The sequence below is a fragment of the Amphiura filiformis genome, chromosome 10 (genome assembly GCF_039555335.1).
Source record: "Amphiura filiformis chromosome 10, Afil_fr2py, whole genome shotgun sequence".
NCBI classification, from domain to species: domain Eukaryota; kingdom Metazoa; phylum Echinodermata; class Ophiuroidea; order Amphilepidida; family Amphiuridae; genus Amphiura; species Amphiura filiformis.
The window spans coordinates 12,792,470-13,076,315 of NC_092637.1; the positions used below are offsets into that span (position 1 = coordinate 12,792,470).

Consider the following 283,846-nt stretch of genomic DNA (forward strand, 5'->3'; position numbering starts at 1 on the left):
GTTACTCGTGCAACATAGTTTTAGGATGTTTTTTCTGTGAATTGAAACAGACAAATAAAAGTTTGTAAAGCTCATTAAAATGTATCATATCATTACCATGATTACTTTGCTACTTCACTCTTTAAGAGATTGGATAGCGACGTTTGCACTGTATTTTTTGTGCGACCTGAGGGCACATCAGACACAAAAAATCGCATCCTCGAATTCAGAATGCAATTCGTTGTGCCCTATTTGCTCATAAAAATACTGTCCAAAGGTGGGCGACGACCTCTTAAAGGGGGTGATTCAATATTACGAAGAAATTAATTTAAAATCAGTATAATAAATTTACCCTTATTATCTACAGCCTGTCTCAAAAAAAAATTGTGCAAGTGAAAAGCGCCCTCTTTGGCAATTAGAAAATACCGTTATGACATGATGCTTACATCAACGTCAAGGGCATAGTCGTAACTCTCAAATGCCGTTTGTTCAATTTGCTTGTTTTAATCTCGAGATATGTTTAGTTAACAACGAAAGGGTAAAATCACAATTGTGCCACTTTTACCAGGCGGCGAGTGGCATGATGGAGCTGGCAAAACCGCTCGGCCGTACAATGTATAGCATTTTCCATATACTCGGTTATTTTTGTGGGGTTCAGTATCGAACCCCAACTGTTTTAGCTTGCATCTATATTATTTATTAAAATAGGCCTATTTGTTTGTGATATTTCAAGCGTTTTAAAATTTCAAAATAATCCCATTCAATTACACTGAATTTAGAGAATGCTCGGCGCATACCACCTGACTTTTACTAGGGAAGAGGGCTGTACATGTAAATCAATGATAGCGTCAAGTTTATCAAGAGTTCCTTCGTGAAATCAAAAGAATTCATCAATTACACAAACATACAAAATTGTTTTTACTGTTTTATCATGATACAGGTACAATGATTCGCTTTTTCCATTTAAAACATATTAAAAGATAACTAAATATTTCACATTCTGCTGTAAAGTAAATACATGTGCATGTCAATGATTTTATCATAGTAAATACTGTTCTCTTTGTCACTCAAGACATGTTAAAAGACAAAATAATGCACGCCTGCTGATGTTGATGCGTCTAATGCATGAGCCCTGAAAGGAGGGGTGCATCAAACGCATCAATATCAGCTATCATTGATTTTAATGTACAGCCCTCTTCCCTAGTAAAAGTGGCACAATTGTGATTGTATCCTTTCGTTGTTAACACAACATATCTCGAGAATGAAACAAGCAAATTGAACAGAACAAACGGCATTTGATAGCTAAGACGAGGATGTAAGCATGTTACAATGGTATTTTCTAATCGCCAAAGAGGGCGCTTTTTACTTGCACAATTTTTTGAGACAGGCTGTATACTCTGTACGTAATTAAAATAACGCACGTGATTGTCTTTCTAATACAGTTGCAAGTATAGCCTACATGTCGTGCATTTGTGTTGTGATTAAGGCTGGAAACGAAGTTACATCCCAGCAAACACAAAACGTTTTCGACATCATTCGCAAAAAGTTATAAAAGGTTGTCAGAAAACGTTTAAATGTCGGGTTATATAAAGGGTGCATTAATGGTATAAAACGTTTTCATAACATTAAATAACATTTGTTGGTAATATACTGCACAACAAACACAAATGTTCTACAGAAAACATTTAAATGTCGGGTTATATAAAGGGTTTAAAAACGTTTTAATAACATTTCAAAAACATTTTTGAAAACTTGGTAAAAATCATTCTAAACAATGTTATTTTGGGGTTGAAAAAATATTTTGCAAAAAATGTTTGCGCAAAATATTTACAATAACGTTTTTAAAATGTTTTCACGACCTTTATATAACCCGACAAATGTTATTAAAACCTTTTGTAAAAAACATTTTAAGAACATTTCTCTGTTTGCTGGGTTCAAATATTTTAACATAATGTTATTTAAGTGTTGACAAAATATTTGGCCAAAATTGTTTGCAAAAATAGTTTACAATGACATTTCGAAAACATTTAAAAAATATTGTTGTAGTGTGTTTTCATATAAAACGTTTTAAAACGATTTCATGACTTTATATAACCAAACATTCCAATGTTAATAAAACGTTTTTACCTAAACCAAAACCCAAAATATAACTTATTTAAAACGTTTTAAAAACGTTTTTGTGTTTTGCTGGGGAAGAAATTGAAATACCAGCAAAAACTTTGGTCTCAAAATGAGCCTTCCTCTAAAAAGAAAATTGATCAGGTTTATATAGTTTTATACAATACCAGAAACAATTTTTCATAAAGTTTGCCCTATTAGGCCGTGTAAAATTAATATTTTGGTTCTCGTCCCTCCTCCTCAATTTCTGGGATTTGTCAGATTTTTTTTTTTTTTTATTTTTTTCAATTTTTTTTGACTTTGGAATGATTAATGAAATCTTCATACATATAAATAAGTTTATTAGAGAACAAGCATCACTTCCAAGTCTTTTTGTGGTACTCTAGGGGGTTTATCCCTCAGAATCAAAAAAAAAAAAAAAAAAGGGCCTCATCGTTTCCTCGAGCACTGTTGGAGAAGACCGAAAACTACTGACAATGCTAATTTTACATTGAAAAAAAAAAAAAAAAAAAACCTCCTCCCTCATCAATTCATGAAAATCCTCTGGACGAGAACCAAAACATTAATTTTATACGGCCTTACAAAAGAGGTTCAGAAAGAGTGTTTGCATGAGATCTTAGAACACGCTATAGGGCATAACCAAACTAAACTGAAAATATTTATGAAGATGTGATACATAGATAGGGCTGCAGCTGTGGTAGACTTTGCCATAGTCGATTTTTGATAAATAAAAATATGTTATTAATCATGATGAACGCATTCAGATGAACTAGAAATTATTCTGATATATATTACATCAAAATACTAGTATAAAATGGTTATGAAAAAGTTTATATAATTATATTTGTGACAGTAAAAGTAAAGTATACGTAGGCTTATATTATTGAATGCAACATATCATAATGGCATAACTATAATGGTACTTCAATACTGAACAATTCTAATTTTAGAATCTGCCAGTTTATTATTCGCGAAAGCCCGAGTTAAAAATCGACTATGTACTTTGAATTTTAAACGGGACTTGAACGGGCAAGGTCCCTAACACACATACTGTCAATCATACTTGTTTATCAATCCAATTAAACCTCAAGCAAGTACAAGACGCGCTCATGCACCTACAGAGAGTTGAATGTTCCCGCCAACACAAAGGGCGGTATAGTTGTGTACCATGTACAGACTTGACATTTTATGGAATATTTTTCGCAAAATTCCTAGACTGGTTTAGACGGAGTCTGCATAAACCGCACGGGCTAAATATTAAATGGGTGTGTCGGGGGATGGTGTAAACTAATTGTTTGATAGAAAATGTGCTTTCTACATGTTTACATTATGGTGCTCATAATGTAGCGAATTTGCCTAAAATGGCGGATTTAGGGAGGCTGAATTTGAGCTTTGTGGGGACACAATTTCAGAGGTTATGCAACATGGTTCTGTTATTATCAAATTTATAGGGGTTTGAAGTGATATTTCTTAAACTTCGTCAGCAACTGACATTCATCACAGCTGAAATACACTTACAATGTACCAAGTTTATGAACAGGGGAGGAGCTTAAAATGGGGGCACTTAGAAGATGTACGTACTCAGAAAAGTTTGAATGACCCCCTGGGGTCAAATGTTATAAACTTACGGTCCAAAAACAACCGTGTGGATTCTTGGTTGTCCAATGAACTCACACTGTTACTTTGTGTACAGTAAGTTTGTAACATTTGGCCCCGGGGACCATTCAAACTTTCTGAGTGCGTACCACTTTTAAGAGCCATATTTTTTAAAGCTCCTCCCACTTTCAAAACTGGTAGATCACAGATGCATTTCAGTTCAGACGAACACTTATTAGTATTCAGGTTCAGTAAAATCGCTTCAAACCTCAATGAATTTGATAATATCAGAATAATGTTGCTCAAATTCAGAAATTTTACCCCCACAAATATCAAATTTAGTCTCCTTAAATCCGCCATTTTAGGCTAATTCACTACATTATGAGCGCCATAATGTAAACTAATGGAAAGCACATTTTCTGTCAAACAATTATTTGACACCATCTCCCGACACACCCCAATTAATATTTAGCCCGTGCCGTTTATGCAGACCTCTACCAGACTAGTCTTGGCATTTTGCGAAAAAGTATTCCATATTATATGTCAAGTCTGTAGTTATTAATGATAATGGCAGGTGCCCGGAGGGTATAAACCATAATGAGATCTGGGCGACAAATCACAAGCCAGGTCCATTTAAAGATGCATTACATCATGGCCAATTTTAGTAGGCCAGAAATCCGACAATCTCATCCATAGACAGCCGTGTTAAGCATGCAAACCGCAATCCAAAGTCAGTAGTCCACTTGGGAAGCTAACAAACAGAGGGAGTACGGTGACTGAAAAGATCAGATGCGAAAATCTATCAATTGTGCACAAATTAATTGAATCAGAATTTTCAGCTTAAATGCAACAGCCAAAGTATGAACAATTGGCAAGTGGACTACGGAGAAGTCTACAGCTGTGGCTAAACATTCTCATGGCTAAACATTCTCATATTAATTCATTTTGTCCCAAAAGTCAACCATTTATAATAATTATTGTTCTCACGTTAGTTCTTGTTTTCTGCTTTTTCTCCAGTTCCAAAAATTGCAAAATAATATCAAATGTCAGCAAGTTTAATTTATTACCTAAATTTGCACAAACATAATATTTCACGGCTTTAAAATCGTGCGGCTTGGCTATTGTCCATATTTGTTGCTCTTTTAGGTACAATATTTTTTATTGTTGGTAATTGTATCTCAATATTGTGCCAGGAAGTGCCCTATATGCTGGATTTGATACGTCAAATAATAGTTCGCAAGGCTCTAAAAACGTATCTTACCATTATTTTGTTTCAGTACTTTACGTTTCTTTCACGTATGTTCACTCTTTGAAGGAGGAGGATTCACCAAAATAGTCGTTATGAATCAATTTCAAAGTGTATTGTCATTATCAGTGTAATATTTTACTTTACTTTTATCGTTACAATAATCTAATTCGTATTATCATTAACAATTTCGTATTCGTTTTCTATAATACGTAATATACACCATGTGATTATGCACACAATTACAATGTATAAAAGTGTTCCTTTTTATGATTAAGGTTTGGAACGAGGTTATAACTCTGCTGAAGACCCTGAAATACCAGACAATTGTGGTGGCAAGAATACACCTTGCTCCAAAAAGTGTTATGGCCCTAAAAGGTCATCATGGGTCAAAATTTTAAAATCAATCAAGGTTTTAGTTTAATACCACACCAAAGTATTCCTCTGGTTAAAACGATTCAAATAAAGTATAGTTTAGTCTATCTATCTACGAAGTATGGCTCAAAAAGGTCAAAGGTCGCTTTATAGACTCCGATTTAAACCCAAATTGTCTCAAATTGTTAGCCTTGCAAAAAAAAAACCAATTAAAAGTAAGAATAGTTTGTACCATCTAGGATGTGTTGCTACACAGGTAACATCGCCTAATAGATCAAGGTCAATACGGTTTAACGGGTATTTTGTCCAGTTTTATTCAAACTACACAAAATTATTCCTCTGATAATACCGATTCAAAAGAGTTTATTTTAGCCATCTGCGACGTATAGTGCTTGCGTTCTAAGCAAAAAGGTCACCTATATTATGTAATAATGCATGGTGCAAACTATTCTTTGTTTTTGATACAATTGCTATCAAAAATAATACAATTTAAGACCATGAAAATCGAAGCGTTTTAACCAATGTGGTGCCGACAATGACAGCGTAAAACTTTTGTTTATGACTTAAAAACAACAACTCTTACGTGGTTTATAAAATGATCTCAGCAATTTTGAAATTTGACATCTGCATGACCTTTCACATTTTCCGACCAACGTATATGTTGCCTACAATTTTTAAAAAAAAATTTGTGATGTCAGTTTATGACATTTAAGCTGATTCCGGACCTCAATCACAATCATCTCAACACATTTGGCTATTAGCACACGATATCTTGGTGAAAAAAACGTTTACTCTGAATATACAGTAAGCCAAAAAATTAAGGTACCGGTTGTGTTTACCCATGTATATCCTAAATAAAGAAAAAAATGTCAAAATTAAAACAAGCAGCCAATACATGTATTCTTTAGCTCTAATTTAAGACCTTACTTGTTGAAATTGCTTGAGAGTTAAAGAAACAGTGATCTAAAACCTAATGAAGAAACGAAATCAAAAGTTGCACTTTTGTGTTCTAATCAATGAAAGCACGACGCTAGTTTTAACGCGCTAATCAATGGAAGCGCAGCGCTAGTTCTCTTGTTCATGAACGCTTTGTGTACTAATCAATAGGGCTTGCAATGGAGCAAACTGCAACTTTTAAATTGGTATCTTCCTTGGGTTTTGGGATCGCCGTGTCTTTTTTTCTTGAACAAATTCAACAAATGAGGTCTTAAATTCGAGCTAAAAGATGCAGCTATTGGCTGCTGGTTCCAATTATGACATATCTATCTTTGTTTAGGATATACAGGAGGTGAACATAACTGGTACCTTAATTTTTTGGCTTACTGTATATGACTATGTTGTTTTGTTATGTTCACTGACCATTTTCCACACGTTTGTCCTTTTAGATACCTATACAAACACAGTCATTGCCCCCCCCCAAAGTGCTTCCCATATATGCTGGTTAATCATCACTCATAACAGAACAGACCCTAAATTCCGGTCAATTAAGTAATATACAATGTTATCAACTAAAACTATTCTAATAGTCGTTATTGAACGTGCCACTTCCTTTTTTGATGTTAACAGAGACGCACTATTGTATGGTTTTTAAGCAGATCCCACTTGTGGTGACGCAAAAGATACAAAGAAAAAACTCCGAAGGCGAGAACCCAAATTGCAATTTGTCGTAATTAAACCATCTTTTCTGGAAGGGGAGTTCCATACAGTATGGCAGTGTCACTACTTTTACCACCCAGACACGTAAGAGGGGTCATCGATAGCTCCAAGCCAAATTAGATGCTGTGCCATAATTATAATGAATATATGATAACCAATCATCGATGGTTGGTCGATAGACCAAACAACGTTGGCTCCATTAACTTTTACTTATTACATTAAATGCATTTTTATTAATACAATATTTTCCTTTAGCTCAGTCGTTTAAATAGTATGCCCTCTAGGTTTCATTATCATTTCGGAGAAGAGCAGGTACGGCAACTACTTGATTATATTTCTACATGTTAATACTACATACTTTGAAAATTTTAGAAAATTTGCACGAGTCCGTTTTTTTTTAAATCACATTTTTGTTCCTAAAATGGGGGTTATAGCGCCCTCAACGGGCACTCTCTCCATAGGGCTACATGTGAAGATCAGTTATAGACAAATGGCCATAAAATAAAATGGACTCGTCCATTTTTCCTCAAATTTTGCATATGATGTAGATTTAACATCTGGAATGTAATGCATGTGGTGTCGTTGCTGCTCTTCTAAATTTATTTATAAAATGTCCGCCCCAGACCAAGGTGCATATTCATTATATAAATGCTACATTCATTTAGCTGAAAATAATTATAAACAGGCCTCTGCTATGGCCATTTTGTACAGGTACTCAAATTTGAGTCTTTGTTTCAAACGGGTTACGACAAAATCAATCAAACACGTTTGCATATATATCCTTGTCCGTCTCATCCCCTTCAGTCTTTGGTTGTTCATCTGTTCTCATCTGCCCTGTGTAGTTCTCATATATGCCACTTGACCGCTCCAGATAGGCTTGGATTGCCTCGTAACAGAATGTATACTGGGCCTTGGTGTAAAACGAAAATGAAATGATTATTTGGACTTCAGTCTGATCAAGAGATCACTAGAAAGCAATCTCTCAAAAATCACACTTTTCGTGCAAATAAAAAACACGAGCATATCTATTTCTTTTAAAAAAAAATTTGTGTAACGCTGAAAATATGATGTTAAATGTAATTGGTGATGATGATGACGTGCGTTTAAGTTTTTTTATTTAAAAAACGAGGTCTTACAAATTTTACCTACATATGTATTATGTTTAGCCTAATATGAAGAAAAAATTAAATCACAAATGAAATGAAACAGCTTCTTTCCTACCAGCTTTTGAACAGCTTGTGGTCTGACCAATCGAAGTCTCCTCACGGCTCGAAATACATCAATGTCGTCGTCTTTGTCCAGTTGTTCAATAATTAACATGATTGCAAGAAATGCACATGATGCTCCGACTCCATTGCTATTTGAAATATAAAGAAAAAATCGATTGTAAACCATGTATGATGAGAAAAATAATAAGAAAGACCTGTTAACTTTCAGTGATGATTCTACTGTTAACTATGATGAAATGTGGTGAAAATGGAATATTATATAAGACATTCTAAACATTTAAAGTAATATAAAAGATAACATTTTGACAATTTGATCCCCATTTATTGTTGTTAAACTAATATCCTCAAGTTTGCAGCTTTCTGTTCTAATATTGTCAATAATTATATAATATTGAATGGCTTTGAGTGTGATACAAGAATGTTTTTCTATCGAGTGCAATATATTCTTGTATCACACGAAAATAAGCCATTCAATATTATTAATATTATTTATATCAGACTTTTGCTATGCGGTAAAATGAAAATTTAAGCTTACCTATCCACCAGGTTTAACCAATGTGTAGGCCTATAGTAATATACGCTTACCTTTTGACCCTCTTGTTTTCTACTCTTTACTCTCCAAAGACATTTTAGGAATACTTATATAAAGGTTTATTTGTAGATGTGGATTATATTTCCTAAGGTTATCATCATCCAGAATTGCTGCGAATTAAGTTTGTGATTTTACTTGTTTATACAGTACGAAATCTCCTGTGAGCCGTTACGATGTCTGTAATGTTGTGCTTTTGTATCATGACGCGTTGTGCTGTCACCATGGTAACTCGATACGCGTACAATATTTACAAAATATTGTATTGCATCCGGGTATTTTGTAAATATTGTACTTTATACAGTTTTATTGTATCGCTCAAAAGCCTGATATAAATAATAATAATACCGAATACAGACGAGTTGCAGATTACTCTTACGGTTGATAACAATGGCAAAAACGGTTCTGTATCATAAAATTTTCTATAACATCGCCCTCTGTAGTCAATATGATACAAGGGGATACAGACTAGGACGGTTTATATTGTGTCTAATATTCGTCACTATGTGATAATCACGACGGTAAGAAGGCTAAGTGCCCTGGAACGAGCATTATAATATTGTGAGAGTCTACAAGTGGATATAATTTCTTTATTGCAATAGAGGGTATCCACATTACTCATGTGTGACTTCTCCCGTAGTATTCCTCATTCAAACCAATTCAACGCACGACCTCGGAGTTACCTGCATGACTTTGGCGGGCTATTTTGAAACAGTTATGGTTGCACATGCAGGTACTACTTTTGAAAATCCTAAACAAGGTATAACAGTCTTTATTTGAGGATATACAGCTTATAGAACACGGATAACCTCTATTCGCCGTAGAAATAGTGTGGACTGGTCGCTTTGGTAATTAATCGTGTTACATCACTTCTACATCGAATAAGTAAAAAGATTATCATACTTGAACGATGGGCATAACTAGCGTGTAAATTTTTCTTTAAGAAATCTAATCGTTGTCAAATACAAAAGAAACAAGCTTTGATTTTCAATAACCTTGAATAAAATCTTACATGCAATGAACGGCTACACGTAGGTTGTTACTATCTTTCTGCCATTGGTCGAGACACTCTATCAAAGCCAGAACAGAGTCTGGTGATTCAGGTTTATCGTCTTTGGAAGGCCAGTTTTGGAGAGCAAACTGACTGATTCTCCTGCTTTCTTCACTCTAAAAAGTGTACAAAACGAGATGTATTGTCATTGGATAGTGTAGGGTTTAAGAGTTATTTTAAAATATAAGAACGTAAATTAATACAAACACTATCACCACAGTGTATCTAATTGGAGGTTGTCCGCGGATCATACTCATTACGAGCTAGCGCACAAAGGGGAAGTACGTATAATAATCTACATCCCAAAGTTTGTGTTGGTATCTACATAATGAAATATGAAAATTCACAATACCTTTTGTTTTCCTTTGGAGACTATGAATGTTCTTATTACTAAGTCATTCACACTGGTGTCCTCTTCGGTACATTCAATTGTTAGTGGTCCAAAGGTGATGGTGTCCCCTTTATCTGGCCAATACTTGATCATAGACTGACACACAGAAATATAATGATTTTGTATTTGAAAAAACACCCGATTTCAAACTATACTCGAATCTATGATTGTAATGATTTTATGATTGCAATTCTTGTATTTTCTAAATCGGTTTCGGTTTTGGACTTAGGGCCCGATGGAAATGTAATTGTAAACGTGGACTTAAATGGGCATTTCGTTAATCATAGCCTCGCCCCCACTTTTCTCAACATAAAAGATGAGAAATTTACAACCGGAATCCTATATAAAGTTTGTGTACCAAACATTTCTTGTAGAATCACTCGCTTAGCAAAAATATCGTAAAATTTGTATTTACATTCTGTTAACAAGGTTAACAGAAAAAAATTACAGCACAGTGTCCTATAAAGAAATGCAATATACATAATCATTCATAACTCGCAAACGCAAAATCAAAATCAACTGAAATTTTGGGATTAACCTTTTTCGTGGATCTACTAAACATACCATAAAAATATTTCAACTTCAAAAATGCCGTTGCGAAAGAAGGTCAAGAAGAACAAAGACCAGCACATATGATCATTTTTGAGAAATCTCAGCGGAGATTGAAATTGCAACGTTCATTAATTGCAACGGAAAAACTATAAAACATCAAATCAATCCTTCAACCAGCATGCATTGCGGTAAACAGAAGGTCGTCACAACGTCAACAGTGTTTTATTGGGCTTGAACTATGGAATCTCGTTATAATCCTTTTAATCATGTTAATTGACCTGGATATCTCTTTGATATAATATAGCAACAATCACTGAAACAAAGGCTTGCCTCTAATAGCTTCTAATGCAAGTAAGGAAAATTGGAAAAGAAGAAGAAAGAAAGTGGGTAAAAACCTACCGGGTCTTGCTTGTCCAAGGTGTTGAGCATTACAATTGAAGAGAACTTGTAGTCATACATCATACGCCAGATATCAGCTACCGTGCCTGGAAGAGGCATTTGCGTGACAATGTGTTGTGTGCTCATCTGGGTACCCTGTAAACGGTACATGATACGGGAACATGATATGATGATACCGCAACATGTTATGATGATACAAAAACATGTATCCACTAAGATTAATCTCATGTAAATTTGTAACATTGTGAATACAAGTAAAAAAATGTGATATTAGAAAGGTAAGCAATAAAGTAACAAGTTAGCTGTAATGTTTGAATGTTTCCATGTTCCAGTGTATGATGCGTAAGTCTCTTCCTCTGTTTCAATAAAGTAACGCCAACATCATGAACATGATCAAGCGTGAGACTTTTGTTAGATTAGCATTTCTCCCTCAGCAACCACAACATTTATAACATGAGCCAGAATGATTAGTTCATGTTCCATGGTTGGTGAGGGAATGGCAAAACGAGAGGCCAATGGCAATAGTCATTATTTTCATTCTATGCCATGGTGGGTGTCAAATGCCATGGTGGGTGTCAAATAGATGGGGTACCAGAAAGTTAACACGGATATGATTTTAGGTTTCCTTCCCATGTTTCATTTAACTTCCCTACCAATAGAGTAAGATCAGATCAATTATCTCACATCGATATATGCAGCGTTGATGTAGTTGGTACTGCTGTTGTCTACTTGGGTCATCAGATATGGGCGAGAACTATCAGCTGTGAAAAGAACAAAAAAAAAAGAGGAACCCCGAGTCAGCTACGGTTCTCGGCACGTTCTCAGCTACATTGGCACAAATGTGCGATAGAACTCGAAATGGGCCGTTTGAACTATTTTCCTTTCCTTTTTTAAAGCTCTTACTTGTTGGAAACTAAAATCGATTGTTGTAGCCTACAGATGAATAAGTATTATTCATTCGTTTACATATTTCAATTATTGATTGATGGCTTTGCATTTAAATGACACTTGCCTATAACTAATTTATAACTCTTTTATGGGGATGCCCATAATTTTCAATATAGAATATAAAATGACTATGGAAATACTTACTAGGCACGATATCAGGAAATCGGTTCTTCGATACGTTCTCTTCTTTTAACCCTCCTGCACACTTTTCAGCTTTTGGAAATGTAGTTATCTTCTCCAAAGTCTGAAAGAATATAAGTATTGCATTCAAGTCAGAATGTCACTGCTATGATTCTAATTTGTGCACAGAGCTATTTTTTTTTTTTATGTTTCTTGTGCACCAAGTCACTAAGGTGGAAATGTAATGTTATGTTGATAAAAGAACCCCTCCCCTACTAATTTTTGCGTCTACCTAGCTTGGTCCGTAAGGGACACGTTTGGGTTCATGGAAAGTCCATAGTCCAGACCTATTGCACCAAGCTTATATATTAGCAAAATTACCCCGAACTTTGACTATGGGGATACAGTGAAAAAGGTCACAATTCAATGTCTTGCATATGTATTTGAATGTTGCATTGTATTCAAGCCAACTGCTATAGTTAAAAGGGAAATTATGTACTAGGGTGCACTTTGATGCCAAAAACAAACATAATACTATCGAAACAACACCATAACAAACAAAGCTTATTCAAATACCTGGAACTGCTCTTCTATTCTAGATTTCTTCGTCTTTGGATTGATCTTCTTTAATTTCGTGAATTCTTCTTCGAACGAATCTTTATGAATTGAAGTATCATCACAAATGAGAGCCTCCAGCAGGACGTCAAAAATGAACTGATATTGTAGCTGTGTAATGAACACGATTACCGTTATTTTGTCAAAAGCATGATTACCAAGCGCAAATGGCACATTCTTACTCATACCAGCATATCATTTGGGTTTGAAAATGGTGTATCGTTACGCTTGTTCTTAATGGTTGGTCCATGGAAGACACACTTTGGATCCGAGTACAAGTATTAATCAAAGTCCTTTTGTGCAAGATTTAATAAAACTAAAGCTACCAGGCGCCATTAAAAGAGAAAACATTAATTTAAAATGTTAGGTCACTTACAACAAATCATATCGACAACTAATTTCGCTAAAAAGCTGCTTCTTGTTATGCCAAATAAAAGGATGCAGAAATTACATCCAAACAGAGGTCGCAGCGAATATTATAACTTACCGCAGTTTGAACCATTTTCATTCTATTATTCCTCATCTTTGACACATACGAATATACGTCAACAGCGCCCTCTTGTTTGGCTTGCTCCATCATAGCTTTGATAACGAGGTATGAACCTGTTCGCCCAACCCCGGCACTGGGAAATTGGAAGTAATACAATGACCAGGAGTCAGACTAATAAAGAATGTTGCCACCATGATATGCTAGAAATCCCTCAAAGGCTCGAACGGGCAAATATTAAACTGCCACGCATCTCATAGAATTGTTCTGGTTTATGTCCACCGGTGATAAAACGACTTGGTATAAGAGCTAAGTATCATTCACCCTTGGGGTTGTTTTGTGGATGAGGGGCTTTGTACCAGACCTAAAAGTTTGCGGTTTCTTTTCGTAAAACTAAACGGTTCAATGAGGTGTAACCTCCTGTATGCAAAAATAGTCCTTTGGATGGGTTAGTCCCCGGGGTTAGTCATTGAAAGAGACTCTTTGACTTCATTAAAGCCATCCCTAAATCTGTATAGAGAAAAATGATGTGTTCACATAATTGTAACTCATTTAATGTATAGGAAACTAAATTATGAGTGTTAAGCATTTTGTAACAGTCGACATTCTCAATTAGAGAAATATACTAATGCTCTTATGAAGTTTTTATTTGTCTGAAAACACCTATTTTTATATGCTGCTATACCTGCAGTGGACTATCATTGGTCCGGCATTCTCAAATATGTCTTTGTCGACCCGCTTCATAAAACGAAGTAAAGGCGGCGCTTGAGGAACTCCCATATCAGGCCATGATGTGAAATGATACTGGGACACCATACGAACCTCGCCATCTGTTACCTGAAAAGCAAAGTCACTTATTACTTGTAGTTATGAAGGGTTTGAAATATAGTGTGAGAAAATGAAATATTGAGAAAAAGGTATGAGTCAGTGGAACTGAGGACCACCGGTGTCAATTCAGCTATACAATAAAGTGGTGGGGATAATCTCATTAAATGTTCGCAAACTATTTGTGTTGTTATAATGGCAACTCCAGATCGGAGCGAGATCCACATCAATGTGCACTTCCGTATCGATAATGTCTACACGGCACTCAGATTCCCATATGTAAAGTGATCTCGTGGTGTGCGCGGTTCCTGTAAGTCCGTTATAGCGTGACGCAGTGCGTGAGTGTGCAAGGCTCTCATGGCGCGATACCGTAAGACGTTGAGACATTGATGCGTATCCAAGAAGTGCCCATTAGAGCACATATTACCTCACGTGTGGTGTCGCCCAATGTATAGAGCTATCAAGAATAGGTGATTTAGAGCAACCACAATTTGCTTTGTTTAGAGGACGTTGGACGTCATATACAAATATTATTAATACACGTTCACAGAATAGGTATTTAACATTCTTCCTTTTTCTACAAAATCGTTCCTTAGTAGGTCAAAGTAAACCCTTCCCTAAAGTTACATATAGCTCCCTGAATGATGTCCTTACTGGTTGAATGGTGAAAGTTCTGATAACGTAATCATCAAATTTCTCCTCTCCTGTAGGAATCACCGTTACGTCTCCATACTGAGTAGCCTTTTCTGGCCAGTACTGGTCACATTTTATCTAACAGGCAAAAGTAGGCATAACGTTATAGATCCCTGAAACAATTTATCATATTTTACCAACGATTTAGCAGAAAAGAGGGGTTCAACTAAACAATTCAACCTTACTATAGACAATAATACGTAACAAATTTTAACAACTGCCCACTTTCTCACACACAGGTCACTTCCTGGAAAGCTGAATAAACTCTCAGAGGTATGATATTGAAGACCGAATTAAGAAGACTAGACTAGTTTGCGTCTGACATCATAGGGCTGTGTGATTGGTTGCTGACCTACGCAGTACGACATTGTTGGCCTGGTTGACAGGATGTCATACGCAAACTAGTCTTTTTAATTCTGTCATCAATTATACCCGACTCCACATCTGGGTCACATTTACCCTAAATTCTTGGCACATTGAGTATTGGGCTATTCCAATTGAATTGACATCCATGCACCCCTTATGAAAGACATAACCTCAATCTGCTACACAGGGAGTGTGAATTGGGTTGCCTGAATGGGTGACTCCATTTGATATCCACATCCCCTGTGTTGGAGATTAAGGTCATGTCTTCCATAAGGGTGTGTGTGGATTTCAAGTGGAATAGCCCATTGGTTATCTCGGGGGCATATGAAGATTGATTGATTGCTGGTGGGTTGGTAAAGTAATATACAATTTCGCAATAAACATCCCAGCAAACACAAAACGTTTTCGACATCATTCGCAAAAGGTTATAAAAGGTTGTCAGAAAACGTTTAAATGTCGGGTTATATAAAGGGTATATTAAGAGTATAAAACGTTTTCATAACCTTAAAAAACATTTTTGATAATCTACTGCTCAGCAAACAAAAATGTTTTACAGAAAACGTTTAAAGGTCGGGTTATATAAAGGGTATAAAAACGTTTTAATAACATTCCAAAAACATTCTTGAAAACTTGATACAAAACATTTTAAACAGAATGTTATTTTGGGGTTGAAAAAATATTTTGCGAAAAATGTTTGCCCAAAATATTTTCAATAACGTTTTAAAAACGTTTTCATGACCTTTATATAACCCGACATTTAAATGTTATTAAAAGGTTTTGAAAAAACATTTTAAGAACATTTCTGTGTTTGCTGGGTTCAAACATTTTTACATAATGTTATTTAAGTATTGACACAATATTTGGCAAAAATGTTTGCCAAAATAGTTTACTATAACATTTTTTGAAAACATTTAAAAATATTGTTGTAGTGTGTTTTCATACAAAACATTTTAAAACGTTATCATGACCTTTATATAACCCGACATTTCAATGTTATTAAAACGTTTTTACTTAAACCAAAAGCCAAAATATAACTTATTTAAAACGTTTTTAAAACGTTTTTGTGTTTGCTGGATCATTAAAATAATTGCCATACCTTAGCATTTTCTACCAAATTTGTGAGCATGACAATTTTCCTGACATTGTACTGCCACACCATCCGCCAGAAGTCACTATTCGATGCCGTGTTAGGACCTGAAGTAACAAAATTCACTTCACTTTTCAAATAAATGCATATCTTAGCACAGTATAATCAATACTTTTTTTCAAATAATAGATATTGATTGACTCCATTATTGCGTTTACGTCGTACACTGCATTCTAATACGTTAATGCCTTTGTTTGAATGTAACGATGCCTGGCTATTTGGTATTAACTGATCGAAAACGAATTGACTTGAACATTCAGATACATACCTTGACTTGCAATATACTGTTTTTGTTCATACATGCCCTGTTAAAAGAAAATAATTTCAATAAATACAGCTGAAGCGATAAACAACAAGAGTGGCAGAAGTAGTCGACGCAATGACATCAATACACGCAGCGGCGGCAGAACGATTTTGAAGGTGGGGCCAGTCAGTGGCGGATGTAGAAAATGTAAATAATGGCCATGAATCGGCCATCGCGTCGTAGGGTGTGTCTGGTGGGGTGGTGTGGCTCCTCAGAAGTGAGAAACATTTGCAAAATGAAGGCCCGATTGAAGCCATTTGGTGGACGGGAGTATATAAAACGGGGACCCCGAAAACGGGGACCCCAAAACGGGGACCCCGAAAACGGGGACCCCTTAAAATCACCCCATAAAGCTTCTGACAAATTTCTAGGGGGGTCCCCGTTTTTCAACTTTGGGGTCCCCGTTTTACAGATTGACCCAGGGTAATCTGTAAAACGGGGACCCCAAAACGGGGACCCCTATTTTTCACTCTATTTTAGGACTGATGAGTCTCCAAATCTCGACAAAATATTCACCATGGATATACTAATATTACAAATGTAATTTATGAAAGTAGTAAGCACTTCTTATATAATTGTCCAATATACACAATTTTGGGGTCCCCAGTTTTAGGGTCCCCGTTTTACAGATTGACCAAGGGTAATCTGTAAAACGGGGACCCCAAAAACGGGGACCCCTTAAAATCACCCCATAAAGCTTCTGACAAATTTTTAGGGGAGCCCCGTTTTTTAGGGTCCCCGTTTTACAGATTGACCCAGGGTAATCTGTAAAACGGGGACCCCAAAAACGGGGACCCCTATTTTTCACTCTATTTTAGGACTGATGAGTCTCCAAATCTCGACAAAATATTCACCATGGATATACTAATATTACAAATGTAATTTATGAAAGTAGTAAGCACTTCTTATATAATTGTCCAATATACACAATTTTGGGGTCCCCGTTTTTAGGGTCCCCGTTTTACAGATTGACCAAGGGTAATCTGTAAAACGGGGACCCCAAAAACGGGGACCCCTTAAAATCACCCCATAAAGCTTCTGACAAATTTTAGGGGTCCCCGTTTTTAGGGGTCCCCGTTTTACAGATTGACCCAGGGTAATCTGTAAAACGGGGACCCCAAAAACGGGGACCCCTATTTTTTCACTCTATTGTAGGACTGATGAGTCTCCAAATCTCGACAAAATATTCACCATGGATATACTAATATTACAAATGTAATTTATGAAAGTAGTAAGCACTTCTTATATAATTGTCCAATATACACAATTTTTAGGGTCCCCGTTTTTAGGGTCCCCGTTTTACAGATTGACCAAGGGTAATCTGTAAAACGGGGACCCCAAAAACGGGGACCCCTAAAATCACCCCATAAAGCTTCTGACAAATTTTTAGGGGTCCCCGTTTTTGGGGTCCCCCTGTTTTACAGATTGACCCAGGGTAATCTGTAAAACGGGACCCCAAAAACGGGGACCCCTATTTTTTCACTCTATTTTAGGACTGATGAGTCTCCAAATCTCGACAAAATATTCACCATGGATATACTAATATTACAAATGTAATTTATGAAAGTAGTAAGCACTTCTTATATAATTGTCCAATATACACAATTTTGGGGTCCCCGTTTTAGGGTCCCCGTTTTACAGATTGACCAAGGGTAATCTGTAAAACGGGGACCCCAAAAACGGGGACCCCTTAAAATCACCCCATAAAGCTTCTGACAAATTTTTAGGGGTCCCCGTTTTGGGGTCCCCGTTTTACAGATTGACCCAGGGTAATCTGTAAAACGGGGACCCCAAAAACGGGGACCCCTATTTTTTCACTCTATTTTAGGACTGATGAGTCTCCAAATCTCGACAAAATATTCACCATGGATATACTAATATTACAAATGTAATTTATGAAAGTAGTAAGCACTTCTTATATAATTGTCCAATATACACAATTTTGGGGTCCCCGTTTTAGGGTCCCCGTTTTACAGATTGACCAAGGGTAATCTGTAAAACGGGGACCCCAAAACGGGGACCCCTTAAAATCACCCCATAAAGCTTCTGACAAATTTTAGGGGTCCCCGTTTTTAGGGGTCCCCGTTTTACAGATTGACCCAGGGTAATCTGTAAAACGGGGACCCCAAAACGGGGACCCCTATTTTTCACTCTATTTTAGGACTGATGAGTCTCCAAATCTCGACAAAATATTCACCATGGATATACTAATATTACAAATGTAATTTATGAAAGTAGTAAGCACTTCTTATATAATTGTCCAATATACACAATTTTGGGGTCCCCGTTTTAGGGTCCCCGTTTTACAGATTGACCAAGGGTAATCTGTAAAACGGGGACCCCAAAAACGGGGACCCCTTAAAATCACCCCATAAAGCTTCTGACAAATTTTTAGGGGTCCCCGTTTTTGGGGTCCCCGTTTTACAGATTGACCCAGGGTAATCTGTAAAACGGGGACCCCAAAACGGGGACCCCTATTTTTCACTCTATTTTAGGACTGATGAGTCTCCAAATCTCGACAAAATATTCACCATGGATATACTAATATTACAAATGTAATTTATGAAAGTAGTAAGCACTTCTTATATAATTGTCCAATATACACAATTTTGGGTCCCCGTTTTTAGGGTCCCCGTTTTACAGATTGACCAAGGGTAATCTGTAAAACGGGGACCCCAAAAACGGGGGCCCCTTAAAATCACCCCATAAAGCTTCTGACAAATTTTTAGGGGGTCCCCGTTTTTTGGGGTCCCCGTTTTACAGATTGACCCAGGGTAATCTGTAAAACGGGGACCCCAAAACGGGGACCCCTATTTTTTCACTCTATTGTAGGACTGATGAGTCTCCAAATCTCGACAAAATATTCACCATGGATATACTAATATTACAAATGTAATTTATGAAAGTAGTAAGCACTTCTTATATAATTGTCCAATATACACAATTTTGGGGTCCCCGTTTTTAGGGTCCCCGTTTTACAGATTGACCAAGGGTAATCTGTAAAACGGGGACCCCAAAAACGGGGACCCCTTAAAATCACCCCATAAAGCTTCTGACAAATTTTAGGGGTCCCCGTTTTGGGGTCCCCGTTTTACAGATTGACCCAGGGTAATCTGTAAAACGGGGACCCCAAAACTGGGACCCCATTTTTTCACTCTATTTTAGGACTGATGAGTCTCCAAATCTCGACAAAATATTCACCATGGATATACTAATATTACAAATGTAATTTATGAAAGTAGTAAGCACTTCTTATATAATTGTCCAATATACACAATTTTGGGGTCCCCGTTTTAGGGTCCCCGTTTTACAGATTGACCAAGGGTAATCTGTAAAACGGGGACCCCAAAACGGGGACCCCTAAAATCACCCCATAAAGCTTCTGACAAATTTTGAGGGGTCCCCGTTTTTAGGGTCCCCGTTTTACAGATTGACCCAGGGTAATCTGTAAAACGGGGACCCCAAAACGGGGACCTATTTTTTCACTCTATTTTAGGACTGATGAGTCTCCAAATCTCGACAAAATATTCACCATGGATATACTAATATTACAAATGTAATTTATGAAAGTAGTAAGCACTTCTTATATAATTGTCCAATATACACAATTTTGGGGTCCCCGTTTTTAGGGTCCCCGTTTTACAGATTGACCAAGGGTAATCTGTAAAACGGGGACCCCAAAACGGGGACCCCTTAAAATCACCCCATAAAGCTTCTGACAAATTTTTAGGGGTCCCCGTTTTTAGGGTCCCTGTTTTACAGATTGACCCAGGGTAATCTGTAAAACGGGGACCCCAAAACGGGGACCCCTATTTTTTCACTCTATTTTAGGACTGATGAGTCTCCAAATCTCGACAAAATATTCACCATGGATATACTAATATTACAAATGTAATTTATGAAAGTAGTAAGCACTTCTTATATAATTGTCCAATATACACAATTTTGGGGTCCCCGTTTTTAGGGTCCCCGTTTTACAGATTGACCAAGGGTAATCTGTAAAACGGAAAAAAAAAAAACGGGGACCCCTTAAAATCACCCCATAAAGCTTCTGACAAATTTTTAGGGGTCCCCGTTTTTGGGGTCCCCGTTTTACAGATTGACCCAGGGTAATCTGTAAAACGGGGACCCCAAAACGGGGACCCCTATTTTTCACTCTATTTTAGGACTGATGAGTCTCCAAATCTCGACAAAATATTCACCATGGATATACTAATATTACAAATGTAATTTATGAAAGTAGTAAGCACTTCTTATATAATTGTCCAATATACACAATTTTGGGGTCCCCGTTTTTGGGGTCCCCGTTTTACAGATTGACCAAGGGTAATCTGTAAAACGGGGACCCCAAAAAACTGGGGACCCTAAAATCACCCCATAAAGCTTCTGACAAATTTTTAGGGGGTCCCCGTTTTTGGGGTCCCCGTTTACAGATTGACCCAGGGTAATCTGTAAAACGGGGACCCCAAAAACGGGGACCCCTATTTTTTCACTCTATTTTAGGACTGATGAGTCTCCAAATCTCGACAAAATATTCACCATGGATATACTAATATTACAAATGTAATTTATGAAAGTAGTAAGCACTTCTTATATAATTGTCCAATATACACAATTTTGGGGTCCCCGTTTTTAGGGTCCCCGTTTTACAGATTGACCAAGGGTAATCTGTAAAACGGGGACCCCAAAAACGGGGACCCCTTAAAATCACCCCATAAAGCTTCTGACAAATTTTTAGGGTCCCCGTTTTTGGGGTCCCCGTTTTACAGATTGACCCAGGGTAATCTGTAAAACGGGGACCCCAAAAACTGGGCCCCCTATTTTTTCACTCTATTTTAGGACTGATGAGTCTCCAAATCTCGACAAAATATTCACCATGGATATACTAATATTACAAATGTAATTTATGAAAGTAGTAAGCACTTCTTATATAATTGTCCAATATACACAATTTTGGGGTCCCCGTTTTAGGGTCCCCGTTTTACAGATTGACCCAGGGTAATTTGTCTGCTGGGGTCCCCAGAACGGCCTTTGGTGGAACCGGGTTTTAGGCGCCCCGTGTTGCAGATTGACCCAGGGTAATCTGTAAAACGGGGACCCCAAAAACGGGGACCCTATTTTTTCACTCTATTTTAGGACTGATGAGTCTCCAAATCTCGACAAAATATTCACCATGGATATACTAATATTACAAATGTAATTTATGAAAGTAGTAAGCACTTCTTATATAATTGTCCAATATACACATTTTTGGGGTCCCCGTTTTTAGGGTCCCCGTTTTACAGATTGACCTAGGGTAATCTATAAAACGGGGACCCCAAAAACGGGGACCCCTTTAAATCACCCCATCAAGCTTCTGACAAATTTTAGGGGTCCCAGTTTTTGGGGTCCCCGTTTTACAGATTGACCCAGGGTAATCTGTAAAACGGGACCCCAAAACGGGGACCCCTATTTTTCACTCTATTTTAGGACTGATGAGTCTCCAAATCTCGACAAAATATTCACCATGGATATACTAATATTACAAATGTAATTTATGAAAGTAGTAAGCACTTCTTATATAATTGTCCAATATACACAATTTTGGGGTCCCCGTTTTAGGGTCCCCGTTTTACAGATTGACCTAGGGTAATCTGTAAAACGGGGACCCCAAAAAACGGGGACCCCTAAAATCACCCCATCAAGCTTCTGACAAATTTTTAGGGGTCCCCGTTTTGGGGTCCCCGTTTTACAGATTGACCCAGGGTAATCTGTAAAACGGGACCCCAAAACGGGGACCCCTATTTTTCACTCTATTTTAGGACTGATGAGTCTCCAAATCTCGACAAAATATTCACCATGGATATACTAATATTACAAATGTAATTTATGAAAGTAGTAAGCACTTCTTATATAATTGTCCAATATACACAATTTTTGGGTCCCCGTTTTTAGGGTCCCCGTTTTACAGATTGACCAAGGGTAATCTGTAAAACGGGGACCCCAAAAACGGGGGACCCCTAAAATCACCCATAAAGCTTCTGACAAATTTTTAGGGGTCCCCGTTTTTAAGGGTCCCCGTTTTACAGATTGACCCAGGGTAATCTGTAAAACGGGGACCCCAAAAACTGGGGACCCCTATTTTTTTCACTCTATTTTAGGACTGATGAGTCTCCAAATCTCGACAAAATATTCACCATGGATATACTAATATTACAAATGTAATTTATGAAAGTAGTAAGCACTTTTTATATAATTGTCCAATATACACAATTTTGGGGTCCCCAGTTTTAGGGTCCCCGTTTTACAGATTGACCAAGGGTAATCTGTAAAACGGGGACCCCAAAAACGGGGACCCCTTAAAATCACCCCATAAAGCTTCTGACAAATTTTAGGGGTCCCCGTTTTTGGGGTCCCCGTTTTACAGATTGACCCAGGGTAATCTGTAAAACGGGGACCCCAAAACGGGGACCCCTATTTTTTCACTCTATTTTAGGACTGATGAGTCTCCAAATCTCGACAAAATATTCACCATGGATATACTAATATTACAAATGTAATTTATGAAAGTAGTAAGCACTTCTTATATAATTGTCCAATATACACATTTTGGGGTCCCCGTTTTAGGGTCCCCGTTTTACAGATTGACCAAGGGTAATCTGTAAAACGGGGACCCCAAAACGGGGACCCCTAAAATCACCCATAAAGCTTCTGACAAATTTTAGTCCCCGTTTTTGGGGTCCCCGTTTTACAGATTGACCCAGGGTAATCTGTAAAACGGGGACCCCAAAAACGGGGACCCCTATTTTTTCACTCTATTTTAGGACTGATGAGTCTCCAAATCTCGACAAAATATTCACCATGGATATACTAATATTACAAATGTAATTTATGAAAGTAGTAAGCACTTCTTATATAATTGTCCAATATACACAATTTTGGGGTCCCCGTTTTTAGGGTCCCCGTTTTACAGATTGACCAAGGGTAATCTGTAAAACGGGGACCCCAAAAACGGGGACCCCTAAAATCACCCCATAAAGCTTCTGACAAATTGTTAGGGGGTCCCCGCTTTTGGGGTCCCCGTTTACAGATTGACCCAGGGTAATCTGTAAAACGGGGACCCCAAAACGGGGACCCCTATTTTTCACTCTATTTTAGGACTGATGAGTCTCCAAATCTCGACAAAATATTCACCATGGATATACTAATATTACAAATGTAATTTATGAAAGTAGTAAGCACTTCTTATATAATTGTCCAATATACACAATTTTGGGGTCCCCAGTTTTAGGGTCCCCGTTTTACAGATTGACCAAGGGTAATCTGTAAAACGGGGACCCCAAAAACGGGGACCCTAAAATCACCCCATAAAGCTTCTGACAAATTTTAGGGGTCCCCGTTTTTCAGGGTCCCCGTTTTGATTGACCCAGGGTAATCTGTAAAACAGGGGACCCCAAAAACGGGGACCCTATTTTTCACTCTATTTTAGGACTGATGAGTCTCCAAATCTCGACAAAATATTCACCATGGATATACTAATATTACAAATGTAATTTATGAAAGTAGTAAGCACTTCTTATATAATTGTCCAATATACACAATTTTGGGGTCCCCGTTTTTTAGGGTCCCCGTTTTACAGATTGACCTAGGGTAATCTGTAAAACGGGGACCCCAAAAACGGGACCCTAAAATCACCCATAAAGCTTCTGACAAATTTTAGGGGTCCCCGTTTTTAGGGGTCCCCGTTTTACAGATTGACCCAGGGTAATCTGTAAAACAGGGACCCCAAAAACGGGGACCCCTATTTTTTCACTCTATTTTAGGACTGATGAGTCTCCAAATCTCGACAAAATATTCACCATGGATATACTAATATTACAAATGTAATTTATGAAAGTAGTAAGCACTTCTTATATAATTGTCCAATATACACAATTTTGGGGTCCCCGTTTTAGGGTCCCCGTTTTACAGATTGACCTAGGGTAATCTGTAAAACGGGACCCCAAACGGGGACCTAAAATCACCCCATCAAGCTTCTGACAAATTTTTAGGGGTCCCCGTTTTGGGGTCCCCGTTTTACAGATTGACCCAGGGTAATCTGTAAAACAGGGACCCCAAAAACAAGGACCCCTATTTTTTCACTCTATTTTAGGACTGATGAGTCTCCAAATCTCGACAAAATATTCACCATGGATATACTAATATTACAAATGTAATTTATGAAAGTAGTAAGCACTTCTTATATAATTGTCCAATATACACAATTTTGGGGTCCCCGTTTTTTAGGGTCCCCGTTTTACAGATTGACCTAGGGTAATCTGTAAAACAGGGACCCCAAAAACGGGGACCCCTAAAATCACCCCATCAAGCTTCTGACAAATTTTCTCAGGGGTCCCCGTTTTTGGGGTCCCCGTTTTACAGATTGACCCAGGGTAATCTGTAAAACGGGGACCCCAAAAACGGGGACCCCTATTTTTTCACTCTATTTTAGGACTGATGAGTCTCCAAATCTCGACAAAATATTCACCATGGATATACTAATATTACAAATGTAATTTATGAAAGTAGTAAGCACTTCTTATATAATTGTCCAATATACACAATTTTGGGGTCCCCGTTTTAGGGTCCCCGTTTTACAGATTGACCAAGGGTAATCTGTAAAACGGGGACCCCAAAAAAACGGGGACCCCTTAAAATCACCCCATAAAGCTTCTGACAAATTTTAGGGGTCCCCGTTTTTTTGGGGTCCCCGTTTTACAGATTGACCCAGGGTAATCTGTAAAACGGGGACCCCTGAGGACCCCTATTTTTTCACTCTATTTTAGGACTGATGAGTCTCCAAATCTCGACAAAATATTCACCATGGATATACTAATATTACAAATGTAATTTATGAAAGTAGTAAGCACTTCTTATATAATTGTCCAATATACACAATTTTGGGGTCCCCGTTTTAGGGTCCCCGTTTTACAGATTGACCAAGGGTAATCTGTAAAACGGGGACCCCAAAAACGGGGACCCCTAAAATCACCCCATAAAGCTTCTGACAAATTTTTAGGGGGTCCCCGTTTTTGGGGTCCCCGTTTTACAGATTGACCCAGGGTAATCTGTAAAACGGGGGCCCCAAAACCGGTCGCCCCGCTTTTTTCACTCTATGTTAGGACTGATGAGTCTCCAAATCTCGACAAAATATTCACCATGGATATACTAATATTACAAATGTAATTTATGAAAGTAGTAAGCACTTCTTATATAATTGTCCAATATACACAATTTTGGGGTCCCCGTTTTTAGGGTCCCCGTTTTACAGATTGACCAAGGGTAATCTGTAAAACAGGGACCCCAAAAACTGGGACCCTAAAATCACCCCATAAAGCTTCTGACAAATTTTTAGGGGTCCCCGTTTTTGGGGTCCCCGTTTTACAGATTGACCCAGGGTAATCTGTAAAACGGGGACCCCAAAAGCGGGGACCCCTATTTTTTCACTCTATTTGTCTCCAAATCTCGACAAAATATTCACCATGGATATACTAATATTACAAATGTAATTTATGAAAGTAGTAAGCACTTCTTATATAATTGTCCAATATACACAATTTTGGGGTCCCCGTTTTAGGGTCCCCGTTTTACAGATTGACCAAGGGTAATCTGTAAAACAGGGACCCCAAAAACGGGGACCCCTAAAAATCACCCATAAAGCTTCTGACAAATTTTTAGGGGTCCCCGTTTTTGGGGTCCCCGTTTACAGATTGACCCAGGGTAATCTGTAAAACAGGGACCCCAAAAACAAGGACCCCTATTTTTCACTCTATTTTAGGACTGATGAGTCTCCAAATCTCGACAAAATATTCACCATGGATATACTAATATTACAAATGTAATTTATGAAAGTAGTAAGCACTTCTTATATAATTGTCCAATATACACAATTTTGGGGTCCCCGTTTTAGGGTCCCCGTTTTACAGATTGACCAAGGGTAATCTGTAAAACGGGGACCCCAAAACGGGGACCCCTAAAATCACCCCATAAAGCTTCTGACAAATTTTAGGGGTCCCCCGTTTTTGGGGTCCCCGTTTTACAGATTGACCCAGGGTAATCTGTAAAACGGGACCCCAAAAACTGGGACCCCTATTTTTCACTCTATTTTAGGACTGATGAGTCTCCAAATCTCGACAAAATATTCACCATGGATATACTAATATTACAAATGTAATTTATGAAAGTAGTAAGCACTTCTTATATAATTGTCCAATATACACAATTTTGGGGTCCCCGTTTTTAGGGTCCCCGTTTTACAGATTGACCTAGGGTAATCTGTAAAACGGGGACCCCAAAACGGGGACCCTAAAATCACCCATAAAGCTTCTGACAAATTTTTAGGGGTCCCCGTTTTTGGGTCCCCGTTTTAGATTGACCCAGGGTAATCTGTAAAACGGGGACCCCAAAAACTGGACCCCTATTTTTTCACTCTATTTTAGGACTGATGAGTCTCCAAATCTCGACAAAATATTCACCATGGATATACTAATATTACAAATGTAATTTATGAAAGTAGTAAGCACTTCTTATATAATTGTCCAATATACACAATTTTGGGGTCCCCGTTTTTAGGGTCCCCGTTTTACAGATCGACCTAGGTTAATCTGTATAACGGTGACCCCAAAAACTGGGACCCCTTAAATCACCCCATCAAGCTTCTGACAAATTTTAGGGGTCCCCGTTTTTGGGGTCCCCGTTTTACAGATTGACCCAGGGTAATCTGTAAAACAGGGACCCCAAAAACTGGGACCCTATTTTTCACTCTATTTTAGGACTGATGAGTCTCCAAATCTCGACAAAATATTCACCATGGATATACTAATATTACAAATGTAATTTATGAAAGTAGTAAGCACTTCTTATATAATTGTCCAATATACACAATTTTGGGGTCCCCGTTTTAGGGTCCCCGTTTTACAGATTGACCTAGGGTAATCTGTAAAACAGGGACCCCAAACGGGGACCCCTAAAATCACCCATCAAGCTTCTGACAAATTTTTAGGGGTCCCCGTTTTTGGGGTCCCCGTTTTACAGATTGACCCAGGGTAATCTGTAAAACAGGGACCCCAAAAACTGGGACCCCTATTTTTTTCACTCTATTTTAGGACTGATGAGTCTCCAAATCTCGACAAAATATTCACCATGGATATACTAATATTACAAATGTAATTTATGAAAGTAGTAAGCACTTCTTATATAATTGTCCAATATACACAATTTTGGGGTCCCCGTTTTTAGGGTCCCCGTTTTACAGATTGACCAAGGGTAATCTGTAAAACAGGGACCCCAAAAACGGGGACCCCTAAAATCACCCCATAAAGCTTCTGACAAATTTTTAGGGGTCCCCGTTTTTGGGTCCCCGTTTTACAGATTGACCCAGGGTAATCTGTAAAACGGGGACCCCAAAAACGAGGACCTATTTTTTCACTCTATTTTAGGACTGATGAGTCTCCAAATCTCGACAAAATATTCACCATGGATATACTAATATTACAAATGTAATTTATGAAAGTAGTAAGCACTTCTTATATAATTGTCCAATATACACAATTTTGGGGTCCCCGTTTTTAGGGTCCCCGTTTTACAGATTGACCAAGGGTAATCTGTAAAACAGGGACCCCAAAAACGGGACCCCTAAAATCACCCCATAAAGCTTCTGACAAATTTTTAGGGGTCCCCGTTTTTTTAGGGTCCCCGTTTTACAGATTGACCCAGGGTAATCTGTAAAACGGGGACCCCTATTTTTTCACTCTATTTTAGGACTGATGAGCCTCCAAATCTCGACAAAATATTCACCATGGATATACTAATATTACAAATGTAATTTATGAAAGTAGTAAGCACTTCTTATATAATTGTCCAATATACACAATTTTGGGGTCCCCGTTTTTAGGGTCCCCGTTTTACAGATTGACCAAGGGTAATCTGTAAAACGGGGACCCCAAAACGGGGACCCCTAAAATCACCCCATAAAGCTTCTGACAAATTTTTAGGGGGTCCCCGTTTTTGGGGTCCCCGTTTTACAGATTGACCCAGGGTAATCTGTAAACGGTGGTCGCCGAATACGGAAACCCCAAATTTTTCACTCTATTTTAGGACTGATGAGTCTCCAAATCTCGACAAAATATTCACCATGGATATACTAATATTACAAATGTAATTTATGAAAGTAGTAAGCACTTCTTATATAATTGTCCAATATACACAATTTTGGGGTCCCCGTTTTTAGGGTCCCCGTTTTACAGATTGACCAAGGGTAATCTGTAAAACGGGGACCCCAAACAAGGGGACCTAAATCACCCATAAAGCTTCTGACAAATTTTTAGGGGTCCCCGTTTTTGGGGTCCCCGTTTTACAGATTGACCCAGGGTAATCTGTAAAACAGGGACCCCAAAAACTGGGGACCCCTATTTTTTCACTCTATTTTAGGACTGATGAGTCTCCAAATCTCGACAAAATATTCACCATGGATATACTAATATTACAAATGTAATTTATGAAAGTAGTAAGCACTTCTTATATAATTGTCCAATATACACAATTTTGGGGTCCCCGTTTTTAGGGTCCCCGTTTTACAGATTGACCTAGGGTAATCTGTAAAACGGGACCCCAAACGGGGACCTAAAATCACCCCATAAAGCTTCTGACAAATTTTTAGGGGTCCCCGTTTTTAGGGTCCCCGTTTTACAGATTGACCCAGGGTAATCTGTAAAACGGGGACCCCAAAAACGGGGACCCCTATTTTTTCACTCTATTTTAGGACTGATGAGTCTCCAAATCTCGACAAAATATTCACCATGGATATACTAATATTACAAATGTAATTTATGAAAGTAGTAAGCACTTCTTATATAATTGTCCAATATACACAATTTTGGGGTCCCCGTTTTTAGGGTCCCCGTTTTACAGATTGACCTAGGGTAATCTGTAAAACGGGGAGCCCTTAAACTCACCCCATAGAGCTTCTGACAAATTTTTAGGGGTCCCCGTTTTTGGGGTCCCCGTTTTACAGATTGACCCAGGGTAATCTGTAAAACAGGGACCCCAAAAACAAGGACCCTATTTTTTTCACTCTATTTTAGGACTGATGAGTCTCCAAATCTCGACAAAATATTCACCATGGATATACTAATATTACAAATGTAATTTATGAAAGTAGTAAGCACTTCTTATATAATTGTCCAATATACACAATTTTGGGGTCCCCGTTTTTAGGGTCCCCGTTTTACAGATTGACCTAGGGTAATCTGTAAAACAGGGACCCCAAAAACTGAGGACCCCTAAAATCACCCATCAAGCTTCTGACAAATTTTTAGGGGTCCCCGTTTTTGGGGTCCCCGTTTTACAGATTGACCCAGGGTAATCTGTAAAACAGGGACCCCAAAAACAAGGGACCCCTATTTTTTCACTCTATTTTAGGACTGATGAGTCTCCAAATCTCGACAAAATATTCACCATGGATATACTAATATTACAAATGTAATTTATGAAAGTAGTAAGCACTTCTTATATAATTGTCCAATATACACAATTTTGGGGTCCCCGTTTTTAGGGTCCCCGTTTTACAGATTGACCTAGGGTAATCTGTAAAACGGGACCCCAAAAACTGGGGACCCCTTAAAATCACCCCATCAAGCTTCTGACAAATTTTAGGGGTCCCCGTTTTTGGGGTCCCCGTTTTACAGATTGACCCAGGGTAATCTGTAAAACAGGGACCCCAAAACGGGGACCCCTATTTTTCACTCTATTTTAGGACTGATGAGTCTCCAAATCTCGACAAAATATTCACCATGGATATACTAATATTACAAATGTAATTTATGAAAGTAGTAAGCACTTCTTATATAATTGTCCAATATACACAATTTTGGGGTCCCCGTTTTTAGGGTCCCCGTTTTACAGATTGACCTAGGGTAATCTGTAAAACGGGGACCCCAAAGGGACCCCTAAATCACCCCATCAAGCTTCTGACAAATTTTTGGGGGTCCCCGTTTTTGGGGTCCCCGTTTTACAGATTGACCCAGGGTAATCTGTAAAACGGGGACCCCAAAAACAAGGACCCCTATTTTTTCACTCTATTTTAGGACTGATGAGTCTCCAAATCTCGACAAAATATTCACCATGGATATACTAATATTACAAATGTAATTTATGAAAGTAGTAAGCACTTCTTATATAATTGTCCAATATACACAATTTTGGGGTCCCCGTTTTAGGGTCCCCGTTTTACAGATTGACCTAGGGTAATCTGTAAAACAGGGACCCCAAAAACAAGGACCCCTAAAATCACCCATAAAGCTTCTGACAAATTTTTAGGGGTCCCCGTTTTTGGGGTCCCCGTTTTACAGATTGACCCAGGGTAATCTGTAAAACAGGGACCCCAAAAACTGGGACCTATTTTTTCACTCTATTTTAGGACTGATGAGTCTCCAAATCTCGACAAAATATTCACCATGGATATACTAATATTACAAATGTAATTTATGAAAGTAGTAAGCACTTCTTATATAATTGTCCAATATACACAATTTTGGGGTCCCCGTTTTTAGGGTCCCCGTTTTACAGATTGACCTAGGGTAATCTGTAAAACAGGGACCCCAAAAACTGGGACTCCTAAAATCACCCATAAAGCTTCTGACAAATTTTTAGGGGGTCCCCGTTTTTGGGGTCCCCGTTTTACAGATTGACCAAGGGTAATCTGTAAAACAGGGACCCCAAAACGGGGACCCCTATTTTTCACTCTATTTTAGGACTGATGAGTCTCCAAATGTCGCCATTATATTCACCATGGATATACTAATATTACAAATGTGAGTTGGGGATCGGAAGACCCTGGCGCCCCACACATCCACGTGGCCACACCCACAATTAATTCACACAATGCCCGTGACCTCACCACGTACATATTGCACCACTTTGAATTAGATCTACGTCATGATTAGATCAATTTTGATTTATTAAAGTAGTAAGGACTTCATATATTTTTGTCCAACATACAAAACTTTGGGGTCCCCGTTTTTAGGGTCCCCGTTTTACAGATCGACCTAGGGTAATCTGTAAAACGGGGACCCCAAAAACGGGGACCCCTTAACATCACCCATAAAGCTTTTGACAAATTTCTAGGGGGTCCCCGTTTTTGGGGTCCCCGTTTTACAGATTGACCCAGGGTAATCTGTAAAACAGGGACCCCAAAAACTGGGGACCCCTATTTTTCTCTCTATTTTAGGACTGATGAGTCTCCAAATGTCGCCAATATATTCACCATGGATATACTAATACTACAAATGTGAGTTGGGGATCGGAAGACCCTGGCGCCCCACACATCCACGTGGCCACACCCACAATTAATTCACACAAGGCCCGTGACCTCACCACGTACATATTGCACCACTTTGAATTAGATCTACGTCATGATTAGATCAATTTTGATTTATTAAAGTAGTAAGGACTTCATATATTTTTGTCCAACATACAAAACTTTGGGGTCCCCGTTTTTAGGGTCCCCGTTTTACAGATCGACCTAGGGTAATCTGTAAAACGGGGACCCCAAACACGGGGACCCCCTAAAATCACCCCATAAAGCTTTTGACAAATTTCTAGGGGTCCCCGTTTTTGGGGTCCCCGTTTTACAGATTGACCCAGGGTAATCTGTAAAACAGGGACCCCAAAACTGGGACCCCTATTTTTCTCTCTATTTTAGGACTGATGAGTCTCCAAATGTCGCCAATATATTCACCATGGATATACTAATATTACAAATGTGAGTTGGGGATCGGAAGACATTGGCGCACCACACATCTATGTGGCCACACCCACAATTAATTCACACAAGGCCCGTGACCTCACCACATATTACACCACTTTGAATTAGATCTACGTCATGACAGATCAATTTTGATTTATGAAAGTAGTAAGGACTTCATATATTTTTGTCCAACATATAAAACTTTGGGGTCCCCGTTTTTAGGGTCCCCGTTTTACAGATCGACCTAGGGTAATCTGTAAAACGGAGACCCCAAAAACGGGGACCCCTTAAAATCACACCATAAAGCTTCTGACAAATTTCTAGGGGTCCCCGTTTTTGGGGTCCCCGTTTTACAGATTGACCCAGGGTAATCTGTAAACAGGGACCCCAAAACTGAGGACCCCTATTCTAATTCACACAAGGCCCGTGACCTCACCACAGTAACATGCAATCTTGCTCATGTTGAGCTGCACGGTCGCGGTCTGCGCCTGGAAATTTGTTTCATTCATAAAGTTGCTCAAAAATGTAAACAAACATGCAGACATGACACACGCGGCAAACTTGAAAGGGAGAGATATGTAGAAATATTCACCAAGACGTGTGTAATCTCAGAGGATGATTTAAGCACTTCCCAGCAAGTCTTGCGGTTAGCACAGCTGTGTGAGTGAACACGACACCACTGCCCGCCCACTGCATACACACGTGCATGGTTAAATTTGAATTTGGACAGATATATTTACAGTAAAAACACCTTCTAGAGGTTGGTCGATTTCACATTTTATGTTATATACAGGAGGTGTGAATTATCCTTCATGCATACATCACTTTAGATCTGAAATCGACCAAGAAATAATGACACACGGGCAATTCTAAAACAACATCTTTTGCACAGAGTTCAATGGGATTTGAAAAGTAAAGTGGCAGTTGAAACTCTAGTGATAACACTTTTACAGTGCATGATGGGGCTTCCTTAAATCATCCTCTGGTGTAATCTTATGGTGTAATCACTGTGTGGTGTAATCAAACCATGTTGCAACAGGCAATCGCGTAGTAATCAAATTAATTTTGAGCAAAATGTTTGCAGATTGAACTAATGACCTTTCGTGAAATCGCCCTATCATCATCTTCATCATCATCATCATCATCATCATCATCATCATCATCATCATCATCATCATCATCATCATCGTCATCATCATCACCCCCCCCCCCTTGTAACCATGATTGGCTGGGCTAAATAAAAATCTCAAAAACAAGCGGAAGAACTAACATTTATATTTATAGGCCAATATATCCATGTCATCATCGTCGCCATCATCATGATGATGATCATCATCCCCTCCTTTTCCTGTAGGCCTGTCTGTCACTCCTCCTCCTCATTATCATCACTAGGTCATATTTAGGTATTATGGTCTCAGGTTCGATGTTTTTATAAGGTCATAAGCACCATTAGACCTACCAATTGCATTATGTACCCACCACTGATCTTTTAATTGGTAGAATTCAGTCTAAACTATTATTAACATCGATGTAATTGTTTCTATTTATTAATAAGATATTAAGGTATAAAAAAAAAAAAAAAAAAAAAACAAAATTCTTAATTAGCTGTTTAATTAGCACTTAATTTCTTAACGAAGCGCTCATATGGGCCTGTAATGCGTAACAACCGAGCTCATGCCCGGGGGGGCACTGCCATTACAAGGTGGACACCATGCTCGTGTACAAACGCGTAAAAAGGGTAGTTTTTCACGAACGGGCGATGTACGCGCGTACAGTGCAAAGGGTGCCAGAATTGCCAAAATCGGGAAAAAGGGTATACTTTTCCATGCAAAATACTTGGCTTTTTTAGGGTACCAAAGTTTAATGGCAAAATAAAAAAAGGGTGAAATAGGCTATGTTTGGCTTCTATCAGAACAAATCGTAGGGTAAAACATTAAGGGCGAATTTCTCGACGGGTGGCTTAGCAGTTGGCTAGTCTAGCCTCAAGGCTTAAGAGGTCGTAAGACCAGGCTTAACTGAAAACACGTTCCCCGAAACACGGCTGCCATAGCCTCGAGGCTTCGTTAGCTTGTGGGCCAGGCTTGTAGGATTACCCCCAGGCTTCGGTAAAATTTGCATTTCTCGAAATCAGTCTTCTGTAGCCGTAGTCTACGCAAGCCTGTTAGGCCAGGCTTACAGCGGCTTTTCTTGGCCCTGCCTCAGAGCAGGTCTTAGGTCGTAAGCCTTGGTCTAAATTGTAATGCTAGGTTTTCATGTTTTTTCTTTCATATTTTTGAACCAAAACAGATGCTGTCTTTCAATCAACATAGAGTAGGCCCCTACCCTAAGTAATAATCATTGTTCGATTTAGTTGAACATTTCACATTTATTTATTTATTTATTTATTTATTTATTTATTTATTTATTTATTTATTTATTTATTTATTTATTTATTTATTTATTTATTAGTTTATTTATTTATTTATTTATTTATTTATTTATTTATTTATTTATTTATTTATTTATTTATTTATTTTTTTTTTTTTTTTTTTTTTTTTTTTTTTTTTTTTTTTTTTTTTTTTTTATTTTTTATTTTTATTTTTTTTTTTTTTTTTTTTTTACTTTTTTTTTTTTAAAATATTTATTTAAACTTCTTTTGCCTGGGTAACAAAACTCAGTGTAAACACTGTTTTTCAATTTGGCCCAGGGGTCAAACATCGAAAAATAACCAATATATATTAAAATACATTACATTATTATATGTATATCACCTTTTATTTATTTTATTTATTAAAACATTTTTTATTTATTAAAACATTTTATTTTAGTGTTCATTCGAGTCAGTTAAACCTGCTGTTAGTTGAACATTTCACCATTTTATTTTAGTGTTCATTCGAGTCAGTTAAACCTGCTATAAAGGCCTACTCATTTTGAATGATGGACTTTCTTTTGGAGCAACGGTGCTAAAGGGGTGCAATTAAAGCAAGACGCAATCTTCGACGTCAACTTGCTATCGTGAGCGTCTTCAGGAGAGGAAGGATCCTTTTCTGAAGTATTCGTATACCAAATTTAAATCGCGCTGCCGATTTAGTAAAGGCAATGTTTTAAGGCTTACTGATCTGCTTGAACCTAACTTGTAACGGTCAACAAATAGAAATGCCCCCCCATATTTGACATGTCCAAAAACCTTGACCTTCCACATGAACTTGCTCCCATGCTTTCCTCTTTTTTGCCGTTTCGTTAACATACCGGAAGGAACAGTTCTTGAAACGTTTGAATGATCAAGAAACAAAACTTTTTTTATCATCATCATCATCATCATCATCATCATAAACTATGCACTCATGCTAAATTCGCAAATAGAACATGAAAATATCAGCACTAGATAGCACACGCGATGGTTGTCAAAATGCTGTTATGTTTTTGTTTTTGCACCAAAATTATCCTTAAATAATGTTTTACTTTTGACAAACATGCGTACGAATTGTTTGAAGTGTGAAACAATTTTTGCTTTAGGCCTACTTTTAGGGGAATCGACGTTTCCTTTTCTGTAGGCTTGCAGTTTGACCCTTTTTGAAATGCAAAAAAAAAAAAAAAAATAATGAGTCGAGTAAAAAGTATAGAAGTATCATTCATGCAAGCAGGACTCATAATAAGTGGAACTAAAATAATACATAAAAGACACAAAAACAGAAAAAAAAACTACTCTTGCATCAAGTTGTGTACAATGGTGTGTAAGCCCAAGCACAAGACCGCCGGTCTAGGCTAGTCTTTGCGCTGGTAACCATGTTAGTACGGTAAACCGTGAAGGACAACAGCTTATGCACGTCTACCTCCAACTGCCTATACAATTAAGTCGCTGGTAGAAAGGGACGAGGTTGTCAAGCGTTAAGCCGGCAAGGCCACTAAGACCAGGTTGAATTTGCGTTCAAGAAATCCGGCTACTGTTAAGACTCGTGCTTCGAGAGCGGGCTAGGCTTAGTAGCCTCAAGGCCACCTAAAGCCAAAGGCTTGCTAAGACTCCTATCGAGAAATTCGCCCTAAGGAACATCAAACTACTTATATTAAACAAAAGTATGAACATGAATTTTTACTTTATAGTGTTAATAAAATGGCAAAATACTTGTTTAGGGTATGTTTTGCACGCGCTGAGTAATACTCGTTTAGGGTGCGTTTCGAGAGTCCATACTGTCATGAGCATGGTGTCCATCACATAATGTAAGTGGCCCCTCCGGGAGCTCATGCAGCCTCACCTATTTTAAATTTTCTAAGAGAATTTGAAGATAATTCCAACAAATAGGGTATCACAGAAAAGCCAAGACTCTAAGCAATGTCGCTGAGGCATCGATTAAGTTGTGTAAGGATCTATTTTTTGTGAATCAAGTTTTTGTTATTGAGTAATGTTATGTATAATGGTTTCCTATGAGAGTGAGTGAAAGTTTGTTAAACGCACGCCTGGATGTGAAAAGTGTGAAAAAAATCGGCCAAAACGCTATCATATGAAATGAACAAATGATAAAGTTCAAAATAAACATCTCTAGGATGACAAAAAATGCACCAGGAGTTCAGAGTGAGATGATTTACATGATCAGTCCACTACTCAAGGTTGACTTCAACAGTGATTACAAGCCAAGTTTCTGCTTAAATTGCCCCTGTAGTAACAGTATTTTGGCACTGTTGTTTTTTAAACACTTTTACATATTAATGAACATGGGATTGGCAGTAAGTGCTGAAAAAACAAAGTGGATAGCTCTTTCCAAACATTTTTGAGACCATTTTTTACCAGATCAGTCCATTTTCCAAGATGCTTGTTCAGAGATATTTAACAATGGACCAATAGACAAAGCATGTAATACACTTTGAATTCTATAGTTAACATGTATAGTATTATAGGCCTACATTATATTTCATCAGATTTATTCCGGGGATTTATTATGTTAAATGTTGTCATTATGAATCTTTTAAATGACATTTAAGTTTCAATGTCGATTCTAGGGTTTCATGATAGCAAAAATATAGATTTCTTCATAATAGATATAGATGGAAAAGCTGAAATTGCAGTGTCTTAACTCTATAGCCGGATTTCTTCAACGCAAATTCAACCTTGTCTTAGGCTTAACGCTTGACAACCTCGTCCCTTTCAACCAGCGACTTCATTGTATAGGCTGTTGGAGGTAGATGTACATAAGCTGTGGTCCTCACGGTTTACCGTACTAACAAGGTTGCCGTCTCATTATCGCAATGTTCCCGGCGCAAAGACTAGCCTGGACCCGCGGTCTTGTGCTTGGGCTTATACCGTATACACAACTTGATGCAAGAATATTGTGTCTGTTTTGTGTCTTTTATGTATTATTTTATTTCCACTTGACTTTTTATGAGTCCAACTTGTATGAATGATACGTCTATGCTTTATACTCGTGATTTTTTCTTTGCATCCCAAAAGGGTAAAACTGTAAGCCTATGGAAAGGAATCTGTGATTCCCTAAAAGGAAAGCAACCAACGTGATATCTACTGCTGATATCAGTAGTCTTCTCAGATCTCACATGAAGTTATCTGTTGGTACAATATTTATAATTATTTAAGTAGAAGATATAGCAATATTATATGCATCTTATCCGTAAATTCAGTTTTAATACTGCATGCATTATTGTTTCGTGTCAAATATTTACTATATCTTTACCAATTTTGTCCTTCATCTTCTATTGTATTAAATTGATGTCCAACCTGGTATAATATAGGCACTCCAAAATAATATTGTAATAGGCCTACTTATGAAAAGTACGAGTATCAAACTATTAAGGCTTGGATAGGGACAGGTGGTATCATATAGGTCTTCATGATGATGATGATGATGATGATGATGATGATGATGATGATGATGATGATGATGATGATGATGATGATGATGATGATGATGATGATGATGATTATCATGATGATCATGATGATCATGATGATGATGAAAGAATTTTTTTAATTATATTCGTTGTTAAAAAAATTTTCGCGTTCCCCCTTGTTTTCCCAATTTTCTCCATTTAAAATTTAACAATCCCCCCTCCTGGTTCAACTAAAAATTTCAGGTTCCCCCCTCAAGACCACAAATTTACCCATTCCCCCCTGCCATAAATAACGATCGCTCCCTTACTTACCCACAGTGGCGTAACTAGACATTTTCATTTGGAGTGGGGTGGGGAAAGCGGGGCAAACATAATAAATGAGGGGCAGGCATCGTTCATGCTGTTTGGGTTTGTAAGGGGTGGAGTGGGTCTGAGGAGTTATGGGATCTGCTTGGAATGTGTCCCCGGAACATTGGCGTAGATTTCTTTTTGACATGGAGGGGGGGGTGGGATTGAAAAAAATATGGTACAAATGCCATATTTTAGCTATTAAAGCTGGTGACATATGGACCAATGGTACAAAAGTGGGATAAATGCAATTTATTTAAACTTATAAATTGAGTTTTTAAGGTTAAAATGACCAAATATGAGCTTAATTAATAACTCTCAGAAGTAGGCCTAATTTACCTTTTCATTGGGGGGTGCAAGAGCTCCTCCGCTCCCCCCCCCCCAGTTACGCGACTGCTTACTCATGGTAATTGAAAGACCGTCAAAAATATGAAAGATAAACTTTTCGTTACAATTTAAATAATTTGTAAATTGAAATAGACCAAGGCCTAAGACCTGCTCTGGGGCAGGGCCAAGAAAAGCCGCTGCAAGCTTGGTCTAACAGGCTTGCGTAGACTACGGCTACAGAAGACTGATTTCGAGAAATGCAAATTTTACTGAAGCCTGGGGCTAATCCTACAAGCCTGGCCCACGGGCTAACCATTGCTAACGAAGCCTCGAGGCTATGGTAGCCGTGCTTCGGGAAATAGGTTTTCAGTGGTAAGCCTTGAGGCTAGACAAGCCAATTGCTAAGCCACCCGTCGAGAAATTCGCCCTTAGTGTATCTGCACACAAGGTCACGCTTGCACAATCACAATAGGCATATACATAAGAATTTGACCACTTTTGTGCTTACCTACACACAGCAGTGTGTGCTATTTCTTAATTATTTCTTAATTACTTCTGGTTGTTACACATTTGGTAGGTCTGATCTTGCTTATGACCATAATTTATGTTAAAAAATCCACACTATAAAACCCCAAAGTTTATTTCAGGAAAAGATTAGATTAGATTAGATATGAAACAGTAATCTTTGGCGGGGTCTAATGTAATTTTTTAATAGAATTTTCGTCATCTTTTCAATCTTTATTTTCACTAAAATTCAACAAAAAAATGTTGGAGTATATAAAATAATAAAAAAATAATCTGAATCTGAACGACATCAACTGTACCACAATTGGGTATCACGAATCGTTATATATGATGTGCAGTTAATATTCATATATTCTTTTATACATAGGAAGCTTCAGATTTTACACCAAAAATATTTCATTGAAAACCCGCCTCATCATGGGCAATAAATTAGCATTAAAATCAAGTTGTTTTTTACGCATTTTAAAAACACTTGGCCTATGGCGTATGCTGTTGTAGTGAATGCTAGCTGGTGCTTAATAAGGGAGTGTTCATAAATACTTTGGTGGGGGAGGGGCTGGAGCAACATGCCCCGGGCGCTACCGCTAGGGGGCGCCAAATTGACCAATTCAGCCAGGGCCAGCATCGATTCTGCGCCCCTCCAAGTGATGAAAGTCAAAATTTTCAACACAAAATCAATTGAAAGAACACTTTAAGACCGATATTCAACTTCTAGTAACCCAAATTAATTAGTGGTAGGCCTTATTTGTCCAAAATTTTGCGCGCTCCGCGCAATTCTTTCAAGAATTAACTGAAATTCTCAAGGGGGTAGGGGCGCCAATTTTGTTTTTGCCCCGGGCGCTACCGACCCTAGTTACGCCACCGTGCTTTCCCCCATGCCCAGTGGCTATACTACTGCCGAAATGGTGTTTTTTTATTCTTTATTTCAAGTTCGCATGATCATAAATTTGTGCAATTTTGACCTATTTGGGCCCAGAACACAATGCTTTTCGATGTGCTAAAAAGTTGCATAGGGCAATTATTGCTTTTTTTTTATCCTAATAGGATTTTTAGGGGATGTCCCCATTGGAAAAAGTAGGGGTGGAAACGTGTAGGCCTACCCCTGTTCTCCAAGCTTCCTCAGTCTATAATTGTAATGCAACATGATTTAGTTGTACATGTATATATTAGTGATAATATTTTTTTTATTCCTGTGCTTGGAACTGATGGAAGGAGAAAAGACATACATAATGAGGCATCAGTTCCCAACAATCATGAACAATTACATATAATCAAAAAATCTTTTTGAGCAACAGGTACAAAGAGAGACGAGACAAAGACTATTGACGAAGACAACGATCACTCTCACTCATACAAAACATACAAAAAGACAGAAGACAAACAAGAAAAACGATTCATATTATACTCACACACTTACACAATCTAGCCATGATATAGGCTATACATAATATAAGAGGCAATCAAATTACTGTCGAAAGAAAAGAAAAGTGCTTGCCAAGATTGCCATTTTTCTCAGCAATTGTGTACTCAATGTTGTTAAGTTTAACAAAATTGTGGGAATTCTGAAGAGAAGGATCCACCTGTTGAATATAAAATTTAAGAAAGAGAAATAGAATAGTGATAATAAATTAATAATCTGTACTGCATGAAACATTATTGTAAAAATTGTCAACACTAAAGAATTAGAGCAAAGATATTGCAGCTTTTTAGAGATTTAAAGAGCAGACCAGAAGGAACTGACACAAACCTCAAAATTAAGTTATAGACAACAAGACAATTTTTAACACTTCATACTTTATATGACTTATCAAAATAAAGCACCTGACATGCCTGATCAAATACCCTTATCTGGAATGTACTTTTGTTATGGTTTTATCGGAACATTTGCGCGCGTAGCGTTCGAAAAAATTTCAGGCTATTTGGTATTTTTTTGCTTCAGGACTAATGTTGCTTAAGATGTTACACACCCTTGGCCCTCTACGTGCCCAAAACTACCCCCACACCTGTTCATACACCCAAAACTTGTTTACCCCCCTATTCAGAACTCCTAAAATTTTATGACCCACTACATATTTTCCAGCCCCCTACAAAAGTATTTATGAACACTCCCTAAGAAAGAAACATTCATAGGCGTATAGGCGTTGCCCGGTTGGCGTTGCTGGTTTTATCGAAAATTTCTAGTCCACAATTAGATACATTTAGGCCTACATCGAGAATGTACAATGCATAAGAATTGATTGTGTTGTTGATTTGTGGAATCATTTCTTACAAGCTCCTAGAAACTGTGAACTAACTTTGTTTGTTTTAAACTCTTTCGTATACTGGCCATGTTCTTCAGTGGTGCACCTTTCGTAAGGCGGGCATTCCTTCTACTAACCTAGACTGTAAGCAATGTCCGCGTATTGTGAATGTAATTCATTCGGGAATTCATTAATTAATTTTAAAGTGATGATGTGTTCTCACGGCTTTGATACTCGCTAGATCACCTCTTCATCACCTTTTTCTGAGGAGTACAACATACTCATTAGAAGACCCCGTCACTGTACATACCCTTGTCGAAGGTATGCCCTACATGCATAGTCCTTTGACTCCTATAAAGTGCTGAAATGACACCATGGAATAAATATTTCTTAAATAGAGAATTTTTTTTGGGGTCCCCGTTTTACAGATTACCCTAGGTCGATCTGTAAAACAGGGACCCCAAAACTGGACCCCTAGAAATTTGTCAGAAGCTTTATGGGGTGATTTTAAGGGGTCCCCGTTTTTGGGGTCCCCGTTTTACAGATTACCCTAGGTCGATCTGTAAAACGGGGACCCCAAAAACGGGGACCCCAAAGTTTTGTATGTTGGACAAAAATATATGAAGTCCTTACTACTTTCTAAAATCAAAATTGATCTAATCATAACGTAGATCTAATTCAAAGTGGTGTAATATGTGGTGAGGTCACGGGCCTTGTGTGAAATAATTATGGGTGTGGCCACATAGATGTGTGGTGCGCCAAGGTCTTCCGATCCCCAACTCACAGTAATATTAGTATATCCATGGTGAATATATTGGCGACATTTGGAGACTCATCAGTCTTAAAATAGAGAGAAAAAAACAGGGGTCCCCGTTTTCAGGGTCCCCGTTTTACAGATTACCCTGGGTCAATCTGTAAAACGGGGACCCCAAAAACAAGGACCCCTAAAATTTGTCAAAAGCTTTATGGGGTGATTTTAAGGGGTCCCCGTTTTTGGGGTCCCCGTTTTACAGATTACCCTAGGTCGATCTGTAAAACGGGACCCTAAAACAAGGGACCCCAAAGTTTTGTATGTTGGACAAAAATATATGAAATCCTTACTACTTTAATAAATCAAAATTGATCTAATCATGACGTAGATCTAATTCAAAGTGGTGCAATATGTACGTGGTGAGGTCACGGGCCTTGTGTGAATTAATTGTGGGTGTGGCCACGTGGATATGTGGGGCGCCAGGGTCTTCCGATCCCCAACTCACATTTGTAGTATTAGTATATCCATGGTGAATAAATTGGCGACATTTGGAGACTCATCAGTCCTAAAATAGAGAGAAAAAACAGGGGTCCCCGTTTTTTGTATATTGGACAAAAATATATGAAATCCTTACTACTTTAATAAATCAAAATTGATCTAATCATGACGTAGATCTAATTCAAAGTGGTGCAATATGTACGTGGTGAGGTCACGGGCCTTGTGTGAATTAATTGTGGGTGTGGCCACGTGGATGTGTGGGGCGCCAGGGTCTTCCGATCCCCAACTCACATTTGTAGTATTAGTATATCCATGGTGAATAAATTGGCGACATTTGGAGACTCATCAGTCCTAAAATAGAGAGAAAAACAGGGTCCCCGTTTTCAGGGTCCCCGTTTTACAGATTACCCTGGGTCAATCTGTAAAACGGGGACCCTAAAAACAGGGACCCCAAAATTGTGTATATTGGACAATTATATAAGAAGTGCTTACTACTTTCATAAATTACATTTGTAATATTAGTATATCCATGGTGAATATTTTGTCGAGATTTGGAGACTCATCAGTCCTAAAATAGAGTGAAAAAATAGGGGTCCCCGTTTTTGGGGTCCCCGTTTTACAGATTACCCTGGGTCAATCTGTAAAACAGGGACCCCAAAACGGGGACCCCTAAAATTTGTCAGAAGCTTTATGGGGTGATTTTAAGGGGTCCCCGTTTTTGGGGTCCCCGTTTTACAGAGTACCCTAGGTCAATCTGTAAAACGGGGACCCTAAAACAAGGGGACCCCAAAATTGTGTATATTGGACAATTATATAAGAAGTGCTTACTACTTTCATAAATTACATTTGTAATATTAGTATATCCATGGTGAATATTTTGTCGAGATTTGGAGACTCATCAGTCCTAAAATAGAGTGAAAAAATAGGGGTCCCCGTTTTGGGGTCCCCGTTTTACAGATTACCCTGGGTCAATCTGTAAAACAGGGACCCCAAAAACGGAGACCCCCTAAAATTTGTCAGAAGCTTTATGGGGTGATTTTAAGGGGTCCCCGTTTTTGGGGTCCCCGTTTTACAGATTACCCTAGGTCAATCTGTAAAACAGGGACCCTAAAAACGGGACCCCAAAATTGTGTATATTGGACAATTATATAAGAAGTGCTTACTACTTTCATAAATTACATTTGTAATATTAGTATATCCATGGTGAATATTTTGTCGAGATTTGGAGACTCATCAGTCCTAAAATAGAGTGAAAAATAGGGGTCCCCGTTTTGGGGTCCCCGTTTTACAGATTACCCTGGGTCAATCTGTAAAACGGGGACCCCAAAACTGGGGACCCCTAAAATTTGTCAGAAGCTTGATGGGGTGATTTTAAGGGGTCCCCGTTTTTGGGGTCCCCGTTTTACAGATTACCCTAGGTCAATCTGTAAAACGGGGACCCTAAAACGGGACCCCAAAATTGTGTATATTGGACAATTATATAAGAAGTGCTTACTACTTTCATAAATTACATTTGTAATATTAGTAAAGTCCATGGTGAATATTTTGTCGAGATTTGGAGACTCATCAGTCCTAAAATAGAGTGAAAAAATAGGGGTCCCCGTTTTTAGGGTCCCCGTTTTACAGATTACCCTGGGTCAATCTGTAAAACGGGGACCCCAAAACGGGGACCCCTAAAATTTGTCAGAAGCTTTATGGGGTGATTTTAAGGGGTCCCCGTTTTGGGGGTCCCCGTTTTACAGATTACCCTAGGTCAATCTGTAAAACGGGGACCCTAAAAACGGGGACCCCAAAATTGTGTATATTGGACAATTATATAAGAAGTGCTTACTACTTTCATAAATTACATTTGTAATATTAGTATATCCATGGTGAATATTTTGTCGAGATTTGGAGACTCATCAGTCCTAAAATAGAGTGAAAAATAGGGGTCCCCGTTTTTGGGGTCCCCGTTTTACAGATTACCCTGGGTCAATCTGTAAAACAGGGACCCCAAAAACAAGGACCCCTAAAATTGTCAGAAGCTTGATGGGGTGATTTTAGGGGTCCCCGTTTTTGGGGTCCCCGTTTTACAGATTACCCTAGGTCAATCTGTAAAACGGGGACCCTAAAAAGGGGACCCCAAAATTGTGTATATTGGACAATTATATAAGAAGTGCTTACTACTTTCATAAATTACATTTGTAATATTAGTATATCCATGGTGAATATTTTGTCGAGATTTGGAGACTCATCAGTCCTAAAATAGAGTGAAAAATAGGGGTCCCCGTTTTGGGGGTCCCCGTTTTACAGATTACCCTGGGTCAATCTGTAAAACGGGACCCCAAAAACGGGGACCCCTAAAATTTGTCAGAAGCTTGATGGGGTGATTTTAAGGGGTCCCCGTTTTTGGGGTCCCCGTTTTACAGATTACCCTAGGTCAATCTGTAAAACGGGGACCCTAAAAACGGGGACCCCAAAATTGTGTATATTGGACAATTATATAAGAAGTGCTTACTACTTTCATAAATTACATTTGTAATATTAGTATATCCATGGTGAATATTTTGTCGAGATTTGGAGACTCATCAGTCCTAAAATAGAGTGAAAAAATAGGGGTCCCCGTTTTTGGGGTCCCCGTTTTACAGATTACCCTGGGTCAATCTGTAAAACGGGGACCCCAAAAACGGGGACTAAAAATTTGTCAGAAGCTTTATGGGGTGATTTTAGGGGTCCCCGTTTTTGGGGTCCCCGTTTTACAGATTACCCTAGGTCAATCTGTAAAACAGGGACCCTAAAACGGGGACCCCAAAATTGTGTATATTGGACAATTATATAAGAAGTGCTTACTACTTTCATAAATTACATTTGTAATATTAGTATATCCATGGTGAATATTTTGTCGAGATTTGGAGACTCATCAGTCCTAAAATAGAGTGAAAAATAGGGGTCCCCGTTTTTGGGGTCCCCGTTTTACAGATTACCCTGGGTCAATCTGTAAAACAGGGACCCCAAAACGAGGACTAAAAATTGTCAGAAGCTTGATGGGGTGATTTTAAGGGGTCCCCGTTTTTGGGGTCCCCGTTTTACAGATTACCCTAGGTCAATCTGTAAAACAGGGACCCTAAAAACAAGGACCCCAAAATAATATATTGGACAATTATATAAGAAGTGCTTACTACTTTCATAAATTACATTTGTAATATTAGTATATCCATGGTGAATATTTTGTCGAGATTTGGAGACTCATCAGTCCTAAAATAGAGTGAAAAATAGGGGTCCCCGTTTTACAGATTACCCTGGGTCAATCTGTAAAACGGGGACCCCAAAAACGGGGACCCCTAAAAATTTGTCAGAAGCTTGATGGGGTGATTTTAAGGGGTCCCCGTTTTTGGGGTCCCCGTTTTACAGATTACCCTAGGTCAATCTGTAAAACGGGACCCTAAAACGGGGACCCCAAAATTGTGTATATTGGACAATTATATAAGAAGTGCTTACTACTTTCATAAATTACATTTGTAATATTAGTATATCCATGGTGAATATTTTGTCGAGATTTGGAGACTCATCAGTCCTAAAATAGAGTGAAAAAATAGGGGTCCCCGTTTTTGGGGTCCCCGTTTTACAGATTACCCTTGGTCAATCTGTAAAACGGGACCCAAAAAACGGGGACCCCTAAAAATTTGTCAGAAGCTTTATGGGGTGATTTTAAGGGGTCCCCGTTTTTGGGGTCCCCGTTTTACAGATTACCCTAGGTCAATCTGTAAAACGGGGACCCTAAAAACGGGGACCCCAAAATTGTGTATATTGGACAATTATATAAGAAGTGCTTACTACTTTCATAAATTACATTTGTAATATTAGTATATCCATGGTGAATATTTTGTCGAGATTTGGAGACTCATCAGTCCTAAAATAGAGTGAAAAAATAGGGGTCCCCGTTTTTGGGGTCCCCGTTTTACAGATTACCCTGGGTCAATCTGTAAAACAGGGACCCCAAAAACGGGGACCCCTAAAATTTGTCAGAAGCTTTATGGGGTGATTTTAAGGGTCCCCGTTTTGGGGTCCCCGTTTTACAGATTACCCTAGGTCAATCTGTAAAACAGGGACCCTAAAAACGGGGACCCAAAAATTGTGTATATTGGACAATTATATAAGAAGTGCTTACTACTTTCATAAATTACATTTGTAATATTAGTATATCTATGGTGAATATTTTGTCGAGATTTGGAGACTCATCAGTCCTAAAATAGAGTGAAAAATAGGGGTCCCCGTTTTTGGGGTCCCCGTTTTACAGATTACCCTGGGTCAATCTGTAAAACGGGGACCCCAAAGTTGAAAAACAGGGACCCCTAGAAATTTGTCAGAAGCTTTATGGGTGATTTTAGGGGTCCCCGTTTTCGGGGTCCCCGTTTTTGGGGTCCCCGTTTTCGGGGTCCCCGTTTTATATACTCCCTTTGGTGGACCATACTATTATTATGTACAATTTTAGTTTGCAAAAGCCCAAAATTGGTGAAATTAAGGCCCAATTGAAAAGCCATTTGTGAATTATAAACCAACTATCTTTAAACATAATAAGGTTGTGTAATGTGTCCAAAGCTGAAGCAAAAACGGGGATTTGTCAAGTTTGTCCATACACAGGGGCTTGTTAAATTTTGAAGCCATTTTGGTGCATAATTGTTACAATTTCTTTCAGGGTATATAACGGAGAATTTATTACTTATGCTCACCCAGAGTGACACACAACAAAAAATTACGAGACAATTAAAATAAATTGCATTTTATTTTACCACCTACATCAATGAAGTTAGCGTTGATGTAATCTGAACGAGGAACATTGTCCAGTGGATTGAGAACTACCCGCGAATGGTCATCTGTAGAAACAAGTAGAAACAAATATAGCAACGGTTTCTTAAGTTCATTAAGTTGTTAGTAAATTGGTGTTTCGAAATTATTCAAATAAATGGGACCCGTAAATCTTTGGGACCACGATTTGCATATATTCTAAGTTACTGTATTGTTAATGGAATACAAAACTTTGAAGCTCTTTTCAAAATTTGTACTTAGAGAAAGTGTTTTCTGCTAACGTGGTTCGTGGTCGTTTGTCCTTATGCATATCAGCATAGTCGGAGAGCGTTGCGTGTTACATATTTGTTTTCAGTTCGAACGTACTGTCATATTGTGTTAGTGATGAATTTCCTCAGCAAAATTACACTTATGGGTTTGCAGACATATTGCGGGAAACTCGGTCCCGTTACAATATCATGGATATTATTAATGTTGATAAAAGTTGCAAAATATCTCCCCGTGTATCATACATTTTCAAAGCCGTGACGGACCGGGTATGTAATGGGCTTGACGGACCCGGATCTAAATCACTCGCATATTTTATGCTGAACATCGCATCATATTTTTTTTATTATCTTACATGCAATAATATTGCCGTATCTATTTTTCTTCTTATTCTGGGGATCCTTTGCGGTGCTGGATGTATGAAGGTTGTCACCAGGTAGTGTCTGTAAAAAACGATGTATCGATTATTACTGATAATTAAACATGTTTTTTGGTTTCAGTGTACACGAGGTATTGTTGGTCGAAGCAGTTAAAAACTCGACTTCATTATCTAAATCAATATATTGTTGAAAAATAACAATTTGAAATTTTGCAAAGGTTTATTCTACAAATAATATACTTTGAAACCTTTCTTGATTTATTGTGATTAATGAGTTATGTACGTTATACAAAAGTGTTGTTGTTTAAGACCTTTTTAAAAACTCAAGAACCACAGGAACTACAAAAGTATATCTGCGGTATTTGAATTCTTCTACACGGTAGCTATGAAATGATCAATGTAATTTATGCCATAGATCACTACCATTCGGAAGATGCTGTGAACAAGCAAATCGCAACAGTTTAAAACAGTTGCTAACCTTAAAGTTATTAACAAATTACTTGAGAAGGTATCGTAATAACCTGTCCATGTGGTTTTGATGTATCGGTGCTAGGGCGTTTAGTTATCATTAACAACAATGGGAGCACAATTTCAAAAGTACTTTCTTGGGACGTGTACGCACGAAGCGCGCGAAGTTTTGCAATTTCAATGCTGAAATGGACAAAAATAAGGATAACTATGGCCTAATGCACTACTAGTTATAGTTACAATATTTCAGAGCGTACGTCAGACGGGCTGGTTAGAAAAGTAGACGGGCGGACGGGCTCTATTTTACACACTGACAAGACAAATACCTCGTATTCGATTTTAAAAGAATCATTCTCCTTCTTTGCCAGAACATACGCATGAAATGATTCCACTATGATTGGTCTTGGAATCGGTGTTGATTTTGCTGGTGAATCATCTGATAACGTAGGCTTGGGTTTTGGAGTCGCTTTTGGCGTCGAACTACCTGAAGCCACGGAATTTGGCTGAGAAGCATTTGTTTCAAGTTCGTAAACGTTGTTTTTGGTTCCAGCAGCTGATTGAGACGTGTCTTTGGAGAACATTTTACAAAGTTAAAAATATTTAAAAAGATTCTGCTGATTTAGAGAAAGAAGGAAGAGGATAATGTTGATGATAAAAATGACGGATAAAGATGACGACGACGACGTAGACGATGATGGTGACAAAATCAAATGTGTCTGTTTCATATCCGTTGCCATTTTAACTTACCATGTTGTTGTTGTTCGGTTAGGCTAATTGCATTCTCGTCTTCTTCTTTGGATCCACGGTTCATATTTCTTCTGTACAAAACAATGCAATGTATTTAAAGAAGGATGTTTTAATCAACAGCCTCAAACCACATCAGTCCTACTTTTGTTCCGTCAAATTGGCGATCTAGAGATCAGTGGATAGCCCGATATTTTCTCGTTAATCCAGCTTAATAATAAGTCTGAAAGGTGTTACGTTTGGATTTCCTCAAACCAATATTATATTATATCGCAAGTAGGTATTATTCAACATGATCGAATATCGAATAAACTTGGAAATAACATGCGTTGATTTCGGAAAATCGGACCACCTTTACTAATACAATGTACCTGAATTAAAAGGAGTCAATAAAAATGATAAAACTCATGAATGACCTCTACGTGCTGCCACGTTTTAGGCATATATTATAATAGACTCTCTCCCGATTGAAATCACACATTTGACCCACATTGTAATTAGCAAATAAGCGTCATAAATTAATCTTATTATTCAAATCTGTCGATTCGGCTGCGATCACTCATGAATCATTATTTCTTAATGTCCACCGACCATGTCCAACTATATAGAACAAGTAGAACAGCGCATGCAGTTTTATCTCAAATAAATAAAGATCATCCTTAGAAAATAAAATGCTATTACGAATATTAAATACTAATGTTTGCAATGTACCTTTTCATTACAATGAGTCCAAGAAGAGCAACGACTAGGACGAGTATAACGAGGATGCAGATTACAGGTACCCAGGGAGGAGTTGACGAATCTGAAAGCCAGAAAATAAAGTGGTTAACTCTATTATTGAATTTGTTGTATCATCTTATTATTAGTAATGTCACCATTGCAGAAACTGTGATGTGAAATAATGTACAAGTTTTCAAAACGAAAACAATGCTGTTGTCCTAATATTACATCGTTTAAATATCGAAAAACAATATTCAAACAAGCATCTAATGATTGTTTCATACTATCATGTCGCTTGCCGCTGATTGGCGTGACACACGCGCATTGCCTACAGACATGACAAACGGACATAACCAAGGCTTGTTATTGGCTGATACGCCATGGCACTTGCCGCAGCGGCAAGCGGTATGAAAATCTGTCAGGGGCATTAAAAAGGTTAACGAAATCTGTTTTTTGAAATTGAAAAAATAATTACCTTGGTTACTGCTACTTATTTTTGGCGGTAAAGTGGAGACTGAAAATCCATCCGACCAAGCCGTAACAGAAATCTGGGAATAAGAAAATATGAGAAAATAGTATAAAGATTAGCGTAGTCTTACACAGCCCAACCACACAGCATGTAGAGTAAAATGTAAATAATTCTGGTCTAAAACACTTTTATTGGCTGCTCACGAAATGAGAGTCCCAGTTTTGGGGTTAAACAATCGATAACCCGTTGAAATAGTTTCTTACCTTATCAAATTCACTGACATATCCTGTACGCAGTATGTAAGATGAATCTGCCTGTAGTGGTGGATTCCAATACCCTCCATAGGTTCCATTATCACCAACGACAAACGTGAAGTTGTCTTTCATATTTTCTTTGGGGAACTCCGCAGCAATGTACATAGTGTGTCCAAATTGAAGACTTTCTCGTTTTGTAGTAGCAGAATTAATCTGAACACCAACCTGGTAGGATCTGAAATGTATCCATACATACATATTTATACAAAATTATTCTCAATATAAAATAACAGTCCTCGCTAATTTTTTATCCAAAATTCAGCGTTTAATAACAAAGTAACTCATTAGGTCCGCAATTGGGTATGGAGTCTGGAGTCACATGACGAAGCTGTCATAATCTGGCGACATCTTATAATAAGAGTATAAGTTTTTAAGGCAAAATATCCAGATGACTTTCTAATTAACACAATTACAAAGTCAGTAGCTCTTGAATTATTTTACAAGAGCGAATTGAAAATCATTGATTTTACTGTAGAAACCAATGGTGGGCCTTACCACCCCCATGATAATTTTGATAGCATGTTCTACCCCGGGTAAAGGTGCTGGGGTAAATATTTTTATCACTAATTGAGCGCAAAGGATGGATCTACGATTATTTTAGATCGTTTGGGCGTAAACTCCCGCATTTCTTTATGACGGATAAAACATCAAATTAATGTTTACACCACATGTATTTCACTGATTTGTATGATACATCAAACGAATGGATATAATAATAGCTTCAGTGGCCGATTTTTTACCGTGCTTAAAAAATGTTAAATTGTTCATTGGTTTTAGGTTCGTAGTGCCTATAATCGTTTATTCTTTTTTTATTTTTATTTGCTCTTCACTTTTTCAAACCATCGAAAACAAATTTGGGTCTGCAATTCTAAACTTCCGTCGGTAAAAAAATTTCCGTCGGTACATTTACAAGTTGTGCCCCTCCGGTTCCGAAATCCTGGCTACCGCCACTGAATAGCTTACGTGACAAATTCTGTCGTGCTTCTTTGGAGTCTCATGACCACAGTGGATGCTGTTATTAGACTTTCATCATATGTAGGCAAATCATCAGGTACTTGAATATCTGGAAAATGTCACAATTGAAAAAGGAATTTAACCCGTTTATTGGTGTCGAATATAAGCATGTAAATTGGTAACATCATATTTAATAAATTTACCACGTACAGCCGTACAAGCCGTTGTAAAAATCTCACAAAAAGAGCAGCAAAGAAGTAGCCGCAATTTTCACCAATATCTTATCCACGAGCTAAACTAGAGGAGGCTACAATACACCTCACCCGTCAGGTATATTTATATATTTTTTAAGGTAAATTAACATTTTACAGTAATACCTTCAATAGTTGCTGGTTTTGTGAATACGCTTCCCGAAATTGGTGGGCCACGCCCTATTTTTGTATGGGCGTATACTCTGATTTCATATTCGGTAGAAGGTTCCAAATCGTTTATATTGAGTCGTAGTTCTTGAACTCTATCGATGATTTTTGTTTCATGATCAACGGCAACATTGAAGTATCGGTCGTACGGTTTAGCAGTGATTCGATTTTCTACCTCACCCGTCAGGTATATTTATATATTTTTTTAAGGTAAATTAACATTTTACGTGTCCCCCTCGTGGTTACATATCACCCCAAACTTCCACATTTGTCAGAGATCATCAGGAAACACTGGCACATGATCGCGACTAACCCTCGCTTACACAAAGCCCTTCCCGAAGTTCCCCTCATTTCATACAAGAGACCACCCAACCTGAGAAAACATCTTGTTAAGGCCAAAGTTCACAAAAATTCCAATATAGATCCCAAGACTGATAATGGCTGCAAACCTTGTCAGAAACCACGATGCAAAAATTGCGCCTTTATGCAAGTCACCAGCACTTTCAGTAACAAAAATCGGAGCAAATGCTACACCGTAAGACAAGAAGTTACTTGCAGTACCAACAATGTTGTTTATCTCATTGAATGCGCCAAATGCAACATTCAGTATGTGGGTGAAACTGGTAATAATATAAGAGAAAGAATGCGTAACCACAGATGTACCATCAAGCACCACGCCAAACACGTAGACAAGCCAGTTGCCGTGCACTTTTCCCTTCCAGATCATAGCATCGATGATGTCAAAGTCACGGTCATTGAATCACTTGGTCGCCAATCCAAATTTAGACGTCAGCAGCGCGAGAAATTCTGGATCAACAAACTTCATTCCTTCAACCCGAAGGCCTCAATCTTATTGAATAGGCCCCCTCGTTTTCACGCGCGCGTTTTATAGATGCGCCTTCACACTGCGTTGTTTTTAAGTCGCGATTTTTTCATGCTTGTTTTTTACGCGTTACGCATTAATTTTCTTGCTTGTTTTTAGATTCTTTTCTTGTGTCATAATAAAGCCTGAAGAAGGTACGCCCAGTACCGAAAATTTGCTGTACAACTGTTTCCCGTCTTCCTTTGTTTTATTTTATGTTATATATTTCACGGGAGTGCATCTTTAGAGATCCAGTTAAAGTATGTGTGTTTCGTCAACTTTCTGTCTACAAATTAACATTTTACAGTAATACCTTCAATAGTTGCTGGTTTTGTGAATACGCTTCCAGAAATTGGTGGGCCACGCCCTATTTTTGTATGGGCGTATACTCTGATTTCATATTCGGTAGAAGGTTCCAAATCGTTTATATTGAGTCGTAGTTCTTGAACTCTATCGATGATTTTTGTTTCATGATCAACGGCAACATTGAAGTATCGGTCGTACGGTTTAGCAGTGATTCGATTTTCTACCTGTTATAATAAAAGTATATATGATTTATTAGTTGTACTAAATTATAATTCTATTCAACTGGAGTGTTGCAGCTTTGGAAACGCAAAAGGACCAAACATCGTCCAGACAATCTTCTACCACCTCTTCGAGCACCCGCAAGTTCGGTATTACCATTCCTTATGTCTCAGATGTTTCTGAGAAGCTAAAGAGGATCCTCGGACAGCACAAGATCCCTGTCTCATTAAAACCCTGAAACACTCTGAGACAGAAGTTAGTTAGTCCAAGTACAAGATCCCTCAACGCAAACAAAGCAATATTGCTTATGCAATTAAGTGCCAGGATTCGGACTGTGAGGACTACTACATAGGAGAGACAAAACAACCTCTCCACAAGCGTATGTACCAACATCGCCGCCCCAGTTCGACAGGGCTTAACGACTCCGCGGTATACACGCACCTCAAAGCGGCCAAACACAACTTTGAGGATATGGACGTTATTGTGCTTGATAAGAACATAGGTGGTATGAAAGAGGGGTGAAAGAAGCTATATATGTTCGCAGGGAGGAGCCAACTTTGAATCGCGGAGGGGGACTACGCCACAACTTGTCCAAGAGTTACGAACCGACCATCAAGAAAATCCATCGACGACTCTCGTGTGACGTCACATCTACCATCGTGACGTCACAGGTCAAGAATACAGAGCCAATTCAAGATCAGTCGGCCTGGTGATGCGTCATGGATATGACGTGACACCGTAGCCATCATAAATAGTAAGTCCAGTTGAATAGAATTATAATTTACAGCTATTTGATCTACCTGGATGATTGATAATATTCATAAATATGTATATATGATTTAGCTCTATAATCCATAACAATTCGTGCTCAAACGTTAGGAAATCTGACCAATACATTTAATACATAACTTTTTAGCATTCAAATGATTTAGATGTATGTCTTACCGTAAAATGAGTTATAATTCCATTTGGTTGTGTAGGATTTGACCAAGACACTGTCAGTGATCTTTTCGCTATCTTCTCGAATTTGAGATTTGCTGGTTCACTAGGCTCTACCGATGTGATAACATTACATTATTATGAGAGAATGATGGACATCAAATATATATAAAGTTCTTCCTTGCACGTGATTACGAAATCTCAAATCCCATAAACATGTTTCTTCCCTACTATGGACACTTTTCAATGATTCGTCGCTCGCAAGACATATAGGCGTATCAGCCATTTTTGACAAAATGAAATATAATCAGTTTCATAATCTATGTATAAAGCTCTACATTCTGACAAACTTCCAAGACATACATGTCATTAATTAATTAAGTATTATCACTAATTAGGTTTGGCGTACCTCACTCAATGGAATTATTGTGTACAACATTCCCTTTGTTTTGGACGACATAGTAGCGTATCAGTGACATACGCCACTATGTCGTAAATATGTGACATACACCACTATTTTGGTATATCGCGGTTGTGTGGTCAATATGGATATGAATTCAACTATTATTCGACATACTGGCGCATCACGTGTCATATGTCAATTTTGAATGGAGAATAATTTTTCAAAAAATTTGACATACTGGCGTATAAGTTTAATGACTAATTACAATTTATTGATGAATAACAGCAATGTATTTTATACATGGAATGTAACTTAAATATTTATATTTTCATATCCATTTAAGGGCTGGGGTATGAACGTTTGGACAGTATTTATTTTGGGACATTAGAGCACATGAGACATATCGAATTGCATTCTGAATATGAAGAATGTCATTCCGATATCAAATAATTTTGATTTTTGAAATTCGCAATTTAATACACATTTTATGGCAAATCATTAAAATTGATATTTTTGATATTTAACAGTACTTGAAGTAAACTTTATAAATCTGATGATTTATACTAAAAGTGTATGTAGGTGGGATGAAAAGCCGACGATCAATTGAAAATTTTGACCTTTCGTATTAAAGATATGGATTTTTTTTCCCAAAACACCAAAAAAAATTAGGTCTTTTGGGAAAAAATCCATATCTTCAATATGAAAGGTCAAAATTTTCAATTGACCGTCGGCTTTTCCTCCTGCTACATACACTTTAAAATATATCATTAGATTTATATAATTTACTTCGAGGACTGTTATATATCAAAATTTGAAAAATATCAAATTTTTGTAATTTGTCATAAAATTTGTATTATATTGTGATTTTAAAAAATGAAAATTATTTGATATCAGAAAGACATGCTTCGTATTCAGAATGCAATTCGATAGGTCTGAGGTCCTCTCATGTCCCACAAAAAATACTGTCGAAACGCAATAAACGTTCATTTTGGATCCCTTAAGAAAAGGGGACATTTTAATCGAGGCAATGTATGACAAACGGTTAAAAGTTGCAAAAACTTCAGATGCAATTGTCTCAAAATGGCCATTTTGGAGATACGCCACTATGTCTTGCGAGCGACGGATTGATATGCACATTAAGGTACAATACACTTTTTAAAAAGCTACATCCTGAACTATAATATGAATATCTAAACTTCATACTATATATGATTAAAAGTGAGATTCTGGCATCTGTAGGAAGCTCTTAATTATGCTTCTCATAATTCAAAAACAAAAAAGAAACAGCCGCATCTATCATGGTATTGTACCAGCCATGTCCACTGGCCATTGTGAACAATTCACGTGTTTGCTTCTATACAATATCCAAATGCAATTTATCTCACAACCTTGAATATGATTATTTTGGCGATTGGCATAAATGTACAGTCGCAAATACCATATGAAATTTATAACACCTTTAAAGAGAAACGGTCTCAAGTTAAGCAAATCTTTTTTTTAAAAATCAACCCAACCTTTCCAAAAAAACAAAAAACAAAAAAAAAAAAAAAAAAACGACTGATATATAAAATCAGCACATACCTGACTCGTTGGTTCGCTGTGTAAGATTGTACGAGGGCCCTTCTCCTGCGTTTGTCGAAGCTGATATTATGAAAGTATAATTTGTGAACGGTATCAACTCATTTATTGTCACCGAGGTGTTTTGTCCTGTCGAAGTAACGATTTCATCACTGCTTTCATTATAGAGTGAGTAGGAGTAAGTTATAGGACCATGTTTGTGCTCAAATGACGGCTCAGACCACTCAAAGGAGATGTTGCTGGAAGTTACAGAAGTAATTGTGATGTTACTCGGTGGTGCAGTAGGTACTACAAAAGTGAAAACATCAGAATTGTTAAGGCAATACGATAATAGATAAGAATCACCATGATCAATGTCACACGGGATATTTAATACGTGAACAATATGTATCCGCAAATGCAAATTTTTATTTGATCAATATGCGTAAATCAATATTTCACCAGCCATGAAAATCCTTTTTCCAACGATAACAGTGACAGCAACATTATGAACTACAACATTACGACGACAACAAACAGCTTGAACAAAAACGTCAAGAATATTTCATAAAACGATAATTAAACGTCAAGTGAAAACCTAGGTAACAAGCTATTCCCTTATTACCGTGTCGCGCAGCTAAAAGTACAGATATATAATAACCCAAATCTTTGAATGAATCAATTGTCATTTTTGGGAATGGTTTTACAGTTTCACTCTATTCTGAACTATTGGTAAGTATGAATTATGAAATCAGGACATACCTGTGTCACTGGTTCTCTCTGTAAGATTATACGAGGGCCCTTTTCCTGCGTTTGTCGAAGCTGATATTACAAACGTATAGGCTGTGTACGGTGTCAAATCATTTATCGTCACTGTAGCGTTCGTTGTCGTCGAAGTTATGTTTTCATCACCGATGTCATCATAAAGCGAGTAGGAGTAAGCTATTATAGGACCGTGTCTGTGGCCGATAGGCGGTTTAGACCACTTTAAGGTGATGCATGTGGATGTTACGGAAGTAATGGTAACGTTACTCGGTGGCGCAGTAGGTGCTATAACAACAAAAATAACCCGTCATGATGATAATATAATATAATCATTTTAAAATGAATACATATTGATACATACACCAATTCACATCTTTTTTCTTTTATTATCTATAGAATTGTTATCTGGAGTGCAAAGGATATTCGCCGCTCAACCAAAGTTGAACTGTATAAAGTACCTGTTCTATCCATCCTGCTATATGGGGCAGAAACCGGGACCTTGAAAAAGGAAGATGAGAATCGTCTGCTTGTCTTTGAGATGATGTCTCTAAGACAAATCCTGGGAGGATCTCGACTAGACAAAATTACAAACTCAACCATCCGCCACTTTGGACACATCCAAAGAATGCCAAACACAGGATATCCAAAAATCCAAAAAACTGGACGGATTGCATCAAGACAGACTCCTCAACCATTAACTTGACATCCCTGGTGGAAGCTGGAAGGCTAGCAACACAAGAACAACCTGGCAAAGCATCATGACACAGATGACAAGGGAGAGTGATCCACCTGTGCCGACGCCTTAGGTCAAGGTAGGTCAAGAATTGTTATCACTATGGAATGTTACCTCGGGACATTTTCCAGATTCTGGGACGACATTTATAGGGAATACAGTCTCTAATTTACCAAACAATTTTTTTAATCGCCCCGATCTATCCATAAAAGAATAATATCTTAGATCTGCACAAACCTGACTCATTGGTCCTCTGTGTAAGATTGTACGAGGGCCCTTTTCCTGCGTTTGTCGAAGCTGATATTATGAAAGTATAGTTTGTGTACGGTGTCAAATTATTTATCGTCACTGAGGTGTTTCTTCCGGTTGAAGTGACGATTTTATTACCGATATCATCATAGAGTGAGTAGGAGTAACCTATAGGACCGTGTCTGTGTTCAGATGGCGGCGCAGACCACTCAAAGGTGATATTACTGGATGTTACTGAAGTAATGGTGACGTTACTTGGTGGTGCAAAGGGTACTGCAAAATTGAGAACCTCAGAATTTATCACAATGATAAAAAAATATTACGAATCACTGCAAAAAGAGATGGAGAGGGTAACATTGGGCGGAGAGGTAATAATGTTAGCAAGCAAGCCAAAAGGGAAGGAGCAGGCAATTTGCAGCTAACATCTATGGAGCACCTTTTAAATAAAACGCTTTCACTGAATGATGCATAGTACGCATGGTTCGTACGCAATAATACAGCACGGTGCGACTTGAAGTATGCAGAAAATTGCACATTTTTGTTCGTGCAATCATATTTACACCCGATATCATATCTTTAATACTGTTTTATCAAAAGACTTCTCTCATTTGTTGCAATGATATCTAAAAGATGTGGCTGTCAAGTATGTAAACACTGAACGATTGGTGAACACATTAAAAAAAATAATATCACAACATTAATTGCGCCTCGCTTTTGATCTGTTTATATGACACCCTGTATACCCTATTTAGACAGAAAATGCACTGTAACAAAATTATGGGCTCAAGAAACTTGACATTGTAAATAGAAGTTAGACGATCCCTAAATCTAACCCTGACTCTAAAAGTAACTCTAAGCCTAACCCTATCATTAATTATCCTAAAGACGATTATGCTGTTCCCAATTTGGTAGTCAATTTATTCATTTAGTTATCATCCTTAATGAGGTTTGCTATACGTTTTGGTGTTTGTTTCGCAGTTTCAATCTTTCTTGATGATATTAGTAAGTACGAATTATGAAATCATAACATACCGGTGTCATTGGTTCTCTGGGTAAGATTATACAAGGGCCCTTTCCCTGCATTCGTCAAGGCTGTTATTACAAAAGTATAGGTTGTGTACGGTGTCAAATCATTTATCGTCACTGTGGTGTTGAGTCCAGTCGAAGTAATGATTTCATCACTGGTTTCATTATAGAGTGAGTAGGAGTAACCTATAATAGGGCCGTGTCTGTTTCCACATGGTGGTTCAGACCACTCGATGGTGATACTTCTGGACGTGATAGATTCAACGGAGACGTTACTCGGTGGCGCTGAAGGGGCTGTATAGGAGACACAACGTTAACCATATTTAGGATAATTAATGGTGAATATAAAGGTGATATCTGTCGGAGTGTAAACATGTTACAATTAAAATGTATTTAGTCATGTTAGTAGTTTCGTCTTGTATTCGTCTATAATAAAACGTTGGTAAAATATAACCAGTAGTTTAAGGGAAATGTAACGTAGTGTTTTCTTAAACCATTTTAAAATCCTCACCAGATATGTTTGTTGTTTGTGCCAAAGAAATTCCTCTCCCAATTCCCACAGGATTACTCGCCGTGATGGTTATATTGTATGTAGAATATGTCAAAAGGTTTGTAAATTTTGACGTCAATATGGTATCCGAAGCGTTGATATAAATGACATCGGTTTGGTTGGATATTGCAATTGATTCACATTGATCTTTATCTGTAAGTTGAGCACTAATATGATAACCAGTTTCACGACAGTTTTCTGAAGATGGCTTCCACGTTGTCAGAAGTTCAGAATGCATCTTTGTTGCTGTCACGTTAAAGGCGGTTACGGGTCCTGGTTCTAAAAGGCAGATATGGAATAAGTTGATCGCAGTTTGTCACACCGGTAAACATTTGTTAAAGGTTACCTTTTTTACCTGATTCTTGAACATTGTAGCCACATTATAATCGTACAGTTGACGCTTAACAATGCAGAATGGGATAGCCTGATAAAATTACTTAAGGTCGCCATCTCATATTTGCTCCTTAAGGTAATGAGTTTAGAATACTTTTTTAATTTAAAAAATGAAATTGAATTCGTGACAAACGTCGTGACATACGTATAGTCTGCCAGATTATGAGGCTCCCGTAGCCAAGTGGATGAGATCATGGATTTGTTAGTTTGCTAAAACTATGTTATAAAAATGAAACCTTAAGGACAGATAGGGGAAATCTGTAATCATAAACTCTTATTGATCGTGGACTTAATCATCGTGACCATCGTAAATAGTTGAATATAGCATCCAGGTACAGTATTAAACCGCCAACATCCGTATCCCTTTCTGATCACGTCACCCATTGTTTTTTCACAGTGAAAAACTGTTTTTGATTTGGTTTTAGTGTAGTTACCAAGCTGATAAACTGGGAGCCATTGTGCACTTCAAGGGGTGAGAGTTTCCACACGACGAAAGAGCTATCGGTACATATCGACCTAAATAGACGTTGCACAGCTTTACTTCAGAGCGAAGTGGCTAACAAACTTATACGTGTTAAATCGAGAACTTTAAAAAAAAATCCGTTAATTTGCATTATGCAAAATGTATGACATGCTATTATAGATTAATGTACAAATGATCAATTATCAGAAAGGAATAATACGTACCTGTTGCTTCAGTCTTCGATTGTAATGTGAACGGAGGACCCATGCCAGCATCGTTCGTAGCATTTATCGTAAAATTATACGTAGTACATGGACGCAAATCGCCAATCGTCACACTTGTCGAATTTGTCGTTGAATTAGCAATCATTTGGCCATTACTTTCATCAGTGAGAATGTAAGAATATGACATGATGAGACCATTTCTTTTGTCGCACGGTGGTTCCAACCATTGGAATGTGATGCTGTCTGCAGTTACCATCTTGGTAGTAACATTCTCTGGCGGTTTAGAAGGCTCTAAAATAGACACAATTATTGTATTTGTAGTGCGATCTTAATGGGTGAAAGGGAAAAACATGGAAAATAAAGAAACATGTTTTCCGTAGTGTAATGCAGCTCGTCAAACATAGTTAGTCATCCACAGAGTAAACTGAGTATTGAAACTATGCTGCAAACTGCGTGCTTTGTATACCGAGTTGCAAAATATTTAGCTTGGTATTACAACCGTGTACTTATGGGTACAAAACATACATAATTATGTTGATGCCTCTGTGTTCAATGGTGAGGTGTTATGGATTTAAGATTATAAAACAATATTAACATTTCCTTACCACCTATAGGTACTGTTTCAGACCTGCCAAGAGATCTATTCCCATATGTTCCATTAAGTATTGTTGTAATGTAGACGGCATAAATGGAATGATACTTGACAGTGATGCTAAGTGACGTTGATGTAGTGTTATATATCTCTGATGTAAGGGTCGTATTCTGACAGCTTAAAACATTAAGCAGTTGCAACTCCACCTGGTACTCTTTGTTGATACAAACACTTCCCTCTGGTTCCCAGTCTACATGAATTGTATTTCTATCGGATGTCAGTGTAAAGTCTGTTATCGTCGCTGGTTCTACAAAACATAATTTGGTGTTTATAGTAGTTCTAAATATGTCAGGTGAATAATGTTGTTTTTTTTCAGCCAGTATTTGTTGGAAACAATACACGTTTGTTGTAAAATTTTATTCTGGCGTATAGAAAGTTTCAGGCTTATTACATCTTGTGCAATAAATATATTAAAATAAATTACTTTAAAAATGAATTTGGAATTCCAGACTCCCCCCCCCCCACCAAAAAAGGGGTTCTGGTGGAATATGCATGGAATTCCAGATATTTTTTCGAAAACGAATATGGAATTCCAGACATTTAAAAAAAAATAATAATTTGCCCTCTATATGGTTTTGGTGGAAAGTGCCGGGAATTCCATACTTTTTGCGGAGATTTGGTCTGGAATTCCAGATATTTTTTTCCAAAACTAATTTTGATTTCCAGATTTTTTTTTCAAAAAAAAAAAACAAAAAAACATTTGCCCTCTATAAGGGGGGTGTCTTTTATTATCTGGAATAGCCCATTATGAGTGAGTCTGTCGAAAACAAAAAGTTAGCAATCACAAAATTGACTAATCATGATCTATATTGCATGCATTCATCCCCACTCTGTATCACGCATTTAAGTTGTCCCATTTTTATATATTACCCTTACCTGTGCATTGTTCTAGAGTTAAAAGTTGGCAGCATCAGCATGTCATCACGAGGTTACATGTAAGACAAAGTAAATGCTAGAATTAATGGAATTAACAGCGAGGAATACAATTAAAACAAATAACTTGGAAAAAATAGGCGAAGGTTCCCCTCACACCGACATCGCCCGGACTGCATTATACAGCAGAGACACTGAAATGAATACCCGGGATACACGTGAATTTGCTATGCACGATTTGATATTCAGACGATAAATCTTTGGATACCGGGGTAGAAAATGATGAATATCTCCCGCAATTTATTTACTCTAAAGAAGCCAGATTTTGTTCCTTGCACTTGAATATATGTGTTGAACGGAAATGATAGTCGTTAGCTTGCGTCTTGAGAAAGAAGCTTGCCTCTTGAACTCAAAAACTTACAAAATTTCTGATGTTATATGTGCCGAACTATAGCGCAGCGTAGGCTAGCTCCACTCACTCGTGGAGGCAGTGTATGACCATTGACCCCATCATGGCGTATACATGCTCACTCACACACAGAGATGTTGATTACCAGGCTATTGTCAGTAGCCTTAGTCGGATATGTCCCTCGGTTCATTATGCGTCTCAAAGGTCGGAACAAAATGGCCATGCGTGGCTGTGGATTCAACCTACCATGGCGATTTCTGCCATGAAGATATCGGGGCGATGACACTGTGCCCCTCCCTTTGAGAGTTGAACACGGCCAAATACCTTGAACAAGTGATTTATATACAGCAATGGGTAAAGGAGAAAATTTTGTCCTCATCCCTTACCTTGACAATTTACTCCTGACCATCCATCTGCACACAATCCATCATCGCATTCCCCCGTATCGATTAAACAGGATGCACCAGGAGCACAGTGACATTCCAACTTACATCCAGCTCCAAAGAAACCTCCGGTGCATTCTGAAACGTATTACATTGATCTAAATGCATTAATACGCTGTATTTTAGTAAACAAATTACGAGGGCTGCTTATTTCTTAAGGGCTTAACCTTTGTTTGTACTTATTTTGGTATCACTGAATCTACAGGGTGTATCAAAATGATTGGTTCCGTGTCCACCATCGCATTCTCCCGTATGGAATGAACATGATACACCAGGAGCACAGTGACATTCCAACTTACAACCAGCTCCAAAGAATCCATCGGTACATACTGAAACATTACATATTGATTTGATATGCATCATCAAACTGTCTTATATATATAAAGTAAATAACAAAATTACAAGGGTTGCTTAAGGGATCTAGAATGAGCGTTTATTGCGTTTCGATAGTATTTTTTGTGGGACATGAGAGCACCTCAGACCTATCGAATTGCATTCTGAATACGAAGCATTGTCTTTCTGATATCAAATAATTTTCATTTGTTAAAAATCACAATATAATACAAATTTTATGACAAATTATAAAAATTTGATATTTTTCAAATGTTTGATATATAACAGTCCTCGAAGTAAATTATATAAATCTAATGATATATTCTTAAAGTGTATGTAGCTGGGAGGAAAAGCTGACGGTCAATTGAAAATTTTGACCTTTCATATTGAAGATATGGATTTTTTCCCAAAAAACCTAATTTTGTTTGGTGTTTTTGGAAAAAATCCATATATTTAATACGAAAGGTCAAAATTTTCAATTGATCGTCGGCTGTTCATCCCACCTTTAAGTATAAATCATCAGATTTATAAAGTTTACTTCGAGTACTGTTAAATATCAAAAATATCAATTTTAATGATTTGCCATAAAATGTGTATTAAATTGCGAATTTCAAAAATGAAAATTATTTGATATCAGAAGGACATTCTTCGTATTCAGAATGCAATTCGATATGTCTGATGTGCCCTAATGTCCCAAAATAAATACTGTCCAAACGTTCATACCCCTTCCCTTAAGGGTACTTGGGAAGGTTTTCAATCTACATGTTGACGCTCAGCTAATGCTTGGAAAGTCTTGTGGAGTGGTAAGCATACTCATTTTTGTTCAAAGTATTCCAAATTTCTGAATCCAAATGGTTTTAGAAATCACGTCAGGCCAGATTCTCGCCGCAGACATTTCGAGAAAAAAACACCAATTCACAATTATGCGCCGCAAACAACATTTAGCAAACGGGGTGGGGGAATATTGGGGAGGACAAATGCCGCCACTGGTCGTAAATTGAGCTTGTTTCTAGGAGGCTCACATTGTATGTTAAGGGTACGCGATGTATTGTTGGTCGAAGCAGCAAAAAAAACCTCGAAATCAATATAATTATTATTATTAAAAAATAACACTTTGAAAACTTGTTAATGAGTTATGAACGTTTTACAAAAGTGTCGTTGTTACAGCCCTCATTATAACACAACTCAAGAACCACAGTACCTACAAAACTATATCTGTGATATTTAAATTGTATGATAAGCAGTATGGCTTTAGAAGCAACCATTCCACATATATGGCAGTTTTGGATTTTGTATGTGACATTGAAAATGCAAGTAGTGAAAAGAAACACACAGCTGGTATTTTTATGGACCTGTCAAAAGCATTTGACACCATAAATCATAATATTTTGATAAGCAAACTGGAACACTATGGTTTTAGAGGAGTAACATCTCAATGGTTTTCAAATTATCTTTCTGAGAGAAAACAATATGTGTCATACAATTCAGAAGTCTCATCTTATGAACCGATTTTATGTGGCGTTCCACAAGGATCAATATTGGGTCCTCTGCTTTTCATCATCTATATGAATGACATAGCTCACACATCTGAATTACTATCATTTATTTTATTCGCTGATGATACCACTGTTTTCTACTCACATGAAAATATTAATGAACTCTGTAATGTAATTAATAATGAGCTGAGGGAGGTAATTAACTGGTTCAAAGCTAACAAACTTTCACTCAATGCAAAAAAGACAAATTTCATGTTTTTAGGTACTGTGTCCAAAACCAAGGAAATCAATGACAATAATATTGTAATATCTTTAGATGGTTGTAAACTGGCTCGTGTTAAAGAAGCCAAATTCCTGGGTCTAACTATTGATGAAAATCTTTCTTGGAAGAAACAGATTGTTAATATTTGTAATGTGTCTTCTCGAAATATTGGCGTTTTGAACAAGGTGAAGCATTATTTACCCGAACAAACTTTGTACAACCTTTACTGTTCACTAGTTGTACCCTATTTTAATTACGGTATTTTACTTTGGGGAAATGCAAACAAGGCATATCTGAACAAATTATTTAAGCTACAAAAAAGAGCTTTAAGAATAATATCTCATAGTCCGTATTTAAGCCATTCAAGACCACTTTTTGATAAATACAATGTTCTTGATATATTTGATATGTACAAGAAAGAGTTGTCTATTTTTATGTATAAGTATACCCAAGGTATGTTACCAAAATCATTTGATGCTATGTTTAAGAGTCTTAAGGATATTCACAGTTATAATACTAGAAATAAGCATAATTACCAACTGCACAAAACAAGTACTGTTGTCTCAAATGGTCCAAAAATTTGGAATCAAATACCTTATGAGATTAGACAGGCTACAAACATTTCTCTCTTTAAGAGAGAAGTACATGCCTTACTGAATAACAAGTAGATCCAAGCATGTTTTGCTTCATTATTATAGTGTAATATTTCTGTTAATCATTCTGTTAAATCATTGCCTCCACTTAATATGTCATCTCAAAGTTGTTTATCATTGCTTTTATGCTTTATATCAGTGTTTGTAATTTGCTATATGTTAATGTTAAATACTCATGATTATAGTACAATATTATATTTAAATTGATTGATTCATTATATTTGTGTTTAAATTTTTTTGGCTACAGATCCTCGTTTGTTTTTGTTCTGTTTTAATTTGTGTAATTTAATTATACAGGGGGTGCAGCATTTACAGGCTTCGCTTATCGTTGTACCTCCTCCATCGTGTTGTACTTTTTATAATTATTGTATTTTGTTGTAATTTTTGATGGAAATAAAATAAATCTGATTGATTGAAATCTTGTAAAATGCTTCTACACACTCGCTATGAAATGATCAATGCAATTTTTGCAAAAGCTCACTACAATTCGCAAGATGCTGTGAACTACCAAATAGCAACAGTATAAAAAAGTTGCTAACTTGAACCTTAAGTAATATCGATGTATCTTCTCTCTTGGCTTGACTTCGCTAACGAAGATTTAAGGCTTTTGTCCACGTTTTCCGCTACAGGCTCGCTGGTGGCTAAATAGGCCGATGCGGGATAGGCAGGTCCGACTGCAGTAGTTGCAGGTAAAAGTCTGATCAGTGGTGGGGGTCCTGTTGCTGCTCTCTTTCCGCCGCTTTCTCTTGTCTTCCAACTGGGTTCTTCTTGAAACTTCAAAGTCAGAGACAGCTTGCTGCACAGTGTGTCTCAAAACAACACGGTCAGCAGCCAAGGTAGACCAGTGCATGGGGTCCATGTTGCAGGCCTTCAGAGATGATTTAAGGCAGTCTTTGTACCTTTTTAGAGGTGCCCCTACATTTCGTCGCCCAGATGTCAGCTCGCCGTACAGGATGACCTTTGGCAGACGGTGGTCTTCCATTCTATACACATGTCCTGCCCAACGTAATTGTGTCTTCAGTAACATGGTCTCAGTGCTGGGGATGTCTGCTTGCTCGAGGACTTCGACGTTGGTAATGAAGTCGCTCCAGTTGATGCCAAGGATACGACGGAGGCATCTCTGATGAAAGCGTTCAAGGATTCGTAGATGCTTGCGGTATGTTACCCATGACTCAGAGCCGTACAGGAGGGTGGTCAGAACCACAGCTTTGTATACACTGATTTTGGTGGCTTTCTTCAGGTGCTTGTTGTTCCACACTCGTTTGTACAGTCTGTCAAAGGCGCTGTTTGCTTTGGCCAATCTGCTGTCAATCTCTTTATCCAGCTTGGCATCAGAGGAAATAGTAGATCCCAGGTAGGTGAATTGGTGCACTGATTTTAGTTCTGTCTTGTCGATGAAGATGTGGGGAGGTTTGTACACATCGTGGGGTGCTGGCTGGTGAAGCACTTCAGTCTTCTTCAGGCTGACCTCAAGTCCAAAGAGTTTTGTGGCCTCTGCAAAACAGGATGTGATGCGCTGCATGGAACTTTCTGTGTGGGCAACAAGAGCGGCATCATCAGCAAACAACAACTCCCGAACTAGCAGATCCATTGTCTTGGTACGGCCCTGTAGGCGCCTCAGGTTAAACAGGCTACCATCAGTTCGGTAACGAATGTAAATACCGTCATCATCAAGATCAACAGTGGCCTGATGGAGCATCATATCGATTGATGGCGGACACTGCACACGTTTAATTTTGTGTCGTCGTGTATGGCCCAGCTATGTGACTGATAACGGGATTCTTTATGCTACATTTTTACTACATCTGATTATTGGAACTCTCCTGACCATTCACATCTGCTTGGTATGTCTTTTAAAGCCTTCCGTTGCTAAATTTGACTGATTTTGTCTCATAATCATCGGCCACAGACTGCATGTTTACCCGCTTCATTCAATTTCCGTACTCACCGTGTGCTCACCATTACATTGTATTTGTGTACGTGCATGCTGTTCGGCAGATTATAAACTGTTCTTATTTGAGTGTACGTGTGCTTATCACGCTCCACCGCACCTTGTACCAGCTGGTCACTCAAATGCTCTTCGGCTGATTACGAACTATAATTCGTTATGGATCCCGAATTGAAAGCCCTTTTAGACACTATGAGACTGGAGAATAAGCAGAACTTTGCTTCCATTTCCAAACAAATTCAGAATATCAAATCCGAGATTGCCGAAATTAAATCTGATGTAACTGACCTGAAACTGAGTCTGGATTTTGTTGACAACGAAGTGCGTGTAATTAAAGAAGAAACAGTACCTGGGGTTCGCAACTTGCTAATGAAAGAAATTACGGAATTGAGAAAGCAACGTCTGGAAGCAGATATGATACAGTAAAAAAGCGAATCTCCTCTTTTACGGTATTGAGAAGAGGTCAGCCGATGAAGACTGTGAAGCAGTCTTGCGTTGTTTTCTGAAGGATGAGTTAAAGTACGAGAAATCAGAAACAATTCTCTTTGCTAACTGCCACCGTCTCCCCTCTAAGCGCAGTGACCAATCTAAGCCAGACCCAATCATCGCCAAATTTATTCAGATGAAAGATCGTGACCATGTGCTCCGATTGGCCCCTCGTTTGAAGAAATCCGCAGGCAGATTTGGAATATCTCCTCATCTACCCAGGGAATTGCAGATGCGAAGACAGCAGCTTTTGCCGATCAAGCGACAAGCAATCGCGGATGGCAAGAAGGCTGTTATCAAGACAGTAGGAACTGAAGTTAAGCTATTTATTGACAATAATCTCTATGTTTCTGATTAATGCTGCACTGAGCTTCCGTCTCTATTGTGCCATTCTAAATAGCTCAATATGACTTTCATAAATGACTTGCATTAACATCAAATTTTGCAAAGGATATATCTGACTCTAATTCGATATATTTCAATATCAGTGTTATTAATTTTGTTTGGATGATTAATTAACATGCTGTCTCAGAAACGTTTAGAGGTCTAGCCCTCTGGTGCCTACAGTATTTTCGTCTCGGATATAATCACTGTTTTTCAATGGTTTTGTGGAATTGTTCCGTAGTAGTTGTAAACCAAATCAAGTATCTTCTCATGTTAATAATAATGTACTTCAACCTGGATTATACAAGGTTTACTTCAACAAATCTCTTTTCCACACATTGTTTGCTTTAGACATATGTTTTCATGATCATTAATGCCTTTAGTATGTTTAGTCATTTTTCATCACCATTTGTTGAGTTTCTTTTCCATTTCCCATTAACATGTTTTATTCATCTCTTTTATGATTTTGATTTGAACTTTTGATCCGGACGCAAGGAGTTGATTCCTACCTCGGAATTAATTCCTTGTGTTTGGATCGGGGGTTTAAATCGGAATCATGATTTATACCAAATCAGATGAACTTTCATGATCATCTCTTTTATGTTATCTATATGTCCTTATGAAATAATCCCTTTTTTTTGTGCTGGCCGTGTCCCCGACCCGCCAACCCAGTTTTATTTTTGCATATATTTATTCGCTTATTATTTCATATTCTTGTTTAGATTTTTCGATTTTCTTCGTGTATTTTTTTAAAAATTTGTTTCCTGTCATATAATTTGCACACATATTTTGATCTCTTTCGTCTATTTTCTGTTTACCATATTTTGTTCTTTGTTTCTTGTGTTTCTTTGTTATATGTTGGTAGTGTGATGGCTGAGTGTAATCAATGTAATAAGTGTATTTATAAGGTGAATTGCAATTCTATTCAATGTAAGTTCTGTAAAGTTATGTATCATAAAAGATGTGTTTATGGTAATCTTGAAGACGACAATTGGTTCTGTTACAAATGCTCTGGCGATATTTTCCCATTTAATCACATTCTTGATGATGGTGAATTTCTGTTTACTATTCGTTATTTCAATAATTCTTATGATTATAATAAGATGTTAGATTTAAAATTCAATCCTTTCTTATTTGAAGTTGGTATTAATGACAAATCGCATGATTACCTTCAAAACCTTGGCACTTTAAATTCTTGCAACTATGTGTTTGATCCTTCATCTGACTTTAACTTGTCGTTTAAAGCTGGGTTTTCTATTTTGCATTTAAATGTACGTAGTTTTAACAAGAACCAGGATTTTATCAATGCATTTATTTCAAATTTGAATTTCACCTTTTCGATTATTGCCCTGTCCGAGACCTGGTTCAAGGAGGATCATTCAAACCTGATTGACATTTCCAATTATAATTTGATAAGTATCCCTCGTCAAGGTAGGAGAAGTGGCGGTGCTGCTCTTTATGTTCATAATACATTATCTTTTAAAGCCAGACCCGATTTAAATTTGATTCAAGCCGATCGTAATGATATTGATCATTCTGAATCCATTTTTGTTGAAATCATTTCTCCACAATCCAAAAACATCATTGTTGGTAATGTTTACCGTGCCCATCGTACTAATGTTGATTCTTTTAATTCTGATTTGTCTAACTGTCTCGATCGTATTTCACTTGAAAATAAATTGTGTTACATCTCTGGTGACTTCAATCTTGATATTCTTCATTATGACACCGACAACAAGGTTAATGAATTTGTCAATAATTTCTATTCTCATGATATGTTTCCACTTATAGACCGTCCTACACGTATTGTTAATAACTCAGCAAGTATTCTTGACAACATATTCACAAATGTTCTTAGTAAGCAGATTAAGTCAGGTATTTTTGTTAATAACATTACCGATCACTATCCCGTATTTCAAGTTACTGGTGCTATTGATTTACATAAACATAGTCCTAATTTTATAAATTGTCGTACATTAATCAAGATAATATTAATTGCTTTAAGAATCATCTTCAGCTCACAGATTGGGATAATATTATGAATGATTCATCACCTACGAAAGCCTATTCAATTTTGTTACAAAATTCAATGATTTGTACAATCGCTCTTTTCCTGTTAAGCGCAAACGTATCTCTCGGGCTAAAGGCATTCCTCATAAACCATGGATCACCAAGGCAATTCTTAGGTCTATCAGCAGAAAGGACAAACTCTATCGAAAGTATAGATCATCACCAACTGCTTCTAACAAGCGTGCCTTGTCAGATTATAAAACAAACTGACCTCTGTTATTCGTGCATCTAAAAAGCAGTATTACTGTAACTTACTTGATGTCCACAAACGTGATCTTAAAAAGACTTGGGGTGTCTTGAATGATCTTTTAGGTAACAGAAGGAAGAAGCCTTTGTCTGATTCTTTTGTCATTAATGGTTCTATTGTTTCCGATTCACAGCAAATTGCTGATGGTTTAAATGATTACTTTGTAAATGTTGGTCCTAATTTAGCTAGTAATATTCCTTCAACTCCCACAAAATTCAATGATTTTCTCAATTCAGTTCCATCACCTATGCACTCTCTTTTCTTATCTCCAACTGATGTTGAGGAAGTCGTTGATATTTGTTCTTCATTTAAAGCTGGTACTAGCAGTGGTTTTGATGACGTTAAACCAGACATTGTCAAGATTGTAATTGATTTCATTAAAATACCCTTATGTCATGTTTTTAATTTGTCTATCAGCTCAGGTATTGTACCAGATGAACTTAAAATTGCACGTGTCGTTCCCATTTACAAATCTGGTGATGCTACTTTATGTAACAATTATCGTCCTATATCTGTTTTACCTGTGTTTTCCAAAATTTTGAAAGTATTATTCATAAAAGATTGTATAAATTTCTTGAATGTCATAATTTGCTTCATAATTGTCAATTTGGTTTCCGAAAAAAGCTCTCCTCTTACATGGCACTCATTACCGCCTATGATAAGATTGCTACAGACCTTGATAAAAGATTACATACAATGGGCATCTTCTTGGACCTCTCGAAGGCCTTCGACACGATTGATCATCACATTCTTCTTGATAAACTTCATCATTATGGTATCAGAGGAAGTGCCTTCGAGTGGTTCAAGAGTTACCTTACCAATAGAACTCAGTATGTTTGTTTAGATGAATGCAACTCATCATATCGTAATATAACATGTGGTGTGCCCCAGGGTTCAGTCTTAGGCCCTTTACTTTTTATCATTTTCCTAAATGACATTGCTTTTTCTTGTGATAAACTTGCTTTTGTAACCTATGCAGATGACACAAATGTTATTGTTTCACATGCTAACCTCCCTGATTTAATAACTATTGTTAACCAGGAATTAGATAAGCTTTCTGTGTGGTTTAAATCTAATAAGTTGTCGTTAAATGTAGACAAAACAAATTACATTATGTTTAAAAACAGGTATAGCAATCGTGTGTATAATGATTTAAATATTTTCATTGACGGGGTCAACATCTCCAGAGTTTCCCATACAAAGTTCCTTGGAGTTCTCTTAGACGAGTCTTTAACTTGGTCAAAACATACTTCAAATGTTGTTAATATTTTATCTAAGTATTGTGGTATCTTGTATCGCCTTAAAGAAGTTCTCCCTTCCAAAACATTGTTTTCATTATACAATACTCTTGTGCTTCCCCACCTATCTTATTGTAATTTAATTTGGGCAGATTCAAATAACACCAATCTCCACTCAATCCATCTAAAACAAAAAAGAATTATGAGAATCTGCTCAAATTCTCACTGGCTCGAGCATACTCCACCTTTATTTAAGAAATTTAATACTCTGACTATTTATGACATCCACAAATTGACCCTTTGTTCATTTATGCACAATTATGCTTCCAATAACCTTCCTGTTAATTTTGCCGATTATTTCGTTCAAAACAGGTCCTATCACAACTACCCCACCCGCATATCCGCATTTTATCGTCCGTATAATTTCAACACTGATTTAGCAAGAAATACAATTAGAAGACAAGGTCCTCTGATTTGGAATACAATTTTACATGAGTTAAAGAATGCCAAATCACTGTATGTATTTAAAAGAAAATATAAGTCATATCTGTTGTCATATTATCAGTAACTTAATTGGTTTGTTTATTTTATACCTGTAACTTATAGTTAATTTGAATTTTGCTATATGCCATCATCACTGCCTTCACCTTAGTGTTTAGTTGCACATGTCCTGTCCGGTCCTGTTCTGCACTTACCCAGTCCTGTTCCTTGTTTGTAGTTGTCATGTTTTAGTAGTAATCTATAATTATCATCATTTGTAACTTCTAGGGTGACCATACATTTCGAGCTCTGCTCTTTTTGGTCTCCCCACCAATGATTTCTTTCATTATTTGGTTTGTATAATATTGTATGGTGAAAATAAACTGAAACTGAAACTGAATCATGCTGAAGAAGATACTGAATAGAGTTGGCGCAAGAACACAGCCCTGCTTCACCCCATTTGTAATGGGGAAGGGCTCTGTGAGGTCGTTATTCAGTCTAACCTGACCAAGCTGGTTTTCATGGAGCTGGATGATCATGTTGAGGAATTGGGGGGGGGGGGGCAGCCCAGGCGTTCCATGATTTGCCAAAGTCCTTTCCTGCTCACAGTATCAAACGCCTTGGTCAGATCCACAAAGGTGACAAAAAGTCCTTTGTTTTGTTCACGACACTTTTCCTGGAGCTGGCGAAGAGCAAACACCATGTCAGTAGTTCCTCTATTGGATCTAAAACCACATTGGCTTTCTGGGAGGTGCTCCTTTGCAATGGTGGTTACCAGTCTATTCAAGAGGATACGTGCAAGAACTTTTCCAGCGATGGAGGGCAGGGTAATCCCCCTATAATTGGAGCAGTCAGACTTTTCCCCTTTGTTCTTGTACTAGGTGACAATAACTGCATCTCTTAGGTCTTGGGGAAGCTTGCCTTGATTCCAACAGCAAGAGAAGAGTTCATGCAGTTTGGTGTGCAGTGTCGGTCCTCCGTGCTTCCATATCTCTGCGGGTATGCCATCAACTCCTCCTGCCTTTCCAATCTTCATCTGCTCAATAATAGCTTTACATGTCTCTTGCAGTGTAGGAACTTTTTCTATTTGCTCTGTTTTCATCGGCTGCTGAGGAATGCGGTTGAGTGCAGTGTCTTGTACTATACGGTTGGCACTGAAGAGGGATTGGAAGTGTTCTGACCATCGGTTCAAAATAGAGGCCTTATCCGTGAGGAGTGTCTCTCCATCAGTACTGCGCAATGGGCTCTGAACTTGATAGGTTGGGCCATAAACTGACTTCAAGGCTGCATAGAATCCACCTTAGTCTCCTGTGTCAGCACAAAGCTGAGTTTTCTGTGCCAGGTCTGTCCACCACTTGTTTTGGATCACACGAAGCTCGCGCTGGAGAATGCTACAAGCAGTTCTGAAGGCAGCTTTCTTTTCAGGACAAAGAGTCTGGGCCAGGTGGGTCTGAAGTGCTGATCTCTTCTTAGCCATGAGAGTTTGGATCTCAGCATTGTTTTCGTCAAACCAGTCACGATTTTTCTTGGAGGTGTAACCCAGGACGACTGCTGGATGGTGGTTTTCAACTGCTCCCAGAACACTTCTGGTGAACTGTCTATGGAGTAACTTGAGCCTTCGATGCGAGTCTGGATATTTGCCTGAAAGCTAGCTTTTATTTCTGACCAACACTGATCTTTCTCTTAGGGGGACCTCCTTTCCTTTGGCTTTGGTTTAAACTGGAGGTTCAGTTTGCAGCGAACAAGGCGATGGTCAGTATGGCATTCTGCACTGGGCATCACTCTGGTGTGTAAAACATCTTTAAGGTCACTTTGGCGTGTAATTATGTAATCTATCAGGTGCCAATGTTTGGACCGAGGGTGCATCCACGTTGTTTTTAGGCTGTCCTTCTGCTGAAAGATAGTATTTATTGGTGATGACAAGTTGCTGCTCAGCACAAAGCTCCAGGAGTAAACGACCATTGTCATTACAGTTTCCGATGCCATGCTTTCCAAGTGCTCCTTTCCAGGTGTATGAGTCTCGACCTACTCTGGCGTTGAAATCGCCAAGGATAAAGATCTTGTCTTCTGTTGGAGTGCTTTGCAAGAAGCTGCGGAGATCAGAGTAGAACTTTTCTTTGTCTGCTGGTTCTGCCTGTAGAGTTGGAGCGTATATACTGAAGAGTGTAACAAATTGCTCGTTTTGCAGAGGGATACGCAGGGACATGATGCGGTCAGAGTGACCGGTGGGCAGGTTTTCAAGTCTGGATGCGATGGAGTCTCTGACCATGAAACCAACACCTGTCGATCCCCCTTGGACTTGCCTGACCAGTAGAGGGTGTATCCAGCGCCATGTTCTTTAAGGCTGCCTTCCTCCAAAAATCGGACTTCACTGAGAGCTGCAATGTCTACCTCCAACCTCTGGAGTTCGTGAGCAATGAGGGCAGAGCGTCGCTCAGGACGACCACTGTTTGTTTTGTCAAGCATGGTTCTGATGTTCCAACATGCGAGTTTGAGTTTTTTTCCACTATTAGAGGTGAGTGAGAAACACCTTTTCTTCTTATTTGTTCGACCGCAATGAAGATGCCCGTTGGCCGCGGCTTGCCAACTAGGTAATAAGAAGACGAGCTTTGTTTAGGCCACCTTTTCTAGGCCCCTCTCCATGTGGAGCAAGCAGCGCTATCCTAGAAAAGTCTGCTTGGTCGCTCAGGGTGCTGCCGGGTGATGCTGTCGTCTCCCGGTCAACATCAGACGACCCGTAACTCCTAAGCCGCCTGCATGCAGGATTGAGACTACGGCTTCCAGTGACATCTTCCACCTGCCGTTTTCGTCCTTTTCCCATCGCTACAGGGCTTGGTTGATTGCCTAAAGATAGTTGTTGTGGACGTTTAGGCCTTCGTGCCTGCGCAGTGGAGCTTTTAGGTGGAGTGCAGTGTGCGCAGTACTGGCCCCACCCTTTACACTCGTGGTTCATCCGCCATGGCCTAGCAAGCTGGGACGGTGACGGCGAGGTCCTCGAGTCGTAGGTTTTACATCAGAGTTTCCCTCTCCTAGGCAGATTGCCATTCAAGACTAGAGAAGTCCGCCTCTCCTACTAACCAAATAAAATGTTGATTACTGCCATATACTGACGCGCTGGCAGGATGCGTATTGTCAGTAGAGGTTAAAGGGTTACCTCACCCTGATTGCAAGATGTTATTTGCATCCCAAGATGTTAAATCAACCTACTCATACACTATGATTAAGGAAATAGAGAGAAAAGATGAAAGAGATAAGAGACACAATACCAGTTATCTTCCACACTACCTGCTCCTGTAGACAGTATAACTGAACACGGTATGCAGGGACTGGCACACAAGAAGTTGCCCATGTGGCGCTCGCCTTCACCATCAAACTGGGGATCTATGTCCTGTACCCCAGAATGATATTACAGCCGGTAATCGCTCCTGGGATCAGGCGCTATACCCTATACTAAGGACAATATCGATGTATAGCATTGCATTAATTATACAGACGCTGACAGATTGAAAATGTAAAAAAATGTGCAAATAAGATTAATAAACCTTGTATCTGATCAACCTAGCAATAATATGACCTGTGAAATATTTGGCAAATGCACATATGCCAGATGTATTCAGAACGATTAGAAAATTTTATATTTGTAATAATAAAAGAAATTGATATTCTTCTTAGGGTCAAAAATATATAAAAAGTACCAAGTTGCATGTAAGCTATGTTTAAATCATGATGAAGGGAGTCTTTAGACAACATATCTGAACATACCTAACCATGCACTGCACTAGTTTATCATTATTCCGTGTCGAGAAAATGGGCATGTTCCGTTTACTCGACATCGAGCTACATGGAATACCACATTTTATGTGGCTATGTACAAAAGTAAAACCAACAACATTGCCTGGAATTTATCTATAAGGCTGCTTAAATTTTATTTTAACTGGTTTTCCCCGTCACAAGAAGTTGCTTTCTATCATTTTTACGATCGAAGTGCTTAACTTTCATTCTCATCATTCATCCATGGGCTTCAAATTAACAATGAATAAACCGCGTATTGTAGCAGCACTCTGAATAGTCGGCAGGAGCCCATTGTGTGCAAGCAAGCCTGACCACCATTAGCAATAACGCGTGTATCGTTTTGATTATCAACTTTTGAAAAATGCACCAACGTTCTTATACTGGTATCAATATTGGACAATTTAGAGTGTTTTGTAGCTAATGAACAAGATTCTACTACACACGACTTTATCAATCTAATTGGTCTGGGTTTGGTGTGGATAAGTGCGGATTTGTTGTGTTTATTACAATGTATAATGCATTAGTATTACTTTAAGTGAATGTAAGTGACCCAACCTCGACTAAAACTCACTATTGTCACAGTCTATCCCGTGATATCCAGCAGCACATGTGCAACCATAGGGAAAAGGAAGACAGAAGAGGTGTAAACGACACGCATCACTATGCGGATCATTACCATTAGCTCTAGAACACACTATTTGACAATCCTGACCCCATCTGTTGCTTCCACGAACTGAAAGATGAGAGACATAATAAGATTTTATTATCTACCATTCTGTGTTTTACAAAATATTAGGCGTCTTCAAATGACACCAGGCAAGAGAAAGTTTCTGCAAGCTTTTAAAACAAAACATTATTTAACGATGCTCAAACTTGAGAAGGCGCGTAAGATTTAAAAGAACATCATTTCTAGCTGGGGCTCACCCTTCATCTCCTGAAGGAGGAGCCTGCTAGAAGATGCTAGCCCATGTTATAAGAAGGCCGTCAACGCCTTATCAACCTTCATTTAACGTGTGCTAGGAATGATGAAGGCATTCAAGTACATGTAGAACAGATAGCCGCACTAGTTGTGCATAGATAAATCTTGTGGTCTCCTACACCGCACCCGAAAGATGATGAAAATGATGATAATAATGATGATGTTAATAATAATAATAATTGTAATATGATATTGATCGATACTGCTGACGTTTTAAATAGTAAAATAATTTATACCTATGTGACAATTTTGTCCAGTAAACCCAGGTGCGCAAATACAAATCCCAGACCTATCATCACATATTCCTCCATTAAGACAAATAGGGCAGTCGTTAGAACAATCAGAGCCCCATTTGGATGATATGCAGGCTGTTAAAAACGAAGGGTGAGAAAAGAACAACAGAACAAATATATGAGAAATGCACCAGAATTATGAGCAGCAAACAAACTATTAAAAAAAAATTACATATTAAATGATCCAAAACCACTGTTATAACAAATATAGTAAGTCTCGTGCCAATATGTTAAGAAAATCTCACCAAAAATGGACGAAAAAACCCTCGAAAAAAAAATTCCCTCGAAGTGGGGGGGCTGCACTCTTCATGGGGTAGGGTGGTAGGGTCAAAATATAAGCGCAAATTATGGCCGGATAATTAAACGTCGCCGTTAGTCGATTGTTCGAGAGTTATAATTAAATAGAATTAAATGTGTGTCCACTGGATTCACCATTACTTTTATTTTTAATTATGACAAATTTGTTTTTGTATCCGTTATTTTACCATTTATACTCTTGAAGATAAATTACAGGTTCTCTTGGAGACCCAGGGACGCATTATTATTTACCTCTAATATTGACTGTAAATATTGCTTGATAACCAGTTCTATTTGAATTCTGATGACATTCATATATCCCGCCGTCTTCAACACGAACTTTATCAATAGTCACAGTCTCTTGGTTATCCCAGGGTTGGACTAAAGCTCCATTTCTTCGCCATCGAAACTGGTTTATTCCGCTATTGACGAGCACACTAAGGGTTAGATTATCGCCAATGCTAACGGTGTTCGATATGGACGTTGGCGTGATGACACCTGGAAAAAAAGGAAAAACACTGGCAATTCCAATGAAAGACCTCTGGATTTTTCGAATTACTTTAGTATTTGCAAGTGTTACCAATCGAGGATACTGGGCTATAGACACAAGACACGCAGAACAGTGTCGCACAATTGCTGGTGCTTCATATGGGTACAATCTTAGCATCAAGAATGTTTAGAATTGAAAGGTTGTGCAGAATTCAAAAATAGTCAGTACTTATTTTACAAGAGGTGTTTTTGGGTGGATTTTAGATTTCATGGGTAACTCAAGGGTAAAGTTTCAAAGTTGGTCGACTTTGATAAAAATACCATACTAAAGTATTCCTCTCATCCTAAGGATTCACAAAAGTATAGTTTGACCTATACCAGTGACGTACGGTCCAGCCACCAACAATATTTGAAACCCTCATTTAATTTTGTTCAAGAAAACAAACAGTGTACCCTTATGTGTGTTTTTACTGTGTCAAGTATTCTTATCAACTTTTAAAAGCTGTGGAAAACCACGAAAAATCTTTGACAAAACTGGTACTTGGCAACGGAGGAGGTTATTAGCAGCGGGTAGCAGCGTTCCATTTTTTTAAATAACAGCAGATAATTATGTTTGTTTAGGAACATTTAAACAAATTCCAAACTTGTAATTCTCGCGTTTTACAATTCAACGGTCGAGGCCAAAATACGCAGTGTATCATGGGAAAATGAGTCAACATCCAAAGCCCGCGTTATATTGATTTTGAAGATGTTTCGTCTTTATATCACATTTTGTTGAATTTCGCTTCGCCGTAATGTATCATATTTGACCCTGTTGACATTAGCAACGGTGCATCCATGCAGAATTTTGATCTTGTACTATTTATATACCATTAACTGTACTTGCTGCCGTGAGACCTTTCCTCTTTAAATCAGCTCCCTTTCAAGCTAAATGGAAAGGTGTGATAAACAAGTACTTCACGAATGCAACATCAATAAAACTTTCTGATTATGATCCTCCAAGAGGATGTCCAGCGGGACGACATAAGAGGAAACTGATATCAACAGTGAACTCAATCAGAATCCCAAAATGCAATGCGTCAATTGTCAAACCTGCCATCAATAAGAGTAATCTTATCTATGTTCCTCGGAGCAACATAAATTCAACCCATAATGCCCCGGGCATTCGTTTCACCACTTGGAACGCCAGATCCGTTAATAAAAAGGGGAAGTCAACTGCCCTTTGCGACTATGTGATCAATAATCAGTTGGATATTCTTGCTGTTACTGAAACGTGGCTAACAGGAGATGATAGAGACAACCATGCGATGGCAAATATCAAAAATACATTACCTAACTATCAGATGCATCATATTCATCGTCAACAACGTACAGGGGATGGTGTCGCCGTTCTCGTTCGCGATGGCCTCCGTATACGCATGAAGGACAGCTTCGAGTTCAAGTCCATGGAAAATATGATCATTTCTGTTTCTTCAGGGCCTACATCATTTGAACTTGTAACCATATATCGCCCTCAAAAAGACAGCAAAAAGAAACTCACCTCGCCTATGTTCTTTGAAGAGTTCGCTTCTCTTTTGGAAACTTTGACACTTGGCGCCAATCATCTATTACTAGCTGGTGATTTCAATGTTCATGTAGATGATGATGACGACCACGACAGTTCAATGTTGCGCAATATTCTGGATCGTCATAATTTACAACAACATGTTCATGAACCTACCCATATTAGCGGTCATACACTTGATTTGCTGATATCAAGAAAAGATGATGATCTTGTTAGCCGTACCTCGGTACAGACTGGTTTACCATCTGATCACTTCGCAGTAAAATGTTTGATCAATATCTGCCGTCCTGGACCATCAATAAAGCGCATTAAAACTCGCATGATTCGGTTTTTTCCGATGACATTCAGTCTGCGTTGGAGCCGTTGGCAACAACTGGTGACTTAGATTCCTTAACCTATGGTTATAACGAGGCTCTGAAAAAGACACTTGATAAACATGCGCCTGTACTAGAGAAGAATATTGTGCTCCGCCCACACGCTCCTTGGTATAATGATTCCCTCCGAAGAGCTGAACAAGATCGTCGCCAGAGCGAGCGCAGGTGGTTGCGTTCTGGACAGTGGATAAGGAATCTTATAAACACCAATGTGAGGAATACAAGTCGCTTCTAGATAAGAGCAAGACCGAATATCACAGCCACCAAATAGCAGGATCAAATGATCGTGATCTCTTTCGCATTGTAGACAAGTTGGATCTCAAAAAGTCTGCAAAAGTTCTTCCTCATAACGATAGTCCCAAAGATTTGGCTGATTCTTTTGCAACATTTTTCAACGAGAAAATAACGATGCTTCGTGATGGTCTGAAAACCAACATCACACCACCCGCATCTGTATCAACTTCTGAAACATGTATCAATACTTTCAGCGATTTTAGTGAAGTTTCTGAAGAGGAAGTTCTTAAATCCATCAAGTCGGCGTCTGTGACATCATGTGCACTTGATCCGCTGCCTGTCAACTTGTTCAAGACCTGCTTGGATGACTTACTTCCTGTGATAACAAAGATTGTTAACATCTCATTATCATCTGGTATGTTTCCATCACATCTTAAACATGCTCGCATCATTCCACTCCTAAAGAAACCATCCTTGGATGCTGATGTCTTGTCTAATTATCGTCCTATTTCTAATTTGGCCTTTCTTGGCAAGATCATCGAACGAATCGCCGTGAATCAACTGCAGACCTATCTTAGCCAGAATCATCTCCATGCAGTCCGCATACAGACCGTGCCATAGTACTGAATCTGCACTTTTAAAGGTTCAAAATGATATTTTGATACGACCAACGGAAAGAGGCTTTACTGATTTTACTCGACTTCAGCGCGGCTTTTGATTTGATTGATCATAGTCAATTGCTCGATCGTCTCTCTGTTCGCTATGGAATCCAAGGAAATGCACTCCAGTGGTTTTCGTCGTTATCTTAGAAGTAGAACACAGTCAGTCGCGATAAATGATGTGCTTTCTGATCCTGTTGATCTTAAATGTGGAGTTCCCCAGGGCTCGGTTGCAGGACCCATCGCATTTATATTATTCAGTGCACCCTGCAAGATATCATCACTGCACATGGTATTTCCACAGTTATTTACGCTGATGACACCCAGCTGTATGTTACATTCTCGCCCAAAGATCGCGAAAGTGCTGTGCGGAAGATCGAAAATTGTATTGCCGATATTAGATCATGGTGTAGAGGCAATGCGCTGGTGCTGAATGACAGCAAAACAGAGTTGTTATACTTCTCTTCGAGGTTTGTCAACACTACTTGGGTACCTTCTGTACGGATTGGAGATTCTGTCGTCTATCCCTCCAACAAAGCTCGCAATCTTGGTGTCACTTTTGATTCATCGCTGATTATGAGCCAGCACGTCGACAACTTGTGTAAATCCGCTCTTCATGGCATAAGAAAGATCGGTAAAATCCGCCATTATCTTGATCAGGATTCAACAGTCAAGCTAATCCACGCGTTTGTTACATCTAGGCTAGATTGCTGCAACTCACTGCTCTTTGGATTACCAGAACGGGAAATCGCGAAAATTCAGCGAGTGAAGAATACGGCCGCGCGTCTTGTTGTTCGATTACCTCGTCGTGAGCATATCACACCTGTGCTTGAAAAATTGCACTGGCTACCAATTCAACAGCGGATAGCGTTCAAGATATTGCTTCTCTGCTACAAAGTCCTTCATGAATTGGCCCTGAGTTTATTACTGACCTTGTCCACCAATACGTACCCACCAGAACGCTAAGATCTGCTTCTGAATGTCGTTTGGTAACAACGAATCCATCTACAAAATCGTATGGTACTAGGTCCATCTCATTCGCTGCTCCTAATTTATGGAACCAGATTCCAAAAGCAATCCGTCACTCATCATCTGTCGACGTTTTCAAGTCCAAGCTCAAGACACATCTTTTTACCATGTATTTTCATCAGGATCAGTAATGCTGTATTTGTGTGTATCCATTCGCTTTGTGCAATTATTAAAACCCAGCCCACTTACCATCTTTGGGAGCAAGATGCTGTTGCCTTTATCTTGCTGAAGAGTGCACGTGCTAGTAACCTCTCCTCTCCTGGGTTATTTCTCGCCTTATGTGCCGGTCACATTCGCTTAAACCCCATGCTTTATATTATTGTTTACGTGTGACTTTATAATGTGCAATTAACACCCAGCCCAACTTACCATTCAATGGGAGCAAGATGCTGTTGCCTTTATCTTGCTGAGAGTGCACGTGCTAGTAACCTCTCCGCTCCTGGGTTATTTCTCGCCTCTTCCCAGCTAACACACTACGTATTCACGACATTCGCGGACGTAACACTTAGGTTTTCATCAACGTTGTAAATACGTAAATCTGTGAACTCGTATTCGTGTTGTGACTACGTTATTTTCAACGTTGACTTTTGAACATTAATATAACGTCATTGTGACGTTGTAATGACGTTGTTTCGACGTTGATGCAATGTGTTTGACCAGACCTGGTGACAACGTTTGAATAATACGTTCAGAAAACGTTACAAAAATACGTATCTGAAACGACACGGAATAGTTTGGATGTTGACACCATGGAATGTAAATTCTTCCATTACAAGGAGATGGTTGTCCAGCCAAAATTTCTCTATCGTGTCGTCTGACGATTTGCCTTTAGGCGTGAAACTCAGAGTAAAGACTTCTATTCCTGAAGTTCTTAACTTGAATTTTCATAAGCTCTCCTTTTGGGATTGAGCATCATTGTTGCCGGATGTTAATATAATATCATAATCAAGTTGTCTCGACGTATAAAGCACGTGGTTAAAACGTGGTTAAAAAGTCATGAACTGACCCAGATACAACGTCATCTACGGACGTCGTTAGTACGCAAATTTATGACGTTGTTTCGACGTATAAAGCACATAATTACAACGCCGTATAAATGTCACGGTCTGGCCCCGATACAACGTAATCTACGGACGTCAAAATTACGTTAATTTGTGAACTCGTATTCGCGTTGTGATAACGTTATTATCGGACGTAGCTGTAACGTCGTAGTGACGTTGTTTCGACGTTCACAACTTGACGTCGAAACAACGTCAAAATGACGTTACATTAACATCCGTGAATAACGTTGTCATTACACGAATACGAGTTCACAGATTTACGTACTTAAAACGTCCATATGTTACGTTTATTCCACTTTATATAACTTTTAGACGACGTTTTAACAATGTAAAATTGTTAGCTGGGTTGTGCCGGTCACATTTCGCTTAACTTTCATACTTTGTATTATTGTTCATGTATTACTTTATATTGTGCAATTAATAACACCCAGCCCAACTTGCCATTCAATGGGAGCAAGATGCTGTTGATCTTCGCTGAGAGTGCAAGTGCTGGTAACCTCTCCTCTCCTGGGTTATCATGCTTTTTCATGTGCCGGTCACATCACCAAATGTGTTTTGTACGATAGTTTATTTTGTATTTTACTTTGTACATTTTATATTACTTGCTACTTGTATTGATTTTAAAAACAATGTGCCTATACTTAATTGCTTTCTATATTATCATGTTATAGTAATATTATTTTTATTTTGTGTATATTATCATGTTGTATCATGTGTAAGTTTAAGTTATTTTTGGTAGTTTTTTAAGGTTTTGCATTGTTTTCTCTGTAAAGCGCCTTGAGGCTTTTCTGCATAGGGCGCTATATTAGATCTTTGTTTATTATTATTATTATTATTATACGAATACAATACAGGAACATGCATCCCTGTGGGTTTTAATGTTTTAGTGGCACTTTGAATCTTAACTGCACGTATAACGTAAGTCGTCAATTATGTTAGACAGTGCGATTTAGAGAATAAATGATAGGATTTTGTCTTTTGCCTATACAATATCGTGTCATAATGGATGGGCTGGCCAATATTTTGAGTAGTGGATGCCGGCGCACACTACGATAAAAATATTGGCCAGCCCATCCATTATGACACGATATTGATAGGCAAAAAGACAAAATCTATCTTTATTCTCATTCTTATTCAGTTTTAATGTTATTTTTGCGAGAAAAACCGCATTTTTTCAGACAAAAATAAAGTTACTTTTGTGAGGACATCCCCGTTGTTTTAAATAAACGAAACCATCACGAACATCTAAGTCGCCGAATCGCGTTCTTAGTTCTCGCACGTGTATTACGCGAACGCATTATCGCGTGATCATTGAGGAGCAACAAGCGTGCCGCCGTTGCGTGGCGGCGCGCGCCCTGACTAATATCACTATCAACTATTGTGAGATATTATACACCAGAAAACCAATCAAATTACGTGAATTCTTTACTAGACGCACCCATTGAATAAGAATTTCAGTTATTGTTCGGAACTCCGCCTATATGACAGAAAACATTGCCATGCATGCGAATGACACAGTGTGGATGTGGACACGAGTCTTCTTGTAATTCTCACTATGACGTAACGTGTCAATTCAGGTCAAACCCATTCCCATTGTTATTAAAATTTTTACATATTAAAGAATGAGATAATGCTGTGGTTGTGAACAGAATCAGAGGATGTTTAAAGACATTCCCACAACCCAATGGGGTTTCTGACCTTGTATGTCTGGCTTTTGTACACATGTGGTACAGTTGATCATACCTTGTATTGGGATTATGTGCAAATATCTGGTGTTTTCATCCTATTATTTAACATTCAAAACATCGAGACTTAGGAATAAAATTAATGCAGTGGGACAATATGAATGTTTCCTGTAAGAAAATCAAATATCAGTCCTAAGTCTCAACTATTAGCTCGTTGGCTGCAGTTTTAAAATTACCATTTTGTATGTGTGGCAATGGGGACTTTGCCTTTAAAATTAGGTTATATTGATCAAATTTCCAATCATAGTGCATTGTAGTGGCAGAATAATGATGCTGATCAATAGCAAATGAATCTTTTTCGATATAAAAATATGAAACAAAATTGTATTGCTTACTGGTCTTCGACATAACAATTGTCGTTATGTGTTCGGTCAAGCCCTCTTTTGTAGCCTGACAATAAAACGCTCCAACTCTCTCTACGCCACCTGTCATTGGCATATGCAAACGACGTGCACTGGTTCCTAAGTGATCTGATTCCAGTGATCCTGTTGGTAACTCTGGTTTTCCTTGTTGATTGGTACCAGTCTTAATTACACGTCCAAATGTCACCGTTGCACTTTTATCACTGCCACTCTTATATCCACCAATTAGGAATCCGTCATCACCACCTATATCTATTCGTGTAGTCTTACTGAAGCAGGTGAAGTCCAAAATGCCGTAAATCCGTACTTCAAAAAGAAGACATAAAGTATAAAAGTGTTAAAAGTAATGAAGTTAATACCAAATTAAATCGAACGAAAAGAAAAATCGAGCAGCTCAACTACTAAAAAAATGGTGGTTTTAGGGTACAAAATATCATAAAGGTTTAGAAAATGTGTGTTTTAAAATTGTGTTAGCCATGAGAAAATGACGATTTCTTAGGTACCTTTTAACACATAAAAGAATAGGAACTTGATTTAGTGGTGTGATCCCGTAATATAGTTTACCACAAAATAATCTAAAAGCCATTATGATTATAGCGCGCAGTGCATGTATTATAATACATATTTACAAGGCTGATTATTAGAAAAATTCATTTTTTTTTACAGAGCACCCTCTTATTTTATGAATTTTGTTTAAAAAACAACCCTAGGTAAAATCGTATCACTTTTGATTTAGTTTTATTCGGAGCTACCAGACTTGGCAGTTTAGCATGTGAAGTCAATATGAAATGTTTCCTCTGCTATGTTAGCTAACAACAAAATAATTCACTACCTCAAGACTCCCTTGTTATGTACTGAAGTATGTTACTTTCCCATTAAAGATTATCCAAATCCTTTCAGGGGGAGTGCAACCATTAAATTAGCATTGCCATTACCATTACATTCACTTGAAAGTGACTGTTTAGTGGCTGTTCCATAGTGTGTTCAGTTAAATTAATAATCTATAAAATTGCTTCTGTCTGTAATTTAATAAGAATTTAATTAAATTGTCTCTAGTCTGGACTTGATATCAAACTCGAACCCCCAAAAGAACTCACGGTCTTAATCATAAATAATTGCTTTCATGCCTTGCGGGGCCCTTCTTGATGTTTCTTAAACCTAGTCAGGTTTAATCATTCGGTATCAGATCCTAGTCTGGACTTGATACCATACTCTCGAGTCCAAGAAATGACTCTATATAGTTTCTATAAAAGAGACAGAAAAGGTTTTCGAAACCCAGAATGAACGGCTCTTTTCAGAGCCGTAAAACTTTACAAAAAGACCAATATGATTGGTATAATCTTTTTGCTTAGATATTCGTAGTTTTGAATATTATAAACCAAAAAGTATGGATTTGGTTATGTATAAATATTTCTTTTTATGAAACCAGGATAAGGTTCGTATAATTAAGAATTTCTCGGCAAAATAATTCCTAACTTAGAGCAAGGTTAAAGGTTTATGATCAGGTTATTACTGGAAGCAGGTACCCATTGTGCCCTTCGCCTTTTCATAATAATTCTTTACACTAATATAAGAATATCACATTAAAGATAAATTAAAGGTGCTCTAAAAAAAAGGTGCTACAAATATTTTACATTCGAAAAAGGCAAGGATTGAAATGTTGAAGCAAATATAAGTTATGAAAACAGTAAGCTTTACTTTTGTTTCTTTAATTGCCGTGTCTGTAAGATAAAGAATTTGATATATACCGTTATTAGATACAATGTCCGTTGCTCACGCGTGGTTCGCTCGTTATTCCTTTTGGAAGGCTAACCCTGCTGGCTCGCCTTGCAAAGGACTCTAACGATCTCAATAAGCTACATTATATCTAATAATGGCCTAATTGTCATTCTTTAGTAGTAGGCCTACCTACTCCCCATAGTACTGACAAACACACACTTGTTACGAGTCGTACTTTGACTCAAGGCCAAAATCACCTTTTACCCGAACTCACACGTTATTATTGGTACAATATATGACAACAAATGCACATACACAATAATCAAATATAATCACTCTTTATATATTTTGTACTTAGCCAGCATTCTTCTTCTTGGCAATCATAAAGTTCTTGCAATGTTCTGGACGACTGATGTAATATATCCTTATTCACTTGTCCTGCGAAAATCAGCGAAGTCCTTTGTACACTTGCATTGATAAATTCTTGCTTATAAAATCCTTATACGAAAATGGTGTTCTCCAAACACGTTTATAACTCCTTGCGCAGTTCTCCTATACTAAACTCCTTGCGCCGTTCTCCTATGCTAAACTCCTTGCGCAGTTCTCCAAATTTAACTCCTTGCGCTGCTTTCTCCAAACTTGGTGCTATTTCCACCTTTCACACAATATCTTCAGGAAGCAGGACTGCGATGCAGTTGTCCCCACTTATTTTGACAGTTGTGTTGCTCCTTTAACCAGACTTCAGCAAAACGGCAGAAGAATATATATTCCTTTCTTGGAGGAAGTACGTTCTTGGACGCATTCTAGATCTTCTCCGACAACACTGGCAAATAGTAGTACTTTGACTACATAAATTAATTCTGGTTAGCAATTTCCTTTCTTTGAAGGAATTGGACTGTAAGCATTTTAGCTAGCTAGCCCACATCAACACTATTAACTGTGACAATAATAAAGGCTATTGCAGCCTGTCAGATCTGTATCCAGATGATAATAATTGTAACAAAAGTTCATAAAGTCGCCTCTACAATCCGCAGTAGACCCTGATGTCTTACTTTGGTCCATTTTCGTAGCTTTGAAATAACCATATTTCAGGCAAGGCTGAACTTGTAGCACTGTAGGAATCCTCCATGGCTACACTTTGAAATACTCCCTGAGTATCCAGAATAACTGGTAAACATTAAATGCTCTCTTTTTGAGAGCTATAGCTACATCCATTCACATTACAATCATATCGATACAGGTCTGCCTAGAATTATTGCAAAGATGATGTTTTGAAGCAAATCTGGGATTTTCCCAATGTTCTAATAATAGACATTAACCTTTAACATTACATCACTTCCTGTGGGTTTTTCCCACTATTATGTCCATTTCACAATCTGTCTCAGGGGATTTTCCCTTTGGCATAAATAGTCTTCATAAATGATGATGTCATTGCATTCATTTGGGTTTTCCCCTAGATGTAATAATAAACAAACTATTGCATGATTATAAAGGTAACTTTCCCTTTTTCATGATACACAATTATACAGGGCACATCACACACTCTACAATAGTTTGCATTTATGTTCTGAATCAAGACGCGTTGCAAAATTTGGCATATTAATATTATTAACATGATAGACCGGAGCATAAATGAATCAAAGCATGAAAGAGTCAAAGTAGAATGAAAATAATGTTTAGAAATTTTTCACATTAGGAAATAAGTTTTCAGGTTTGGATTTTTATACAGAACGATGAATTGTGAGGAGTGTGCGGAGTCAACAAGTTTATATGATAAGTATGCCTACCTGCAAATTCTGCAATCAACAACATTGCTACATACTTGGTGATCGCCATATTGTCTTCAATCTTGACTGCATATAAACATGCACATACACACGCATTTCCCTATTAATCGTGCGAATAATCCAATTTTGTGAAGGGACTTCCCGATTTCACAAAGTACGTATTCACACTCGACATGGTTTTCATTGCACAGGGTGTTAGTGTTGTTTAATGAACATAGTGTATTGTTATTGCTTGCAGTTGTTATTTGTCTCAAGTTCAATGCCTTGCTTTAATACCACGGTAAACTATATCGAGACTTACTCTCAGTTAGTTATCATAGGCGGCTATAATTACCAATAAGGAACACAAATGTCCACCACCAACTGTTTCTAAATTTGTTCATTAATCTGTCCAAAAATATCTTACAACATATAAAAGTTCGAAAACAAATAACATAATTATATATATGACATGAAACTAATACACACATGATAGTTTACTTTTCAACAGGGTCTAACCTGTAAATGGTCGCTATAAATCCCTTAAAGTTGGCGAATTGCGAGAGCATTGTGACCTTTTGTAGTTGAAATAAAAAGGATGGTCAGCTTTCGCTCCCAGCAACATACACTTTAAGAACCTATCAAGAAGTCAAAATCGATATTGTTTATTGTGTATGTATACAGAGCTACACAGTGGAGTATCACCCCCTCTCACCATTTCAAGATGACTACGTATGAATCAGGTTGTCGAGTGGTCGAGCGCACTGACATTATACTGACATTAGCTCGATAGCAATGGTAGCGGCATGGGTTCGTGGCCCTCCTCTTCCAAACTAGTCTCCGTTTTTGACACTTTCATTAGGGAAATGGGGCTAGGCGAATTTATGTATGGCGTAGAGTGGAGTAAAATGTTTTGAAATCACTGAACGGTCATTCATTAATATTCATAACCTCATGAATAGACGCGATGTGTTTATTAAAATTCAATCATCAAAATACGCGGACACAATTGCAGGTTATTGAAAAGTATAACCAAGTCTCATTGCCTCATGACGATGACCGTGTTGTGTGACGCGTTATGCGTTTGAATAATGTACGCGAGCGCTGCTTGCGCTGTATTTGGACATCGCAAGATCGCGCGCTAGTGTGATTGGTCGCTTGTGGTATTTTACTTAATCTGTTATTCGGTCTTTTACACGGAAAATGAAATTTTTTTTTTTTTCAATTTTAAAAGCAGAAAAAGTGACAAACATAGAGTTAAAAAAAAAGTGAAAAGTGATGGTTATAGGAATGCGACTAAACGACAGCATCAGCTATTTGTCAAGTTTGTCGGCCCGGGTTTGTCGGGTATTATGAAGAATCCAAATATGATCTTGCTTGGACTTGATATATTACGGGGCACACATTGTCCTCGGTTCCAAGGCCAAATGTTTGAATTATCCTTTAAATGAATATTTTATCCTGTACATTTGAATTGTTTCCTTATCGCATTTTGTTTCATTTATTACATTTTATGATTACCCTGATTACATTAAATCAATCCCTGATGCTGGATTATAAAATTAACATTTCCATACACACAGGAGGAAGTGAAACTCTCAACTTTATTATTATAATTATTAGTATTATACAAGATCATGAAGATAGTGACTTTCTAACAGTCATTATTGAATGACAACTTCCCTGTTCGAAAAGGCGTACCATTAGATTTGTTAACAATGAGTTAAAAATTTAACTAGACTTAGCTGTGGTCTAAGACCACGAACACAGCCGTGTTGTGACCCCTTAATGACCTTTGACCCCAAAATATATGAAAACGCACATAGACATTGGCTAATGTCAACGCATGTGTGCACGTGGCATCACTTTGCCATGTTACTTGTGGCAGAAGGGCATTTTGAAGGTTTTTCGTCTCAGACCGGAAGTGACCCCTTAATGACATTTGACCCCAAATAAAAATACCACATATGAATTGGGTAACCACAATTCATGTGTGAACATACCGTTACTGTCCTATGTTTTTCTTAGCAAATAAAAATTTTTGAAGGTTTTTCGTTTTATACCGGAAGTGACCCCTTAATGACCTTTGACCCCAAATCTGTGTACACCCCATAGACACTGGGTAATAGCAATGCATGTGTGCAAGTGGCGTCACTGTCCTACAGAATCTGTGGAAGAAGATGCATTTTAAAGGTATTTCGTTTTATACCGGAAGTGACCCCTTAATGAGATTTGACCCCAAATAAAAAAATACCACATATACATTGGGTGACTGCAGATCATGTGTGAACATACCGTTACTGTCCCATGTTTTAATTAGCTAATAAAATTTTTTGAAGGTATTTCGTTTTATACCGGAAGTGACCCCTTAATGACCTCTGACCCCGAATCTGTGTACACCCCATAGACACTGGGTAATAACAATGCATGTGTGCAAGTGGCGTCTCTGTCCCATATAATTTATGGAAGAAGATGCATTTTAAAGGTATTTCTTTTTATACCGGAAGTGACCCCTTAATGAGCTTTGACCTCAAATAAAAAAAATACCACATATACATTGGGTGACTGCGGATCATATGTGAACATACCGTTACTGTGCTATGTTTTATTTAGCTAATAAAATTTTTGAAGGTTTTTCGTTTTATACCGGAAGTGACCCCTTAATGACCTTTGACCCCAAATCTGTGTACACCACATAGACACTGGGTAATAACAATGCATGTGTGCAAGTGGGGTCGCTGTCCTACGTAAGGTGTGGGAGAAGATGCATTTTTAGTTGAAATCACGTGTTTGACCCCTGCGTGACCTTTGACCCCACGAGTTACATGTGACATGTAGGGGCACGGTCAATGATCATTGTGACCAAGTTAGGTCAAAATCGATGTAAGCATGTGAGTGCTAGAGCAAATGTAAAGGTTGACAGAAAGAAGAAAGAACCTGTAAGAAAAAAGACACACTAGACTTAGCTGTGGTCTAAGACCACGAACACAGCCGTGTGGTGACCCCTTAATCACCTTTGACCCAAAATATATGAAAACCCCATAGACATTGGCTAATGTCAATGCACGTGTCCACGTGGCATCACTTTGCTATGCTTTTTGTGGCAAAAGGGCCATTTTGAAGGTATATCGTTTTATACCGGAAGTGACTCCTTACTGACCATTGACCCCAAATGTGTGTACACCATATAGACACTGTGTTATAACAATGCATGTGTGCAAGTGGCGTCACTGTCCTACGTCATTTGTGGAAGAAGAAGCATTTTAAAGGTATTTCGTTTTATACCGGAAGTGACCTCTTAATGACCTTTGACCTCAAATAAAATAATACCACATATAAACTGGGTAACCACAATTCATGTGTGAACATACCGTTACTGTCCTATGTTTTTCTTAGCAAATACAAATTTTTGAAGGTTTTTCGTTTTATATCGGAAGTGACCCTTAATGACCTTTGACCCCAAATCTGTGTACACCCCATAGACACTGGGTAATAACAATGCATTTGTGCAAGTGGCGTCTCTGTCCTACAGAATCTGTGGAAGAAGATGCATTTTAAAGGTATTTCGTTTTATACCGGAAGTGACCCCTTAATGAGATTTGACCCCAAATAAAAAATACTACATATACATTGGGTGAATGCAGATCATGTGTGAACATACCGTTACTGTCCCATGTTTTACTTAGCTAATAAAAATTTTGAAGGTATTTCGTTTTATACCGGAAGTGACCCTTAATGACCTTTGACCCCAAATCTGTGTACACCCCATAGACACTGGGTAATAACAATGCATGTGTGCAAGTGGCGTCTCTGTCCCACATAATTTGTGGAAGAAGATGCATTTTAAAGGTATTTCTTTTTATACCGGAAGTGACCCCTTAATGAGCTTTGACCCCAAATAAAAAAAATACCACATATACATTGGGTGACTGCAGATCATATGTGAACATACCGTTACTGTGCTATGTTTTATTTAGCTAATAAAAATTTTTGAAGGTTTTTCGGTTTATACCGGAAGTGACCCCTTAATGACCTTTGACCCCAAATCTGTGTACACCACATAGACACTGGGTAATAGCAATACATGTGTGCAAGTGGGGTTGCTGTCCTACGTAAGTTGTGGGAGAAGATGCATTTTTAGTTGAAATCACGTTTTTGACCCCTGTGACCCCCTGCGTGACCTTTGACCCCGCGAGTTTCATGTGACATGTAGGGGCATGGTCAATGATCATTGTGACCAAGTTAGGTTAAAATCGATGTAAGCATGTGAGTGCTAGAGCAAATGTAATGGTTGACAGAAGAAAGAAAGAAGAAAGAAGAAAGAACCTGTAAGAAAAAAGACACAGCCGTGACTAACGTCACGGCTGTGTAAAAACACACCCTGGAAATCAAATCGTACGCCACTAATGTCAGCATACATGTCAGAGACGTCAAATTAAAACATACTATTTTGTAAGGGCAGTTATTTTTTCTTTCTGGAAGAGACGCGGTTAAATATCGGGTACTGCTGATTTTCACCCTCGAATAATTGACCTCCCCTAAAAGCCTAAAAGAAAATGTCCGATTTCATAAAATGCTACTTCTATATAGAACTAGCACCGTTCTCATACCGCTACGCCTCTCGAACAGCGAGCGGAGCGTGCAGTTGGAAAATCATCATACAGGTATTAGAGTAGGCCTACAGCTCAGAAGCCAGTGCTACTTCTATAATGAAAGACAGAGATAAAAATGACTTTATCGCGTCTGACGTCATCAAACCCGAACAGGGTTTGTTTAAAAGGGTCGTGATGATGACTTGCTGAACGCGGCGGTATAACCGGGCGCCTTATTGTTTATTTTGCACCTTGAAACATACAAACCATCTCAAAAGTTAGGTCTTTATAGTAGGAATTTTTTTCCCGAAGGCACCATGAAAAGTTGCTTTTTGCCTGGTAAAAGTACGTAATTTTTCGCCATTTTCTGCTATTCCTTTTCTCCAATCGGCCTTCCTTTTACGCGCTATTAACCAATCGAGGATACAATTTTTATCTCTGTCTTTCATTATATCATGAACGTGTGACCTTAAGGGTAGACGAGGTATTGTTGGTCGAAGCAACCTAAAAATCGATTTTCATTATCTAGATCAATATATTATTGAAAATTAACACCTTGATGTTTTGCTAAAGTTCATTCTACAAATCGTATACTTTGCAAACTTGCTTAATTTATTTATGTACGTTTTACAAAAGTGTTGTTGTTTCAGCCCTCTTTACAACGTAACTCAAGAACCGCAGCACCTATAAAAGTATATCTGTGATATTTTAATTCTTCTACACACTCGCTATGAATTGAGCAATGCAGTTTTTGCCAAAGCTCACTACCATTCGTAAGATGCTGTGAACTACCAAATCACAACAGTTTGAAATAATTAATAACCTTAAGGTATTGCCAGTTTTGAAATTGTCATAAGAGAGCCGAAACTGTTCAAAATTTCCCAAGAAAACTTCTATGAATATTCAAGTAGGTTAACCCACGTAGACACAATTTGACTTTATGCAAAATAAACAACTTTCACAGGGTCAATGACAAAATATGGGCTTTTCACTGATACCAAAATCTTCATTTTGATGAATGAGGTTGTTTATCTGACCAAGGTGCGTGTCTAGTTAGTATACAGTGTTGAAAATTTTATTCTCAGAAACACATACAATTATTACCAACATTGCCTCTTTTCAAATTAAAAGTTTTAGGATTGGTTTGGGTTTTGGTCTTTGTCTGTACCCTTTGTTACAAATTAAAAACTTGTAGAAAGCAGTTTCGGTGTTCTTTTTTTACATCGTGTGACCGCATAATCTTTCGGTTTTAGGCCACCTTGTCAAAGTAAATAAATAATCATTAAAATAATTAAATTTAGATATCGCAGTGAAATATTCACGAGCAGATAAATCGATCAGGTCAATTTACATTTGAAATCGTGGATTAGATGGTCAAATAATCCTAGGATTATTTCCCTGTGAAAAAATAGACCATCGAAATATTTGCTCCGAGATTACAAAAGAAAAGACACTCGAGTGTCAGACATATCGAATTGCATTTTGAATACGAAGAATGTCCGTCTGATATAAAACAATTTTGATTCTTTGAAATTCGCGATATAATACAAATTTTATGACAGATTATTAAAATTTGATACTTTTTAAATTGTTGATATATAGCAGTCCTCGAAGTTAACTTTATAAATCTAATGATATGTACTTAAAATGAAAATTTGAACTATTCATATTGAAGATATACATTTTTTACTCAAAAGACCTAATTTGTTATGGTGTTTTGGGAAAAAAAATCCATATTTTTAATACGAAAGGTCACAATTTGATCGTCGGCTTTTCATCCCAACTACATGCAGTTTAAGTACATATCATTATGTAGCTTACTTCGAGGACTGTTAAATATCAAAAATATCAGTTTTTAATCATTTGCCATAAAATGTGAATTATATCGCGAATTTCAAAATATCAAAATTATCATATGGAAAGGTTTCTATACAAAAACGATTCTCTTATAAACCAGCATGCGCACAGTTTCCACCTCGATACACGTGAGCACACACAGAGAACAACAAGTAGTGAATTATCTCCACACAGTCTTTGATTGCACTACACGGTTGAGTGCATAGCAATGTAAGAGCTGTGGAGCTCCAGCTGAAAATGCGCCTCTTTGATTGGTTTTTGTCAAAACCTCAAGTGTTCCCTTCATCCAATCAGAATTTTTTCGAAAGCTAACACTTTCCCCTGAAAACGCTTTTCGTCACTAGGTCAGCATATAACGCAATTCAATGTTATAGCAAGGCGAATGTGGAAAATCTGTTGAAAACTACCTATCTAAGCACGTCTTTTGACCAAAATGTAGGTTTTAAAAGTCAAAACCTCAAGTGTTCTTTACAATGTTTTTCAAATTTTCTCTCATTAAATGAAAAAGCACACTTATATTGTCCATATACTAGCGTCACTAAAATGAGCAATGGTCAATTCTCTTTAAATTGCAAATCTTGTGCAAAATGTTACTATTTTCGCCTGTTTTGTCATACGGTTGTAAATTCAATGAACTATGACTTTGCTAAAGAGCGCTTACAAATTGATATGTTGATATCAGGAGGACATTCTTCGTATTCAGAATGCAATTCGATATGTCTGATGTGCTCTCATGTCAAAAATACTGCCCATCTCATACCCAGTGATACCAGAGCCCTTAACCCAGTAGGGTAGTACTTAAACTATCCTTTGATCAACGAACGACCTACTACTACTGCAAAATTAGTAGTTTATTCACAAATAATAACAAATTAATAACGTCATATCAAACACGTACACAGGTATCTTGTCACTTTTATTGTGCTAAACTTTTAGATTGCTCAGATAAGGTTCTTGAGTAAATAGGTAAATTGTTATGAAAATGATTAATTTAAACTTCAACACTATACGTGTTTATTTCGCTTACCGGGAGCGCTTTCGAGAAACTTCCTCGTCATCAGCCGAGGTTGGTCTCTAGCCGTTTCCAAGAAAACATCACAGCTAACAACATCGGCTGATGACGAGGAAGTTCTTCGAAAGCGCTCCAAAGCGAAATAAACAAGTAGTGTTGAAGTTTAAATTTATAATTTTCATTGTTATTACCACTACGTATGAATCTGCAATTCTGTAGGTAAATTGTTGTTTTCGCTAAATATAATAATAAACGGGTAAAGCCTAACCAGTTGTCTGTATACTATAATAATTATGATATTTTTTTCTTTCAGTACCTTTTAGACGCACATCCTACATCCTAAAACAATACATTTTTTTTTTATAACTTACATTTGACGGTGGAATACAATTTAAAAAAAGTATCCCATCATCAAGTTTTTGCTTCGGGGTAATAGACGTAAAATTTCACATTGTAGTCATTTATAGCAATTTGGTTTTCCTAAAGCTCAATTAGAAAAAAAAAATCATTTGAAAGTAGGCATTTCTTCATCTAGGAACTGGAAAATGATACATACAATTCCTCTGAGTAATAAAAGATAATGATACATCATTGTCACGTATAATAATTTTAATTGTAGTTCCGTGGTTTTTGTATTGACAATTGCGAATATTAATTCTATGAAAATTGAACTGGCAAATTGAACGCCGCGAAGTTGACGATGCAACTTTCTTTTAATACTACTGATCTAAATGGATTCATGATTAATAATTGGTTTGACTGTTTATACATCTGTGCACCAATAGACAGTCATACATTCTTGTCACTAAGGGGCGCACCATTAGATTGCCAGGGGGCATGGGAGTTTTTGAAAAAAACTTCGCCCTAGTGAGACGAAAAAAAAACCCGGTGATAAACAACGGTGAAACATGATTGAAACATTTTCAACAACGAAAACAAGCTAAAGATCACATAATTCACATAGTTATTTCATGAGGAATGCTAGTTAATAATTGCTACTCAGCCTTACAAAAAGATAGGGGATTTCGCTGTTGATATCATTATAAACAAAACTAAAGATTAAAAAGGCAATGTTTAGCCGTTACCACCAAAATTTTGAATTTTTACATATGTTTGTCAAGAGGACTTCTAGAGCTTTCTGAAACTGAAAACCCCATGTTGATACGACTTTTCTTTGCAAAGTTGCATCAATTTATCAATCGCTGAAAACAATATGAAACAAAAGAATTTGAACACTTTCTTTGCCAATATCTCAAAATCAATATTAGCGACATCCGACTCATTTCCCTTGATCGTGTATTATGTGTACACAGGTACTGGACATGACGAATTTTATGCGCTCACGCGTAACACGTATGCTACTGTAAAAGTGTGTATTCATCACGGATTAACAACGGTTGGCTCCTACATAAAGATATAGGAAGAGTTGCTGAATTGATAATAAAAAATATTTACAAAACACCTTTCAAATAAATTTCAAAGCGTTGTACAGTCTATGTCAAGGAGAACACACAACATTAAAGTTGATCGTAGCCTTGGAATTTTGGAAATTTTTTGGCCTCAAAAACTTGCCACTCTAAAAGTATACATATTTAGAATGGCAAACAATTAACAAATCCATCTGTGACGTCTTTTTTTTTGGCAAAAATGGCATTATACAAGAAACTTTTTAAAGTTTTTTTTGTTAATTTGTAAAGACTGGATATAAAAATCTAGGGAATTATTATTATTATTTTGTATTTTCTTAAATACTAGAGAACGACAGCATTTCTTGCTGCTGCAACTTCAACTTCAAGTTGATTAAGTAAGAGCTATTTATAGCAGTTGGCACTCTTTGTGCAATTAATGAGTATACGGCGCAATAAGATCCAGTTAGACTGAGAAAGTCTGTCTGATTATACTACTTTTCCCCTGAGTTACAGCCCGATTTGAGCAACTTTAAATTTGACCTGACCTTTGACCTTGGATGACCTTTGCGGTTTCATACTCCTCAAGCGTTAGAAATCATTTTGCCAGAGTTACAGCTCAATCAGAGCAACTTAATAATTGACCTGACCTTTAACTTCGGATGACCTTTGTGGATTCATACTCCCCAAGTGTCTGGGATCATTTTCTGCAAGTTACATGTACAGCCCAATAGGAGGAACTTTGAATTTCACCCGACCTCTGACCTCGGATGACCTCTGTGGTTTCATACTGCCCAAGTGTCAGGGACCATTTTCCCGAAGTTACAGCCCAATCGAAGCAACTTTATTTGACCTGGCCTTTGACCTCAGATGACCTTTGCGGTTTCATACTCTCCAAGTGTCAGGGATCAGTTTCCCCGAGTTACAGCCCAATTGAAGCAAGTTTGAAGTTGACCTGACCTTTGACCTCAGATGACCTTTGCGGTTTCGTACTCCCCAAGTGTTGGAGCAACTTTAAATTTAAGCTGACCTTTGACCTTGGAGGACCAAACAAATGCAAACTGGCTCTGGATTTGCTTCAGCCACTGTGGCACTTGCTTGTGCAATAGTGCAAGCCCCTAGGGGCGAGTTTCCCGACAGGAGTCTTATTAAGGCGTAGTCTTAAGGTGGCCTTGAGCCTACTAAGCCTAGCCCGCTCTCGAAGCCCGAGTCTTAACTCTAGCCGGATTTCTTCAACGCAAATTCAACCTAGTCTTAGTGGCCTTGCTGGCTTAACGCTTGACAACCTCGTCCCTTTCAACCAGCGACTTAATTGTATAGGCTGTTGGAGGTAGATGTACATAAGCTGTGGTCCTCACGGTTTACCGTACTAACAAGGTTGCCGTCTCATTATCGCAATGTTCCCGGCGCAAAGACTAGCCTGGACCCGCGGTCTTGTGCTTGGGCTTATACCGTACAACTTGATGCAAGAATATTGTGTCTGTTTTTGCGTCTTTTATGTATTATTTTATTTCCACTTGACTTTTTATGAGTCAAACTTGTATGAATGATACGTCTATGCTTTATACTCGTGATTTTTTTCTTTGCATCCCAAAAAGGGTTAAACTGTAAGCCTAATGGAAAGGAATCTGTGATTCCCCTTAAAAGGAAAGCAACCAACGTGCTATCTACTGCTGATATCAGTAGTCTTCTCAGATCTCACATGAAGTTATCTGTTGGTACAATATTTATAATTATTTAAGTAGAAGATATAGCAATATTATATGCATCTTATCCGTAAATTCAGTTTTAATACTGCATGCATTATTGTTTCGTGTCAAATATTTACTATATCTTTACCAATTCTGTCCTTCTTCTATTGTATTAAATTGATGTCCAACCTGGTATAATATAGGCACTCCAAAATAATATTGTAATAGGCCTACTTATGAAAAGTACGAGTATCAAACTATTAAGGCTTGGATAGGGACAGGTGGTATCATATAGGTCTTCATGATGATGATGATGATGATGATGATGATGATGATGATGATGATGATGATGATGATGATGATGATGATGATGATAATGATGATGATGATGATGATGATCATGATGATCATGATGATGATGAAAGAATTTAAAAAAAATTATATTCGTTGTTAAAAAATCATCATTCAAAATGAGTAGGACTTATGATAGCAACAGCTACTTAAAAAAATTCAACTAACTCAAATGAACACTAAAATAAAATGCTGAAATGTTCAACTAAATCGAACAATTACTTACCCACAGTGGCGTAACTAGACATTTTCATTTGGGGGTGGGGTGGGGGAAAGCGGGGGCAAACATAATAAATGAGGGGCAGGCATCGTTCAGGCTGTTTGGGTTTGTAAGGGGTGGAGTGGGTCTGAGGAGTTATGGGATCTGCTTGGAATGTGTCCCCGGAACATTGGCGTAGATTTCTTTTTGACATGGGGGGGGGGGGAATTGAAAAAACATTATGGTACAAATGCCATATTTAAGCTATTAAAGCTGGTGACATATAGGCCAATGGTACAAAAGTGGGATAAATGCCATTTATTTAACCTTAAAAATTGAATTTTTAAGGTTAAAATGACCAAATATGAGGTTAATTAATAACTCTCAGAAGTAGGCCTAATTTACCTTTTTTTTTCATGGGGGGGCAAGAGCTCTTCCGCTCCCCCCCCCTAGTTACGCGACTGCTTACTCATGTTAATTGAAAGACCGTCAAAAATATGAAAGATAAACTTTGCGTTACAATTTAAATAATTTGTAAATTGAAATAGACCAAGGCTTACGACCTAAGACCTGCTCTGAGGCAGGGCCAAGAAAAGCCGATTTAAGCCTGGTCTAACAGGCTTGCGTAGACTACGGCTACAGAAGACTGATTTCGAGAAATGCAAATTTTACTGAAGCCTGGAGCTAATCCTACAAGCCTGGCCCACGGGGTAACGAAGCCTCGAGGCTATGGTAGCCGTGCTTCGGGAAATACGTTTTCAGTTAAGCCTGGTCTTACAACCTCTTAAGCCTTGAGGCTAGACAAGCCAATTACTAAGCCACCCGTCGAGAAATTCGCCCTTAATGACAACTGATCCTGGTTAAACTGCCTACATGTATGCAGTAACCATGGTAACTTCGGTCTAGACCAAAACTACCTATACCTACATGCAGTAACATGCAGGCTGTGCTGGCTACTTGGAAGCCGTTTGGTGAGCTGCCAGGGGAGACGGACTTACCCATTTACACCATTACAGATCTGGCATTATTAGTGTAATAGATTATGTTGTCCTCAATAATGTAGGTAAAAATCAATACGTTGGTTTGGGAAGTTCTCTAAAACTAAGAATTTTTGCCTAATTTGATGTCACAGATGGATTTTTGCTATTCTAGATATGTATACGTTAATACATTAGACCAACAATTTAGCAGTTATCAGCCGAAAACACAATTTCGTAATTCCATGGTTAAGACAAACTTTAACAAAATTAATAAAGAACAAAAATCACATATTGCAGAAACGATAAAAGCACAAAATAATGAATACATAAGCAGAGAATAATACATTGCATAGGCCCTCTATCAATCCAAATTAATCCAATAAATGGGTTCAGTTCTTGAATATAACGATAGGAAATACAGGGTGAGTCAAAAAAGTGCAATAGGGAAAAGAATCCATTTTTATGTAAGAACCGATTTGAACCTTTTAGGTTTTAAAACATTTTATAAATGATATATCCATTAGTGACCTGTTGTGAAAAAACCAAGGAATTAGCATTTACTGTTTCGTTTTTATGACCCATTTTATAGCGATACCCAATTTTAATGTTTGTCCAAGAAACGTCTACAATTTGAATGTCAGCCCACTCTGTGTAAGGTATATTTGGAACAACTGCTATTTTCATAACCTTATTGGCATTGAAATTAAATGGAGCACCCAAATTGTTATTGTCCTTGGTCTTGTTTAAGGAAAAGAAACATTATTTGTTGTTATTTTCATTTTACCTTTACTTTAAAGATGTTTATTCTCTATCAAAAACATACACATTTGTAGGCGGATTTTTTCAAATGTCGAAATGGAATACGCGCAAATTGAAGTGGAGTGAATTATAAAATATCCAGTAGTTGGACATATTTAAAAAACTGGAGTTGGAGTCGAGTGAGGTATGAGGGACTTCTAAGTAATGTTAGAAAGTTTGTTTGAACAGAAAAAAGAAAAAAAAAACACGCAAAAAAGTCAGATTCAAAGCAGGTGCCTTTATCGTGCATTGTGTGCTCTCATTCAAAATACATGATACCTCGTGGACAAATAATGAAATTGGGTATCGTAGCAAAAGGGCTCATAAAAATTAAACGGTAGATGTGATTGACTTCATTTTTTCACAACAGGTGACTATTGAGTGTGGCATTTATCAAAATTTTAAATAATTGGAAAGTACAACGTGGTTCTTACACAAAAATCGATTCTTTGCTCTATTGCACTTTTGTTGACTCATCCTGTACATCTAGTAAATGACGATGCATTTTGTAAATGCTATTGAGTATAGAAAATAACATACGATATAGTATTTTTTTATATTTCTTCCTATAGATTAAAGCTAGTTATGTAATGTAAACGATAATGCTAACAAATTATTATTTTTTTGTTCTGGTATTAAACATATCCGTTTAAGGGGGTACTACACCCCTCGGTAAATTTGTGTATATTTTTGCCTTTTTCTCAAAAACTAATAACACAGTGGTAACAAAAGTTATTGATATTATAAGGGCAAGGAATCCAATTACTACATTTGAATTTCAGTGACCCAAGACAAGGGGTTCGTTATTTATGATAAGAAATAAGGTACCGCTAGGATGTACCTTATTTCCTATCATATATACTGAACCGCTTGCCTTGAGTCACTAAAATTTAAGTGTAGTAATTGGATTTCTTGCCTCAATAATATACATAACTTTTTTTTACCAGTGTGTTATTATTTTTTGAGAAAAACTCAAAAATAGTCACAAATTTACCACAAGGGTGTAGTTCCACCTTAATAAGTTCTAATTAAAGCCATAATGTACGATCTTTTAATATGAAATTAATTAATAATTAATTAATTATGGTTAATTTTTTTCAAACCTGATTTTTTTGTATATTTGTAATGTTTACACATTTGTTGTCTGTGTAGGTCAACAGAGCATAGTTCGACATATTATCATAATTAAAAATATATGATAATATGTCCTCCCATAGAACTGCGTGTTAAATGGCCAAAATAACCAGTGGGGTTTCTTTAAGTTTACCTTGTTATTTCAACCTAAAATGGACAGCAACCCTTCCCGTCAGTTATTACTAATATTATTGCAACATTTTAATGAAGAATAACAAAATCAAAATTTGACGGAAATCGTACATTGAGGCTTTAATTGGAAAACGAATTATCGTTTTTATGCTGCAGTTTAGATGCATTAAAAATATATGAATCTTTCCGTTGCTAATTGGAAAAAATAAAGCTTCATATATATACAAGTTAAAATCTGAAGAGCTTGTTTCCAAACCATGTTAAGTCCACAAACACATGTGTCTGATTTACGTGTGCGATATTGCAATGGATTGTGATGCTATAGGTATAGTAATTTGTTTCACAAATGAGAACAATAGTCTGCATATTGTTTAGCAGCATTGTTGTGGTAAATGATGGCTTGTTGATGGTACAACTCATTGTTGCTAATGTCAAACTTGTCAAAGTAATTGTTATTGTATTACACAAGTAAATGAGAAACATTGGGTTGTGGACTTAACATGGTTTGGAAACTAATAATAACTTCATAATAGTGATTCAGTTTCGTCGCCCTCTGTCCAAACGTTTTGTAATTACGTCATTATGGTCAAGTTTTTCTGAAAAAATAAATACTTTGCCCTCTTCCAGATTAGTGTAAACCTCCTTGATGAAGACTCAGACACGGACCGAGTGTGTGCGGTGTGCAAAATTAGTCTAATCTGTTTAGGGCTTTTTGAGGGTACTACACCTGTCCAATTTGTGCCTATTTTTTGCATTTTTCTAAAAATCATAGCGCATTAGTGACAAGTAAGATATGTATATTATAGGGCAAGGACTACAACTACTGCACTGGAAATTTTATTTCAGCACAGACAACAGTTGTGGAGTTACAGTCAAAATGAGGGAAAACCAGTATTTGATCAATAAATCAATAACTACTAACCTTGAGTTGCTGAATTTTCAGTGCAGTAGTTGTAGTCCTTGCCCCTATAATATACATATCTTACCTGTCACCAATGCGCTATCATTTTGGAGAAAAATGCAAAAATAGGCACAAAATTGGCCAGGGGTGTAGTACCCCCTTAAATGGTGATGGTGCTGATTCAGGTAGAAAACTCAATATATTGCTGGTAAAGCAAGAAGCTGGTTCTTTGATAATAAGTTCTGAATGACATTTCAATCAAATCATGAATAATAAGATTTTGAATTTGTTCAAATATCTTAAACTACGGTGGATGGAATACTTTTTGTCCACCGTCAAATTTTTTTTCTGGGTATATGTGACGTGTCATGTCAAAAGGAGACACTTTTGGGCAGGTTATGAATTTTGAGGTTTTTACATATCTTAAATATAGAGATATTTTGCTCCATAACGCCGTTTTCCCCAATGAAATCGGACATTCCTAAGCGAAGATATTGAGTTCGGAAGTTATGGTATTATAAAATTGGAAATTGAGATATCGGCCTTTAAAAATATTATTGACAATGTTGAGAGTAGGAATTAACTTGAAAAATGTCTCAAAAAATACAATATGCCAGTTATATTCCGGTCTGAAACTATCAGACAATATTTTTAACATTAATAACATCACAAATTCGCAACAAACCCAAATTGTGAAAAAATCACCCACCGGCAGATTTTTGGCTTTTCTCCATTTACGATCCTGCCCAAAAGTGTCTCCTTTTGACATGACACGTCACATATACTTGTATCCTATGTCTATTCTGCATTCTTGAATACGTTGATCAGGTTTTTAACACGTAATAATATTATTGAAGATGAATCTCTATAATTCTACTGCGTTACATTTTGCCAGAGTGTGTATGTATATCCGTGTTTATATTTGAAATAATCCGTGTAAAATGAAGCAACTTAACATTGACGAAACAAGGGATTTTTATGAAATTGAAAAATTGTTCTCGGTATAATACAACTTAATGTTATAGTAAGTGTACAATCTGTACCCCTTTTCTATTTGTCACGACATACATGCCTACAGAGGGATGATAAAAATGCACTAAATAAATTATTTGTCAAATTTACCATGATCATAATTGTGCCATAACAATAGTGTAAATTTAAAATGAGAATTCTTTCAAAAGGGATGAGAATTGAACAAAACTATAAGCATTGAGCTATGATAATTACCGTGTTATATTTTTTCGGTTAAAAACAATGTGACAAGTTGTTTATATGTTAATTAGTATGTCTCATTCGGTCGGATGAGAAAGCATGCCCAGGGGTTCACTGTGTCATAGAAATAAGAAATTTTCAATTCTCATAGTTTGGTCCAATTCTCATCGCTTTAGAAAGATTATCAATGACGAAATAGAAGCACACTAAAAATCATTTCCTTAATTCTCTGTTTGCAGTATATCTATCATATGAGTACTTACGTAATATATGTGATACGTAATATGACATTACACATGTAGTATATACGATACGTATAATAATGGGCTATTCCAGAAAATAAGATGCACACCCCCTATAGAGGAGTTCGAATTTCCGGACTTTTTGTTCAATCGTGACTGTTGGAAATCCAGACTTTTAAAATCAGAAATCCTCCATTTGAGAGGTCATTTTGGTCATTTCCGTGATTTTTCCTTCGTTTAATTGGATTTCCAAGCTTTTTCAAGTGACATTGGCAACTGGAATTCCAATCGTTTTCATAAAGCAGACTTGGAAATCTGGAAATTTCTTTGATTGAAAATTTACTCCTCTATAGGGGGTGTGCACATATTTTCTGGAATAGTGCAATGCGACTGAAAGCCCCTGTAGTTTGCGCAACTCTCAACTACCATATCCTTCTATAAGATGTTCACAAGTGTCACGTAAAGGCTTTGTCATAGATATCACCAATCTCCAGTTCTGTAGCTTCTGACATTTATGTTGCTCTATTGTTTTCGTAAATGTCGCCTGTAAAGTCAAGGTAGGTCTGGATTGCCTCATAGCAGAAAGTGTACTGGGCCTGGATATATGTAAAGAATAACCATTCATGAAACATCCAAGGACAGATGATCACCAGCAGAATTTTATAAAAACTATGGAGTTTTGCTGGTATTGGTTTAATTTGTTTTCATAAAGTTCTATGTAATATTACATTTTGGGTTAAAAGAATACAAAAATATACAAGTATGATAAAAAAAAGGCATTGTGCCTGTGCAACATTGGAGCAAACTAAACCTGAAGGTTAAAGACCACTAATTATGTATTTCACGGGTTTCAATGGGAAAATGCCTAATTTCGGGTGGAATTTTCTCATATTCAGAACTCTCACAGTTCAATGCCACTAATATCAGGTGAAACTATATGATTTAGATGCCAAATGATCAACAATTCAACATAGGTTGACCTGAGACATTTCTTGTTTTAACGCACTGAACCGTAAACACCTTAAAATGACAGTGCGCCCTCGAAGCTGAAAGTTACAACATGATAGGGCGAATATTTACTAAAAACCGAAGCCGTGCGTATGAATTTTGGTACTATTACAACTAAAATGTCATATAATGAGAGAAAATGTACCATTTTGAAGCATCAAACTCGAAAAAGTACTTTTTTGGCTATATAACTTGATCAATTTCAGCGATTTTAATGCAGTCTTTTCGAATGCCATGAAAACAAATAGTTACTCGTCGTATTTCAATGTATCGCCCAGGCCTATTAGTGGTATTTAACCTATAGGATGATTCAAAGTACCTTGCCTTAATTTATGTTTCCTATGTTATGATATCGAATTGAAAACAATCTGATTACAAGCCGACGTCAAACGTCGACTTGTGCTGTTTCTTTCCAATTCTTCTTCTTCTTCTTTCTTTCTTTCTTCTGGCAACCGCAATCAACTATCAATGTAGCTCCGCAAGGGATTGACGTTAAAAATATTTAGGACCCCAAAGGTCAAAGTTTAGGGGTCAAAGATCAAATTGCGGCTTGTACTCAGATTCTGTTGACTCTAGTTTGTTATCTACTTTTATGTTCCCAATAAAAAGAAAAGTAAAAAAAAAAAAAAAAAGCGAAAAGATTAAAATTAATGTTCTCTTACCAGATTCTGCACAGCTTGAGGTCTGACCAATCGCATTCTCCTCACGACTTGAAAAATATCAATGTCGTCATCTTTGTCCAGTGTTTCAAGAATCAACATGATTGCAAGAAATGCACAGGATGCCCCGACTCCATTTCTGTTTTAAAGGCAAAACACTTTGATTACTCTGTGAATATGAATGTTCCTAAAATAAATACACTGCTTATCAAAGATCTATTTCTTCGCGGGATTTCATGTTTTGCTGTTAGATAAACGTAAATATCGTTTAGGAAGTTTCAATTACTTCACTGAGGTACTGTTATGGTGTAGGGGTGGAATGTGCCCTCAGTAATTTAATTTACAGTGATTTTATTTTAATTTACTTTATTTCATGAGAGATAAGAGAAAGGGGAAAAACCAAGAGTTTGTATATGATGACATTATTTTAGGGGAAACCCATTTGGTTACAGTAAACCAACTCAATCAGAGTTATTAATAATCTGGGAAAACCCCACTATTCTGGAACATTCTATATATTGCATCTTTGGGAAAATCCCTTAGATTGTAAAATAGATAATATATGACATCATTTTAGAAATTCCTATAGGAAATGAATGACAGAATGGCCATTGCTCCTTGCAGAATAACATGAGAGATAGTTGTGCTTCAAAAAGAGGTGCATTCGTGTGAATTTGGGTAAAAGGTGATTTTGGCCTTGAGTCAGTGCGACTCGTAATAAGGGGTATCTGGTGCATCCGTAAATTAGGCAGGTAACGTGCGTAACGTGAATAGGGTATCAAATTCATGTACAATTAGCTGCAGATTCGACCACCGTCTTCACCTCGGGTTAGGAAATTAATTCTGACCAAGATGTATTTTTTCTTTTTATGTCAACATGTAACCCTTGGCCAACTAAGACAAACTTTGCAACACGATCTATGAAGGGGGTTTTGGTGCATCCCACGTCACAGGCTAATATTGACCAATGTTTATATGGCTATTGGTCTCTGTCCAAATAAATACCTCAGTTAATGTCGTTATGACATCATTTTGAGCGCACCCTCTCAATATGGTAAAATTGGGTTTACATAGTGCTAAAGACGGATTAAAAAATAAGTGTAAATACGAACGCCGGTTATAAAATATTAGTGGTCGTACAATGAAAGTTTATTGCGTAAGTTTATAGTTCTTACATGCAATGGACGGTTACTCGGTGGTAGTTACTCTGTTTCAGCCACTGGCTGAGACACTCTATCAAAGCAAGAACAGAGTATGGAGAGTCTGGTCGGTCATCTCTAGATGGCCAGTTTTGTAGTGCAAATTGTTTGACTGTTCGAACACCTTCACCCTGAAATTAAAAGGAAAACAAGTGTGTTAAAGTAATTGATCGGAAATAAATGTTTACCATATCTTGTATCTCTCTTGCAGTGGTAACTACGTATCACATACATAAGGGCCCACCTCGTTTTTTACAGATTGCTTTGTGTTTTGAAACCTTAAAGTCCACCTCTCTTTCTCAGACTCAGACTTCTTCCTGGATAATGTTACTGGTGGGAAAGGGACCTTTCCTGCACAACAAGCGTGTTTACCTCCGGGTTTACCTTCCCCGTTTACACCATTAACAGTAATTACTTGGATTCAGTGAAGCAAGCGGGATTGCGTGTCTTGCACAAGGACACAACATGTAACATGTATTACGCGATGTGACATGATCCCGCGACCCGTATACGCGTTCTATAATATTAAACTTAATCACTACTCCAACGTGCTCCCATAGATCCTCCAGACAATGAGTCTGTTACCTTTCCATTAAATCGAAGTTTTGGTGTCTTGCGCAAACCATTACACGCAATAATTTTGACATAATTTTCTGTTCTACTTAAAAAGAAAAAAAATGTACCAATTCCTTCGCATTTGAGAGGCGAAACGTCCTTACTACCACATCACTAACACTGTTGTCCTCCTCCGAACATTCTATTGTGAGTGGGCCAAAGGTGATCTTGGTTCCCTTGTCTGGCCAATACTTGATCATAGTCTGCAAGAACAAACATTAAATAACAAATTTGTATCCCTTTTCCTTGATTTTTATAGCACATAAACGAAAACCATTCTAAATCAACGTGGAATGTGACGTAACGTAAGCGTCCGGGCCGTATAAACACGGCCCTGGTTAAGGAGACAGCGATGTCGTCTGTTTTGCTTACGATACTGGCTGTTGCCGTATTGAACGAGGATATCCTATACCGCGTTGCTGTCTTCTAGGCTTTCTGCTCCTTTGGCCAATATGTTAATGAATGAATATTGCTTATTTGCCTATTATTATAAAAAGGATATACTGAAATGAAGGCAACACTTACCGGGTCTTGCTTGTCCAAGGTGTTGATCATAACAATTGAAGAGAATTTGTAATCATACATCATACGCCAGATATCAGCTACTGTGCCTGGAAGAGGCATTTGTGTGACTATGTGCTGTTTGCTCGTCTGGTTACCCTGGAAATAAAATAACACGTGTTTTGTTACAGTCCACAGTGTCATCGCCCCGATATCTTCATGACAGAAATCGCCACGCATGGCCATTTTGTATCGACCTGTTTAATAGTTTTAAGAAGGACATCTAAGGCTACTGACAATAGCCCCGATTAGCTCGGTGACTGACCTCGCTATGTGTCAGTCGGGCATGGTACTCCATAGGTCATATACTTTTAGACTACCTTCTGCGCTATATAAATCAAAATTATTTAAACCCGTTATTCAAAATCTCGCACTGTGATTTGTTGAAGCGCGTCACGTGACAGACCATTTATTAGCGATAAAGTGTCAAGGGCAACGAACTTTATGTTCTTCTATCATCACATGAGAATGGAATGTCAGGGGTGTGTTATTGTATGTGCATACCTGCTTATAGGGGAGAATGGAATGTTAGGTTGTGTTATTGGAATGTGCTTACGCTTTGGCTACGCGTATGCGCTCCACCTTGAGGTAAACAACTTGAAATATTTAGGCAAATAATTTGATATTTTCTCTTTAAATCACACTATTTTGTGGTAATAGAATAGAAATAAAGGGTGCAGCATTATCCTTTACACGCAAATAATGTGTCCTCGGCAGTAAAACGTTTAAATAATGGGTTCGGCTGCGCCTCACCCATTATTTACGTTTTACTGCCTCGGACACATTATTTTCGTGTAAAGGATCATGCATTACCCTTTATTTCTTAATTAGTACTCCATCGCTGAGCGATGAGCGATTGATATTTGACCAATAAGGAAGCGCGCTTTTCCCAACGCAACAAAAGGCGCTCTACCTCATTGGGCTAAAAAACAATCGCTATCGCTCAGCGATGTAGTATAAATTCAGCTCTATTTACATCAATATAAGCTGCGTTGATATAATTGGTGCTGTTTTTTACTTCCGTCATCAAGTACGGTCGAGAACTATCAGCTGTAAGACAAAATAATAGGGAATGATTTATTACATCAGAACACATAAAGATTACAATTTGAAAACATCAATTCGTCCATTTGTACAATCGTTTTGTAGAGTGCAATGAATTTAAAAATTTAAAAATTTATAGCAATCAAACTTTGTTGCAAATATTATCAATATGTGATGTATATATTTATTATGTAATTATACGGGGTCCATATATTAAAGGAAGGTGATCTTATATATTTGGACATTTAAATTGGAATTAAGAGGCGAGGCCCTATAAACCAAAAGAGGACTTCCCCGTCAGGTCCATAACACTCGCACTTATACCTCCGTGACATTATGTATAACATAAAATGTTGTCTCTTCAAGCATTCATGCAAAAAGATCATGTAAATGTTCCTTATAAATACGACAAATTCTTTATGGAATGACTGACATTTAATACAGCCTAAAACTGGTAGTCTACAGTGTTTTTATTAATGATATTCATCATGATAATGTAATAAATTGATATCAAATGAAAAATCCTATTTTTCTCATTAACATGCTCCAATCAGTAGTTCCAAATCGGTGTATTTCCGAAGATATCATCAAAAAGGTGCTGAATTAGTCGAAAACGTGGTATACCACAGTTAAGACTAATTCGACAGTTTTTGACGATTTTTTCAGAAATATACCGATTTGGAATGCCTAATTTTAATATGTTAATGAGAAAATTATGAGCTTTCACCTGATACCCAAATCTGCATTATGATAGGTAAAGTTAGGGATGAGGCTGTCAATCACCTTTAAGTTTATGGTTTTTCTTTATTGTGGACTATGTTGCATTTCAATACCATCTGAACACTATCATTCAATAGTTTATGGCATTCAAATGTTGGGTAAACTAATGGCAAATGTGCTTGACTTTGGAGTAAATATTTGAACTATTATTAGTAACAATCGTCAGCCTAAAGGGGAATTAAAAGTTAAGTTTCCTCCATCTGCTATAGGGATAGGGATAAAAATCTACTCAATTGGAAAATAGGCCTATGTTGATTACTTTAGTGTAACAATACAAGTCATGTTTATGGATGAACGATGACAGAGAAAAATATATATCGTGTATTTTTAATCTTACTTGGTACGATATCAGGAAATCGGTTCTTGGGTATATTTTCCTCCATATAAAGACCGCCTTGACACTTATGTTGTTTTGGAAACGTTGTTATTTCCTCTAAAACCTGTGTATTATATGAAATGATAACGATGACGATTCTGGTAAAAATGTACCTTTTTCGGTAAATCCAAAAATTCTTTGCGATTTACCCGAGATATCGCCATTTGACGTCATGCCGATGTGCACCATCGTTATACAATGAGCGCATCGGCGTGACGACATATCAGGCCACTACTAGTACTATACTGTTTTATTTTTCTGCAGCAATGATTTATAAACGAATTTATTTAATATTTGAAATATATTTATATTACAATCATTTCATATTTCTATTCTATATTACCTCCACGACTCATTATTCAAAATCGCGCACTGTGATTTGTTGAAACGCGTCATGTGAAAGACCATTCATAACCTCCGTGTATCACGCCATATTTGCGTCCCAATCAAATTGGTCGTTAGATTACGCACACCGCAGAGTACCGGGGCGGAGGTTATTGATATCCATTAATTAACAATAAAGTGGCCAGGGCAACGAACTTTATGTTCTTCTCGCGTCACAGCGCACAGCAAAGCGCGATACAGAATATTAGCGTCGTTACGCATTCTACGCAAGGCAATACGCTTGGTTACGCATTCAATAATTCTGTAATACTCGCTATCACTTACGCTTTGGCTATGCGTATTGCGTAGGCGCTCCAACTTGAGGTCAACAACTTCAAATATTTGGGAAAAAAGTGATATTTTCTCTTTAAATCGCACTATTTTGTGGTAATAGAATAGAAATAAAGGGGGAATCATTATCCTTTACACGCAAATAATGTGTCCTCGGCAGTAGAAACGTTTAAATAATTTACGTTTTTACTACCTCGGACACATTATTTGCGTGTAAAGGATAATGCATTACCCTGTATTTCTTAAATATACAATCGTTTTAAACGACCAATTCAAAGTTATTCAAAAATTAAAACAAATTTTATTAAAAATCCTCTCATTCTGTACTATTTTTCAAAGGAAAATTATTTTCCTTATTTGCATTAATATGTTCATCGAATTTTCATTGGAGTCCAGATTTTTTTCTTATAATTTTTCTTATTATTTAGAGTAGTACCTCGAATTGCCTTTGGATACCAGATCTCTGCGTGATTGGATCAACTTGCTTCAGCTTTGTAAACTCTGCTTGGAATGAAGTTCTTGGAATGGCTGTGTCACCGGAAAGAAAGTGCTCCAATAGAACCTCGAAAATAAATTGATACTGTACCTATCGGATAATTCGAGGATAAACGAGATATTTATTCTAAAAACTATATCTCAATAAACATAGCAATATAAATAAATAGATAAATAAATAAATAAATAAATAAATAAATACATAAATAAATAAATAAATAAATAAATAAATAAATAAATAAATAAATAAATAAATAAATAAATAAATAAATAAATAAATAAAAGATTGAAGCAGACATAGAATAGGCATACATTAATACAGGGGTATTTCTCTGAAAAGGTGTACTACTGGAAGATAGGCAAATATGAATTTGAAAATGATTATAAAAATGTTTCCTTTACATATCTGCAAGGATGTAAGTCTCTAGTGCATGAAAACAATATTTGGCGCAATCTTTAGGGCGCCCTCTATGTTATAGAGGGCGTAATCTGCAGGTTGTGCCAGGTGAGCATCATCTCCGTCACATTTAGGCCAAAAAAGAACTAAGGACAAAAAATTGTTAAAACTCTTAATTATGAGTTTTATGGATAACTTGTAAGTTGCTTGATTCATGTTTGCTTTTTTCATTTAAAAAAATATGATTTTGTACTTTCATCATTTAGTTGGGACAATGAGAGGCAGGCTGTACGGAAAATGTCATGTCTGATAGTATTTTTTTTATATAAACTTAAGTATATTCATAATTTTGCTTGAAATAACTAAATAAATTTCTATTGACATAGTAAACACATACAATATCAATTACATTTCCAAATAGTAAATTCCATGTTGTCTGGGTCAAAGGTCAAATAAAGGTCAACAACAATTGTGATGGAGATGACAATGCTGTGATGGAGATGATAGTGATGTGACGGAGATGATATTTCTACACAAATTCCTATAGAGAATCATCTCCGTCACAGACATTTGATTTCAGTAATGTTTTCACACTACTTGAAAATGAAATTCATACAGATGAGAAGGTTTAGAATTGGTAAGCATTTTCTGATAAACTAAACTGGACTTCGCTGTATCTCAAGATGATGGTGATGTGACGGAGATGATATTTCTACACGAATTCCTATGGAGAATCATCTCCGCCACGGCAAATTGTGACGCCAACTGATGTAGCGGAGATGATGGTTCAGACATTGCTTACGATTAATAGCAGGGTTAAGCTTACTTACGTGTTACATATCACCACAACAACTTGTGGGACATATTCAACCATCATTATTTTCCGGAAAAATTCAACAATAAGACTTATATCAAATTGATCAGAAACGTTTGGAGATGATGTTGAATAAAGGTACGCGCGTGTATACTTGAAGATACCCTCAAAATTGGCAGGAAAAGAGTGCCAATGTGCACCTATTCCGGGTTGATGTTTTTCGTCGTCTGTAAAAGGCAGCGTACAGGGTCAAATTATTGACCTCTGATATTTGGTCTTCACCTCCAGCCGTTTTGATGCCAATGTGACGGCAATGATGCAAAACCAAGGGACAGCAATTTTTGACACAAATTTTTGAATTATTCCATAAAATTGACTTTAGAAGTGGTTTTAAGCATTTAAACCTTCTTAGACATGATATTTACCCCAGTTAGTGGTAATTTTCACTTCCCACACTTGCTCACAAAAATACTACAAAATCACTAAAATTCGGTGCGTGACATCGGGACATGGGGTTTTCAGGGGGGTTGTCAGATATTGAAGAATTTTTTGACTCCAAGAAATTAATTTTTCCCCACTTGGATGTTCTTAACTATTTTCATACATACAAAAGTCCATGACTAAGCCAAAAATGAAAAAATCCGCTTTTAAAACTTTTATGAGCGCCGAAAGTCGCAGGACTTAAAAGTCCCCCTTTTCAGAGAATCACCCTATTAATAAAAATTCAAGGTCATCAGAACAAAATAATTTGATTTAAATTTAAACTTCGCTTACATATGTGACCTGCTCTCACAAAATGAGTATAAAGTTGACTTTCTGAGATTATAATGTCAATATGAGAAAGGTTTTTTAACACAAGTCAACACATACATAAATGACAGCCAGTGAAAAAATTTCACTGACTATCCAGGATTTGAACCTGGGACCTTCGGATCACCGGACCGATGCTCTACAAACTGAGCTAATAAGTCGGATGGAGAAGAGCAGTGATGTTATTATCTATAGGCCTTCAGTTTAATACCCGCCCTTTAAAATCCTTATTTTATACCCTTTAAAATTATAACAAACATGTTAAGATGGCTCCTTGCTTTGATTTTCAAAAATCAATATTTTCTTTTGCTTTGTACTGAATTTGCCATGTTTAGTAGAATGCATCTTGCCCTGGTGACGTTATCCTGGGAGCAGGTCATACAATGATAAATATTGCACACTTACTGCTTGTTGCACCATTTTCATCCGATTGTTCCTCATATTTGATACGAACATAAACACGTCAACAACGCTCTCATATTTTGCTTGCTCCATCACAGCTTCGAGAGTGAGATACGCTCCTGTGCGCCCAACACCGGCGCTAGAAACAATATTACGCCAAAGTATGTTTAACCGATACATTTGGTTAGGTTCAGCAATTGCCTGAATTCTTAATGCTATATTTTTAACGATTTAATTAAGTATCTATATAAAATGCAATTTAGTCCCTCTTAACGAAACATTATTGCTATAACTGGTGTAGTGACTGCCCAATTGGGTGGATTAAAGCCGCTTAAAATGTTAGATTCTTTTGTGTTGTACACTGTCATTGTTCTTTTGTCTACGTGACACATATGTGATAGAATGCAGTTTAAAATACCCTCAAAGGCCGCATCATTTCACATTTTAGGTGAGTTGGAGCCGACGGGGACCCAACTTTGACAGCCATTGAGGTGGAGGAATGCGTGAAATTGGATTCGTCTATAACATGTCGGTACACTATCCGAGAATTCATTCCAGGTATTCTCATGATTATTAGGGAGTGTTCAGAAATACTTTGGTGGGGGGGGCTGGTAAAAGGGAGGGGGCCAAAAAGTTTTGGACCTTAAAAGAGGGGGGACCAAAAGTTTAAGGTGGTAGGAAGGGGGGGCCAAAAAGTTTTCAGCTTTAAAACCCAAATTTTCGCACGCTTCGCGTGCATTGAGACCCTCTATATCACTTTAAACATGGGCAAGTTTTGGTTTTGAGTACTTTTGTTGGAAAAAATGATGGCACTTAGTGTACACATATCTAATAATTTTAAAATTAATATAACATTAAACATGATCAGCAACATGCAACACTGGCTTAGTCTAAGAAATACAGTGACAATTTTTATCATAGAATTTTGTATCTCTTCAAAGTAGGCTACAAACATGATTATGTACCAATCTGATCAAAATACAACTAAATCAAGAAAATATTGCAAATAAATTGGATTTCTTTGCACGTAAACTTCAGTTTACTATTTCTCCACTGTGCTATTTCTCATTGCAAAATTATTTTGTACACATATAGGCCCATGGGTAGATTTACCATAGGGCAGAGTGGGTACAGGCCCAGGTGCCACGATCTTTGGGGGCCAAAACTGATACATGTGTACATTTATTTGCGTGACCAAATTAATCTCATATTTGACCATTTTAGCTTTTTGCATAAATTAGTTCCAATTTTAACAATATTTGACCATTCAAGCTTCAATATGGCCAAATTTTTTTGCGCGCTTCGCGTGCATTTGTACTATCATAATAGCCACGGATCAACAATTATGCTGATGTGCCTATGAACTTCCAAATAAATCCTCTGTTTCATTTTATCCCTGTAAAATCAGATAAACACCCTGATTTGGGACAAACCTAAATTAAGTGAATATTTCCTTGTGCTTGTATTTCATGCGCAATTGTCCCACCAGGAATGTTTCAAACATTTGCCTCCCTCAATGACATGTGATCTGACCCAGATACCACACCACTGGAAACAACACTATTAAGTATAATGTTTGTTATACGACGAGAGGGGGGTCAAAAAGTTTTGTCTGTCAAAGAGGGGGTCAAAAAGTTTAGCGGTCCGTCGAGGGGGGGTCGAAAAAAAGTTTACGAGTGAAAATTTTGAGGTAGACCAGCCCCCTACCAAAGTATTAATGAACACTCCCTTAGGACTCAACACGAAGTACTTGCTATCAGCGTATTTGTAATAACCTGTTGCAAGTTCACCTGATAATTGATATTGCTGTCCCTGACACTTAATGATAACGCCTTATCACTCCAGTGACCATGTTGATCACTGATCTCTGTAAAACATTTATTGTATCTCTGCATCTTACATCAGTTCACTTTTTGAAAAATTACACAATTTAACATACTCGTTTGATTAAAAAAAAAGCTTTTGGTGATATTACTTAATACCTGCAATGTACTACAGTTGGTCCAGCGCCCTTCGGGATGTATTCACCGACTCGTTTCATGAATTTGAGCAGTGAAGGCGCTTGAGGAACGCCCATATCAGGCCAAGCAGTGTAATGGTACTGGCGTACTTCAAATTGATCACCTGGCCCTTCGGTTACCTTCAGAAAGAATCAGTTCAAAATTATTACTTTAAGTTTGTTTGGGTTGGTTCTTTCTTTTTAAAAGGGCATTTCGTGATCCACAGCCTCATCCCCCACTTTTCTCAAAAAAGTTGAGATTTTTATATCACTGGAATACTCTGGCTACATAATGTTTATGTACAAAATATTTCTTGCAGATTAATTCGTTTAGCAAAGATATCGCGAAATTTGAATTTCGTTCTGGTGCACCAGAACGAAATTGCAACGTTTTGTCTATGGAGCAGTGTAATACACATAATCATGCATAACTCGCAAACGCAAAATCGGAATCAACTGAAATTTTGGGAATATGCTTTTTTCGTGGATATGTACTGAAAAATCTCATAAAAAGAGGATGCTAGGATCACGAAATACTCCTCTAAGTTTGTTTGTTTGCTTATTTTTATGTTCTTGTATTTTGGATCTTTGTATTAGGAATAAGGTCATAAATTAACCACTTGAATGTAATTCAGTTTGTAAAGTACGTATGATAGGCCTTTTGCTCAGAAGACATCGTAAAATGCAAATTAATTTTGTGTTAAGCTAAACTGTGTATCTACACAATCCCTACACAATATTTACAACTTAGATAAATGTTGATTGTTCTCGTCTTTTGACCAATATAAATATTTCTTTTTACACATTCAGTATTATAGAGTACACCCTCTTACTGGCTGAATAGTGAATGTTCTAATAACGTAGTCACCAAATGCCTCCTCTCCTGTCGGTGTCACCATGACGTCTTCATATTGAGTAGTCTCAGCTGGCCAGTACTTATCGCACTTAATCTAAGAAATTTACAAGAGGAAATGTGTTATGGAATTTGCGTGAATTTCCTGTTTGCAAACTAAGCAGTATCAATAAATATTATCAAATTACACGGTCAATTATGCCCCCCCCCCACACACACACATCCCGCTTGTTTGTGGTGGTAAAAATAGGTCCATGGACATTTGCGCATACAGTTTCTCACACATTTTCAGAATATTTTTAAATAGATTTTCTCATTTTAAAAATTTGTTGATTGAATTTCACCTTTTACCAGTGCCCCAACCCCCCGGTAGGAGCGGCCTGGGTACGCCACTGTTATTGCATAATATTTGCTTGGTGCACTCATTAGTGCACACACTAATCGTGTCATGATATTACCACATAATATTTGCATGGTGTACCCTTGCCCATTTACTTCTGTCTCCTTTAAATCAATCCTAGATAGCAAAATTGTCGCTACAACCACCATAACATACTATCATACCTTGATCATATTCATAACTTTCAATAGCAATAATCATGAAGCCATTTGTTGCGTACTAATGTAAATTTGCAAGAGTGCACCAAGCAAATATTGTGTCCGTTGCGTACATCCAGACCGCTTCTACCCGGGGGGTCTTGTAAAGGTGCATTTTGCCGCCCCTTCATGAACAGCCCGAAAAGGTTGACCCGGTATTTTTTTGGATGGATTGAAAAAAGGCGCTATCAACCTAAAAACAAACAAAAATGTTCACAATTTTTAACAATTTCCCTCGACTTCCCGCGACAATTTCCCGCGACTTCTTCTTCTGCTGGCCCTTTCATTTAGCCCCATGCTTTACCCCCAAGCCCCCCTCAATATACGGGCATGAATAAGCAAGGTGAATATATGAGGTGTAATTAGTTTCTATATATGTTGCAATGGGGCTAAATAACTATTTGATTTGAAAATATAGTGAGGATACAAAATCTAGCGATACAATTATAATAAGTAGGCTAGGTCTAACTAAGTAACTAACTAACCTTAGCATTTTCTACCAGATTGGTAAGCATGATAATTTTTCTGACATTGTATTGCCACACCATCCGCCAGAAGCAGCAATTTGAAGCAGTATTAGGACCTGAAATATACGGTAACATGTGTATCAGATACATGCTTTTGCAATATCTATACACTCAGAACGCTAATGACTATCGTCTATTGTTATGCATAGTCGTGCTAAAAGTCGATCGATACATGTTAAAAGCAATACAATTCAATAAACCCTTTTGCTTTGAAATTCATTTTTCGGCCAAATAAAACACAATATATTTTTCAGTAATATTAGATTGAAACATATTGTTTGGATATACCCTAAAATTAGGCAAGATATTTGATTTTGACAGACCTGAACTTCGTCCATGAGGTTTTTTGGTTTGTTTTCAAACCAATATAGTTCGCTAAAGAAAGATTTTCCCAACTGACACAGGAAATATTCACACGTTATATAAAAAACACACTGTAACAATATAATGTAAAAGTTTGCTTAGAATATCCATTTTCCACTTGCAACTGCCAAAATGTCCAACTCATTACTTCATTTCGAATACAACCAGCAGAAATAATCGATATTTCTATTGTTGCATGCAAATTCATACATCCATGTGTATCTTCACGCGTTGATTTGAAAAACAAAATGGCAGTCGGAAATGAAAAATGATGCAATCAAACCCGAAATTCTGACATAACCATGATAATCATATATAGCCCGGTATGATGGGCTTTAGAAAATTGGGAAATGTCTTTCATTAGCGAATTATATTACTTTTAAAAGCTAACATGTTGACTCAAACGAAAAAAAGGCTCATGGGCGACGTTAAGGCTGGTCCAAATCAAAAATCTTACACTAGCCCCGACTATATTTCACACCTAAGTCTAAGCCAGGATTTAAAATAAAAATATCGTATCATACATTATGGTTTTCTTCTAATATTTACTGAAAGAATGAAAATCGTTGCTTTTTATTTGGCCCAGAAAATGTATTTCAAATTTGGAAAGCTCACAATGCCGCTCATTTATAGACCGAATTCGATCGGTGCAGTGCCTAATTAAATAACTGAGATAGCCTTGTATAACAATAGCCAGCAATTGATTAGCGTTCTGAGTGTATGGCGTCCACTCGTAGTCACAAAATAGTGAATTTGATCCCCGTCACGGCCAAATTGTTGTGTCTGTGTGGGTAAGACACTTTATCTCTCTTATCATACTCCTCCACCAATGTGTAAAACGGGGACTGTTGGGGTAGTCATTCTGTGAGCCGTTATCATATTGGCAGCCGTATGATATTCTAGTGGTAGCCGAATAGTTATAAAAGTACCTTGATAATTATTCGAAAGGCTTTAATATAAAGCAGGGGGGCCGGCCAAGATTGGCTGAGTTTTGACGTCGTCATTGGTTTTACACGTAAACACAAAAATGTCTCAAATTATTCCAAACCTGTACGTATGTGATTAAGCACTATTTTATCAGTCTAAATCCGTTGAGGTTCGACAGTGAACCTCATTGTAAGTACTGTTTTTTGAATGTTTTGTATGACTAACGCACGGTATGTTTATGATATATACCTAAAATTTCCTCCCATTGTGTATCACGGTTAGCGTGGTGTAATGGTAAAGTTGTCGCCTGCGATGCAGAAGGTCCCGAGATCGAGTCCCGCTCACTCCTGGCTGTAATGGGTTTTTTTTCTTCACATTCATTTTGAATCCAAAAATATTTATTTTTATGTGAAAATTTATACATTCACTGAGAAATATATTTTGTGCATTTTTGTTCTGTAACGGGGCCAATATTTTGTGCATTTTTTTTTCTGTAACGGGGCCAATAGAGCTAAAAACACAACTCGGCACGGGCGTCCGATGTCCAGGCAGTGTTGCCGTCATATTGCCTGTTTTGTTTACGATATTGGCTGTTGCCACAGTGAATAATGTAGTCCACCGTCGTCTGATATAAAGTACCTATAATAATCATCAAGTTTATTCGTTTCAATTTCTGTTTGATGTGCATGTCTGACTTTTCGGCGCTCAGCATATGCCAATAATATTGTTGATACCATTTTGGCATCCGCATATTTAAACACTAATTTGCAAACAATATTTACAGGGAACCATAATGAGATCAATTCATGGACATAGTCGTCATGGTCAAGGAATGATTAAAAGAGCCTTACCTTGACTGGCAATATATTGATTTTTTTGGTACATGCCCTGTTGAAAAGATAAATTATCAAGTGTAATACATTGTATAAACACTACAAGTAGGTATGTCACAGTGGCTGCACAATAATTCTGTCATACTGTGCACGCATACATAACAGTGAATCAAAAAGCGCGCGGATCAAAGTTGGCCAATTTTTGAAAACATACATGTCAAAAAACGATTTCCTCGTTATGTTTCATTGATCACAATCATTTGTCTTTTTAATATATGGTAGGTGAAACATTTCCTAAATCACTATCAACTCCGCCGAAATTAAACACTGCCTAGTTTAAGAGTTAAGACCTGTTTTATGATTTTTTTTAGATCGTCCATAAATCAATAAATATAGGTCTCTCGAAATAGAGGACCTAGTACCACCGGTCTGAAATACCAGTGTTTGTTATCATGTATTTTTTTTCCTTGGACAATGAGTGAAACACTTCCCTATACCAATTGAAAACTCGGTGCACTTAGGCAATTAACTGCAGTTTCTTTATTCAACTTCACAGCAGGTTCATATTTGACAAAATCATGCTGTATGAATAAAACATAAATAAAACATTGAAAAATGTAAAAATTACATATGCCTAATTAACATAAGAATGGCATAAATATATAATTAGATGTAATTAGCTAATTTGCATAATTAATGACTTTTGTGTATTTTTTGTTACCAAATGAAAGAACTTTGGGTACTTATGTGTGCAAAAAAAACCGCATCCTCATATCATGTACGGTTCTCTGTTGGCATTATTTTTGCATATTAATTAGCTGGACTTTTAAGCTTTTATTTGTCTGCAGATTGGTCAAAATGGCTAAAATTGTATATTTGGTGGATTTATTACATTTATTCGAGGAGAGATTTTTTAATCTTGTTTTCTTTAACGAAGTCCGGAAAGATATGCAATTAATCTGTGATACTTAAATCAATGCTACCTTTTCAAGTAAGTGTCCGAATAAGCATTACAGATCCCAAAAATTACCATTTTGCCATTTATAGCAATTTGTGGCAGGTTTTCACCCGATTTCCGGGTATCTTCAAGTTGACGTTACATCACTTTGCATTATCCGATTTCAATTCTGTTTTTTGTTTTTTGAAGCATTCATAACGATGATTCAATTAAAAGCGTCAAATAACATGTTTCTGCTGCGCTTATTTTTGGGGTGATATACCTACTACAAGAACAGTAAACTGTGAGGCACCACATCGAATTTGGTCCTATCGGTACCCGGCTAGGTACCGATGATTCTTAACATAACTCCCTGGAGATGTAACAAATTGTAGCAAGCATAATAATAAACAGTTTCATAGTGTTATTGTTTTCATTTAAATAAAAAACGAACGCGACTGCACTGTATAAATGATCAGGTACGATAAAAAAGTGCCATCGGTTCCTCTTCGGGCACCGATAGAGCTATAGAACCAAAACAGATATGGTACCTTAGTTTCTAACATGATATGTTATTTCATACGCTCCTTAATCAAATACACCCGCACAAAACATATTACTGTAAGACCAATTTATTGTAATGTTTAATGGAGGGTGTCTGCCTTTCGTCTTTTTCGTCAAAAAACCCTCATAGAGGCATAATGATAATTATAGATTTAAACCTATGATCTCAACATAAATTAAGACGTACATGTCCCTCAAATTTTCGGTCACAACCTTCATTAGGAGACTGGCAACCCCCAAATATGGTCCCAAAACCCCCAAAGCTTTTAATCCCAAAGTTTGGTCCCAAGTCTTAACCCCAAAACTTAACCCCTAAATCTTACCCACAACTTGACCCAAAACATTGTACATCTTGGTTGTACTTTCATGCTAAGAGGCATACGCTTGAGATGAAATTCTACGGCATTTTCGTTATAAAATCGAATAAAATGTCTTGCATAAAATATGTTATACTCACATGGATGAAGCTTGCATTGATGTAATCTGAATTAGGAACATTCGGTAGAGGAGTCAACGGTACTCGGGAATGATCATCTAAGTAAAAACAAAGGAAGCAATATCATCATCTGTACTTATGTTAGTTGTCTGCAAAAATATCCTTACTTGGGGAGGGGCGAATCTAAACTCATAACGCGTGTATTGTTTTTGTTTACCATTCGTGAGTGACCTTGAAATGTCCAGCATTTGTTGCCATTTCACCAAATTCACGAACCTCAGATGGCCTCTTATAACAATATGTACCTTGGTGACATTGCCGATTTTGCTTGTTATTTCAGCATACTCACGAAATTGCAATAGATTTAAGGTTGCTTACCCTGGTTGCTTATCGTTTGTATTTTGTTATTCATACATGAGACACACTTCACGGTCTTGCTGAAATATGGAAAATATTTGAGGTTACACGTACCCCCTAAATTACATTACATAAAAAAAGTAGTTTATTGTGTGTATTTCGTTATTCTTACATGGGATAATATTTTTATATGTGTTTTTCTTCTTATTTTGGGGGTCTTCTGCGGCGCTCCACGGATGAAGGTTGTCCTTAGGCAGAGTCTGTCAAAAGATATAAAATTAATAGAGGTTACCCGTGTTCTATAAGCTGCATATCCTATCAGCGACTGTTATACCTTTTGTGCAAACATGTCTGATTGTCTGTTTCAAAACAGCTCGTCAAAGTAATGCAAGTAACTCTCGAGGTCTTGCATTGAATTGGTTTTAATGAGGAATATTACGTGAACCAGCGCCTGTCACACACGAGTAACGCGGATAACCTCTATAAGAGATAAGCCAGGTTATATTCACATACATTCCGATAATACGTTTCTGAGATTTTGTTCTAATTTTCAATTTTCATACCTAACTTACTTTGTGATAGTTTTATAATAAATAAGTAATTGGAGGCAAGATGATACGTATACATCCTGACTATGAAAATAATTTAACAAAAATTTCATTGTATATTTAGTTTTTGAAACCACCTACAGGAAACAATGTTTTTGCCTTTTAGGCGACGAAAAAATGAAATCCTGTTCTACGGGCGGACGGACCTTTCAAGTAGGGTCGTTTTTTTTGTTGTTTTTTTTAATGACCCAAAAAATCACTAAAATGTGAAAATACAAAAAAAAATTGTTCCTGAAAATTTGGGTTGGTTTTCAAAACAGGAAAAATATTTTCCTCAATTTGTTTAAAATCTGGGTCGGTCGGTTTTCTTTTTTCGTCGCCTTACTGAACTTAATTCATGGATTGACATATTCTAGGCTTAATCACACCCATGATGACACTATTATATTCAATTATGTAGGCACACCTATTCAAATGATATAAACCATGGAGGTTATTGGTTTCTTATATCATGCTCAAGAACAGGGACTAAGTTTCTGTTGGCAGTAAATCAGCTGTCAGAAAATATTCAGTGTATTTTTCCATACGCCCAGCCTTATCACTAAGTAAACAATATTATATGTTCACCTTACTCACCAATCTGTAAAGCCTATAATAATCATGTGATTGCTAAAGCCAATAGTAAGGCTAAAATCCTAGTTGCCACTGTCTTATTGCAAGATAATCTTTGTCATGTGAGGCAGGATTAGATAAAGGCATAAAAACGAGGGTATGAGATATTAGGAATTGTTTCCTAGCCGTTTAACCACATTTAACCGCTTGGTAGGCTACAATAGCTAATCAAGACACAGGGTATGTAGGCCTAAGGGATAAACTGAAACTGTGTATGTAGGCCTAAGGGACAAACTGGGTATGTAGGCCTAAGGGATAAACTGAAACTGTGTAATACACAGTGTGTATGTGAGATATGCGTTCAAATGGAATCAGAGTTCATTCCGTGAACAAAAGCAACTTTTCATTTCAAATAGATAAATAATATATATGATTTAGCACACGAAATGAAATTCTTTTATAGTAATAAAAAATTGTTATTGTATTTCTGATGAAAACTTGTGTCATTTTACTTAAAGTATATTACGACTTTACCTTGAATTCAGTTGTGAAATAATCCGTCTCTTTCTTTGTCTGAACGTACTCTCGAAATGACTCCAATGTAACTGGTTTTGGTTTCACTGGTAGCTCCACAAATTGAGACTCTTTGTTCTGTTCTTGTATTCGTATATCCAGGGTTGGATATGGGTGATATGTGGTGTTCTCTATCGCATAAGCTATAAAGCAAATTGTATGTGGATTGAGGAAAAAAACTACTATTACTTTCCATTTTCGGTGTAACACCCTGGATATATCACGCCGCTGCACATATAGTTTAAGGTAGGTACGACCGTATTAACCCTGGAATTATGGAAACTTTTGGGATTCATAACTGCTAAATTGTTGGTCTAATGTATATATAAAGTATACATATTTGTATACATAAAGTATACATAATAGCAAAGACTTGATTAATTCATGTGTGAGGTCAAATTTGGGCCAAAATGCTCATTTTTGGCCTAAAATCCCCCCAAACTGTTTTTTGGCCCACTTCTTTTTCGTTAAACGTAACCAGAAAAAAAATCGTAGGCCAATGTTTTCATTAATTGTTAAAAACTAGATAAAAAATATCTAGGAGCCGTTTTTAATTTTTTATGAATTTTGACCAACTTTGAGAAATGCTTAATTTTCAAAAAAAAAAAAAAAATCATAAAACAGCCTGATTTTCCCCAAATTTCAAATATTTTTTGGTGAAGTTGGAGATGATAAAAGTGCGAAAAGTTTGCGCCCGAAAAATTCTATAAACATACCGTCTATGTCCGTATGTGGTAGCTGTTGGAGACTAATGCCTTGTTTATCTTGTGACTTACGATGACTTTCACGTCTAAATAGGAATATATAGAAATAATTACCAATAATTATGTTAATTCTAAGAAAAAACAAACCTTCACGAAAAACAATACCTATATATCAAGCATTTGACCAACCGTACCTTCTTTTCTTCATGAAAACAGCAGCTATAAGAGCAATGATGATGATGGTGATGATGCCGACAACGATACCGACTACAAGAATCCAAATAGGAAATGCTGAATCTGTAAGGAAAACGATATAAACACAGCAAACAAAAAACGTTTTCGACAACATTTGCAAAAGCTTAGAAAAGGAGGCCAGAAAACGTTTAAATGTCGGATTATATAACGGGTTTATAAAGGGTATAAACGTTTTCATAACATTTAAAAACATTTTAGGATAACTTACTGCAAACATTCTAACATAATGTTATTGTAATGTTGGCAAAAAAAGTTGCAAAACATATTATTTTTTTACAATTACATTCTAAAATCAGTTTACAACTATTTTTGTAATGTGTTTTCATACGAAACGTTTTCATGACCTTTATGTAACCCGACATTCAATGTTATTGAAACGTTTTTACCAAAACCAAAAAGCCAAATTATAACCTGTATAAAACTTTTTAAAAACGTTTTGTATTTGCTGGGAAAGGCAAAATATAACAGACAGAGAAAAAAATAAACCAAAACAGGCCTGCTTGCATTAACTAACATATTATTGAAACATTGAGCGTGTTTCTACAGAGCCAAATACCGTTTTGGACACGGTATGGAACCGTTAATCACTCCTGTGGAAACAGCCTCCAACGCCTTTTTGCAACGCCTTTTCATCGCCAACGGAAACCTCGTTGGAGTAGGTTTTTGCCGTTGACGAAGCGGGTAGATTTTCTGTGAAACAGACCTAAGCGGTAACTTGCCGATTATTGAGCAAAATGAAACAAAATGGCTGTTAATCAACATGTTAATTGGACAGAGGACATGACAAAAACGTTAATAACAGCCTGGGCAACATAACAAGTCCAAACTATTATGTAAAGCCACAATTTCTCCGTGATACGGAAAACAGAAAAACTCACGGTATTCGGGGTTTGCTCACAGAAATTTGTAAATGCCACAAAATAGTGAAAAACTGTGTAAAATGTAAAACTTTTCTGTTGATTTGCAAAATATAACAACAAAAAGTGATTATTTAGCAATAATCAACCATTAAACATTCTAGCATTAATTCTAGGCCTACGATGCAAGATTCTGGCCATACTACAGTAAAAGGTAAGACAAAATTGTCATTCAGATTAAACGGTATCAACACGCCAATGGCAAAAACCTGTCTGTGGAAACAGCAGGTTAAACGGTAAGATAACGGTAAGATAGCGTTATCCATTTAGCGGTAACTTAGCGGAGCGCCTACGAATAAGCCGTAAACTCGGCAAATTGTATTCTGAGATACAGTGCAAAATGTGCGTGAAGGTCGTATTCATAGATGTCTCAATTAGGCACGACATGTTTCTCATTGGATAGCGTTTAAACTAATCAATAATCCTATTGCTGAAGAGAGTAATAATCTTCTACATATAGCATCATTAAATAGCTCTAGTCTTTGTTTACTTTGGCTAAATCATGTTCAAGTGGTGGGTTACAATTGCATTGTTTTTTGTCTAGGTATGTATAACCAACAATAACAATGATGGGACATTCCTGAACCTCGTTGACTTGGGGATGATTCGAAATGACAGCCAATTATGACTTTATTGCCAGCAATGTGGAAAAAGAGACACATGTAGAACCGAAAAAAATGTACCATTTTGTTGAAGGAGCAGAGTTCAAATGATATACTATTTTAAAGCTTATGATATATATTTTCTAAACACGAAATAAAACAAAATTGACCGGGCCGACTATACAGCTGATTCGTAGTGTCGTAGTGTACCTAGATCAGATATTATAGTAGCTTATAGTCTTTGTTCCATGCGCCTTGTTCTCATTAGTGACGAATGAGCACAATCCAGTTTGGAACCGAGACTAGCAATATTTAACACCGTATAAACGTGCGTAAAAACGGACGTTAAAACGTACGGTCCACGTGCTGCGTATGGAACATCGCAATCTCTCTATTTTATTATTTGTAAAAACACGAACGCTACTGGAGGTCATTAATATCTTACAATTGACCGCAAAGTGCGTAATCGTTCCAACCTCGCAAACAAATGTTTGTGCAAACAAGCACGTATAATCGCCATGAGTAAGCGTGCGTACTTGTTGATAGCGTATTAGATGCGCATTAAAACTGTGAACGGAAGATACATTTTCAATAGTCATTTACAAAATTCTTAAACACTTGATGAGAATGTTCTTGTAATCTTACGGGTACTTACCCGTTAGATATGACATGATATCACACACTTAAGCGAGTGCAATACTTGTACGCGCTATTTTAACCAATCGGAGGTACATAGCATCTATCGTCTCATTATTTTTGGCGTAAAACAAATCGACTTTGCCTCATTTCTTCACTTAAAGTAATGATGTCGCCCGTGTTATATGAGACGATAGATGCACGACAGCGGCTTCAAACAATACCTTTATTCTCTAAATATGACATACCATTTTCTGTAGGCACAAATGTTGCAGGTGGGGTTGATACATGCAATCCGTCTGACCAAGCTGTGGGACGCGTCTTCAATGAAGTAAACAATATTATGACATAAAATTAATACCACTCTATTAGAAAACGCTTATATAACATCGTTAATAATAATAATAATAATAATAACAATAATCGTTGTCGTCGTCGTCGTCGTCATTATCATCATCATCATCATCATCATCATCATCATCATCGTCATTATTATAATCATCATCATCATCATCATCATCATCATCATCATCATCACCATCATCATCATCATCCATCATCATTATCATCATCATCAATTAATCATCATCATTGTCAGCAGCACACGGTTTGTTGGTGTTCTAATACCATTTTACAAGTGTCTACCCCTTGTAAAGATGCAAACAAGATTTAGATAAATAGCGCCATCGTTGTTCAACTTCTCTTAAAAATGACTCAAACAACCGTGAGGAGCAGTAGCAACAGCTACATCCCTTTGACGATCGGCTTCTTATCATTGCTCGTTTAAGAAGGTTCCTGAATTCCGATTTACTGTCAGCCCATACACGTTCTCTTGTCACGACTGTCTTTAAAGTTTTTTCGTCGTAACAAATTTATCGATTAAATTCAAGTGGCAAACATTGATATGTGTAGAAAAAACAGGGGGTACCGGACCTCACTTTTGAGCTACAGCCGTTTTAAAAGAAGTGTACATTTCCGAAATTCTCTGTTGACGTCAATGGCAAGCTTTTTGTCTACACAGAAACTTTTTACTTATTAAAAGGGAAAAGCACTTTAAAATCTCGAAAAAAATGGGGATTCCGGACCTTGTTTTCGCGTAAATTGACCTAAATAGGTCAGAAAGCATTTTTCTACGACACCAGGCGTTGTAAACTGGGCACATGCAAAAACGACGTTTGTCACAACAGAAGAACGCCCGCAAAAACGTTGGTGTATATCATGGCTTTTTAAGTTTGCAAAGGTAAGATTAAAAGCTATTTATTGCTCCTTAAAATATGTTATTATACTCACCGTCTCATTGAATTCACTAACGTAGCCAATACGTATGATGTAACATGTATGCTCTTCTAGTGGTGGATTCCAATACCCACCGTAAGTTTCATTATCACCGACCACAAATGTAAAATCGTCCGTTATATATTCTTCAGGAAATTCCCCAGCAATATACGTATCATGAGAATCCTTAAATTGTGCAAATTGAAGGGCTTCTCTTTTTCGAGTTTTGGAATCTATTTGGACGCTTATTTGATATAATCTGAAAAAAAAATCACAAAGGTGTTTACTCTTCTTCTAATCTAAAAAAACATAATTTCAGGATTATTTTACTATTAAAAGTGTGAAGTACTTTACATTTTGTAACTGGAATGTAGGCAATAGTGAAGATGCAAGTTGCGTATTAAAAGGGGTTTTAAAAGTACTAAACGAAATGCTAGAAGGTGTTGATGATAAGCGCCTGAGAAAACTAGTTCTCAACCCGTGTTGAATAAATTCAGGTAATTCAGGTATTAGGGACTGAATTTCAGGGTAAAATACTTACGAAACCAGTTCATTCATAGTTGTCGGTATTGTCATAGTTATAGTAGTCGGTGTTACTTGACTTTCATCTAGTTGAGAAGGGTCTTTTGGAATTGGAATATCTACAAAAGGAAATACAGTTTGCATCAAAACGATTGACCAGAATTAGAGCTTCATTTTATCTACCCTCTTTATGAGGGCGTCATGTCTATAATCAATAGTGTTCTATAAGCTGCATATCCTTTTAGGGACTGCTATACCTTGTTCAGGATTTTCAAAAGAAGTGCCTGCAAGTGTAACCATACCCGTTTCAAAATAGCCCGCCAAAGTCATGCAAGTAATCCGAGGTCGTGCATTAAATTGGTTTGAATGAGGAATACCACGGGAACCAGCACCTTTTGTTAGAAGTCACGCATGCGTAATGTGGATAACCTCAAACAATACTGACAACCTGAAAACATACCCTCGAAGGAGACCAAATTTGACGAAAAATTTGACGAAAATGCCCTCTCTCTGCCGTACATCCTGTACCCCACCTTTGCATTAAGTATCCCCACTGTAAAAGTTAACATTATCCGTCGTTGTGGCTTTATTAAAATAAAGACGGCTTACTCTATCGACAGACTCGACTATACTTCGCTAAAATTTAGGTTTTGGCATTTAAAGAAAGCCTGTGTTTCTCTAATAAGCTACACGATTAAAAAAACAAAACTGGTGTAGTTTAACCAACAACCATGAAAAATCAGACCCAACATTGATCTTCATATCTAAAAACAATAAAAATTTTGTTAGGGATTGGTCTTGAAAATGGATCAAATCTACCTTCAGGAGTTGCTGGTGACGTAAATGCAGTTATTCTACTTGGCAGTCCCCGCCCTGCTTCAGTATAGGCATACACTTTAAATTCATATTCGGTTGAAGGTGTCAGTTTGGTAATTTGGAGTTGCAGCTCATCAGTTACGTTTACTTCGCAATTTTGTCTTTCATGATCAACGTCAGCATCGAAGTTTCGGTCATAGGGTTTACTTCTTATTTGGCTTGTGACCTGTTAGAGATAGATAAAAAAAGCTATACTTATAACTGTATTTTGATTAGTTATAACATTATTAATTTGCCTACATAACTTTGTTCCATCCATGTTGATTGGTAACAATTTAACCCCATTACAACATTGTGGGCGCTATTCAGGTTACATCGTGTTTGCATACTAGCAATAAAGAACTGAATACTGCAGATCAATAACATGGAAAGATAAAAACAAGAAATAAAACATAAAATGAATGGTTACTTATCATGTAGCTGAAGTTTGTATTAAAATAAAGAGCGCCCTCAATTTTCACAAAATAAAAATTATATAAAGATACTTAATATGTAAATAAATAGATAAAGAAATGAAACTAACATCACTATCAAATTCATGCCTAGCTTTAAAATACAGATGAATTTGGTATATCTAATATAATTAATTATTGCCCAAGACTGTTCAAGAAGTTTAAAATAAATTGTTTTCTTGAAAATGTTACAACAAGCAATAACAAAAAACGGATACTATTTTAAATGTTGATTGATGGACAATTTCCTATACCTTTTGTGGGCTTCGTTTTATGTGACCCCGGTATTCCACTGATAATTAGTATAATTATTACACCGTAGCGTATAATATTTCAATCGAAATTAACCTGTAGTGAATTGTTTTCATCACATAAATTATATTTCTTTAAAAATTCAAAAAATCTTACAATATTGAATAGGAGTAAATCTTACCAAATATCCAGTAATAATGCCATTTGGTCTTCTAGGTTTGGCCCACGACAGTGCAATCGATCTTTTTGTAATCTCTACGAGTTTCAGAGATGTTGGTTTACTGGGTTCTATCATTGTAGCAAAATTTAAAATGAATGAATGTAAGCGCACATCACCAGTAAATGTAATAATGATTTTGTATGACATCAAAAGTAGTCACTTGATGTTGTAAAATAAGTGCAAATCAAAAGCTTAATGTTGCACAGGCTTAGCTGCTGTTTAGTTTATACCGTAGTGCTCGTCACAAAATAGAATACTTAGGCCAATAGTATTAGCTATAACCCTAACATTTCTCATAACAAGCTGATTTTTTCAGGATAGGTCCAGGAACATGTGTAGAATCAAATTCCAAAAGTCCCCAAAAATCCCCTATGTGCTTCCTTCAAAATCCAAGATGGCGTCCAAAATGGCCGCCATTTTCAGTTTTTATCATAACTTTGCCCCCAGACATGTTAAAATCACAAACAAGGCATCTTAATATATGTTTTGAGGACAAGGAATGTTTTAAAAACATTTGCAAGAGGTTTCAATAATCCTAAGTAGCCAAAATCCAAGATGGCATCCAAAATGGCCGCCATTTTCAGTTTTTATCATAACTTTGCCCCCAGACATGTTAAAATCACAGACAAAGCGTCTAAATATATATTTTGAGGTACAAGGAATGTTTTAAAAACATTTGCAAAAGGTTTCAATGATCCTAAGTAGCCAAATTCCAATATGGTGGACAAAATGGCCGGCTTTTTAGTAAGTAAAATTAGTTTTCAACCAGACATGTGTTTAAGATGTGTTAATTGGCATTGGAGAAAGTTCGAAACTCATGATTTGTAAGCAGACTTATAATGCACATCATCCAAATTCACTACCATTATTACCATCATTATTTTACAATATTGATTCAGTGCTTTTACCATGTGTACAATACAATAGTTACCATTATTTTCTATTTGCCTCCAAACTAGCTGAGCTCATGCCAAGATGACTTAAGCCTATGTTCATGTTGGTATCCATGTGATGTTGGTTCGGTCTCCTCCTCATTGTCCCCAACTACAGGTGCTGTGTTGCTGCAAGACTGACCACAGCATTTGCTGCACATCAATGTACAGAAGAGTCTCAAGTTTCTTGCAGCTGCATGTCATGTTGTTGCATCTTGTTTGCATCCACATGATACCATGTTGAGCAATGTGTCTGGTGCAACAGCGAGTTCTGTTTCTACTGGAACAAGAATTCCATCTTGTGATCTCCATCCCCAGTCATTTGGACTTAGGATGTTCCCCATCCATTCTTGAACCGCGAGGAAAGTGCGGAATGAGTGCTGTTTTGCAGCAGCACAAGTTGGGGGTAAACTCGCGAGCTCAAATGAAGAGCTAAGGGAACTGCGACCAATTGCCTGTTTGTATACAGTGTGGCGGTATTCATTCAATGAACCATTGCTAACCCCATACATCTTCAGGATGAAGCTCTCCCCTGCTTTCTGTACCCCATCATGCATGCTGCTGGCATTTGTAAAGGTATCTAACAAGTCATATTCATGTTTCTTGTTCGGGGTTTGCGCTTTCCTCGACGATAAATGGCTGAGACTGTGTCAGAGCCTGTAATAGCGTGAAGAGACATCAAAGCAGGTGAAAGCAGAATTGGGAAGCTGTGGGTGCAATACATCAGACAGGTGGCCCTTATTCGGCATTTCATTAGAGCTGAAAGAACAGGGAATTGGAAGCTCCACCTCTACTGCATAAGAGAGATGATGCCTCACTTCTATGCTGCAGGGCAGCTCCACTATGCCAAATCTGCAAGGTTGTATTTACAACAGATGGAGTCTTTCGGGAAAAACATGCCCCCAGATGAGTACCAACTGTTCACAGACAAGGGATATTTCACCATCCGACGTCTAGATTTTTTCTGGGGTGGAAACTTCTCTGACCAAACCATTGAGCACTTTTTGTTGTGGACTTTGAAGACATCAGGGGGAATGACACATGGTCGCGGCATCACAGACAGTACATTAACCAAGTGAGTCCACGCACTTTCTCGATGTGCCCCAGATTATGATGCTTTACAGCAGTTCACGGGTGTTCATACGGGAACATAAGGGATCGTAAAGTTTTTGTTGGTTGGTTGAAGGCACATCCCCCCTTTCCTGGGTATGGACCGGATCGTCTGGTATCTGTGTCAACTGGGACTGTCGCAGATTCATCCGCTAACTGTGATAGAGCGGTGGAAGTTGGCACAAAGTCAGCAATAGAAATAACGGGTACGAAGTTTACAAACATTGCCTTACGCCAAAATGACAAGGTTACTATGATTGGAGCAAAGGACAAGATGGTGCGAGTTAGGGGACAACAAGTAGAAGTGAATCCGACTCTATTATCACATGTGTACTGAACAACAGCTCTGAGATAGCGTCGTTCTTTACGTTCGAACTAGGTCCTCAGCCACCTTCTCTCTTTGAAGATGACCTTATGTGTAAATCGCCAAAGAGTTCCCTGGGCCTTCTGTTGAAATCGTTCACTGAGCATTCCAAGCTGCCAGAGAATTGTCTCTTTGTAGTCGATGGTGGTTACCTACTTCGACATGCCATTTAGCCACATCCCTCCATCTATGCAGGCATATGTCAGAATTACACATCACACATGCTAAAGCATTATGGAGCACACCCGATTGTTGTATTTGATGGACATGGCACTTTTTTCACGGTTCAAGAATGGATATGGGGAACAACCTAAGTCCAACTGACTGGGGATGGAGATCACAAGATGGAATTCTTGTTCCAGTAGAAACAGAACTCGCTGTTGCACGAGACACATTGCTCAACATGATATCATGTGGATGCAAACAAGATGGCTGCAACAACATGACATGCAGCTGCAAGAAACTTAAGACACTTCTGTACATTGATGTGCAGCAAATGCTGTGGTCAGTCTTGCAGCAACACAGCACCTGTACTAGTTGGGAACAATGAGGAGGAGACCGAACCAGCATTGACGAACATTAATGCCGAAAACACAGTGCAAGTTGATCAAGTTTAAGGTGTACCATTTGATTGCATTACATCACGGGGATACCGATGTGAACATAGGCTTAAGCCATCTTGGCATGAGCTCAGCTCTTTTGGAGGCAAATAGAAAATAATGGTAACTATTGTATTGTACGCATGATAAAAGCACTGAATAATGATGGTAATAATGGTAGTGAATTTGGATGATGTGCATTACAAGTCTGCTTACACATCATGCGTTTTGAACTTTCTCCAATGCCAATTAACACATCTTAAACACATGTCTGGTTGAAAACTAATTTTACTTACTAAAAAGGCGGCCATTTTGTCCAAAGTGTCTGCTTTTGATATACCATGTCATATATCATAGAAATAGTTGAAAAGTAACATTTAAAATGATTTTTTTTCTGTTGATATTGACATACACATGGTCACGAACAATGTGTGTTTTCTTAATACCTTTTCTTTTTTTTTATTTTAAAATCAAGTAACAGATTATGTATTGATACCAGTAAATGTTTTGTTGTGTTGTCATCTTTTGTTTCAGTAGAATTATATTATATTTACATGTACTTACTTGACTGGTTTGTTAGTTTGATAAGTGTACTATTAGGTCCTTGTCCCGCATCAGTTACAGCCGATATTGTAAAACTATAGTTTGTATATGGGGTCAAATCACTGAATGTTATAGAGGTGGCTGATATTGTTGAATCGATAACCTCATTGGTTCCATTGCGGAGTTCGTAAGAGTATGCTACGATGGGACCATGTCTGTGCCCACAAGGGGGTTTAGACCAACTGAAGGAGATGTTGGTAGGGCTTACAGAAGAAGCCATGATCTCATCCGGGGGCGCTGTGGGCTCTGCCAGTAACAATTTTCAGATAGTGAATTAGAAGATGATTAGTCATTTTGTCCTTTTCATTATTCAAAATATGTAACAATTAAGTTTTCATTTTTACCAACAAATATAACCATTATCCCAGTTTTACAATGACATAAGACTATGGTCAACCAAAGTAAATAGCATTATCTTGACTTCCATTAGTTAGACAATAATAACTGCGCACCATCTATGTTGAGGTCATTGTGTGAAATTGGAGGGTTTTGTTTTGGGCCTCGGTATTTTCCTGGGGCGCTGACGCGCCCTCGGAAAATACCTCGGCCCAAAACAAAACCCTCCAATTTCACACAATGACCTCAAAATAGATGGTGCAAAGTTATTATTGTCATTCATTACCGTTTTTTGTACAAAATCCTATCTTTCCTTCGTATTATTTGCTGGAAATTTTTCGAATATTTCAATTTATTTAGTCGTCATCCCTCATTAATAATGGGCGAATCCTGACTACATGACGTCATTGGCGTGGATACAGGGCATTTTTGCTATCCATATTCCGGGGCCCCTTGATTAATTGATTAATTTGACCGTTGACTGCGGTACTGTTGATTTTTGCTACAGAAATGTATTTTTACATGAAACTTTATTTTTAAATCGTGACATTATCTGGAGAACAATAGCATATATATTCATGTTGAATATTTGGCTATCGTAATTATGCATGCATGAGACGTGTAGGCCCTACGTGTGTGAAATTCATGAATTGGACGCTCACTCTTGCCCAAGCAAGATGCAGATTTTCTGAATGCGTGAATGAGTTGCATCAATCATTCATGTCATGATTATTGCACGCCGAGTTTATATTCTCATGTTTACAAGTGGACCTGGATATATTGTATACTTGGATTTAAATGGATGAATAGTTCTACCATTAGGGTTTACACCCGGTAAGTAGGTTTTATAGGTTTTATAAATGTGATTACAATTTTATTGGCTTAAAATCAGAATTTTCTCTTGACCCACCAAAGGCTGACAATTATACCGTAGATACCTGTGGCTGACAGTAAAAATAGAGCTCAAGTTTTCCTTGCACTGTATCTTCAAATCTGTAGGCCCTATTTTTCCATATTGGCCAGCATGCTTATAATTTATATCATCATGATTACTACGCTTTTTAGCCTGGCTTGAGCATTTTGTTTAAGTCTGGCACTGCTGACCCAACCAAGCATCATGCCTGCCCGGCATCATGAGCGCGAGCATGCAAGTGTCTCTGCACGGCACGACCGTTTGCCGAGCATGTGAGGACCGTTTAAACAAACTTGCAGAATGATCCGAGAAAAATAGAATGGAATGATGCTCTAAAAATGAATTTAAAAAACAGTTCCAGGTTTAAATTACCTAGTCCGAGGTAGCCTACTCACATCGTCACACCTCCGTCACTACGATGACTGACTTTCTATGGTGAGGATGCTAGGACTAGCTAGCATGCTAGGCCCCCTGTGCCATGATGTTTCGGCTACATGATATTTGTTAGGCCTACCATTTACCAAATGATTGTGAATAAATACCTGAAGAAATTAATTGTTTATATTGTGAGGAACATGGGAAAGAACAACCAGCATGATATTTTGAGCTTAAACTATTTATAGGGCTATGAATGATATTTTGAGCTTCAAATTACTATACAAAATAATAAAAAGGCCGCAGTAATTTTCTCATCTGGATTATAAATAAAAATCAAGATTCAGATTTTGTTAGTGGTTTTAAAGCCGAAAGCCGGACGTGTAATTTATTTTACAAACAAAATATAAGATTTATTTTCCAGTTTTGTCAATAGTCCACCATGCACCATACTGCTGTTTTCCTGTTTTTTTTTTTTTTGTTTTTTTTTGGGGGGGTGGGGGGGGGAAGCCGTGTTCCCGCTCGTCCACATTTGCACTGCACACAGTACGACGATACTCTCGAGGAGCGGAATGTACTCACCGGTAGAAGAAGAAATGTTTCATTTCAAAAATATCTAATTGGCAATTTTAATGACTAAATATCCTTCAAATACGCAATAACAAATTTGTATTTTTACACCTTCACTGGGATGTTTTTGGGTCTTAAAATAATTTAATTGTAATATCGTTTGGTTCCTGTTGTTGTTGCTATTTCTTGTTGTTGTGACTCGTCTATTCTTTTGTGTTTTTCCTGTTTGGGATTCCCCAATTGTATTTGTTTTGAGTCACGCTATACGATGCAATCATAATTATTGAGAGCAATAGATGCCGGGATCGGGAGCAGCTGAGACCTAGACGCAGGTCGTAAAGCTCACTCCGAGCACACTCGATCAACGTAACATAAACATATTAGGACAAATTGTTTATATTTATTCAATAATTCATTCAAAACAGGACCCTGTTTTGTTTAGAATGTGTGTGCATATTTATTGGTTTACCTGCTGTGATCGGGGCTGCTTTTATTTATTTTTTTGAAAGTAGTCGCCGAGAAAAAGAGATAGTAGTCGCCATTTGAATTGGACGCTGCAATTCGCAATGATGCCAATTCTTTATCCATGTTCGGGGCCCTGATCACCCCATGTTTTGATTGCTACGTCAGACGCGGAAGTCATTGTTGCGCGTCCGGAGTCAATTGTGAGATATTAATGACCTCGAATTGCGTTCGCGTTTTCACAAATAATAAAATATGATTGGATCACACGCATCATGCATATTCATGAGGTTATGAATTTATGATAACCATTTTGCCCTTACCAGGCTGGTGGTGCAGAAGGTTCTAGAATATAAAACAATGATGAGAGCGTTTGTCATGTCAAACGGTACCTTAAGTAGGAAAAGCATGTATTTAGATATTGGTAAAATGAACTAATTATAAGAAAACAGGAAATTTTCATATTTTCAAAAAGATCACCTGAAACTAACCCCCCCAAAAAAAAAAGCCCACACTATCATTTTAAAGCATGAGCTTTATTCTTTCAGGTAAAGTATCATTACTTTCATTTATAAGGTACCTTTTGATATGACATGTCGCTTTAATGCAATGACAATCTTTTTAGTCCCACTGGAATTCAAGGAACCAAGCAAGTAGGAAAATAATACACATCAACAACAAAACAGCAAGCAGAAAAACAAACAGCCAACAAAAGCAAATAACAAGCAATTATTTGACAACTCTTACCACCCACAGAAGATGTCACAGTTTTGCCAAAAGCCGTTGCCTCATGTGTTCCATTGAGTATGGTTGTGATCCTGATAACATAGTCGGTATCAAATTTCAGCGTGGCATTGAGAAAAGTTGATGTTGTGTTTATTGTCTCTGATGTTAAATTCATATCTTCACAGTTTGAATTATTAACCATTGGAATTATTTCCACCTTATACTTCTTGTCAAGGCAAACACTTTCTTCTGGTTCCCAGTCTATATGAAGTATGTTCCGCACCAGTATAGTCGTGAAGTCTTGAATCGGTGCTGGTGCTATACAGGGAAAAACAGATATCTTTAATTAATATGCACATTAAAATTGGTAAACATCGATATGAAAAGAAAATGCCTACCGAAGCACCACCGTCTTTCTCGATAACCAAATCAATTATGGTAATTAATACATGTTTTACGTAATTAATGTACCTTTCATTAGCAATGCGATCATAACAGAACTTTATGGGTATTATTTAAATTTAACTGTTTGGTTAACCTTACCAGTGCATTTTTCTGTAATGAAGGATCGCAGACGTTCATATGTTTATTTAACAACGAAAGGGTAAAATCACATTGTGCCACTTTTACTAGGGAAGAGAGCTGTACATGTAAAATCAATGATATAGCTGATGTTGATGCGTCTAATGCACTAACCATTCGGGCCTCTTGCATTAGACGCATTATTCGCATCAACATCAGCGCGCGTGCATTATTTTGTCTAATTTCTCTCCCAACAAGTAATATAAACTTATAGGTCCGTATGCACAAAAGAGTTAGACCGGGTCTAAAGTGAGACCTTTACATGCAAAGCCCTCTTCCCCAGTAAAAGTAGCACAATTGTGATTTTACCCTTTCGTCGTTAACTAAGCATATCTCGAGATTAAAACAAGCCAATTGACAAGAACAAACGGTATTTGAGAGCTGAGAATACGCCCTGACGTTGATGTAAGCATCATGTCACAACGGTATTTTCTAATTGCCAAAGAGGGCGCTTTTCACTTGCACAACTTTTTTTGAGACAGACTGTAGTTTGGCAAATCACCTAATTAGATAGTATGGAGCATTATCGTGTTTGCTCATTATAGCACATAAAAACACGTCGTCTACTTCTCCCCAAGTAACGGTTTGAAATCACCAATATATTCAGGGTTCTGTGTCTTTCATTGCTACCCGTTTTGTTATTACGAAACTAAAATTGATATATTCAAAATGCTGTGAAATCACGTACCTAAAAAAACAAATAATACAAATTTGATATAATTCCATCTGTTTCACTTACCTGCTATACCTGTGTTTTGCAATATAGAACTCGCATTCCCCGTTCCAACAAAATTGCTCGCCATGATGGTCACATTGTATGTTGAACACGGTAAAAGTTTTGTAAGGTTTGTCATGAACTCAGTCCTGATATTATTGGAATATATCACGTAGGTTTTATTCAACACTTCCATTGATTCATTCTGCTCTTCGTTTACCAGTTGAACACTTATGTTGTAGCCAGTTTCGCGACAGTTATTTTCTGAAGATGGCTGCCATGTTGCTACTAGCTCAAAAGGTGAATCAGACGCTGATACATTGAAAGAATTAACTGGTCCAGGTTCTAAAGACATTGAGAGAAGAAAACCAAATCATCAGAAACAGTGATAACATTAATGAAAACATGACCCACACCAAACCCACAACCTCGTTACCCACGCCCTACCCCATGTCACCACACATACATTAAACCTCACACAGACCCCAATTATCTTGTGTAATAAATAGGCCTAATCATTAGTAAATAAGAAAGACAAGTACCTATTTCTTGAGTTTTCTTTTCTAAAGCAACAAACGGTCCCATTCCAGCCGCAGTGATTGCTGCAATCGTAAAGTTGTAGCTGGTGCATGCAAACAAGTCATCAAATATCACATTTGTTGAAACTTCAGTTTTATCGGAAATCATTTCTCCACTGCGTATGTCCGTAAAGATGTAAAAATAAGATATGATGGGACCGTTCCTTTTGTCACACGGAGGTTCCTCCCACTGGAAAGTGATACTGTTTGATGTCAAAATGTCAGCAGTTACATTGGCTGGTGGTGCAGAAGGTTCTAGAATATAAAACAATGAGAGCGTTTGTCATATCTGACGTGTCAAAACAAACGGTACCTCAAGTAGGAAAAGATCACCTGAAACTAAAAAAAAACCCAAAACACCACAATATCATTTTAAAGCATGGGCTTTATTGTTTCAGGTAAAGTATCATTACTTTCATTAATAAGATACCTTTTGATATGACATGTCGCTTTAATGCAATGCAATGACAATCTTTTTAGTCCCACTGGAATTCAAGGAACCAAACAAGTAGGAAAATAATACACATCAAAAACAAAACAGCAAGGAGAAAAACAAACAGCGAACAAAAGCAGATAACAAGCAATTCTTTGACAACTCTTACCACCCACAGAAGATGTCACAGTTTTTCCAAAAGGTGTTGCCTCATGTGTTCCATTAAGTATGGTTGTGATATTGATAGCATATTCGGTATCAAATTTCAGCGTGGCATTGAGAGAAGTTGACGTAGTGTTTATTGTTAAACTCGTATGTCCACAGTTTAAAATATTAACCATTGGAATTATTTCCACCTTATACGTTTTGTTAAGGCATACACTTCCCTCTGGTTCCCACTCTACATAAAGTATGTTCCTCACCAGTGTAGTCGTGAAGTCGTGAATCGCTACTGGTGCTACACAGAGAAAAACAGATCTTCTTAATTAATATCCATTATTATTTGTAAATCATCGATTAGAAGAAAAATCTTGTCTCTCATATATTGCTGAAGCTTTGTCAAATTTAGTTGTTTCTTCGCCTTATTTTTTTCTGATGGTTTACTATTATGGTTGTTACACATGGAGAAAATGACATCGAATAGTTCTACCGGAGCACCACCGTCTTTCTTGATAATCAAATTAATAGTTGCAATTACATGTTTTACGTTATGTACTTTTCATTAATAGCAATGCGATCATAACAAAACTGTATGGCTATTATTTAAATGTAAACGTTTTGGTTATCTTACCTGTGCATGTTTCTGTAATGAAAAATTGCAGACATTTATCAGCAAGTTCCGTTTTTATAAATAAAAGGAAGAAAATTATTTTATTATTTTGGAAAGAAAAAGAACACACATAAAGCTGTTATTTTTCATGAGCGCACTCATAATTTATGCATAGTACCACATGACGATGAACATTCATATCATAAGCATGGGATATATACTGCAAAAACACATGCTTATTTTATTACTGGATCAAAACCGATAAATCGGCAGTACTTGGAAAAATCGTGACGCACACATTGAATTATAATTTACACGAATGTTTCACCTACGTGACCGAAACATACGTTACCATTAATTTTAACACCATTTAAATTTACTAACACCGCGCTCGATTACACGTGAATTGTTTTCTTATAACGCTACCATGCATTATAATTACTTAGGAAAGGGGCATTACAGAAAATAGGCTCAATGAAAAGTATCCTAACTGTAACGTAAGTTTCATCTACATTCTCAATTCTTTTTCAACTCTTTTTTGAAACAAATAATTCCCTTTAAACAAACATTTCTTTTTGAACTAAAAGGAGACATTGCATTGTTTTATGCCAAACCAATTAGTTTATGCATTGTCAACAAAAGAGCTTGCAGTCCTCCTTTCTAATAGTAACGCAATGAATAAAAGCATCAATAATTAACAAACGAGTGATTTTGAAAAAAATGCGACAATAGGACAGCAAGATTTGTCTTACACTTAATTGTTTTACTGTTTTTAAACAGTAACATGTTCAATAACCCTTAGTAACGTAAGTTGCCCGTAGAAAACATATGGGCATTATTGAAATTGATGTAAAAATAAAAGTTCACAAGATTCTATCGTCATACTTTCCAGAATGAAACTTAGATTCATGAATAAAAAGGAGTAGCTTAGAGATACTTTATTTTTGCCGACTTTTCAATTTCAAGTACTGCCGATTTATCGGTTTTGACCCTACTACATAGTGACAGATTTATACAGTAAAAGACATCGCATTACACTCTGCTCTGTTCTGTTAAGGGGGTACTACACCCATGCATTTTTTTTGCATTTTGTGAAGAAATGAGAAAAAGAAATTGGACAAAGTGGTATGCAAAATGAAGGGGCAAATCTTCTCGTTCAATTGGTGGCATCAGTATCAATGAAGCGTACATGCTTCTAATGATATAAGCCAAAAGGTGGTACATCACTGATGTTTTAAATTCACTTCATTTTGGAAAGCTTACTATCAACGGATTTCGTTAAAATTTTGGATATGTGTTGCTAACATATTAGGGAAATAATGTTGATATGTAAAATGGGAATAAGCGGTCCCTGATCTCTTTTATGACTTCATGAACTTGGTGCTCCACAACTATAAAAAACAAACCGGTTAAAATGCTTCTATTTTCAATGTTGAGCTATATTTTGTATTTTGAACTTGCGACACTATTTCACTAAAACTTAATTAAGCCATAGGTAACAGGTTACCACAACCACACTACAGCAATGTTGAAAAAGATTGTATTTTTTGTCACCCATACCACCATATTAGGTAGTTTTCCGTAAGCGTCATTTTTGTGATTTTGGTAACTATTTTATATTTATTTGCCCAATTCATCTCAACTAGGCAATCTAAATTGTACTCACCATTTACATCCCAAGGTATTTTAGTATATCCACCTCACATATTTCCATTATATATCCAGTAACAGACAAAATATCAAAATTGATGCCTCATTATAACATGTATGATATCACAGACTACCACATGTTGATGCCTGAATTTGACCTGAACCAATTGACCTATAACCTGACCTTTGATGACCTTATAGCCTTTTTTAATCTCTTTTCCTAACACCACATTATAGAAGATAAATACATGGTGTACTATTAAATTGTCTATGTGGAAGAGATTAGGCCTATTTAATTTATTCAGTGTTATAATCAGTGAGTACATTTCTATAGATGGTATAACAAAGGATTTAATGTATTCTATTCATGCCCCCTACTTGAACATGTTGAAAAGAATAAATTATGGACAATGTATGGTTTGTTATGAAACACGCATCTGAGTTACCAGGATACATGTAAACAAAAATTATATAGGGCTAAAATGACTTACTATACAATGGTTTAAAAGCACCTTTTTTTATATTATTATTTTATTTTTTTCTTTATTTCACATGATCCGTGCATATATTGCCTAGCTATAAATGAAAAAATATTTTTTTAGACCAATCAAACCAATACATGGGTGTAGTACGCCCTTAAACAGGTAGAACACGATAACAAGAATAATTTAACCCTTGAGAATTGTAATGGCAGCCTTTCAAGCAATATTGTTAAACTACAGCAAATATATGCACTTACGTTGACAATTGACTCCTGACCATCCATCTTCACATCTGGAATCACATATCCCCGTGTCAAACTGGCAGGCCGTTGCATTTAGACAATTGCAGGCTTGTTTACAACTAGCTCCAAAGTAAGTCCCAGAACATTCTAAGAACCAACATAATGCGATATTTTATAAATAGTTAATGTATTCGTTTGTAGATATGCATTAAGTTGCATTAAGATGCATTGAACCAGTAAACACGTAAAAAGTAAGGAAATGAGGTATACAATATTGCAAATATGCTTTATTGCATTAAATTTGGTAATTTCATTACACTTTACATAATTAGCATCAGTAAAATGCTTGCACCACTAACAAAGCTTGTGAACCACGACGGTCAGCTGGCGTCCAAACCAAGACAGCTTATTGCAAAGCATACAGTGCTAAAGGTCTAACATGACTACTCAAATATTTTTTTAATCTAAACTTCGCCTAGAAATTTGCAGAAATAAATTCCCTAATTATTGAAAATTAATTTGTTTTACTTTGATCACAGTCAATCCCATAGAATCCAGCAGAACATGAGCATCCGTAGGGATGAGGAAGACAAAAAAGTGATCCACGACACGCTGCACTGTTAGAACCATTATTTCCACCATACGAGCACTGGTGTTGACCATCTTGTCCGCATCTATTGCTACCAACGCCTGTCAAAATCAAGGTATGAGATGTTTTAAAATATCATTAAAAGTGGATCACATCCAACACATTTTATTGATTAAAACTGTGATATATAAACTTCATTGTCTCAGATTGAGCTTCGTCTGCATTTAATGTTTAATGAAAGAACATTATATTAAAGAATGAATAATATAATTTATATTTGAAACCGATTTGTTGACAAATGAATGTTCCGGCATATAGGACAAAGTTCAAACATGGTTTAAGATACATCAATGACTAAAATTTAAATACAATGAAAAATCTTTATTATTATTTTTCATAGGATCATCATCAGCATACTGATAATACTTAGAATTAGTCAATTAATTTCTTGGTATCACGTTTGTTATTTACCTATTTCACAATTCCTTCCAATGAATCCTGGTGCACAGACACAAAGGCCAGACCTATCATCACATATTCCCCCATTGAGACATATTGGGCAGTCATATAAACAATGTGGACCCCATTTATTTAACAAACAAGCTGTGAATGAAAGAATTCGGAAATATTTTACTTCGTTAGACATTTGCATGTATTACATTTGCATGTATTAAAATGATACTACTTTCAGTTTTGTTTCTATTGTGGTGGTGGTGGTCCCATTGAGAACACTGTAGCAAAAAATCAAAAGCCAAGTTGTAAACGTTATTATTACAGGTGTTACCGGATATTCATAATGTAACTGTTTTAACACAAGTCATAATGATAATTCTTTTTTTTTCTTTTGTCCCCTACAGAAGCCATATTCAGACGAGAAGATAGAGAAGTGTCATGTTTGAATATGACCCCTATACTCTTTTGACCTTTGATTTTTTTTACTTGATCAAGGATGGCAATTGAACACACCCAGAATATCGTTTGGTACCAAAAGAGCAATAATCCGAAAAATAACTCGAGGTATTTCAAAGTTAGCATCAGAGCAGAGTTAAAGAAACAGACTTCTTTAATCAAACATGGAGTGCAATGTCCTTGCCTATCCCAGAATTAAGTAGCGAATGCATGATTCTTTAAGTGAAAAGGTGTGGTGAAGAGTGAATGCTATAAGGTTCGTAGGACCATGCCCTCATATAGCAATATTAAGCCCAATAAAGAAGTAATCATAAAATAACAAAAAGCATTTTCGTGAAATACATGTGCCTCAAAGAATATTAACTATTTTATCGTTGTTATAAAGGTATACATTAAAATTGAAATTAAAATTACAATAAAAAAAACGCTTCCGAAGGCGGCGTAAAAAATAGTTCAAATCGTCCTCCAGAAGACATGCAAATGCATGGAGTGCAAACGAATCAATACCACAAACAGATGATTGGTATTGTACTCACTGACCTTCTACCATATTGGTGAGGGCAAAAAGCCATAGTCAGTGGTTTCAAACGAAGCTATCCATGTATATAGCTCAGTGTAGAGAACCTTAATGGGAACACAAGTTATGTAGTGAAATTGACAACATTGTTAAAGGTAAACGTAACGTAATTTAAGAGTTGATAATTACCTCTCACAATGACTTGAAATATAGCCTGGTAACCGGTACTGTTTACCTGCTCATGACATTCATATACCCCACCATCATCAACAGTAACGGGATTAATGGTGACTGTACTTTGGTCATCCCATGGTTGTACTAGTAGTCCATTTCTTCTCCATCTCCACCGGGGTATTCCTTGACTTCCGTTTACAGTCAGCGTTAAACTGTCACCAATGCTAACAGTGTATGAAATAAATGCAGGGGTGATAACACCTAATGAAAAGATTGTAAAAATATACAATAATAAACTTTTAAATAATACCGGTACAACCTCACAACTACATTTCCATGTCTATAGTTATCATTATCCTATTCCAAGACGTATTCAAACCTTGGAAAAATTGAGTTAGCTTGAAATTCCCCTGGTCAAGGAACTTACTGCTTACTGGTTGCAAAGGTTATGTGTGGAACGTCTAGGGTGTGCGCTCTTGTAGCAGCCAAGTACCTAAATTGTTGTTAAATGATTTATGGAATGATGTGGGCCGTAGTAGTCAGCGACAACATGTAAAGTGTGCTGAGGCTTGTGGATCATCGTCTAGGCGTTGCGCCTGTGTGTAGCGCGCTATAAATAACTGCGCTTTTTTTAAAATAAATATTATTTGGAAATCATAATGGCAACTCTAACATTAAAAGTAACCCTTAAAATATGGTATGGAGGTAATTACTTTTGACAAAGAACAAAATAAAATAAAAGATGATGAAACTTATTAGATTAGAATATCATTGTATATTTTCTTTTGTTCGAATTGTTCGAATTGTAATGTTTCATGTTGATTCATTTTAGGATGTTCTAGTTTATCAGATCACTACATTGTCATATTAAATTGCTTTTTTTTCATCAAAGCTTTGAGAACAGCAATGGTTACGAAAGATTTGATGGACGTTAATATTATGCTTACTGTTTTTGGACATGACAATATTCGTTACATTTTCTGCAACGTTCCATTTGTAACCTTTCTTCTTATTTTCAAAAGTATACCACCTCAAACTTAAAAATCAAAATAGCATTTTTCTTTCAGGTAAAGTGAAAATTTCAATACTTTCAAAGGGACCCACCGACAAGTCTGTGTAGTCACATACTTGAATTCAAAGAACCAAACAAGTAAAAAAAAAAAATAATAATAAATAAGCAAATAGTTTTGACAACTCTTACCACCCACAGGAGATGTCACAGTCTTGTTGAAAGGTGTTGCCTCATGTGTCCCATTGAGTATGGTTGTGATACTGATAACATAGTCGGTATCAAATGTCAGCGTGACATCGAGAAAAGTTGATGTTGTGTTTATTGTCTCTGATGTTAAATTCATATCTTCACAGTTTGAATTATTAACCATTGGAATTATTTCCACCTTATACTTCTTGTCAAGGCAAACACTTTCTTCTGGTTCCCAGTCTATATGAAGTATGTTCCGCACCAGTATAGTCGTGAAGTCTTGAATCGGTGCTGGTGCTATACAGAGAAAAACAGATATCTTTAATTAATATGCACATTACAATTGGTAAACATCGATATGAAAAGAAAATGTGTCTGATGTATAATTGCATATGCTTTTTTCAAATTTATTGCCTTAATACTGATAAATGTTTCTCTGACAATTTACTTTTATGGTTGTCACACATGGAGAAAACATCCTACCGAAGCACCACCGTCTTTCTCGATAACCAAATCAATTATGGTAATTAATACATGTTTTACGTAATTAATGTACCTTTCATTAGCAATGCGATCATAACAGAACTTTATGGGTATTATTTAAATTTAACTGTTTGGTTAACCTTACCAGTGCATTTTTCTGTAATGAAGGATCGCAGACGTTCATATGTTTATTTAACAACGAAGGGGTAAAATCAAAATTGTGCCACTTTTACTAGGGAGGAGAGCTGTACATGTAAAATCAATGATATAGCTGATGTTGATGCGTCTAATGCACTCTCCATTCGGGGCTCTTGCATTAGGCGCATTATTCGCATCAACATCAGCGCGCGTGCATTAGTTTGTCTAATATCTCTCCCAACAAGTAATATAAACTTATAAGGTCCGTATGCAGAGTTAGACCGGGTCTAAAGTTAGACCTGGTCTAAATGGAATTTAGTACCATGAGAAAGGACATTTTCCTTTACATTTGCTTAAGTTATTTTGTATTATTTTTGAACGGTGCATTAAAATCTTTAGAATTTGCTAGCTACTCTAGGAAGGATATGAGTAAAGGACCATTCCTGGTGGAACTTAATTCCAGTTAGACCAGGTCTAATTTTAGACCCTCTCTAACTCTTTTGTACATACGGACCTTAGTGTGCAATATTTGTTTGTCTCTTAACATGTCTTGAGTGACTAAGAGAACAGTATTTACCATGATAAAATCATTGATCATTGTATTTAATTTTAGAGCAGAATGTGAAATATTTATTTATCTTTTCTGTGGAAAAAGAGAATCATCATTCCTGCATCATGATAAAATAGTAAAAACAGTAAAAATTGTATTGTGTAATTGATGCATTCTTTTGATTTTACGAAGGAACTCTTGATAAACTTGATGCTATCGCTGATTTACATGCAAAGCCCTCTTCCCTAGTAAAAGTAGCACAATTGTGATTTTACCCTTTCGTCGTTAACTAAGCATATCTCGAGATTAAAACAAGCAATTGAACAGCACAAACGGTATTTGAGAGCTGAGACTACGCCCTTGACGTTGATGTAAGCATCATGTCACAACGGTATTTTCTAATTGCCAAAGAGAGCGCTTTTCACTTGCACAACTTTTTTTGAGACAGGCTGTAGTTTGGCAAATCACCTAATTAGATAGTATGTAGCATTATCGTGTTTGCTCATTATAGCACATAAAAACACGTCGTCTACTTCTCCCCAAGTAAAGGTTTGAAATCACCAATATATTCAGGGTCCTTTGTCTTTCATTGCTACCTGTTTTGTGAAATCACGTACCTCCAAAAATAAAACAAAAATTAATACAAATTTGATATAATTCCATCTGTTTCACTTACCTGCTATACCTGTGTTTTGCAATATAGAAATCGCCTCCCCCGTTCCAGCATAATTGCTCGCCATGATGGTCACATTGTATGTTGAACACGGTAAAAGTTTTGTAAGGTTTGTCATGAACTCAGTCCTGATATTATTGGAATATATCACGTAGGTTTTATTCAACACTTCCATTGATTCATTCGGATATTCGTTTACCAGTTGAACACTTATGTTGTAGCCAGTTTCGCGACAGTTGTTTTCTGAAGATGGTTGCCACGTTGCTACTAGCTCAAAAGGTGAATCAGACGCTGATACGTTGAAAGAATTAACTGGTCCAGGTTCTAAGGACATTGAAAAAAGAAAAACAAATCATCAGAAACAGTGATAACAATAATAAAAACATGACCCACACCAAACCTCATACCCTACACCCACATACCCACGCCCCACCCCATGTCACCACACATACATTAAACCCCACACAGACCCCAATTATCTTGTATAATAACTAGGGATCATAAGCAACATTAGACCTACCGATTGCATTATGTACCCACCACTGATCTTTTAATTGTTAGAATTCAGTCTAAACTATTATTAATATCAATATAATTGTTTCTATTTATTAATAAGATATTAAAGTATATATTTCAGCCAAAAAAACAAAAACAAAATTCTTAATTAGCTGCTTAATTAGCACTTTATTTCTTAACGAAGCGCTCATATGGGCCTGTAATGCGAAGCGCTCATATGGGCCTGTAATGCGTAACAACCGAGCTCATGCAGCCTCACCTATTTTCAATTTTCTAAGAGAATTTGAAGATAATTCCCAACAAATAGGGTATCACAAAAAAGCTAAGACTCTAAGCAATGTCGCTGAGGCAAAGATTAAGTTGTGTAAGGATCTATTTTTGTGAATGAAGTTTTGTTGTAGAGTAATGTTATGTAATGGTTCCCTATGAAAGTGAGTGAAAGTTTGTTAAACTCACACCTGGATGTGAAATGTGTGAAAACATCGGCCAAAACGCTATCATATGAAATGAACAAATGATAAAGTTCAAAATAAACATCTTTAGGATGACAAAAAATGCACCAGGAGTTCAGAGTGAGATGATTCCCATGATCAGTCCACTATTCAAGATTGGCTTCAACAGTGATTGAAGCTAAGTTTCTGCTTAAATTGCCCCCTGTAGTAACAGTATTTTTGCACTGTTATTCTTAACACTTTTACATACTAATGAACATGTGATTGGCAGTAAGTACTGAAAAAACAAAGCGGGTAGCTCTTTCCAATAATTTTTGAGACCATTTTTACCAGATCAGTCCATTTTTCAAGATGCTTGTTCATAGATATTTAACAATGGACCATAGAGAAAGCATGTAATGCCCTTTGATTTCTATAGTTAACATGGTTAACATGTATAGTATTATAGGCCTACAATATATTTCATCAGATTTATTATGTTAAATGTTGTCATTATGAATATTTTAAATGACATTTAAGTTTCAATATCAATTCTAGGGTTCAATGTTAGCAAAGACATAGATTTCTTCATATAGATATAGATGGAAAAGCTGAAATTGCAGTGTACATCTTAGTGTATCTTCACACAAGGTCACGCTTGAACAATCACAATAGGCATATACAAAAGAATTTGGCCAGTTCTTTTGTGCTTACCTACACACAAGCAGTGTGTGCTATTTTTTGTTACTTCTGGTTGTTACACATTTGGTAGGTCTGATCTTGCTTATGACCTAGGCCTAATCATTAGTAAATAAGAAAGACAAGTACCTATTTCTTGAGTTGTCCTTTCTAAAGCAACAAACGGTCCCATTCCAGCCGCAGTGATTGCCGCAATCGTAAAGTTGTAGCTGGTGCATGCAAACAAATCATCAAATATCACATTTGTTGAAACTTCAGTTTTATTGGAAATCATTTTTCCACTACGTATGTCCGTAAGGATGTAAAAATAAGATAGGATGGGACCGTTCCGTTTGTCACACGGAGGTTCCTCCCACTGGAAAGTGATACTGTTTGATGTCAAAATGTCAGCAGTTACATTGGCTGGTGGTGCAGAAGGTTCTAGAATATAAAACAATGATGAGAGTGTTTGTCATGATGCAGTCATGGTCCATGGCAAAGGCGATTCGACCTTTGTGGCATTAAACCCAGTTAACAGGAAATTAATCCAGTAAATCGATTCAGTAAAGCAAATAAGCTCATGCATTCGATCACTAACGGCAACAAGCTTCGGTCGATTACCCCAGCTGCAGCGTGTGTAAACTATAATTTGCATAGAGGCTGTACGTGAAATTATTGATTGGCTCCAAACAAAGGATTTGAACCGGTGCACGTAATCATGGCGCAGTGCAGTCCATTCAATCAAATGTTGTCATCAACCTATTTGTGACGTGTCATGTCAAAAGGAGACACTTTTGGGCAGGATCGTAAATGGAGAAATAGCCAAAAATCTGCCCGCGGGTGATTTTTTCACAATTTGGGTTTGTTGCGAATTTGTGATGTTATTAATGTTAAAAATATTGTCTGATAGTTTCAGACCCGAATATAATTAGCATCTTGTATTTTTGGAGACATTTTTAAGGCAATTCCTACTCTCAACGTTGTCAATAATATTTTTAAAGGCCGATATCTCAATTTCCAATTTTATAATACTGTAACTTCCAAACTCAATATCTTCGCTTAGGAATATCCGATTACATTGGGAAAAACGGCATTGTGGGGCAAAATATCTCTATATTAAAGATATGTAAAAATCTCCATATTGATAACCTGCCCAAAAGTGTCTCCTTTTGACATGACACGTCACATTTGATCGCAGTGCATTGTTATGTGTGTGAGACGAACTGTCGCGGTTGATTGCAATCAAACAAACGATGTCTTATGTATTACTTTGTTCCGTGATGAAAATCGTGATGTTTTATTCAATCACTCTTGAAAAATGTATTTCTTTTGTAGGCCTATTACTTTGTTTTGTGATGAAAATCGTGATGTTTTATTTCATCACGCTTTAAAACAAACGATTTCTCATGTATTACTTTGTTTCGTGATGACAATTTTGATGTTTTATTTCATCACTCACGAAAAATTGATTTCTTATGTATTACTTTGTTTCGGGATGAAAATCGTGATGTTTTATTTCATCATCACGCTCTAAAACAAACGATTTCTTATGCATTATATTTGTTTTGTGATGAAAATCGTGATGTTTTATTTCATCACGCTCTAAACAATAATTATAGTTACATGCATTTCAAGAAAAAAATCTTATTAAAACGGTAGGTCCTATGTTGTTTAGAAAAAATGTAGAAAGTGATGATGATGATGATGTCGATGATGATGATGATGATGATGATGATGATGATGATGATGATGATGATGATGATGATGATGATGATGATGATGATGATGTCTCTAAAAGTGTCCCGGTTTGTTTTTCTTGCCCTAAATCGTGCGTATCTATTAATAAGGCACTTCAATAATCAATAATCAGTCCCGTGACGGCCTCCACTAACTAGCTACTAACTTGGGTTTATGGGCGCTGATATTTCATGTTCACTGTCACTTATTTATCAGAAAAGTGCGACCATTTGTCAATCACCTACAGTACCCAATTTCGGCATACTATATAAGAAACTCATCATAATGATTGCCAGAGAATAGTTAAAATGTAGCTTGTACCGTTTTTTTGTGGCATCCTTCAGAACGGAGCGGTCCGATACCAATATTTTCGGTCAAATCTCCATTCAATTAACACGGGGAGTTGGCTAGCTATGCCTGCCCTCACTCATATTTTACAAAAGTGCGACTATTTCTGAACATCTAACCTAGCTGTAATTTTAGGTCATGTTAGAGAAATATATTTGCTAGAAGTTTGGAGAATAGCTAACATATTGGCTGGTTATTTTTTACACAGTGATGTTAACTAGGCAAGTGCCCATTCTTCCAACGTAGATCATTTGTAGGGGTCACGCGTCAATGGTGAGAGCACTGTGTATTGTGTATAGGAAAACGGACAGTAACTGCAGTATGTCATGTCTGATGTGTCATAACAAGGTACCTTAAGTGGGCAAAGCATGTGTTAAGATAGATAAAATAAAATTGCAAAACATACACAAAAATATTTCAAAAGTATTACCTCAATTTAGAAAGAAAGATAGAATTTTTGATGTGATTAAGTAAAATCAGTCGGAAGCTCGAAAGACGAAAGATTGATTCTGAGAAATAATTCCTTTATTGTTTTGAAAGTGCTCATATCCTTTAAACTGATTGTCCAATGATCTTTATTCTGTCAGGTAAAGTTAAAATCCCAATACTTTCAAATTGACCCGCCCATAAAGTATATGACATGTCACATAATATGTGCAATAGTCGTCCTTTTTAATCGTACTTAAAAGAACCAAAAGTAAAACAAAAATACAAAACTACAACAACAAAAGTAAATAGAAAACAGACCACGAAACAACGAAAATAAAAAGCAAAAGTATTAAATAAGCAAATAGGTTTAACAACTCTTACCACCCACAGGAGATGTCACAGTCTTGTTGAAAGGTGTTGCCTCATGTGTTCCATTGAGTATGGTTGTGATACTGACAGCATATTCGGTATTAAATTTTGCCGTGACGTTGAGAAAAGTCGATGTAGTGTTTATTGTCTCTGATGTTAAATTCATATCATCACAGCTTAAAACCACTGGAATTATTTCCACCCTATACTTCTTGTCAAGGCAAACACTTCCCTCTGGTTCCCAGTCTACATAAAGTATGTTCCTCACCGGAGTAGTCGTGAAGTCTTGAATCGCTACTGGTGCTACATAGAGATAAACAGATCTTCTTAATTAATAAACATTATTATTTGTAAACATCGATTAGAAGAAAAATCTTGTCTCTCATAATATGCAGAAGCTTTGTCAAATTAAGTTACTTTTGTTTCTTTTGTCTTAAACAACCCGATCAATTTTTTTCTGATGGTTAATACTATTATGGTTGTCACACATGGTGAAAATGACATCGAAGAGTTCTATCGGAGCACCACCATCTTTCTCGATAATCAAATCAAAAGTTGCAATTACATGTTTTACGTTATGTACAGGGTGAGTCAAAAAAAGTGCAATAGAGCAAAGAATCAATATTTATGCAAGAACCAAGTCAAACTTTCCCATTATTGAACAATTCTATAAATGCCACACTCAAAAGTCGCCTTCTGTGAAAATATGAAGTGAATCGCGACTACCGTTTAATTTTTATAGGTCCTTTTGCTGCGATACCCAATTTCGTTATTTGTCCACGTCGAGATACCATGTATTTTGAATGAGGGCACACAATGCGCGATAAAGGCACCAGCTCTGAAACTGACTTTAACTTAAACAAGGTTGAGTTTTGCGTTATTTTAATTTCTTTTTTCTGTTCAAACAAAGTTTCTGATATTATTTTAAGTCCTTCATACCTCACTCGACTCCAACTCCAGTTTTTTAAACCCCAATATGTCCAAGTTACTGGATATTTTGTAATTCACTCCATTTCAATTTGCGCGCATTTCATTTTGACATTTGAAAAAAACTGCCAACAAAAATGTTTATGTTTTTGATTGAAACATCTTTAAAGTATAGGTAAAATGAAAATAACAACAAATAATGTTCTTTTCTCCTTAAAAAAGACTAAGGGCAATGACAATGGGTGCTCCAATTTATTTCAATGCCAAGAAAATGGCAGTTGTTCCAAATCTACCTTTCATAGAGTGCGCTGACATTCAAATTTTAGATGTGTCTTGGACAAACATTAAAATTGGGTATCGGTATAAAACGTGTCATAAAAACAAAACTGTAAATGCTAATTTCTTGGTTTTTTTCACACAAGGTTGCTGATGGATATATCATATATAAAATGTTTTAAAACCTAAAAAGTTCAACTCGGTTCTTAAATAAAAAATGGATTCTTTTCTCTATTGCACTTTTTTGACTCACCCTGTACTTTTCATTAACAAAACTGTATGGCTATTTATATAAATATAAACGTTTTGGTTATCCATACCTGTGCATTTTTCTGTAATGAAGAATCGCAGACATTTATCAGCAAGTTCCGTTTTCATAAATAAAAGGAAGAAAATAAATGTATTATTTTGGAAAGAAAAAAAAAACACATATAAAGCTGTTATTTTCCATGTACCTAGCGCACTCATAATTTATGCGTAGTACCACATGACGATGAACATTCATATTCTAGGTATGGGATATATACTACAAAAACACATGATTATTTTATTACTGGGTCAAAACCGATAAATTGGCAGTACTTGCAAAAATCGTGAAGCACACATTGAATTATAATTTTCACGAGTACTTCACTTACGTGACAGAAACATACGTTACCATTAATTTTAACACCATTTAAATTTACACGTGAATTGTTTTCGTGTAACGCCACCATGCATTATAATAACTTAGGAAAGTGGCATTACAGAAAATAGGCTCAATGAAAAGTATCCTAACTGTAACATAAGTTTCATCTACATTTTCAATTCTTTTTCAACTCTTTTTTGAAACAAATAATTCCCTTTTAAGAAAACTTTCCTTTTGAACCAAAAGGAGACATTGCATTGTTTTATGCCAAACCAATTAGTTTATGCATTGTCAACAAAAGAGCTTGCAGTCCTCCTTTCTAATAGTAACGTAATGAATAAATTCATCAAATAAATGACAAACGAGTGATTTTGAAAATGTGACAATATGACAGTAAGATTTGCCTTACACTTAATTGTATTACTGTTTTACATGTATTACATGTTCAATAACCCTTTGTAACGTAAGTTACCCATAGAAAACACATGGGCATTATTGAAATTGATGTAAAAATAAAAGTTCACAAGATTCGTTACTTTCCTGAATGAAACTTAGAAGGACTGCCTTTGATTCATGAATAAAAAGGAGTAGGCCCTAGGTTAGAGAAACTTAATTTTTGCCGATTTTTCAATTCCAAGTACTGCCGATTTATCAGTTTTGACCCTACTACATGCTGCATATTGGCATATTTAAACAGTAAAAGACATAACATTACACTCTTCTCTGTTACGATAAACAGGTAGAATAATGTAACCCTTGAGATTTTTTATATTTAAGGCAATATGTAGGTGGGATAAAGAATTGTAATGGCATCCTTTCAACCAATATTGTTAAACTACAGCAAAGATATATGCCCTTACGTTGACAATTGACTCCTGACCATCCATCTTCACATCTGGAATCGCATATCCCCGTGTCGAACTGGCAGGCCGATGCATTTAGACAATTGCAAGCTTGTTTACAACTAGCTCCAAAGTAAGTCCCAGAACATTCTAAGAACCAACATAATGCGATATATTTTAGTTAATATATTCGATTGTAGATATGAATTAATGGAAGTGCCCGGCAACTATACTGCGCCAATAAAGTACCGTAAAACCCCGTCTACAAGGATATACCTAAGAAACGCCCTCAATAAAATTGGTTGCTTGTTGTATTTGGAGTTTGAGCAAATATATACTGGCACTGGGTGGCTATGCATTCCATCTAAGTATGTTGTAACACCAATCAATTGTATTGACATAATAACGACTGTTTCGTATATCAGGATCGTATAGCTCAATTGATAGAGCGTCAGACTTTGGAACTGAAGACATGCTGAAGAGAGCATGGTCCGGGCACCAGTTCCGTTTTTTTCATTCTCGTTTAATTTTAACTTTTGACATGTTCTTTTTATCTTTCTTCAAATCTACCTTTCTACTTTAAATTTTTGGGTTTTTTTTTTTTTTTTTTTAGTTTTTTTTATAGTTTTTTTTAGTAATTTTGTGGTTTTATAGAAACTAGTAAAAGCATTTATTCTTAATAATAGCGAAACCCACGGTTAGACAGATGTGCTGTAACTACTTGTCTGTCCTCGTCTTTGCAATAAAAACCTATGTTGCAACTTTGTGCCATCCCAATTCTTGAGGAATGGTAGGTAGGGTGCGTTTTTGGCTTAAGCACGATTTTGTTTCTACTTGAAATGAAATCAAAATAAATATTGTTCTGTTGCCACAATTGCATTTTTTTCAATAAAAAAAAATAGATGAGGAATAATAATTATTCCATATTTGAATCTAATGTCCCATCAAGAATAGAGTGTCTTCAAAAACTTCAATCAATTCATCTGACAAAGGAAACTATTCTGGTCATTCAATTTTGTTTCGCTTGCACCTGTTATATCACAGGCGTTGGTAGAGAAGGCACACTTCTCTTGTCTTCACCGAAGTAGTGATGTAAACACTAACATGATTAATTACCATAGCTAGCAATGGACATACACTATTTTTTGTTCCACTTGAACCCATACTATAGGCTATTCGCTGTCGATGTGACGTAATTAATCGGATTAACTACCATAGCAATTGATGAATACAATTTCGAATATATAGCCCTGCACTTCATCGTTCACGTGGCACCTATGCATTAAACCATAGTTGTCAAAGAAATGCTAATCACTCGCCATGTAAGATTAGTATTTATGAAAAGAGTGGTATTCAATCTATGTTTGGTGACATACGCGGGTGATTAGTGCAATCTGCTTGATGGTAGTTATTGCTATTATTACGTCACTTCGACAGCGAATTGTAGTATAGACGAATCCAACAAGCCAAGTGACGGTCAGAATTTATTCGGCCATTATACGCTGGTGAAGTTGCGTAATTAATCGGATTAATTACCATAGCAATAGGTGAAAACAATTTTGAACATATCGCGCTGCGCTACAAGCAGGTTACACTCATCACCTGTACTGTGTATGTCTGCAATCATAGATTGAATACAATACAATACTGGTCTTTTCAAAGATCTTACAGGTGCAGCATGATATGGTTCAATGAAGAGGTACCGCCTGAACGTATCAGTGTATAACGCGGTATATTCAAAATTGTTTTCACCTATTGCTATGGTAGTTAATCCGATTATTACGTAACTTCGCCAGCGTATTGAAATAAAACAGGAGGATGTGAGTTCATAAGGGCAATGTCGGGGATTATAGGTCACAATCGATGTGGAGAGATGAGAGGTCCGACCAACAGCCATAGCGAATGGTTCATGTTCAACTAATTCCAGCGGACGGTCTGTGGCTAGTAAGGAATCGTCTTTGACCACATGCGCAGATCTGTCTCGTCAGGAAGATATTTAATATCCCGAATTTATAATAGGCCTATGCCTACCAGTTCCATCGTATAACCGATCTGCTAGAGAATATTTGTTACCATGTTTAATAAATTCGTATTTATCGTATAATAAAATGTAGCCAAATGTATATTATGTGTCACACGGTTTTCTGCTGAACCACTAGCAGGCTATGTTACCACATCTATGACAATGACAAAGGTGAATTTTGATGATTTTTACGATCGTCCAGATGAGCAAATCTGAATGAGTCTTTAGTTCCTCCTCTCCTTATCCTGCCAATATTATATGAAAAAAAAAAAAATAAAGAAAAAATAAAATTAAACAAGAAAAAAAGACAAAGAAAAGAAACAATAAAAGAAAAACAATAGAATAAATTAAACTAAATATGAAAAAAAAATGATCACGAAAGGAGTCTTTAGAAAATGCAAGAAAATATAAATGAAAAGTTTGAACAATATTTTGTTTATAAAAGTTTGTGTGACCGTGATGAGGCTCGAACTCACCATCTTCCGATCTAAAGAACCAAAGTCTTATGCCTTGCCAAGTGAGCTATGCTCGTGAGATGCGAAATAAAGATAAAATAATACATTGTATACATGCTTGTGTCGGTAAATGATTTGCTCAAATTCCATAATGATATAATATTGTGGAGGGCGCTAGCGTGAAATATGCTATCATCACAGTCGCTTGTATTCCTTATAGACGGGTTTCTACGGTATTCTTACACTTGGAAAAATAATTACAATTTCAAAACTGAACAATATTGGGGTAAATTTGTTTTTTTAATAGATGCACTATCTAATCCTGCACATAATGACATCACATTGAACCCAATGTGACTTCCAGAAGCAAAGTTACAAGCATTTGATTAGACGAAGGCCTAGTTTTAAAAGTGACAAACTGGGCTATTCAAAACTCCACACACTAGACATCTGGTTTGAGAGTGGTGAATGGCTAATTTATGCGTTTGGCTTTAATTTAAAACAAAAGGAACAAAAGAAAACTGAAACAAAAGAACTGACAAATAAAATGAAAGTTATGAAAAGTACAGAGAAGTAAAAACTGAAATAAAAACTTCTTTAAATAATGATTCATTGAAGAAACTGTGTTGTCTCTTTGTTGCGTTTGTTGGAATCTTTTTGCGCCTTGTATAGACCCGTTTGTCACTTTTAAAACTGGATCTTCGTCTATTCAATTGCTAGTAACTTTACTTCTTGAGGTCACATTGGATTCAATGTAATGTCATAATGTGCAGGATTAGATAGTGCATTTATTAAAAAAACAAATTTACCAAAGTATTGCTCAGTTTTGAAATTGTGATTATTTTTCCAAGTGTAAGGATACTTTATTGGCGCAGTATATAACATTTTACATTATATGTTAGAAAATAGTTATCAAGCTCGAATCACATAGTTTTATTTAAAACAAACTCATGTTGAACACAAAAACGAATAAAAACAGTTGGCTCTCACCACGCGATATTCAAAAGTCCCGCGCGAAATTGTCTAAGTGGAATGACGTAATGGTTATTTGTGCTCAAGTGTCGTCAGCTTTCATTGTATTACTGAGGTATCATTGCACTCGACAATCTAGGCGCCCGGAAATTTAGAATATCGCGTGTTGAGAGACGGATGTTTTTATTCGTTTTTTATGAATTTGTTTTAACTTGACTAAAACCAAGTGATTCGTGCTTGATAATTATTTTTCTTACATGTAAGGCATGTTGTTGTGATTGCTGGAGACTTCCTTTATGTGTTCTTTCTTGATATTAAGGCATATTGTTTTTTCTTTGTAAACTATATTATATGCTTTGTTAAAACGAACATACGAGGGTTATTCTTTAAGTTCTGCCTCAAATCTTATAAACTTAGCTCTAGCTCTGTAAATGGACGTTTCTGAAAACACGGCATGCTTATACATTGGAATGTCACTTACAAATGAGAGAATAGGTATATTAATACCTTTTACATATTTTTGTAAGTTACCTCTGAAACAGTAAAAAAGTATTTATATGGCAATGTGTGTGTAGGCCTATCCCTCTTACGAGATTAGCTTATAACTGAAACAACATCAAATGTATAATCAAACAGAAATATTACCAGCAATAAAATGCATTTTAACTTTATATGTACCAGAATCTAATTTTACCTGTATGGAAGGAAAAAGTTAAAATGAAGACACCCAACCTTGTTTTTACTTGCTATTTTCAAATTACTTTCCTTGGTGTTCAAATATCAAGTATCATGTCCATAAAAGGTTTGAAATGCTTACATCTAACCATTTCTATTAAAACAGATACTTTTTGTATAAGATTAATGTCTTTGGGGGATTTTAAAGAATGAAGAACATTTAATTTAATTTCAATGCTTTTATCCGCTCTTACATTTTCTTTAGGTAAAAAGCAGTGGTGTTTGATGGGGTGAAGCAGCGTTTTGTCATTTGACATATGTAATGTGCAATGTTTTATTTAAGTCTGTTCATAGACCGTGAAGACATGGAGGGTCATCTGCAGCATGTCAGAGACAAAGTATGAAATCCACTTCTTTCAAACACGCTGATCCAACAGGTGCGCGCGAGACGTACATGGTCTCAGCATAATGTGAAATTTCTATAGAATTACGATCCAGATGATCTATGGGCTGTTTCAACTTCAATTTCGTCTACCTTTATATATCTGTGCGTTATATTGTTACCGTTTTTGAAGCGCTGAATCGTGCGAATAAAGTAAGACATCACAAGCTAAATAAGACTAAAGTTAAAATAATGGAAAATACTAATTGCAGAAGTAGAAGTAATTCCCTGGGCCTCAATGAAGAATAGATGATTAATTTTGTGTTTTCAACTGATTGAGTGTCCCAGGTAATAGAAGAAACGAAACAACCAAACAAAATAGAGATATACAGGTCAGGCAGAACTTTTGAATGACCCTCATACATTGAACTAAGTAAGGAAAGAAACGGTAAGGATATAATACATCCATATAACACATTTATTAAGGTTAGTGAAATTTAAACACATTATTAAGGCTAGTGAAATTTGTGTAAGATAAAAGCAATATAACAAAAAATCGTAGTTATTATAAAAACCCGGTACTAGTAGTAGATTTAAAGTTTTATATCACAAAATTGCAAATTGATTCATTGATTTTCTTCACAATCGTTAAAATTAGCGAACCAGCAATTTCCACATCGAAGTTTAACGCGTCCTATATATTGAACCAGTGTCAAAAATACTACGCTTCTTGAAAAACAAGTAACAAGTAATGAAATGGGGTATGCAATTGCAAATATGATTTAATGCATTAAATTTGGTAACTTCATTACGCTTTTCATAATTAACTTCAGTCAAATGCTCGCATGAGTAAAAAAAGCTGGGGAACCAACCAAACAACTGGCGTCCAGTCCAAGATTGTGAGAGCTTATTGTGAAACATATACTATGCAAAGCTCTCACATGACTACTCAAATCTAAACTTCGCCTAGAAATGGTACTCCCTTACTTTGAGCACAGTCTATTCCACTGTATCCAGCATCACATGAGCACCCGTAGGGACGAGGAAGACAGAAAAGTGATCGATTACAAGCGTTACTGTGAGGTTTATTATTGTTATCAGTATAAGAGCACTGGAGTTGACCGTCTTGTCCCCATCTGTTGCTACCAACGACTGTCGGAATCAAGGTATGAGATGTTTAAAAAAATTACATTAAAAGGTGGATCACATTCTAAATTTTATACTGATGAAAACAATGATAAATAACTTAATTGTCTCAGATTGAACTTCATATGCGTTTAATGTTTAATGAAAGAATATTATATATATTTAAGGATGACTAGTATTCATGGATGAAGTAAAGAGGAGGACTAGGGCTGGTTGGTGTGCATTTGGCAAGCTCAATGACATCATGAGAAGTAAGATGCCAACTTGTCTGAAACGCAAGGTTTTCAACCAATGTGTACTACCAGCCATGACCTATGGAGCGGAAACATGGTCACTTACTAAGAGGATGGAGCAAAAACTGAAAACTGCACAGCATAGCATGGAAAGATGTATGCTGGGCTACACCAAAAGGGACAGGAAAACAGTGGCACGGATCAGGAGCCAAACAGAAGTTACAGACATAATCCACACAATAAAGATGAAGAAGTGGCATTGGGCTGGCCATCTTGCAAGATCAGCAGATAATAGATGGACAAAGAATGTCACAGAATGGAGGCCTTGGCTGGGCTCAAGACGCCAAGGCAGACAGAAAGTCAGATGGAGGGATGAAATAGCAAGTTTCATAGGGATCAGGTGGATGGCAAATGCAAATGACAGGAAACTTTGGTGCCAACTTGGGGAGGCTTTCGCCCTGCAGTGGGCTGAATACGGCTGATGATGATGATGATGAGTATTCATTTAATATTTATTTGAAACTGATGTTAATTTACCTGTTTTTGTTACCTTAACAGCCTTCTTAAAGTTGACCCCTTGATTGATTTATGAATGCTAGCTTAATAAACGGAACCTGAGTTTGAGCTGTTGTTTTTGTGTTTATAAAAATTATGCTGACTGGACCTAGTATTGTGGTTATGAACCAGGGATATTTTGGTGAATTTATAATCCAAATGGTGGCCCTTGCCCATGGTTGATATTAAAAAGATCTAAGATATAACAATGACCAAACGTTATTCTTTATGAATAAACTTCATTATTATTTTTATAGGATCATTATTATCTGCATACTGATAATACTTACAATTAATCACGCAAATATTTACTTGATATCACTTTTGTTATTTACCTATTTCACAATTCCTTCCAATGAATCCTGGTGCGCAGACACAAAGGCCAGACCTCTCATCACATATGCCTCCATTGAGACATATTGGGCAGTCATATAAACAACGTGGACCCCATTTATTTAACAAACAAGCTGTGAATGAAAGAATTCTGTAATATTTTACTTCATTAGACATTTGGTTGTTTTAAAATGATATTGCTTTCAGTTTTGTTTCTATTGTGGTTTGTTTGTTTGTTTTATTTCTTCTTTTGCCTGGGTTACTCATTCAGTGGATGTTTTAAGGTATCCTCTGTTCTTCCATGAGGCCCAGGGGTCACATAAAAATATACATTAAAATACATCAAAATAATGAAACAAAATATTTAAATACATAGGATACATAAATATATAGAATTCAGATGCCAAAATTAAGATGCCAAAATACACCATAAAAGACATGTTTTGGAAACTAAATAATTTACACAGTTTAAGATTTATGACACAATAGAATTTACATAACAAGAAAATTCATCATTTAGTATTTGAATTAAATAAACATATTTCTCAAATTATAAAACAATCGAAGTATTTGAACACACTTAAAATTGATGGTGGTGGTAGAGGCGTAGCCAGCTTTCTTGGTCAGGGGGGGGGGCAAAACAAATTTCAGAGGCACAGCTTAAAAAAATTGCAGTTGCAACATGAAATTTTTGTTTTTAGAGAGACTGTACATGCTTTCGAGCTTCTAAAAATGCTTTAATGGCGCGATATGCGCGCGTAGCGCGCAAAAAATGTTGAATTTGACACTATTTTTGCCCATGATCGAGACGAAAATTGCTTTATTGTGACAATTTTTGTATTTTACACTATTTTGGCCCATGATCGGGGTCAATTTTGATGAAAAAGGGGCTCCTTGCTTTTTCTTTTCCTTTGCCCTTTGGTCAGAGGGGCACTTTTTTCTTTCATTTTTGTCGGGGGGGCAGTCTGGTTTGATTTTGACCCCTATATACACTTTGACCTTTGAATTTTTAAGTTGCCAAAGGATCATCAGTACTATTTTTTTTCATTCAAAAATATTATCCTGTTTGCCAAATGAAACTAAATCCTAATCCTTCAATTAGTTCTAACTGGAAATTAAAGTAACATTTGGTCAAACATGCGTTTTTATGGTACTTGTCGTATGCTGTGACAATCAAGCCGAAAGACTTGTACTGAGACTATCAGACTAATTTCAGGTAAGCATTCTAATTTTTGGCAAACACATTGTCTAATCTTTGTCATAACCAATTATTTTAACTAACATAAAACATAAAAATAATAAGATAGCTCATAGCTTATGCTCAATATTTTGAATGCTTAGACTTGTGACAAGTCTTAGAATTTTGTGACTACAATTGTATGAAAATTGCCCAGTTTCCCTCAAATTGCGAAAATATAAATATTTTCTGGAATCAGGAGTACATGATTGCACGAGATTATCTTATGTAACTCGATCATTGACCCATCTGGGCCATGTACTGCCCCTGACTATAGCTAAAATAATAGTTTCGACCATGAGAGTATGAATGTATTGCGTGCACTGCGTATCGCAAGTTTAGTGGAATGACACGATAGCGCGATCGATTGTGTACGCACAGGAAAATGCAGCGCTACCCAAAGCGTTTGTGGTAGGCGTTGCACGCCGACGCAATTGTCATTGCGTGCCTAATGAGCTCTCATAATCGAGAAATTATTATTTTAGCTATAAATAATAACCTATTAATGCGAACCACAGTGACCGATAGAAAACTGCAATGGGAATACAAGTTATGTAGTGATATTGACAACATTGTTAAAGGTAAACGTAACGTAATTTAAGAGTTGATAATTACCTCTCACGATGACTTGAAATATAGCCTGGTGACCGGTACGGTTTCCCCGCTCATGACATTCATATATCCCACTATCATTAACAGTAACGGGATTAATGGTGACTGTCGTTTGGTTATCCCATTTTGTTACCAGTTGGCCATTCCTTCTCCATCTCCACTGGGTAATACCTAGACTTATGTTTACAGTCAGCGTTAAATTGTCACCAGCGCGGGCAGTGTATGAAACAGATTCAGGGGTGATAACACCTGATGTAAAAATAATAATAATAAAAATTTCCATCCACAGTTATATACCAAAGCCGTATTCAAGTATTAAGTTAATAATAATTATATCTTAAAATATGGTATGGAAGGATTTACTTCCTAAGAGCAAATAAAAGATGATCATGAAAGTCATAATGTACTTTTTAAACAATTTCAACGCTGTTTTTTGGCGTGTTTGTAATGGCTTATTATTTTACACATTCGCTAGCATTCACTTCAATGGAATGGGCCACATTTGTTTTGTTTTGGGGGTAAAGCCATTGAAAGCCTTATAGAACACCAGTCATTATTTGCCCTAAATATTTTTGATTTTGGGCAAACAATAACAAAATTAGAATTTCATTAAATATGGCTTTAACGGTATTTTTCTTTTGTTTCAAAAATGCCGAAATCTTATTTTTCATGTTGATTAATTTTAGGATGTTCTGGTTTAGCATATTACTGCTGTCTCCTTAAATTGTTTGCTTTTATTAAAGCTAAAAGAACAACATTAATGGTGACGAACGGTTTGATGAAAGTTTGTATTTCCTTACTGTTTTTGGACATGACAATATTCGTTATCTTCTCTGTAACATTTCCCTTTTCCGCCTCACAATAAAACGCACCGACCCGCTGTAAACCACCTGCCACTGGCATTTCAAAACGGCGTGCAGTGACTTCGGGATGCAGGTCTCTTACCGATGAGTCCGTTGGGTTCCCAATACCGGTACCAGTGTTAAGTACACGTCCAAAAGTCACTGATGCATCAGTGTCTTCACCACTCTTATATCCACCTATTCGTTGACCGCCATCACCATCTATTTGAATTCGTGAATATCTACTCTGGCATGTAAAATCCAAAAATGATCCAACTCCTATAAACATCCATGTATAGAAAGAAGGATGAAATTAATAGACACATATGAAAATTAAGGGCAAATGTGTATAAAATAAAACAAAATAGTAATTCCCTTGATAAAATATAATTTCGTGCATGGAATCCGCATGCAACTTAGACTGAACAGGAATGACCATTTAATTCATACTAGTTACGGGAGGCTGCCATATAGCATAGTAGACCCCTAATATTCAATATGTTAATTCGGTTTAAACATTATACAATCATGTCTATAACTAACTAACTTAATAGATAAATAACTTAATAAATAATAAATAATAAATAATAAATGAAGAGCTTTGTTTCAAAACCCCTTACATCCACTTGCCCATTTTGAGAACACATCAAAAAATCACCGATATATGGGGGTTTGCAACAAAAACAGTTTTGGGCGGGATGTTTGGGTAGGATGAGCATCCTGCCAAAATCTGCTTTTGTTGAAAAACACCTTATATCAGTGATTATTTTGATGATTTTTGAAGTGTTCTCAAAATTGGGCAGGTGGATGTAAGGGGTTTTGAAACGAAGCTTTTCAAATAATAAATAATAAATAATAAATAATAAATAATAAATAATAAATAATAAATAATAAATAATAAATAATAAATAATAAAATAAATAAATAAATAAATAAATAAATAAACAAATAAATGTTGGCCCCTTTCGCGTGTATCAAAGCGCTTTACATGTATTCCACTGTCGTTACCTAACATATGTCAGCTAGCATACAATGGCCAAAGACAGAACCAAGTACGGTAAAACGCCCTACCCAAGTGCAAAACACGATGGCATCCCTGGGGCTCGAACTCACAATAATACGATATCGAGACAGAGCCCGGTCCGTATCGCTGTGCCATCACGACTCGTCCATTATATCTATGCATGAAACGGCCCACAAGCTTATTTTTTGTATTATATGAGACAAATATTGCAAATATCATTATTATATTCGGCAACGGTTTTATGTTGAACTATTTAACAGTCGGTATTCTGCCCTATCAAAAAGGGCATAACTGAAACTAACATTTCTAACGAAATTTAGTTTCATGTTATCTATATCTGGTACCTATATTCATGATAACTAAAACACACAAATTTAAAACCCCTTTACGTTAACCCATTTAACATTAGTGTACAGGACCTCGAGTTGTTTTTATTTGTCGCTTTTGGCTAATATAGTACCAACCAACGTAATCTAAATCTTAACGATTTGATAAAAAAAAAAAAATAGAAATATATTTAAATACCTGTAATTTCGGCAATGATCAATAATACTGCTAAATACTTGGTCGCCATGTTGCCTTTTTCGTGATAATAGGTAAAATCAGACACATAAAAATATATATGAACTCGTGACTTCAGTATTCAATATAACGATGTTTATTCATCTGGAACTTAATTTAATACACATATTGTATGACCTGCTATCCTCGTTGACTAAATATAATAGAATACCATTGGCGGCTTATTACCACCTTTACCAATACTATATAGTTCGTCAAGTTCAATAAAACGCTACTGTATTGTTATTGGTAGCTTAGTCATCATAACACGAGCCGTGTATGCTTACCAACAATATAGTCCAGTAGATATCAAGGTTTTACGTGCATCCCCCAGGATTCTACCAAACAAACTTTTTTTAGCTTCCGTTTATGGTCCTATAACAAATTCAACCTTGAATATGGCCAGAGTGCAGGGAATTATTTCTGGTTAATATCTTGAATATGTTATAGGACCATAAAAGGAAGCTAAAAAGTTGTTTTGGTAGATTCCTGGGGGATGCACATTAAACCCTGGTATGTACTGGACTAATAGTATCTAAAATGGCAAGTTTTGTTTCCCCCTTTTTCTCCCCGTGCATTTTACTTGTGATTTGATCACTAATAATGGACCACGTTGGTTTCTGCGTTCAACACATAATAGTATGATCATATACATGCATTTCCGTTTCCTTCCTTTCCATATTAATTTTCTTTTCTTTCTTTTTCCACGTTGTGGTTATGTGGTTGATGAAAGAGAGTTCAATTTAGGTTTTGGCTTTGACCAGTGATATCATAATGATAAGGTTTAATTCATGTTCAGTTGTATCAAATTTGATTGACAAGAGTTTCCATTAATTGTAATTGATTTTTCTTCTTTAAAATACAAAATTTCTTATATAATTATATATTACTGGATACTCTATTTTTCGTCAAAACGAACTTCAATCATTGTTAAGTCAAATCAATGAATTAACTATGAAATCTTTATACAGTTAAACAAACATTCCCTTAACATTGAACAAAGAACAAACAAAAATAAAGTAAAATAACAGGATTTTTGTGAAATATCTTTACAAAAATTTGGTTAAGACTTCGGAATGTTACTAAAACGTTTTATAACCTTTATAATAATCCCACATTTAAATGTTTTCTGTAAAATATGTTTTCTTTGCCGGGTTGTACCCTCAGTCAGTATAACATATTGCTCCGTCATATATACACGTGTTCATTTTTGTATTTTGGACATGAAATTTACTTCTTACCTCTAAAATGTGATAATAGTCACAATGTCTATTCATATTGACTGATATAGCCTATCCCAGTTATCATCTATCCGATTCCTTAATTTGTATCATTATTATTTGTTCTTGTGCAAAGATTGGTGAATAGATATGTTTAAATACATGCTTGAACCATATTTTGTACTTTTTTCTCAATACTATTAAAAAATGACTTAGGCAATTGTCGTAAAATAGGCTATGGTCAATTGTATGAAAGGCCTGTGATCTTGCTAAATACATTCCAATCGGCGTTTCATTATTATCTACAGCATTGTTTTCTTTGTCGACAAATTTCGTACTTGAAATATCTGAGGAAATGCTGGTTCTAAAATAATTATTTTGTATTTTATAACCTGTTAATTCGTAATTTCCATATGTACATAATTATATAAAATATTCTCAATGATGATTTTATGCACATGCAGAAGAGGCTGTAAAGTACCAGTTCATACACCCACAACGAGCATACAAAATATACCCCACGATGTAGCTCTTCTAGGGTGTTCATTAATGTTATATTGACTACTGTACGTTTTCATAGGTACCGTCGTCACATTCACCGCTAACATCTGATTTAATAATGTTTAACGCATAAGCATGTCCTGTTGTATCACCACTCGACGTCTTGTCAATTGCAGCTGTATTGGCGTCCTGATATGTATCATCATGGTTTGGTTTGTATTCAGCATACCCACCTGCTGCCATCTGAATTGGCCTATCTGAAGAATCTGTTTTGGTTTGCATCGGGCCATCTGGCAATCGATTTGGTGTTCCGTGTTGTTGGTCTTGAATGTTCGCATGTATTGACCTATAAAAATTGATAATCAATAACGCTGACAATTTTGTGTTTAAGAAATGAAATAATTTGTGTGATTTTCTTTTCTTTAGTATAGTTTATTTTGATGCATTTCTCAATCATAAAGTGGATTTACTTTAAAAGTGTGTTCAAAGTTGAGGTAAAATAGAACTACTCTGTCAATTTAATATATTAGAAAAAGTTAAGTCAAAAATAGTACAACATTACGGACCGGTCGATATTTATTCCGGAGGCGGAGGGAGGCGTTTTAAGGGAAGAATTCGAATTTTCATGAGGGGGAATGTGAAGTTTTCAATGGGGAAAAGGTGACAAACAATCATGACATTTTATGCAGATGAGAGGGGGGAATTTGTTGTCCATTTTTTTAATCAAATCTCCCACTACCCCTTGGCGTAAATATTGAACGGTCCCTTAAGTAGTCTCAACATTTCCCTACCCTCACGTATACATGCTTAGAGGTTCTTACAATCGTGACATAATCATGATGATTATTTATCAATTTATATTAAGTTATACTTATTCAGTTCCATAATTACAATCTACATTTTCATTTTTACCTGTTCTTGACAACCAAACCGATAATGACAATGAACAACACTAAAGTGACACTGACTGACACCGACACCACAACAGTATTGATTCCGGAACCTCCTGCTAAAAATAATGCAAACAAAACTCAATTATTAAATCGTATTATATTTTGTATGTATCGTATTTTTTGTAAGGCGAGTCGGAGAGGTACCTGAGTGTCTTTGCTCAAATATTGAGAAAAACAAAGCACACGCTCATGAAATATTAAGGCTCCACTTATTTAACGCCATGTGTATGATTTTCCCTGGGAGAGAAAAAAATAGCAAAAACTTTCGTTTTGGCTTATTATTTGTCATAACTCTATGGAAATATAAATGTGTCCAGTGGCTTCCTCGACTCAATTCCTATAAGATCTATGTATTACCCTGCAGAAATGAACTGTATTATTTAAAGTCATGCTGTAACATTTCAATAAAATAGGTTAGTATGTCAGATATGATCCCTTTTTAATCATTTGCCATAAAATGTGTATTACATTGCGATTTTCAAAGAATCCAAAATTATTTGATATCAGAAGGACATTCTTCGTATTCAGAATGCAATTCGATATATCTTATGTGCTCTAATGTCCCACAATAAAATACTGTCCAAACGTTCATACCCCAGCCCTTAAGCACAATTACCAAAACTGGAAACATAATTATGACCTGAAGATACAAACTTGATTAAAGAAATTCGATACTAAAAGCTATAAGAAGAAGGAAGAAGCAAATATACAATGGAAGTTAGTGTATAACTAACAATGTTACCTGTTATCAGCATGGTCAGTGGCAAAGTTACCGGCAATTCCTCAGACCAATTCGTTACAGATATCTGCATATAACATTTAGAAAGAGGCGCAAGTGAAGTATTATTCAGTATTGGGAAGTGTATGTCTACATTAAACGTGCTGTCAAAGTGTTGTATTAGATTATATTCATGATATTCATGAAGTTACTACAATTCATTATCTGTTGGTTGTGGGCACTATGTCCTAGCGGTACGGGCTCTGACTAATAATAGGAGGATTGCGGGTTCGATACCCGGCAGTGTCATTGTGTTGTGCCCTTAGATTAGGCTCTTAACATATATTGCCTCTCTCCACCCAGGTGTATAAATGGATAACAGCTTGTGCAGAAGGATTGGGGGCTTACACCAACAGTATCATATCATATCATATCATTTTATTTGCCAGTAAAAAACACGTATATATGTACAATATTGCACAATATCAAAATTACACACACTTATATAAATTACACATGCAAAGATATAAAATGTAAACCATGGAAGGTCATAAAGCAAGAAATTTGACCAATGTTGGAGAAAATTTAGAGATGGCATCCCTTAACCAGGAACAAAACCAAAGGACAAGCGAACCCCTGGCAGGGATAGCCAGATAGTAACAAAGTCACTTTCAAAGTGGCTAAACCTTGGTTCCCACAGGAACACAGACAAGCAACACAGGGGAACGGGACAAAGGATGAATCTACCTATATTCTCCAACATAAGATGAGGCTTGATATTAAGCACAACCTTTAGGTAAAAAATAAGCCCAACTAAAAACTATTTTGAATTCCAGCTAATTTGTTCTGAAATGTTTTTTGAGATTGTCCTGGAAATTAGATATACTAAACAAGAATTGGTCTTTGAGAGATGAAGGAAGTTGACGATTGAAGACAGTATATTTAAAACTATCGGTTATAGCATAAGAATGGGAGAACTTATCCAGAAGATTCTGGGACAAGTCGCGCCGAAAGAGAGATGGCTACTTCGGCCTGTAATATCAGAGATCTTATACTATGAGATGAGACACTCTGTACAAACTGCCTATAGACGAATCCAAATACACGCCTTCCTACACCTGACTAGCAGCCTTTAGTTGGGTCCCCGTCGGCTACAATGCATCCAAAATGTGAAATGATTCGGCCTTGGCGGAAATTTTAAAATGCATTCCATCACCCGTTTTACACCTTCCGCGAAAACACAGGTAGACAAAAGAATGATTTACAACACAATACAGTTCCATCAGTTCTGCAAATAAAAGCCAGTTACACCTAGAGAAGGTCGAGGAGGGTTAATAGAATATACAATAGAGATAATTCCGCAGGTAATCCCGTCGCATCTATTAATAAATGTACAAATGGATGAACAAAAGGACTATGCAATGCATGAATAGATGCGACAGGATTACCTCTATTGTATATATTATTCTATTAACCCTCCTCGTCTTTGCATCTTCTCCAGGTGTTAGGCGGCTTTTATTTGCACAATCGGGCGCTCAAAACCCCAGGTTGGTGCTAGCGGGAAACCAAAGATGGCCGACCAAATCCTGACCATGACTTGGCTCGTTGGATTCGTCTATACCATGCTATACCGCAGTTGAAGACAGGCAATTCATTAGCGTCGTCGCCGGCCAAGTCTTACTACGATCGTGTAATGAGAAGATACCATAGAGTCCTACATAGAGGTCTGAGGAAGAGACGGTCCGAATTCTAATTTATTAATTTATTAATTTATCAGGGAATCACATTTTTTGTACCGCTCACAAAACAAAAAGTATAAGTCCGCCCACCGCTGTCAATCATTAATAAAACAAGCTCTGGCAATGACGTAATCTTAATTATAAATGCGGAAATCACAATTGTACGTGTACTGTCTGCTGTACTCTGTCTTCCAACAAGTGCCGGAGTGTCGCGGTCCTGGTAATATACAGGTATGAACCTTTACGTTGTTATTTTGTTGATTGTTTCTTGGCTGGTTTAGGGAAACTAGAAATATGTATTCACGTTATCTGGTTAATAAATTAACTCACCGTTTGATTATATCGACTGACATGCCCTATATACAAAGCATACGATTCCCCTTCCATCAGAGGTGGATTGAAATAATCTCCATAAATAGCATTGTCTCCGACTACAAACTCGGTGTCTTCGCTTACTGTCTTAGTTGACAACTCTGCGGCAATGTATTTGCTTGGAGACTCCAAGTAGTGCCCAAACTGAAGAGTTGCTCTCTTTCGTTGCTGTGTTTTCAATGCAACACCAACCTGATAAGATCTGTATGAAAGACATTATAGTAAAAGCATCCTAACAAAACTTTTAATAAATTAAAGTTATAATTCGTCGGCTGTATTCCATAGTGGCGTATAGTGATTTTTGGTCTTTTTTTTGAAAATTGGCACATATGTTTTTAATGATGTTCTCTTTCATTTTTTCTAAGTCTCATCAGTCATAATTAGCTAATTAATTAGTAATTAATTAAGTAAATGTGGCCTATAGTTACAAAGTGACATTTTTTGTATTCCATAGTGGCGTATCGACCATACGCCACTTTTTATACACATTTTATAATTATGAAATATCGGCAAAAATGAAAAACATCGTATGTCATAGTGGTGTACACGTATCGGACCTATACGCCACTATGGAATACGAACGACGAAAAGTAACGCCATAGGGGTTACACGGCGACCGAAGTGGCGTACGGTTAACGTTAGGTTAGGGTATTGCGTTTTGTTTGTTTTCCATAGTGACGTATAGTTTTATTTTCAGTTTGCCAGCAATAGTATGTATTTATTTCTTTTGAAAAATATATAACAATAAAATCTATTTAGTTTACTACAGAAATTTCACATCATTTACAAAATATAATTAATGTCTGATTTACACAACTCGATTTTAAATGGGCATTTCTTCAAACCCGATTTTCTCGAAAAGTTGTTTATTCGCGGCGCCCCACTATACGCCACTATGGAATACGGACGACGAATTTAACATTATCAAAGAAGTGAAATGGTATTTATGCTAATAATATTATTTAAATAGTGTCAGAGACGACTGTATTTTCGGACCCTTTTCACATTTTTTTCAGCCACCTTTCATCTCTATAAAAAATTTCCACGTGTTTCTAGCTCTATCCCTTTACTTAACTGTTCTAACAAACCGTCACCATGACTTTTTACACACTTGTCTACTTACGTTACATATTCTACTGTACTGTGTAGTATTGTTATTTCAACAGTAGTTGTTGTCACTCGAATCATCTTTTCAGACACCAACTCGGGCCTTGGGATATCTGTAAATAGAAGCATACCATAAAAGCTCGGTACTCAATAATTTAAGTTTTTCGAGCCATTGTCGACAAAGTTTCTCTTAATGGGTATGATGAGCATGGGACATAGTCTATCCTACCAAAACAGTTTAGACCAAAGTCAATCGTTGGCACACCTCTGTTTTATATGTTCCTATGCATTTGTTGACATTGGCTCATGGCTGGCGTCTCCGAAAAGTCTCCATGCATCTTGAATGTCTTAGGGGCTGTGCGATAATAATATGTCCCCTAGGGTGGGCATATTCAAAATAGCCTGTCAAAAATGCTTGCTCCCTCCGCTTGGCATGCCAAACAGACCTTACCACCCCTCTCGGCATGCCAACAAATTCTTGCCTCTCTACTTAGACTGCCAAAAACTCATTGTCACCATTAGCACATGCAAACTTGTTGGCATCAAAAAATTGCCGTGGCGGCGGATGCTTTATATTGGACACAACAATAAATGTACGGATTCGTAACAGGTAATTTGTCTTTAACATCAAGTCGGTTAATATTGTCAACGTAAACAAGTTTACATCGATTAATATGCATTGGGTATAATATACCTTCAACTGTGGCAGGGTTCGTAAACTGTGTGATGATATTAGCTGATCCTTCAATATCATCAGAACGGGCGGACACTTTGACTTCATACTTGCTAGAGGGCGTCAAATCTGTTATGTTGTGCGTTCTTGCTTTGTTGTGGGTATAGTGTAAAACTTCAGGTTCGGCGTCAGGGTCGTAGGTGGAATCGTATGGTTTGAAAACTGCTTTACTTTTAATCTGTAAATAATGGAAGTAAGAATTCGTTATGGCCCAAGAAGCAGAAGTCGAAATCTTCAGTTTGATATCCAATGTGCGCGTACCCCCGCCCCACCTATGTTTCAGACATTTTATTTTCAAAAAGACCATACATACCTGTAAAGTGTGCTGAGGCTTGTGGATCAACGTCTAGGCGTTACATAAAAGTATTTCTTACAGTCCCCTCGATCTCAAAAACTAGTGTATTGCATACGTACTTGCCTAATTAGCATTCGGCGCAAATTCTATTTCAAACTTGAATGCCGTTATTTTTATGGACCTTTTCATTGTACATGTAAAGTCTATGGAGATTAATATTAGAGAAGGCGCTATAGCCTCATTTTAGGCCATTTTAGGCAGTTTAATACTCATAAAAAAGAACCGCATGCAATTGTGCAACACAATTCTCATGGAATGCTACTTGAGTAAGTACAAATATAATTAAATACTTCTGGAGAGGGGGGATATAGCTAAAACCAAAAATGTCCTATACCTTTAGTGGTTATGAACAAAGGTGCCCCCACGTTATTACGCATCTAGACAGCCCCCATGTACATAATTAGCTAAATATTATAATTATGTGTGACTAATAGTATCGCAATGGCTATACCATCTGAAATTCGAGTATCGTGACGTTCTTACCTAATAGGAAAAATACAAGACATATTCAAAACAAAAATATTATGCAGTGGCTCGAACCTCTCGAAGCAAACTTTTTGCCACTGGGATAGACGGGGTAGATGTTGACATTAAAAAGAAGCAACTCTTACCAAGTAACCAGTAATGGATCCATCAGAATATTTTGGTTCTTCCCAAGAAATGAATATCGATCTTGTTGTGACATCTTCAACAACAAGGTTTGTTGGCATACTGGGACCTGTGGGCATATCAAGTACATATTAAAAAAAATTCTGCGTTCTCAGTCAGTAAATTTCATTTGAAGAAGGCGTTATAAGAAAATGTTGTGATAATACTTATATTGATGCTACAGCTGGTCACCAACCTGTCTTTGTTGCTGTTACTAATGTGGCAGCCGGTCCTTCACCTGCATCAGTCAAGGCTGATATTGTAAAAGTGTAATTTGTATTAGGCATCAGATATTTTATCGTGTCGTAATGTTTAATGGTTGCGTTTTCTTGTATAAGATCACCGAATTCATCTTGAAGAAGATAGTGGTATGATCTGATGGGGCCGTTTTTGTATTCACAAGGAGGTTCTGACCACTTGAATGTAATAGTATCAGATGTGACAGAAGTAGCGATAACACCAGTAGGAGGCGCAGAAGGTGCTGAAATGTTACAAAGAAAAGAAGAAGCTTAGATTGACACTCCCTATGCTAAGATGACAGGATAAGATTACTTGATTATCGAAACTATTTTGATTAGTAATATTTGCTTTTAAACTTTTATAGAATAGATTAGATAATAAATGTCAAAATCTATAGATTTAGAATAATTAAAATATTAGAATAATTATTAGAACCAGTAGAAACCACAACAAATAACAAAATCGGAAGTACAGTTCGGTTTCGATCAACCGGGAAAAAATGTTTAATTTTGCCCCCTCCCCCACCTAACCAAGACATCCGGATATGTCCCTGAAACACTGACCCATCTCGGTCATACCTTATATCATGGCAATCCGTGTCTGTGCTTACCCTACCTCAGTTAAAAAATCTCAGGGCAAACTCAAGTCGAGTGAAAATGAAAACTTTCTTTACCACCTAGTGGAATATTCACTGACTTTCCATGTCTCTCACCGCTATTAGTATCATTTAACTGTGTTGTTATATAAACCGTATAGCGAGCGTTGCCTACTAGAGACACATTGTGACGTGTTGCCTTTGTTTGTGCTTTGCCGTCTGGGATGCTGACATCTTGCACTTGGCAGTGGAATATTTCAATTAGTTCATATTCAATGATATATTGTTTGTCGAGTCAATCGCTTTTTTCTGGTTCCCAATCTATTTGAAGCGTATTTCTCTCAGGAATCAACGTAAATTATGTGATATTTCCGGGCTCTAGAGTGGGAAAAAGTTAATTTATGCATTATCAAATAATTTGCGCTGAATTGTCACATTTTACGTTCAATTAAATGAAAAGAATTATTTATTTTAAAATTATGAAATTATGAAACTCTTTATACCAGTGCATTTTTCTGGGTCGGTAGTTTGAAGCATTCATCAGAGCCAGTGGTTTGAAAAGCGGTTCCAGGATCATATTGATAAATAGCAAAAAAGTATTTAAAGATTTGTTATTCATGGTAATGGTTATTATCTTAAGTATGTTGACAAAGAGCGGCTTTAGAAAGCGTTTACCTAATAAATATTATCATTATCTTTTTACACTTGTATAGTAATGTTTCTTTCAGATATCTTACGTTGACAGTTATTTCCAGACCATCTATCTGCACATTGTCCACCGTCACCCGTATCGTAGAGGCAGGATACACCAGGAGCACAATGACATTCCAATTTACAACCAGCTCCGAAGTAACCAGCTGGACATACTGAAATGATTTCAGTAATATAGGCCACATTATTTAATCACTTATAATAATTATATTGTTAGTCTAAGGATGATGCAACGAAAAAACTTATTATGATCGTAACATACATTATTTTGCCTCAACTTTCAGGACACAGTGTCGACAATTTACAGGCAAAGAATTATTTTTTCCTGCAATGAATCACGTTCTAATACTCCGTTGGTGAGCGACGGGCGATTCCTTTCCCGAACGCAAGAAAAGGAGTCGTATCTGATTGGCTAGAAACCGATTGCTAGATCACTCAGTGATGTAAGTACAAGTTCAGATGTAGAGATGTATTCAATTCCATTTAAATCAATATTCTATTATTCAAGCAGATAAAGCAAGTTGTATAGTGTCTCACTATGGTGCATTGTATAATAGGTCTGTCACACTACGACGGACTGGATCAACGTACATCAACGAATACAAAAATATTTTATTCGGTGGAAAAATCACCAGTCCGGCAGATGATTCGGTGGGATTTTGGGTCCGATTCCCGTTCGTCTCTCTATGCGTTGTGGCCGCTAATAATCCTGCAGGAGTCTTATATCCGATCGTTCAACGTCCGACAAATGACCGGATTTGGGGGTCCGATTCCCGTTCGTTTCTCTATGCGTTGTGGCCGCTACAAATCCTGCAGGCGTCTTATATTGGATCGTTCAACGTCCGACAAATGACCGGCTTTGGGGGTCAACGTCCGACAAATGACCGGATTTGGGGTCCGATTCCCGTTCGTCTCTCTATGCGTTGTGGCCGCTATTAATCCTGCAGGCGTTTTATATTCAATCGTTCAACGTCCGACAAATGACCGGCGAATCCGTCGCATGTGGCACCAACAGGGACGTCCACCCTATCAGAAAAGTGGGGAGGAGAGGGTGTTTGAGAGGGTTTTGACCCCTTAGAGGCAGTGACGTAGCAAGCACTTTTTCAGAGGGTGAACAAAGTGGGGAAAGACAACTTTTAAGGGGAAAACTTTGACGAAAATGGTCAAATATTGGCTAATAAGTACAAAGGGCTACAAATCTGATAAATCAGGGCAACCAGCGTCCGGGGGCAATAGAGGTGAGAAACCTTTGGACAATGAAGGCCCAATTGAAGCCATTTGTCATTTTTTGGATCAATTTTAGCACTATTATTGGGTACTATTTTAGTTTGAAACAGCCGCAAATTGGTGAAAGAAAGCCTAATTGAAGCCATTGAAAAGTTTTCACCATTATTGTATAATATAAACAATTGTTTTAAAAATAACACGTGGATGTCCATAGCAGAAGCAAAAAGGAAGACTTGTCCATTTTTCAAAATGAAGGTCCAATTGAAGCCATTTGCATGGGGACTTTAGGGCCTATTTACATTATTAGGCCTAGACCTAAAAATCTCTTAAGGCTCATTATTATCCTTTTTGATTCTTTGACTCTTTGCTTTTGTTCATTCTCTTGTTTTTGCAGTGTATCTCTTAGCGCTTTGATCTTTTTGTAATAGCGCTTTATAAGCTCTAATATGTATGTATGTATGTATGTACCTATTGTGTAAAAATTTAGTTAGTTTAAAAATGGAAAATTTGGAAAATTGTTTTTGGTGCATCATTTTTACACTAATATTGCCTTAAACAATAAACAAAGAAGGCCCGAACTGAATTTGCAAAATTTAAAATGTTACACTGATCCACTGACACTTAGATATAAGACTTCAGACTCGTAATTTCAGGTAAAGCATGCATGGATTGATATGTTAAAGTCAGGAATAGACCTATAAGTCCGTCTTAAATACTGACTTTGGTGACAAAATATCACGGGCCCTGCATATGGACTGGCCGGCAGTAATTTTCACAGGCTTTTGGACCAAGGAACCACATTTAAGCACTGTCTATAATATTCACAGGCCTATACTTAGGCTTACTAGTACTACTATCCTGGGCCTACTCAATAACGTATACAATTTAACCTTTTCCATGTTTTCTCTTTTCTTTCTTGTCAATCACTAAAACTGGTAGGAATTTGATATACTACTTACATGCATAGGCCTACTACTAAATTACGTGCAATTTAACTTTTTCTCTTCTCTTCTCTCTTCAATTTTTCTCACTTTCTTTTCTTTCTTTTTTCTCTCCTTTCCCCCTTTTTTCTACTTGTCAGTCACTAAAGTACTGGGGAAATATGATATTGCGTCACACACCCTTCAGAAAGCCCCCCCCTGATCGATGCACATGTTCGCCATAGGCCTACATCCGGCACAAGCCCCTGCGAAACCTTGCAAACACCTGCGGTATATAAACGAAAGAATAACGAACAAACCCAGGGTATTATACAGAACAGTACGAACACACATCGGACAACTTCCGAGCATATGTATTCGGCACACTCCGTTTCAAGTTTTGTGCATGCACAAAACTTGAAACGTATTGTCGACGGACTAAACAAAGATCACCTAACACGAAACGCATTTGGCGGATAATAACAGGACATATGAAGAACATAAAACGAACATTGACGAACACTAACGGATTTGCTAAAATACCATCCGTTTCTTATACGGAAGACCGATCCGGTGTAGTGTGACACTAAGACGGTCTGGGTCAACGTACATCACCGAATGCAAAAATATGCTATCCGGTGGTGAAGGCCTCACAGGAACGTATTTGCAACGAACACGGGCCGAGTGCAACGAACAAAGAACGAACATGAACGAAAGGAGAGTGAACAAACTCCGGTAATATACAGCACTATACGAACACGCATCGGATAAATACCGAACATGTGTATTCGGTACACTCCGTTTCAAGTTTTGTGCATGCACAAACTTGCCGACGGACTCACCGAACATCACCTAACACGAAACGCATTTGGCGGATGATAGCAGGACATAAAAAGAACATAAAACGATCATTGACGAACAACAACGGATTTACTAAAATGCCATCCGTTTCTTGTACGGAAGACCTATTCGGTGTAGTGTGACAGACCTATAATAGACTTGTGATTTAAGGGTACTTGCCCATGAGTTTCATTCAGGGGCGTGTTTGAAAAACGGCACAGCGCATTAGTAAAAAGAATAAAAAATACTAAAATTTTCACCGGGGTTCGAACCACTGCCAATTGCACTATGAATGCTAAAGATGCCTATACTGTGCCACGGTGACTGTGGTTAACATTCGGCGATTTTCAAAGATATACATATCAACACGTTTCTAGTGTATTGAAAATTGATTTTGGTAGGAATACGGTCATAGAAAGACATATGACTCTACTTGTCTGTTTGTTTTTCATTTAATACAAATTAATTTTGAATAATTTAACTGGTACGACTCTTAGCAGTCGTGATAAACGACGATTAATTTAGTAATAATAAAATGAAAACGCTGGGTCATTCACGACGTCATTTGTAATTTATGTCAAAACCTGGGGAGGACCACACACATCCGTGCTGCATATATACGTGCGCAATCGATACTCAATGATCCAGACAATAGCGTTTGAATATACCGCCCTGCTTGACACATCTTGTCACTTGCGGGAAGATATACTATAGGCCTACCCTAATAGCTTACAATAGATACCCCACCGTAAACAGCTCTGTTCATTACCTCGCTTTGCTAGTTTATACACGTAGTGTACGCACTTTTGAACCATATTTTGTTCAAAAATGATAGGAAGGGACTGTTTTCAGCTAAAATGTTGGTTATCAGCAGATGCTTAATGATACCGGGAAGTGTTGCAGAAAGGAAAGCGTACTCTTTATTTATTCAAAATATCATATATCAATGAATTTAAATTTGAAATCCAAAAAGGAAATGTCAGGTCAAAATTCTCACCTTAGAATTATTGTGAAATAAAATCAAACCAAATTTAGGCTCCGCAAACAACGTCCAATTATTCCCATTGGTGTTTGCTACACGTGCATATAATATATTATGATTTGGGGCTAATTTGAGAAGAGTTAATGCCTCGAGTTTCAAAATACACCGAGTGATGTTTTTTGATCAAAAACATCGACAATTCAAGACTCTGTAAAAACAAATCAAGAATTTTCTGGGATAATTGCAACTAAGTATAATGACAGTTAAGATCTAAGCTACCAGATGCATCATTAATTTCCTTACTATGATATTTAGTTGTGGGAAAAGATTACTTTAATGTTTTGGCGGGATTATTTCCCGCCAAAAATTTCAACCAAAAAGAGCATGTAGCCTTAATATTCTATAGCCAGTGCTATACAGCACGTGGATCTGAGCTGAATGGGCTATGCTTGGTCTTTTCATATGGTTATAATTCGTCTGGACAAACGTCCTGATTTTGTACCCTGTGATATGGTGACTGGTGATTTCCCATTCCGCTTTCTACAAAAGGCTGGTTTGTGTGCTACCAGTATGACCAGGGGTATGAAGTTAATTCAGAAAGCCAAATGTCTTTACCTTGATTACAGTCAATCCCATAGAATCCAGCAGTACATGAGCACCCATAGGGATGAGGAAGACAGAAGAGAGAACCCCGACACGCATGACTGTGTGGATCATCATCTGAACAAAACAGTTGGCCGTCTTGACCCCATCTATTACTTCCTAGAACTGTAAGGTTTAAGATCATGATAGTGATATTAATGTAAAACATTTTGGGCAAGTCGTAGAGGTGCCTGAGCTAGCGATGTTTGTGCTAAAATATTGAGAAAAAATGTTCACACTCACCGTCACGGGGTAAGATACGGGGTCAATACATGTGATGCCAAAGCTCGTTGTAGTGGGTTTTTATTTTAGCCCATGTTACGCAATGGGTTTTTGGTCTTCACTGAAAACCCGACACCCATCGATATTCCAAAATCGCTGAAAGGGTACCCCGAAACCGCGACACAACTGTGGCATATCCCCATGTATATCCAACCAGGGAGACCCCCGAATATAGCATAATCATTACGTTTACCTTGTTCACAATTCTTTCCGATAAATCCTGGTGCACAGACACAAAGACCAGACCTTTCGTCACATATTCCTCCATTAAGACAAATTGGGCAGTCATAGGAACATTTAGGGCTCCACTTGCCTGACACACAAGCTGTGATTATAAAAAGTATGATTGAAAGCTAAGAATAAACGTATTATCTTCGAAAACGTTCTTAATACAACGTTTACATGTAATTACACAAATAAGTTTTTAAAAAAGCTGTCATTATAATTTAGTACATGAACTTTACATCATCCAAAATTAACGGCTTGAGTTATATACCAAAATTTAAGCTGATACCTTAACCTTGGGTCACTATTCATAGAAGCATCCATCCGTAGATTTTGCATCCTATTTTTTAATTGATGTCAGCTTTTTTTAGTATGAATATTATTGGGACTGTTCTATTTTGATGACGTGTTTCCTAGAAATGTGGGTCATGTTTACTTTTTAATAAGGAAAATATTGAAAAGCGACAATTACCTCTAACAATTACTTGGAGTACTGCCTGGTAACCAGTACGGTTAGCTATCTCGTGGCAGTCATATATCCCGCCATGTTCAACAGTAACATTATCAATGGTGAGTGCATTGCGGTTCCTCATAACTATGGTCCCATTTCTTCGCCATACAAGCTGATTTGTCCCTGACTGTACAGTCAGTGTTATGTGGCCTCCAATGCTAACAGATTGAGAAAGCATCTCGGGAGTAATTACACCTGAATAACCAATAAACAAATATTTTAGCAATAAACAAATAATTATACTGGAACCAATAGTATTTTTAAGATTTAATATTAATTTAATGTTACTAGTAGTGTGATTACCGTATACGTCCGTACACGTTTACGAGGAGTTTTAAGGTAGTATATATTGGGTTATTCCAGATATTATATAGATGCACCCTACAGAGGCATTCGGATTTCCAGACTTTTTGTGCAGTCATAATTGTTGGAAATCCATACCTTTAAAGTGTCAAAAGGGAAAACAATCCAACAAAATATAGTTAAAAATCCGAAATCTACAATTTGAGAGACTCATTTTTCATTCATTTAATAATTGCATTTCCAACCTTTTTCCAGAAACATTAACAACTGGAATTCCAGTTGCTTTCAGAACGCAAACTTGGAGAAAATTTACTTTTTATTTAAATGGCCAATTTTTCAAAGGCACAATATTGTACTGACTTTTCTTTAGGTTCGTTTGTAGCTCAAAAACAAACTATGCCGCCGTGACTTCTCCGTAAAAAGGCAATTATTCCAATATTTCCTGAAGCGACATGAGAAGTTGCCTTAGTTAAGTTAATTTATCTATTAATGATATGTGCATTAAGCCAAGGAACTCAAATCGGAATTTTACCATTTTGAATGGCATGTTATATTTTGCCCTGTATATGTCGTCTTTGTGAGTGCATACGGGTGTAAACTTTTTGTCCAACAAATTATCCAACATGCACAATGTACAATAGACATAATCTCAGCGATCAAAGTAGAAGAATACAAATTAATGGTGTATGTTTTTGCAATCCTATAATAACAAGGGTCTTGCTCCAGGTTTTCATTTATGTAGCTCAAAAGTCGAAGTTCAGTAACAATTAAAATGGTGGCCACCCTGATTTGATTTGAATTTTTTTGTCTCTTTACTATAAAAGCGATAAAAAGTTCAAGTAGCAAAACTACTATTTATCCTATAAATACATCCAGTGGACACAGGGTGATGAATCAACATTAAATTGATTGAGGTTGAATCGACGCGAAGGTTGAAATAACGGTCGGATAGGAACGTTTGCGTCAATGTCATATCGACGCCCAATCAATATGTATCAAAGTTGACAAGGGATATCGAAAACATTTTACAACATTTCGACCATATTTTGATACGATATCATATTCACGTTGAAATTTAGCTGAAAACGGTTTGGTGTTCTGTTGATGTTGATACTATTTCAACCACATCTCAAATGAGGTTGAAATCAGGTTGTAATTCGAGGAGTTAATAATACGTCAACGCGGAATTTTGTCCATCGTGACTTTTCACGAACATCGATCAAATTCTTACTATCGTTAGCCATGACAATTATTGTTATCCGTTCAGTTACGTCTCCTTTTACAGCTTGACAATAAAAAGCTCCAACACGCTCTCTACCACTTTCTACTGGCATATCCAATATGCGTGCATTGGTTTGCGCATCATTTCTTTCTGTCGATCCTTTTGGTAGCGGAGGGACACCGTTGTAACCAGTAGTCGAAATTGCACGTCCAAATGTCACTGTAGCATCAGTATCATTGCCACTCATATATCCGCCTATAAATTGTCCGTTATCTCCATATGCGTGTATTCGTGAAATCTTACTTCTACAGGTAAAGTCCAGAAAACAGGAAATACCTAAACAAACAAATGGATATGAAAAAAAGATCATGAAGATAGGAACAGAAAGTGTCAAAAAAGAAGTATTTTTTTCATGGTATGTTTCATTCCGAAACTATCAGTTCATTCCTTTGTTTGTTGTGATTTCATCCGATTAATCCACATAAATCAGTTTCCTTTATCGATGTTATTGTTGTAATGACGATCTGTCAGCAAACATCTTCATGGAACACCTTGAAGGAACTGCGATTGCTATGCAATGCAACAGAAACAGCGGGAAAGATATGTTGATGATACCTTAGAAATTGTTGCCAAAGATCACGTTAACATCCTCACCGACCACCTCAACCAAGTGGACGAGACTTGATTCAATTAAGTTCGCCTATGAAGAAGAAGAGGAGGGTAAGATCCCATTTTAGACATTTTGATTGTTCGCCGTGATGACGGATTAGTTAAACTATTGGTCTATTGGAAGGCTACACACACCGACCAATACTTGAACTATTCGGTCCCATCAGAAACCGGAAATTAGGGTCGTCCGCACTGTTATGGACAGACAAAGCAGAATTGTCACTAAAGATCAGGATAAGGAAAAGGAGGACAATCATATCAAAGACGCGCTTTATAAATGTGGTTATCCGGATTGGAGCATCAAAAAGGTTAAAGGTCAGATTGCTAAACCTAAGCCAAAGAAAAATAACATCGCCACTGCAATATGAAACCTCCTCATTGCACTCTTCGTAATCTCTTCGTTGATCGTTTTTATATGTTTTTAACATGCTATATATTGGGGGTTGGTATAAATAAAAACGTTTTAATAACATTAATTGTCGGGTTTATATATAAAGGTCATGTAAACGTTTTCAAACGTTTTGTATGGATATACACTACAACAATATTCTTAAAATGTTTTCAAAACATTATTGTAAAATATTTTTTGCAAACATTTTTTGCCGAATATTTTGTCAACACTTAAATAACATTATGTTAGAATAATTTGCAGTAGGTTATCAACAAATGTTTTTGAATGTTACGAAAACGTTTTATACCCTTTATATGTCCTTTGATATAACCCGACATTTAAACATTTTCTAGCAACCTTTTCTAAACTTTTGCGAATGATGTTGTGTGTTTGCTGGGATACAAAGTGTTTAAAACCTCATCATCTGGAACAGCCCATTGGTCCGAAGGGTCATTAGCCCTAACTAACCCAAAAGCCACAGAAGGCACAGCAGCAATCCACCGCAAGCGTAAGACGTATTCCACACAATGCAATTGTGTCATCATGCAAAAGCACATGATAGAAATTCTCTTCATCTTCTTCTCTCCGCCAAAAAGCCTCCGCGAGGGGTTAAAGTTAGGGTTCAGAGCATTGAAGTTATGATTAGTATTAGGGATAAGATCAAGGTTGTCGGTTTAGGGGTTAGGGATTAATGTTTAATGTTAAGTGGTTAGGATTAAAGCTTAGGTTATAGATTAGGGTTAGTGAAGTTTAGGGATAGTGTAAGGATTGGTGTTTTGGATTAATGATATAGCATCGGACTATCGACCTCTCACTTGCAGTTATTTTCTTCAAAATATTGTACACACAAAAATATCCGAACACTTAAAACACAAAAGGCATTTCATTCGGCACGATGAGGCATTTGAATGACAACAAGTAGAGTTTCAAAAGGCGCAAAAAATATGTTTCTTCCTTCAAGGCGTTTTACGCTGCCTTTGTTACGACCTCATTACAGCGTGGTAGCTGTAGTATCACGTCGTCGAAAGCCGAGGGTTATAATGGTATGTGATAAAATATGCGAACTTCGAACATGACCAATCGACGATGGGATAGCCATTAACATATACAGAAATGCTTATGTACAAATTAAACACAGGGTGCTAAATCACAGGTTAAGATCTCAATCCAACATCTATCCCCTGAATTTTTATTTTATATATAACACACATACCTTCCAATGTGTTCACAAAAAGTAACGCTTCTAAAAGATGGCGAAATGTGACCATGATGCAGTATGGAGACTTACACACTATAAAGAAAGTTTACTGGTAGAAACTCTGATTCATGTCCAAGATGGCTACAGTGAACGTTGAGCATAAACGACAAATATACAGCCCATTCATCAACAGGCAAAGTCTAGCATCATTTTATGAGGGCCAATGGTTCCATGAAGCGCACAACAACATACTACAGTCTGTCCACATAGAAGTACAACCCAAATCTGTGGCTTTGGGGGTCGATGCTTTTCGTCTCATGCACTGCGTGTTTAGAAAAACGCGACGCGTAAAGAGCGTGGTGCGCTCGGCAAGTACAAATCGCGCATGCAGCAGTTGGGGCTCCAAAGAAGCATTTACACACGCATTGCACTGAAATAATTATTCCTCATACACCGCTTTTTTTTTTTTCAAAACGGTTCAGGCTTGACATCTTTCGCGTAAACGTGTAAGCACCGAAGAGCTTAAATGCATCTCCATGATATTAGCCTAACCGGCGTGCGCGCGGTAGATTGATCGGCCCTCATGAAAACGCAAAAATTCTCAGCATACAAAACACGGGGACATTGCCTGTTGGTTATTGGTCTGTATCTTTTTCATCTATGACGTTGAGGTTCAAATACGACACGGAAATGACCTCGCAATGGCTTAGTAAACACGCAAGACAATACTTATATATTACTTGAACTTTAATGTATATATATTTTTATTATTCAAAATCTGAGGTAAACATGGTAAATCAGGTTTTATTGCAAATACTTCTTAAACTACGTTGGTCTACGTAAATCTATACACGTACTACTATAGATGACTATCACTGTGGGGCATGAGTGTACACTTGGTACGCCCTCTGTTTGTATGTGATAAAACTATGGGTCAAAAGACCCTATAGTCTACATGCGAATGTTATTTGCATTAGCTTTGCACTAGCAAATAATACCAAAAATGTTATTAACCTTGCTCCTGTACAGCTTACAAGTGGTACAACCTACATAATATCACAAAATAAAAATAATACATAGGTTTTGCAATTTAGGTTTTGAAAAGATTTTATGTGTTCTACCATATACACTTCAGTATTATTTTGCCTTGTGTAAAACAACCTAAGGCTTCCTAAATGTATACATGTGACAGCATAACTCATCTACAGGCTGAATTCAAGTATCCGCACATGTGTCGATATCAAAAGGCACGTGTATGTAGTATCACGTTACCTACGTCACATCGTTCGTTATGATCATTTCATAAACTATAAAAATTAATTCAAAACTAACTTGTTTGAAAAAGATTAAAGCGTATTAACCTCGATAATTGTCTAAAACTTGCATTAGTCAAAATTTGAAGGCTAAAGTCTCAGAAAAGCTTGTTTTTTCTCTTTCTTCCATGTCAACATGATTAAAAACCCTATTAGAAGTAAATAAAAAAATAAATTAATGTAGATATTTATATGTAGCGCTTTTTGCCGTAAACAGCCTCATTTCGCTATTAAACCACATCATGAACCTATACTAAAACATACAAGCTCAATTATGACTCATGTGAACACAAACCCCTTATGAGTATTATGAATGGTCAATATAGATCACCAATAAAGAAGTTGTATCATGTGTGTTTTTCACTTTGTATTCTATTGGTCCTATGTACATTACATTTAGGCAAACTCAAACATCCTACTATTAATCTGATAGTATTCCGTAAAACCATAGGATTATTTTACTCTGTAAGAATTAGACAATCGAAGATTTTGCTCACCGGTTTATATTCAAAGAGCAGAGCACTCAACATCGATTGCAGGTAGGTGGGTATATATTGCAAAGTCGTTCTGAAGACTCACGAATGACTTTAGCGAGACAGGTGCACGCGAAACAGACCAAAGGGGAGGTGCACTAGTTCCCCTCTATCACTGGTTTTATTATTATCTATCTTTTCACAAGTTTCGTAATAGAAATGTGTGCGGATTTATTTACCTATTAATTCAATTTCGGTCGCCAGTTATCATGGTTATTACATTATGTTGCATTCTCATTTTTTTGTGCAAAACGGTGTTTTACTCCCAAATGAGAGTTTTGAAGTACAAGTTCATACACCCACAGCGTACATACAAAAATACCCACAATGAAGCTCTTCAGCTACTGCACGTATTCATATCCGCTGTCGTCACCTTCACCGCTAGCATCTGATTTAATAATTCTTAATGCATAAGCATGTCCTTTTGTTTCACTGTTCGAGGTCTTATCAATTGGTGCTGTATTGAAGTCCTGATCTGTATCATCATGGTTTGGTGTGTATTCAACATATCCATCTGCTGTTATCCGAATTGGCCTATTAATTTGCAACGGGTCATCTTGTAATCGGTTTGGTGTTCCGTGTTGTTGGTCTTGAATGTTCGCATGTATTGACCTAAAGAAATTGTAAACAATTCAACTGACAGTTTTGTGTTGAAGAATTGAAATCAATGGGATTAATGTTTTTGTTTCTTTAGTAGAGTTTTGTTAATATATACGTTTCTCAATCATTCCAACTTTAATAGTTTGTTCAAAGGTGATGCCAAATAGAACTACTAAAGTTAATTTAGAAAAGTGGAGTTATGTCGAACTTATAGTACAAATCTTAAGAAGTGTTTCAATCGTGACATAATTGTGAATCCATTCCCCTGTCTTACCATGGAGGTATATAAATAAATGGAGAATGATCGCCAGAATTCTAATCTCCTAAGTGGAGATTATCCCGTTACCTCTATTCAATGAGTCACCAAACTTGAATTGACCAGCCACTTCAGCCAAGCTATTGATCTCCACGATAGTTATGAGCCTCTACCATGGTTCATTGATTGTCACTCCCAAAATTTCCTCATAGGAATTGACCCTACATTAACCCGTACCGGAAGCCTTGTAAAAGAGACTGTATAGCTAGTTCAAAGTCACCAGTTTTGATAGCTTATAGTTTCAATGTATGATCGTGCGAAAACCCGAAGAAATTCGGATGTTCTGTTCTCAAGTTATGAAACTGTTTTCTACACTAGTTGTGCCGTAACTTGACAAATATACTTAGTTTTCATGTTCATATATTAAGCTTTTAAGGGGGTCTGAGGGAGTTCAAATATAGTGCAAATGAAAGCAAAACGTTTTTACCTTCCGATTGTGAAAAAAAAATTATGTTGGGCCAATTTGGGCCATTTGAGTTACGACCGAGCAAAATTTACCGGAAGTACTTCAGAATTCAAGCAAAAGTGATGATCAGACAATCTTTTCTAGAGAGAAATTGATATACGGAATGTATAGGCCCTATACATACTTTGTTTAAACAGTTTCTCATAGTTTAGTGTATGATAACCGTGATTTTGGTTGAAGCTTCGGGTCAAATTGATTGAGTGCCATGACGGATATGTCATGTTATTGTTTTTAAACTTTTAATTCTGTATTGTCATGAAATCGTATAGGCCGCCTAAATCATCATCATTAAACTTCTCATTGTATAATAAATAATTATCAGTATTTAGGCCAAAATGATTATTAATATTATTAGGAGGCTATCATTTTCTTTGGAGGGAGGGGTTCCAAATATACGGGGGGGGTCATAACTTTTTGGAAAAAAAAAGTCATAATTCAATTTTTCATGACCAAAATGTAGGGAGTCACAAGATGACAACAGATAAGGTGTTTCTTTTTTTTTTAAGACTGATTTCTTGATCCAATTTAAGCACTCAATTTTTGGCGAAAATGAGATTTTGATAGGCCTATCAAAATTTTATGAAACATGAGCACTTTCCAATAAGTATAAACTTCATTTTACCCCATTGAAATCAATGGCCAGTGAAACAGACTTCACAATGTAATCAGCTTAGCATAATCAATATAAACCTGAAATTGTCTATTCAACAATAATTGGTCATAACCAACGTAGTACAAAAGAGGCTTGGCTGGATCATTCTCCATTTATTTATATACCTCCATGGTCTTACTCAACGGCGGTTGACCACCGGTTCCGTCCTTCATGTATTCTGTCCGGTTTCTATTGTTCAATGGAAATCCTTATTAAGTGTACGTACTTACTTGTTCTTGACAACCAAGCCGATTATGACAACGAGCAACACTAAAGTGACACTGACTGACACCGCCACCACTACAATATTGATTCTGGAAACTGATGGTAAAGACAATGCTTATAAGTTTCAACAATTAATAAATCGTATTATATTTTGTATATTTCGTAAGGAGAGTCGGAGCGGTGCCTGAGCTAGCGGTGTTTGTGCTCAAATATTGAGAAAAACAAAGCCAACGCTCACAGGGAAAGGTGTGTGTTCAATATGTGAGATCCCAGAGCTCATTGTAATGAAAGTTTATTTCCTGGGAGAGGAAAAATAGCGAATAACGCCATTACTGCAATATAGAAATAGGTATGTGACCAGTGGCTTTCTTGACTCATTTCATGTAAGTGCAATGTATTACCTTCAGAAATAAACTGAAATTTTGACTGAAGGGCCCGACTCGCTTTAATACTAGACCCTCCCTCGGGGGCCGTGGATAACCACCGGTAATGTAGGTATAGTCTACATTGAGTGTGTAAGGGGCTGTGCTCCCCGGTGTGTACATTTCAAACTGGCCTGGAACAAAATGCTTGCTTTCAACCCTCCCCCCTCGGCATGCCAAACAAACCTCGGCTTGCTAAAATTTGCTTGCCTCCCCCGCCAAAAAATCATTGCCATTTTACCAACTATTTGGTAACAAAGAATATGTATTGAAATAAATGTATAGTTTGGTATTTAGTGTTTTCATGTTCTGGTTCTGACCAACGCTTCATACGAAACCTTTCTTGAATGCTTTGGTTTCTTGTATATCCACTACTCTTTGAGGAAGCTGGTTCCAGTGTTTTGGAAGTATGTTGGGTAGTCCTTAACATCAAGTGGGTTAATATTCTCAATCGGGTTATTTACTTCTTTATTATAATCTATACCTGCAACTGCTGCAGGGTTCGTAAATTGTGTAATGATATTAGCTGATCCTTCAGCATCTTCAGAACGGGCGGACACTTTGACTTCATACTTGGTAGAGGGCGTCAAATTTGTTATGTTATGTGTTCTTGCTTTGTTAATGGCGTATTGTACTTCTTCAGATTCAGCGTCAGGGTCGTAGGAGGGATCGTATGGTTTGTAGACTGCTTTGTTTTTAATCTGTAAAAAATGGAGGTAATAATTCGTTATGGACCAGGGTAAAGAACTCAAAATCTTCAATTTGATATGAAGTGTGCGCCTGCACCTCACGTTATTCATAGACATAGACTACATTAGTTATGTTGCACCTAGAAAGTATCCGAGCACTAAAACATATTTGGGTAAATTAATTTTATATTGCACATTATGACACTCAATTAAATCTAATGTAACCTCAAGAAGTAATGTTGCAAGGTCCGATGTTAAAAGTGACAAACGGGGCTATTCAAAATTCCACATACTAGACTTCTGGTTTGAGAGTGGAAATATCATGCAGTGGCTCGAAACCCAGGGCCTCAAAGCAAATGAGATGGACAGGATAAAAGTTGAGATAAAAAGAAACAACTCTTACCAAGTAACCAATAATATCTCCATCAACATATCTTGGTTCTTCCCAAGAAATGAATATCGATTTTGTTGTGACCTCTTCAACAATAAGGTCTGTTGGCATACTGGGACCTGTGGGCATATCAAGTAAACATCTAAAAAAGTAACTAACCGCCCTTAAATAGTGGTCGTTATTCAAAAACGGGTAATTATATTACAAATCTGTAAAATGCGTTGGAAGCAGAATTTATTTCTGCACATTTTGACTCCTCATTTGAAGCAATTGACTAATTGATGTCACAGCGTACATTTAAATAAATGTAACCCATTATTTGAAAGTTGCAGTAAATTCTATTGATTTGTATTCAATATAATGGAAGGAAATCTGTGTAATGATATCTGAGTGTTTTTGTATTGTTGTAAGTGCAACTTTCAAATCTGGACCTCACTACATTAAATTGACCGGTGTTTTATTGTTTTCTGGGCTATCGTATCAACTGAGGTGTCAAAACGCATCTTTCAGATTTGCAGTCCGCTTTTGAATAATGGCCATTTTTAAAGGGGGGGGGGTAGTTACTTTTTTTGAAATGTTTATATTCAAATCAATTATACATTCAATTCAATTTTTCCCCTTTCTCAGTCAGTAAAGTTCATTTGCAGCAGGCGTTATAATATTTCCAAAATTTTTCTTCACAAACCTGTTTTTGTTGCTGTTACTAATGTTGCAGCCTGCCCTTCGCCTTCATCGGTCAAGGCTGATATTGTAAAAGTATACTTTGTATTTGGCATCAAATTTTCAATCGTCTCGTGGTGTTCAATAGTTGAGCTTGCTTGTATAATAGTACCAAATGTATCTTGAAGAAGGTACGAGTAAGATCTGATGGGGTCGTTTTTGTGTCCACAAGGAGGCTCTGACCACTCGAAAGTAATAGTATCAGATGTGACAGACGTAGCGATAACACCAGCAGGACCAGTGCACGTTTCTGGAATTGGTAGTCAGAGTCAATGGATTGAAAAGTTGTTCCAGGATCATGTTGATATTGATAAATAGAAAAAAGTGTATGTAAATGTTTGTTATTCAATGGTGTTATTATCCTAATCAAGTTGATATAAGTAGCGGCTTCTAATCGCATTTTTTTAAAAGTTTATCATTGTTCACTATAGGCCAGAGTAACGTTTCCTTTACATACTTTAGAGATAATGTACAGTTTGGTTCTATAGCGTTATCGGCACCGGGTATCGGAGCCCCAATAGGTACCAATGGCTCTTTATATCGTACTCTGGAAATGTTATAAATTGTATCGATCTCAATACTGAGCATTTGTATACTGATATCGTTGTACCGATAACGCTATGGTACTAAACTTGACGTGCAGCCTTACGTTGACAGTTATTTCCAGACCATCCATCTGCACATTGTCCACCGTCACATTCTCCAGTATCGTAGAGGCAGGATACACCAGGAGCACAATGACATTCCAATTTACAACCAGCTCCGTAGTAACCAGATGGACATACTGAAATTTCATTAATATAGGCCACAATACTTAATCACGATAATAAAGCTGATGAAACGAAAAACAGACAACAAACATATAAGCATCATAATATTGACCTTGCGCCGAATATGACCTCCAATGAGACATTACTATATACAGACGTCTGGGAAAATTGGGTGATTTTCCGTTCTCCGTAAAAGAGCTACGATAACAGTATGGCCAGAGGTTTGAACTTCATCCATACCCAGAGGAGCTACTGTAATGACAAAATTGTAACATCTTCTTTTACCTTGATCACAGTCAACCCCATAGAATCCAGCAGCACATGAGCATCCGTAGGGATGAGGAAGACAGAAGAGAGAACCCTGACACGCATGACTGTGTGGATCATCATCTGAACAAAAGAGTTGGCCGTCTTGACCCCATCTGTTGCTTCCAAGAACTGTAAGGTTTGTTCATGATAGTGATAGTTGTGAAACATTTAAGTCAAGTCGGAGTGGTGCCTGAGCTAGCGGTGTGCTCAAATATTGCGAAAAATAAAGCACACACTCACGGATTCAATACGTGATCCCAACGCTCATTTTGGGTTTTATTTTACCCCATGGTTCCTGGGATCAGGGAAATATCGAAAACTTTATCTTCAAAGACAAACAGGCGAAGATAACAATAGGTATATAAAATGGGGATTGGTCTTCAAAGCTTTTTGTACGAGGATGTGCCACGCAGACATTTGGATGCCGATTTTCTCTATACTTTTTGCTGTTTTGCAACACATCAATATACCAATAGCACCCAAATTTGCCCATGGCATTTTGGCATAAATGCATTTCATTGCGCATTGCTCTTCACTGAATACCCACCCATCGATAAAATAATCGCTGACAAGGTAACCCAAAACCGTGGCACATATCTTCAATCAGGAAGACCCCCTTGTAGAATATAGCCTAATTATTACGTTTACCTTTTTCACAATTCTTTCCAATAAATCCTGGTGCGCAGACGCAAAGACCAGACCTTTCGTCACATATTCCTCCATTAAGACAAATTGGGCAGTCACGTGAACAATTAGGGCCCCATTTGTCTGACACACAAGCTGTGGTTAAATAAAGTATAGTTGAAAGCTAAAGATATCTTCCGATACGTTCTTTGTAATGGTGGTGATGCTGTCGTTGTTCCTCCCTTAACTAGCTCACCCCATGTATATAGTATTATAGTAACCCGACTACATGTAATTACACAAATAAGTTGACTTGTACTTATAGGCTAAGCTTTTATTATACATGAACTATGCAGAATATAGCATTTTTATATTTTTATTATATCATGCAAAATTAAGGGTACGGATAGCAACGTTTGCACAGTTTTTTTTGGGACATGAGAGCACATCACAGACATATCGAATGACATTCTGAATACGAAGAATGTCCTTCTGATATCAAAAATTTTTCATTTTTTGAAATTCGATATATAATACAAAGTTTGTGGCAAATTATTAAGCATTGATATTTTTGACATTTAAAAGTCCTCGAAGTGAAATTTACAAAAAAATAGGTCTTTTGGGGAAAAAATGCGTATCTTCAATACGAAATGTCAACATTTTTTAAATGATCTCGGCTTTTCCTCCCGGCTAGATACACTTTAAGTACATTATCATAAGATTATAAATTTTACTTCGAGGACTGTTAAATATTAAAAATAAAAAAACGTTAATATTTAATAATTTTCATAAAATTTGTATTATATCGCCAATTTCAAAAATTCAAAATTATTTGATATCAAAAGGACATTCCTCGTACTCAGAATGCAATTCAATATGTCTGATGTGCTCTTATGTCACACAAAAAAATACTGTGCAAACGTTGCTATCCAAACCCTTAACAGCTTGAGTTATGTACCAAAATTGAAACTGACACATTGGGCCACTACTCATATAACAGAAGCATCCCTCAGTAGATTTCGTATCCTCTTTTTTAATTGGTGTCAGCTTCTCTTTTATATAATTATTATTCATACTTTTTAATTTGGATGACGTGTTTTCCAGAAATTTGGGCCATGTTTCATTTTTAAATAAGGAAAAATAGTGAAAAGCGACAAGTACCTCTAACAATTACTTGCAGTACTGCCTGGTAACCAGTGCGGTTAGCTAATTCATGACAGTCATATATCCCATCATGCTCAACAGTAACATTGTCAATGGTGACGACCTTTGTGTTATACAAATAATGGATCCCATTTCTTCGCCAAATAAGCGAATTTATCCGTGAATGTACAGTTAGTGTTATGCGGTCTCCAATGCTAACGGATTGAGAAATCACCTCAGGAGTGATTACACCTGAATTAATCAATGAACAAATAATTTTATGGCAATAAACAAATCATAACACTGGAACCAATGATACTAATTTAATGTTTCCAGTGCGAATACCGCATACGTGATGAAAACGTCACGTTTGTAGACATATATCTGGCTATTACAGAAATTAGATGCACATCCCCTATAGAGGAATTCGGAATTTCCAGACTTTTTGTCCAGTCTAAGTTCTGCCAAATGAAACATTTCATCAATCCTAATCATTCATTTAGTCTCAACTGGAGATTAAAAAAAGAGCCAAAACATGCATTTTCGGCATGTTTTCTGACAACCGAGTCACAAAAATCACAGACTTGGAACAAGTCTAACCATTCAAAATCTTAAGTATATGCCCAATTTTGCTCCAATTTTCACTTTTTTGTAAATTTTTAAATTACTTTAATTAAAATTTAGAATGCATAAACTGAAATTAGTCAGGATAATATTTTTTTATTCAAAAAAATTAGTTGTGTATTTTTCTGGAATAGGTAGTAGCACTTGTTCAGTGCCTATATGGGATCATGACAACCACTCTCTGATATTACAAAATCCACCGGTCCTATACTTTAGCGATGTGCAATAATAATATTACGTGCCAACTACCTTACTTCTTCTGAAATAATGTTTCCTATAATTATTATGATGGGAATCACTTCCGAATCGGGCAATGTATTTGAAATTTATGTTTAAATGTCAAATCAGGTTGAAATCAGGTTGATGGTCGACGAGTTGATACGTCAACGTGGAATCGACATCCATTTGATGTCGAGTCGTCATCCTGTAGCCACTGGGGAAAAATATATATAGTATTTTGTCAACTTTTCACGAAAATTCTTACTATCGTTAGCCATGACAATTATTGTTATCCGAAAAAAAGCAATACAAGATCCTTGATTTTGACATTTCACAGTTCGCTCTGAAACTACATGCCCAAGACCCACCATTTTAATTTCCGCAGTGTAGCATACCCACCAGCAAAAATTAACGTCAACCACCTCGTTGAAAGATAAGGGTATATATGAAGATATAGGGTAAAATATGCGAACTTCGGACGTGGCCAGGTGAAACTTACATGAGGACTTATGCTTTCGAAATAAACATGCGCTATAATAAAAGACAGAGATAAAAGAATAGTTCGCGTTTAAGATTCTGACAACTAGACAGAAAATACCGTACTGCAACCAATGTCGGCAACCAGACGCAAATTAGTCTTTTTTTTTTTTATCTCTGTCTTTCATTATATTACGATCTCAATCTGACATTAACCCCCGAATTTTCATTTTATATATTTCATACATACCTTCCAATATGTACACAAAAAGCACCGCTCTAAAAATGTGGCGAAATGGGGCCATGATGAAGTACAGAGACGCAAATACTCCGAAGAAAGTTTTACTGACAAAAACTCTGATCCATGAACTTGAGAGCTGCAGTAAACATTAAGGTACAAATACGAACACGGAAATGACCTCACAAACTTTAATTTTCACATATTTCTTTTATTCACAATCAGAGGTTAAAATCAGGTTTTATTTTATGGTATGAGAGATTATAGTCAATACAAAAGAAATTGTTGCAATAAAATATGAATATGCGCATTCGTGCGTGGTATGCATGATTGACAGTACCAAATATTGTATGAAAAACGTTTCATAAAAATATCTCTAAAAATATGACTACATTCTAAATTCTAAATTCGAACCTTTTGAAATCCAAATTTTTTATTCAATCCAATCCAAAAAGAAAGAAAGAAAGAAAGAAAGAAAGAAAGAAAGAAAGAAAGAAAGAAAGAAATACGTCAGTGATCATTCTCTATTTCTATGCAGAGTCGTGCTAAAAGTCGATCGATACATGTTGAAATCAGCATAATTCAGATATACACCTTCTTGCTTTGAAATTAATTTTCTCGGTAAAATAAAAAACAATAATATTATTTTTTTCAGTAATGCCGGATAAAAACATGACACTTGGATAAATATTTTATTTAAATGTAGGAATTTTGATTTATATGCCTCAACTTTGCCCGTGAACATTTCTTGGAATTAACTTTTTAGCGATACAATCTAATATAGTTCACTAACGAAAGTTTTCCCCACCTCTATAAAGCACATTGTGTGAGTCTGTATATTATAGTTTTATCAGAATATCCGTTTTGATTTCATCTTGTCCAATTGCGACTGACAAAATGTCCATCTCAGTAGTTCATTTCTATTATAACCAGCAGAAATAATCGATATATGGTCGAATCCAACGAAAAGTGTACACGGCATGTTCAGGGACATAACTTAAAAGCATTAATCAATTGGCATTCGTTTTTGTATTGTGTTTATTCGCCTTGATCATACGCTTCGCGCCATATTATAATAAGACCCCTTCTGTGAAAAACTTAGACACAGAGACCCCAAAACATGCTATTTTTACCCATTTTTTCAAAATATTTCTTAAAGTATTTTTAAAAACATCTAAATCAGTTATGAAAATAAGTCATTGGATTGAATCTAAATTGATTTCCTGAAAGGTGTGTATTCAAAGATTGCCTGTTAAATTTTTCACATATTTGTACATAATTATGGATTTTTTGTGATAATTTTTTGAGTAGTATTTTTTTACATTACCTACGAATACAATTTTTCATAGCACTAGATATATCTAAAAATGGAAATCACTAATAAATGCGCAATTGATACAAGCTTTGATATGTCCAATACTGAAATGCATTGCATTCGGACATCTTTATTATTGTGTTTAACTGCCAGAAATTCTAAATGGCACAAAGGTAGGTTTGGTAAAAAATATGCATTACCTCCGAATACATGTTAAAAGCTGTGTCATTTCCACAAACTGAGAGAATAGTAAACAATAGTTAAGCAATAGGTGCAGGGTAATACACTCTTTATTTCTACCAAGTTTCAATAGCCTGCGTTTAAATATTTCTGAGATGTCAACAATAAAAGCAAGTATTCGTAGGTAAATTTCGGTAACCGAATGTTACCTACGAATACAATTTGACATCATGACAGTATCGTGAAACACCGCCATTCATGCCAATGCCCATATTGGTACATAACGAAGGCCTGTATGTTTGCTATCCAATCATATGTCAATGAAAGTTGCGAATTCACATACATGCCCACCATGCAAAACTGAATACGGCTTAATTGTTGAAAAATATGTACTGAAATAGACGACGGTCTGCTCATGTGAAAGAAAATCAGATTCGAAGAAGATTAGAAGGGGATAAATACTTGGATTTGTCAGCTGTCATGTGTGTTTCATTTTAAACGTTTACCGACCTTCTGGTTTCTGAGTAATTTGTGTCCAAATTGGTTTATTCGAAGGTAACTTTTTCGCTAAGTTTACCTACGAATACCATGGACAAAAACGATTTTCTCATTGTCTCACAATAGGCCACAAGATGACGTAACTGACTCCAAGATGGACTTCAGAAGTGTGCAATAACGATTTTATTAAAGCGATTTGTGTGCAATTAAGCAAATTAAACTCACTTTAGTGCCTTTGTTTCTTACTTCAATCCTCTTTCAACCACTGTGAGCCGACATTAAATATATATGATAGGGTCTCAAGTATCAATAAACGCACACAAAGAAAATAATACATTCAAAGTGCTTTATAAAATGAAGATTTGATTTCGATATCCACCAAAAGTCTAATTCTTACCTACAAATACTGAAATGTTACTTATGAATACAGCATAATACATGACATGTGTAATGAAGTGTCCCTACCAATGGAAATTAATTGTCAAAACTTTAAGGGGTACCCCGGACAATATTATTACCCATATACGGATTCATTCAACAATTATTTATTATGTAAATTTGCTGTTTAACTACTTGTATATCAAAATGAAGTGTTCAAAATACCATTTTATTCATTCATTATTCATTCATTATCATAATAGCAAAATTTGAACCTCTAAACTCAATATAGAAATTGTTAAATCGCTTATGTTACCTACGAATACCCGGGTTTCTTCACCTATCATTTAATAAAACATTAGGTGTATGCGTATAATTCTTAATATTCCTGAAAACAGATATCCCACTCGTTCTTATACAATATGTAAATTTATTCATACTCATTTGATAAATAAAATACAGAAACTGACCTACACTTCATTTTCAAAAATAAACTAGCATAAATTGGCTAAGATCATATTGATCGCGTTATAAAAATAAAAACAAATATTTTCTGGTTGCGCTACCATTTTCCTGACACCCCGTGGTCTACATTACACAAAAAGTGTTAATGGGAATATTCCATTTGTTTTAGGTTGATTAGTATTGCGATAGTGAAAGCATCCTAGTAGGTAACATTATGTTTTTACTATCACTCGTCCTGGATTTATTTTTCAAGATTAGTGATGGCACTTTTGGTTCCTTCAAGGCCAACATGCCATCAATCAATGGTCAAAAGGAAAAAAATTGTGGAGACATTTTTATTTTGGACTTTTATTTTTGGCCCGTGGACACTTTTGGTTGGATTCAACCATATAAACTCTCCACCTAATTTCCCGGGGCTTTATAACGTCAATTCTTACAAGTACTATCTTCCAAATTACAAGTTATGTACATAAATATTATATATCCTATGTTACATATATGGTAGCCTCCTTTACATAATAAAATAGTAAATTATGTATTAAATACTTTTCTTGCTCTCTCTTAAGTTGCAGCATTATGTGGAAAAGTATTTTGAAAATATTTAATATAAAGAACAATTATTGTCTTATGCGGTTGCACATAATTATTTATCAAGAAAGTTGCTTTCATTTATTTTATATTCTATACATGCTTGTTTTTCATAAGTCTATTCATTTACTCCTATCTTTTTTTACATTATGAATGTTTAGGAGTTTTTTCCTTTTTGGATTTCACCTGCCAGAGTAGATATTCACGAATTCAAATAGATGGTGATCCCGGCCAACGAATAGGTGGATATAAGAGTGGTGAAGACACTGATGCATCAGTAACATTTGGACGTGTACTTAACACCGGTACCGGTATTGGGAACCCAACGGGCTCATCGCAAAGATGCCATCCTGCACAAGAAGTCAGTGCACGTCTTTTTGATATGCCAATTCAAGATGGTGTACAGCGGGTCGGTGCGTTTTATTGTGAGGCGGAAAAAGGAAACGTCACAGAAAAGATAACGAATATTGTCATGTCCAAAAACAGTAAGGAAATAATAAACTTTCATGAAACTGCTCTTCACCACAATTGTTGCACTTTTAGTTTCAATATTAAAAGCAACTAACAATGCAAACCAGAACATCCTCAAATTAACATACGGTTTTTATGCAATCTAAAAATACCGTCTCATCATATTTTATTTCTAGCGGTTCTTTTTAAACACATCTATATTACATTCTTGTAAGGGTTAATAGTGATTTCCATATAATTAATGGGAAGGTAATTATGAAGTTTTACCGGTATTATTACAATATAATGTTTGCTTGATGTTGAAGTCTTTAAAAATTTTTTAACCATCTACTTTATTAATATTATTATTTACACTCTTTATATCAGGTGTTATCACTCCTGAATTTATTTCATACACTGTTAGCGTTGGTGTCAGTTTAACACTGACTGTGAACGTAAATCCAGGAATAAACAGTTGGAGATGGAGAAGAAATGGATCACTAGTACCACCATGGGATAACCAAAGTACAGTCACCATTAATCCCGTTACTGTTGATGATGGTGGGATATATGAATGTCATGAGCAGGTAAACCGTACCGGTTACCAGGCAGTATTTCAAGTCATCGTGAGAGGTAATTATTAACTTGATTTAATTACATTACGTTACGTATGCCTTTAAAAAGTTTTCAATTTCACTTCAGAACTTTTCTATCTGTCATGGAGGTGGCCGCATTGTTTTAGCCAGGGGCAGTACATAAGATAATATCGTGCATTCATGTAATTCCTGGGAAGTGATCTTCGCCTGAGGTAATTGGATGTCAAATGTTGACATGAACCCATGAACCATTATGGGTATGTTGCAGACAGGTGAAATGGTACAAATTCTTTGATGCACTTGTAACTTGAGTTTTAATTACTAACTTGTTTCTTTACATTGTTACATGTAAGTGCTCCTACGAACTTTATTGCATTCGCCTGAATTTATTGACGAACAGTTTGAACTTTCTAGATGCATGTTTGCCATGAGACACTAATCATGATTAAATTATCATAAATTATTAGAATGACCTGTTTTGTACCTGCATTAAAATCGTTATATTATGATCTCCGGTGACCCTATAGAGCACCCAACTCGTTAATAATAACGTTTGGAACACGTGTCTGGCTCTTGCTTTCATTTCCTACTGCGTGTAAATGGAAACACCACCGCAATCATGGCAATAGAAACATAACTAAAACATAATAATGTTAATACATCAAACTAATGAAATAGAAAATTCCATAATTTCTTGACCCACAGCTTGTTTGTCAAATAAGTGGGGTCCACATTGTTCCTATGACTGCCCAATATGCCTCAATGGAGGCATATGTGATGAGAGGTCTGGCCATTGTGTCTGCGCACCAGGATTCATTGGAAGAAATTGTGAGATAGGTAAGTAGCAAAGGCTATATCAAGAAATTATTTGATTAATTGTAAGTATTATCAGTATGCTGGTAATGATGATCCTTTAAAAATAATAATTAAGTTTATTCATAATAATTAAATCATTGATGTACCTTAAACCGTGTTGGAACTTTGTCCTATATGTTGGAATATTCATGATTTATCAACAAAATTTGTAAATTAACATTACCAGTTTCAAATATATATCATATAAATAGTCATCCTTAAATATAAATATAAACATTGAACAGGAAGTTTAATCTGAGACAATGAAGTTATTTATCATAGTTTTTATCAATATTTGGAATGTTATCCATATTTTCATGTTATTTTTAAACGTCTCATACCTTGATTCCAACAGTCACTGGTAGCAACAGATGGGGACAAGACGGTGAACTCCAGTGCTCTTATGCCGATAATAATAATGGGCCTCACACTATCGCGTGTCATCGATCACTTTTCTGTCGTCCTCATCCCTACGGTTGCTCATGTGCTGCTGGATTCCATGGAATCGACTGCGATCAAAGTAAAAAAATATAAAAAAGTAATTTTAAATAATTGAGAAATTCATGTACTCGGCATTGTAAACTTCCGATTTTTGAGAGCAGTTTTGTTATACTTTGACCTATATCGGGAAAATTGCTGTAATCATTATTTATTTTTTCAACATTGTACTAATGTTATCCTTAAAAATATTTAAATGATTAATTCATAAAATAAACATATGTTTTCGTTCTTGTAAAACATTTTAGATTATATTTTGTACGCATGGAAACAAATTCTCCAGAATGTTTGCAATAGGCAAAAACTGCAAAAAAAAAGTCCCACAATGCATTGCAAACTTCCACTGTCGATTTGGCTTAATAGATGTTATCCGTGTTCTATAAGCTGCATATCCTATCAGCGACTGTTATACCTTGTTTAGGACTTTTAAAAGAAGCACCTGCATGTGCAACCATGAATGTTTTTAAATAACTCCGAGGTCGTGCATTGAATTGGCTTAAATGAGGAATACTACATGTACGGGAACCAGTGCCTTTCGTTAGAAGTCACACATGAGTGAAGTGGATAACCTCTATGCATAGAGGGAGTACCATTTCAAGGCGAGGCTTAGATAACAACAACCCTTAAGAGTAGTCCTGTTATACACTGGTCCTGTTGTAAACTAGTAACAAACGCACGGCGCATGCGCGAGCCGGGAAATTCAAGCTTGCTGAAGTCTTGGTTTGAAACGTAAACAAATCCGAATGCCAGAACGAATCCATGCAGAAAACCACTTCTTTTTATAAAACTAAGTACAATTACAACAATCACTTCAGGGAATATAAACACCAAAGTCATATCTAGCATATATGTCAACAAGAAGCTGAAAATTCATCAGGTAAGCGAGAAAGGTAAAAAAAACACGAAAAAAATCATATTTTCTTGGCCTAAAAATTGGCCATAAAAATTCCCGTACACCACCAATTTCATGATTTTGGTCCTCAAAAATTAACTAACCGTCGTTTAATCTTTTCAGTTTCTGTTTCCGTATCCGTAATAGTTTTTGTAAGTCATTGTTATTTTGAAGTAGTAGTCTCCCAGGTGTGACCAATCTTTTATTCTAGCCTTTTGTTAGTTACTGAAAATTTGAAGCTCGTGAATTTCAGTTTTCGTTTTGGTAAGTTATATTGATTTTTTACATAAAACCTTGAGATGTGCGGTTGGGTGCTAATCTAGACAAAAGAAGAGTCTAAATTTTACGGTCCTAAATTCGCGGTAAATTGTACGGCTTCAATTGACTTGTGTTTGGTGTATATGCACTTACGCCTAGACGTAAGTGGTTCGTAAAAAACCTTGCATTGAAATATATACTAACCATTTGCCAGGGTATAAGCAAAAGTCTTTCATATTGGCGATGAAACGAGCGTCTTAAATAGTCAAATACCTCCCAATGAGGCGCGTACAAGTGGTGATTTGGGAATCATGTTTTATATTGAAATGCAATACAAAAGATTTGCATTGGAGCAAAGATAATGTATTCTATTCATTCGTACCAATTGCAAGCTAATCTGATAATTGGTTGGGTCTATATGCAAGGCTCGGGTTTATTTTAAATGTTTATTTTTGCAGAGCTTATTTTCAGTCATGGATCATACTGATAAATTTCGCAAGGGATGGAGAGGGAGGGAGGGAGGGAGGGAGGGAGGGAGGGAGGGAGGGAGGGAGGGAGGGAGGGAGGGAGGAGGAGGGAAATACTTGAGACTGAACAAATGAGAGTGGTAGGGGTGAGGAAGAAAGAGAGGAGAGGGAGAGACGGAGAGAGTATGGACCTGGAGGGAGTGGGGAGACTGATCATGGGGGGGGGGGCAGGAGGAAGCAAAATAGGGAGATAGACATTGACACTATATAGACATTGATGGAAGGGTGACACTGTGGCCATGCACAAGTGCTCTGGGGTTCGACAGGCTCATAAGCGGACCTTTTGTGATTTTAGGGCTTATTTGCAACGTTTTTACAGAAAAAGTGGACTTTGTCATTCGGATTGGCATGCATTTTGTCAAATTAATGTGGATCCATTTACCAATGTAAAGACGAGAGGGCGCTAGACCATTAAAAACACTGGTGTTAACGTCCCGGTTTTATTGACATAAGCAATCACCTCTATTGAAATAAGCTGATTGGTACTTCAGAGTTAACAATGAAGTCAGATTACAGTAACTTACTGAATCCCTTGCGTTTTCGTATCTGAACAAAAGACTTACGGAGACTGAAAAGATAAAAAGACCCTTACCGTCGTTTTATCTTTTCAGTTTCTGTTTCCGTATCCTTAATAGTTTTTGTAAGTCATTGTTATTCTGAAGTGGTAGTCTCCCAGGTATGACCAATCTTTTATTCTAGCCTTTTGTTAGTTACTGAAAATTTGAAGCTCGTGAATTTCAGTTTTCGTTTTGGTAAGTTATATTGATTTTTTACATAAAACCTTGAGATGTGCGGTTGGGTGCCAATCTAGACAAAAGAAGAGTCTAAATTTTACGGTCCTAAATTCGCGGTAAATTGTACGGCTTCAATTGACATGTGTTTGGTGTATATGCACTTACGCCTATACGTAAGTGATTCGTAAAAAAAGTCTTGCATTGAAATATATACTAACCATGTTGCCAAGTTATAAGCAAAAGCCTATCATATTGGCTATGAAACGAGCGTCTGAAATAGTCAAATATCTCCCAATGAGGCGCATACAAGTGGTGATTTGGTAATCATGTTTTATATTGAAATGCAATACAAAAGAATTGCATAGGAGCAAAGATAATTTATTCTATTCATTCGTACCAATGGCAAGCTAATCTGATAATTGGTTGGGCCTATATGCAAGACTCGGGTTTATTTTAAATGTTTATTTTTGCAGAGCTTATTTTCAGTCTCATCTTCTCTGGTCATACTGATAAATTTCGCAAGGGAGGGGGAGGAAGGAAGGAGGGAGGGGATACTTGAGACTGAACAAGTGAGAGTGGGAGGGGGTGAGGAAGAAAGAGAGGAGAGGGAGAAACGGAAAGACTAGAAAGAGAAGATCTCGCGAGGAAAGAGAAGGGACCGGGGAGAGAGTGTGGAGACTGATCATTCGGAGGGGGGGGGAGGAGGAAGCAAAATAGGGTGATAGACGAGAGAAGGGCGACACTGCGGCCCTGCACATGTGTATTGGGGTGCGACATGCTCATAAGCGGACCTTTGTGATTTAAGGGCTTATTTTCAACGTTTTTACAGAAAAAAGTGGACCTTTTCATTCGGATTGGCATTTTGTAATAATGTGAATCAATAACAGTGTCAAAGACTAGAGGGCGCTAGACCATAAAAAATACCGGTGTTAACACCCATGACACCGGTGATCCATAATCTTGTCTCTCCTCCAGCCTTTATTGACACAGGCATCCACGCCTATTGAAATAAGCTGATTGGTACTTCAAAGTTAACAATGAAGTCAGATTACAGTAAACTTACTGAATCCCTTGCGTTTTCGTATCTGAACAATAGACTTACGGAAACTGAAAAGATAAAAAGACCCTAAGTAATCCTCATAGTGTTTTCAAGTCAATTCCCCGGGAGACAGAAAAACGGACATATAGAAAAAAAAAGATATTTAATTTTATTAAATTTTATCAACAAACTGACACCAGGGTCGGAGGGTTGTATGTATGTACACGTGTACATGCGTACATGTTTATGTTTCAAAACCAAATTTCAGCAAGCTTGAACTTCCCGGCTCGCGCATGCGCCGTGCGTTTGTTACTAGTTAATCATGTTACGCTTTTGGCACTGTATGCTTCTCAATAAGCTGTTAAATCTTGGTCTGGACGCCTGTTGGCTGTCGTGGTTTCCAAGCTCTTTTACCGATGCAAGCATTTTACTGATGCTAATTATGTAAAGTGTATTAAATGAGGTTACCCAATCTAATGCACTAAAATTATATTTTCATTTGCATACCTCATTTCCGTACTTATTACTTGCTATTTATTTAAGACACTGGTTCAGTATTAGAGGATGCGCTACAGTTCATGTGAATATTACTGGTTCACTAATTTTACCGATTGTGAAAAAAACAATCAATCAATTTGTGATGTAAAACTTTTTTTTAATAACTACGGATATTTTATTATAGAATTTTCTGTTATTTTATTAAAATTTCTCTAGCCTTAATAATGTGTTTATTACGCTTAATAATGTGATATAATGGATGTAGGCCTATACATCTTTACCCTTCTTTACTTAGTGTAATGTATGAGGATCATTCAAAAATTTTGCCTCGTCCTGCATATCTCTGCTCCTGGAAATAGTAAATCATTCATATTTTTCATAATTATAATCGTTGGTATTATCTAGCTTGTGGAAAGCTTTTGGTGTGATGTCGTATTTTGTTCGTTGTAGGCATATTTAAATTGGATTCAGTGCTTTGGAATCGGTAACAATATAACGCACAGATATCTAAAAGTAAACTAAAGACTAAATTGAAAAATTAAATTTGGTTAAGTAAGATGGTTTAAATTGAAACAGACTTAGAGAAAACATGCCCAAAATACATTAATTTTATGCAAAATGTGTCTGTTTTAATCAGAAATTGCTAGATGTAAGAATTTAAAACCTTTTATGGACATGACACTTCATATTTGAACACCAACTAAAAGTAACTTGAAAATAGGAAGTTGAAAAAAATGGTTGGGTGTCTTTATTAACTTGTTCATTCCATCAGACATTACAGTAAAATTAGATGCTGGTATAAAGTTAAAATGCATTTTATTGCTGGTAATCTTTCTGTTTGATCATACATTTGATGTTGTTTCAGTTAATCTCGTAGGAGTTGATAGGCCTACACACACATTGCCATATTATATCATATGATATGATATGATACTATTTATAAAATATCGCATTATGTTGCTTCTTAGAATGTTGTGGAACTTACTTTGGAGCTAGTTGTAAACAAGCCTGTAATTGCCTAAATGCAACGGCCTGCCAGTTTGACACGGGGATATGCGATTCCGGATGTGAAGATGGATGGTCAGGAGTCAATTGTCAACGTAAGGGCATTTTGACTTAATCCGTATCTTAGCTGCAGTTAACCAATATTGATAGAAAGGCTGCCATTAGGGAACAACCCAAAAATTCGATGAAACCCTATAAACGAATGTCCTTTCGTTAGTGGGGGAGGGGGTCAGAAAGTCCGATTACGTTTGTAAAAAAGTAGTTAAAACATCGGTCAAAGTTGATCTTTTTTTAAGGATTTAATATATCATTTTCAAATTTTAGTATTTTCCGAAGTACGATATTGACATTTTACAGTGGTTTCTTCAAAATGATTTCAAATCAATATAGAGTGCAGTACTCACAACCTGCAACGTCATAGACTTCTCCGTAGTCCACTTGCCCATTGTGCATACTCTGGCTATTACTTTTAAGCTTAATTTAATAAATTTGTGCACAATAATTAATAGGTTTTCATATCTGATCTTTATAGTCACCGTACTCCCTCTGTTTGTTGGCTTCCCAAGTGGACTACTTACTTTGGATTGCGGTTAACATGTTTAACACGGTTGTATGGATGAGATTGTCGGATTTCAGGCCTACTAAAATTGAACATGATGTAATGCATCTTTAAATGGATCTGGCTTGTGATTGGTCGCCCTAGCTTTGAGTACTAGGTGCATGAGCGCGGCTTTGCGCTTGCGGTTAAATTGAATTGATAAACAAGTATGATTGACAGTGTGTGTTAGGGACTAAGTCCCCGGCCAAAGTCCTGTTAAAAAGGCAAAGTACATAGTCGATTTTTAACTCGGGCTTTCGCGATAAATAAACAGGTAGATTCTAAAATCTGAATTTTTCAGTATTGAAGTGCCACTATGCCATTATTATTATGTTTCATTCCATAATATATATAAGCATACGTTTACTGTTACTGTTTCATACCATTTATTAGTATTTTGATGTCATATTTTGATGTTCAACTGAATGCGTCCATCATGATTAATAACATATTTTTCATTTATCAAAAATCGACTATGGCATAGTCTAGCAACGTCATGTAAGTTCAATTTTAAAGCAAGTGTCCCAGCAAACACAGAAAAAAGGGTTTTGGTTTTGGTAAAAACGTTTTTGGTTTTAGTAAAAACGTTTTTTAAAAAACATTAAAATTATATCAGGGAACTTCGATATCTGGGAATTGCGACTGAAAAAGGCCACTATTCACACAAGTGGTATATCATCTCTACGAACCGAATTGACATGGTCAGTTCATTTCCCGGCATCTGGTCACATTTAATCAATATGATAAAATATTTTTAATATATTTTATGGTATAATAACTATTCTATATAGTAAATCAGTTCTACCATGTAACTGATGAGGCATAATATGCTATCACAAGGCGTGGATTTTACTTCCGCAAATGGCCGTAGTGGTATATCATCTCTTCTCAAATTGTGACCTAAGTCCCGACATTTAACCTGACTCGAGCAGTCTCATCCCCCTGGTTATATAAAGGTCATGAAAACGTTTTTAAAACGTTATGTATGAAAACACACTACAAAACTATTTCTAAAATGTTTTCAAAATGTTATTGTAAAATATTTTTTTAAGAACATTATGTTAGAATATTTGCAGGAGGTTATCTAAAAATGTTTGAAATGTTTTATATGAAAATGTTTTTTACCCTTTATATAACCCGACATTTAACGTTTTCTGGCAACCTTTTCTAACCTTTCGCGAATGATGTCGAAAACGTGTTGTGGGTTTTTTTTATTTGAAAATCCAACAAGTCCTATATTTTCCTTGCCAAAAAAGATAATGAAGAAACATATTTTAAAATAGAATGCAATATTTGTTTCTTCAATAAGGTGGGCAATATCCTAACATTGTCACCCCCTCCCCTCCATCCACAACCCCATGCACCATAGCGACGGCCCCTGTATCCTATAAATACGGGTTGGAATTTTCGATATTTGTCACTTACGTTAGAGGGAGGGGAGGGGTTAGCCTTTTTAACGAAAGGACTTTCGTTTATAGGGCTTCATCGAACTTTTGGGCTGTTCCCTATATTGAACTTAAATATTGCCTTACATAGAAAAATATCACTAGTGTTAGATTCTTCTTGTTATTGTGTTATAAGGGCATTTCGTGATCCACAGCATGATTCCCCCACTTTTATACCACTGGACAACTCTGGTTACATATTGTTTATGTACAAACAAGTCTTGCAGATTAATTCGTTTGTGGAAGTTGAATTACGTTCTGGAACGAAATTGCAACACATTGTCTATGGAGCAGTGTAATACCAAAGATCATGAATGTCATAAAAAGAAGATGTTAGGATTACGAAATAGTCCATTAACAGAACAGAGCAGAGTGTAACGTTATGTCTTTTGTTGTTTAAATCTATGCATCATATAGTAATATTATAATAATAATGTGTTTTTGCAGTATATCCCATGCTTAGAATATGAATGTTCATCATTATGTGGTACTACGCATATGAGTGCGCTATGTACATGAAAAATAACAGCTTTTTATTTTCTTCCTTTTATTTATGCAAACGAATTTGCTGATGAATATCTGCCATCCGTCATTACAGAAAAATGCACTGGTAAGGTAAACCAAACGGATAAATTTAAATAATAGACATAAAGTTCCGTTATGATCAGCGTTTGAAATAAGGCGCGTCCTTGCGTCAAATATCCGTGGAAGTAGGCGCGGACCCGCAAATTTCCTACGTCACGGTCCGCGTGACCCGTAAAAATTGAACCAAGCAAAGAACAGAAAATCCTAGTTTTGTTGTTCCAATGGAAAATCTGGCACAAAAAGCTACGTCACACCATCGCGCTTTCATATGGGTACAACCTCGTGGTATCATCCCCATTCATTCGTGGTATGGAAACAATTTATTAAGTGTAACACTGCTGGTCGGACCCTTGAAAATTGAAATTTCAAAAGCAAGGGTCCGGCGCCGGACCCTTGAAAATTGGCGAGGATACTTGAAATTTCAAAGGTAAGGGTCCGGCGGACCCCTGGTTTTTTGGTCTTATTTCAACGCCTGGTTGTGATCGCATTGCTAATGAAAAGTACATTCGTAAAACATGTATTAATTACCATTATTGATTTAGTTATCGAGAAAGACGGTGGTGTTTTGGTATGACTATTCGTTGTTATTTTCGCCATGTGTAACAACCATAAAAGTAAAGAGCCAGAGAAACATTTATCAGTATTGAGGCAAAAGGAAAGGAACAAACTAAATTTGAAAAAGCATCTGTAATTATATATCAGACATATTTTCTCTTCTAATCGATGTTTACGAATTTTATGTGGATATTAATTAAATCTATCTGTTTTTCCTCTGTGTAGCACCAGCAAAGATTCCACACATCACAACTACAATGGTGGAGAATATACTTCATGTAGACTGGGAACCAGAAGGAAGTGTTTGCCTTGACAAAAAGTACAAGGTGGAAATAATTCCAATGGTTAATATTTTAAGCTGTGAAGATACGAATTTAACATCAGAGACAATAAACACTACATCAACTTTTCTCAACGTCACGGTCAAATTTAACACCGAATATGTTGTCAGTATCACAACCATACTCAATGGGACACACGAGGCGACAACTTTCAACAATTCTGTGACATCTCCTGTGGGTGGTAAGAGTTATCAAAACTATTTGCTTATTTAATACTTTTCCTTTTGTTCGTAGTTTGTTGGTTTGTTTTTTATTTACTTTTGTGGTTGTTGTTTTGTATTTTTGTTTTATTTTTACTTGTTTGGTTCTTTGAATTCAAGTATGACTAAACAGACTTATAGCTGGGTCCCTTTGAAAATATTGGGATTTTCACTTTACTTGATTTTTAAATTTGAGGTGATACTTTCGAAAATAAGAAGAAAGGTTAAACATTAGTAATCATATAAGAAAGATAACTTGTGTCTGTGTGGGGTTTGGCAGAGTTATGTTTGTGGGGTACAAAGGGATTGAATGGTGTGTGTGTGTGGGGGGGGGGGAAGTGTGTTTGATGTGGTGCGTGTTGGTGGTATGGTGTCTTGTATTGTTGCCATCATTGTTTCTGTTTCATTTTTCAATGTCTTTAGAACCTGGTCCCGTTAATTCCTTCAACGTATCAGCATCTGATTCCCCTTTTGAATTGCTTGCAACATGGCAATCATCTTCAGCAAACAACTGTCGGGAAAATGCCTACAACATCAGTGTCCAACTTGTAAAGGAAGATCAGTATGAATCGATGAAAGTGTGGAATAAAACCTACATGATATATGCCGGTAATAATAGGATTGAGTTCATCAAAAACCTGACAGACCTTTTACCGTGTTCAAGATACAATGTGACCATCATCGCAAGCAATTCTGCAGGAACTGGGAAGGCGATTTCTATGTTGCAAACCACCAGCATAGCAGGTGAGTGAAACAGATGGCATCATATTAAATTTGTATGAATTTTAAATATATCAATTTTAGTTTCGTAATCACAAAATGGCTAGCAATGAAAGACAAAGTACCCTGAATATATTTGGGATTTTCCACCTTTACTTAGGAGAAGTAGGCGACGTGCCTTTACCTGCAATAATGAGCAAAAACGATAATGCTACATACGTCCCAAAAAAGGTTACATGTAGATTTTTGAAAATAATCTAAGTTAATGTTAACCAATATAAATATTCTTTTCATGACATAATCTATGTACCCTCTACTAGTACCTCTCTGAATTTCAAGTTCACAACCTACGTACTTAGCCCGCATTCCAGGCATTCCTGACCAAGCTCTTTACGTGACATAATGCAACACGAGGTTCATTATACCACCGTCACAGCCACCGTGCATTTGGCGGGGACTTGAGTAGGCCCAGCCATAGCATGGCAGACGCAGTATTATATACTGATAAACAAAGAATAAAACTTGTTCAGTTTTATTTCAAGAGTTCAGACAGAAATGTAAAAACAAGCATTAGCGATTTCAAGTAAACAAAATCCAAGCAATGCCTAAATGCAAAAGATTGTTATTCATTTCACTATGTTGATGACAGGAGATACAGGGTGCAGAACTGCTTTCACCAAAAACGTGTTCTTCTCTAATGACCATCTTCCTTTATTATTTTGTTACCACCAAGAGTCAAGAAGCTTTAAAACTGATTTATTTTCAGTGTACAATATTTAATTTTTCAATATGTTACTTTTGTGCAATAAGTTCAATAATGAAAAATAAGAGAAACATAAAAGTAATAAAGAAAAAATCTCAAAACAAAGGTGTGCTTGTGTTTAACTTTCGTTGTGCGATATTTTGATGGTTAGCCACTCTTGACACCCCTGTCATCTTGCACTCATAAGTTAATTTGATTTTAAGATACGGAATTGAAACTTAGCAAACAGTTACAAGAAGAACGGATAAATAATATCTGAAAAAATGATATTGTTTTGTTATACCATCACAAAATGCGGTTCATTTTCTACATGTAACCTTTTTATGGGACACCTTGTACTATCTAATTAGGTGATGTGCCAAAATAGTCACATTGTATTTAGAAGTAAATACTCGCGCGGTAGTTGCTCAATTTCAAAGCTCCAAAGAATGTATGAGGAGACAAAAACAACAGCTTATTTATATTTTTATTCTCAATGTTCGTTGAACCTGGGCCTGTTACTTCTTTTAATCAGCAACTGAGCTACTAGCAACATGTTAACCATCGTCGGAAAACAGCTGTCGTGAAACTGGGTACAGCATAAGGCTATATTTTTGATTTCTATATCATTTCTAATATTTGCAGAGCCTGGGCCCGTTACGTCTTTCAATGTATCACCAACTGGTTCACCTTATGAGCTACTAGCAACATGGCAACCATCGTCAGAAAACAATTGTCGTGAAACTGGCTACAACATAAGTGTCCAACTTGTAATCGAATATCAGAAGGAACTGATAGAAGTGTCCAATGTGATTAATGACGATACCGAGTTCGTGGCGAGTCTGACAGGCCTGTTACCATGTTCAACATACAATGTGACCATCATTGCGAGCAATTCTGTAGGAACTGGGAAGGCCATTTCTATATTGCAAAATACGACCACGTTAGGTGAGATTTAACAAAAGAAAATCTGCATCATAAATGTAACAAAAATGATGTTAATATTGAGAAATGTAAGTCTTTATAGCATAAATAACATTTAATCCGCTTTAATTTGATATAAATGTCATCAGATGGGCACATGATAAATCGTAGTTTGTTTAAAAATAATTTGGTACTTAGACAATAATGAACATAAGTATTTGAATGGTAAACATGGTAAATCAGCTCATAAATCAAAAACGAATTTGTTGACATTGTCCTCACTTTACTTTACTAATCTCAAAATTGAAACATTGACATGATCATTTTTTATTTTTGTCTTGAATGTGTTTTTAGAACCTGTGCCCGTTACTTCTTTCAACGTAACCGAGACTGATTCACCTTTTGAACTGATTGCAACATGGCAACCATCTTCAGAAAACAGATGTCCTGAAATTGGCTACAGCATAAGTGTTCAACTTATAAACGAAGATCAGAATGAAATAATTGAAGGGTCCATTGAAACCTACGTGATTGTGACCAACAATGACGATACAGAGTTCGAGGCAAACCTGCCTGGTCTGTTACCATGTTCCACATACAATGTGACAATCAGGGCGTTTAATTCTGCTGGAGCTGGGAGGGCAATTTCTATACTGCGAAGTACAAGCGTGTCAGGTTAGTGAAACATATTATGGCCTCCATCATGTCATTTTTAGACACGTAATTTAATCAGATTAACCCCATATTGCAAATAAGCAAATAAGTGTATAGTAATCAATTTGTATTACAGCTCTACCAAATACGGTATTGCGCACTCTTCCATGTTGATGATATGCATTATATTTAATAATATATATAAATATATAAATTTATATTACATTATTAAGTATAGAATTATAATATATTATATATTTCAACAAGTATTTATTTTCATTCGCATTGTTTTAGAACCTGGACCCGTTACTTCTTTCAATGTATCAGCGACTGATTCTCCTTTTGAGCTACTAGCAACATGGCAACCATCTTCTGAAAACAACTGTCGCGAAACTAGCTACAACATAAGTGTCCAACTTGTAAATGAAGATCACTATGAAACAATGCAAGGTTTGAATAAAACGTATGTCATGTATGCTAATGATAACAGGAGTCAGTTCATGGCACACATGATCGACCTTTTACCGTGTTCAACATACAATGTGATCATCATCGCGAGCAATTCTGCAGGAGCTGGGAAGGCGATTTCTATGTTGCAAAACACCGGTATAACAGGTGAATGAAATTTTTATTATTATTACTTATAATCTTTATTCAGGGTAGGCCCGAATCAGCTAACCGCTGGTCTTACCCGGGGCCCTGCAATAATACATAATATACAAATTTAAAACAACATATCATAAAATATTTAACTTCAACCACCATATCAACATAACATATCAACTCATATTATAACAACAATATAATAAACTCAATATAGTGAGACAACCAGCATAAGCACCACACAAAATATAAATTAGTGCAGTTTAAAGTGATGTCTCTTATACATCTCCTTAAAAGAATGCAAATTTAGAGAATTTCTAACACATAGATCAATATGGTTCCATACTTTAACACCACTATAACTAAAAGAATGTGAAACAGATGGCATCATATCAAATTGTTGTTGAATTTGTTTGAGACACGTGATTTCGCCGCCCTTTGTACTAAACAATATCAATTAATATTAGAAATAAAAAGTGTGGTTATTTTCATTATCATTTCTAATATTTGTAGAGCCTGGTCCCGTTACTTCGTTCACTATATCAGTGACTGATTCACCTTTTGAGCTACTAGCAACATGGCAACCATCTTCTGAAAACAACTGTCGTGAAACCAGCTACATCATAAGTGTGCAGCGTATAAATGAAGATCAGAATGAAATAATTGAAGGGTCCATAAAAACCTACCGGATTGTGACCAACAATGGATACCTGACTGGCATGTTACCATGTTCCACATACAATGTGACAATCATGGCAATTAATTCTGCTGGAACTGGGAAGGCAATTTATATGTTGCAATATACAAGTATGTCAGGTAAGTAAACGTTATATTTGTTTATAAGAAACACGTAATATAATCACATATGTGTACAGCCATATCAAAAGGATGCACTTGTCGGCTGCTACATGTGTCTCATTTCACATAATAGCTAGGAATAAATACCAGACTCATTTCAAGTGGAGGTCACTTCAAATCATCCCCAAGTCTCATGATTTAAGAATATAGAGAACATTCCTTAACCATGTCACTTGGGGATGTTTTGAAGTGACCTCCACTTGAGATGAGTCTGATATTTATTTCTAGCTATTATGTGAAATGAGACACATGTAGCCTCCGACAAGTGCATCATATATTGTATTTAGAAATTACTATTTTGAACGAAACGTTTTGAGATTAATATTTATCTTTAGATATGAAAATAACTCGTGACCCAGGCACGGTCATGTTTTTTGATGAAAATTGTAGTTGTGCAATTAGTCCATTAGGTGATTTAAATGTCAATTAAAGTAATTCTAATTCATCACCGTAATATAAAATCTTAATAGTTTAATAAGCGTATATCAAAAGTTTGGTGTTAGAAATTCTCGAAGAGTATTGCAAAAAACAAACGAGCAAAACATATATTGTCAAAATATAGCTCAGGACAATATAAATAGTAGGCATTTTTTTATGTCAGGCATATCTAGACAGGAATCTCCTAGCTGGAATCTAGGAGATAACGCTGACGAAACTACGGTCAGGCACAAGAGACCTGGTGAAAGAAGGGAGTCGACGTATATAGCTGGTTTTTTTTTGTCATGGGTCATCTGCCCCGCCATTACCAGATGAGCCACGGGGAGAGCAAAAAACCACGCTGCTTCCATATTGTCATTCTTAATGTTGGATATTTTTTTAAGAAAACGTAACAATAGCTTAGGCGTAAAAAGGGTTACATTTTAATTTGTTATTTTGATTTTTAATGTTTAAGAACCTGGCCCCGTTACGTCCTTCAATGTATCAGCCACTGATTCAGCATTTGAGCTACTAGCAACATGGCAACCATCTTCAGAAAACAACTGCCGTGAAACTGGCTACAGCATAAGTGTCCAACTTGTAAATGAAGATCAAAATGGACTGATTGAATTAGCTAACCAAACATACACATATGTCGTGTATGACGATACGGAGAAGATCTTGACAGACCTTTTACCATGTTTAACGTACAATGTGACAATCATGGCGAGCAATTCTGTAGGAAATGGGAAGGCACTTTCGATGTTGCAAAATACCAGCACATCGGGTACGATTACCATATTTTATTTATTTTATATTGATTGTTAACAACAATAAATTGTGACCTGTACCCAAAAACCCAGAAGATATACTTTCGAGATAAAGACCTTTGAAGTATATCCTAAAAATTGTCATATAATTGATTTTTTGAAATATCAAAGAGATACCCATTATGATTACAAGCAAAAAATGAAGAGTATTGAATCAAAATTGTGTTTTAAACCCATTTGTAGGAAGTTGTTGTCGTATTTCTAATACTTGCATCAACACTCTGATATCTAAAGAACCCAAATGGGTTATTTCAATTGAAATCCATACACCCCGTATGGAAGATATGGCCTTACTCCTACCTACCACACAGGGAGATGAATTCAAATTGGGTTACCTGAATGGAAGACTCAATCTGCAATAATACACACCCTGTTTGGGAGATTAAGGTGATGTCTTCCATATTGGGGTGTCTGTAATAGCTCATCGTACCATATGTTCAAAATGGTGGAAAATTAATTTGAAACATGTAACACTTTAATTTGTAATGTTTTTTAGTACCTGGGCCCGTGACTTCTTTCAACGTAACAGCGACTGATTCGCCTTTTGAGTTGCTTGCAACATGGCAGCCATCTTCAGCAAACACCTGTCGTGAAACTGGCTACAGCATAATTGCCCAACTTGTAAACAAAGACCAGTGTGAAGCGATTGAAGTGTGGAATAAAAATTACATCTTTCTTTCTAACAACACCGAGTTATTGACAACCCTGATTAAGCTTCTACCATACTCAACATACAATGTGACCATCAAGGCGAGAAATTCTGCTGGGACTGGAAAGGAGGTGTTTATGTTGCAAGACACGACCACATAAGATAAGGTAAAAAAATGGTTATCATAAACTAATAGAAGTAAATATAATACTGTTTAATTTGGTTAAACATAGTCATATATTATTGTAAAACTCGCATCATGTTTATTTTGCTGGTAGAAATGAAAACTTAATTGTTACATATTATGAATAATGAAAAGGCTAACCGAATAACCGAACAAATAACTAATCACATTTTTTTCACTATCTAACAATTGTTACTGGCAGAACCCACAGCGCCCCCGGATGAGGTCATAGCTTCTTCTGTAACCCCTACCAGCATCACCTTCAGTTGGTCGGAACCCCCTTGTGGACACAGACATGGTCCCATCGTAGAATACTCTTACGAACTCCGCAAAGGAACAGATGAGGTTATCGTCAAATCAACGGTATCAGCCACCTCTATAACGATTGGGGATTTGACCTCATATACAAACTACAGTCTTTCAATATCGGCTGTAACTAATGCGGGAGAGGGACCTGCTGTGACACTTACCAAGAGAACAACGCAATCAGGTATTACCCTGTTGTTTTAAATTCATAACCTTGTGAATAAACGCGATGCGCACGATGCAATCATAATTTATTATTTGTAAACACGCGAACGCAAATGCAGGTAGTTGAAATCTTACACCCCGTGTCTGGTGACGTAGTATTAAGCTTTTTAATGACCGTGTTGTGTTGCGTGACGTGTTATGTGCTCGGTCAATTTACACGTGCGCTGATCACTGTATTTGGACATCGCGTGATTGCGTGGTAGTGTGATTCGTTGCTTCCGCTACGGTTCCTGATCATGCTAACAACTGATGCGCAGTCATTAACCCCTAAACATCACATTTCTACTGCAAATAAGGACAACAAAACGGAAAAGTTTTCTGGTATCTGTTTCTAAATGAATAATCTTGTTTAAAACATCTGCAAATACCGATGTTTTCCCCTCATCTAATAATCGCGCTTTCATCAACCCAACTACAGTAATACTTTTAACTATGTGAAGGTTACTGATTGCGAACGCGGAAAAACAGATATGATTTGAATCTATACTTCATGCGTCCACAGGTCCCAGTGTGCCAAGAAACATTTATGTTGAAGAAGTTACATCAAGGTCGATATTCTTATCTTGGGAAGAGCCAAAATATTCTGATGAAGCTATAATTATTGGTTATTCGGTAAGAGTTGCTTCTAGTATGTAGTTGTAAATATTGTCTATTTCATATTTCCTTTTATTTTCTTCTTAAACAATACATACATGGATGAAGCTAAATTTAGTATTTATTCCGTACAGAGAAGCTTGTCGAACTGGGGTCGAAACACATGGGTCACGGACTTATATACCGCAATAACATAAGATCGTTGCGCTTTTATATTCAAGACACACCTAATAAACCATTTGAGCAATTTTCGTAACATATTATACAGGAAAGCAGCTAAATACAGACGCATAACCTTAATCAGCTCACATATAGTATAACCATTGAAGCCGTGATCAGCTGTAAGAATTTCGTAAGGATATGCTGGAATAATTCACAGCAAATACCTTGTCCAGAGGAATTTAAGATTTTCAATTTTCACGAGAACCTAATTTGACACTGCCGAGGCTTATGAGCCCGTCACTCCTCAAAGTAGAGTGCCTTACCAATTTTTGCTATCCACACTCCATAAACGCACACTAGATATAAAACTGAAGACTTTAATATGAATTCAATATGTTTACAGATTAGAAACAAAGCAACCTTCAAACCATACGATACCACCTACGACCCTGGGGCTGAACCTGAATATGTACAATACATTATTAACAAAGCAAGAACACACAATATAACAAATTTGACGCCGTCAACCAAGTATGATGTCAAAGTGTCTGCCCGTTATGAAGATACTGAAGGACCTGCTAGTGTTGTTACACAGTTTACTAACCCTGCGTCGGTTGAAGGTAGATATTATACATATAAAATGATCGATGACAATTTTTTTTATGTTGAATAAATTTAACCTTATGAAAAAAATATGCTTTTATTACAATGTTATAACATTTCAACCACTACAACATTTCCTTTTTGGCATTAGGCCGCTAAGAAAAGAATGTTTGAAAAAGCACTCAGTAGGCTACCAAACGTTGATTCGGAGTTTGAGAACTGAATCCACAGTCAAAACCTCTCTCGCTACAATTTCCAGTTTGCACATGGGTCAAAAATGAAAGTTACTCTGATTTTCGTGAAATTTGTAACAAATTGGTTTTCTACCAAAAGGAATTCAGAAACATAATAGTTTGCATTATCTCTATCTTGATTGCTAATATAGAGAAGCAGAGTCATGCCAACGATATACTTTGGTTTAAACCGTGTTTGGATTTTTTTCTAGAGCTCCCAAACAAGGGGGAAATGGGGAACAAGGTGACTTTCTAGGGTCATAATATCAAGCGGCCAACATCCCACAAAGGCAAGAGAGGGGAAATATGTTCCACAGGGGGACAGCTGCCTCCATGGCCATGATTGCTATGCCACTATGTATATTATGCATCCATTAGCTGCATCTGCATAATTCATACCGCAAACAAATTTATATTATATAAAAAGTTTAGGTATGATTTTTGTGTTTTGTCCAAGATATCCCAAGGCCGGAATTGGTATCTGGAAAGATAATCCGAACGACACCAACTACTGTCGAAATAACAATACCACTGAGTACAGAGGAATTCGTAACGTAAGTCATGGTATTATTAATAATAAGTCAAATATATTAATAAGTGTGAATAAATTAATTGTTACGTAATTTTGAAAAAGGTGTAAGTACCAGACTTGAGTCATGTTTACCAGGGACAGTCTGTGTAGCTCAGTGGTAGAGCGCTCGCCCGACAAGTCCCCGCACAGGCAGAGTTTTTACCTAGTAAATTTGCCTATGCATGTTTCCACTTTGCATGTCATGTTTCCATATTGATATAAAGATTACTAATTTGATCTCGTGCGCTAGTTTGTAATGTTTGAATGATTCCATGTTCCCTTGTTCGTGAGATAAAGGTGATTTGACAAAAGGTGAATAAAATAGCTGCGCAAAATTAAATGGAGCCGAAGAAGGCATACAATGACATCGTTAATAACAACATCATTTCATGTCTTGACCGATGCCTTGAATATGACTTGAAATTTACAGATCTTACCTGATTGGTGTTGAATTAACAACACATAATAGCAAAAGAGCAATTCGTCAGTTTGGGCACTATTTAGAATCTCAAGGCAAATACATTGCGGCAGAGCTGGCCAAGCAAACAGTACATGAAGACCCCAAGTTTATAGTTGGAGACAATGGAATTTATGGAGATTATTTCAACCCGCCTCTGATTGAAGGGGAATCGTATGCTTTGTATATAGGGCATGTCAGTCGATATAATCAAACGGTGAGTTCAGTTTAATGCCCCTGTTACACTATCACGCCGCTTGCCACTGCAGCAGGCGGCATGACGTGTCAGCCAATCACATGTGTTGATTGTGTTCGTTTGTCTGCAATGCTCGTGCGTCATGCCGCTCAGCGGCAAGCGGCATGGTAGTATGAAACTATCATAATTATTACTTGAGTAAATGATTACGTAGTTTTTCACTTACTTAGATCAGCCAAAAAGGCAAATAATAAGTAACATAACATATTATAATTATTATTGTATGGACTTAAGTTCATCAATATGTCAAGTTCTGGAATAAAGTTACTGGTTTAGGTTGTTGCGCACGTGTCAATAGGTGAAGCGGCCTGTTGTGGAGTGTTTTAGAGGGTGGGTGAGGTATGCGCTTCGTGAGATGTGGGTGTATGTTCAAGATGGAGAAGGGGGGGGTTGTTGAGGGCACTCTTGTTCCGGCAGTTAACAGTCGCCAAGTATAAGAAGAAAAGTTTAAGATTTTTAAACAATTAATGTTCAAAGGCGTGATTTTGCGCTTAATCCGCAAAGTTTAACGTATGTTAAAAGACTGTTAAACTCGAGCGTATAAAGGTGGTTAATTTTTGTTACGTTAAAAGGCGTTAAACTGTTTAATGTTTAGTGGAATTGTACTTTACCTGTTTAACGATACATCTCGCGCCACGGAATTTTAACCAATTATTGTTTAAAATGACAAAAGCAAATGGCGGCCACGAGTGAATGCTGGTCGTGCTGCTTATGGTATCCTGAAACTTCGTTCAAATAGGTAGGTTTGAGTCAATCAGGTTGCACCAAACTCGAGATTCGTTTGATAAGTTATGCATAGACATCATTGAGACATAAAGGATGGATATTGATGCGTTCATTTGCTAGATTTAACAACGTCATTGGGATTGACATTCTAGCGATACTGTACTGTACTGTTCTACGTGCACGGTACATGTATATCACCAATGTGTGTACCGCGATGTTCAGTTTTGGGCATACGCACAATAGCTTACAATGTAGACGAGATGCGTTGAAGCAAGGAGCTTATATAGAAAGGAGAAGAAATAGATTACGTAACGCATTGAAACCTTGTGCCGATTTGAAATCTGACAAGCTATTCATCGAAAGGTACCTTTTGTTTGGGACAAAGGGCTTCCGCCATTAAATCGGTAAGCTGACCCGACAGTGTATTAACGCTTTACCTAGCAGGCTACTGTCAATAAGTGATCAAATGCAAGTCGCGTGAAAGCGCTTAATGGAACGAAAAGTACCTATTGTTATACATAAACCCAAGGGTGTGATTGAGTAGCCATAAGCACAAAAGGCACACATTAGCCGCTAATGCATAGTTCGTTGTCACCCCACTGACATTAGGTGCTTCATTTAAATAAATTGAATGCGCCTGCTGGATGATTACACATTAAGGCTGCCATAGTACAATAATGGTATTAAATAGCTACGTCCCGGGAGCTACGTATGCATGTAACATATAATAAGTATACCGGTATAGGCCTATATAAAAGTTGTTTTACAAATTGAGATTTTATTTTATTTTATTTTAAGAAGGAGAATGTCATAATCAGTGGCGTACTGAAGGGGGGCAGCTCTTCTGTGAGAGGTCTTGGGAGGGGATGAGGTTGGAGGAGGGGATATGAAGAATGAGAGGGGACTGGAGGAAGAGAGAAAGAGGAAGAAATAAAGAGAAATAAATAAATAGACGTAAATAAATAGAAAGGTAAGGAAAATGAGGAAGGGAGATAAGAAGAGGGAGTGAAGTACAGAGAAAGGAAAAGAAATGAATGACAAATAAATGTAGGCCTTATAATAATTATTATAGAAACTGAACACAGCCCCCCCCCCCACACACACACACATAGGCCTAACACTAATAGCACTATAGGCAGCCATTCGATGATACCAATGCCTTTATGCGTTACGTATTTAAAACGCCCAGTCAGATGTATTTTACACCTGCCAAGCACAAGTCACCCAATTTCGAAAATTGGACGTTGAATGTACACTCTCATGAATATTGATTGGCAACATTTTCCAATATGTCAGCGCTCAAATCGGACACAATAGAACAATAGACCATTCAGTGCGTTGCGTTGAAGTATCGGTATGCTTGACACCGTATCGAGTGTGTGAATTTATTAGCGTTGATGTATTGTATTTTAGCATTGTATCGTAATGCATGCGAGAGAGAAAGGCTTACTAGATTTTAATTTTTTACTCGGATACATTGCCCGGATACATAGCGGGTTGAACTGATAAAAAAAAAAAACTTTATGCATGAAATTGTATTTTTGAACGAATCTCACAGTTGACCAAGATCTGATGACTTCAAATCTATCATGAATTATGTTTCAGTATAAAATTTTAAAAAAAAGAAAGAAAGAAAGTCCCAATCATAATTAAATCCAATACAACCATTGATTAAGCAGTTGTATTTCTTAAACAATCCTTAGATAAAATAGAACATATAAATCATTATCTGTGTAGAGTTATTACGCAAATATTGATTAAAAGACCTTAAACAACCTAGTTGGTTAAGCACTTAAACTTGAAGCTGGTTAAAGTGCTATATGCATTTATTGGTTAAAAGTTTTAACCAACTATTGATTTGAGCCTTAAACAACAAGAAAATTAAGGGCCCTTAACCAATATTTCGACGAGAGGACCACGTAACTAACACGAGTTTAAGATTGATTAAGATTGTTTAAGACTTTTTTAATTGGCGAAATAAGAGTGGGCAGGGAGGTGTGGCTTTCGAAAAGTTTGTTATAATAACATAAATATATTATTATACATCATTTATATACCTTACATGATGCAGTCATGTCTACAGTAGAATTCATCTCGACCTTTGCAGGACTTAACCCCATTAAAAGCTATTAAACCAAGATAACACTCATTGAAACAGCTCAACTGATTAAATCGGATCTTCTCTGGTTGTGCACAAGTGACTGTTTTCATGTGCGATATCGCAATAAAGCTGGTATTCATAGCTTCAGTTGGGTAACCGATTATAAAGGAAACGAAAGGAAACAATGTTATGTGTGGCTTTGTTCACGAAATCAGACAATGACGTGCTTTTTGTAAACCAGCATTCTTGAAAATGAGCAACATAATGATTTTTGACTTAACACGGTTTGGAAATAATTTCTTCATATTTTTGGTGTTATCTGTCGTTTACATGTCCTTCCTAAAACACAAAAGTACGACCCTCTCCAAACACCTAAATTAGCTAAAAATTTAGGACATGCTACAAAACTATATTGTCTAGAATTTTAGAAAAGAGTACTTTTAATATTGGCCGGTCATTTTTCACACAGCGACGTTAACTAGGCAATGTACTATTACCTATAACATTAACTAAAACACCAAAGTACGAATATTTCCAAACATCTAAATTAGCTAAAAATTTAGGACATGTTAAAAACTATATTTTCTAGAACTTTAGAAGAGTACTTTTAATATTGGCCGGTTATTTTTCACACAGCGACGTTAACTAGTCATATCCCCATACTGTTAACGTAGGGCTATTTGTAAAGGTCACGCGTCAATGGGAAAGAGCACTGTGTATTGTGTATAGGAAAACGGACAGTAACTGCAGTATGAATAAATAGCCTATAGCCAATAACACGCGTGTCTTTCTTTTTTTCAAAGCAGATATCTGCGACGTCGTGGTCAGAGGGATTGATTGTAAAGTTGTCAATGATGACAGGTATAACTACACCAATTACCTATTACTGGATTTGCCATGTTTTTGCCCTTCCAAATAACAGGTTTTGCAATGAACCATTACATTAAGGTTAAAGCGGAAAACGTTTGGTAGGAATTGCTTACAACTGACCGAATTAGTCAAAGGAAACGGCAGTATTGATATGAAGCGTCATTAAAGGCCCCTTCAGTGATTTGCTCATCCGGACGATCGTAAAAATCATCAGATGTTGGTACCTTTGTCATTGGCATAGATGTGCTAACATAGCCTGTTAGTGGTTCAGCCAAAAAGCCACTTATTTAAGACAAAAAAAGGCATTTACACGAATCTGTAATTTATATACTGACAGTATGTAAATTAGCTACATGTATCTGAATGTGGCCTCAGCTTTGTCAATACTGCTGTTTTCCTAACGACAATTTTAATGACTTCTCCTTCACTTTTAGGCAATTTGTAGTAGTAATTCTTTCATTGTTCTTTAATTTGAATTTAGCATCATATTCAGAAATAACTGTAGTGGTGGCGGTGTCCGTCAGTGTAACTTTACTATTGCTCGTTGTCATAATCGGCTTGGTTGTCAAGAACAGGTAAATATGAACATTGTGCATTAAAGTGAAATGAGCGTAGCAGTATATAAATTGCGCCAAAAATAATAATTACACTTGGAAAACAAATTAAACTAAACCATGCACTATCAAATCCTGCACATTACACATCATCCTATGTTAGTAAAGTTACAAGCCTTTGATTAGACGAAGCTCCAAACTGACAAACTGGCCTATACACATCTGATCTGGATCATGCGACGATGATGCACAGCCGTTATGGCTAATAACGGTGGCCACACAAGATATTGATGAGATTAAACAAAAAAAATAAAAAATGTAGATAGTTATGCCGTAAACAACCTTAGAGCGCTTTACATTTATTCCGCCGTCATTAGAATATGTCGGAATTTACAGCCTACAAAATGGCGCAGGGTTCATCAGCAAAGCGCCTTACCCAAGGGCACAACACGGTGGCGGGACGCGGACTCGAACCCACTCTCAGATTATGAGTCCAAGGCCGTATCCAATGAGCCACCGTGCACCGTGATTAAAAGAACTTAAACAAGAGGAACTAACGAAAACTGAAACAAAGGAACTGAAAAATAAAACAAATGTAGTGAAAAGTGCAGATAAGATTACTGAAGTAATTATGTTGTCTCCTTTTCGCCTTGTATAGGCAACTTTGTCACTTAAAACTGAACCTTCAAATGCTTGTAACTTTCTTCTTCACATTGGATTCAATGGGGTGTTATAATTTGCAGGATTAAATAGTGCATCTATTACAAAAATAAATTTTCCCAAATATGGCTTAGTTTTAAATTTTTACTTTTTACTTTTTCCAAGTGTAAGGATACTCTTTTTGGCTCATTATATTACTTGTGTGGTGAAATCATACACACATATTTCAAACTACGATTGAGGAAATGTTGTAAATTTTAGTGTATAGTAAAAGCCTTTACTCGCCTTTTTATGCATGTATTAACTTTATAATTATATTATAGAATGGTACCCTGCATCAACATTGGGGTAAAGACTGCTTAATTTATCTACATTCGAATTGCTAAGAAATGTAACAAATTGATTCTTCCAAACCCAACATTTAATAATCTGAATGCTAATTCTTTAACATAAAATTTCATCGTTTATCAATTTCATAGGTTAGTACATGCGAACACTCTAGACCAACCAAGCCGATTGGCAGATGATCCATTGCCAGCCCATCCACCAGATTCTTCAGATGGTCCAATTCAAATGACAGCAGATGGATATACTAAATATAAACCTCACGAGAAGGGCGTATATCAGGGTATCAACACGTCATTGATTGATAAGAATTCGAATGATGATTCACAAGGGCATGCGTATGAGCTACGAATTATTAATTCAGATACGAGTAAAGGAGGTGGTGAAGAACATGCTTATGAGTCACAAATCATTAAATCGGATATGAGTGGTAGCGATGACGACGGCGCCTATGACGACGTACAACAGTAGACAATAACACACCGGTGAATAAAATACTTACAAACTCTGCTTATGTACATAAAAACTCTGGAACAATATTCCTATAAGTACATAAAAGGTTCTAGGACTCTGGTGGCTGACAAAATTAGATTTTGGAATCTTAGCGAGGTTAGGGGATCTTTATGGATGGCAGATAGCCACATCAAAGGACACCTATAATTAAAGATCGAATTAAAAAGACTAATTTGCGTCTTACGTCATGACAAAGGCGCGCCGTGATTGGTTGCTGACCTGCGCAGTATGGCATTTTTGGTCTGATTGACAGGACGTCATACGCAAACTAGTCTTTTTAATTCGGTCTTCAATTATAATGCTAGGTGTATAATCCTACAGTCAGACGGACAAGACGGAGCCTGTGCCTGTGCCTGTGCCTGTGCTCTACTTGTAACCTTTTATGGGACACCCGGTACATGCCACAATACTTGCCTGATAATCATTGAACGCTGTAAAATGCAACTTTTAAATATGGGCACTTTTCTTTATTATTGCTAATATTTAACGGCATTGGATCAAATGTGGTGTCAAAATGCGCGTAAGCAAAACCATTGTCTTTCTATGTTAAATTGTTGTGAATATGATGAATACTTGTGATGCTATAGGAGTATTTATAACGGCTGCTCTACTTTGTGTCACTGGAATCACGATCCTAAAACCAAGATCACAGCCTTTGGTTAAAAATCTCACATAACATCCGTGTCAGTTTCTAACGTTGATAATAAGCTGTTTCTTGCTTTGTAGACTACCACTGCTTACGGATGATATGAGTATGCTAAAATCAAGAAATAAAACGGGCTATGTTATAATATAGTTACCGCAATAAACTTCTGTAATATAGTAGGCTTATTGTGTTTTGGTGTCTGTGATTGTCATCAATATGACCCAGGCAGAAATTTAGGCGTGAGTCATGCCCACGAACATGCATAAGGACCCGCCCTATTATCGCTAGCAACGGGCATGAATTTTCGTGAATTTGGGAATCTTGTTCATGCACACACATGAATAATCATGCACTTACATGCCTTTTTTGTCATGCGTTTAGTAAGAACCTTGACAAGTCCAGGGCATGTGTATGGGTAACCCGTGGGCATGAAACTCGGTCAATGTCAAATTCTCTCTACTTCCATGCACATAAAGCCTTTATTCATGGGTAACTCGTGGCATGAATCATGGTCAATGTCAAACTTTCTCTACTTCCATGGATTCTTTATTCAAGGGCATCAATTACAATTTTAATGGGTTCAAAATTAACCACCCATGAATCCTTGATAGAGGATTTTCATGCCATATACAAAACAAAAGAATCAGAATGTCTTGCCATGAACATGCCATGTTCATGCCATGATTTGCATAGCAACCAGTAGCGAATTTTGGGAATACCCATGATTTTTTTTTTTTTTTTTTTGCATGGGGTGGGCTAAAGTGCAAAATTTGTGCTTTTCAAAAAGAGCCTCCATTTTGGGAAATGATGGTGATTTATTCCGCCATATTACTTTACTTTGTTACACAAATCAACAACATTTTTCAAGGCTTTAAAAGTAAGTAATATCAACTTATGACAAACAGATTTGACGCAAACGTGATCCGTGACAAGCACATGTAATTTTCAGAATTTCAGGCCATATAGAATCAGCATGAAAAATGCTTTGAAATGAGTACAAATAAGTCTAGTATTGGTAGGATATCTCTTGATATTTTGAGAAAATATCTCAAACTTTTTATGTTGAAGCCTGGTTAGCACTCACAACATTAAGGTTAGCAACTATTTTAAAATGTTGCGATTTGGTAGTTCACAGCATCTTGCGAATGGTAGTGAGCTTTGGCAAAAATTACATGATCATTTCATAGCGAGTGACTGTGTAGAAGAATTCAAATATCACAGATATACTTTCGTAGGTCCTGTGATCCTTGAGTCATGTTGTAAAGAGGACTGAAACAACAACACTTTTGTAAAACGTACATAACTCATTAGCAACAGTAAATCAAGCAAGTTTTCCCAAACATATTATGATTTGTAGAATGAACTTTTGCAAAACATCAAAGTCTTATTTTTCAATAATATATTGATTTAGATAATAAAAAGTCATTCAAAAACAGCTTACGGTGTCCAACGGTGTGTGTCATAGGCACTTGTGAAGTTTGAGGAGTGTTGTACTGCACCTGAATGCATAAGTATGACAAAATAAGAAGAGAGGATACAGAATAATAGCGGTTTTTTGCTTTGTTATAGTTGTGCACACCCCACACACAATACTTCGTTGTTGTTCTTGCAGCTGTTTTTGATGCAATTGTTGCTGTTGTTATCTACTAATGTAGGGCTCTTATGAAGTCAAGGCATCACTGTGCCCAAGAATATCCGAAATTCATTTTCCTTCACAGCAGAAAATTATTACATACGTAGTTCAGGTGCAAACATCAATGTATCAATAATTTTGTCTACATTTTAGATATTGACAAATTATAACTGCTTAAATATTAAGAAAATGGTAAGAAAACATGTGCTATTTTTGACAATTGAATGCTATTATTGTCAGGCACGTGTTGGTGGCCTCATCTAGCGTTTATTGCATTTTGCACTGAACTCTATTACATTTAGGCCTACCGAGTCATTCTACCACTTCATCATGATCAAAGTGCTGCTGTTTATATGGACAGAATCAGTACACAACATGTTTGAATTTCGAATGTAAATATTTCATTTTTGTTTGCAACATAATGGTATCCGCTATCAAGTTTTAGCCCTTTCTTATGGGATTCACTGCCTAGTAAGCATTTGCAAGATGTTTTTCTTCTGAAATCATGCGGTAATTTGATATATACATTCCATACATTGATGCGGTTCTCACAAAAGCGTTATCCTGTCGCTATGGTAACACCCGGAGTCACCAATATGACGTCATGTCTACGATAGCGAATAGCGCAGGCATTTATCGGAGCAGGTCAGTGACGATATCAGTATTCACACCCAGTCTTGAAGTCACGTGCACATTGTGATTTGGGAACTTGATTTCCCCACAATTCCACTTTTGAGTTATACCATGATACGCGGTTACCTTTTTTTTCGTCCACGAAATGCTTGGCGAAATCCATTCCTATAGTGAGAGCTAGTAGCATAATAGATAAATGGGTTACACAAAGAGTTGATGAGTATCAAACATCTTGCTATGACAGAAAGTCGTCCATACTGGACATCAGATAGAAACCCATGCCCTGTCGCAGCTTTCCACACGGCTTGAATTGGGAGCAGACGGTACGGTGCTTGACAACAGAAAAAGACGATACCATTCACTACAAGTAAACGAGCGACTTGGTTTCGAACCCTCTGAGCTTGCGGTATCTGGGTCAGTTTGTTGTTTTGCTCGGTATGCACTGGCCGGTTACTTAGAGTTTTTATTATGTTGATATACATGAAGATGTTAATAGTCAACACAGTAATGAACGAAACAACTATGAAACATTGACAAAATACCGTCACCTCAGTCAGACCGTGAAGAGGTTGACAATATCGGACACTAATAAAATTTACACGAATCTGTAATTTATATACTGACAGTATGTAAATTAGCTACATGTATCTGAATGTGGCCTCAGCTTTGTCAATACTGCTGTTTTCCTAACGACAATTTTAATGACTTCTCCTTCACTTTTAGGCAATTTGTAGTAGTAATTCTTTCATTGTTCTTTAATTTGAATTTAGCATCATATTCAGAAATAACTGTAGTGGTGGCGGTGTCCGTCAGTGTAACTTTACTATTGCTCGTTGTCATAATCGGCTTGGTTGTCAAGAACAGGTAAATATGAACATTGTGCATTAAAGTGAAATGAGCGTAGCAGTATATAAATTGCGCCAAAATAATAATTACACTTGGAAAACAAATTAAACTAAACCATGCACTATCAAATCCTGCACATTACACATCATCCTATGTTAGTAAAGTTACAAGCCTTTGATTAGACGAAGCTCCAAACTGACAAACTGGCCTATACACATCTGATCTGGATCATGCGACGATGATGCACAGCCGTTATGGCTAATAACGGTGGCCACACAAGATATTGATGAGATTAAACAAAAAAATTAAAAAATGTAGATAGTTATGCCGTAAACAACCTTAGAGCGCTTTACATTTATTCCGCCGTCATTAGAATATGTCGGAATTTACAGCCTACAAAATGGCGCAGGGTTCATCAGCAAAGCGCCTTACCCAAGGGCACAACACGGTGGCGGGACGCGGACTCGAACCCACTCTCAGATTATGAGTCCAAGGCCGTATCCAATGAGCCACCGTGCACCGTGATTAAAAGAACTTAAACAAGAGGAACTAACGAAAACTGAAACAAAGGAACTGAAAAATAAAACAAATGTAGTGAAAAGTGCAGATAAGATTACTGAAGTAATTATGTTGTCTCCTTTTCGCCTTGTATAGGCAACTTTGTCACTTAAAACTGAACCTTCAAATGCTTGTAACTTTCTTCTTCACATTGGATTCAATGGGGTGTTATAATTTGCAGGATTAAATAGTGCATCTATTACAAAAATAAATTTTCCCAAATATGGCTTAGTTTTAAATTTTTACTTTTTTACTTTTTCCAAGTGTAAGGATACTCTTTTTTGGCTCATTATATTACTTGTGTGGTGAAATCATACACACATATTTCAAACTACGATTGAGGAAATGTTGTAAATTTTTAGTGTATAGTAAAAGCCTTTACTCGCCTTTTTATGCATGTATTAACTTTATAATTATATTATAGAATGGTACCCTGCATCAACATTGGGGTAAAGACTGCTTAATTTATCTACATTCGAATTGCTAAGAAATGTAACAAATTGATTCTTCCAAACCCAACATTTAATAATCTGAATGCTAATTCTTTAACATAAAATTTCATCGTTTATCAATTTCATAGGTTAGTACATGCGAACACTCTAGACCAACCAAGCCGATTGGCAGATGATCCATTGCCAGCCCATCCACCAGATTCTTCAGATGGTCCAATTCAAATGACAGCAGATGGATATACTAAATATAAACCTCACGAGAAGGGCGTATATCAGGGTATCAACACATCATTGATTGATAAGAATTCGAATGATGATTCACAAGGGCATGCGTATGAGCTACGAATTATTAATTCAGATACGAGTAAAGGAGGTGGTGAAGAACATGCTTATGAGTCACAAATCATTAAATCGGATATGAGTGGTAGCGATGACGACGGCGCCTATGACGACGTACAACAGTAGACAATAACACACCGGTGAATAAAATACTTACAAACTCTGCTTATGTACATAAAAACTCTGGAACAATATTCCTATAAGTACATAAAAGGTTCTAGGACTCTGGTGGCTGACAAAATTAGATTTTGGAATCTTAGCGAGGTTAGGGGATCTTTATGGATGGCAGATAGCCACATCAAAGGACACCTATAATTAAAGATCGAATTAAAAAGACTAATTTGCGTCTTACGTCATGACAAAGGCGCGCCGTGATTGGTTGCTGACCTGCGCAGTATGGCATTTTTGGTCTGATTGACAGGACGTCATACGCAAACTAGTCTTTTTAATTCGGTCTTCAATTATAATGCTAGGTGTATAATCCTACAGTCAGACGGACAAGACGGAGCCTGTGCCTGTGCCTGTGCCTGTGCTCTACTTGTAACCTTTTATGGGGCACCCGGTACATGCCACAATACTTGCCTGATAATCATTGAACGCTGTAAAATGCAACTTTTAAATATGGGCACTTTTCTTTATTATTGCTAATATTTAACGGCATTGGATCAAATGTGGTGTCAAAATGCGCGTAAGCAAAACCATTGTCTTTCTATGTTAAATTGTTGTGAATATGATGAATACTTGTGATGCTATAGGAGTATTTATAACGGCTGCTCTACTTTGTGTCACTGGAATCACGATCCTAAAACCAAGATCACAGCCTTTGGTTAAAAATCTCACATAACATCCGTGTCAGTTTCTAACGTTGATAATAAGCTGTTTCTTGCTTTGTAGACTACCACTGCTTACGGATGATATGAGTATGCTAAAATAAAGAAATAAAAAGGGCTATGTTATAATATAGTTACCGCAATAAACTTCTGTAATATAGTAGGCTTATTGTGTTTTGGTGTCTGTGATTGTCATCAATATGACCCAGGCAGAAATTTAGGCGTGAGTCATGCCCACGAACATGCATAAGGACCCGCCCTATTATCGCTAGCAACGGGCATGAATTTTCGTGAATTTGGGAATCTTGTTCATGCACACACATGAATAATCATGCACTTACATGCCTTTTTTGTCATGCGTTTAGTAAGAACCTTGACAAGTCCAGGGCATGTGTATGGGTAACCCGTGGGCATGAAACTCGGTCAATGTCAAATTCTCTCTACTTCCATGCACATAAAGCCTTTATTCATGGGTAACTCGTGGCATGAATCATGGTCAATGTCAAACTTTCTCTACTTCCATGGATTCTTTATTCAAGGGCATCAATTACAATTTTAATGGGTTCAAAATTAACCACCCATGAATCCTTGATAGAGGATTTTCATGCCATATACAAAACAAAAGAATCAGAATGTCTTGCCATGAACATGCCATGTTCATGCCATGATTTGCATAGCAACCAGTAGCGAATTTTGGGAATACCCATGATTTTTTTTTTTTTTTTTTTTGCATGGGGTGGGCTAAAGTGCAAAATTTGTGCTTTTCAAAAAGAGCCTCCATTTTGGGAAATGATGGTGATTTATTCCGCCATATTACTTTACTTTGTTACACAAATCAACAACATTTTTCAAGGCTTTAAAAGTAAGTAATATCAACTTATGACAAACAGATTTGACGCAAACGTGATCCGTGACAAGCACATGTAATTTTCAGAATTTCAGGCCATATAGAATCAGCATGAAAAATGCTTTGAAATGAGTACAAATAAGTCTAGTATTGGTAGGATATCTCTTGATATTTTGAGAAAATATCTCAAACTTTTTATGTTGAAGCCTGGTTAGCACTCACAACATTAAGGTTAGCAACTATCTTTAAATGTTGCGATTTGGTAGTTCACAGCATCTTGCGAATGGTAGTGAGCTTTGGCAAAAATTACATGATCATTTCATAGCGAGTGACTGTGTAGAAGAATTCAAATATCACAGATATACTTTCGTAGGTCCTGTGATCCTTGAGTCATGTTGTAAAGAGGACTGAAACAACAACACTTTTGTAAAACGTACATAACTCATTAGCAACAGTAAATCAAGCAAGTTTTCCCAAACATATTATGATTTGTAGAATGAACTTTTGCAAAACATCAAAGTCTTATTTTTCAATAATATATTGATTTAGATAATAAAAAGTCATTCAAAAACAGCTTACGGTGTCCAACGGTGTGTGTCATAGGCACTTGTGAAGTTTGAGGAGTGTTGTACTGCACCTGAATGCATAAGTATGACAAATAAGAAGAGAGGATACAGAATAATAGCGGTTTTTTTTTTTGTTATAGTTGTGCACACCCCACACACAATACTTCGTTGTTGTTCTTGCAGCTGTTTTTGATGCAATTGTTGCTGTTGTTATCTACTAATGTAGGGCTCTTATGAAGTCAAGGCATCACTGTGCCCAAGAATATCCGAAATTCATTTTCCTTCACAGCAGAAAATTATTACATACGTAGTTCAGGTGCAAACATCAATGTATCAATACTTTTGTCTACATTTTAGATATTGACAAATTATAACTGCTTAAATATTAAGAAAATGGTAAGAAAACATGTGCTATTTTTGACAATTGAATGCTATTATTGTCAGGCACGTGTTGGTGGCCTCATCTAGCGTTTATTGCATTTTGCACTGAACTCTATTACATTTAGGCCTACCGAGTCATTCTACCACTTCATCATGATCAAAGTGCTGCTGTTTATATGGACAGAATCAGTACACAACATGTTTGAATTTCCGTAAATATTTCATTTTGTTTGCAACATAATGGTATCCGCTATCAAGTTTTAGCCCTTTCTTATGGGATTCACTGCCTAGTAAGCATTTGCAAGATGTTTTTCTTCTGAAATCATGCGGTAATTTGATATATATATACATTCCATACATTGATGCGGTTCTCACAAAAGCGTTATCCTGTCGCTATGGTAACACCCGGAGTCACCAATATGACGTCATGTCTACGATAGCGAATAGCGCAGGCATTTATCGGAGCAGGTCAGTGACGATATCAGTATTCACACCCAGTCTTGAAGTCACGTGCACATTGTGATTTGGGAACTTGATTTCCCCACAATTCCACTTTTGAGTTATACCATGATACGCGGTTACCTTTTTTTTCGTCCACGAAATGCTTGGCGAAATCCATTCCTATAGTGAGAGCTAGTAGCATAATAGATAAATGGGTTACACAAAGAGTTGATGAGTATCAAACATCTTGCTATGACAGAAAGTCGTCCATACTGGACATCAGATAGAAACCCATGCCCTGTCGCAGCTTTCCACACGGCTTGAATTGGGAGCAGACGGTACGGTGCTTGACAACAGAAAAAGACGATACCATTCACTACAAGTAAACGAGCGACTTGGTTTCGAACCCTCTGAGCTTGCGGTATCTGGGTCAGTTTGTTGTTTTGCTCGGTATGCACTGGCCGGTTACTTAGAGTTTTTATTATGTTGATATACATGAAGATGTTAATAGTCAACACAGTAATGAACGAAACAACTATGAAACATTGACAAAATACCGTCACCTCAGTCAGACCGTGAAGAGGTTGACAATATCGGACACTAGATGGGAGAGCTTCGCTAAACCTTTGCAGTTCTTTTTCAGGCCATATAATACAATACGTTTCTATTCCAGAATAGTGCAATGTTACTACAGCGCCTAGTAGGGTTCCGGTGATCCAACAATACAGTATTGTTTTTATGGCGCGCTTCTTTCCCGCTTTCATCCTGTGCTTTAATGGGTAACATATGGCGTAATATTTATCTGCTGTCACTAGCGTTATCAGCAATAGAGATGCAAAATACAGGACATGGATTCCGAGCCATACCCCAAAGCATCCTAACCATGTTTTAAACATAACAGCGTTTCGAACCAGGGACTGCGTGTAATTAATGATGTAACTAGTGCACGAGAGAACTACAAAAAGCAGATCGGCAACAGCAACGTTAGTTAAGTATCCATTGATGATTGTTTGCATGTCTTTAACACGGACGACTACAAAGATAAAGGCAGAGTTGATTGATATAGCAATGAATGCAACGCATGGCAGTATCACCAGGAAAAACAAATCTTCCGTTGAGGAGTACAGCATGTCTTCTGCAACCGAAGGGAACGACAAATCGACGTGAAATACGCAACTGTTGGATGAATTCATTGTTTTGTACCACCTTACAAATAGCAAATGAGCTCAAGCAAATAGACCGTCCTTCGGAGGGGCCGCTAAATAAGCACGTTTCCTCTTTCCTCCGTACTGATTATCTGCTCCTTGAATGCAAGCCCTGTCAATTTCTCCTCTGTGGAAAGTGATCTGTTACTTAACAGACAACGTTCCTTGATCAAATACGTGACGGGAAAAGATACGCGGTTACAAACATTTTAACCCCATGAGAACTACCTGCCGATTGGCCAAAATGAAGTTTTCATTATCGACTGCACCAATCATCAACATTGTTAGAATAATTTCACCACGCAAAAAAATGGGGTGATTTATTTTCAAAGCTCCATTCTGATTGGTTATTAAAGTGGAGATATCACATAATTGACAAATCAGAGGCAATGTTAGATCGGCAGATAGTGCTAAGGGGGCCGTCAGAATCTTTGAGTCTCATCTGCAAACTGCTGTATGGAGACAATGAATAGATATCAGGTTGAAAAGCAACAACCTCGAGGAAGATTTCATGTAAGCGTTAGCCCCATATAATTATATCTTCCATCTTTAAAGCTAGGTTTGATTTAATCAATCTAGACTTTTGTCTGATCTCATTTCCTTTGACTTAAAACTCTATTCCTAGATTTTTATAGGGCACAAACAAATTATACAATGGTGAAAAAGGACCTGATTAAATTACAATAGATGTTCACCGACTCAGGACCATTTGATTGTTTCAATCAAATTTCCTCATCTAAACATAATTGCGTTTGTGCAGATTCATGCTACCTTTTTCTAATCAAGAATTTGCCCTATAGCAAAACGCTTCTCTATATATCCTAATCAATGGAGGCTTTAGACTCGATTCATGCTTTTTATTCTACGTCAAATATCAGTTCGGTGTAACAATTATTCGTTATGCAATATATTTGTAGTAAATTTTACCATCTAATGTTTCCTGACATAAACGAATGTTTCCTGACATAAAAATCAATAATTAAATTTGCACCAGATATATGATTGATTTTAGTCAACAAACATTTGAATACATGAATTGAAAACCCACCCAAGTCCATGGGAAGTGATTTTGAGGAAAAAAAACCGTGTATCATTTTAATTCCTTCAGTTAGATTTACCTGGTCAATATGGAAAGTTTTACGTGCAAATGAGTGGGTAAAATTGTATTAGGTATGACGATTAGCATTTCAGGGACTTCGTGGGGTTCATTTTAAATTCTGGACTTTTCTGGTGGTTTTTAGAATCATATACAAAGACAACAATGTTGGAATGAGATTACCACTAGTAAGATAATACAAAATAAAGCACACAGGTATGTATAATGTTGATAAGCATTCTGCCATGTAATATAAACCACACACTTTCCTTTATTAAACCCATTTTTTTTCAAAAGTCACTCTCCAGCAATGAATGTGTTACAAGCGGACTTTTATACATACTGGATTTCAATCAATGTGTTACAAGACTCAAATCATGGACTAGGGTGGTTCTTTCATACATGCTATTTTTCACATGCTCAATAGACACAGAGGATGAATTTTAGTTGTTTTTTCATACACATGACAGGCCTATGTATAGCAACAATTTCCCATGCTTAACTCAATTTGGCCACAGTATGGACTTGGGTGGGTTTTGTATTCATATATTCATTTGTTAAAATAAAATGAATTAAAATAGATTTTATATCGAATACTTGTTGTGTGCTGTATTGAGCTCAAATAAGGCGATGTTATATATTATATACATATACATTATATACCACAAGGATTCAGGCTAAGGATGCTGAAATTTAATGACAGCAAACCTTTATTTGTGACCACTACTCCACACCTGAAGCGCTCGATGATACCGGTTGCTTTGATGGTTGGGGACAAATCCATCTGTCCTTCAGATTTTGTGCGTAACTTAGGGGTTATATTTGACTGTCAAATGTCTATGTCCATTCACGTCAAGACTCTTTGTTTTAACCTTATGTGTACTGGTCCAGCTTCGCAACATTTCCCGGATACGTCGGTACTTAGATTATAACACTTGTCATCTGGTCATAAGAGCCCTTGTCCTTTCCAAGATCGATTATGGCAATTCAGTATCGAAGTTACGTAATGTTACTATGTCAACGGGATCACGCGCTTGAGTTATGAACCACGATCGAAACAATCACCACACAAAGTATATGGCACTTGAAGGCATATCAAAATAGCGTGATCCGGTAACCAAGAGAATTACGTAACCACTTCGATGCTGAATAGGCTGCTTCTTGGTTGTTGCGTAATTATTGCATTACTATGCTCCGCTTGTATTATATATAATGTATTTTACTGTGGTTTTATATGTAATAAAAGTAAGTATGTCGTTGAATATTCGATGGTGCAACGGCCGTATTTGAGTTTTCAAGGACTGGAAGTTCTAGTCAATGAATCAAACCAAAAATGAATCAAACATTCATTACCACTTTTTTAATTTTTTTACAGCTCAACTGATCATACTTTTCCTACATTCGACCTTGAATGATTTTTGAGTTGACACAGTCATGAAAATAACTATAGATACATGACAAGACCATTAGTAGCCCAGTTCTGAACCTTTTCATTGATCATTCATAACAATAAGTATCTGATGGATCAGTGAAGATAAGAAGGGATTATAATATCCGTAACCTTGATATTATAGTACATCTCGAGGAAAAAGTGCGATGGACATGTTTTCATTTTATAAATATCCCGCGCATGAAAATTGAGTATTTAACCCAAAATGGAAAATGGAACAATTTATTGGAAATCTGTTTTAACAGATTTTTTTGACATTTTTTTCTGCACTGTATTGTACCTGAATTAAGAAATTTGATAAATATTCAAAGAAAATATAGGTCATCCAAAAAATTGTGATTTTTACACATTTTGGGGCAAAAAAGGAAAAATAAGCAAAAATATCAAAATCTGTCTTACAGTTTCATTCATCAAGTCATAACAAACGGCCTACATGCTTAATTTCTAATAAAATATTGAAATTGTGAAAAATATAGGTATTTATTGATTTTCATGTTTTTTCTTGCAAATATGCTAATAATATGCAAATTATGAAATTGCAAAAGAAAGTTTCTACATAGCATACATCTTTCAAGTATGATGTTCAAAATGACAGACATCAAAAAGAGATTCGATGAAATGTAAAGGTGTAGTAACAATTTTGGCATGGACTGTCTGGTTAGGCAAAGTACGGTAAGTTGAGCTGTATAAATATTGATATGATTCATCGAATAATTCACACATCATACAGTCATATTCTTGAACAAGCTGCGTCGTCCTATTTCTTATTTTGCGTGACAAACCCAGAAATATTACTCACAGCTTGAGCTTTCGCCATCTTGGCTTGATGGCTTGATCACACAGTGTCTGTTGTGATCTGGTCCACTGCGTTTCCCGCAGTGGATAACAAACTGCGTTTCCCGCAATGGACAGATCACAACAAACACTCTTGATCAAGCCATCAGCGAAGAGCGTCGTTCAGTAGCTCCAAAACTAAGTAGTGTTGATAGTGGAGCAGATATATTATAAACATAATGAAAAATTAAATATAGTTTGTCGAGGCTTTTACACCTGTTATAACTTACGTCAACCCGAAGAGCTCGGTTTGCCAAATTATAACAGATCACGAATGATCGTAAGCTCACTCATTTTACGCTTTGTTATGTAAAGATGTACAATTGTAATTTTCCATGGATTATTTATTTTATATATTTTCTTTAAGAAAATTTAAGATAACTGTTTGTCACCTGTTCAAAATTGCCTAACAGCTCCTAACTCACCCCAAAATCTCCTATGCTTTTAGAGCCACACTGACTCCAGTTTGGCTCTCAGGGCTCTCGATACCACGATAGAGGAAGACATTTTTACAAAAAACGTTATAACTTACCACAACAGGTTGAGGATTTTGGTTCCCACAGCAACACACACCTTTGCAGCAAATAACAGCTGCAGCAATGGCAACAACTCCCTCAATGAAACCAACAATAGCCGAAATACTATGGATCACCGCTGAATCCATCTGTACAGTACAAATATAACAATGGGAAGAGTCATACCAGCCTATAAAAGAGAACCTGGAACTAGATGGAACTGTTATGTTTGAGCAAACACGAATATATATGCCTGAGATTCACACCCTTACCGCCATGACCTTGACATGACATTGACCATTTTTGGCACTCAATAGTGATCACATCCATCAAGTTTGGTGGCAATCTAACAATTTACGATGGTAATCGTATCCACCAAGTTTCATGTTAATCTAACTAACTATACTCGGATGACCTTGACCATTTTTGGCACTCGATGATGATCACATCCACAAAGTTTGATGGCAATCCAGCAACCTATACACGGGTGACATTGATATGACCTTGACCATTTTCGGCACTCTATAGTGACCACATCCACAAAGTTTGATGACAATCCAATAATCTATATTCTGATGACCTTGACCATTTTCAGCTTTCGATGGTGATCCATCCCATCCATTAAATTTGATGTTAATCCAACAATCCATACTCAGATTACCTCATCTACTAAGTATTGATAAAGACATTGAATAGTGTTTTTGTTTTCATGAACAAAAATATAGTTTATTTAGTTTTTTAGGTATTTCAATAGAAACAAACGCATAAGAAAGCAATTCACTTAGTACAGGAGCAGCAACCTCAAAAAAATGACTTCGTTCACCCTCCACTACATACAAGGTTTGACACCATAGGTAGTTAGTATGGACCCTCTAGATCACTGCTAGGTAGGTAGTGGACTCAAATTGTGGTATCACTTTTTTTTTACAGGTCATTTTATGTGTGGACGTATAATCGCATAAAATCACCAAAAATAGGACAAAATTAAGGGGTAGGGGAAATATAAATTCTCATAACTCAACTTTTACTCATAGTAATGAATTTATTTTGCTATGAATATGTAGCTAATTGATTGTTCTAACTGCCTAGTATTATTTGAAAGCAAACCTAGGTTTCATTTGATCATGATTGGAAGTGGCCAGTCCATACACTAGTGAAAAATCAGATTTTTCACAACAATGCGCAGAGTGGGTGTTTTTGTGACATTGGCTTCAAATTTTACTATTGTGCCAATTTTTTTTTTCAAATTTAATTTTCCTTTTTTTAATTTTGTTTTTAATATCAAGCATATCTAGGCAAACTTTGATGTTCTGGTTCAAATATTTATGTATGTGAATGTTTGCTTGCATGTTGGTTTGTGTTGTGTGGGTTTGGGGTAGGTGGGGGTGGGTATGTGGGGGTGGGTGCGGGGTGTGTATAGGGTTCAGGGTTGGGGTGTTTTACATGTTTTAATATGTCACTCGGCTGAACTAATATAAGTTCTATTAACAAAATTTGTTTGTTAAGTTGCCATTTATGTAATATTTTGAATATTTATATGTGTGGGGTGAGATCAACCGCTGTTTGTCAGGAAAATAGACTGAAAATGTAAAAAAAAAATAGTTACTTTTCCACATGTAGCAGCGTGTGTAACAATATTAAGGGGTAGGGGAAATATAAACCATCATAACTCAACTTCAACTCATCATAATGAATTCATTTTGGAATTAATATGTAGCTAATTGATTGTTCAAACGTGTTAGTATTATTTTAAAGCAAAGCAAACATTAATTGTCAGGTAGATAGCCATAAAATGTGAGAAAAGGTTACTTTTCTATGTATAACCATGTCAAATATGGCATTATTAAGGGGTAGGGGAAATAAAAACCACCATAACTCAACCTTTACTCATAATAATGAATTCATTTTGGTATCAACATGTAGCTAATTGATTGTTCTAACTTTCCAGTATTATTTTTAACAGAAAAACCATAAGATAGACATAAAATATGATAAAATGTTAATTTTCCAATGTGTAACAGCGTAAAATTTGACAATATTAAAGGTTAGGGGACGTACAAACCAACGTAACTCGACATTTATTCATTATAATTCATTAATTTTGGCATTAATATATAGCTATTTGGTTGTTGTACTCTTTTAAAGCAAAATAACCATTAATTGTCAGCTGGAAAGACATAAAATGTTTAAAAAATGTCAATTTTTCATGTGTAGTACCATAAAATATGACAATATTAAGGTGTAGGGGACATTCAAATCACCAAAACTCAAGTTTTACTGATGAAAATGAATTCATTTTGGTAACAATGTGTAGTTAATTGTTAGATCTAACTTTCTATTATTATTTAAAAGCAATTAAACCATTAGTTGTGAGGTAGATAGACATAAAATGTACGAACATGTTAATATTCAATGTCTAACAGCGTAAAATATGACAATATTAAGGGGTAAGGGACATACAAATCACCAAAACACAGGTTTCACTGACGAAAATGAATTCCATTTTGGTATCAATATGTAGCTATTTGATTGTTCTCATTTTCTGGCATTATTTTAAAAACAATTAAACCATTAGTTATCAGGTAGTTAAACATACAATATGAGAAAAATGTTAATATTCAATGTCTAACAGCGTAAAATATGACAATATTAAGGGGTAAGGGGACATACAAATCACCCAAACTCAAGTTTTACTGATGAAAATGAATTCATTTTGGTATCAATATGTAGCTATTTGATAGTTCTAACCTTCTAGTATTATTTTAAAAGCAATTAAGCCATTAGTTGTCCGGTAGATAGACATAAAATGCATGAAAATGTTAATATTCAATGTCCAACAGCGTAAAAAAAGACAAAATTAAGGGGAAAGGAGACATACAAATCACCCAAACTCAAGTTTTACTGATGAAAATGAATTCATTTTGGTATCAATATGTAGCTATTTGATAGTTCTAACTTTCTAGTATTATTTTAAAAGCAATTAAGCCATTAGTTGTCCGGTAGATAGACATAAAATGCATGAAAATGTTAATATTCAATGTCTAACAGCGTAACATATGACAATTATTAAGGGGTAAGGGGACATACAAATAACCAAAACTCAAGTTTTACTGATGAAAATGAATTAATTTTGGTATCAATATGTAGCTATTTGATAGTTCTAACTTTCTAGTATTATTTTAAAAGCAATTAAGCCATTAGTTGTCCGGTAGATAGACATAAAATGTATGAAAATGTTAATATTCAATGTCAAACAGCGTAAAATATGACAATATTAAGGGGTAAGGGACATACAGATCACCCAAACTCAAGTTTTACTGATGAAAATGAATTCATTTTGGTATCAATATGTAGCTATTTGATAGTTCTAACCTTGTAGTATTATTTTAAAAGCAATTAAGCCATTAGTTGTCCGGTAGATAGACATAAAATGTATGAAAATGTTAATATTCAATGTCTAACAGCGTAAAATATGACAATATTAAGGGGTAAGGGGACATACAAATCACCCAAACTCAAGTTTTACTGATGAACATGAATTCATTTTGGTATCAATATGTAGCTATTTGATAGTTCTAACCTTCTAGTATTATTTTAAAAGCAATTAAGCCATTAGTTGTCCGGTAGATAGACATAAAATGTATGAAAATGTTAATATTCAATGTCTAACAGCGTAAAATATGACAATATTAAGGGGTAAGGGGACATACAAATCACCAATACACAAGTTTCACTGACGAAAATGAATTCCATTTTGGCATCAATATGTAGCTATTTGATTGTTCTCATTTTCTGGCATTATTTTAAAAGCAATTAAGTTTCCCACGAGGGGTTGAAGGTCATAATGGGGCCAATACTAAAAAATTATCCTATCATGTTGTAATGTTGTAATCTCAAATTGTTCCTCTCATCGCTAAGAATTTAAAAGAAGACATTTGTCATAGTTCTACGAAGCTTAGTTCAGGGGTTATAACGTCGAATATATCAATATCATAAATAAAGGTCAAATTTTTAAAATGGTCCAATTGCACCAATTAACGTAAGAAACCTCAATCGTATACTACATTCAAATTTTGGTGCAACGATTTGTATTCCTGTGTTCCCCTTCACAGTTAATGCAGCCAAAGTTGAGTTATGGTAATATTTCCCCTACCCTTAATATTATCATATTTGACACTGTTACACATGGAGTTTTTTCTCACATTTCCTTTGTATCTACATAACAACTAATGATACCAGAACGTTCGATGAATTCATTATCAAGAGTAAAAGTTGAGTTATGGGAGTTTATATTTCCCCTACCTTGATATTGTCATATTTAGGGACCGTTCACAAACACTTGTAAGGGGGGCCTGATGCAAAAAGGGGGGGGGGTCTGAAAATTTTTGACCCTCCTAAGGGGGGGGGGGGGGCCTGAAAAAAAATGATCAAAAATTTTCCTGGAAAAATTGAGTTTATATGATTTTCTATGGGGTTGACCCATAATTTTCATGTCAAAAAGGGGGCCCTACAATTTTGAGGTCTGTAAAGGGGGGGGCTCGAAAGAATATTTTGCGATGAAATTGTTTTGCATCAGGCCCCTCCCCCTTACAAGTGTTTGTGAACGGTCTATTACGCTGCTAGATATAGAAAATGACTTCTTCTGACAGTTTCTGTGTATCTACCTGACAACTAATGATCGCTTTGTTTATAGAAAGTTAGAACAGCCAATCAGATACATTTTGATACCAAGATGAATTCATTATCATGAGTAAAAGTTGAGTTATGTCAGTTATATATTTCCCTACCCCTTAATATTGTCATTTTACGCTGTTAGACATAGAAAAATTACCTTTTCCTCACAGTTTCTGTATATACTGCCTGACAAATAATGGTCGCTTTGCTTTAAAATAATACTAGAAAGCTAGACCAATCACTTTGATATATTTTGATACCAAGATGAATTAATTTTCATGCGTAAAAGTTGAGTTATGGCAGTTTATATTTCCCCTACCCCATAATATTGTCATATTTACGCTGTTAGACATAGAATATTTACCCTTTCCTCACAGTTACTGTGTATCTACCTGACAACTAATGATCGCTTTGCTTTGAAATAATACTAGAAAGTTAGAACAATCACTTAAATACATTTTGATACCAAGATGAATTCATTTTCATGAGTAAAAGTTGAGTTGTGGCAGTTTATATTTCCCCTACCCCTTAATATTGTCATATTTATTTATGCTGTTAGACATAGAATAGTTACCTTTTCCTCACAAATACTGTGTATCTACCTGACAAATAATGGTCGCTTTGCTTTAAAATAATACTAGAAAGTTAGAACAATCACTTAGATACATTTTGATACCAAGCTGAATTTATTTTCATGAGTAAAAGTTGAGTTATGGCAGTTATAAATTTCCCCTACCCCCTTAATATTGTCATTTTACGCTGTTAGACATAGAAAATTTACCTTTTCCTCACAGTTTCTGTATATCTGCCTGACAAATAATGGTCGCTTTGCTTTAAGATAATACTAGAAAGCTAGACCAATAACTTGGATATATTTTGATACCAAGATGAATTCATTTTCATGAGTAAAAGTTGAGTTATGACAGTTTACATTTCCCCTACCCCGTAATATTGTCATCTTCACACTGTTAGACATAGAAAAGTTACCTTTTCCTCACAGTTTCTGTATATCTGTCCGACAACTAATGGTTGCTTTGCTTTAAAATGATACTAGAAAGTTAGAACAATCACTTAGATACATTTTGATACCAAGATGAATTCATTTTCATGAGTAAAGGTTGAGTTATGGCAGTTTATATTTCCCCTACCCCTTAATATTGTCATATTTACGCTGTTAGACATAGAAAACGTACCCTTTTCTCACAGTTTCTGTGTATCTACCTGACAACTAATGGTCGCTTTGCTTTAAAATAATACAAAAAGTTAGAACAATCAATTAGATATACATATTAAATTGAATTGAATAGAATTAATACCAAGATGAAGTCAATATCATGAGTAAAATATTGAGTTCTGATGATTTATTTTCCCCTACCCTTAATATTTTTCTATGTTATGCTGATATACGAGGGAAATCAACATCAGTTTTTGTTGGGTTTTTGGTTTTTTAAACATTTTTGTCTTTTTCCCAGTGGTTACTCACGTCCTACACATAAATATTCACATCAATGGAAACTTAACGGATTTTGTAAATGGAAGTTGGTGCAGTGAAGTGACATATTAAGACATGTACACACACATTCATCCCCTCACCCCCACACATACACTATGTACACCCAGCACCCCCCCACACACACACACACACTCGTCCCACAGACACCCCAACGAACTCATACATATTATAATGATTGGAACTGTTACAATAATGTTTCCCTTGATATGCTTAACATTAAAAACAAAATTAAACATTAAAATTTAAATTAAAAAATTAAAAATGGAAACTGAATTAATTTTAAAAATATAAAGTGGTATAGTTGTGAGATTTGAGGCCAATGTCAAACTTTACACATATGGTTTAAAAATCAGATTACCGCTCATTTATGGACTATATACTTCCAAATATGCTCAAATGAAACCTGTTTTTGTTTAAAAATAATACTAGAAAGTTAGGAAAATCATTTAGCTACATATTGATACCAAAATGAATTCAAAATCACGAGTAAAAGTTGAGTTATGGAAATTTATATCTCCCCTACCCCTTAATTTTGTCCTATTTTTGGTGATTTTATGCGATTATGCGTCCATACATAAAATGACCTGTAAAAAAAAAAGTGATACCACAATTTGAGTCCACTACCTACCTAGCAGTGATCTAGAGGGTCCATACTAACTACATATGGTGTCAAACCTTGTATGTAGTGGAGGGTGAACCAAGTCCTTATTTAGGCCCCCTGTGGGATCTTGCTCCTGGACTAACTGTTTTTGTTTGGTTGCCTCTTATGGGCATTTTTACAATGGTGGCACCACAAGCTTGAAATGCACGAACATACAGGGTGAGTAAAAAAAAGTGCAATAGAGAAAATAATTAATTTTTACTGAAGAACCGAGTTGAACCTTTCTTATTCATTATTGATCTTGTGTGAAAAATTCAATTAATTAGCATATACCGTTTTGTTTTTATGACACATTTTATAGCGATGATACCCAATTTTAATGTTTGTCCAAGAGACACCTAAAAATTGAATGTCAGCTCACTCTGTGTAATGTAGATTTGTAACAACTGTCAGTTTGTTAACCTCATTGGCATTGAGCAAGTGTTATTGCCCTTGTTTTTGTTTAAGGAGAAGAAACAGTATGTGTTGTTATTTTCATTTTCCCTTTATTTTAAAGATGTTTATTCTCTATCAAAACCATATAAATTTGTAGGCGGGTTTTTCAAATGTCGAAATGAAAAGCGCGCAAATTGGAGTGGAGTGAATTACAAAACATCCAGTAAATTGGACATATTGGATTTAAAAAAAACTGGAGTTGGAGTCTAGTGAGGTATGAAGGACTTAAAGTAATGTTAGAAAGTTTGTTTGAACAGAAAACAAGAAATGAAAATAACGCAAAAATCAACCTTATTTAAGTTAAAGTCAGTTTCAGAGCTGGTGGATTTATCGTGCATTGTGTGCTCCCATTTAAAATACATGTATCTCGTGGACAAATAATGAAATTGGGTATCACAATAAAATGACTCATAATAAAAATTCCCTTTAAAAGGGAAGGCCAGCCTCAATGCAGAAGAGGTCTTGTAAATAGTTTGGGTCACCGTGAAAGGCATTTTTTAGGATCACGCTTACATCCATGTTACATGGCAGTTCACCAAACCATCAATGGTGAGAACATGCACACTGAAACAGCAAAAAACATTAACTCCTATAACTCCTGTCAACTCTTTAATTCATTACTCCAAATTGTTCTGTATTTTTGTCTTTACTGCTTTTTACCCATGCTTATTAATAAAATCAAAAAATACACTGCAGTTGTTAGTTACCCGGTAATTCGCTATGTAAACTCAACTTACATGCACATTTTATTTTAAAATGATTTTATATTATTTCGCAATGTATAGTTTACTATAAAGTAGATAGTGGCAAGCACATGATAAAGGACTGATCATTCACTACAATCTTCACTTTTAAACTGTATTTTTTGCGTTGATTGTTAGTCCGAAACTCCTGCAAAGCTATGGACATGGCATCTTACCTACTCCATTCTGTAATAGTCTGCATTGTGTGTTTTCTCAGTCTTCAATCATTTTGTTGAATGTAATTTTATGAATCAAATAAAAAAGATAGAAAGTGGCCTCACTTTAGTTATGTGTCATTTACAGTATTTATAATTTATAAAGTAAGACAATAATTTATTTATTTTCTATAAGTGCATGTCAAAATATGGGATATTTTATACTTTATTTTCCATCGGATTTTTCCCGTTGAAAAGACAAAACTGATGTTAAAGATAGCAATAATATCATCAATAACATTTTGAGTCAATTTTATCCATAAAACGATACAGGATAGGATAGATAATTACTTTGACTTCAATGTGGTCCATATAATGAAGATTTTGATTCTACAACATTATTAGATCTGTTATCAACATATCAATTATGCACTCACAGGCAACCAAACATCATGCTGTGCTCAGTAGTCCACTGATATGACCTTGTTCCAGTGATCATCCCCCACTAATTACTAATTGTTAACCATGTCATTTTTTTGATATGCTGATTGCTGAACAAGTTTATGTTTATATGTGTAGGCCTAACCTATGATAACCTTTTAAGTCATAATTAATTCAAACATAACTTTGGCATTACTCAATCGTTTTCTTTCGTTGAAACGGCAAAACATACTTTCTTTTCCTTGCAAATCGAATTAGCAGACATCAAAAACATTTCCACCACAAGAAGTAAAAAAATAATTCATACCAATAGAAGAAGGCTATAATCTTAGCTAATCTTTAGTGTACACAAATCCCATCTCAGAATTAGGTACCAGCCCTATGGGCTGGCGAAAATTAAACGGTAGAAGCGAGTCACTTCATTTTTTCACAGAAGGTGACTATTGAGTGTGGCATTTATAGAAACTTTCAATAATGAGAAAGGTAAACTTGGTTCTTACATAAATATTGATACTTTGCTCTATTGCATTTTTCATGACTCACCCTCTAGTAACCCAACTCATGTCCTATTGTATTATATGTGTTATTGGCTGTACATATTAAGAGGCATTATCTGTTATTTTGGAGAATTTTTTTAAAATGTTTGCCACGGTCAAAAAATGGATTTCCTTTAAACTTTCATATTTGATGCACCTTGACCTGAAACAAACACACATGAAATAAATTTGGGAAAAATATCCCCGTTGCCATGGTAACAGCCAAATTTTCATTTTAGGCCTATTTTCACAATTTTTGCACTTTTCAGCAGTCAATTTATCAAGTTTTGAAGCCAGTGTTACTAATATACACAATATATATATACTGTTTTCTTTATAAGGTATGAATAGGTCAAACCTTAGATGCCGCATTGAAAGTATAAAAATAATCACCAGATGTCAGGGTGGGTTATACCATTTATTTGAAATAGGGGTGTTTTTCAATTTTTTCAAAGTATGAAAATATACCAACTTTGTATAGCTCATAAACCATATGGTAGTGCTCCGATTTCAACATCGACCACAGCATGTTGAGATGATACATTGGTCTTATGAAAAAGTTACATTTGAGCTTGGGAAAACACATCTGTATATACAGTGTTGCCAGACATTTTCCTATTTTTCGAAATTCAACACAAATCTCACCTTAAATTAAATGATGTGAAAATGAAACATCATCCTTTCAAGGAACATTTATTAGAAAGAGAGTTTTTATTCATATCAAATTTGATCAGTTATAATGGTCAGTGTTGTTCTAAACCACATGGGTGTTGCCATAATTGGGGTTTAATTGTGATTTGTGGATATTTTCAACTTTTTACATACAAGTCATAAAAATACCATAATGCATTTCTGTAATAAAGAAAGAAACATCGACCTCGTCATGTTGAGATGATACATTGTCCGTATGAAAAAGTTATTTTGATCTGGGGGGGGGGGGGGTAAAGCATCAGTTTATACAGTGTTGCCAGATATTTTCATACTTTTTCAAAATTCAACACAAGTCTCGCCCTAAGTTAAAAGATATGAAAATGAAACTTCACCTTCATACGGAACATCTTTTTAGAAAGAAAGTTAATTTCATATTCAATTTGATCATCTGGGATGGTCAGTATTATTCTAAGCCATATGGGTGTTGCCATAGCTGGCGTTTAATATGACAATTTAGAATTTCCAGCTTTTTACAAGTCTTAAAAATAGTACACATCCTTAAAATTATTGTGGAATGAATGCAATATTAAGGTTAAAAATTAACCTAAGAACACTTAGTATGTGAATTTAAATTTTTAATTTGAGTTCGGAAAATATTTCCTTCTATACAGTATTGCCACATATGTTCAAAATTCAACGTATGTTGAGCTTTTTTTTCAGCTTTTTCAGCTATTTTTCAGTCTTAAAATGCCAAAATACAATGGCATGCATTCCTAAAATAAAGATGTGAAAATGAATCATCGACCTCATCATGTTGAGATGATACATCGGTTTTATGAAAAATTTACATTTGCGCTTGAGGAAAAACATCTGTATTATACAGTGTTGCCAGATATTTTCCTATTTTTTCGAAATTCAGCACTAATTTCACCTTAGGTTAAAAATGAAAGTTTATTAGAAAGAAATGTACTTTCATATTAAAACCACATGGGTGTTGCCATAATTAGGGTTAAATAGCGAGGTGTGGATATTTTGAACTTTTTACAAGTTTTAAAAATACCAAAATACCATGGTATACCATTCCTTAAAAAATATGTGAAAGTAAAACATCAACTTCACCATGTTGAAATGATACATATTTGGTCTTATGGAAAATTTACACTTAAGCTTGGGGAAAACATATGTTTATACAGTGTTGCCAGATATTTTCCTATTTTTTCGAAATTTAACACAAGTCTCACCGTAAGTTAAATGATGCGAAAATGAAACTTCACCTTAAGGAAAGTTTATTAAATGAAATTTACTTTCATATTAAATTTGATCAGTTGTATAAATGGTTAGTGTTGTTCCAAACCACATGGGTGTTGCCATAATTAGGGTTTAATAGTGAGATGTGAGTCATAAGGGTTCAAATAGCGACGTTTTCGCATATTTTTGTGGACCTGAGAGCACATCAGACATATATTGAAATTTGCGATATAATACAAATTTTATGGCAAATGATTAAAAATTGATATTTTTGAAATTTAACAGATCTCAAAAGTAAATTGTATAAATCTAGTGATATGTACTTAAAGTGTATGTAGCTGGAATGAAAAGCCGTCCATATGAAAATTTGACCTTTCGTATTGAAGATATAGATTTTTTCACCAAAACACCTAAAAATGTAGGTCTTTTGGGAAAAAATCTATATCTTCACTATGAAGGTCAAATTTTTCAATTAACATTAATTAATTGATTAGTGGTCGGCTTTTCATCCCGGCTACATACACTTTAAATACACATCATTAGATTTATTAAGTTAACTTTGAGGACTGTAATATGTCAAAAAAAAAAAAAAAATCAATATACATAATTTTCTCCTAAAATTTTTATTGTATCGCGAATTAAAAAAAAAAAATCAAAATTTGGTATGTCTGATCCCCGTCTGATGTGCTCTCAGGTCCGACAAAATACTGTGCAAAGGTGGGTGACCAACCCTTAAAATACAACACAGAAAACATCAAACATGTATACTTTAAAATATACATAAAAGCCATAATTTTTTTACCAATATACACATACTAGCTAGGCTAAAATAAATTAAAATAACATAAGATTGTTACATTGCAAAAGATGCATATAAGAGTATAAGATAATGTTTAAATTACGCCTACCCCATATTATTAAAGCACACATCCCAACTATACTTGCAAAAAAGATATGGGGAAGAAATGGGCAAAAAAATATATAGATCCAGCAAATGTTTCGAAAGATATGAGACTAGTCAAAAACAATAATGCACAGAACCTTTTCACAGCCAGACAAATTAATGTCCAGTTACTTTTCCCGAGAGGAGCTCGCAGGAGAGTCGAAAGTATGACATTTAAAGTCATGCTGAAGAAGAAATGACCATTGAAATGTTGCATGATATTGTTGCTAATTCTCTATCATTCAAGCATTGATTCATTGATGACATGAATTTGTATGAGTTTGTAAAAAGGAAGCAGCTAACTAAAATTAAGCTTTCAAGACTGAAGGAGATTTATATGAACACTTTTGCAGATACTTAACTTGCAGGGTTAAAGCAAAATAAAAAATCACCAAATGTTGATAAAAGTTGTCTGAGGATATCCGTTTCAAGTAGAAAAAGAGGACTACTGGGCACAGTATACCTATGGCATGACCCCGGAGGGGGTTCTCCCTGGTTAAACGTATACGGGGATGTGCCACGGTTTTGGGGTACCTTAGCAATTTTGGTGGGTTTGCAGTGGAGACAATACGCCAAATTGGGTGCATTAAGGCAAAAGTGCCCATAAAAGCGCCAAATTAGGACAAATTTGTGTGCTTTTTGGGTGTTTTTTGTGAAAAAGTGGAATACTATAGCTATAACTTTCACTATTAACTCCATTTATAGTGGCATCATCCATGTGGTTTATTCATGGCAGCGATTTAAACAATATAAATCCTATGCTAAAGTGAGACATACGTTGAATTTTGAATATATGTGATAATAACTGGCAATACTGTATAGAAGGAAATATTTAAAATTTTAATTCACATACTAAGTGTTCTTAGGGTAATTTTAACCTTAATATTGCGCTCATTCCACAATAATTTTAAGGATGTGTAGTGTGTACTATGTTTAAGACTTGTAAAAAGCTGGAAATATCTAAATTGTCATATTAAACGCCAGCTATGGCAACACCCATATGGCTTAGAATAACACTGACCATCCCAGATGATCAAATTGAACATGAAATTAACTTTCTTTCTATAAAAAGATATGTTCCGTATGAAGGTGAAGTTTCATTTTCATATCTTTTAACTTAGGGCGAGACTTGTGTTGAATTTTAAAAGAATAGGAAAATATCTGGCAACACTGTATAAACTGATGTTTACTCCCCCCCCTGATCAAAATAACCTTTTCATAAGGCCAATGTATCATCTCAACATGACGAGGTCGATGTTTTTTTCTTTATTATAGAAATGCATTTTGGTATTTTTATGACTTGTAAAAAGTTGAAAATATCCACACCTCACAATTAAACCCAAGTTATGGCAACACCCATGTGGTTTATCTGGCAACACTGTATAAACTGATGTCCCCCCCCCCCCCCCCACATCAAAATAACTTTTTCATAAGGCCAATATATCATCTCAACATGACGAGGTCGATGTTTCTTTTTTTATTATAGAAATGCATTTGGGTATTTTTATGACTTGTAAAAAGTTGAAAATATCCACAAATCACAATTAAACCCCAATTATGGCAACACCCATGTGGTTTAAAACAACACTGACCATTATAACTGATCAAATTTGATATGAATAAAAACTCTCTTTCTAATAAATGTTCCTTGAAAGGATGATGTTTCATTTTCACATCATTTAAACTTAAGGTGAGATTTGTGTAGAATTTCGAAAAATAGGAAAATGTCTGGCAACACTGTATATACAGATGTGTTTTCCCCAAGCTCAAATGTAACTTTTTCATAAGACCAATGTATCATCTCAACATGCTGTGGTCGATGTTGAAATTGGAACACTACCATATGGTTTATGAGCTATACAAAGTTGGTATATTTTCATACTTTGAAAAAATTGAAAAACACCCTATTTCAAATAAATGGTATAACCCACCCTGACACCTGGTGATTATTTTTATACTTTCATTGCGGCATCTAAGGTTTGACCTATTCATACCTTATAAAGAAAAAATTATATATATATTGTGTATATTAGTAACACTGGCTTCAAAATTTGACAATTTGACTGCTGAAAAATGCAAAAATTGTGAAAATAGGCCTAAAATTGAAATTTGCCTGTTACCATGGCAACGGGGATATTTTTCCGAAATTTTTCCCATGTGTGTCAGTTTGAGGTCAAGGTGCATCAAATATGAAAGTATAAAGAAAATCTATTTTTGACCGTGGCAACTCTATTCTCAAAAATAACAGATAGTTCCTCTTAAGTATCTATACTTGATAAATGCATTCATCGTGTTACGCTGCCTTTTGAAACATCTTCTTTAGAAACATATTTACCTTAGGAATACAACTGCTACTAAACCCAGAGCAAAATCGGGCGGACAAAACAGCTCCCATAGATTCCAATATAGCTTGGTCAAATGCAGCAAGTGATGATAAAATGGACATGACCATATATGCTACTATCTGCAAAAAAAATACAATGGGGGCGAAACGGCATCATATTTTTTTTTATTTATTTATAGTTAAATGTACCGGTAACAATATTTACAAATAAAATATCCTGATGGATATATCGTAGGCCTTCGACTCCTTCGATCACCATGTTCATAAGCATTTTTATCTGGAGCTAGCCGTATACTTAAATTGGATCCGTTTATATCTTACCAGTCGGACATTCGAGGTTAAAAATTCAAAACTGTTTCTCCGAGCCATCATCAATTTCAAACTTTATAACAACATCGCCCGTTCCTTTATATCTCGTAAAGACCATTCCAACTCATTACTTATTATTCGTAGGAAGTATTGTATAGGTCTGTTGTCAACAAGGCTATTGTCGACCATATTGTCGACAAAACAATTTTCCTGATTGCCGACAAACATGGACCAATTGTCGACAAAAAATAATAATTAAAATTAATAGAGATAAGCTTAACATCGTCATTATTTACCATAGAATAACTTCTAGGTATAAAAAGTAATAATTGAGCTCAAGATGACACCGACATGGTGGAATAATAGACTTCATTTTGTAATGGTAAGTTACCGATATGATTGCGTGTAGTTAACGGTAATATTGCGATGTAAATAAACGACGCATATCATTGTCTCTGAACTTAATATTTTGACTTTATTAATGTGTTGCTTTGTCAAAAACTTGTCGGCATCGGATCTTGAGATCTGATGATTGTCGACAGTGAAAATTCTACTTGTCAACAGCCTTTATATGAGAAGAACAATACTCTGGGCATAGAAGAAAGCAGCTCGTCGTCTTTACCACTATGCACATATAGAAATAGCTATATATACAACAGGTCTCCATTTGTTGATGGTAAAATAATGGATTTGGAACGTGCAAATAACGTACACGTAATGTAACGTGCTTACCACACATCTGTTTTTACTGGACGTACATATGCCAAGTAAACCAGCGACCACATAGAACTAAAATCAAAGGATCAAATTGTTTGAACATTAGACATGCATAACGAGACTATATTGCTTAACTTCAGTCTGCATATTCAACTTCGTTCTTCTTCTTCATCATCATCTTCTTCTGCTTCTTCTACATTTCTTTTTCTTTTTTTCTTTCTTCTTCTTCTTCTTCTTCTTCTTCTTCTTTTGTTTCTTCATCAACATAATCATCATCATCATTTTCCTCTTCTTCTGTGCCTTCTTCTACTTATTTTTCTTATTCTTGATCCTTTTTCTTTTTCTTTCTTTTTCTTTTTCGTCTTCTTCTCTTTTTATTACCTTTATTATTGTTTGCATATTTTCATTCAAATCAGATATCAATATAAATATTTAATAATATTAATGTTATTGCACGGCCAAGTAGTAAGTACAATAAGAAAACACATATTACAATCTTAGTGGTTCTTTTAAAGAATAACTTACACAAACTGATCCCCAAATAGGACTTGCCAAGAGCGCTACCATGTCTGGTTTATCATAATAGGTTGTTATTTTGCTACCATAGATAGTCATATGACTTTCTGAATGATAACCATACTGGTCATCTACACATTGATGTTTGTACATAACGCAACCCGCAGCCAGGTATGCTATAACGCCAGTTGTAATCGACACCAAACCACACATTATCTGAATAACACCTGGATAAACGACAAAAACAATTGACATGGAATGCGATTATCATACCGCGGAAACATGGCATGTTGCAAGTGGGGATCGACGCTAAGTCAGGTACCGCGTGAGCAAACTCAAAAATAGCGCAAATAGCGCGAGCGTACACAAAAAAGACTTAGCGCGTAAGATAAGCGATGTCGCCAGGTCTGAACGCTGTACCGGCCTCAGCTGAATAATTCTAATACGCCTAGGGGGGCACAGGCATGGAAAATTCCAATCTGTTTATTTATTCGCAGGGCGGGTTTAAGGAGGTGGTTTCCCGAGTTCAGAGGTAGGTCATGGAGTGTTGAAATTAAATCAGGCTTAAATTTGGTGTCAAGAATACGAAGGGATCATGAAAATAATAAAATCAAAATACGTTTCGCAAAGCCTCGACGTATCGATCTGCCATTAGAATATACAGGCACAATAAGAGGAAAATATTCACAAATAAAAAAAAAATCAAATCATTGAGCCAAATTGGGCTTAAACTTGATACAAGTAATCGTCCATATGAGGGGAGCAGGAAAAATCAAAGCGAGGTCATCCGAGATAAAATGTCATTTATGGTCAAATACCACAGTTTGTCCAATTAGGATTAAACTTGGTGAAGAGAGTCCTTGATATAAAGAGAACATAAAAACGATACTCTGCAGTCATCCGAGGTCAAATCCAAAAGTTTACCCGATTGGGCTTAGATTGGGTAAAAAGAATCCTTAATATGAAAGGAACATGTCATACATTCAAAGAGGGTCAAATAGTATCTTACTGCTATAATGATGTTTGTGGGTGGTTTTAAAGGTCATCCGAAGTTAAATGCCACGGAGGAGTCAAATTTTTAACTCTGTCCGATAGGGTTTAAACTTGAGGGGAAATAACCCTCGATATGAGGGGAACATGTAAGAAATCAAATCGAGTAGCACAATCCTCGATAAAAGTAAACGTAAAAAGTACCTGTTATTTGTCCAGCTATCACGTTATAGTTTAGCGCTCCCTGAGGTTGTTGTGAGACTATGACAGTGGACGGAGAACTCTGCAACCCAGACATGACATGCAATGTCCCTTATTTATTATGGTGACAGTAGAAAGGTACGACTAGGTAAAGGCGATTTTAGTACAAGTGTTTCTTTTATAATAAAAAAAGATGACAAAGGTTAAAGCATAATTGAGCAGTCGTGCATGTTAATGCACTAATTATACTAACTAACTAACTAACTAACTAACTAACTAACTAACTAACTAACTAACTAACTAACTAACTAAATAAATAAATAAATAAATAAATAAATAAATAAATACATAAATAAATAATCAATATATACGTATTGCTTGAGAAATTCAGTCTATTTATATATAATCAATTTAACTCTCTCCACGCTGCAGACGACAAGTTTCAAGTTTGTTTGTTTTTAATCCAAAAATTTCAGAATTGTAAATGTTTATGACCATATTCGGAATCAGTATAAAAATCTATAAAGATGAGTACGAACAAGCCTAGTATTGATTCAGTGGTTCTTAAGATAGCTATTGATATATCTCAAAACTTAGACTATTTATGTTGAAGCCTATGCCTAGCATGTAGAGCATTAGATTTAGTTAAAGGGAAATAGGCAAAATAGTTTTAAATAAAACTACATGCAAAATACTTTTAAATAAAACTACAACCCAATGGAACAAAAACATGAAATCATTACTTACAGTTTATAATAATAAACACGTCTCTTAACCAGCATGCTGTTGCATATGAAATATAGTGGTATGCAAGGTGTTATATGTCTGCTAATAAATTGATTTTGTTCATACCGTGTAATTTATCTGATTACAAAATTAGAGCAATAGTTCAATATTTTTTGTCTCGCCTCTGCACATGTAAATGATTTTCCCTTTTTCAACAATGTAAAATTAACCAGAGACAAAAATGTTTTAAATGTAGCATTTTGTGGGGTTAGTGCAAGTTTGTTTTTTTTGTCAATTTATTTACTACTTGTTATTGTCAATTAAAATTTGATTAATCGCATTTAAAACTTCTTTAAGAAGTTCGACCAAAATGTTAGTTGCTTTCACAGACCCGTTGATTTGTACATTATAACTAATTAAGCCATGATTCAGGTGACTTCAAAAATATGTAACTTTAAGAAGCACGTTAATTTTACCATAATAATTATTTGCAAAATGTGGACCTTTTGGTGTATTTGGTGAACACCTTGGCTGCGGACGTGCCTAAAGAATCGATGTGTACTAAAATATTTGCTGTGTTATGATTATAATTTATATAAACAAAGCAAATATTGTATACCTGTACATGTTTATAGGCACTATTTTTGTTCTAAATTTATACAAATTACATTGGGGCCGTGTGTCCTGAACTCGCCACCCTTAGCGTTACATGACAAATATTATGAATTTTTACACCAACCGGGTTTCTAATTAGATTATCTCGACAATCATCAACCCTAAACTAGCAAAAGTATACATTTTTGGAAAGCTGAAGGCATAAGCAATTCAAATATATACATTTCAACTCATTATACAGGGTGACCTGCAAGTTATACAGGGTGGAATAAAAAAGATTTTGATAAAAAATGGGTCACTCAATGCATTGCTTATTACCAACTTACAGTAATAAACTGGAAGTAAACAACACTCATTTGGTTAGAGGATATGGAGAGCCAACTGACTTTGGAAGAAACCAAAATCACAGCTGTTTGGTAATCTAGGAATATAGGGTGTCCCAAAGTATGTTAGATTTTTTACAATTCAACATATTTTGAACCTAAACATTTTCCCCTAACCCATACAGAAAAAATATGTCCATATTTAGATTCCTCGTCAAATTTCCTTCAGAAAATCTATACTTTGACTATGATAGGATAAGTAATTAAAATTTTACAGTAACTTTTAGATTTTGAAGACATCTGCATTACTTACTACAGTGTTTAATATGACAACGGGTAGTTTTGTATGGAAAAGTTGGTATTTTCTAGACTAAACCAATCATAAATTATTAAAAACAATTAGTAGAATTGTTTAGCTGTAAGGCCATGAGTGTTTTAGATGCTAAATAGAGTCCAAATCCAATTAACAGCCTTTACAGAAGCAGATTACGCACTAAAAATACCAATCCCATAGAGTTTGTGTGTACCACATCCCCCACCACCACATCCCCCACCACCGCCACCCTGCCCATTCTGAATTCTATGAAGCACAGTGTCAGTATTAAAAAAGTTCAAGTATTTCTTTTTACAGGGTTCAAAGTGCATTTTATTTAGCAATAAAATGAGACCACAAGCATGACAATACCTTCTTGCTTGACAGAGATATCATCATTTGTTTTGAGTCGACTTTGGCAAAATGTAACGTCGCCACCTTTTTTTGGTGGCGAGCTCAAGACACACGACCTTGGATATAATTGCATGTATACTTATGTCCATATTACATGTAGGCTAGTTTGGCATCTTTCTCAACATTAATTAATTAACGTGGAGTTTCTACATAATTTGTTTTATTTGATTGATTCTCGATCGCGTACTTTTGTTTCATGATGTTATTTGTGAACCACGTGATCTCATTTATTATGATCAAAATTATTAAATGTATACTGAAATTTTAAAATCAGAACCAATGTGTGATGTGCCCGGTCAATATCATCTCAAGGTTGGCGTGAATCGATTAATTATCGATATTTGTAATCAATTATTTTCCAAAGGTGCGAGATCAAATATGGAGATTGCGTGATGATTCCACACAATTTGTCTGTCTAGATTGCATGAATGTCAAAGGCTTTTGTCTAACACACGCGTCGCGTCACGTCACGTCACGTCACGTCACGTCGCGTCGCGTCACGTCACGTCACGTTGATATCTTCTTAAAAGTTACAAACAAGTCATACGGATTCAGTTCACGATTTCGTTTAGTTTTTCCCGGGGTGTTTCCGCATCGAACCCGTCATTATCCCAGGCCCACAGTGAAATGGTTATCGGCGTGGCGATTGCTGACGGCCGCACACCACCAAATAAGCCCCATCGAAATGCACGTAAAAGGGCAAACAGATTCGCGATTTTACCTTCCATGAATTTCCAGACACGATCATTTATTTAAAAATGACTTTTTCTATGGCAAAATATTTACTTGTATTTGTATGAAAAAATATTCCTTATTAATTTTACTTGGCCTATACAAATGTAGGTCCTACCAGCTTTAAACCACGATGAGTAGGTCAAAGGTCAAATTAGGGTCATGGTCACACAACATTAATGGGGGTGGTCAGTGATTATTGTGACCAAGCCTGGTCAAAATCCGATGTAGTATACGGGTGCTAGACTCATTTTGAAATGTTGCCAGAAAGAAGAAAAATGACCTTTGACCCCTTATTTGTGTACATCCTATATGAAGCATGAGTAGGGGATTCTTCTAAAATATTTTGGTGGAAATCGGCTTAATCGTCTAGAAGCCTTAGTATTTTTGTGTGAAAAAAAATCACATTTTCAACTATATAATCAAGGTCAAAGGTCAAATTGGGGTACAAACCATAAATGGGAGTGGTCAGTGGTCATTCTGACCAAGTTTGGTTAAAATCCAACTTAGTATGTGGATGTTATAGCGATTTGAAATGTTGCCAGAAGAAAAAAATGTTAGTTGCTTTCACAGACCCGTTGATTTATACATTATAACTAATTAAGCCATGATTCAGGTGACTTCAAAAATATGTAACTTTAAGAAGCACGTTAATTTTACCATAATAATTATTTGCAAAATGTGGACCTTTTGGTGTATTTGGTGAACACCTTGGCTGCGGACGTGCCTAAAGAATCGATGTGTACTAAAATATTTGCTGTGTTATGATTATAATTTATATAAACAAAGCAAATATTGTATACCTGTACATGTTTATAGGCACTATTTTTGTTCTAAATTTATACAAATTACATTGGATATAATTGCATGTATACTTATGTCCATATTACATGTAGTTTGGCATCTTTCTCAACATTAATTAATTAACGTGGAGTTTCTACATAATTTGTTTTATTTGATTGATTCTCGATCGCGTACTTTTGTTTCATGATGTTATTTGTGAACCACGTGATCTCATTTATTATGATCAAAATTATTAAATGTATACTGAAATTTTAAAATCAGAACCAATGTGTGATGTGCCCGGTCAATATCATCTCAAGGTTGGCGTGAATCGATTAATTATCGATATTTGTAATCAATTATTTTCCAAAGGTGCGAGATCAAATATGGAGATTGCGTGATGATTCCACACAATTTGTCTGTCTAGATTGCATGAATGTCAAAGGCTTTTGTCTAACACACGCGTCGCGTCACGTCACGTCACGTCACGTCACGTCGCGTCGCGTCACGTCACGTCACGTTGATATCTTCTTAAAAGTTACAAACAAGTCATACGGATTCAGTTCACGATTTCGTTTAGTTTTTCCCGGGGTGTTTCCGCATCGAACCCGTCATTATCCCAGGCCCACAGTGAAATGGTTATCGGCGTGGCGATTGCTGACGGCCGCACACCACCAAATAAGCCCCATCGAAATGCACGTAAAAGGGCAAACAGATTCGCGATTTTACCTTCCATGAATTTCCAGACACGATCATTTATTTAAAAAATGACTTTTTTCTATGGCAAAATATTTACTTGTATTTGTATGAAAAAATATTCCTTATTAATTTTACTTGGCCTATACAAATGTAGGTCCTACCAGCTTTAAACCACGATGAGTAGGTCAAAGGTCAAATTAGGGTCATGGTCACACAACATTAATGGGGGTGGTCAGTGATTATTGTGACCAAGCCTGGTCAAAATCCGATGTAGTATACGGGTGCTAGACTCATTTTGAAATGTTGCCAGAAAGAAGAAAAATGACCTTTGACCCCTTATTTGTGTACATCCTATATGAAGCATGAGTAGGGGATTCTTCTAAAATATTTTGGTGGAAATCGGCTTAATCGTCTAGAAGCCTTAGTATTTTTGTGTGAAAAAAAATCACATTTTCAACTATATAATCAAGGTCAAAGGTCAAATTGGGGTACAAACCATAAATGGGAGTGGTCAGTGGTCATTCTGACCAAGTTTGGTTAAAATCCAACTTAGTATGTGGATGTTATAGCGATTTGAAATGTTGCCAGAAGAAAGAAATGCGGGTGAAAGAAAGCATTTATTTGTTGCCAAATGCAAAAAGGGAGCAAAAGACAACCGAGACGAGAGCAAATATCCCCTACTGCGAATTATATGACCAGCTATTTACACCGCCATCAAAGAAGACCAAATAATACCGCATCATATACCTCACAGATTCTGCAAAATGGCTAACGTGTTTTATAAGTCTGAAACACGCGAATGAGGTAGCTTATTTTGTTTTGATAGGCCATTTTCACGTGTGTTTCAGTGGGAGCATTATTTAGTGGTGTGCGCACTGTACGTAGCCTCCGTCGCAGGCTACTCGTGTTTTTATCACACTCATAGTTTGAGAAAAGCGAAAACGCACCGCCTGCAAAAGAGGCTACACTAAACTAGGATACGGGCTGTGGTTTAAAAGTAGTTCCAGCAATCCCGATTATTTTATTCATTGAAGCTTTGCTGTGCTTTGCGGCATTGATGAAAAGCTGGAATTCCATGGACTATTTCACGGACTATTTATCACGTAGGGAGATAAGGGTAATTGTGGAGTTAATAATTTATTATGAACTTTTGATAACATTTCAACGTGACGCGACGTGACGTGACGCGACGTGACGCGACGTGACGTGACGTGACGTGACGTGACGCGACGTGACGCGACGCGTGTGTTAGATAAAAGCCATTTCAAATAATCCCTCGATTGCCATGATTGCATGAAAAAGAAAGCAAATCGTCACCGAACCAGGACCGCGACACTCCGGCACTTGTTGGAAGACAGAGTACAGCAGACAGTACATGTACAATGTGATTTCCTCATTTATAATTATGATTACGTCATTGCCAGAGCTTGTTTTATTTGTTCATTAGAATGATTGACAGCGGTGGGCGGACTTATACTCTTTTGTTTTGTGAGCGGTACAAAAATGTGATTCCCTGATAAATTATAGGTCAAGGTAGGTCAATTCGGACCGTCTCTTCCTCAGATCTCTATGTAGGACTCTATGGTATCTTCTCATTACACGATCGTAGTAAGACTTGGCCGGCGACGACGCTCGCGAATTGCCTGTCTTCAACTGCTGTATAGCATGGTATAGGCAGTTTGTACAGAGTGTTTTATCTCATAGTATAAAATCTCTGACCGAACTGCTTTGGTGTTTCATGAGGAGGTTTGAAAACATCTTTAGTGTTAGTTGTTTAAAATTCATTTCAGAAGTGCTCTTGTTTTGATTTGTCAGTCATATCATTTACACCCTTCATCAGCTTCAGACTATTTAAATTATAGGGTCCACAACAATAACAAATTGCTTGATAACATAAATATACTTATTTGTCATAGCTTTATGTTTACGTGGTAAACCAATGACGACGTCAAAATTTGGTCAATCTTGGCATACTGCAGTTACTGTCCGTTTTCCTATACACAATACACAGTGCTCTCACCATTGACGCGTGACCTCTACAAATGATGTATGTTGGAAGAATGGGCACTTGCCTAGTTAACATCACTGTGTGAAAAATAACCAGCCAATATTTAACTTATTCTCTAAACTTCTAGCAAATATATTTCTCTAACATGACCTAAAATTACAGCTAGGTTAGATGTTCAGAAATAGTCGCACTTTTGTAAAATATGAGTGAGGGCAATGCATAGCTAGCCAACTCCCCGTGTTAATTGAATGGAGATTTGACCGAAAATATTGGTATCGGACCGCTCACTTCTGAAGAATGCCACAAAAAAACGGTACAAGCTACATTTAAACTATTCTCTGGCAATCATCATGATGAGTTTCTTATAATTATAGTATGCCGAAATTGGGTACTGTAGGTGATTGACAAAGGGTCACACTTTTGTGTTTTAGGAAGGATATGTAAACGACAGATAACACCAAAAATATGAAGAAATTATTTCCAAACCGTGTTAAGTCAACAATCATTATGTTGCTCATTTTCAAGAATGCTGGTTAACAAAAAGCAGGCCATTGTCTCATTTCGTGAACAAAGGTCCACTACCATTGTTTCCTTGCGTTTCCTTTATAATCGGTTACCCAACTGAAGCTGTATTATAGCAGCTCATTGCTATATCGCACATATAAAACAGACACATGTGCACAGCCAGAGAAGATCCGATTTAATCAGTTGAGCTGTTTCAATGAGTGTTATCTTGTTTGAATAGCTTTTAATGGGGTTTAAGTCCTGCAAAGGTCGAGGTGAATTCTACTGTAGACATGACTGCATCATGGCCAGGACGACTCTGCATTTAGTGTTATTCTTACCCTGGTTGGTGTTATTCTTACACCTGATATAACACTTGAGAAACAACACCGTATTTAAGGTTACTTTCGCGACGCTCATGTTTCTGCACTGACACACGGTGGTGTTAAACTAACAACAAAAGGAACACCAAATGCTTAACACCAGCTCAGTTTTGCACATTTAACATCGGCGTTTTTGCAGTGTATTTTTTGCCAACCGTGTCAAATATAACATATCACTGCACAACAATAGCCTTTGTTTTTTATTTATCATCCGTTTTCTGAACGCCGCAGGAAATCGCAGACTAATAACATATTGCTTGATAACATAAATATACTTTTTTTAAATTATTTTTCATAGTTTTGTGTTTACGTGGTAAACCAATGACGACGTCAAAATTTAGTAAATCCTGGCCGGGATGCAAAAATGTTATAACCCATAGGAACACATAGGGTTAGGGTTAGGGTTAGGGTTAGGGTTAGCGTTAGGGTTAGGGTTAGGGTTAGGGTTAGGGTTAGGGTTAGGGTTTAGGGTTAGGTTTAGGGTTAGGGTAAGTGTTAGGGTTAGGGTAAGTGTTAGGGTTAGGGTTAGAATAAAAAAAAAATTCCCGTTATGGTTGCAGAAAAAAATTACGCGACCGGGACGGCTCTGCATTTGGTTTATTCTTAGACAGGTTGGTGTTATTCTTCCACCTGATGTAACACTAGAAAAACAACACCGTACATGTATTAAGTGTTACATTCGCGACCCTCATGTTTCTGCACTGACACCCTGTGGTGTTAAACTAACACCAAAAGGAACACCAAATGCTTAACACCAGCTTAGTGTTACACATTTAACATCGGCGTTTTTGCAGTGTATATTTTGCTAATCGTGTCAAATATGACATATCACTGCACGACATTGGCCTTCACGTCGCAGGAAATAACGAAAATCGGAGAATACAAATGTTACATTTTTGTGATAAATTAATCTCTCAAAATAGGAACTACGCTTTAACTTTACGGAAAGAAACTCCTGGCAGGTATTACTAATACTATTTCAGCATTTTGGGTAAAGAATAACAAAATTTAAAATTTGACAGTAGTCGTACATTATGGATTTGAAGCAACCTAACATAATACGATTGTCACGATTTTCGAATCACGCTATAGCCATTTATAAACACAGGCTTTTATCTTATTTATCACGATTGACGAGACCCGTGGATATGATATAAATATACAATTAAGCCATTACAAGCAAGCAGTTGGCAAATTTACTGTTGACTTAAAATAGCCGTTTGGAAACACACGTCGTTGTCTTTTTTTATCACGATGAATTACCATCAATTTAAACATAAATAGCCGTGAAAATATGTAGTTAGCAATCTGTTTTATATTGCATGTGCGTGTATTGTAGACAATTTACGGAAGGATATTTAGGACATAGATGCATGCATAATATTTGGTTAACTGTAGAATGGTAAGGGCTGCTGATAGTGCCTTAAGGAATACTGTATAAGTTACATTAAAATGGAAAAATGGAAATGTACGACCAAAGGCATCTGCACATCATAAGCCTTTGTAGTAGTAGTAGCGTAACCAAGATTTTTCGGAGGGGATGGAGGGGTGAAAATATGACGAAATAGCGGTGGGTAACAAAGATCTAAGATATCATGTCAACTAGCGAGATGGTACGATACGCTACAGGAGTCCGTTCCCGCCCTTTACCCTATCCGTTTCCCCAATCGGCTACTTCATCTCAATTTGGACAAGAATAATGGCAATTCGCCTGTGTACAAATAGATATCGAGGCTTAGGGCACGAATGTTGCATTTGCTACAGCTGCTTGGTGTCATATTTGTTTAGATGTGTACAATCATGATGCAGTCATGTCTACAGTAGAATTCATCTCGACCTTTGCAGGACTTAAACCCCATTAAAAGCTATTAAACCAAGATAACACTCATTGAAGCAGCTCAACTGATTAAATCAGATCTTCTCTGGTTGTGTACAAGTGTCTGTTTTCAATGTGCGACATCGCAATAAAGCTGGTATTACAGCTTCAGTTGGGTAACCGATTATAAAGGAAACGAAAGGAAACAATGGTATGTGTACCATTGTTCACGAAATGACACAAAGACCTGCTTTTTGTTAACCAGCATTCTTCAAAATGAGCAACATAATGATTGTTGACTTAACACAGTTTGGAAATAATTTCTTCATATTTTTGGTGTTATCTGTCGTTTACATATCCTTCCTAAAACACAAAAGTGCGACCCTCTCCAAACATCTAAATTAGCTAAACATTTAGGACATGTTACAAAACTTTATTTTCTAGAACCTATTTAGAATAATTTAAATGTAGCTTTTACCGTTTTTTTGTGGCATCCTTCAGAAGTGAGCGGTCCGATACCAATATTTTCGGTCAAATCTCCATTCAATTAACACGGGGAGTTGGCTAGCTATGCCTTGCCCTCACTCATACTCAAAAGTGCGACCATTTCTGAACATCTAACCTAGCTGTAATTTTAGGTCATGTTAGAGAAATATATTTGCTAGAAGTTTTGGAGAATAAATAAAATATTGGCTGGTTGTTTTTCACACAGTGATGTTAACTAGGCAAGTGTCCATTCTCCCAACATACATCATTTGTTGAGGTCACACGTCAATGGTGAGAGCACTGTGTATTGTGTATAGGAAAACGGACAGTAACTGCAGTATGTATAAAATACAGAAATTGTCAAATGTATATAGGGCAGCTATTGCAGATTGGACCTTCTTAAAAATAAAATAAAATAAATTTTGGATTTATAAAGCGCCTTTCTCCAGATCTTAGAGGACTCAAAGCGCTGTAATTTCGCTGCAATGGTGAATCATCACAATCAGATCACATCAACTAGGTTGCTGCCGAACGGCGCACACCTATCCGCATTTAGATTGTAACATCCACCAATTACCTGTGCAGCTCCCCAAATTCCATTGGGTGAAGGAATTAAGTTTTTGATAACCAAACAACTAATCACCGATTTTTGCGATACAAGAGGAAACCGGAGATCCCGGAGAAAACCTGCGAGAGCGAGCATGGAATCGGGATAAACCAAGTGCACATGAGTCCTTGGGCCGCGCCGGGGCTTGAACCCGGGACCTCAGTGGTGCAAAGCTAGGGAACTACCGCTGCGCTAACAGAAGTGTAAAGATAGTTCTTGCGCGTTAATTGCACTAACCTATCGATATGTTGATTTAAAACGATACTAGGCAAAAGAAGTTAAGGTGAATTTACACTTTATCGCTAAGCGACAAGCGATTGGGTTCTAACCAATGAGGTAGCGAGCTTTCTGTTGGGTTGAAAAAAGCGCGCTACCTCATTTGTCAAATACCAATCGCTCGTCGCTCAGCGACAGAGTATAAATTCAGCTTTACTCCTAACAGAGCAGTAAAACTAATACCGCATAAAGTGAATTGTGAGTTGCTTATATCCTTAGAGGTATCGTGTAAATTATTGATGTTACACGTCCTCTATAGGTTTCCGTAAAATTCCTACGTGGAACTGAAACCCCACCCAAACACAGTTTATGATATGGCCACCTGAGTACTGAATAAGAACTCTCTTTACACTTCTGTGAATCACGTTGTTATTTTGGCCGGATACAGAATCGCGTAGTTTGATTGGAAACATTTTTTAATTTACACTTCCTCATCTTTGGGAAAATCGTTTCTTAAAGTACGTTGGTAAGCAAACACCATTTCATTATTACTACAGAATTAAATATCATTTGGGCTCAGCAACCCTTCCTTACCTTCGAGGTTTTATCAACCACCCTACCCCGAGCCGCCCCTCCCCCGTCCTGGAAAGGTGACAGGTCAAAATTTGTTTGGTTAAAATGAGCGCGAGGGATGAACGATTGGTCAAAGTCATTTGAGCGATTATTTGAGCGTTTAAGTGCCCAGGGAAAACATGTTATAGTCTGTACATTTTTCGAGTCAGTAATAAACATTAGAAGACAAAAATCTGTATTTACATTATAGTGTTATATATTATAAACTGGTTAATTATGCTAGCCGAATCCAATAAATATTACTCACGGAACTGAGCTTTCGCCATCTTGGCTGATGGCTTGATCACAGATAAACTGGTCCACTGCTTTTTCCGCCAAACTTGGTTGTTATTGACGCATGCTCGTTACCCGGAAGTGATGTTGATTTAAGCAGTGGGTGCAATGAAATCAACTAGCATAACATATTCCTTCAAAAATTAACATTTTTGAGAAACATTTGATTTACTTTACTGACTCAAGGAAGGTATACGAACAATAATAGTCCGCCATTGTTATTGATTTTACAGTGTACGTATATATATATAATTATGTTCTAGATTTTTGCATTGTTTACTTAATTCCGGCATAATCGACACATTAAATTTGAAGATGACACGGTGAGTTAAAGCAACCTAGTCTCCAAAATAAACTGCCGTATCAGTTTACAAAATGATCTTTAATCATATACGGCAGTTTAGTTTCGGACTAAATCTAAATGATATGAATGTACGATTTTTTCATATTATAGACAGCCCGGTATCCATTTTATTTTCACCCTTTAATTTCCATCATTCTTCATACCCTGCCCTCTATCGGGAGCAAAGTTAAACGTGATCGCTATTGTTTTTAAGCGCTAATTATTTCTTTGTAACCCTGTGAGGCACCCTTGAACAATATTGTGATTGAGCAGTGAGCAATATTATTTTTACGGCCTATAATAACTCCGCGGCCATCCATATAACTGTAGACCATATGTACGTCGTAGACCATCCCTTTGATTGTTACTGCGCTCGATTAATCACACATCACAGGTTAATATGTGAAATCATCAAGAGAAATAAGTCTCATGTCACTAAATATTGATTTTGAAAGCAAAAGGGTGCTCAAATATGTTGTTTCCAATGTTTTCAGGAAGTAATACTTTCTCTAAAAATTGGTTACAGAGGTTCAATTTTTATGTTGTGTGCATCGAAACAGCATTTTGTAAAGAGACTCAAAATTGAATATATTGGATATAAGCTCATTTCTCTTCTAGTCACATAAAAAAGGAAGGTGGTTATATTAATGGCAGATAATACAATTGACCTTTTCGGGTACACATGATAACTCGTCATTTGACGTCACGCCGATCTGCGCCGATGCACACATCGTTTATCGAACATCGTTACTGCGCCTTGAAAGTCGGCGTGACGTCAAATGACGAGTTATCAGGTGTACTCGCAAAGGTTTATGGGATTTACCGAAAAGGTGAATAGCAAAAATGCGTTTCTATACATTTTAACTCATTTTGCTTGTTTTCAGAACGAGTCACCTAACCTTAGTTATATTGGTCGCATAATGCCGTGACAAGCCGAAAAAAGTCGAAAAAACCTGCTGAAAACGATGAGTTACCCACATATTCGTATTTTTTATTATTTAGTATTAGTTTTACTTTCATATTCATTGGGCATTAATGCCGATACCGATGATAACGATATTGACTCGTTTTGGGAGATGTCTCTTTTTAATTTCAACAACATAGATTATGGCCTGAATCCCGCAGAAAATGCTTGTTCTAAGACATATATGTCGCGGAGTAATCGAAAAATATGGTTTCGAGCTGGTGCCGGAGAGGCGGAATGTACTATAACCATTAAATCAGGCGGTTATTCTTATTTCATAATCGAAATACAGCACATAGAAGCAAATTACAATTACTCCATGTTTTTTGTGGAACAAGTTGACGACAAATGTTCAAGTTCAACAACATGTACAGAGAATATCCTCTCTTTCCCGTTAAGTTCTTGTAGAGTCATGCTAGTAGGGACATCCCTAGTTTTTCATTTCACAAGGACTTATATTGAATTCACCATCATTTCTCATATTGACAATGATACAATTGGTAATCAAGGCAAATGCAAGCTTACTGAATTTCAAAGAGTCGAACATCCTTCGGTACATTACTGGTTGCTCCGAAAGTTAAGCTATAAGGGCTTCCTCGAAGATACGGCTATTTGGATGTTACGGTTTGAGTATGAAGTCAAATGTCCGAATAATTGCACTTGTTCATTAGGTCACAACACGTGGCTTACAAAATGCCCAGAGGAAACGAACAAGACTTTGCTCATTTGTAAGCCAACTATAGCGGGTCTATCATTTACCAATCGTAAAATAAGTACAATTGACCCCGAATCATTTTGGTGTTTTACGTCCTTACAAAAGTTGCAACTGGACTCCAATGAAATTCAAATTTTACCTCAAAATATTTTCCATGATATGATCAAGTTGCGATACGTAGATCTAAGAAACAATAGACTGACTACGTTGCCTAAAGGTATCCTTTATAATCAGGTTAAATTATATTATTTGCTTGTAAGTGGTAATAATATAGCATCATTATCAAAAGGTATTTTCAATTCAACTTTAAAACTTCGTTTATTGAATATGGCTGATAATGGACTCCGTACTTTACCGTCAGGTGTGTTTAGTGGCTTAACAAACCTAACAGATCTTTATCTAAATAACAATGAACTTGTTACTTTACCAAGTGAAATCTTTAAGAATCTTGTACGATTGGAATACGTTGACTTGTCTAAAAATTATTTGATTCAGTTGCCCACTTTTAACATTTCAACACTAATATGGTTACATGTAGTAGATAATAATTTGACCTCACTGGAAGCTGACCTGTTCAGTCCTAGTGTGAATATTTCCTTACTATATCTCTCGTTTAATAGCCTGAATGATCTACCACTGGGGCTCTTTAGAAATAATAAACAATTGACAAGGATCATTTTATCGTATAATCAGATTTCTTCGCTTCCGGAGGGTATTTTCAATTCTACCATTAATCTTGTTGATCTCCAATTGGAACATAATATACTTTCTTCACTACCAGCGGGAATTTTTAATTCTACCATTAATCTTCGATATCTTCGTTTGGAACAAAATAATCTTATTATACTAACACCTCGTTTATTTTGGAACCTTACACAATTACAAGATCTCACATTAAACGCTAACAATTTAACAAATTTACCAGATCATATTTTCGAGAATCTAGAAAATTTGGATTTTCTGGACCTGTCAGACAATAAACTAACAACGTTACCAATACTTAATTCAGTCATCCTATTAGGGACGCACCATTTGATACTCAGGGGGGGGGTAGGAAGTTAGGGTCGGGGAAGAATTTTTTTTGCGCCGCCGAAGGCGGCGAAGTTTGTTTTTTTTCGCCGCCTTCGGCGGCAAGTTTTTTTTTTAATTTCATGCATGTATATTTTGTTTGGTGGGGAAGGTTTTTTTTTTGTTTTTTTTAGTGTTGGTGGGGAAAGTTTTTTTTTTTGCTCATGTAGTGGGTGAAGTTGTTTTTTTTTGAAAAACTTCCTACCCCCACCCTGAGAATCTAATGGTGCGTCCCTTAAATGCATTCTTTGCAGATAGCAACAGGTTATTATCAATCGCCAGTGGCCATTTTAACGTGACTTTAAATCTTCGTGAATTAAGTCTTGGAAGTAACAATCTCGATCATTTATCATCAGACACTTTTAGTCAGCTGACGAGTCTAGAGATCATTATATTAAATCAAAATCAATTTACATCTTTGCCATTCGATATTTTTCAAACTCTCGTTAATTTGCTACTTTTGAATTTGCGTGACAATTTCTTGGTAGAAATTCCAGAATTAATTGTTTCTTCGAACTTGCAACTAACCTATCTTCTCATAGACAGAAACAATATGACAAGATTTCCGAATACTTCAGCTTTGCCAAACCTTGCTTATATCTATGCCAATTCAAATAAATTCACGTCCATTGCACCCGGTTCTTTCTCCTTGTTATCCTTCCGTGTGGAAATCAAAAACAACTGGTTATCTGTTGTTCCCTCTAATCTGTTTCACCATCAATTCGATATGTGGTTTCTATTTATGGATGATAATTTTATTTCTCAGCTCCATAACGAAACATTTCGTGATCTTACAGCATTGATAACGCTATCCATCAATCACAATAGGTTAAGTGAATTACCGCCGGGAATATTTGACACTCTGTATAATCTTGAGGACCTTCATCTCGGTGGGAACCATTTACGGGTATTACACAATACAAGTTTCCAAGCTTTGGCAGATTTAGTAACGTTAGCTCTGCACAACAATGACTTAGAAATGTTACCACCAGATATATTTATATCAAATACGGAACTAATTATCCTTTTTCTTTCGTCCAATAAACTATCCGTTTTACCTGCTGGTATATTTGACACACTTAATAAATTAAAGATTTTAACAATTTACAGTAATTACTTGAAAGAAGCTGCAGCCGGTATATTTGACTCGCTCAGGAATTTAGAAAGGTTAATGCTTTCAAATAACCATATTGTATACCTGCTTGAGAACATGTTTAGTTTCACAATGAAGCTACATGTCCTTGAGTTATGTTGCAATAAACTAAGTAATTTACCTATTGAAATCTTTTCACCATTAGTTTCCTTAAAATCGTTATCTCTACAAAACAACGGTTTAACCACACTGCCTCCTCTTTGTCAATGTATCAATTTGAATAAATTGGAACTTCAAAATAACATCATGTCCGAATCAATTTTTGGCAGCTTTAAAAGATTTGAAAAGTTAAAAATATTGCGTTTACAAAATAACCATCTTAGAATGCTTCCTAAAGGAGCATTTCATGGTTTTGATAGTCTCAGAACTCTTTATCTGAATTCAAACAACATCTCTAGGATTCATGCAGAGGTTTTCTTAACTCTCAGCAGTCTTTCATTCCTCAGCATGTCCAATAATAACATTTCCGTACTTGATAATGATACATTTAATGGTTTGAAACGTCTTAATGTATTGGAACTGCAACATAACAAATTAACCCAATTTGCAGCCATTTCATTATTAGAGCATATCTCATATTTGAGTATCTTAAATTTATCAAATAATCTCATCCAAGATGTGATTAATCGAATTGGGCAGAAGACTAGGCAGCACAAATTACATGTCACCTGTGATATAAGAGGTAATCCACTTAAGTCTTTAACTAAACAGTCATTTTCAGGTTTGACAGACATGACAATTTATGTGGATGAATATGCCCCATGCTGTTTTATGGAAAGAAATCTTACATGCCTTCCCAGGAATGCCAGACCTTCGTATCTAACATGCAAGCGAATGCTACCTAATATAATGTTAAGATTGACGATGTGGATTGTGGGCTTGGTTGCAATTGGTTCTAATATATGTTCTATTGGACAAAGACTTGTTTCGAAACTAGACAACAAAGTTCAAAATGTACTGATATTAAATCTTGCCTTTTCGGACACTTTAATGGGAATTGACATGGTTATCTTAACTTCTGTAGATTTGTATTACGCCGATTACTTTCCAAGTTTTTCAGTTGCATGGATTAACGGATCTCTTTGCAAGACAGCTGCTGTTCTGTCCACACTTTCAAGTGAAGCCTCTGTTTTTCTGGTTGTACTAATAGGTATTGATAGATACCTTGGCGTCAGATATCCGTTAGGTATCCATCGTGGATTAGGTTATACTAGGATGAAGATGTGTGTATCTATTTGTTGGCTGGTTTCATTAATGATCTCTATAGGATCGATAATGTTACAAATATATACTCCAAGAGGTTATGATATTTCGGAAGTATGTGTTGGTTTACCGATTGTTAAAAGGGTTGTTGCCTTAGAGAAACCAGAGTCGGCTTCACTTACAAAGCACGTGTTCAACATTCGTCATAACCACGTACTTGCAGATTATTTTTCCTCGCTCTCTTTTTCTGATTTTAGTGTATGGGAAGTGATGAGCAGCTCCTTTACAGAAACCATTATTTACAAAGTTTCCAAAATTTCAGGACATGTATTGGCCAGTTATTTATCAATAATCATGTTTATTGGACTCAATCTGATATGCTTTTTGGCAATAGCTGTATTCTATATCAGAATATTTCAAATTGCCCGTGAATCTTCAGCTAAAGTCCAAAGTACAGCAAAAAGTAGAGAATTGCGGATGGCTATAAAAATGTCTGCCGTGGTCCTAACGGATTTCTTCTGTTGGGTTCCTTTAGCTTTGGTCTGTTTGCTTGTACAGTGTGGTGCGTTTTCGGTTGGGCTAGAAATGTATGCTTGGACAGTAGCTTTAATTTTACCCATAAATTCAGCCTTAAATCCTTTCCTTTATACCTTCGCAATTGTCTTAGCGGATCGGTTTGGGTGAACACAATTCGATGTTAGTTCAGATGCCTTATCAATATGCTGTGAATGATGGTGATCTCACGATGAACACTTACCACAATTAGACACGACGTGATTTTAAAATAAAGTTAAGAGCACAGTATTCACAGGCATAAACGCGCAACAATTAACCATTGCAGCCAGGATCAGCATCCCACGTTCTTGTACAGGTAACCGAAGCAACAAGAATATAAAGTCTGCACAAAAAGTCACTCAGCTGTTATAAATACGCCCATTGATTCAGAACAACTAATTATTTTCACAATATTTCAACATAGAGAGAAGGATGATTTATTTACACGCATTTTGATACTCCATATGTCAAATGTCGTTCAATATTAACAACTTAGTAGAAAAAATACCCGAATACAGAAAAATACCCGAATTTAAAAGTTGCAGTTCACAGCGATCAATTGTTATAATGCCAGCACTGTAAACACATAAAGACCGTCATTATATTCGCGCTTACTTCAAATCAATACAAATAACTACAACTAAATTAGGGTATTTTTCTTTCAAAACACTGCTGTATTGTCAATATTGAACAAAATTGGATAAATGGGGTATCAAAATGCGCGTAAATGAATCATCCTTCTTTTTATGTTGATATATTGTGAAAACAATTATTAGTTCTGAATCTATAGGCGTATATATAACAGCTGCGTTACTTTTTGTGCAGACTTTAGTTTCTTGCCCAGGAAAATTTCAAGTCAGCTGAATATTGCGCTTAGAAATCTAAAGATTGCTTTTGTCTACTTTGAACAGCTGACTTCTAGCAAGGAACATCTACGGTCAGACGATTAAGTAAGAAACGAAATCAATTTAGTTAAGCTGCTAAGCCCAACCATTGTGCACTTTGTGATAAAACCACAGAGGAGAGAGAAAACAGAGGGCGTACCACCAGTCAAAGTCCCCGTGTATTGTATAGGGTGAGTTCTCGCATATTCATGAGGGCCGATTGTTCGATCGAGCTGTGTCAAACAATCACGCCAGCGCTGCGTGCCTTCGCGTATACGCGATAGAGCGTTGCGTGCTTCCGCGATTACGCGATAGACCATGACAATACGCGGTAATTGCGTAGCAGTCTCGCCTGTCGCATTTCATAGAACAATCGGCCCTCATTATCGGATGATGCGGATACTTTGACTGCTGGTACGGGCTCTGTTTTATCTCTCCTCTGTGGATAAAACAATGTGAGCTTGCACACTTTATGTACATGAACCTAAGTTCATTTAAAGGTCAGGAGCCATTTTAAATTCGACCCATAGTGATCTAATGAAAGGTCATATATGGGTAAAAATTTGTTAAAGGATGGACCAAACTTTTCTCGGGATTTCATCGGTGTATAGTTTATGCTCTCTGTGATCTATCGTTTCAGAGTTATTCTACAAAAAACATAATTTTCAGGTTAAAATATCACATTTTCGGGTCAAAAAGGGAAATCTTTGGGAGAAAGTAATGGATAACAACTCCCCCTGGCGCTTAGATACGAGAATGTGAAACCACGTGACCAAACCCAAAACTACTAACTTTTTAGGCCTAACTCTATATCTTGTCGTTTCTACTCATCATGCCAACAAGTATGTTTGTGAACTGAATTTTGATTTTGGTCACCTGGTTTGAGTGAACACCGTGCACAAGTCTTCTAAATACGTAATCGATATAATCTGTCACATGTAGAAAAACAATATTTATTCTATTGTAATTAGTGAAACGTATATTATATTTTGGATTGGGTAAATTATTTCAGTTAATTAATTATACATAATTCGATTTTTGTCCAGCCTGAATAAGCTATCAAGTTTAAGAACAGATTGATATGATCAAGAAAATGCAAGTTTCCAACAAGCGATCTCCACCATCTCCAATAACTTTCTTACAAGACTTGAACAAGTTGTTCAACCAACATCAGTTTTAGATGTGGCGCTGTGCTGTGACGTCGTACTTGCTACATTAAGGGCCCATTCAGTGATTTGCTCATCCGGACGATCGTAAAAATCATCAAAATTCAGATTTTGGTACCTTTGTCATTGTCATAGATGTGCTAACATATAGCCTGCGAGTGGTTCAGCCGAAAGCCGTGTATCTAAGACAAAATAAGACATTTTACACGAATCTTATAATTTAGATACTGACAGTATCTAAATTAGGGACCGATCCTTATTTACGGTATGGGGTGGGATGGGCATTTTGGAAAAAATATCGACAAAAAAATTGCGTTCAACGAAAAATTGCGGGTTCCCCTCAAAATACTCATACCCCGCCCCCCGCCCGTCATAAATAACGATCGCTCCCTTAGTTATATGAATTTGAATGAGGCTTCAACTTCATCAGTACTGCTCTTTGCTTCGTTTTTTGCCAAATTTGTCATTTCAAAAATACCAAATGACAATTTGAATGACTTTTTAAACTTGCGCTGGGATCACTGAATGGGTATTTAATCTCTTTTGTGTAGATGCTTCAAAATGCTTCATTCAATATTCCCAATATGCAAATAAGGGTTAGGGTTCATAGGTTTATCTTATTAGCATAACTATTGGGGGTATAGAATAAAGCAACGACGCTCTTTTGTCATGTTTATTTTCAAGTTCGCTTCGCTTGGTATGAAACGCCTGAGACAAAAACCCGTTTATATGTCGGGTTATATAAAGGGTATAAACAAGTTTTAATAACATTCAGAAAATATCTTTGAAAACGTGATACAAAATATTCTAACCAAATGTTATTTAGCAATTGACAAAGTATTTTCCAAAAATGTTTGCCCAAAATATTTTACAAACGCTTAAAAAATATTCATGACCTTTCTATATACATGTTATCAAAACGTTTTGAAAAATGTTTTAACAACATTTTGTGTTGCTGGGAAGTCTGTTCAGGCAGAGAAGATGCGTTGTCTTATCTCGAGAAGGAATTACGAGTATGATTTGTTGGTGGCAGTACGAAATTAAAACATAATTTATAAGGAGAAATATTTTCTTATATTGGTATAAAGGAAATATGTATCACTCGTCAATTTGTAGGGCCAGTCATGTAGAGTGGAATAAATATATTAATGTAAATTAAAAATGTCGGTTGTCAGTGTCTGATTTTCACAATGAACCTTTAAAGATTACAGTTTGTCCACTCTGAAGTACAAAGTGACAACGCGCGCGTATACAGCGCGTAAACAGTGCGCAGTGATGCGTCTCTGCTGCAGGTATGCGTGCCTTCAAAGTCGGCACACTGTGTGCGTCCGCGTCGGTACTTTGTACTTCAGAATAGACAGACTGTACTTCGAGGTTGATAATCTACAAACCTTAGTGCTTTCTGGTTCTCAACTCGTGAATGAATTAAGTGTAATAAATTCAATAATGAATGTTTGTCATGAAAACTGTATATTGTTATAAAAATGATAAAATTGGTCGAATGTGAACGTCACATGCACCTTGAAGGTTACAAATGTAGTAGTAGAGCAGATAGGCCACTTTGTGGCTACATAGGGCCCCGTGCAACAGTTTTTGTTACAGGTTTGTTCTGAGAATCATACATCGGGAAGGCGAGTGGAATTACGACAAGATTTGTTGGTGGTATACTACCCCCATGTAGTGCTGTACCATCTCATTTAAAGTATTTGAGAGAGGTTAACATATTAGAGTAAAAGATGACGACATCAATGGGCTCTGTTGTGGACATTACAGCATATTATGTCATGAGAGATTCTGGTTAAAACTATGGGCCCGAGGTGTGATCAATAGTACTATTTTTCTGACGGGCGCACCCTCGAAGGAAAATAGTATACTTCATCATTATATTCTTTATTCAATGATTAGTTAAAAGAAATTATTCGACATTTGGACTCTCCAGCTTCTATCATGAGTGAATAGCACAACCAATTTAAACAAAACCTATTTCAAAACAAAACAAAATCGAACAGGCTAAAATTGGGCAAACCAATTACAGCAGCGGAAAATCATGCTATGGCAGTTTCGTGTGTGTGAACTGTTCTGTCGCATCGGATGCTCGCACGCCGAAGACATGATCAAAAGTACTATTTGCGGCTTGGTGGTACTATTTAGGGCTTATCCAGGACATTGAAAATACTATACTTTGGAAGGTTGAAAATGTAAAACATATTAATGTTAATGTTATACACGGAGAGGTGAAAAGTACAAAATGCTGGTTTCATATACTTCTTCTTCTTCTTAAGTTCCGTCGACAGGGTGCCTTTATTAATATGCCACATTTCGACAACACTAGTACTTAGTATTTTCTGCCGCTTGCCACTGAGCGGCGTGACTCGTCATCATTTCGCTTTCACTTTTCTGCAAGAGCAGCGGCATGACTCTGTAAGCCAATGTTGCCGCTCTGCACCGCTCCAGAATTGTATTTTGTTCTCATACGTCAGAACGGCACCGCTCCGAGTTAACTTGAATTTAACTCCTAGCGATGCTGCCGCTTAGGCAAAGCGGTAGAGTGATTGATATATCGGCTTGACGGCCGCTGGTCACCGCTAGCGTTTTGGTGCGATTGCGCAGTGGAGCAAAAACATCGACAGAGCGGCAGAGCGGCAAGCGGCAGGAAACTATGAAACCAGCATAAGGGGTGGCACACCGACACCGCCTGGCTAATAATTATTTGGTGCAGCAGAGACACTAAAATGAATACACGGGATCGATACACGTGAATTGCTATGCACGATTTTGATATCAGACGAAAATCTTCGGATACCGGGTTAGAAAATGATGAATATCTCCCGTAAATGAATTTTTCTCAAGAAACCAGATGTGGTCTCATACACTTGAAAATACGTGTTGAACAGATATGATGGTCGCTAGAATGCGCTTTGAAAATTGGCCGTGCGCTTTGAACTCAAAATCGGACCAAAACTCTAATTTTATATTGCGTTGGTCCTGTATGGACTACATCGTGTAGAACAGCTGCACTCACTACTAGGCAGTATAAAAGTCGATGACCATTGACCTCAATGGGGTATACAAGCTTATTCACGCACAACCAAGATCAATTACCCGTCTATTGTGAGTAGCCTTAGTCATGTCCCTCGATCAATTATTCGTCTCAAAGAGCTTCAAAGGTCTGAACCAAATGGCCAATCGTGGCTGTGGATTCAACCTACCATGGCGATTTCTGCCATGAAGATATAGGGTCGATGACACTGTGGGTGGTGCAATAGTTATGTGTACCCCGGGGTGGTGAATTCTCTATGGTCTGCCAAAAATCTTTGCAATCCATCTTTGACATGCCTAAAAATCTTTACCCCTGCCCTTACACATGCATGATTTCGTCTTATCATATAATGCGACGCTGCGAGCAAGAAATTTCGCATATTTGAACATTTGCTACACCTTTTTAGTGCATAATAATAACGGTGCCCAAAACATCTGTGCCAAAAATTGCTTGCTCCTATCCTCTTTCGACCTGCCAAAATCGCTTGTTCCCCTTTCTACCTGCCAAAAATGCTTGCCTCCCCCCCGTTTGGCCTGCCATAAAATCTCTCCCCCCCCCCTATAATTCACCACCCAGTGAATTCATACCTAATGCACCACCCCTAATTGATGATAATGAAAGTGATGGATAAGTGAATGTTGATAACACCTAAATTTGACCCGTTCCAATGAAATGCGCATAAAGTCGCAAGTTGGTGGTTTCGAAACCTTTCCATTGTTGAGTCTCATTTCTTTGTTTGAAGACATGTTGTTTGTGGTGGTATGTCCTTTGTGAATGACGACATAACATGGTGTACTCTGTTTTCAGTTCTTTCCCCCATTTCACAAAGAACATTCTACTGCAGGTGACTTCAAGTAAAGAACATCAACTTAACATTTCAAAAGTCTTGAAAACTCTCAACTTGCGATTTTGTTGCAGCAACTAGGTCACAAATATATTTGTATTGTTGTGTTACGATTCTTTGATTATTTCATAAAATGGGATTTCATAGCGAAAATTAACCATTCTCATGGATTACTTGTATTTGGTAATCCACATAAAGTGATGTGTTCGGATAGTAATTGTTAAATATTGGTGTATTTTGTCAACAGTTTGTTGAATAGTACAGACACGTTAATGGTATATTTATTAACACTGCCCTGATGATGCGTTCTTAGTGATTGGTTTTGAATATGTTTGGCTGCCTACAACCATGGTCAAAATGTGTTGAGACACTAGTGTAAAACGTAAACTATTGGAAGAACTTAGTTGCAAAAGCCCTTACATCCACCTCTTAAAAAAACACTTTTTGATGGTGGTTGTTTGACCTTCATATCACCTTCCTTCCGGAGATATCGTATATTTCCCGTTTGGGAAATCTTAGGACTTTCCGGAAATCTGAACTTAAAATGAATATAAAAAAGTTTTGTTTTAATTTTTTGATGTATAATAGTAGTCTTGAATGTTATTTACCTATTAAAATCAAAAGGACATTACTGTTTTTGGGTCACTATGTTTGAAGAAATCATTTTAATTAACAAAAGTTATAGCTTCGGAAATACACAAAAAATGGCATTTTGCCGAATATTTCTCCACCCAACTCTGTATAAAGGTATACTTGCAATTATTGTACATTTAAAAAAAAATGTCGCCTGAGGCGACCAAAAACAAATTCGCAACCTAAAACTAATTCCGCCTGACCAAAGTTCCAAGCCCTCCTCCCGGGAATCTAAAGGTGCGCACATAAATATTTTTACGACTACCTGTATTGTGTAAACAAGATTTACCTTAATTTTGTCTTGAAAATCTATGTGTTTTTTCCAACGGGTAAACACGTAACGCACGTTACTATAATTTGGTTCACCTCAAGTTTGGTAGTGACGTCAATGCTATTTCGCGGTTGCACCGCCCCTGTATGTGTGCGTGTACACTCAGGGCGTTAACTTCACGCGCGCGAATCGATACTGCGGCGAGCGAAATAGGCACGTACGTCACTACCGAACTTGAGATGAACCAAAT

General features: G+C 36.5%; 7 protein-coding genes across 8 annotated transcripts; 1 reads left to right on the top strand and 6 right to left on the bottom strand.

Annotated features, from left to right (window-relative positions):
* Positions 1-6,638: 6,638 nt before the first annotated feature.
* LOC140161677 (receptor-type tyrosine-protein phosphatase delta-like) lies at positions 6,639-168,598 on the bottom strand. The gene is made up of 43 exons (XM_072184977.1): positions 168,550-168,598; positions 166,959-167,279; positions 166,162-166,407; positions 164,312-164,443; positions 163,030-163,194; positions 157,473-157,685; positions 154,875-155,165; positions 152,130-152,420; positions 150,358-150,678; positions 148,511-148,807; positions 147,325-147,570; positions 146,181-146,312; positions 145,649-145,810; positions 145,132-145,267; positions 142,768-142,820; positions 142,147-142,434; positions 141,509-141,799; positions 140,991-141,311; positions 139,691-139,987; positions 136,249-136,533; positions 132,641-132,747; positions 131,699-131,921; positions 130,899-130,998; positions 130,373-130,616; positions 129,331-129,403; positions 126,867-126,969; positions 126,685-126,758; positions 125,930-126,111; positions 124,408-124,495; positions 123,900-123,976; positions 121,960-121,996; positions 119,777-119,874; positions 118,675-118,791; positions 117,825-117,982; positions 115,846-115,981; positions 113,361-113,510; positions 112,211-112,313; positions 11,866-11,942; positions 11,182-11,316; positions 10,192-10,326; positions 9,801-9,955; positions 8,192-8,327; positions 6,639-7,880 (listed from the first exon to the last, which is right to left on the bottom strand). Exons 1-43 carry the CDS (start codon positions 168,596-168,598, stop codon positions 7,725-7,727), a joined length of 7,401 nt encoding a protein of 2,466 aa, XP_072041078.1. The 3' UTR covers positions 6,639-7,724.
* LOC140163227 (receptor-type tyrosine-protein phosphatase F-like) lies at positions 12,814-63,525 on the bottom strand. The gene is made up of 22 exons (XM_072186625.1): positions 63,504-63,525; positions 61,769-62,062; positions 61,164-61,454; positions 60,045-60,362; positions 59,540-59,827; positions 58,496-58,780; positions 57,523-57,810; positions 56,785-57,069; positions 54,807-54,913; positions 53,650-53,866; positions 52,065-52,164; positions 51,051-51,276; positions 50,794-50,866; positions 50,310-50,400; positions 49,602-49,672; positions 49,181-49,422; positions 48,363-48,450; positions 47,732-47,808; positions 14,831-14,947; positions 14,037-14,188; positions 13,352-13,487; positions 12,814-12,975 (listed from the first exon to the last, which is right to left on the bottom strand). The coding sequence occupies exons 1-22, from the start codon at positions 63,523-63,525 to the stop codon at positions 12,814-12,816; spliced, it is 3,930 nt and encodes a 1,309-aa protein (XP_072042726.1).
* On the bottom strand, positions 63,703-80,591 carry LOC140163229 (tyrosine-protein kinase receptor Tie-1-like). The gene is made up of 5 exons (XM_072186626.1): positions 80,528-80,591; positions 78,751-78,996; positions 78,145-78,276; positions 77,501-77,662; positions 63,703-63,869 (listed from the first exon to the last, which is right to left on the bottom strand). The coding sequence occupies exons 1-5, from the start codon at positions 80,589-80,591 to the stop codon at positions 63,703-63,705; spliced, it is 771 nt and encodes a 256-aa protein (XP_072042727.1).
* Positions 168,599-170,014: 1,416 nt separating the features above from the next.
* LOC140162124 (uncharacterized) lies at positions 170,015-175,304 on the bottom strand. Its single transcript, XM_072185398.1, has 5 exons — positions 175,212-175,304; positions 174,047-174,290; positions 172,002-172,065; positions 171,219-171,315; positions 170,015-170,652 (listed from the first exon to the last, which is right to left on the bottom strand). The coding sequence occupies exons 1-5, from the start codon at positions 175,274-175,276 to the stop codon at positions 170,367-170,369; spliced, it is 756 nt and encodes a 251-aa protein (XP_072041499.1). The 5' UTR covers positions 175,277-175,304; the 3' UTR covers positions 170,015-170,366.
* A 19,538-nt stretch (positions 175,305-194,842) lies between these two features.
* On the bottom strand, positions 194,843-198,183 carry LOC140161678 (uncharacterized). The gene is made up of 4 exons (XM_072184978.1): positions 198,171-198,183; positions 197,081-197,314; positions 195,272-195,424; positions 194,843-195,000 (listed from the first exon to the last, which is right to left on the bottom strand). Exons 1-4 carry the CDS (start codon positions 198,181-198,183, stop codon positions 194,843-194,845), a joined length of 558 nt encoding a protein of 185 aa, XP_072041079.1.
* A 4,028-nt stretch (positions 198,184-202,211) lies between these two features.
* Positions 202,212-229,628, top strand: LOC140161679 (receptor-type tyrosine-protein phosphatase delta-like). The gene is made up of 18 exons (XM_072184980.1): positions 202,212-202,529; positions 202,882-203,127; positions 203,796-203,927; positions 204,301-204,465; positions 212,805-213,101; positions 213,544-213,864; positions 215,228-215,530; positions 215,861-216,181; positions 217,277-217,579; positions 218,514-218,825; positions 219,904-220,191; positions 220,735-220,844; positions 221,392-221,608; positions 222,282-222,378; positions 222,826-223,069; positions 226,742-226,796; positions 227,287-227,380; positions 228,499-229,628. The coding sequence occupies exons 1-18, from the start codon at positions 202,427-202,429 to the stop codon at positions 228,833-228,835; spliced, it is 3,945 nt and encodes a 1,314-aa protein (XP_072041081.1). The 5' UTR covers positions 202,212-202,426; the 3' UTR covers positions 228,836-229,628.
* A 4,924-nt stretch (positions 229,629-234,552) lies between these two features.
* On the bottom strand, positions 234,553-259,376 carry LOC140162125 (uncharacterized). 2 transcript variants are annotated; one of them, XM_072185399.1, is made up of 7 exons: positions 259,230-259,376; positions 258,045-258,262; positions 257,535-257,591; positions 256,485-256,613; positions 242,167-242,298; positions 236,241-236,298; positions 234,553-234,909 (listed from the first exon to the last, which is right to left on the bottom strand). In XM_072185399.1, exons 1-7 carry the CDS (start codon positions 259,321-259,323, stop codon positions 234,890-234,892), a joined length of 708 nt encoding a protein of 235 aa, XP_072041500.1. In that variant the 5' UTR covers positions 259,324-259,376; the 3' UTR covers positions 234,553-234,889. The 2 variants fall into 2 exon arrangements, with proteins under 2 accessions (XP_072041500.1, XP_072041501.1); XM_072185400.1 differs by lacking the exon at positions 242,167-242,298.
* Between the last annotated feature and the right edge of the window lie 24,470 nt (positions 259,377-283,846).

Coding starts and splice junctions, on each gene's coding strand:
- LOC140163227 (XM_072186625.1), bottom strand. CDS start 63,525: ATGGATTGTGTGCAGATGGATG. Junction 47,809..48,362: donor ATACGGCAATATTATTGCAT/GTAAGATAATAA, acceptor TTGTTTCTACAG/ATGACCATTCGCGGGTAGTT. Junction 12,976..13,351: donor TGAAAATGGTTCAAACTGCG/GTAAGTTATAAT, acceptor TTCATTACACAG/CTACAATATCAGTTCATTTT.
- LOC140163229 (XM_072186626.1), bottom strand. CDS start 80,591: ATGATTGGCGCCAAGTGTCAAAGTTTCCAAAAGAGAAGCGAACTCTTC. Junction 78,277..78,750: donor ATTTACAGTCAATATTAGAG/GTAAATAATAAT, acceptor CGTTTTTAACAG/CCTGCATATCATCCAAATGG. Junction 63,870..77,500: donor CGGGATAGACTGTGACAATA/GTGAGTTTTAGT, acceptor GTAATGTTTCAG/TATGTACCGATGGATTCTTT.
- LOC140161677 (XM_072184977.1), bottom strand. CDS start 168,598: ATGGCGACCAAGTATTTAGCAGTATTATTGATCATTGCCGAAATTACA. Junction 157,686..163,029: donor TGGAATAGACTGTGCTCAAA/GTAAGGGAGTAC, acceptor GTTGGTTCTTAG/AATGTTCTGGGACTTACTTT. Junction 145,811..146,180: donor TGGAAGGAATTGTGAAATAG/GTAAATAACAAA, acceptor TGATTTTGACAG/GCGTTGGTAGCAATAGATGC.
- LOC140162124 (XM_072185398.1), bottom strand. CDS start 175,276: ATGATTCGAGTGACAACAACTACTGTTGAAATAACAATACTACACAGT. Junction 172,066..174,046: donor TCAGTCGATATAATCAAACG/GTGAGTTAATTT, acceptor TGTTATATGCAG/ATATCTGTAACGAATTGGTC. Junction 170,653..171,218: donor GGTTTGGTTGTCAAGAACAG/GTAAAAATGAAA, acceptor CAATTTTTATAG/GTCAATACATGCGAACATTC.
- LOC140161678 (XM_072184978.1), bottom strand. Junction 195,425..197,080: donor ACTGCAAGTAATTGTTAGAG/GTACTTGTCGCT, acceptor CAAACCTTACAG/TTCTTGGAAGCAACAGATGG. Junction 195,001..195,271: donor TGGGGTTGACTGTGATCAAG/GTAAAAGAAGAT, acceptor ATGAAATTTCAG/TATGTCCATCTGGTTACTAC.
- LOC140161679 (XM_072184980.1), top strand. CDS start 202,427: ATGCCAATTCAAGATGGTGTACAGCGGGTCGGTGCGTTTTATTGTGAG. Junction 202,530..202,881: donor TATTGTCATGTCCAAAAACA/GTAAGGAAATAA, acceptor TCTTTATATCAG/GTGTTATCACTCCTGAATTT. Junction 218,826..219,903: donor GCAAAATACCAGCACATCGG/GTACGATTACCA, acceptor TGTTACTGGCAG/AACCCACAGCGCCCCCGGAT.
- LOC140162125 (XM_072185399.1), bottom strand. CDS start 259,323: ATGTCTGGGTTGCAGAGTTCTCCGTCCACTGTCATAGTCTCACAACAA. Junction 258,263..259,229: donor GATAGCTGGACAAATAACAG/GTACTTTTTACG, acceptor TCGTTTATCCAG/GTGTTATTCAGATAATGTGT. Junction 256,614..257,534: donor CCAGTAAAAACAGATGTGTG/GTAAGCACGTTA, acceptor TTTTTTTTGCAG/ATAGTAGCATATATGGTCAT.